Source organism: Scyliorhinus torazame, chromosome 10 (assembly GCF_047496885.1).
Source record: "Scyliorhinus torazame isolate Kashiwa2021f chromosome 10, sScyTor2.1, whole genome shotgun sequence".
NCBI lineage: Eukaryota > Metazoa > Chordata > Chondrichthyes > Carcharhiniformes > Scyliorhinidae > Scyliorhinus > Scyliorhinus torazame.
Window position 1 is genome coordinate 155,471,481 of NC_092716.1, and position 288,358 is coordinate 155,759,838.

At 49.7% G+C, this 288,358-nt stretch overlaps 1 protein-coding gene across 2 annotated transcripts; it reads right to left on the reverse strand.

The window, feature by feature from the left end:
- Window positions 1–27,558: 27,558 nt before the first annotated feature.
- LOC140430989 (proline-rich protein 5-like) lies at window positions 27,559–172,199 on the reverse strand. Of its 2 annotated transcripts, XM_072518856.1 has the most exons (9): window positions 171,980–172,199; window positions 129,448–129,737; window positions 111,276–111,356; window positions 89,053–89,101; window positions 67,746–67,803; window positions 62,461–62,552; window positions 58,262–58,402; window positions 50,847–50,985; window positions 27,559–28,910 (listed from the first exon to the last, which is right to left on the reverse strand). In XM_072518856.1, exons 2-9 carry the CDS (start codon window positions 129,564–129,566, stop codon window positions 28,546–28,548), a joined length of 1,044 nt encoding a protein of 347 aa, XP_072374957.1. In that variant the 5' UTR covers window positions 129,567–129,737; window positions 171,980–172,199; the 3' UTR covers window positions 27,559–28,545. The 2 variants fall into 2 exon arrangements, with proteins under 2 accessions (XP_072374957.1, XP_072374958.1); XM_072518857.1 differs by lacking the exon at window positions 111,276–111,356.
- Window positions 172,200–288,358: the final 116,159 nt, after the last annotated feature.

Below are 288,358 nucleotides of genomic sequence, written 5' to 3' on the forward strand. Positions count from 1 at the left end.
GACAAGGGGGTGGCCTGGCCCGTCCCAATTTTCAATGTTACTACTGGGCTGCTAATATTGTTATGGTCCGAAGATGGTTGATGGACCAGGGCTCGGGATGGTGCAGAGTGGAGGAGGCCTCGTGTCGGGGACTTCATTAAGGACATCGGTTCCAGCTCCCCTTCCTTTTCCGCCAGGTAGTTACTCCTCAAACCCAGTGGTAGTTTCCACTTTGAGGGTTTGGAACCAGTGCTGGCTACATTTTGGCTTGGTGGGCATGTACAGGAAAGCACTGATTAGCGGTAACCACAGATTCATCCCAGCGAGCTTGGATGCCAGGTTTAAGGAATGGGACCGCCTGGGGATCATATGCTTTGAGGACCTGTTTTTGGGTGGGAAGTTTGCGGACCTAACTGAGCTGACGGAGGCTTATCAAATGCCCGGCGGTAATGAGTTTAGGTACCTCCAGGTAAGGGCCTTTTTGAATAAAGAGGTGGGTTCGTTCCCAATGTTGCCGCCCTTGGTCTACAGGACAGACCCCTCTCGGATGATGAGATTGGGGAGGGTAAGATCTTCAATGTGTATGCTTTGTTCGCCAGGAGGAAGTCTCAATGGTGATGATGCAACAGAAATGGGAGGAGGATTTGGGAGGCGCGGTGTGGGACTGAACTTGGGAGGAAGCATTAGGTAGGGTTAATGCATCCTCGTTGTGTTCAGTCTTATTCAGCTTAAGGATGTGCACAGAGCGCATATGTCTCCAGCAAGGCTGATTCGTTTCTTTCTGACAAACTAGTGGGGTTTGGAAGGGTGTTACGGATGTATTGTCTCAGGTGGTGAGTGGTGGTCACGCCTTCTCCATGGGTAGCTATCTTTGGTGTGTCTGAGGATCCTGGTGTCATGGTGGGAAAGGTGGACGATGCCATGGCTTTTGCCTCCTTACTAGCTCAAAGGAAAATCTGTTTAATTGGTGGGCCGCAGAACCGGCAAGTACTGGGTCATGGGTATGGGACCTCGCAGAGTTTCTTCATTTGGAGAGAATCAAGTTCGCCATTAGAGGTTCGGATGAGGGGTTCTCTGTGAGGTGGAAGCTGTTCATTGACCTTTTGCTCTGGTATAGCCAGAGAGCTGGAGAAGATCTTTGACAGAGCCTAAGAACTTAACCCTTTGTTCCTAATTCTGGCTATTCCAGATGGGAGAGTTACTGATGCTAATGTACGATATCCTGCCTTTTGCAGCTCGTAAAGATATCCTATGCTCATGGATTAGTGACAAATGTTATTTTATTCAGAACTGGCATAAATTAGTTATGGAATGTATTCCTATGGCATTCCTGACATCTGTGATCCATTCTAAATCTGATGCGTTCTGTACAGCATGAGACCGCATCTTAAATTTATGGGCTCTATTTTGTCTGACTTGCTCTTGCTCATGGAAAGTGGGAGTCATATGGTAAGTCTTGATAAGACCATAAGAAATAGGAACAGGAGTAGGCCTTTTGGCCCCTCGAGCCTGCTCCGCCATTCAGTCGGATCATGGCTGATCCGACATTCCTCACGTCCACATTTCTGCCCTTTTCCCCATAACCCTTGATTCCCTTGCTGATCAAGAAACTAGCAATCCCAGGTTTAAATATACAGAAGGACTCTGCCCCCACATCTCTCTGTTGCAAGGAGTTCCAAAGACTCACAACCCTCTGAGGGAAGAAATTCCTCCTCGTCTCAGTCTTAAATTGGGCCCCTTGATTCTGAGACTATGCCCCCTGGTTCTAAACTCTCCCATGAGGGGAAACATCCTCTCAGCATTTACCCTGTCAAGTCCTTAAGAATCCTATATGTTTATTTGAGGTCACCTCTCTTTCTAAATTCCAATGAGTAGAGTCCCTATCTGTTTAACCTTTGCTCATAAGAAAATGCCTCCATACCAGGGATCATCTGAATGAACCTCCAATTAAATAATGGTCTGGATTCTCCGCCGTCCGCCACCGGTCGCGGAGTTCCCGATGTGGCTGAGAATCTAGTGTCAGTCAGATAACTGGATTGGCACCCTGGTGCTCCCATCCCCCCTGGCAGTGGCATTGAGGTTTACACCTCTCGCCAGTGAGAGGATGCATATGGGTCAATTATTAATGGTCTTACTCACCATATTCCCCAAGCCTGCATGATTCTCCAGTCCGGGATTCACGTGGGTGAAGATTGGTGCAGGTATTTACAAGCGCGGCCCTGACACGGTGGACCTTGCGGTGCGCCTCCCCCACAAAGCAAATCCAGCTCACTGACTCCCCATATAAGAGAGTCCCCCATCAGAAACCCTCAATTACAGGCACTAGAGACCCACTCAATTACAGTGACCCCACCAAAGGGCCCTGTGAATGACCACAGCAAAGACAGTTAAGTGCTCTCACTTCCTCTTTTTTCTCAGAAACCCTAAACTATCTTTGATGTAGTGCAGGAGCTGTCAATCAAAACTTGATGTTTAGAAACATTGCGGTGAAGGTTAGTTTCACAGCAGAATACTTGAGATCCATGCAAAATGAAAGTACATAAATTAAACAATCCAGAAAGCTGGGTGTTTGTGAAAGCTGTCAATTACAGCCTAGTAAAATCAATTTCAGATAGGAATGAAAGGCTGAGCAGTAATTTTTTCACTCTCTCTGTTTGTCTGCTGTCTAGATTCCAGGCAGAGGTCTCTCTTATGGGTGACTTCCAGGCAGGGGTCCCTCTTATGGGTGGGGTCTCTGTAATTGGGGGTCTTTGTAATTAGGGGGGTCTCTGGTGGAGATCTCTGTAATTAGGGGGTCTCTGGTGGGGATTTCTGTAATTGGGAGGCCTCTGGTGGTGCTCTCTGTAATTGGGGGGGGGGGGGGCGGGGTCTCTGGTGGGGGTCTCTGGTGGGGGTCTCTGGTGGGAGTCTCTGGTGAGAACAACAAAGAACAACAAAGAAAATTACAGCACAGGAACAGGCCCTTCGACCCTCCCAGCCTGTGCCGATCCAGATCCTTTATCTAAACCTGTCGCCTATCTTCCCTCTGTTCCCCGCCCGTTCATATATCTGTCTAGATGCATCTTCAATGATGATGCTATCGAGCCCGCCTCTACCACCTCTGCTGGCAAAGCGTTCCAGGTTCCCACCACCCTGTGTGTAAAAGACTTTCCACGCACATCTCCCTTAAACTTTCCCCCTCTCACCTTGAAATCGTGACCCCTTGTAACTGACACCCCCACTCTTGGAAAAAGCTTGTTGCTATCCACCCTGTCCATACCTCTCATAATTTTGTAGACCTCAATCAGGTCCCCCCCTCAACCTCCGTCTTTCCAACGAAAATAATCCTAATCGACTCAACCTTTCTTCATAGCTAGCACCCTCCATACCAGGCAACATCCTGGTGAACCTCCTCTGCACCCTCTCTAAAGCATCCACATCCTTCTGGTAATGTGGCGACCAGAACTGCACGCAGTACTCCAAATGTGGCCTAACCAAAGTCCTATACAACTGTAACATGACCTGCCGACTCTTGTACTCAATACCCGTCTGATGAAGGCAAGAATGCTGTATGCCTTCTTTTTTTAAAAAATATATTTTATTCAAGATTTTTTGGCCAAACATAACAGTACGTAGTGTTTCTTTTAAACAACAATAAAGCAATATAAATAACAGTGGCCAGTTTTAAACAAATAAATAAATAATATATGAACAGAAACAAAAACCAAACTAAATGGCAACTGCTTGGTCAAGAATAAATACTCTCCAAAGATACAATCCAACAGTCCAATATACATTACCTAAAACAAGTGCCTATACATATACAATAACATCCCTGAGAGTCCGTCCGATTCCTCCCCCCCCCTCCCCCTCCACCCCCCACCCTCCCCCCTGGGTTGCTGCTGTTGTCTTCTTCTTTTCCATTCCCTCTATCTTTCTGTGAGTTATTCGACGAATGGTTGCCACTGCCTGGTGAACCCTTGAGCCGAACCCCTTAATACGAACTTAATCCGTTCTAACTTTATAAACCCTGCCATGTCATTTATCCAGGTCTCCACACCCGGGGGTTTGGCTTCCTTCCACATTAACAATATCCTGCGCCGGGCTACTAGGGACGCAAAGGCCAAAGCATCAGCCTCTCTCGCCTCCTGCACTCCCGGCTGTTCTGCAACCCCAAACATAGCCAACCCCCAGCTTGGTTCGACCTGGACCCCCACCACCTTCGAAAGCACCTTTGCCACCCCCACCCAAAACCCCTGTAGTGCCGGGCATGACCAGAACATGTGGGTGTGATTCGCTGGGCCTCTCGAGCATCTCGCACACCTATCCTCTACTCCAAAAAATTTACTGAGCCGTGCTCCAGTCATATGCGCCCTGTGTAACACCTTAAATTGTATCAGGCTTAGCCTGGCACACGAGGACGATGAGTTAACCCTACGTAGGGCATCAGCCCACAGCCCCTCCTCAATCTCCTCCCCCAGCTCTTCTTCCCATTTCCCTTTCAGCTCATCTACCATGATCTCCCCCTCGTCCCTCATTTCCCTGTATATGTCCAACACCTTACCATCCCCCACCCATGTCTCTGAGATCACTCTATCCTGCACCTCCTGCGTCGGGAACTGCGGGAATTCCCTCACCTGTTGCCTCGCAAAAGCCCTCAGTTGCATATACCGAAATGCATTCCCTTGGGGCAACCCATATTTTTCCGTCAGCGCTTCCAGACTCGCAAACGTCCCATCTACGAACAGATCTCTCAATTGTGCTACCCCTGCTCTTTGCCATGCTCCAAATCCCCCATCCATTCTCCCCGGAACAAACCTATGGTTATTTCTTATCGGGGACCGCACCGAGGCTCCCGTCTTTCCCCTATGCCGTCTCCACTGCCCCCAAATTTTCAATGTACCCACCACCACCGGGCTTGTGGTGTATTTCTTCGGTGAGAACGGCAGCGGCGCCGTCACCATAGCTTGTAGGCTAGTCCCACTGCAGGACGTCCTCTCCAATCTCTTCCACGCCGCTCCCTCCTCTTCTCCCATCCACTTACACACCATTGAAATATTGGCGGCCCAGTAGTACTCACTTAGGCTCGGTAGTGCCATCACCCCCCTGTCCCTACTACGCTGCAAAAATCCCCTCCTCACTCTCGGGGTCTTCCCGGCCCATACAAAACTCATAATACTCTTCTCGATTCTTTTGAAAAAAGCCTTCGTGACCACCACCGGGAGGCACTGAAACACAAAAAGGAATCTCGGGAGGACCACCATTTTAACCGCCTGCACCCTACCTGCCAGTGACAGGGACACCATGTCCCATCTCTTAAAGTCCTCCTCCATCTGTTCCACCAACCGCGTTAAATTAAGCCTATGTAATGTACCCCAATTCTTGGCTATCTGGATCCCCAAATACCGAAAGTCCCTTGTTACCTTCCTCAACGGTAAATCCTCTATTTCTCTGCTCTGCTCCCCTGGATGCACCACAAACAACTCACTTTTCCCCATGTTCAATTTATACCCTGAAAAATCCCCAAACTCCCCAAGTATCCGCATTATCTCTGGCATCCCCTCCGCCGGGTCCGCCACATATAGCAACAAATCATCCGCATACAGAGATACCCTGTGTTCTTCTCCTCCCCTGAGTACTCCCCTCCACTTCCTGGAACCCCTCAATGCTATGGCCAGGGGCTCAATCGCCAGTGCAAACAATAACGGGGACAGAGGACATCCCTGCCTCGTCCCTCTATGGAGCCGAAAATAATCGTCCATTCGTGACCACGCTCGCCATCGGGGCCCTGTACAGCAACTGTACCCATCTGATATACCCATCTCCAAAGCCAAATCTCCTCAGCACCTCCCACAAATAATCCCACTCCACTCTATCAAATGCTTTCTCGGCATCCATCGCCACCACTATCTCCGCTTCCCCCTCTGGTGGGGGCATCATCATTACCTCTAGCAGCCTCCGTATATTTGTATTCAGCTGTCTCCCCTTCACAAACCCAGTTTGGTCCTCATGAACCACCCCCGGGACACAATTTTCTATCCTCGTTGCCATTACCTTGGCCAGAATCTTAGCGTCCACATTCAGGAGGGAAATAGGCCTATAGGACCCGCATTGCTGCGGGTCTTTTTCCTTCTTTAGGAGGAGCGATATCGTTGCCTCTGACATAGTCGGGGGCAGCTGCCCCCTTTCCCTCGCCTCATTAAAGGTTCTCATCAGTATCGGGGCCAGCAAGTCCATATATTTCCTATAGAATTCAACTGGGAATCCGTCTGGTCCCGGGGCCTTCCCCGCCTGCATGCTCCCAATCCCTTTCACTACTTCCTCCGTCTCAATCTGTGCTCCCAGTCCCGCCCTCTCCTGCACCTCCACCTTAGGAAATTCCAGCTGATCCAGAAAGCACATCATTCTCTCCTTCCCATCCGGGGGCTGAGCTTCATAAAATCTTTCATAAAATGCCTTGAACACTCCATTCACTCTCTCCGCTCCCCGCTCCATCTCTCCCTCCTCATCTCTCACCCCCCCTATCTCCCTCGCTGCTCCTCTTTTCCTCAATTGGTGGGCCAGCAACCTGCTCGCCTTCTCCCCATATTCGTACTGTACACCCTGTGCCTTCCTCCATTGTGCCTCTGCATTACCCGTAGTCAACAAGTCAAATTCTACATGTAGCCTTTGCCTTTCCCTGTACAGTCCCTCCTCCGGTGCCTCCGCATATTGTCTGTCCACCCTCAGAAGTTCTTTCAACAACCGCTCCCTTTCCCTACCCTCCTGCTTTCCTTTATGTGCCCTAATAGATATCAGCTCCCCTCTAACCACTGCCTTCAGCGCCTCCCAGACCACTCCCACCTGAACCTCCCCATTATCATTGAGTTCCAAGTACCTTTCAATACACCCCCTCACCCTTAAACACACCCCCTCATCTGCCAATAATCCCCTGTCCATTCTCCAGGGTGGACGCTGTTCTTTTTCCTCCCCTATCTCCAGGTCCACCCAATGTGGAGTGTGATCTGAAATAGCTATAGCCGTGTACTCCGTCCCTGTCACCTTCGGGATCAGTGCCCTTCCCAAAACAAAAAAGTCTATCCGTGAATAAAATTTGTGGACATAGGAGAAAAAAGAAAACTCCTTACTCCTAGGTCTACTAAATCTCCAGTGGTCTACTCCTCCCATCTGCTCCATAAAGACCTTAAGCACCCTAGCTGCAGCCGGCCTCCTTCCGGTCCTGGACCTCGATCTGTCCAGCCCTGGGTCCAGCACCGTGTTAAAATCTCCACCCATTACCAACTTCCCCACCTCTAGGTCCGGGATACGTCCTACCATACGCCTCATAAAGTTGGCGTCATCCCAGTTCGGTGCATATACGTTCACTAAGACCACCGCCTCCCCTTGCAATTTGCCACTCACCATCACGTATCTGCCCCCACTATCCGCCACTATGGTCTTTGCCTCAAACATTACCCGCTTCCCCACTAGTATAGCCACCCCCCTGTTTTTTGCGTCTAGCCCCGAATGAAACACCTGCCCCACCCATCCTTTGCGTAGTCTGACCTGGTCTATCAGTTTCAGATGCGTCTCCTGCAGCATAACCACATCTGCCTTAAGTTTCTTTAGGTGTGCGAGTACCCGTGCCCTCTTTATCGGCCCGTTCAGCCCTCTCACATTCCACGTGATCAGCCGGGTTGGGGGGCTCTTTACCCCCCACCCCCCTTGTCGACTAGCCATCTCCTTTTTCAATCCAGCTCCTCACCCGGTTCCCACGTAGCCGTATCTCCCCCCAACGGCGCCCTCCTGCCCCGACCACCCCACCCCATACCAGCTCCCCCTTCTCCCCAGCAGCAGCAACCCAGTTAACCCCCACCCCCCCACCCCCCCCCCCCGCTAGATCCCTCACTAGCATAATTGCACCCCCCATGTTGCTCCCAGAAGTCAGCAAACTCTGGCCGACCTCGGCTTCCCCCCGTGACCTCGGCTCCCACCGTGCGAGGCCCCCTCCTTCCTGCTTCCCTGTTCCCGCCATGATTACCATAGCGCGGGAACAAAGCCCGCGCTTCCCATTTGGCCCCGCCCCCAATGGCCGGCGCCCCCAGCTCCTCATCCTCCCTCCCCCCCTCCCCCACGACATGGGGAAGAGAGAAAAGTTACAGGGTCACAGGATTGACAACTTGGGAAATCATCTCTTCCCCCTTTTCCCCCTCTTCACCCCACATATTCGCCCCACCACTTTGTCCCAAACGTTCTTTTTCTAGCCCGCTTATTCCAGTTTCTCCTCGACAATAAATGTCCACGCCTCTTCTGCCGTTTCAAAGTAGTGGTGTTTCCCTTGATGTGTGACCCACAGTCTTGCCGGCTGCAGCATTCCAAATTTAACCTTCCTTTTGTGCAGCACCGCCTTGGCCCGATTAAAGCTTGCCCTCCTTCTCGCCACCTCCGCACTCCAATCTTGATATATGCGGATCACCGCGTTCTCCCACCTACTGATCCGAGTTTTCTTTGCCCATCTGAGGACCAACTCTCTGTCCTTATATCGGTGAAATCTCACCACTATGGCTCGAGGAATTTCTCCAGCCCTCGGTCTTCGCGCCATAACTCGATAGGCTCCCTCCACCTCCAACGGGCCTCCGATCCCATTAACGAGTGCAGCATCGTGCTCACATATGCCCCGACGTCCGCCCCTTCTGCACCTTCGGGAAGACCAAGAATCCTTAAATTCGTCCTCCTCGCATTATTCTCCAGCACCTCCAGCCTTTCCACACACCTTTTGTGTTGTGCCTCGTGCATCTCTGTCTTCACCACCAGGCCCTGTATGTCGTCCTCATTCTCAGCAGTCTTTGCCTTCACGACCTTGAAGCTCCTGCTCCTGGGTCTTTTGCTCCTCCTTTAGCCCTTCAATCGCCTGTAATATCGGGGCCAGCAGCTCCTTCTTCATCTCCTTTTTAGGTTCTTCCACGCAACGCCGCAGGAACTCTTGTTGGTCAGGGCCCCATATTAAACTGCCTCCTTCCGACGCCATCTTGCTTTGTGCCTGCCTTCCTGGCCGCTGCTCTAGAGGATCCACCGCAATCCGGCCACTTTCCTCTCCTTTTTCCATCCGTGTCCAGGGGGGATTCCCTTCTGGTTTACCGCACCGTGTTTTTAGCCGTTAAAATTGCCGTTGGGGCTCCGATTAAGAGCCCAAAAGTCCTTTCCACCGGGAGCTGCCGAAACGTGCGACTTAGCTGGTCATCGCCGCACCCGGAAGTCTCGCTGTATGCCTTCTTGACTACTCTATCGACCTGCGTTGCCACCTTCAGGGTACAATGGAGCTGAACTCCCAGGTCTCTCTGTACATCAATTTTCCCCAGGACTCTTCCATTGACCGTATCGTCCGCTCTTGAATTAGATCTTCCAAAATGCATCACCTCGCATTTGCCTGGATTGAACTCCATCTGCCATTTCTCTGCCCAACTCTCCAATCTATCTATATTTTGCTGTATTCTCTGACAGTCCTCCTCACTATCTGCAACTCCACCAATCTTAGTATCATCTGCAAACTTGCTAATCAGGCCACCTAAACCTTCGTCCAGATCATTTATGTATATCACAAACAACAGTGGTCCGAGCACGGATCCCTGTGGAAACCACTAGTCACCTTTCTCCATTTTGAGACACTCCCTTCCACCACTACTCTCTGTCTCCTGTTGCCCAGCCAGTTCTTTATCCATCTAGCTAGTACACCCTGAACCCCATGCGACTTCACTTTTTCCATCAACCTGCCATGGGAAACTTTATCAAACGCCTTATTATATCTATTAAGGCCCCAGCTATTTCGTCCCTCGCTTCCCTCAGTAACCTCGGATAGATCCCATCCGGACCTGGGGTCTTGTCCACCTTAATGCCTTTTAGAATACCGAAAACTTCTCCCTTCCTTATGCCGACTTGATCTAGAGTATTTAAACATCCATCCCTAGCCTCAAGATCTGTCATGTTCCTCTCTTTGGTGAATACCGATGCAAAGTACTCATTAAGAATCTCACCCATTTCCTCTGACTCCACGCATAAATTCCCTCTTTTGACTTTGAGTGGGCCAATCCTTTCTCTAGTTACACTCTTGCTCCTTATATACGAATAAAAGGCTTTGGGATTTTCCTTAACCCTGTGAGCCAAAGATATTTCATGACCCCTTTTAGCCCTCTTTATTGCGTGTTTGAGATTTGTCCTACTTTCCCGATATTCCTCCAAAGCTTCATCAGTTTTAAGTCACCTAGATCTTATGTATGCTTCCTTTTTCATCTTAGCTAGTCTCACAATTTCACCCGTCATCCATGGCTCCCTAATCTTGCCATTTCTATCCCTCATTTTCACAGGGACATGTCTGTCCCTGTGAAAATATAAGTGAGGGTCTCTCTTATAGGAGTCTCTGGTGGGGAGCAGTCAGGTCACCGTCATCAGGAGGGGTGACTCAGAAAATCCTATGGTGGGGTTGTGTGGAATTGTGCTGTGCGGGGCGGGGGAGTCCCAGCCACCAGAAATCGCTATCGTGCCATCCATAAGACCAAGGAGCAGAATTAGGCCACTCGGCCCATCGGTTCTGCTCTGCCATTCAATCATGGCTGATATTGTTCTCATCCCCATTCTCCTGCCTTCTCCCCATAACCCCTGATCCCCTTATTAATCAAGAACCTACCTATGTCTGTCTTAAAGATGCTCAGCGATTTGGCCTTCACAGCCTTCTGCGGCAAAGAGTTCCACAGATTCACCACCCTCTGGCTGAAGAAATTCCTCCTTTTCTCTGTTTTAAAGGATCATCCCTTTAGTCTGAGATTGTGTCCTCTGATTCTAGTTTTTCCTACAAGTGGAAACATCCTCTCTACATCCACTCTATCCAGGCCACGCAGTATCCTGCAAGTTTCAATAAGATCCCCCCTCATCCTTCTCAACTCAAACGAGTACCGACCCAGAGTCCTCAACCATTCCTCATACGACAAATTCTTCATTCCAGGAATCATTCTTGTGGACCTCCTCTGGACCCTTTCCAAGGCCAGCACATCCTTCCTTAGATACGGGGCCCAAAACTGTTCACAATACTCCAAATGGGGTCGGACCACGGCCTTTTACAGCCTCAGAAGTACATCCCTGGTCTTGTACTTTAGCCCTCTCGACATGAATGCTAACATTGCATTTGCCTTCCTAACTGCCGACTGAACCTGCACGTTAACCTTAAGAGAATCGTGAACAAGGCCTCCCAAGTCCCTTTGTGCTTCTGATTTCCGAAGTATTTCCCATTTAGAAAATAGTCTGTGCCTCCATTCCTCCTTCCAAAGTGCATAATCTCACACTTTTCCACATTATATTCCATCTGCCACTTCTTTACCCACTCTCCTAGCCTGTCCAAGTCCTTCTGCAGCCCCCTGCTTCCTCAATGCTACCTGTCCCTCTACATCCCTTTGTATCATCTGCAAACTTAGCAACAATGCCTTCAGTTCCTTCTTCCAGATCATTAATGTCTTTTGTGAAAGTTGTGGTCTCAACACTGACCCCTGAGGTACACCACTCGTCACCAGTTGCCATTCTGAAAAAAAACACCTTTAATCCCACTCTCTGCCTTCTGCCAGTCAGCCAATCCTCTATCCATGCCAGGATCTTACCCTGAACACCAAGGGCTCTTAACTTATTTAAAAGTCTCCGATACGCCACTTTGTCGAAGACTTTCTGGAAATCTAAATAAATCACGTCCACTGGTTCTGCTTTGTCTAACTTCCTTGTTACCTCCTCAAAGAACTCTAACAGATTTGTCAGACATGACCTCCCCTTGACGAAGCCGTGCTGATTCAGTCCTATTTTATCATGCACTTCCAAGTGCTCCGCGATCTCATCTTTAATAATGATTCTAATGTCTTACCAATGACCGAAGTCAGGCTAACCGGCCATTAATTTCCCATCTTCTGCCTCCCTCCCTTCTTAAACAGCGGTATTACATTAACCACTTTCCAGTCCTCTGGGACCCTTCCTGCCTCCAGTGGTTCCTGAACGATCACCACCAATGCCTCCACAATCTCCTCAGCTATCTCCTTTACAACCCTGGGGTGTAGTCCATCCGTGTGGTGGTATGTATTAGGGGTAATACGGTACACCATGAATGCCGAGGAGCTATGGGAGGACAGATGCTGGGTCCCGATTGGATCTGCCACCTACTGGGCTCCACCCAGATAGGCGGGGTATAAGAACCCGGTTTACTCCCCGCAGCTGCATTCTGTGACTGAGCTGCTGGGGAACAAGTCTGAACAAGTCTGCTCAATAAAGCCTCGATTGAAGTTCTCTACGTCTCGCCTCGTGTGTGATCGATGGTGCTACAATTTATTGAGCAGACTTAAAAAGGAATATGGAGCTCCGGATTGCCCCGGAGTGCCTGCGAATCGGCCCCCAAGCAGCTAATGCAACATCGGCGTTTAAACACTGGCTGGTGTGCTTTGAGGGATACCTCCGAACGGCCCCCAGCAGACCAACGGAAGACCAGAAGATGCAGGTCCTGCATTCCAGAGTGAGTCCCGAAATCTACGCTCTCATCGAGGACGTGGAAGAATTCCCAGCGGCGATCGACTTGCTGAAACAGACCTACATTAGGCCCGTCAACCAGGTCTACGTAAGCTACTAGCTGGCGACGAGACGACAAATCCCCGGGGAATCGCTGGACAAATTCTTCAATGCGCTGACGATCCTGGGAAAAAACTGTGACTGCCCAGCGGTAACGGCGAATGAACATACGGACCTCCTGATCAGAGACGCTTACGTAACAGGTTTGGCATCGTCGCAAATTCGCCAGAGACTTTTAGAGAAAGACTCTCTCGCACTCACAGGGGCACGGGCCCTTGCAGCCTCCCTCGACGTGGCCTCCCAAAATGCCTGCGCCTATGCCCCCGACCGCACTACAGCCCCTTGGGCTCCGTGGACCCCCGCCACGACCAACCCCCCGGCACCCCCCACCCCTCCGCAAGCGTGTGCGGCCAGAATCCCAGACCACCCGGGGGGGCCCCGCTGCTACTTTTGCGGGCAGCCGAAACACCCCCGCCAGCGCTGCCCGGCCCGCTCGGCCACCTGTAAAAGCTGCGGCAAAAAGGGGCACTACGCAGCGGTGTGCCAGTCCCGTGGGGTCGCCGCTATCTCCGGGGAACAAACGGGACCACAGGCTCAACCCCCCCCCCCCCCCCCCCAGCGACCCACGGGCGGCCAATGGGCGCCGCCATTTTGGACCCCGGACACCACGAGGGGGGGACGGGCGCCGCCATCTTCCTACCCACGGGCCGCGTGCGAGCCATGGGAGCGGCCATTTTGTCCACCCCCGGCCGCGTGCGACGCATGGGAGCGGCCATTTTGTCCACCCCCGGCAGCGTGCGATCCATGGACGCCGCCATCTTGGCTGACAGGCAAGGACCCCAGCATGGACGGCTCCACACTGCCTGAAGACAACGATCTGATGCACCAACCATGTTTGGCATCGGTGACCCTCGACCAGTCGCGGCACCGGACGCGCCAGACGACAACGACAAAGGTGCTGGTGAACGGGCACGAGACGCCGTGTTTGATCGACTCGGGGAGCACGGAGAGTTTTATTCATCCGGACACGGTAAGACGCTGTTCCCTTGTAATTCGGCCAAGCACCCAAAACATTTTCCTGGCGGCGGGGTCCAACTCCGTTGCAATCAAAGGGTTCTGCATCGCTAACCTAACGGTGCAGGGGAGAGAGTTCAAAAATTACCGGCTGTATGTCCTCCCCCATCTCTGCGCTCCCATTCTCCTGGGGTTGGACTTCCAATGCAACCAGAGCTTAACATTTAAATTTGGCGGCCCTATACCCCCACTGACTATCTGCGGCCTCGCGACACTCAAGGTCGAACCGCCCTCCTTGTTTGCGCACCTCACCCCGGATTGCAAACCCGTCGTCACTAGGAGCAGACGGTACAGCACCCAGGACCGGACGTTTATCAGGTCCGAAGTCCAGCGGCTGCTGAAGGAAGGCATAATCCAGGCCAGCAATAGTCCCTGGAGAGCTCAGGTGGTAGTAGTGAAGACAGGGGAGAAGCAGAGGATAGTTGTAGACTACAGTCAGACCATCAACAGGTACACGCAGCTAGATGCGTACCCTCTTCCCCGCATATCCAACATGGTCAATCGGATTGCACAGTACAAGGTCTTCTCCACCGTGGACCTTAAGTCCGCCTACGACCAGCTCCCCATTCGCTCCGGTGACCGCAAGTACACTGCCTTCGAAGCAGACGGGCGGCTATACCACTTCTTAAGGGTTCCATTCGGCGTCACGAACGGAGTCTCGGTCTTCCAACGGGAGATGGACCGAATGGTTGACCAGCACGGTTTACGGGCCACCTTCCCGTACCTCGACAACGTCACCATCTGCGGGCACAACCAGCAGGACCACGACGCCAACCTCCGCAAATTCCTCCAGACTGCTAACGCCCTCAACCTCACCTACAACGAGGAAAAATGCGTGTTTAGCACCGACCGTCTAGCCATCTTGGGCTACTTAGTGCGTAATGGAGTGATAGGCCCCGACCCTGAACGCATGCGCCCCCTCATGGAGTTCCCTCTCCCCCACTGTGCCAAAGCCCTGAAACGCTGCCTGGGCTTCTTTTCTTATTACGCCCAGTGGGTCCCCCAGTACGCAGACAAGGCCCGCCCACTAATCCAGTCCACTACTTTTCTCCTGTCGACAGAGGCCCGCCAGGCCTTCAGCCGCATCAAAGCGGATATCGCAAAGGCCACGATGCGCGCCATCGACGAGTCCCTCCCCTTCCAAGTCGAGAGCGACGCATCCGACGTAGCTCTGGTGGCCACTCTCAACCAAGCGGGCAGACCCGTGGCCTTTTTCTCCCGGACCCTCCATGCTTCAGAAATTCGCCACTCCTCAGTAGAAAAGGAGGCCAAGCCATAGTGGAAGCTGTGCGACATTGGAGGCATTACCTGGCCAGTAGGAGATTCACTCTCCTCACTGACCAACGGTCGGTAGCCTTCATGTTCGATAATGCACAGCGGGGCAAGATAAAGAACGACAAGATCCTGCGGTGAAGGACCGAACTCTCCACCTACAACTATGAGACCTTGTACCATCCTGGAAAGCTGAACGAGCCGTCCGATGCCCTATCTCGCGGCACATGTACCAACGCACAAGTGGGCCGCCTCCAAGCCCTCCACGAGGACCTCTGCCACCCGGGGGTCACTCGCTTCTACCACTTTATAAAGGCCCGCAACCTCCCGTACTCCGTCAAGGAGGTCCGAACAGTCACCAGGTAACTGTCAAATCTGCGCAGAATGCAAACCGCATTTTTTCAGGCCAGATAGAGCGCACCTCAGTCTGGATTTCAAAGGCCCCCTCCCCTCCACCGATCGCAACACATACTTTCTTAACGTCGTTGACGAATACTCCCGTTTCCCCTTCGCCATCCCCTGCCCCGACATGACCGCGGCCACGGTCATTAAAGCCCTCTGCACCATCTTTACCCTGTTCAGTTTCCCCGCCTACATCCATAGCGATAGGGGGTCCTCCTTCATGAGTGACGAGCTGCGTCAATTCCTGCTCAGCAAGGGCATAGCCTCGAGCAGGACGACCAGCTACAACCTCCGGGGGAACGGGCAGGTAGAGAGGGAGAACGGAACGGTCTGGAAGACCGTCCTACTGGCCCTACGGTCTCGGAGTCTCACAACTTCCCGCTGGCAGGAAGTCCTCCCGGATGCCCTTCATTCTATCCGGTCCCTGCTGTGTACCACCACGAACCAAACGCCTCACGAGCGCCTCCTTGTCTTCCCTAGGAAGTCCGCTTCTGGAATGTCACTTCCGACCTGGCTGGCAGCCCTGGGACCTATCCTGCTCCGGAAACATGTGCGGGCGCACAAATCAGACCCACTGGTGGAAAAGGTACATCTACTCCACGCCAACCCGCAGTACGCCTACGTGGCGTTCCCAGACGGCCGACAGGACACGGTCTCTCTGCGGGACCTGGCGCCCGCCGGAGCTCCCCATACCCCCCCAACATCAATCACCACCCCCACACTCCCGCCGGTGCACCCCACAGCCACCCCCATCCCGGGGGGATCGGTTCTCCTCCCAGGCCCGCCCAGGAGTAAGGAAACAGAGAGGGACAGCGCGATGCTCCCAAAGTCGACTGGACCCGAGCCAGCACCACCACCACCACCCAGGCTGCGACGATTGGAGAGGGCGACCAGAGCACCATCTCGACTCATCGAGTCGACTTAAGATGTATATAATTCAGTAGCCTAGTAAAGCGGCATTGTTGTAAATAGTTAAGGCTGCAAATCGGGTAAAATGTGAATAATTCGGGGGCCCAGTAAAAGCGGCATGATTGTATATAGTTCAATGGTTAAGGCACCGACCCTGTAAACCCCTACCACCATACCACCCACCACCCCGCCGGGTTCTTTTTTAACAAGGGGAGAATGTGGTGGTATGTATTGAGGGTAATACGGTACACCATGAATGCCGAGGAGCTATTGGAGGACAGATGTTGGGTCCCGATTGGATCTGCCGCCTACTGGGCTCCTCCCAGATGGGCGGGGTATAAGAACCCGGTCTACTCCCCGCAGCTGCATTCTGTGACTGAGCTGCTGGGGAACAAGTCTGAACAAGTCTGCTCAATAAAGCCTCGATTGAAGTTCTCTACGTCTCGCCTCGTGTGTGATCGATGGTACTACAATCCGTCCAGGTGATTTATCCACCTTCAGACCTTTCAGTTTTCCCAGAACCTTCCCTTAGTGATGGCCACTGCACTCCCCTCTGCCCCCGATTCTCCTGGAGCTCTGGCATCCCACTGGTGTCTTCCACGGTGAAGACTGATGTAAAGTAACTATTCAGTTCCTCTGCCATTTCTTTGTTTCTATTATTACTTCTCAAGCCACATTTTCCAGTGGTCCAATGTCTATATTTGCCTCTCCCTTACCTTTTATATATTGAAAAAAACTCTTCCTATCTTATTTTATATTACTAGCTAGCTTGCACTCATATTTCATCTTCTCCCACCTTATTGCTTTCTGAGTTGTCCTCTGATCGCTTTTAAAGTATTCCCAATCCTCTGGCTTCCCACCAATTCTCGCCACTTTGTATGCTTTCCCTTTTGCTTTTATGCTGTCCTTGACTTCCCTTGTCAGCCATGGATGCCTTGTCCTCCCCTTAACATGTTTCCTCCTCCTTGGGATGAATTCTGCCTCCTGAATAACCCCAAAAAACTCCTGCCATTGCTGTTCCACTGTCTTCCCTGCTGGGCTCCTTTTCCAATCAACTCTGGCCAGCGCCTCCCTCATGTCTTTGTAGTTACCCTTATTTAATTGTAATACCGTTACATCTGATTCCAGCTTCTCCCTCTTCAAACTGCAGCGTAAATTCTAACATATTGTGGTCAATGCTTCCGAAGTATTCCTTCACCTTAAGTTCCCTGCCTCATTACCATTCCAGAATTGGCAGCACGGTAGCATTGTGGATAGCACAATTGCTTCACAGCTCCAGGGTCCCAAGTTCGATTCCGGCTTGGGTCACTGTCTGTGTGGAGTCTGCATATCCTGCCCATGTGTGCGTGGGTTTCCTCCGGGTGCTCCGGTTTCCTCCCACAGTCCAAAGATGTGCAGGTTAGGTGGATTAGCCAGAATAAATTGCCATTAGTGTCCAAAATTGCCCTTAGTGTTGGGTGGGGTTACTGGGTTATGGGGATCGGGTGGACGTGTTGACCTTGGGTAGGGTGCTCTTTCCAAGAGCCGGTGCAGTCTCGATGGGCCGAATGGCCTCCTTCTGCACTGAAAATTCTATGTTAATCTATGTTAATTGCCTGTTCCCTAGTCGGCTGTCACAAGCTGCTCCAAAAAACCATCTCTCCGACATTCGATAAATTCCTTTTCTTGGGATCCACTACCAACCTGATTTTCCCAGTCCTACTGTGTATTGAAGTCCCCCATGATTATTGTAATATTGCCTTTTTTACATGCCTTTTCTATCTCCTGATTTATTTTATGCCCCACATCCTGACTACTACGACATCTGTACATAACGCCAATCAGGGTCTTTTTACCTTTGCGATTCCTCAATTCTACCCAAAGAGATTCTATGCCTTCTGATCCTATATCGCTCCTTGATGTCGATTTAGCTTCATTCCTTACTAACAGTGCAACCCCACCTCCTATGCCCATCTGCCTGTCCTTTCGATAGGACACATATCCTTGTATATTTAGATCCTAGCCCTGATCCCCTTGCAGCCACGTCTCTGTGATGCCCACAACATCGTACTGGCCAATTTCAATGTGCGCTAAAAGCTCATTTACCTTGTTCCGTATACGGCGCACATTTAGGTACAACACACTCAGTCCTGCATTGACCACCTCCCTTCTCACACTTGTCACCTTTTTTGCTCTGCCTGAGGGTGATGTTGTTCGCTTATTTTTGTTCTCTATTTCCACTTCAGTTATTACACCTTCTAAGCTAATGCTTTGGTTCCCACCCCCCCTGCTATACTAGTTTAAATCCTCCCAAGTGACTCTAGCAAACCTCCCAGCCAGAATATTGGTGCCCCTCCAGTTTCGATGCAACCCGTCCTTCTTGTACAGGTCCCACCTTCCCTGGAAGAGATTCCAATGGTCCACTCAAAATGGCGGCCTGATAGTGGGATTCGCAAGGGAGTCCCTTGCAATCCCCGCCATGCATAAATTTGCATGGCAAGGAATTGTGAATCGCTTCTGGATTTGCGATCCCAGCATGAGCGCAAATCAGTGACGATTCATCTCCGGCAGGAGAACATAGGGCTGGATTCTCCGTTGCCCGACGCCGATATCGTAATCGGCGATTGGGTGGAGGATTAACTCTGCCCAAATCGGGTCGGCGCCTGTTTGACGCCAATCAGCCATCCTCCGCCCCCAAGGAAATGGCATCATCGCTTCGCGCGCCGTTGCAACACCATTGTCGCGTCATCAGCTGGCCCTCTCGCGATGCTCCACCCATGATGGGCCGAGTTCCCGACAGCATGGGACACTCAGCCGGGATCCGTGCCGCTGGCCGGTGGGGCTTCCGTGTGTTCTGGGGAGACTGGTGGGGGATGGGCTGTGGGGTCGCCATGTTGTATGGCACAACCGCTCCAGGTCGTCGGCCGTGAGCATGCGTGGCCAGGGACCCGGCTATTCTCCGGTTGTTTGCGGCGCGGGAGCCGGCTGTTTCACACGGTGCCGCTGCTAGCCCCTCACCATTCTCGGAATCATTTCTGAAATTTTGGTCGTAAAAGACCACACATGCTCCATTGGCATCAACACCTAGTCGCTGAAACGGAGAATCCAGCCCATAGTCTCCCAAAAGGACAATTCTGCCCAATATCTTTCCTTAAATAAGGGGACCAAAACTGGTCACAGTGGTATAGTTGCAGCAAGACTTCCCTACTCGTATACCTCAACCCCCTTGAAATCAGGGCCAACATTCCATTAGCCTTCCTGATTACTGCTGCACCTGTGTACTAGCTTTCTCTGTTTTGTGCACAAGAACCCCAAGTCCCTTTGTGTTGCATCTTTCTGCTGTTTTTCTTCATTTAAATAATACTGTTCTTTTCTCCCTTCCAAAATAAACAACTTCACTTTTTCCCACATTTTATGCCATTTGCCAACCTTTTGCCCACTTACTTAACCTCTCATCATCTCTTTGCAAACTGTTTGTATCTCTCTCGCAACTTGCCTTTCCACCTATTTTTGTGTCGTCTGCAAAATTGGGAACAGTATATTTGCTTCCTTCCTCCAAGTCATTAATATATATTGTATACAGTTGCGGTCCTAGCACTGATCCCTGTGGAATGCTGGTTACAGATTACTGACCTGAAAAAAAACCCTTATGGCCAGTTGCTGTTTCCCTCCTATCAGCCAATTCCATATTCATGCAAATATACTACCTCCAACACCATGGGTTCTCTAATCTAACCTTTGTGAGGAATCATGTCAAATACCTTCTGGAAGTCCAAATACAACAAATCTACTGGCTCCCCTCTATCCACTCTGTTTGAGACTTCCTCGAAAAACAAATTAGTTAGTCAGACATGGGCTGGGATTCTCCGGAATGGTGGCTAAGTGTTGATGCCAACATAAATACTGGAGCATTTCACGCCGGCGTCAATGGGCCCCTTGGCCCAGTGATTCACTTACCTGAACGGGGCCAGCAGGGCGCTGGAGTGCTCCACGCAGCTCTGGCTGCCATCACATAAGTGATGTGTTACTATCACTTATTTGATAATTGATTCTAACATTTTTCGAACAATAAATGTTAAGCTGATTGACATATAGTTATCTGCTTTTTGCCTCCCTTCCTTTTTGATAGTGGTATCAGTTTTCCAATCCTCCGGAATTTATCCAGAATCCAAGCATTCTTGGAAAATTACAACCAATGCATCCACTACCTCTGTAACTACTTCTTTTAGGATCCTAAGATGCAAGCCATCAGAGCCAGTGGAGTTATCTGTCTCTAGCTCCTTTAGTTTGTCTAATAGTATTAATGGCATTTTCAAAGTATCCTCCACCGTAAAGACTGATGCAAAATATCTGTTTAACTCCTCTGCCATTTCCTTGTTCCCCATAACTATCTCCTCAGATTCATTTTCTGAGGGGCCTATGTTCACTTTGACCACTCTCTTCCTTTTCATATATTTAAAGAAGCTCTTAAGCACGGTTCAATTCCCGTACCAGCCTCCCCGAACAGGCGCCAGAATGTGGCGACTAGGGGCTTTTCACAGTAACTTCATTGAAGCCTACTTGTGACAATAAGCGATTTTCATTTCATTTATTGTCAGTTTTTATATTCCTCACTAGTTTTATCTCATAGTTTAATTTCTCTCTCTTAGTATCTTTTTGGTCCTTCTTTGCTGGATTCTGAATTTATCCCAGCCTTCGGGGCTATCAGTGACTTTTGTCTCCTTAAATGCTTTTTCTTTCAACTTAAAAAAAAAATAAATGTTTTATTAAAGTTTTTCCAAAGAGCATTTTTACATAACAAAAATAGAAATACAGATAATAAAAAATAACAATCAACATATCCCAAAGCTTACAGTGAAACTACTTACACAACAGAAAAGTTTTTTCTTTTTCTTAAACAGAACAAGGTGGGTTTTGTCTCCATGCCCAACTCACATTATATGAACAGTACCCCCACCTGTACCCCCCCCCCCCCCCCAGGATGCTGCTGCTGCTGACACTTACTGCTCCCCTAGAAAGTCAAGGAAAGATTGCCACCGCCGGGAGAACCCCATCAAGGACCCTCTCAAGGCGAACTTTATTCGCTCCAGGCTGAGGAACCCCGCCATATCGCTAACCCAGGTCTCCACACACGGGGGTTTTGAGTCCACCCACATTAGCAAGGTCCGTCTCCGGGCTACCAGGGAGGCAAAGGCCATGTACCTCGGCCTCTTTCGCTTCCTGCACTCCCGGATCCTCTGACACCTCAAATATTGCTACTGTTGGACTCGCCTTCACCCGAGTGTCCAAAACCCTAGACATCACCCTCGCAAACCCCTGCCAGAATTCCTTAAGCGCCGGGCATGCCCAAAACAGATGGGCAAGGTTTGCCGGACTCCCTGCACATCTCGGGCACCTGTCCTCCATCCCAAAAAACTTACTCATTCTTGCCGCCGTTATATGCGCCGATGCACCACCTTAAACTGACTTAAACTGAGCCTGGCACATGATGAGAAGGAGCTCACCCTGCCCAGGGCGCCGGCCCACAGGCCCTCATCCAGCTCCTCCTCCCACTTGCCCTTCAACTCCTCCACTGAGGCTTCCTCCACCTTCCCCTCCCCTACCCTGATGCCAGACACCACCCTGCCCTGGACCCTACGCGGGGGCAGCAGCAGAAATGTCCCCACCTGTTTTCTAAGAAAGTCCTGAACCTGGAGGCACCTGAACGCATTCCCCAGGGTTAGGCCGAACCTCTCCTCCAGCACCTGCATGCTAGGGAAAGTCCCGTCTATAAACAGGTCCCCCATCCTCCTAATACCTGCTTTATACCAGCCTTGGTATCCCCCATCCAACCTACCCGGAGCAAATCTGTGGTTAGCTTTTTCTTTCAACTTAATACTCCCCTTAACTTCCCTGGTTGTTTATCCCTCTCTTATAATCTTTCCTCCTTACTGGGATATATTTTTGCTGAGAGAAATGAATTACCTCCTTAACTGTCTGCCACTGCTTGTTTATTGTCTTTCCTGCTAATCTATCTGCTTAGTCAACTTTAACTAACTCTATCCTCATTTCATTGTAATTCCCTTTATTTAAGTTTTTTTGTGTGTCTTTTTTCTATATATAAACCACACCGAACCCCTCGATTAGATTCCAGTCTGTAACTCACTCCCGGGTATCTGTTATTCTATATATAAACCACCCCGAACCCCTCGATTAGATTCCAGTCTGTAACTCACTCCCGGGTATCTGTTATTCTATATATAAACCACCCCGAACCCCTCGATTAGATTCCAGTCTGTAACTCACTCCCGGGTATCTGTTATTCTATATATAAACCACTCCGAACCCCTCGATTAGATACCAGTCTGTAATTCACTCCCGGGTATAGTTATTCTATATATAAACCACCCGAACACCTCGATTAGATTCCAGTCTGTAACTCACTCCCGGGTACCCGTTATTCTATATATAAACCACCCTGAAACCCTCGATTAGATTCCAGTCTGTAACTCACTCCCGGGTATCTGTTATTCTATATATAAACCACCCCGAACCTTTATTTAAGTTAAACACAGTTCTTGCTCGAGGAAACAATCCCTAATGCTCTCTATGAATTTGTTATCGTAGCTATACTTTCCAAATCAAAGACCCCAATCAACATGAAGATCAAAAGTCACCTATAATTATTGCTCTATTCTTTTTATATGCTTCCCATTATTTGTTGATTTATACACATTCTTTTAGACCAGAGGCCATTGGAGCAGAATTAGACCATTCAGCCCATCATGTCTGCTCCGCCATTCAATTATGGCTGATATTTTTCTCATCCCCATTCTCCTGCCTTCTCCTCATAACCCCTGATCCCCTTATTAATGAGGGCAGCACGGTGGTTAGCACAGTTGCTTCACAGCTCCAGGGTCACAGGTTCAATTCCGGGCTTGGGTCACTGTCTGTGAAAAGTCTGCACGTTCTCCTCGTGTCTGCGTGGGTTACCTCCGGGTGCTCCGGTTTCCTCCCATAGTCCAAAGATGTGCCGGTTAGGTGATGATAAATTGCCCTTAGTGTCCAAAAAGGTTGGGTGGGGTTACTGGGTTGTGGGGATAGGGTGGAGGCATGGGCTTAAGTGGGGTGCTCTTTCCTAGGGCCGGTGCAGACTCGGTGGGCCGAATGGCCTCCTTCAGCACTGTAAATTCTATGAAATCAAGAACCTATCAATCTCAGTTTCAAAGACACTCAGTGATTTGGCCTCCACAGCCTTCTGCGGCAAAGAGTTCCACAGATTCACTACCCTCTGGCTGAAGAAATTCCCGCTGATTCTTCTAAACTCCAAGTACAGACCCAGTGTCCTCAGCCATTCCTCATACGACCAGCTCTTCATTCCAGCGATCATTCTTGTGAACCTCCTCTGGACCCTTTCCAAGGCCAGCACATCCTGCATTTATTCCGGGGCCCAAAACTGCTCACAATACTCCAAATGGGGTCTGACCAGAGCTTCATATAGCCTCAGAAGTACATCCTTGGTCTTGTATTCTATAGTGTGACTACTATTTGGGGTCTATACACGACTCCTACTAATGTCTTCTTTCCCTTGCTGTTTTCTACCTCCACCCAAATGGACTCTACATCATCTGAATCTAGATTGTCTCTCACAACTGTCTTCATTTAATCTCTTATTAACAGTGCTACTCCACCACCTTTTCCTTCCCTCCTGTTTTTGTGAGAAGGTCAAATGTCCCTGAGTATTAAGTTCCCAGTTTTGATATCCTTGTAACCCTATTTCTGTAATGGCTGTGTTATCTCAATTTGCACCGTCAGTTTGTCTACCTCATTCTGAATGTTTTGTGCAATACATAAAGGTGCGCAGCCTGAACAGTTATTCTTTAGTACTTACATGGCCTTATCCTCCTTTCCCCGTTACTCTTTTAGTAATCTGTTATTGGATTGATCGGGTATTAAAACTGGAGGCACCTTTTTCTTAAAGTATATTGTTCTCAATTTATCCTGACTTGTTTGTTCCTATATTTGTAATAATTCTTGTTCTGTACTGTACCTGTTTTGCATTGTTAATTACTTTCTTTTTATTCTTTGTTGTGATACTTGTAAAAAATTGAAAAATCTAATTTAAAATATATATTTAAAACGATAAGGGTTAGCAAATTTAAAACTGACAAGAGGTGAAATGACTTCTCTCAAACGGTCCTGAATCTGTGGAATTTACTACCCCAGAGTGCAGTGGATGCTGGGACATTGAATGAGTTTAAGGAGACAGATTTTTAATTAGTAATGGATTGGAGGGTTATGGAGAATGGGAATGAAAGTGGAGTTGAAGCCAAGATGAGATCAGCCAAGATCGTGTTGAATGGCAGAGCTGAATTTCCTACTCCTGCTGGGAATAATTCAGCTCTTGACTCCCCAAAGCCTGTTCACCATCTACATGGCACAAGTCAGGTGCTTGATGGAATAATCTCCACTGGCTTGGATGATTGCAGCTCCAACAACACTCAAACAGCTCAACACCATCTAGAACGAAGCAGCCAGCTTGATCAGCATCCAATCCACCAATTTAAACCTTCACTCCCTCCACCATCGGTATACAATGGCTTCAGTGTGTACCATTTACAAGATGTACTGAAGCAATTCACCGAGCCTCCTATGTCAGTATCTTCTAAACCTGAAACCTCCACCATCTAGCAGGACAAGGGCATCAGCTGAATGGGAACATCATCACCTGCAAGATTCCTTCCAAGCCACATACCATCCCAACGTGGAACTATATCGTTGTTTTTTTACTGTCAAAGGGTCAAAATCCTGGATCCCATTGCCTCACAGCACTGTGGGTGGACCGACGGTTTAAGACGACAGCTCACCATCACCTCCTCAAAAGCAATTAGGGATGGACAATAAATATTGGCCGAGACAGTGATGCCCACATCCCGTAAAATAATTTTTAAAAAGCCACTATTGTGTGCCACAGGGATCAGTGCTGGGACCACAACTTTTTACAATTTATATAAATGACTTGGATGAAGAGATGGTTGTCAAGTTTACTGATGACATAAAGATAGGAAGGAGAGTAAATTATGAAGGGGAGTTAAGGAGGCTACAAAGAGATAAAGATAGGTTAGGTGAGTGGGCAAAGTTTTGGTAAATGGAGTATAATGTGGGCAAACGTGAAATTGTACATTTTGGCAGGAAAAATAAAAAGTTTATTATCTGAATGGTGAGAGATTAGAGAGCTCAAGAGATGCAGAGGAATCTGGGTGTCCTAGGCCATGAATCACAAAAGACTAGTGTACAGGTACAGTAAGTAATTAGGAAAGTTTACAAAATGTTATCATTCATTGAGAGGGGAATTAATTACAAAAGTAGAGAGGTTATGCTTCAGTTATACAGGGCACTACTGAGACAACATCTGGGGTATTATGTCTCCTTTTTTAAGAAAGGATGTAAATGTGTTGAAAGCAGTTCATAAAAGGTTTATGAGACTAACACCTGGAATGGGTGGGTTGTCTCAGTTGGTCAGGCTAGGTCTGCATCTGATGGTGTTTAGAAGATTAAGAGACAACTTGATTAAAACATAAAATCCTGACAGGTCTTGGCAGGGTGGATTTGGGAGAATCTAGACGTGGGGTCACTGTTTAAAAATAAGGGGTCACCCACTTAAAACAGAGATGAGGTGGCATTCTTTTACTCAGAGGGTTTGTGAGTTTTTGGAACTCGCTTCCTGAAAAGGCAATAGAAGCAGAGTCTTCTGGCAGAGGCAATTAGATTTCTGATTAACAAGAGGGTGAAAGGTTACCAGGTAGCTGGGAATATGGTGGTACAGTGGTTAGCACTTCTTCCTATGGCGCTGAGGACCCAGGTGCGAACCCGGCCCCGGGTCTGTAGGAGTTTGCACATTCTTCCCATGTCTGCATTGGTTTCACGCCCACAACCCAAAGATGTGCAGGTTAGATGGATTGGCCATGCTAAATTGCCCCGTAATTGGGAAAAAAATAATTGGGTACTGTAAATTTATGAAAAGGGAAAAAAAGTGGAAATACGGAGTTGAGGTTACAATCCGATCAGTCTTGTCACTTAAGTACCAACAGTCTACCCAACACTTCCTCCTTATCAATTTTGAACCCTTCTAGTAACAGAATTTCCTTCTGTCACCATGGCCTGGATAGCATCTATCTCTTTAGTAAAGACAGATGCAAAGTATTATATTAATACTTCAGCCATTCTCCCTGCCTCCATGTGTAAATTCCCTTTTAGATCCCCAATTGGCCCTCCTCCTTTTACCACCTTTTATTATTTATATACTTTGGAATTCCCCTTTATGTTGGCTGCCAGTCTTTTCCCATAATCCCTCTTTGCTTCTCTAATGTGCTTCTTCACCTCCCCTCTGAACCTTCTCTATTCCTCTGGATTCTCAACTGTATTTTCTACCTGACACCTGCCATAAGCACACTTTTTCTTCTTGATCTTTAATTTCTATCTCCTTTTTCATCTAGGAAGCTCTGAATTTGCTAGCCCTACCTTTCTCTTTTGAGGGAACATACATTAACAGTGCTCGAAACATTTCTTTTTGAAGGTAGCCCATTGTTCAGCTAGTTTTCCCCACCAACCTTTGGACCAGTGTATCCGGCCCAATTCTGTTCTTGCTCCATTGAAGCTGGCTCGCGCCCAGTTAATTATTTTTACTCTGATTGCTACCTTTCCAATTGAGAGCTATCCCCTTTATTTACTGGCTTCAAATCATTGGGTTCTTAAGTCTGGCCTCTTGTGCATAGCCCTATTTTAATTGGCCCACCATTTCTGGCCCAGCCTTTGCGGTATTGCATTAAAAGTGCTGTATTAATACAAGTTGTTGTTGTTGTTGTTGTGACCACGCTTGATACCCTTTCCAATTGGACCGTGGTCCGAGCCCTGGTCGGGTAGAGCCTATCCCAATGGTGTGGTTGCTTCCCAACCCACTACTGGTGCCCATGTCCAATGAAATGGAACCTCATTTTCCCAAACCACTTCTTCCGACTCCTTTCCTAAGAACAGAAGAAAGAGGCCATTCGGCCTATTGAGTCTTCTCCGCCACTCAATAAAATCATGGCTGATCTACTTGTGACCTTAACTTCACCTTCTTGTCTGACTCTGTCACAACCCTTGACTCCCTTGTCAATCAAAAATCTATTTAGCCCTATGCCAATTTTCGTGTAGCATTGTGAATGGATTCCTCTCCCTGTTTGCAGGGTGAGCATGAACTGAATTCTCTTACTGTGTGGGACTGAGCCACTGCTCATTGTTGCTTGTTTTTCCAGTGCCTTTTATTTTAGAACACACTGCTACAGAGTCAGAGCCGTCATCCAGGCTCTAATCCTCACCCTGTCTCTTTTGAGAGATGAGGTTTTTCTACTGCTTCACGGAGGCAACAGATTAATGAATTTTCACAAAAATAATCCACAATTTATTTGTAAAAATGAAAATGAAAACCTGAGGCAGCAGGGTTAAGTTTGAAGAAAGCTTCTGCAGGGAGACAGGAGCAGGGCAGCCAAGTCCATGTGCACAAAGTTAAATGCGACTAATGTCAGAACTATAGTTGCGAGAAAGTGAGCTGACTTTAAAGGAGCCTGCAGTTTAGGATTGACTCCAGTGTTACCAGTATCCTTCAATTTCAGGAGTTAATGAGTTGACTCTCTCCCTGCAGCAGACACATATTGCCATGTGCTTGCACATTCTCAGGACAGACTGTGATGGTCAGACACGGCTTCTGATTTCCTCAGTGCACGACAATGTAAAAGAATAATCAAAAATGCGTTTGCAAAAAATGGGAAAGACAACACATTTCATCACACAGTGCGTACACGAAACCTTCATCCAAAGTTACAGAGCTCACATTGACATGGAACTCCCGTTCGAAAATTACTTCTGTCAAGTAAAGGCAGATTGGAATGGAAGTGATGATATTTCTGGCCAACAGTCTGTCTAAACCTATTGGTTTGTGGGGAGAGAGGAGGGACAAAATCGATATCCAGTATTTAAACAATGCTGCAGGTATAGTGCAATCTTGGGTTTCAAAGTTCAGGACTTGTCTCGATCGTTAGATATCTTTAGTGCAAAACCTACTGCTGCTGGCATTCTTCCCTCTTAAACTTTAATTCACCAGGGTCTCTGGAATCACAGTGTCCCAACATTTTAACATGATCATTCATGCATTCTGTTAGCATGTTTCGATTTCCGAGGTATGTTCAGTTGATAACAGAAAAGGGCCTTAGGTCAGAAGTGCAGTACGCCCAACACACATGACCAGCTTCAATGAGGTTTGTTTGTTCAGGGTCATTTCACAGTTTGGCCCTGAGACAGGATTCACAGGGATTACTCCCTTCTGCGAAACCTAATGTGCCTAAAACATAACAACGACTGAGGGGTCTAGCCAAGTGCTGTGCACTTCATGTCAGCAGACTCCTGCAGAGAGACTACCATCACCTCAGACTGCGGTTCAGGGATGTTTGGTTCACTGGAATAGTGTCTGTGGTTAAGGCTGGATGGCATCAGGAGACATTTCTCTTCAGTGTCCGGTTCTTCCACCATCCCAGGGTGCAACATGGAAGTCATAGCCAAAAGCTGAAGCTCGGAGGGTGCATTGGCCACTGTGTGACGTCGGATGCTCCCACATTTCTCTAAGTAGGCCTCGCCTTCTTGCTCGATTAGAGGCGTCAGCATAGACTCATTTACTTCGCACTCATTGTCCATAAAATCAACCATTCTTGATCTGGGTCCAGCAAACCTTCGATCTGGAGAGAAAAATACAGGCATTTGTACTTTGCAGGTACAGCAGTTATATTTCTGGACTAGTAATCCGAAAGCCTGGTTTAATAAATCAGAGACACGAGTTTAAACTCCTCCACAGACAGCAGCGTGAGATTAATTTGATTTCAATTTTTTTTTAAATCTGGAAATAAAAAGTTAATCAGTGAGAGGGACCATGAGATAATTACATTAAGCCAACTGACTCATTAATAGCCTGCAGGGATGGAGACCTGCTGTACTTAGCTGGTTTGGTTTATATGTGACTCCAATCTGTGCCAACATGGTTTACTTGTGACCTATAACAAACTGCACAGTTGTTCAAGATTAACTCAAGATGGGGCAATAAATATGTCCCATGCTTCTAGTGGGGAAGCTGTGCTCAAAGGGTATGCAGTGGTCAAACTGCACCATATTACGATTCTTACAAATGTCAGGGAATATTTTCAAAGCAATTTTTAAAACATGTCTTCATATTGCTGTCTGATTGAGCAAGTTCACTTCAGATTTTACCAATCCGCCATTATGGAAATGAACTTGAGTGAAAACATGAGGAAAATAAATTCCTTAAAACCGGTGCAATTTGCACAAAGTTTGCACCCAGAGAGGAAACTCTAGCACCACGTTCCAATTTTAGAAAAGATACAGAAATAGATCTAAGTAAACTGCTTAAATTGGTTAAAAAATATCACAGTCCTCCTTCAATAAGAGGAAGTCAGTTCTGATTACACGCTCCTAAATGTTTCCTTTTTTATAATTATCTTATATAAAATCAAAGGTGTTGGGGGTGGAACTGTCTGTTCAGAGCGGTGGGTTATGCTATCATTTCCTTGTCTCCGTCTGCAGCCATTCTATTTCTGAAGGCAGCTGATATTTAGAGCACTGTTTGCACTGTCCTTGATTAGAAATCTCAGAAATTAAGCTTGTGACATTCCATCTCGACTGCTCTGTATTTCAAGTCATCTTTACGCAGATTGATAAAACTGCGATGGTCGCCATTGCCAGACCCTTCATTCACTGTGGCTGATTCTGTGAGAACCTCCAAACTATGTGCAATCTGCTACACAATGTCGACACACAACATAATTATTTGGTTACGAACCAGAATGCTAATTGTTAAAATCAAACTTTACAAAACTAACATCTAACTTTAGTGGGATCTTGTCTTGGTTGTGCAATAAAATGGGATAACTTAGGGAAAGGGCACGGCATAGAAAAGCTGGAAAGTTCACTAAATCAAGTCTTACAAAAGAGCTAACTCACAGCAAAGGACAAGGACCTTGAAGCCATCTGTGGGAATTGCCCGTGCATGTGAAAATATCAAAATCTCTCAGGCTGTCTGGAAGATAACACATTGAGTCTTTCGATAAGAGACAGTTGAATGCAGATGGATGTGAGAAACAATTATGGGTGATTTTTCCACTCCAGGACTAGGTGCCGTGGTGAAGATGGGAACGGGGAGAGTTTCCTGCCATAATGGCTGGTGAGAAATTGTGTCATATCGCACGACGAAGGCCTAATTAATTTGCAATTGGGGGTGTCCGGTGTTGTGTGGCAGGATGGGCAAGATGATTTGTGCCAGCCATCATATCTGGGTGCCATATATCCAGGCGCCATATTTAAAAGATGTTCGTACACCAACTTATCCACCACTGAAGGAGAAGATCCATGTCCTGGAATATCCTACAGATAGAGGAGCCATCTTCTGGAATATCCTGCAGATAGAGGAGCTATCTCCTGGAATACCCTGCAGATAGAGGCTCCACCTGCTGGAATATCCGGCAGATAGAGGATCCACCTGCTGGAATATCCTGCAGATAGAGGATCCACCTCCTGGAATATCCTGCAGATAGAGGATCCACCTCCTGGAAGATCCTGCAGATAGAGGATCCACCTCCTGGAATATCCTGCAGATAGAGGGTCCACCTCCTGGAATATCCTGCAGATAGAGGATCCACTTCCTGGAAAATCCTGCAGATAGAGGATCCACCTCCTGGAATATCCTGCAGATAGAGGGTCCACCTCCTGGAATATCCTGCAGATAGAGGATCCACTTCCTGGAAAATCCTGCAGATAGAGGATCCACCTCCTGGAATATCCTGCAGATAGAGGATCCACTTCCTGGAAAATCCTGCAGATAGAGGATCCACTTCCTGGAAGATCCTGCAGATAGAGGATCCACCTCCTGGAAGATCCTGCAGATAGAGGATCCACCACCTGGAATATCCTGCAGATAGAGGATCCACCTCCTGGAAGATCCTGCAGATAGAGGATCCACCTCCTGGAATATCCTGCAGATAGAGGATCCACCTCCTGGAAGATCCTGCAGGATAGAGGATCCACCACCTGGAATATCCTGCAGATAGAGGATCCACCTCCTGGAAGTTCCTGCAGATAGAGGATCCACTTCCTGGAAGATCCTGCAGATAGAGGATTCCATTTAGACCTTCATATACATCCCATTAACGGGATGCAAAATGGTTCCACGCTGGCCTCCGGTGGGAATGGTGACCTACTACGACAGGTGTCAGCGAAATTTCCCATCGCCATTTGATGCCACTGGGAAACTGATTTTTCAGCTCCCACCACATTGTACTGCACCCCCCCACCGCCCACCATGGGGCATGGCTAGTTCTGGAGCACAAGTCTTCCGAGCCACTCTTGGTGATGGGCACTGAAGTTCCCCATCCCAAGTACAATCAGTGTTGAACAAATACTGATTCATCAGCTGAGGGAGGGTGGCAGGGGGAAATCAGCAGGAAGCTTTCTTGCCCATGTTTAACCTGATGCTATGTGAATTCGTTGTTGAGAACTTCCTCCCGACTTTACACCACTGTCCTGTTGGTGGGACAGGACATACCCAGGGATGGTGATGGTGGTGCCTGGGATATTGTCTGTAAGGTATGATCCTATGGGGGTGACTATGTTAGGTAGTCACTTGACTAAACTGTGGGATATCTCTTCCAATTTTGGCACAAGCCCCCAGGTGTTAGTAAGGAGGACTCTGTGGGATCGATGGGAACGGCTTGCCATTGTCATTTCTTGTGTCTTGTTGGATGTTGGCCAGTTGTATGGCTTGCTAGGCCATTTCCGAGGGCAGTTAAGAGTCAACCACATTGTTGTAGATCTGGAGTCACATGTAGGCCAGACCAGGTAAGGATGGCAGATTTCCTTCCCCGAGTGAAACGGATGGGTTTTTCCAACGATCGACAATGGTTTCATGGTCATACGTAGACTCGTTTTTAATTCCAGATTTTTAGTAACTTAATTTAAATTCCACCAGCTGCCACAGTGGTATTTGAACCTGTGTCCACACAACAATAGCCTGAGCCTCTGGATTGCAAGTCCAGTGACATTACCTCTATGGTCCATCCCCTTGCATTGGTATACCACTTTTCACATCCTCAGGGTATCCCAACGAACTTCACTTAGTGAACCGTAGTAATGTTGGAAACTTGGCAGTTGATTTGCACACAGCAAGATCCCACAAGCAGTAATGAGACAATGAATGGTTCATTTTTCATTTAGTAATGCTGATTGAGGGATAAATATTGGCCTGGCCATCAGGGAAAAATCACCTGATCTTCTTTGAGTAGTCGCATATAATCTGTTACATCCACCTGAGGGGGCAGATGTTGACTTCTGTTTAATATCTCATCCGGAAGTCGGCACCGCTGACACTGCAGCCCTCTCTCAGTGTTGTACTGAGGCCTAGATTATGGGCTCAGGTCTCTGAACCCACAACCTTTGGACTCAGAAGCAAGAGTGCTACCACTGAGACGAGGCTGACACTGATGAGTGAGAGTGTAGAAGTTCATTAGGAATTGACAAACATGGGGCGGGATTCTCCGTTTCTACACAAAGGGCTAGATTCCCGTTTTAGCGGCTAAGTGGCGGTTGAAATGGCGAATTCGCAGGTGTTTTGCGACGCCAAAATCGGCGGCGAATCCTCACTGATTCCAGGACCGGTGAAGGGCTAGCAGCGGTGCCGGGTGAAACTCATGGCTCCACGCCAAAAACAGGCAGAGAATGCCCGGGTCCCTGGCTACACATGCACATGGCGACGGCCAGCAGCGGTCACGCCGTACAACATGGCGCCGGCTGTGCGCAGACCAGTCCCGCCAAACACTGCCCCCCCCCTAGCTACTCCCCACCAGTCCCCGCGCCCTCGCGGTAGCCCCCCCTCCCCGGTCAGCGGCACAGATCCTGGCTGAGTGTTGTGGTGCTGGACACACGTTCTGCCCATCCTGGCCATCCACTGCATCCTCCTCGGCGGACGAGGCCTGCTGTTCTCCTTCTTCTCCAGCACGTCTCCCCTCTGCTGCGCGATGTTGTGGAGGATGCAGCAGGCCACCACAATGTGGGAGACTCTCCTGGGTTATACTGGAGGACCCCTCCAGAGCGGTCCAGGCACCTGAACCGGATGTTCAGGATGCCGATGCACCGCTCGATCATGTCCCTCGTCACAACATGGTGTTGTTATAATGGACCTCCGCGTCGGTCTGTTGCCTTCAGCTAGGCACCATCAGCGACGACCATAGCTGATAACCCTGTCGCCCAAGAGTAAATCCCTCATCCGTGGGTCCACCTGGTAGGTGTCAGGAACTGTCGAATGTGCCAAGATGAAGGCACATGTCCAGCTATTCTGATGAGCTCGGTCCACATTAAATTTTATTTATTGTGCCGATCAGGCATATAGGGCCTCCGTGACACGTGGATGCACCTGTGCTCCGAGGTGTGCGAGATCCTAGACAGGTCCCCATTTGGCGTCTGGAACGACCCCGTGTTGTAAAGATTCAGGGCAACTGACACCTTGACAGCCACTGGGAACGGGTATCCTCCCCCAGATCCCCCGCAGTGCGCCATGATCCGGCAGATATGATGCTCAGCCGGAGTCTTTGACGACATGCCTGGCCTGGCAGGTTCGCGAATGACACGTGCTATCGGTACACAAGGCCTCATGCGACGCCTCCTTCCCAACTCCTCCTCGGCCTGTTGGGCTGCTGATTCACATCCTCACCTGCTGGATCCTGTTCTTCTGGGACAGGCTCTGGCACTGCAGGGTCCCCTCGAGCAGCTCCTGCTCTTACAGCCTCAGTGCATTCCCAGGGTTGCGGCCGTTTGGATGAAGGCCACCATTCCCGGTTGGATTCTGCTAGCCATTGTGAAAGGCAGATATGTTAGCATGGTACGCACCCCTAAGCTGAACCAGGTCAAATAGGCTGCACGCTGGCCCTGACCTGCACTGCAGCCCCTTCCCCCATCACCTCTCCCCCACCCCCTCCTCCCGCATCCTCACCACTGGCTGTTCCCCCTGGCACTCTGCCCTCCGCACTGCATCCCTGGCCACATCGGTGCCTGGCACTGTGGGGGCCTCTGGCCGCGGCACCTGTCCCTACTGACAGCGGTACATTCCGTAGCCCCTGTCCAGCGGCCTCCTGTAGGGACTACTGTGGGCATTGCCCTTTGGTTGGCAGTGTGCTGCCCTGCCGATGTGCGGCGCCCAGTTGGGGGTGGGGGGATGTTGGTGGGAAGAAGGGGGAGTGGAAAGTGGGGGTTGAGTGCGGTGGTGGTGGGGTGGAGGGTGAGGGGTGGGGATCGGGCACCCATGCAGCCAGTGTCACACTGTGCAACCACAGCCACGGTGGGCGGTCAATCGGGTATGCAGTAAGATGGCTGCCTTGCCAGCCATCGCAATGGTGGTCTGTGCCTGGACACCCTGATCCCGGGAGGGGGTGTTACCTTGACCCCACAGCCCGTCCCTTGGTCACCCACCATCTCCCCCCGCTGCTCCCCCCGAGCCCTGGCAGATGCCACCTCCTCCCCCCATTCCCCCCAGCCAGCCCTTCCAGTGGCAGGAACGGCAGCCTACGGACGCACCTCTGGGAAAATGTCTCACCTTCTCTCTCCCTCAGCAGCCATGGCGCCTGTTCCCGATTTTTAAAGCCACAAGTGAAACATGCCATTGGTAATTCTTCCTGGCAGAGGTGGAGCATCACAGAGGCCCCGGAGAATACTGGGCCAGACCCGTTACACAGCCCTGAAATATTTCCCGCCTTCAAGTATATATCAAATTCCCTCTTGACAGTTATTACTGAATATGTTTACATCATCCTTTGAGGCAGTGTACTCAGGGCTGAGTAGACCCATAAGAAGCCAAGGGTTTGCCCAGGTTTTGGCAGTTTGTGAGTGAGAGTACACTGATTGGCCATTTTATGCTGCTTGTGTTTGTGCTGAATATATTCATTTTTTGGTGGATTGAAGTATACTGACCATGCCCAGCTTTTATTTCTGGAGAGTGTCATCCTGACTGCAAAGTACATGATGGCAAATCACATAGGATCACAACAATATAGATGACCATCTTTATAGAACGATTATTACAATGCAGAGCTAGATTGTACACAAATATATCATTTTATCAGCTATTTGTCTGACACAAAGTCCAGAATTACTGTTGGTAAAGCAGCAGACTAAACTCATCACATTTGCCGAACATTCTATTGCTTGCCAATATAAATGCTGGTGTTTACCTGTTAAAGTTAATGGTTTATCATCTGTATGATGAAAATAGAATGGAAATAGAGAAATATCACTCTATTGCCAACAGCCATTTCTGGACTAAGTACAACAGTATAGTAGCAAAATAATGGTTCAAAATGCAAATATATTATTTAGTTGCAGTCAAGTTTAGCAAGGTACATTCTCCCACATCTAGTATTGCCAATCTCAGAACATATTTACACCTATATAAAAAAGTTTCGATCAGAATCCTGGAAAGTTCACTGAGGAAAATTTTGCATGTTTACATTTTTGAAGGAGGTGGTGGGACAAGGCAAGACGCCAGAGTTCACTTCCTACGAAAAGAAAGGACTCTAAATATACTGTAAAATCACTACTGGGTACAGTAGGGAGTCTAATCACAGGCTCATATATCCTTAGGAGTGAGTTACAGGCTAGAACAGTGATGGGCAACCTCGACTAATGACTGGGCCGCAGGAGTGACCCTCTTTCATCTGAGTGGGCCGCAAATCAGATTGTTCACGAATAATGACTCCACAAATAGGATTGAATACATGCCGAATATTTCATAACAAATTATAGAAAATGTAAATAGAACTATCAACAACTTCAAATAGTAAAAACAAAATAAATATTTAGACTTTGGACGCAGAGGGTGTGCATGGCTCTCACAGTCAATGTTGCTACAAACTGCACATGCCTCACTTCACTTGCCGTTGCTTTTCATGCATATCACTTCAGTCAGACTGGTAGGAAAGAATCTACACAATGGAAATCAGTGGAATGTGGCAACCCTGTGAGTGGGCAACGGTGAACAAAATGTCTCGTGGGCCACACTCAGAACCCAGAGGGGCCACATGTAGCCCCCGAGCCATAGTTTGCCTACCACTGGGCTCGAATATAATTAAGAGGTTCAGGGTATTTTGTTACAATCTCTTAAAGAGACCGTTAAAGAGAAATTCACACTTCCAGTTAGCAGCTAAAAAAAATGACACGTCAAGATTTCATATTTTAAAACTTTTACTGAAACAAATGACGAAAAAACATGATTGACAACACTTTTGTTTCTTGGCAGCTTGTACTTCAAACGACAGAAAAGAGATTCCCCATTTTACGTTTTGCACAACTGTATTAATAGGACAATTTATCCTCCAGAAACCCATCTAAAATTATTCTCAGCTCTTGATAGTTTGCTTCTTGTTTACTTTCCCAGCAGGGTAAAAGCTAATCCCAGACCTGTCTTATACTATGAGGGTTGTGCTGTAGATCGTTGCCTCTCGCTCTAAACTAGGCGAATTTTCCAGCCTTCTTCAAATCCTCACAAACTCAGTCCTATGAGCATGAATTCCCACCATGAACAATAAAGTTAAGTATTCTCTCTGTTAACAGTGCAGGCTTGGTTGTGTCTATCTCTTTCTCTTCTCACCTCCCAGATTACTGCAGACTACACAAGGCAAAACTGCAAACCTATTGTCTGTCTGTGATATTCATGGGTTTTTAGGGAAGCCTGCAAACTATTCTCAAAAATGGCTCCTTCTACCATCTTCTGTAAAGCAATGAGAAATAAATGCTAAATGGTTATCTTTGATCATGACTCCCTTTCATTTTAGAAGTTAATGGATAGTTTTAGCACCACCTGTTTACAATTCAATACCTATAATGCCTTTCTGGGACTTTGGGAGACTCAAGAGTCTACTCACAGTAAACTCATAGACTGAATCTTCCTTTGATCTCTAACCAGCAGTCACCCAGGTTTATTGTCAGGGAGCCGCCAGCACAGGTCACATGACCCGCTTCATTTACCCTAAATTTAAGACTACAGTCCCAAAATATAATAATCATATAAACCAAAAGACATAGTCCTATACCATAATAATCTTGTAAACTTCACAACTGCAATATTATAAATAGAACAATGGAAATCTGGAAATGAGTAACAGCCTGCAATCTAATCAAGAGGTTAAGATGGTTTATACATGGAATAAATGGAATATCAAGGAGTAATTATATGACAGTCATTTAAATATATTATTTGCAAGATATCAGAACCTAAGAGAGCAAAGCTCCTGTTGTTTGTAATGATCATCTATACTCAGAGATCAGTCTTCAAGTCTTTCCCTGTTATATGTTTTTATTGACATTATCCCCGCACATTACAAAGGCATCTGATGCACACAAAGGTTTCATTAGTGCAATTTCCTTGCTTTCCATTCATTCCACATCTTGTCTCGGCAATGTTCCTACTGGAAAGATTCTTCTCCAAATATTTCCATGACTTGGCTGCACACAACTTTGTGTTTAAGGAAACTGCTCCAAGAGAGACAGGGGTAATATAGAACATGTGTGGGACTCAAGAGAGACCTTCTCTCACGGAACCTCCTGAAGCTGAGTGTACATTGCTCCAGCTGCCCTATCCTCTGCCTTTGATCAGGTTTTTGTTTTTGGTTTGGGGGGCTGTATTTTATTGTCCCACCATCAGCTAACAGTGAAGGCACTAACTGTCTTGTGGTGGTTTGAATCTTGCTCTCTGTAATTACCTCACTCTGGCAGGGAACGTGGATATAGTAAGGAAATTCCTGGGCTTGCTGAATCTCCTGAAGTTTCAGGTTGAACAGGCTGGGGCTCTTTTCTCCAGATAGAGGTAAGCAGAGAGAGGTAAGCGGAGAAATTAACAATGATATCAAAGCGCGGACGAGCAAGTGGGGAGGGAACCTGGAGGTCTTGGGGCCACGAGGTTTCTGCCAAATGTAATGACAGGATCTCATTATCATTGTTTTATTCTGGCATCAGACAGTTTGAAGGGTGTGGCAAAGATCCCTGGAAATCAGGAAAAATTGATTTTTGATGGCAGGGAAGTGGCGCAGTTGTCAATCAGAGAGGTACAAAAGACTGGAAACTGGTGGGGAATGTGTTGGAGCCCAAGGATCAGTGGAGGGTAGGGAAGGAGGGGGGTGGGGGTGGCGAATTGGGGGTGAATGAAGTGGGGGTGTCAGAATTGGGGGTCAGGAGGGAAGGATTGGGGGTAGGCGGAGGGTATGGTGAGTCCAGTGCTATTGTATAAACACACTCTCTCTGCAACTCTGGAACTGGCACTGTGAGTCCAATGCTACCGTATAAACACACTGTCTGCACCTTGGAGCCTGCACTGTGAAACCAGTGCTACTTTACAAACACACTGTCTGCACCTTGGAGCCTGCACTGTGAAACCAGTGCTACTTTACAAACACACTGTCTGCACCTTGGAGCCTGCACTGTGAAACCAGTGCTACTGTACAAACACACTGTCTGCAGCTTGGAGCCTGCACTGTGAAACCAGTGCTACTGTATAAACACACTGTCTGCAGCTTGGAGCCTGCACTGTGAAACCAGTGCTACTGCACAAACACACTGTCTGCAGCTTAGAGCCTGCACTGTGAAACCAGTGCTACTGTATAAACGCACTGTCTGCACCTTGGAGCCTGCACTGCGAAACCAGTGCTACCGTATAAACGCACTGTCTGCACCTTGGAGCCTGCACTTTGAAACCAGTGCTACTGTACAAACACACTGTCTGCAGCTTGGAGCCTGCACTGTGAAACCAGTGCTACTGTATAAACACACTGTCTGCAGCTTGGAGCCTGCACTGTGAAACCAGTGCTACTGCACAAACACACTGTCTGCAGCTTAGAGCCTGCACTGTGAAACCAGTGCTACTGTATAAACGCACTGTCTGCACCTTGGAGCCTGCACTGCAAAACCAGTGCTACCGTATAAACACACTGTCTGCACCTTGGAGCCTGCACTGTGAAACCAGTGCTACTGTACAAACACACTGTCTGCACCTTGGAGCCTGCACTGTGAAACCAGTGCTACTGTATAAACACACTGTCTGCAGCTTGGAGCCTGCACTGTGAAACCAGTGCTACTGTACAAACACACTGTCTGCAGCTTGGAGCCTGCACTGTGAAACCAGTGCTACTGTACAAACACACTGTCTGCAGCTTGGAGCCTGCACTGTGAAACCAGTGCTACTGTACAAACACACTGTCTGCACCTTGGAGCCTGCACTGTGAAACCAGTGCTACTGTACAAACACACTGTCTGCAGCTTGGAGCCTGCACTGCGAAACCAGTGCTACCGTATAAACACACTGTCTGCAGCTTGGAGCCTGCACTGTGAAACCAGTGCTACTGTACAAACACACTGTCTGCACCTTGGAGCCTGCACTGTGAAACCAGTGCTACTGTACAAACACACTGTCTGCACCTTGGAGCCTGCACTGCGAAACCAGTGCTACCGTATAAACACACTGTCTGCAGCTTGGAGCCTGCACTGTGAAACCAGTGCTACTGTACAAACACACTGTCTGCACCTTGGAGCCTGCACTGTGAAACCAGTGCTACTGTACAAACACACTGTCTGCACCTTGGAGCCTGCACTGCGAAACCAGTGCTACCGTATAAACACACTGTCTGCAGCTTGGAGCCTGCACTGTGAAACCAGTGCTACTGTACAAACACACTGTCTGCACCTTGGAGCCTGCACTGTGAAACCAGTGCTACTGTACAAACACACTGTCTGCACCTTGGAGCCTGCACTGTGAAACCAGTGCTACTGTACAAACACACTGTCTGCACCTTGGAGCCTGCACTGCGAAACCAGTGCTACCGTATAAACACACTGTCTGCAGCTTGGAGCCTGCACTGTGAAACCAGTGCTACTGTACAAACACACTGTCTGCACCTTGGAGCCTGCACTGCGAAACCAGTGCTACCGTATAAACACACTGTCTGCAGCTTGGAGCCTGCACTGCGAAACCAGTGCTACTGTACAAACACACTGTCTGCACCTTGGAGCCTGCACTGTGAAACCAGTGCTACTGTACAAACACACTCTCTCTGCACCTCTGGAACTGGCATTGGGAGGCATATGCTACTGTTTAAACACACTCTCTCTGCACCTCTGGAACTGGCAGTCCAGTGCTACTGTATAAACACTCTGCACCTCTGGAACTGGCAGTCCAGTGCTACTGTATAAACACTCCCTCTTTGCACCTCTTGAGGTGGCACAGTGAGTCCAGTGTTGCTATATAAACACACTCTGCACCTCTGGAATTAGCACTGAGAGTCTAGCGCTACTGTATAAACACTCTCTTTCTGCACCTCTGGAGGTGGTACTGTGAGTCCAGTGTTGCTACATAAACACACTCTGCACCTCTGGAGTCGGCACTGTGAGTCCAGTGCTACTGTATAAATACACTCTGCACCTTGGGAGCCTGCACTGTGAAGCCAGTGCTCCTGTATAAATACACTCTCTCTGCACCTCTGGAACTGGCATTGGGAGGCATACGCTACTGTATAAACACTCTACACGTCGGAGTCGGCACTGTGATTCCAGTGCTACTGTATAAACACTCTCTCTGCACCTCTGGAACTGGCACTGTGAGTCAAGTGCTACTGTATAAACACACTTTCTGTGCACCTCTGGAACCGGCACTGTGAGTCCAGTGCTACTGTTTAAACACACTGGGCGGGATTCTCTGGCCGTGCTCGGCCGGTGACCGGAAATTCCTGCCCGAGGTGATTGGACGTTTACATGGTCTGTGTCCCGCCCGTGGTCATCTTGCAGTGGTTAGGATGGAATAATCCAGCCCACTCTCTTTGAATCTCTGGAACTGACATTGTATGTCCAGTGTTGCTGTACGAACACATTTTCAGCATTTCTGAAGCTGGCACTGTGAGTTGAGTGTTACTGTATAAACACACACTCTGCACGTCTGCTGCCTTGAGCAGGGGAAATGACAATATGGGGAAGGGCTCAGGGGTGAAGAAATTATGTGGCTTGCAGGTTATTCCAGACTTGCAGTGAAATCTAAGGCAAATGTGGCTAAGGGGAAATTGAAAGATCTGTAAAGGAGGAATCAAAAGTCAGCATTGATTAAAGGGAGTGGTTGGCAATGAATGGTGAATTGGGCAATAAAGCATTGGAAGGCATGAAACAAGAGAGACAATTTTGCTGTGCTCCCATGTTCCTGGGGTAGGTACCGTGGGTGTGGGTGAGAGAATCAAGGCCATCATTGATCTGCACTCCCTGTGAACTCAGTGTTGCAGAATTGACTGAATTTCATCACTAAAAGAATGGTAGAAAAATCCTAGCCTCCTAACTAAAATAATACATTTACCTCAGATTCTTGTGACCCTGCTCGCAGTGACTTGGGCACTTTAACACCATTCTGTCCACAATGTAAAAGATACAGCATGCTTTTATCAATCCTTCATTACACTGTCTGGTTTAATCTTCATCTTGATCCCAGAAATGTTATAGCTGGAAATGTAAGTTTGCAATTCTAACATATAAAATATAATACAAGTCAATTTAGACATCCCAAGGCCATGGAGATTAAAGCGGTTTCATTGATTTGTGAACTGTTACAATGTAATGAGGAGATGGCACAAGGTATATCTTCCTATCAATGGTTTAAAGATTATATGAACTCTTACAGGGAGGTGACACTGTTTGTACAAAGCGGAGAATGGTTAAGAAAATGTGGCCTGAAATGCTGGAGCCGGATTCAATGTAGTTGGTTTGGGTGAGAAATAAAGAGACGGATTTGGTATTGGTAACTGATTGATTGGGTAGTGACGGAAAGGGGACGGAAAGATTGAATTTAAAGGTCTGAAAAAGAATTGGGTCAATAACTGTAGAGTCCTGGGGTTGGATTTTCCGATCCTGCGGCTATGTCCACAGGATCTGTCTGGGCTTCTGACCAGAAATTCGGCGCCGCCCCCCGCACGGCCGGGTCCGTGGCCGTGCATGCGCCAAAAACTGCCCCCCTGTAACCAGCTTCACCCTACGGGACCACCCCCCACCAGTTCTCCAGCCCCTGCGAAGCCCCGCCTGCCAGCGGAATGGCTCCCCGCCCCCCCCCCCCCCCCCGCCGACTGTGGCGGCGCTGGACACAGTCCGCAGCCGCCATGCGAGGTCCCCGAAAGGTGTGAGCACACGGGTCCCACGCCATCGGGGACTCAGCCCATCGGGGGCGCAGCATCAGGGGAGGGCCTCGGGTGACAACCTGAGACCACCCATACAGCATGCGGTGTACTCCCCGAGTACTTACTAAGCGAGGGGTCAATTACCACGGCTCATAGAATTAAGGTTATTGGTAGAAGGATTAAAGGGGACATGAGGAGAAATGTTTGCACCCAGAAGGTGATGGACGTCTGGAATTCACTCCCTGAATTGGTGCTTGAGGCTGAAATATTCAACAAATTTAAAAAAGGTACCTGCATCTGCATCTAAAGTGCTGTAAGCTGCAAGACTATGGACGGGGCGCTGGAAAGTTGGGTTAAAATGAACAGCTAATTTATTTTTTCCCTCTTTCTTAGATAGCAGGGGACACAGTGGGCTGAATGGCCTCTTTCTGCTCTGCACTGTAACTTTTCTATGGTTCTAATACCATTTGGGGCACCTACATGCAATCGTGCTAGTCTGTCCCCCACATCCATCCAAACCTACACGAGTGAACAACCACACAACTGAGGAATAACCGGAGAGACTGGAGTGCTGCACCAGAGAAATCTCCAACTCAGCCAGGTAGAATTGACTTTGGCCAAAGCACTGTGTCTTTCAGGGATCAGTGGAAACAAGCATTTCAATGAGATCACAACACATTTATTCAGCCATTGACTCTGTACCTGAAGGCAGATGCAGATTAAATTTAACAGAATGATCACGAAAAGGGAGAATAGGTTTGGATGATGCACGGAGAATGTATTTGATTATGAAAACGGCAGCCGACAAACTGGGGTCAGAATGTTAACTGTGAATGACTCAGGTGTGTGTGATACATTGGTGACAGATTGATAAGTCGGATTGATTCAATCGGCTTGTTCCTTGTAACTTGCCCACAAGGAGATCACGCTGCTTAATAGTTTCAGTGGAGAGAAGGGGCTGAAGGAAGGAGCATGTATCCGGAAATATCAAGGGGATCCATCCGAGACTATGAAATAGGGTCAACTTGCATGAGAAGCACATGAATAGTTAAAAATCTGACAAAGATTGCATACAATTCACATGAATACTCAGAGATAAGATCATTATATGACATGATGCATCAGCAGTTAGTTAGTGGATAACAACGTCTCTTCAAAATTCTTGATAAATCACTACACTCGACTGCTTAAATGCCTATCCCCCTCTTTAAATTTATTGGGGCTGGTTTCCAGAACTTGCTCTTTGGGAATGTACACTCATTTATTGGGCATCAAGTTCAGGAGAGTGGGACAAAGATATGTTCCATTGGCCATTTGTTCCCTTTATGTTGTCCGAAAGTTACCAGAGCTTGCTCGGGTGGAGGAGGCAGGGAGGGGCTGAGGGGGAGACAGTGTGTGCAACATAAATAAATGGGACAAACCCAGGCGGCCTCTATCATTGGCCCAAGACTCACCTGGCTGCAGCCGAATAATGCCTGAAGGCCGGTTCCTTTAATATGTGCCAGCCCCTCCCCCGCCCAGGTTAATTATTTATTACTCCCGAGCTTCTACTGCTCCTAACTGACTGCCTGAACGATTCCCTAAGCCGTATCTGGGACTGTGGGGCGGGTATGACTATTGGCTTTTTAAGCTTCTGGCCGGACCCGGCAGGCAGGACTGGGTCTGGAACCTGGCACTGGTTAGTCATGATGGGGCCCTGTGGCCAGGAAGGCCTTGGGTTTCCTCGTGATGCCCGGTTGATTACATCTGCTAATGCTGGCCCACAAGGAAACCCGGAGGTAAAAACATTTACTTCCCTGTTTGATCCTTTTCTGGAAATGCTGCTGGAGTCAGGGGTTGATCTCACGGAACACATTGTAAAATAAGGCCCGTGCCTGCCTGAATTGCACCAGTAAACAAACGGTGAGTGAGTGGCGTGAACCGAATGCGGACAGAGAGGGTACCATTCTCACCTCAATTTTAAAATGCCCCGGCCTCCTTACAACCCTTCCTCTTGGGTGCAAGTGTTTAAAACTGGGGCTCAAATAGGAAGGACAAGCTACAAATTTGAAATAAAAACGGAAGCTGCTGGAGACAGCAGGTGATGTTAACCTTGCTGAAGAAGAAGGAGAGGTCATGGACAACAAGGCCTGACTCTTGTCTCCTTACAGAGACTGACTGAAGAGTTCTGGACTTCCTGCTTCCCTCGAGCCTGGCTCCAGGCTGACTGGTGGCATTTTGAACTGCCCCTGCCTCTGAGAACTGCTGCAAAGAGAATCACTAGTTAACCAGCAGTGAAATCCAAACCCTGCTGTACCCAAGGTAAGGGGGGCAGTTTTCAGCCCCAGAGAGATCACATTTCCCGATTTTACCCACCCCTCGCTGACGGCATCATGTGGTTCTTGCGCAGTAAGGGCGGAAAACTCAATCAAATGGATTATCGTAAATCTTAATATTATTAACCCGCCCCCCCATGAACCCCCTCATTAAATATTCATATGTTTGTAACAACATTTTAATTACGGAGTTCAGTCGCAGGGATATCTCCAGGGGGCACAAAGTATAGCCCCTGGGAGGGAGGGAGAGAGGGACATTCCCCGGCAGAGTCCTGGTAATGCCCCAGTATTGGTTAGCAATGCCACTGTGCTAGGAGGCAATGTCAGGCACGGGTCCAGGTGTAAGCCCCATGGAGCCGGGGGGGGGGTGTGTTCCATTTATGTGTGGTGGTGGTGGGGAGGGGCGTGGAGAGAACAGGCAATGAGGGGGGAACTTGCAGGCACAGGACGGGGAGGGGAGGGATGCTGGCGATACTTCTGCAGTGGTGGGGCGAGCCTCCAAAGATTGTCTGGATGAGGGGGTGGGGGAAAAATAAAACTTCAGTTCTTGACTGGGGGTGGATGCGCTTTAAAGATGGCGCCACAATCTCTTTGGAGCCAGTGCTGGCTCGATCAGGTCCCAGCCTGCCAGAGTGACAGCGTAAACCGCACCCATTCATTTTTTTCCTTTAATGAGGCTGAAGATCTGGGGAGAACATCAGTTTTCAGCCAGAGGCTGACACCAAGATTGTTCCCAATGATTGCGACTTCATCCAGAAGCTCTTCAGTGGGATCAGTTTATTGAATGTGGAACTTACTGACTTAAGGAAGTCCAAGTAAGGCCCCGGAACTTAGAGAGGTGGACTTCCTGTGGTCTTTAAAGTGCAGTCTGAAATGTTAAAGTTGAAATAAAAATAATGTTTGGTAAATAGAAAGAATTCAGAATACATTGTGCCTTATTCCCAAGGAATCTGCATCTGCTGCAGTAGAACTTTGTATGTGTTTGTTTTACTTACTGATCGGGAGCTGTGGATTTATCCAGGCTTAAAATGCTGGAAATAAATCGCTGTTCCTTCATCAGTGATGGGTCAAAATTCTGGAATTCCCCAATTAAAAACACATTGGAAGCTGGAAGCACCATTATTACATGGACTGCAGTGACTCAAGAAGAAAGCCCAGATCGCCTTCTCAAAGGCAACCAGAGAAGGCAAATAAATACTGACCAGGTCAACGATAAAGATGGCGCCACAATCTCTTTGGAGCCAGTGCTGGCTCGATCGGGTCCCGGACTGCCAGAGTGACAGCGTAAACCACACCGCATTTTGATAATGAATATTTAAATGAGTAGAACATGGGACAGGATTCTGTGATCATGAGGCTAAGTGTTGACGGCGTCAACATGGCCTCAGGATCAGTAATTCTGGCTCCTACAGGGAGTCAGCACGGCACTGGAGCGGTTCATGCTGCTCCAGCTGCTGATCCTGGAGTCAACTGGGCGCTGCGGGATCCGCGCATGCACAGTGGCACCGGTGGCAACGCACGCATGCGCAGTGGCTCCCTTCAACGCGCCGGCCACGGCGCAACATGGTGCAGGGCTACAGGGGCCGGCACGGCAGAAAGGGGGCACCCAGCCAGAGAGGCTGGCCCGCCAATCGGTGGGCCCCGATCGCAGGCCAGGCCACATCGGAGGCACCCCCCCCTCCCCCCCCCCACAGGCCGCCCCCTGACCCTTCCACGTCGAGTTCCCACCGGCTGAGAGCAGATGTGGATGGCGCCGGCTGGACTCGGCCCATCCTGGGCCGAGAATCGGTGGGAATGGGGGCGCATAGAGCGGCCCCCAACCGGCGGCGTACCAACCACGCCGGCGCCAACTCTCCGCTCTGCGGAGAATCACGTGCCGGCGTCGGGGTGGCGTGGCGCGATTCACGCCGGTCGCGGGGATTCTCCGGCCCAGCCCCTGGCTGAGAGAATCCCGCCATGGCATCGTAAAAATATTATCCAAATTGTCAGAAATTGAAAGAACTTGGGTTGAATTTTCATCTCCCGATGACTAAACTCATTTGTGTCAGGACGGTAAGTGAGGCGTGAAGGGCTGAACTTTAACATTTTCCCTTAGATTCCTGTCACCTACTACTTTAATCAGGCTGGTTATTATGGTGGGTGATGACCCAGCACCATTTAAAGTGATGTTTGGTGTTCTATTTAAATGCCTGCCTTTTGTGTACATCATAGATTATCATAGAATTTACAGCGTAGAAGGAGGCCATTCGGCCCATCGAGTCTGCACCAGCTCTTGGAAAGAGCACCCTACCCAAGGTCAACACCTCCACCCTATCCCCATAACCCAGTAACCCCACCCAACACTAAGGGCAATTTTGGACACTAAGGGCAATTTATCATGGCCAATCCACCTAACCTGCACATCTTTGGGAGGAAACCGGAGCAGCAGGAGGAAACCCACACACACACGGGGAGAATGTGTAGACTCCGCACAGACAGTGACCCAAGCCGGAATCGAACCTGAGACCCTGGAGCTGTGAAGCATTTGTGCTATCCACAATGCTACTGTGCTGCCCTAAATGTACCATGTAGTTGGGTGAGTTCCCTGAAGGCTGTAGGAACCAGGCCAGGTAGGCCAGTTTCAAAGCTCTTGCCAATTTCAACTATCATAATGTGGTGGTTTAATCATAATTTGATGAGTTAAGTATGTTTTCAATCCAGTGGTTTGATCTTCAAATAGATTTAATGTCCAGACATCGGCTGAGCTTTTGAGGCACTGTTTCAGTATGCACTAGGTTCAGAACCAATGTACCATATCATAACACAGGCAAGTATTTGAAACACTCATGAATTAAAAAAAATTCCTGGGCGCGATTCTCCGACCCCCCACCGGGTCGGAGAATCGCCGGGGGCTGGCGTGAATCCCGCCCCTGCCGTGTCCCGAATGCACCACCACCAGAGATTTGGCGGGGGAGGGAATCGTGCCACGCCGGTTGGCGGGGGCGGGAATCACGCCACGCCGGTCGGCGGGCCCACCCCCGGCGGTTCTCCGGCCTGCGATGGGCCGGAGTCCCGCCGCTGTCAACCCTCTCCCACCGGCGTGGATTAAACCACCTTTTGAACGGCGGGACAAGGCGATGCGGGCAGGTTCCGGGGTCCTGGGGGGGTGCGGGGCGATCTGGCCCCGGGGGGTGCCCCCACGGTGGCCTGGCCCGCGATCGGGGCCCAGCGATCCGCGGGCAGGCCTGTGCCGTGGGGGCACTCTTTTTCTTCCGTCTTTGCCATGGTCTTCGCTATGGCGGAGGCGGAAGAGACCCCCTCCCCTTCGCATGCGCGGGGATGATGTCAGCAGCTGCTGCGCTCCCGCACATGCGTTGCCCGGCGAAGACCTTTCAGCACCGGCTGGCGTGGCGCCAGCCGGCGGAGCGGAAACTACTCCGGCGCGGGCCTAGCCCCTCAGGGTGAGGGCTTGGCCGCTAAAAGTGCGGAGACCTTCGCACCTTTGGGGCGGCCCGACGCCGTTGCGGTTCCCGCCACTCCATTACGCCGGAACCCCCCGCCCTGCCGGGTAGGGGAGAATCCCGCCCCATATGTCCAACATTACTCTTGAAGAAACCATTAATCTTGTCCAAATAAACACACAGGCATTGGAAAACCACTTCAAAGAATGATCAAATTATTACAAATAATAAAGCTGTCAATCACACAAAGCTAGCACTACTCTTTACAACTGGGTAAACAAACCTCTGCCGAGCTGAGTCCATTACTCAATCTTAGAACTCAGCCAAGCACTCATAATTTGGCCACCTGGCAATAGAGATGCCGAGACATTTATCCAACCTACTTCTGTTGATACAGATGTCAGGGCTCACCTTTACAACCACATCTGACTTGGTGTTACGTAACAACTGTATTGTTATTGTACAATCATTCATGGAATGTGTTGTCAAGATAGCACATGAAGGTCACTAGGAAATTATCAAAACCAAACTCCTCAGGGAAAATATATGGTTCCCAGGAATTGATTGGATGGTAGAACAGCGAAGCAATCAGTGGCTGCATGTCAGGCAACCACAATGTCAAATCGGCAGATTTTGCAACTGGTGAATACTTGCTTGTTGTCACTGATGACCATAGCAGATTCCCAGTTATGGAAAGCAGTCTTCCAAAAGCTTTACCATATTTCTGCCTTGTTTGGATTCCCTCAAATGCAGAGAAATGGCAATGGACCTCCATTCAGCAGCAATAAGTTCAGGAAATTTACAAACTATCCAAGTTTCACTAATTGAAAGATCACTCCCCATTGGTCAAGAGCTAATGGAGAAGTCAAGCGATTTATGTGTAGCTTGAAGAACGTGATACATATAGCTACAGCTGAGAGCTAGTCAGGGAACCAAGAGCTGTTCCTCACAATTACAGAGTGACTCCTCACTTGACTATGGGAAAGCCACTACAGCACACATTTTTGCACACCCCATGTGCACACGTCTTACTGAGCTGCCCAAGGAGTTAACCATCAACATGGCCGCAAACACGGTTGAGAATAGAAGGATTGAATGAAAGTAAATGCAGAGTGAAACATAATATTTAGAGGCAAACCGCTAAAGTCAGATGATAAAGTGCACTTGAAACAGGATTGTCATGTTAGAAAGCAAACAATCTCCTGCGACAGACACCTCGCCCCATTTTTTGTGACCAACTGCCAAGTGAGATTTACAAATCACCCCATTCTTCAAAACACTGAAAACATCACTTGCAAGTATTGAATCTAATTCTGACATCGCAATTTCAGATGAAGAGCATGAGGTAATTGAACCAACATCAGATGTAAGGTGGTATCCTACTTGAAAGAGAAAATATCCAACCTACTTACGTGACTACATTACAAAGCTAACTATTTTCAATTGGTGAACAGATATTTCAATGCATTGTTAAATTGTTTGTTAGTACATGTAATAAATGAACATTCAAATTAGGCTTAAGTTTATTGTTACAATTTTGGAAACAAACCATTGAAACACATTGGGTGTACCCCCGCGGCATGTTCTGTGGAGGTGGAGGTGGCCTGCCATTGGCCAGGGGCAGGATCTTCCAGTCCCACCGCTGTCAACGGGGTTTCCTGTTGTTCGCATCCTCCATCACTGGGGAACACAAGGCAGAGGGGGTCGCCATTGGCGGACCGGAAGATCCCGCTGGTGAGAACAGCTGGAAAATCCCACCCAACATCTCTCTCATATCCTAAGAAGGGGAAGGGTGTGGTGCATTGAAAATTGCAATGTGCTTTTTGTCCACTTGAGGCTACCATACACACTGTACCAGCAGAGGGAGTCCTCTAGTAAGGATCCATGTTTAACAGTTCATATCATTTTAATTCTAAATGTCTCTGACTGAATATATAACTGTTTCCGACTCAAGAAATTCAGAGATGATTTATTGTGGAGGGATGATTCGAAAACTGAAAGCGCCACATCTCATCCAGAGTGGGATCCTTCTAATGATGCCATAGCAAAAGTGATTCAGAATGAATTTGATGAACTCATTTGACCACTTTCATTGTGGTTAAGGGTATCTTTGTATAATAAATGTATTCAATCAACCCTACCACATTAATTTAATATCAATTACCAATATTATTTTACTCACATTTCAAAATGTGATCAGACATGGTTCACATTTTATACTTTAGACGACCCCCATTTTATAGTTCGACTTGCATGCCGTCAGCTACGGCAGTGGAGGTCAATTGGATTTTATGCCCTGGTGTAAAATGGGTGACGGCGAGTTGACAGCCCATTTTATCACTCTCCCAGATGAATTTAGTTGTGCAACAGACTGTCAACTCACTATCCTAGTTTCGCACAAAGTCAATATCACCACCAACCAATGTGTGCAATAAATGTTAAATCGGCCAACAGATCAGCTGATTGTATATGAAAAACATCTTTCGCAAGACTCTCCACCCACAGGTTTTTTAAAATATCCCTTTGAAACTATAAAATGTTTGATGGACCTGAAGATGAAGAGATTAACATTCAGAGTTGACAAAAGCCATGGCGAATGTGGCATCATTTTGCCTCTCTCCTCACTCTCCCTTAACCTCTTCCTCACCTACAAACAACAAATGGCATTGACCTACCAAACATGTGGCCATTATCTGCAAGGTTCTTGTTCCTGGAAAGAAGTTCATAGGTGCCCAGATAGGGGGAGACAACTAACTGCACCAGTCGCTCCAGCTGGTCGTATTCCTCACTTGGGCCTTTAGGCTCATGGGCTCCCTGGCAAAAGAAGCATCAACAAATGCACCATTTGAAGAAGGTTTGAATATTTAGTGGTAAGCGCACTATATGTTTTTAGGACAACGGTTCCTATTTATCCTTCCTCACATGCAGCTGCATTGAGTCTCGGTGCCATAGTGGGTAGACCTGGTTGGCTGTCTCTACCGTTGCTGTGGAGATGAGCAGCAGGAGCTTCTTGAATGGTACACGGTGGCTCTTCCATTCCTCCTGTCTGACCAAGCCCCATCCTTGATAATTCTCCACATCAGCAGGAGTGAGACAAGGGCCTCAGCGGGAATTGTGGAACAGTTGGTGAAAACTCACAGCCCAACACTCGCCCTGCCACATAGATAGATTCATAGACTCTAAAGGTGTCATTGGGTATGGGAAGAGTGCAGGATTATGATTCTGAGAGAGGATCAGTCGTGATTACATTGAATGATGAAGCAGGTTCGAAGGGCCAAATGGCCTACTCCCGCTTCTATTTTCTATATTTTCCTTTAAAGTGCTGTCTAGTTGAGCCCCCCTTGAAGGAATTGGAATTAAAGTGACACACAATTCCAGACCTGCTCCAAAGGATTGAGACTGATAGTGTTAGGAACCAATTATAATTTGATACAAGTACTTGCACGCAAAACTTTTCAAATCATAGCTCTTTGAACATGAAGACCATATCAAAGTTCCAGGAAACATGTAAAGCAACTGTAGTGTGAAGGACTTCACTATATGAGTAGGGTTCAGCGACCTAAGACCTAATTTTTGAGATGCACTGCCTGATGTGCCACTGAGCCATGGAGGAAGATCCCATACTCAATTTCTTAACTGCGTCAGGTGTAGCTTGGCATAGACAGAGGTATCATGCCACGTTGGCAGGATAGAAACTTCACATGCCACAACCTTTTAAAATAGTAATGGTGTCATTCCTTTCATAAAATTATACCTGGAGTCCACTCCAATAAATACCCCTTCCAGGGACCCTCTGCAATAAATACATCCCTCCAAGGTTCTCCAATAAATACCCTTTCTGGGACTCCCTTCAATAACTGTCCTACTCTTGCTCCTATATTCTATGCTTCTAGGTTTCTCTCTTTAAGTGACTCTCTCGAATAATTTCTTCCCTTCACTCAGGCTCATTTGTCAGACATTAGAGGAAGTCTTTAAGGAAGTGTTAACAATACACTTAGAAAAGCATTGTGTGATCAGAATAAGTCAATATGGTTTTACTAGAATTGACTAAAGTTTGACAAATGTATTAGAGTTTTTTGAGGATTTACATAGCAGAGTAGATAAAGGAAAATCAGTAGATGTAATATACACAGATTTCCGCAAGGCATATAATAAGATGTCACACAAAAGATTAATGGGCAAGATACTGGCTCATGGAGTTGGTGACAGTATTTTAGCATGAATAGAGGATTGGTTAACGGAGAGAAAACAGAGATTGGAGAAGTTACTGAGTGGGAAACAATATGGTAGATGGAGTATAATGTGGTGAAGTGTGAGGTTATTCACTTTGATTGGAAGGATAGAAAAGTAGAATATTTTTTAAAGGCGAGAAACTTGTTGCTCGTGGATCTGCAGCCAGGTCAGGACAGTGATGTACAGGATGTGGGTCTATGTACAGTGATGAAGGGAGTGCGGGTTTGTGTACAGTGATGTCGGGGGGGTGGGTATGTGTACAGTGATGTCGGGGGGATGGGTTTGTTTACAGCAATGTAGGGGATGTGGGTTTGTGAACAGTGATGTAGAGGGTGTGGGGTTGTGTATAATGATGTAGACGGTGTGGGTTTGTGTACAGTGATGTCGAGGGTGTGGGGTTGTGTATAATGATGTAGACGGTGTGGGTTTGTGTACAGTGATGTAGAGGGTGTGGGTTTGTGTACAGTGATGTAAAGGGTGTGTGTACAGTGATGTCGAGGGTGTGGGTTTGTGTACAGTGATGTTGAGGGTTTGTGTACAGTGATGTAGAGGGTGTGGGTTTGTGTGCAGCGATGTAGAGGGTGTGAGTTTGTGTACAGTGATATCGGGGGGGGTGGGTTTGTGTACAGTGATAGCGAGGATGTGGGTTTGTGTACAGTGATGTCGAGGGTGTGGGTTTGTGTAGTGATACAGGGGGTGTGGGTTTGTGTACAGTGATGTCGAGGGTGTGGGTCTGTGTACAGTGATGTCAAGGGTTTGTGTACAGTGATGTAGGGGTGTGGGCTTGTGTATAGTGATGTAGGGTGTGGGTTTGTGTACAGTGATGTCAAGGGTGTGGATTTGTGTACAGTGATGTTGAGGTGGGGATTTGTGTACAGTGATGTCGAGGGTGTGGGTTTGTGTATAGTGATGTAGGGGGTGTGGGTTTGTGTACAGTGATGTCAAGGGTGTGGATTTGTGTACAGTGATGTAGCGGGTGTGGGTTTGTGTACAGTGATGTTGAGGGTTTGTGTACAGTGATGTAGGGGGTGTGGGTTTGTGTACAGTGATGTAGGTGTGTGGGTTGGTGTGCAGCGATGTAGAGGGTGTGAGTTTGTGTACAGTGATATCGGGGGGGGTGGGTTTGTGTACAGTGATATCGAGGATGTGGGTTTGTGTACAGTGATACAGGGGGTGTGGGTTTGTGTACAGTGATGTCGAGGGTGTGGGTCTGTGTACAGTGATGTCAAGGGTTTGTGTACAGTGATGTAGGGGTGTGGGTTTGTGTATAGTGATGTAGGGTGTGGGTTTGTGTACAGTGATGTCAAGGGTGTGGATTTGTGTACAGTGATATCGAGGGTGTGGGTTTGTGTACAGTGATGCCGAGGGTGTGGGTTTGTGTACAGTGATGTAGGGGCGTGGGTTTGTGTACAGTGATGTCGAGGGTGTGGGTTTGTGTATAGTGATGTAGGGGGTGTGGGTTTGTGTACAGTGATGTAGAGGGTGTGGGTTTGTGTACAGTGATGTAGAGGGTGTGGGTTTGTGTACAGTGATGTAGAGGGTGTGGGTTTGTGTACAGTGATGTAGAGGGTGTGGGTTTGTGTACAGTGATGTAGAGGGTGTGGGTTTGTGTACAGTGATGTAGAGGGTGTGGGTTTGTGTACAGTGATGTAGAGGGTGTGGGTTTGTGTACAGTGATACAGGGGGTGTGGGTTTGTGTACAGTGATGTCGAGGGTGTGGGTTTGTGTAGTGATGTAGGGGTGTGAGTCTGTGTACAGTGATGTCGAGGGTGTGGGTTTGTGTACAGTGATGTCGAGGGTGTGGTTTTGTGTACAGTGATGTAGGTGTGTGGGTTTGTGTACAGTGATGTAGGGGTGTGGGTTTGTGTACAGTGATGTCGAGGGTGTGGGTTTGTGTACAGTGATACAGGGGGTGTGGGTTTGTGTACAGTGATGTCGAGGGTGTGGGTTTGTGTAGTGATGTAGGGGTGTGAGTCTGTGTACAGTGATGTCGAGGGTGTGGGTTTGTGTACAGTGATGTCGAGGGTGTGGTTTTGTGTACAGTGATGTAGGTGTGTGGGTTTGTGTACAGTGATGTAGGGGTGTGGGTTTGTGTACAGTGATGTCGAGGGTGTGGGTTTGTGTACAGTGATGTAGAGGGTGTGGGTTTGTGTACAGTGATGTAGAGGGTGTGGGTTTGTGTACAGTGATGTAGAGGGTGTGGGTTTGTGTACAGTGATACAGGGGGTGTGGGTTTGTGTACAGTGATGTCGAGGGTGTGGGTTTGTGTAGTGATGTAGGGGTGTGAGTCTGTGTACAGTGATGTCGAGGGTGTGGGTTTGTGTACAGTGATGTCGAGGGTGTGGTTTTGTGTACAGTGATGTAGGTGTGTGGGTTTGTGTACAGTGATGTAGGGGTGTGGGTTTGTGTACAGTGATGTTGAGGGTGTGGGTTTGTGTAGTGATGTAGGGGTGTGAGTTTGTGTACAGTGATGTCGAGGGTGTGGGTTTGTGTACAGTGATGTCGAGGGTGTGGGTTTGTGTAGTGATGTAGGGGTGTGAGTTTGTGTACAGTGATGTCGAGGGTGTGGGTTTGTGTACAGTGATGTCGAGGGTGTGGGTTTGTGTACAGTGATGTAGGTGTGTGGGTTTGTGTACAGTGATGTAGGTGTGTGGGTTTGTGTACAGTGATGTCGCGGGTGTGGGTTTGTGTAGTGATGTAGGGGTGTGAGTTTGTGTACAGTGATGTTGAGGGTGTGGGTTTGTGTACAGTGATGTAGGTGACCTAAGCTAGCAGCCCAATGAGTGAGATTTCAAATCCCACCATAGCAAGCAGTATATCTGGTGATTTATGGCCTGGCACCAGAAACTAAATAACCATCAAAGCTGTAGCTGTGTTCTAAAACAAACAACTAGTGCACTGTGAAAGGCTCACCTCTACCTGAGTTAGCGCATAACCCCTGTCCCACATTATCGGGTTGACTCTTACTACATTCTGTTGGCAGAACTAGGAATGGCCAACAAATACAATTTGCAAGTGCTGCCCATAACCTCAGAACAAATAAAAAATAATTCTGTGGCAACCTCAGTGTTATCCTTTCTCCCTCCCTGCACTTTCACCACCCTCCAAGAGTCAGTTCTCTGAGACGTTTCATGTTAGTCACTTCCTCCTGCATGGCTGACACAACCTTCACCGAGTTCTCTGGCACTTTTCCACTTCCTCCATCTGCACAAGAACATTTACAAATACCCACTTTCAAAATCAACACTGTTCAGACTGATGAGGTAACTTTTGATTCACTTCAAAGCAGAGTCTAGCGCAATGATTCTCAACTTAAGGAGTGCTTGCTTCCAAAAAAAGTTATAATTGAACAGCCTTTTCTTTCTTTGCTTCCTCTGTTTATACCTATTTTACCAACAAGTTCCTGTGAAGTCACCTAGAGGGTTATTGAGCCAGAGAGTCTGAGGGAGCTGTGTTCACAAGTACTGCTAAAATGTCAAGCTTGTTAAATTAGTGATATTCCTGATAGTAACTGCACCAGACAGCCAGGCCATTGACTGTCAACTGTGTTGCTTGTGCTCACTGTTTAAATTGATCCGAAGGCTTCACCGTATGGGGGAGAAGATGGTTGTGGGATGGTAACGTCACCGGCCTAGCGATCCAGAGGCCCAGGCTAATCCTCTGGGGGCACGGGTTCAAATCCCACCACGGCAGCTGGTGAAATTTCAATTGAATGAGTAACCTGGAAGCCCGTCTCAGTAATGATAACCATGAAATCATTGAAGATTATCGGAAAACCCGTGTGGTTCATTCATGTCCTTTCGGGAAGGAAATCTGCCATCCTTAGCTGGTTTGGCCTACATGTGACCCCGGACCCACAGCAATGTGGTTGGCTTTTAACTGCCCTCTGAAATGTTGCAGGACAATTAGGGATGAATAATAAATGCGAGGAATGGGCAGCAAATGCCAGCGATGTCCACATCCCCTGAAAGTACAAAGGAACCTTTAGGGTGCAGTGTACAATGCCACTTGAAAAAGGTGCTCCTGATAGGGAGACCTCTCTCTGATGTGGAGATGCTTAGGGGACCCTGATAATGAAATTCCTTTAAAAAATGAGAGACGTGAATTGAAAGGGGCTTGATCCTACTCTGAATTGGGTGTCAGCAGGGGTGGGGAGGGGGGAGGAGCAGGAGGAGGGGATGCAGATGATGAGATCCCACCACATTCTGGTTTGCCTTTTTATCTAGGTGTTGTATTTCTTGTGTGTCCTGCCTTTGTAATGCCTCTTCATTCACCTGAGGAAGGAGCAGCGCTCCGAAAGCTAGTGACATCGAAACAAACCTGTTGGACTTTAACCTGGTGTTGTAAGACTTCGTACTTTGTAATGCAAGGCTGCTGCTGGAGCCATTCTTTACACCGGCTCGCTCCACATTTCATTCAAGGCCAGCTCAGTTGTGGGATAACATGGAGTCAGGGATCAGAGTCTAGTAGATTCTACCTCACATTGCACAGTACACACTGGATGAAGGTTTTTTCTCAAAGTGGATGGAGCTGATTGAAAGGCTGAGAATTACAGTAGAGACTCGAGGGTAGAGATGGATACACAGGAAGTTACATCGACAGAGCATAGAATAGACTACAGACTGGCGGCTGCCTTTTTGAACATGCAAACAGAAACTCCCAAGGGTTTTGCTGTGCGCATGTGTTCAGAGTTGGGAGAGCCCTACTGAGGCACAACAGTTTCTGTTTACTAGCTTGAAAGCACAGCTCATGTTGTGCTCTATTCATTGGACCTGCGACAATACCAGAGCACCTACACTATCCAGCAGTTCACTTGTGAAGTAACTGAACTCACTCACTCCGCATTCTCATCTCATGTTTAGTGAGTTTATTTACTAAGGATCAGAGCTCGGCAAACTTGGATTAGGAAGGGAACCATGAGCACTATTGTGACCTCCCGAGATTTACACAGAATTCAATTCACACACCTCCTGATTTACAGAGAATTCAATGTACACACCTCTGGATTTACACAAGTCCTGATTCACACACCTCTCAATCTGCACAACATTCGATTTGCACATCTGCTTTACACACCTGCTAATTTCCACACCTGCTGATCTACAGATCTCCCAATTTACACAACTTTCAATTTACACAACTTTTGTGTATGTGCAAGTCAACATTACCTAAGCAGAGGATGGACGGGATGAGGTTTGACCTACTCTAGTAGAACATCTGCCCCAATCCACTGTTACGACTCAGAGCTGAAAAGAGCTATTTCTGTAAGGTAGCAGACTGTGTCTAGTGTTTGTCTGACTGTATCCCAGTGAGGAGTCAAAAGCTGCTGATAGGAGAAAAACTGACAGGAAAGTGTGGCAACTGGTGGGCAGAGAAGAAACTTATCCAAGGGAGTCAGAGCCAGACTTGCGGCTACACTATAGTTCATGTTTCCTGTGAGAGCCTGTGTAACATGTGCCCTTGAGAAGTTGGCTCGGCACCATGAAAACTGGGGAGGGGGAAGGATGAGGGTTTGAGATGCCGACCCCTGCAATAGAACTGGGTAGGTGGGTACGTGAGGAGTGCAGGGTGCGGACTCGCCACCGCCATCCTTATCCCACAGTGGCAAAAATTGGGGGAGCCGGACGGTGGACAGGAATCCCAGAACTGGGTGCACCCACCATTTGTAAAGGACTCTATGAAAATGCAGCCCTGTTTGAACTGTTCCAGATAGATGGGCTGCACCTGAATAACCCTGCAGCACCTCAGCTCGACAAGCTGGTAATCCTCTCAGCACCCAATCGGCTTGGTTATGTCCCTAATGGGATTTGCATGCTTTAGCCTACCTAACCTAGGTTCATCCATATTACTCTCGTACCTGAAGCACTAGTAGCATCTGTGTGATGGATGGAGGTACATCGGTGGGAGGTTGGTGAAGCGCCTGCTCCAGATTTACCTTCAACAATACCATATCACGGAATCCAAGCAAAGCCATCTGACGAATGGTTAGTTCCTGCCCCTAATGAAAGGACCAAACATCAAAATTACTTCATACCTCTTCACACAAAGTTCACTCTTTCTGGCTGGAACTCACTTTGCCAATGTCATTGGACAGATGCTTGGCACATCATACAGGGAGAGGAATGCACTACCGGCATGTTAAGCATCTGTACAATAATAACAATCCTCATACAGTGGGAGGAATTGGATTTTTCAAGGAGGTGGTTTGTTGTCACATTAATGTGCTGGACAGAGGCGGCACGGTGGCGCAGTGGTAAGCACTGCTGCCTCACATCGCTGAGGACACGGGTCCCCGGGTCACTGTCCATGTGGAGTTTGCACATTCTCCCCGTGTCTGTGTGGGTCTCACTCCCACAACCCAAAGGTGTACCTGGTAGGTGGATTGGCCACGCTAAATTGCCCCTTAATTGGAAAAAAAGAATTGGATACTCTAAATTTCTTTAAAAAAATTAATGTGCTGGATCAGAGTGGTAAGATCTTCAAATACTTTCACCCTTAGGTGAATTGGTTCGGTGGATTGGCCATGATAAATTGCCCTTAGTGACCAAAAGATTAGGAGGATTATTGGGTTACGGGGATAGGGTGAGGGCTTAAGTGGGTTGGTGCAGACCCGATGGGCTGAATGGCCTCCTTCTGCACTGTATGTTCGATGTTCTTACTGAACCACTTTCTCTTTAGCTCCACCTGCCACCCCCTTTCTCTTACACAACAGGTATGTATACAAGTGTTAAGCATTCACTCAGGCTATGAGCTGATCATAGAATTTACAGTGCAGAAAGAGGCCATTCGGCCCATCCAGTCTGCACAGGCCCTTGGAAAGAGCAGCCTACTTAAGCCCACGCCCCCACCCTATCCCCGTGACCCAGTAACCATACCTAACGTTTTATACACTAAGGGGCAATTTAGCATGGCCAATCCGCCTAACCTGCACATCTTTGGGCTGTGGGAGGAAACCCACGCAAACACGGGGAGAAAGTGCAAACTCCACACAGTCACCCAAGGCCAGAATTCAATCTGGGACTCTGGAGCTGTGAGGCAGCAGTGCTAACCACTGTGCCACCGTGCCGCTCTATGAGTTTATTTTCCATTATAAATGAGGGCAAAGGGATTTATAACAGAAAGTCGATAAGAGTATGAAAAGAACCTGACAGCAGGTGAGTGCGCGCGGACAGGATGTGCAGGCAGGCCTGGCTTTTAATGCCAGTCTATATGTGGGCTCACTGCACCATCTAGAACACCTTTAAATCTTGTAACAATAGAATGAAGGCGCAGACATTAGATTAGCAACATACTGTGCCCTCAAGTGCTTAGGACATCATTGGAGGATCTCTCACATAGCAGATCGGAGTGCAGCCTTTGGGAGGGGGTGAGGAGCTAAAATCCAGATGCTTTCTCCACAGGCTCCTGTCACCAAGAGGGGGATTTGCGTACATCTACAGATACTTTGCATGCATCAAACAAGGATTGAACGCAGAACTCAGTGCTGCCTCAAAGGTGTGACGCTAATTCCCTTCAAACACAGTCATTTCCTTTTCCGTACTACCATATTTACAATAATCCTGTGGCACCGTGGAATAAAGCCGGTTCTCATTTACGCCATCCATGCCAATATGGTGACCTGTATCTTTCTAGATTTTACACTATCAAAGGATGGCCTCAGCGAATGTTCTGGCTCAGCATATTTTAGTGATTTGTCTCTGTACCTCTCTGTCACTGTCAGGATCAGAATGTGTGTGAGATGGTTAGTGAGGGACGATTGCTTCTCCGTCAGCCTGTCATCCCTGCACCGAATAAACTCATTTATTTAATTTATGTTTCTGTCACCAATTTTCCTTCCTGTCCCCTCATTTCCAGAAGACAGGAGTTCCTTGGTGGGGGATGGGAGGCAATTTGCTATTGTTCTAGACCTCCTAACCTCTGCCGCCATGAATAATCTGGATCTGGATCTGTAAAGATTTAATCACCTGCTAATGGTCGCATTCCAAGCATTGTTTGGCATCTTTGAATTTGTCTATATATGTGTTTCTGGAACATACCTCTTCATTCACCTGAGGAAGGAGCAGCGCTCCGAAAGCTAGTGACATCGAAACAAACCTGTTGGACTTTAACCTGGTGTTGTAAGACTTCTTACTGTGCTCACCCCAGTCCAACGCCGGCATCTCCACATCATGGCCATGAATAATGGTGAGGAGTACTGTAACTGAGGTTCGTCCCCTCCTCACCCTGCACCCTCTAATGGGCAATTCCAGCAGGCACCTTCAAGTTGTGACTTGGAGCAGGAGGCTTGGCCGATTTTTCCCTCCAAGGCCAAGGGTGGGAGGCCAATTGTAGTCTTCCTTCACCCTCCCAACACCAAACTCAGCATAGGCCAAGGGCTGAACCTGGGCCTTCCTGTCCACTTGGGGCTCAGCAGCTTCATGGATAAACCAAAAGAGAATCAGGAGGATCCTTAAATTTGGATTACATGCGCCATATTGTGATATTTCGGACTACAGTTATACAGGCCATTGGTGAGACCACATCTGGAGCATTGTGTACAGTGTTGGTCTCCTTACCGAAGGAAGGACATGCTTACCCCAGAGGTAGTGCAATAAAGGTTCATTAGACTGGATCCGGGGATTAGTGGAGTATCCCAAGGAGGAGAGATTGAGTAGACTGGATCTATATTCCCTGGAGTTTAGAAGAATGAGAGGAGAGGAATGAGAGGTGAGCTCATTGAAATTTATAAAATTCTTAAAGGCCTTGACAGAGCAGATGCTGAGAAAATGTTTTCCCGAGTGGGGGAAGCGGGAACATGGGACATAATTTGGCATTTTCTAATGTTTTTTCAAGTGTCAGTCCCGGCGAGAAAGCCAGGGAGAATTTGGCAGGAAAACTTGCTGTATATTCCACATGCTTCACACTGCGCTCTTGGCGGCTGCCCTCTGATTCGCTCGCCCAAGGTAAACTTAGTGCCCACTCTACCAGAATGGGGACAGAGTCCGGTAGTGTGCAAGATTAGCCAGGTGTTTCCTGGCACTCAGGGTTTCTAACACCCATCCGGGTAGATCGGAGGCCTCAGTGGGGAACGCCCCGATGCGGCCGCACTTAGCCCCTTTTTCAGCTCTGAGGAGTTCCGTTCCCCAGAATTCCTCAATGCAGCGAGAGAGCGGGACACCGTCCTGATCTCTCGAGCCCCAAACATGACCCCCAAACTAGCCCCCCCACCAGCCCCAACTCATTATAAGTTCCAAGTCCAGTCGGAGGGATTGCTGCCAGGAAGACAGCCCCACGTTTCACAGAGGGCATCCTCACCAAACTTCTGGATGGTGTCGAGCAGAGGCATGACATTCTCTTCCTGCGATTGGACAGATATACAGCTAGCAAGGTCGGGGGAGGGGTCAAGGGATCGGGGCACCATTTAAAAATGGCATCCCACTCTCCTCTTGCACTGAGCAGGTCTAGTGAGTGAAGCTTTTCAGTGCAGGAAACTGTACTAAGTGCGGCCTTGGTGGGCCGTTCTCCACTGAGGCCTTCGATTGCAACAAAGTCCCGTTCGATAGCGTGGTCTGCGAGCTAAACACACTCGACAAGGGACTCTGTTGCAATTCGGTTAGATCGCGCCCTCGCTATCCCACCTCCCCTGGTTCTATGCGGCTCCATGCTTTGTCACTCACATTGCAATTCTTCCATGTTTGGGCCTAATCAGTCATTATTCACATGGGGAAATTACCGCCCAAGCCAATATCCTGACACATGCTCACACACCCTTACACACCCATGCACAGCCACCCATACAAATGTGAAAATCATGCACACACAACATTTTCCAACAGATGTGACTGCACTGTGGTCAGGAATGTTGGATATGCCCCCCTTCCGAGCTCAATATGGATGTTACACTGCTGTTACCACCATGGCTGAGATCATCTGACTCAGCACCAGCGAGATATCAAATCGGGGCCTGGATCTTCTTCAACTTGGGGCCCCAGACAATTTGATCCTCCTGTGTGTTCAGTGGAAGCAGATCACATCTCAGCAACCATAGTCTTTACCTGATGGATATTCAATATTTACCTGCACGGGGTAAAATATGGCCTGTAACATGGGTAGGATTTCAGTGAAGAAATTATCCCAACTTCTGGTTAAAGCTTCCAGAAGGTTTTCACCTGAGAAAAAATGAAGAGAGGTATGAGCAACTGTGAATGATAGTAAACTTCTTATGCGAACTATTTAATGGCAAGCAAGCTTCATCGAATTGATTCCGCTAAACAATTCTTTCTAAGTGAAGTATTGAGCGACAAAGGTGTTGACGGCGGGGCAGGATTCGTGGTCTTCCACGACAGCAAAGCTGGTGGCACACCTGGACCGATTCCTCATCAGTCATGGGCTAGCACGTGGAACACAATCACACAATCGATTCCAATGAGAAACGGTGCCGGAGCTGCCAAATTCATGATTGACACTTTGGAGGCTGACAAGCTGCAGCCGCACGTACATACGTACACACTTCACTCCCCACACACACCATCCCAGCCAACAAAGTGGCAGCATGGAGAGCAGCACCAATCTTCACGGACGCCTAGCTGGAGACCCTCCTGGATGCTGTGGAGGAGAGGTGGGCCACCCTGTACCCCGGCCCAGGGTGGAGGCTGCCAGCTGCCGCTGTTCACCATGCTGGCACAGGTGGCAGAGGTGGTCAGTGCCACCAGTAACACCATCTAGACCGGCCTGCAGTGCAGGAAAAAACTGCACAACCTCCTCAGTGTGGCCAGGGCGAGTAGGCAGCACTATGTCCCTGGAACAAACCCTCACCCCACATACCCGTGATCCTCCCCCCACCAGGAGGGTGACATGAACCCCTATCCTGCACCATCTACCGGCATCCATACTGACCGCCATGGCTGGGTGCCCTGGCCACTGAAACTACCAGCTACTGACCCCCTAGGCTGCATGTGTTGGACTGTCGGACCATTTGACACTGTCGTTTCCTGCCCCCCCCCCCCCCCCCCCAAACGACACACACACACACACACACACACACACAGGAGTAGGCCTCCCACAACCGTCGGGAGCGGGAGAAAACTGGAGGGGACCGCCGGACCTGTGGCCCCTTACCCTCGCAGAGCAGCAGGCCCTAGACGTGGTTAGCGGCTTTAAGGAAAGAGAGGTCGCCGGGGTAGAGTCGGCCGCGGGCGAGGAAGTGAGACCCCGCTGAGTTACGGTTCCCCCTGACATGTGTGTCAACCGCTACCCCAACACCAGCCTCACACTACCCTCACTCCCACACCACCCTCACCCTCATTCCCAAACCACCCTCACCCCCACATCACCCTCACCCTCACCCCCACCGCCCCCTCGGCCCACGATCTAATCATGTGTCTTTCTTGTGTCTTGCAGGACCTGCTAGTGAAACAGTGGGTCCATCTGGTAACCCCCACCCCCAGCCAGTGCCACAACCCGAGACCCCCCCCACCCCGTGTGCCAATCAGCGACGAGGACAGCGACACGGACGGGAGCCATCTTATGCCTGTGACCCAAGACACCCCGCAGCTCGAGTCTGGGGATGACACGGAATTCCCGTCACAGCTTCTCCAACAGCCTCCACCACCCCGGAGACTCTCACTGCTGTCGGGCACTTGCTTGCCATTTTTGGGACACTCCCGGATGTGCACCACGTAGCCGCTCTGGTACATCAGGGGTGGAGGTAAGAACTCCCGCCCGGGGGAGGGGGGTGCGATCGGAGACCCAGATAATAGCTGTCCCATCTAGAGTGGAGATGTAGACACAGAGCCTGGGACTACAGTGGGGGCATCTCGAAGGAGGCGGGAATCATCGAGTGTGCCAGGATGAAAGCGTTGTGCACACTGCCCAGATATCGGGTGCAGGCGTGCACGATGCGCAGCTGATGGTCACCAGTTGCATGTTCATCGAGTGGAACACCTTTCAGTTTGTGCAGAGAAGCCTGTCATCAGCAGGGGCTTGTAGGGGGACGTACATCCCGTGGATCACCTCCTGGACCCGGGGCAGGTCACCATTCGGTGCCTGGAAGTATCGTGTGGCGTTAAACTTCAGGATGACTGTCACCTTGACGGCCACTGGGAGCGCGCATCCTCCATTATTCCCCCGGGGTGCCAGGTGCACCATTATCTGGCAGATGTCGCACTGTCTCCCTGCTCAGCCGGAGTATTCAACGGCATGCCCTGTCCGGCAGGTCCTGGGATGACAGGCACTGCCGGCACACACAAAAAGCCTCATGCGGCGCCTCCTTTGCACCTCCTCGGCTTGCTGGGTTGCCGGCTCTCCATCCTGGGCGGTTGCTTCCTGTTCTGTTGCTGCACGCTGCGTTGCTGCAGCTTCCTCCTCCTCAAGCAGCTCCAGCTCGTACAACCACACGGTATCCCCCAGTGACTAGGAGGAAGGCATCCATTGCTGGTTGTATTCCAATATCCATTGTCTGCAAGAGGTGAGGGACCGACATGTTAGCATGGTACGTATCCCTGTGCCCAACCAGGTCCAATGGGCTACATGGTGCCCTAGTTAGTACTGCGGACGATGCCCCTGCATGTGGCACCCCCCCCCCCCCCCTCCTCACACCTCCTCTCCACACCTCAGGCACCATTTGTGCCCAGCACCGTGTGTGTCTCTGGCCCTGGTGTCCCTGATGCCAGGGGTACCATGGCTGGTGCTGTCTATGCCAGCAATATGCTCTGTGGCACCAATCTGGTACTCCCATCGGAGCTACAGTGGGCATTGTCCTTGGGTGGGCCGTGTGGTGCCCCGGGTTTGGGGGGGGAGGAGGGGGAGTATGGCGGAGAGTGGGGTTTGAGGATGGGGTTGGGGGTACCCATATGGCCAGTGTCACTCTGCAGAACCAAGGCCAAGGTGGGTCTTCAGTGGGGTGCGCAGCAAGGTGGCTGCCTTGCAGGCTGCGGCAATTGCGGTCCGTGCCTGGACACTGCCCCAGTCCTGCGGGGGAGTGGGGGGGGGGGGGGGGGGAGGTCACTCTGGCCACATGGTTTGTTCCCATTCCCCCTCCTCCCCAGCCCTGGCGCCCCCCCCCCCCCCCCCCCCCCCCAGCCAGCTGGCCAGTGTCTGGCCTGACAGCCCACGGTCATGCCTCTCCGTGTCCTTCCTCATCTCTCTCTCCCTCATCAGCCACGATGCCAGTTTCATAATTTTTAAAAGCACAAGCGAACCTCGCCGTTGGTAATTCGCCCCAGTGGAGACGGAGAATCGCAGAGGCCAGGAGATTACTGGGTCAGGCCTGCTAATGATATGCCAATGGCGTTTACTGTATGTGCATTCTGGCACGCATCAACGCTGCTGTCCAGGCGACGGAGAATTGCGATTTGCTGTGAAACCGACATCTGCCATGATTTTGTTGTCGGAACCGATTCGCCCAATCACGTTTCCCGATTCCCGTGTCAGCCAACGGAGAATCCTGCCCATAATTCTTTCCCTAATTCATTCCTCCTAATCTTTGATGAGATATAACACTAGCTGAAGGCAGGTTAATCTCTCTCTTTACCCCTTTGTGCATTGTAATCTAAATCTAGGCTGACACTTCAGTACAATACAGAGAGCACACTCCAGTCTTGGCGGTGCTGCAGGTGTATTGAACTGTGGCACCAACCTCCCTCTCAGGATCATAAAGGATCATTTATTTCCAAGAAGAGCAGGGGATCCGGTGGTTCTGCCAGGTGATCTGGTCAATTTTATCCCTCAGTCAAAATCACCAAAACAGGTTATCTGGTCGTTAGCACATTTCTTTATAGCAACGTTGTTATCGCACTGGAGTGTGTACAATGGAGATTTACATGGATGCTGAAGAATTTTAGTTAAGAATTAAGATTGGATGGGCAAGGGTTGTTATCTCTGGAACACAGGAGGCAGAGAGAAGATCTAATTAAAGTGTCTAAAATGATGAGGGCTCTAGATAGAGTGGATAGGACAGCTCTATTCCCCAGGGTTGAGGCATCTACGACCTAGGGTAAGAGTGGGAGGGTTAGAGGGGTCATATATTTCACCAGAGGTGAGGCTCTGGAATTCACTGTCTGAAAGAGTGATAAAAACAGCAACAATTCACAAATACTTGGAAATGCACTGGAAGTACTGTAACCAATAAGGCGATGGACCAAGAACTGGATAGGATTAGGTTGGATGGTTACTTGTCAGCTAGTATGAACACAAGGGGCCAAAGGGCCTCCATCCATGCAGTACATTTCCATGATTGTGCGGGACCTTGCTGTGTGTAAATTGGCTGCTGCATCTTCCACATTACAACAATGTTTACACTTCATGAGCATGCCATTGCTTTAAGGTGCCCTGTGGCATTCTCGGCCGTGGAAAGTGCTATATCAATGTACGTTTTCCTTTAAATACAAATTTTCCGTAACCCGAACCTCAGGTGAACATTTCCTACTGCAGCAGAGGCCCAGTTTTATTGACTTTATTACTATTCTCGTGACCTCTCTGAGAATGACAATTCTGTGTAATGCTGGACTGTGGGTTTGGATCCACAGGGAAGAAAGTTTGAGAATGCACTAAACGTCCAGCTGACATGGGGCAGACTTTCCCCACAGCCTCGCAGTGTGTTTCACATTGGCAGCCCCATTGGCTGGCGGCGCAGCAGGATCACCCGATCCGACCATTGTCAACGGAGCTTCCCGTTGTATGCATCCTCCGTCGCCAGGGAACCTGCGGTGGGGTTCGCCACCTGTGGGTCTGGAAGATCCCGCTTTTGGGAATGGCCTGAAAATTCCACCCATAATATGGGGCAGGATATTTTGGATGGTGTGGTTACCCTTTAGGGGTATCGAGGCAAGGGGAACAGTGGAGACATGGAGGAGTTGAGGTATCGGTGGAGATGCTCAGGGTGGGCCGATGGGAAGGGAGCCTGATGTTAAAAGGAGCCTGCTGATGGAAGCCTTTCTGCCCAAGGCCTAAACAGGGTTAACTTTGTCCCTTAACTCCTCCTGCCAGCTTGAAAATGGAGGCTGGGAGGGAAAGGGCTCGTTTACCAAACTAATTTTACACTCGAGCATGTGTAATTAACTGCTGCACTTCCACTTGATGTTGTTTATCAGAGAAATAATGTTAATGTTGCTTTATACTAAACTGAATGAAAAACATTCTAGCCCTCATTATTGAATGCAATTTGTTTTGCAAAAAAAAATAAAGTTATCTAATAATTAAGCAATGCAAAGAGCATAGTTCAATAAATTGAATTCTCGGTTGTTTTGAATGAAGTCGCTTTGAATTCAAAGGACCAGGCTGTATCAAACTCCAGTTCAATCCATATTGCCCTGGAACTAAGTAACGTATTTAATGTTCAGCTGTTTTGCAAACATCAAACTGACCTTCACAGACACGCACCTTTTCTTCCATCAAGATCAAGCCTTTTGAAAGAAGATGGTTCTACCAATGAGAAAAACAAAGAGAACATCTGAAAATTAATTGGACTGTCATGCCAGATAAAACAGTTAATTGCTTTACCAATGCTAATCCTGCATTCTACAACACTGTTTGATGAAGAATAGGAAGGTTTGGTGTCCTGGACAATATTTGCCCCTCAAACAACATCGCAAACACTTCAAAATACTTCAATGGCTGATTAGTGCTTTGAGGTCGTAAAGGTGCTATACAAAGGCAAGTTCTTTTTCTTTTTTCCATCCAACGCCACAGAAACAGATTAATTGGTCATTGTGGAAGGTTATCAAAATTGAATGGAAGAAAGCCAAGGGAATGTGTAACTATGATGGAAATTGTAGCCACCTGAGTTGGCCACTTCCCGACTTAAAATGGAGAACCGCAAAGGCTGAAGGGAAATTCAGCCAACACAGGCAAAAACTAGCAGGTGCAAGTTTACTGTGCATTAGACTCTGCAAAAACCCAGACAGCATCGAAAGAAGCAGCCATCTGCATAGTAATGTAGCAGCTATCTACATAGTATTAAGCGATCCCTGGGAACAACCGAAACATTTTGAGGTAAACAAAGCCAAGCCAGACTCCTCGGCGCCAGCAGGAGCCAACACGAAAGAGGTTAACGGACATTTAAAGACCGCCCAACGATCAGGGAACAGCTCCAGTATTGGAGAAATCGAACCAAGGGATTGGAACGAAGTCCAATCACTTGGAAACAGGTACGGGGTCCGCCCCGAAAGGCAGGAAGCCCCTGGGGACTATAAAGCAAAGCCCCCAAGTTCAAATCGTCCTTCTTGACAGGGTCACTCAGCAGCGCGAAGCAACCCGAGAGTGAACTGTCCAGCGGCCTCCAAGAAAGTAAGTCTCAAGCCAACGCTCACTACGAGATAGGCGCTCCTAGCTTCCAGTCCATACCAGCTTTTGAATCCTGCAGACTCAGAACCCGAACGAAAGGCCATTTGTTCCCCTGACCTGGTGGGCCAGTCCGAAGCTAAGTATTGGCCTGTTAGTGATAGAAATAGCCTAGAAAGTAGAGTTTATGCATGAGTAGCGATTTACTGTGTATAATAAATGTGTATTGATTTGAATCTTACTAATTGGTGTGTTGAGTTATTGATCATTACTTGAACTTGAACCTCGTGGCAGTATCATAAAGATACCTGGCGACTCTAGAGCAAAGGTTATAAAACAGAGCCAATTGAACCAACCAAAAGTTAGCAACAAAATGTAAAGTCAAGACAATTCGAAATGTTCTGTAATGTTTATGATAGATTTTATGAATAAAGTATATTTTGTGGAAAAAAAAAATTATCTCACTGCTGTTTGTGGAAGTTTGCTTTGAGCTAATTGGCTGCCATGCTTCCTACATTACAATAGTGACACCACATCAGAAAAGTACTCGCTGGCTGGAAAATGCTTTGAAATGCCTAGTGGTTGGGGAAAAGACCTGGGGGGTGAGATTCTACGTGTCGCTGAACCCGTTTTCTGCCGCAGCGCGCCCCCGCCGGCAACGGGATCCTCCGTCCCGGCAGCCGGCCAATGGGATTTCCCTTTGTGGGCACCCCTACGCTGTTGGGAAATCCGTGCCGGCAAAGTGGAGAATCCCTCTGCTTATACGTGCAAGTATTTCTTTATCAAGCAGATTACCTGATTGTTTACTTAATTGCTGTTAGTGGGAGTTGATTGTGTGCAAATTGACTGTAAGGTTTCCTAATTAACACCAGTGATTCCACTTAACAAATCTTTCTGTGGCAGTAAAATGTTTTGGAACATCCTGGATTGGAACAGACTACTGTTGATCCACTATGTAAGATTCCTAATGAGGAAGAAACAGGTGAGGGGACGCATCCAGAGAATGGTGATCACAATTTAATTTAAAATAATGGTTATGGGAATATGTAGCAAGACGAAAGCATAGATTTGATAAAGCCAACTGAGAAAATGAGGACAGAGCAATGAGAGACAATTGGGGAAAAATGTTGACAAAGAAATAGAAAAATCGCAATATTTAAAGGAGGGATCAACAGCGTTCAAGAGTGTGGTAGAATCTGTGGGCAAAACTTATATTTATATAAAACAGACCCTAATTGAGAAGGGAAACTAAGAAAGGAAACAGATTCTCCAAAATACTGCTGAAAACTAGTACTGAAACTGAGATTGGAATCCAAAACGTCTGGTTGAAACTATATAATAGGGGATAGAGCTATTAGAGTTCAGTAGAAGTTGATGTGTTCACTGGTGCACTTCCTGAGGGTTCAAGAAGACATAGGCTATACCCAGAAGCTGAGACGTGCAAAGGCCTAGAATTTTGCTCCCAGTTGGAGCATTTCCCAGTCTGCAAACCACACCTGGGAAAAAGTGTTCCGGAAGTTGGAATTTTCATTCTAGGGGATGAGGTGAAATGTGAGTTGGGCCTGCAAGAAGTGCAGAGGCTACCATGTGTGTAGACTGGCTGGCTGAAAGGCTGCCTCGGTGCACTTGCAATGTGTCAAAATTAAAAAAAAGAAACACAGCACTCCAGCCTTCACCACTCCTCACTTCCCATCCCACACACATCCCATGCCTCATCCAGGCCAACCCAAGGCAATCTATTCCCGTGTACCCACCATCCTATTTTCCCCATGCCAACCTATGCCCATGTAACCATTCCAAGCAATTTGTTTTAAAATTTCCAATTTTGTTTCAACAAATTTAAAGAACATGGCCAGGATTCTCAGAAATGCTCCCCTTCCTCGGGGGCTAGCACGGCGCCGTAGTGCTGTGCGCTGCTCCGGTGTCGAAAGCTGGCCATACACGGCTGGCACAGGTCCGCGCATGCGTGCCACGGGTCCGCGCATGCGCGCCACGACGGGTCCGCGCTGGCTTTCGGGCAACATGGCGGAGCCCTATAGGGGCTCGGTGCGGAGGAACATAGGCCCCCCCCCCGGAATGAGCGCACCCGCCGATCGGTTACCACCGATCGTGGGCCTACCCACCGTGGAGGAGCCCCCCGGAGTTGGCTCCCCCCACCTCCCCACCAGGACAGCCCCCGCAGCCAAGGTCTCGCTGGGTAGGACCATACGCGAACGGCGCCGGCACAAAACGCAGAATAAGGACGTGATTCTCCTATGCTGCGCCATATGGGAGAATCGGCGTTTGCGCCATTTTTTCCAGTGGCGCCGGTCCGACTCCAATGCGCGATTCTCCGGGGAGCGGAGAATCGGCGGCATTTGCGACGGCGCGTTTGGCGCGGCACGGGTTGCGGGCCGCTGTCTCCACGGCCGGGCCGCCAATTCTCCGGCCTTGATTGGCCGCGCAGAAATGCAGAGTCCCGCCGGCGCCGTTCACACCTGGTCGCTGCCAGCGGGAACTCTGCGCGAAGGGTCGGGGAAAAGCGGACCTGCACCGGGGGGGGGGGCTCCGATGGGGTCTGGCCCGCGATCGGGGCCCACCAATCGGCGGGCCGGCCTCTCCAGCCCCGGCCCTATTTCATAGTACGTGGCCGACTCCTGAACCCCCCACCATGTTGCGTTGGGGCCAGCGCGCTGAGGAAGTCCCCCGCGCATTCGCGGGTTGCCGCTGCCCAACTGCGCAGGCGCGGGCTGGCGCGGCCCAACTGCGCATGCGCGGGCTGGTGTGGCGCCCATTTGGTGCCGGGAAGGGAGGCTGGAGCGGCGTGAACATCTCCAGCGCCGTGCTGGCCCCCTATGAGGGCCAGAATCGGTAGTCCCTGCGCCCATTTCACGCCGTCGTGAAATGCGACGGCGCGAACACTCTGTCTCCATTTTGAAGAATCACGCCCATAGTATTCTATCGACATGTAAATATTAAAAGGAGAACTAAGATAGCGACAGAGCCTCTGAGGAAATGTGCAACATAAATTTACAGGAGATGTTGCTGGAATGGCTGAGGTATGCAATAGATATTTGGGTAGAATTACACCACCTTAATGCCCAGAGGAACAGTTGGAACTTTTCTGAATAGACCTCTTGACATGTGATAATGCGCTTCTTCATTACCAAAGCAAACCAATTAGCAACCTACTTCCACATTCCCCAACTAACTAGGATGGAAGAGATGATGCATCCATTGTACTAAAGGAAGCCTTTTTAATTAAAAGGACTATGCCATATTTCAGAGAAGCGCACCAACACTTGGATGGTTCAAGCTGTCACACCTAGGCCACAATAAGATTACAGAGTCGTACAGTCATTTACGGCACAGAAGGAAACCATTTGGCCCGTCAAGTCTATGCTGGCTCTCTGTACGAACACTATTCAAGACACCCTGTGCTGCTCTTCCTCATGTATTTGCTTTGTTTGGCCCTTGTTAGACACTAACCAATCACTGTTTGTTGATGTACCATTTGTCAATGTACTCTGTCGATTATTCTTTTGTCTGCTATGTACGTACTGTGTACGTTTCCTTGGCCGCAGAAAAATACTTTTCACTGTACTTCGGTACATGTGACAATAAATATCCATCAATCAATAGAGTAATCCAGTCAGTCTCACTCCCTGCTGGAATCTTAGACCCGATGGGCTGACTGGCCTGCTTCTGCATGGTCGGGATTCTATGACTTTATAGAATACAACTTTGACCTGCACTCATTCCTCACTCTCCAAGCAACTCACATCTCCATCTGAGCAGCCAACACTCACCCTCATTCTATCTTGTATCCATGCCTCACAGTCACCCTCTACAAATGGTCCCTCTCCTCTCCATACATGCCACTACCATCACTCACACCTCTCTGCCATCTCTCCTTGCAAGAGAACACAATGCTGGCAAGAGGCAGAGAAGGAAACTGCGTGTGTGGATGGTGGCAGGGGAAAGTGTGGTGACGGGGAGTTGGCCCTTCAGTGGTTAGCACCTTATGGGCTATTGTTAACACATGCCCATCTGCTCTGCTGGGAAGGAGGTCATGCTCCAGGAGATTGCAGATGTCAGTAGCAATCTGCCACGAGAGACAGAGCCTCCTGCTGCTCAGACATGTCAAGAGGGCTGATTCTCTGTCTGCAGACCTATGTGGGGGTCTCGCTTCATTTCAGCTGGATCTCCGTGTCCATCCCCTTTGTCCTTTGGAGGGACATATGACTGAGGGGAAGGCAACTGCTCCTGGTGTTGTTCCTGGTGGACCTGTTGGCGGTTGTGTGGTCTCTGCTTGTTTCTCAGCAGAGGCGGAGCTGCATAATCTGCTCCCATACCGTGGTAAAGGCGGAAAGCAGGGAGGTCCAGCTAAAGGTTAGTGAGGAACAAATGGGAACATAAGAACATAAAAACTAGGAGCAGGAGTAGGCCATCTGGCCCCTCGAGCCTGCTCCACCATTCAATGAGATCATGGCTGATCTTTTGTGGACTCAGCTCCACTTTCCGGCCCGAACACCATAACCCTTAATCCCTTTATTCTTCAAAAAACTATCTTTATCTTAAAAACATTTAATGAAGGAGCCTCTACTGCTTCACTGGGCAAGGAATTCCATAGATTCACAACTCTTTGGGTGAAGAAGTTCCTCCTAAACTCAGTCCTAAATCTACTTCCCCTTATTTTGAGGCTATGCCCCCTAGTTCTGCTTTCACCCGCCAGTGGAAACAACCTGCCCGCATCTATCCTATCTATTCCCTTCATAATCTTATCTGTTTCTATAAGATCCCCCCTCATCCTTCTAAATTCCAACGAGTACAGTCCCAGTCTACTCAACCTCTCCTCGTAATCCAACCCCTTCAGCTTTGGGATTAACCTAGTGAATCTCCTCTGCACACCATCCAGTGCCAGTACGTCCTTTCTCAAGTAAGGAGACCAAAACTGAACACAATACTCCAGGTGTGGCCTCACTAACACCTTATACAATTGCAGCAGAACCTCCCTAGTCTTAAACTCCATCCCTCTAGCAATGAAGGACAAAATTCCATTTGCCTTCTTAATCACCTGTTGCACCTGTAAACCAACTTTTTGCGACTCATGCACCAGCACACCCAGGTCTCTCTGCACAGCAGCATGTTTTAATATGTTATCATTTAAATAATAATCCCTTTTGCTGTTATTCCTACCAAAATGGATAACCTCACATTTGTCAACATTGTATTCCATCTGCCAGACCCTAGCCCATTCACTTAGCCTATCCAAATCCCTCTGCAGACTTCCAGTATCCTCTGTACTTTTTGCTTGACCACTTATCTTAGTGTCGTCTGCAAACTTGGACACATTGCCCTTGGTCCCCAACTCCAAATCATCTATGTAAATTGTGAACAGTTGTGGGCCCAACACTGATCCCTGAGGGACACCACTAGCTACTGATTGCCAACCAGAGAAACACCCATTAATCCCCACTCTTTGCTTTCTATTAATTAACCAATCCTCTATCCATGCTACTACTTTCCCCTTAATGCCATGCATCTTTATCTTATGCAACAACCTTTTGTGTGGCACCTTGTCAAAGGCTTTCTGGAAATCCAGATATACCACATCCATTGGCTCCCCGTTATCTACCGCACTGTTAATGTCCTCAGAAAATTCCACTGAATTAGTTAGGCACGACCTGCCCTTTATGAACCCATGCTGCGTCTGTCCAATGGGACAATTTCCATCCAGATGCCTCGCTATTTCTTCCTTGATGATAGATTCCAGCACCTTCCCTACTACCGAAGTTAAGCTCACTGGCCTATAATTACCCGCTTTCTGCCTACCTCCTTTTTTAAACAGTGGTGTCATGTTTGCTAATTTCCAATCCGCCGGGACCACCCCAGAGTCTAGTGAATTTTGGTAAATTATCACTAGTGCATTTGCAATTTCCCTAGCCATCTCTTTTAGCACTCTGGGATGCATTCCATCAGGTCCAGGAGACTTGTCTACCTTTAGCCCCATTAGCTTGCCCATCACTACCTTCTTGGTGATAACAATCCTCTCAAGGTCCTCACCTGTCATAGCCTCATTTCCATCAGTCACTGGCATGTTATTTGTGTCTTCCACTGTGAAGACCAACCCAAAAAACCTGTTCAGTTCCTCAGCCATTTCCTCATCTCCCATTATTAAATCTCCCTTCTCATCCTCTAAAGGACCAATATTTACCTTAGCCACTCTTTTTTGTTTTATGTATTTGGAGAAACTTTTACTATCTGTTTTTACATTCTGAGCAAGTTTACTCTCATAATCTATCTTACTCTTCTTTATAGCTTTTTTAGTAGCTTTCTGTTGCCCCCTAAAGATTTCCCAATCCTCCAGTCTCCCACTGATCTTTGCTACTTTGTATGTCTTTTCCTTCAATTTGATACTGTTGCTCTTTTTAGCCTTAGTTTATTAGCTCTGATTATGTCACCTTTTCTCATGAGTCGCCAGGTATCTTTCTGATACCGCCACGTGGTTCAAGCTCGAGTTATGATTAATAAGTCAGCACACCGCTTAGTAAGATTGAAATCAACGGTCATTTATTATATACAACAATTAATGCTTACACAATAATCCTACCATCTATATTGAAACCTACCACTACTGGCCAATACTTAACTTTAGGAAGGGCCCACCAGGTCAGGGAAACAAATGGCTTATCGAATCGGATCTGGCCCGCGGGATTCAAAAGGCTGATACGGGTCGATGGCTAGGAGTCTTTATAGGGTAGCGATCGCTGGAGTCAAACTTACGGTTCTTTGCTGAAGGTTCTTGCGAAGGCTGCGAGCAGGTGAAGAAGCGAGAGAGAGCGATCTGAACTTGGCCCCTCACTTTATAGGGCCCAGGGGCTTCCCGCCTCTCGGGGCGGCCCTTGGCCCTGAGTCCCAAGTGATTGGACTTGTTCCCAATCACTGGGTTCGATATGCTCCAATAATGGGGCGATTCCTCGATCGGGGGGTGGTCGTTCACCTGTCTTTGTTTCAGCCACTGCAGGCACCGACAGGTCTGGCCCGGCATTCAATTGCTAATATGTTGCAATTGTTCCCAGGGATAGCCGATTAAACTGCAGATGTCTGGGTTGATGTGCTGCTAATAGTCTTGAGTATCGATCTGGGCCGACTTCCCCAGAGCCGAATACGCTATTCTGTCTGCAGCTGTCCGTTTGTGTCCTGTTGGCTGCTTTTCCCATCAGCCTTTTCGGTTAGCCATTTTAAATCGGGTTTTGGCCAAATTAATAGGGAATCAGCCATTTTAGGTGGCTACAATACTCTCCCTTATTTCCTTAGATATCCACGGTCGATTTTCCCTCTTTTTACCATCCTTCCTTTTTGTTGGTATAAACCTTTGCTGAGCACTGTGAAAAATCACTTGGAAGGTTCTACACTGTTCCTCAACTGTTTCACTATAAAGTCTTTGCTCCCAGTCTACCTTAGCTAGTTCTTCTCTCATCCCATTGTAATCTCCTTTGTTTAAGCACAAAACACGAGTGCTTGATTTTACCTTCTCACCCTCCATCTGTATTTTAAATTCCACCATATTGTGATCGCTCCTTCCGAGAGGATCCCTAACTATGAGATCCTGAATCAATCCTGTCTCATTACACAGGACCAGATCTAGGACCGCTTGTTCCCTCGTAGGTTCCATTACATACTGTTCTAGGAAACTATCGCGGATACATTCTATAAACTCCTCCTTAAGGCTGCCTTGACCGACCTGGTTAAACCAATCAACATGTAGATTAAAATCCCCCATGATAACTGCTGTACCATTTCTACATGCATCTGTTATTTCTTTGTTTATTGCCTGCCCTACCATAATGTTACTATTTGGTGGCCTATAGATTACTCCTATCAGTGACTTTTTCGCCTTACTATTCCTGATTTCCACCCAAATGGATTCAACCTTATCCTCCATAGCACCGATGTCATCCCTTACTGTTGCCCGGATGTCATCCTTAAATAACAGAGCTACACCACCTCCCTTACCATCCACTCTGTCCTTCCGAAAAGTTTGATACCCTCGGATATTTAACTCCCGGTCGTGACCATCCTTTAACCATGAACAAAAAAAATAGACAGGAAGGACTCCTACAAGTTTCACTGAAGAAACTCTGTGTGTACTCACCTCGGAAACCATGGTGATTTGCTGAGAGATTGGAAAACAGGCTTTATGGCTGCGAGGTTTGGAACTGAGTATTAAAACAGAGGTTGGGATCCTGTTGGGATCTTTCCCATCCCAGAAACCACCAACCAACAGCCTGGAAAAATTCCACCCTTTACACTCAGTTTAGACTGGAGACTAAGGAAGGGAGATTAAAGCAGTAGAAGTCATGAGGGATATTATAAACAATTGAGATGGACACAAGATTTTAAGACAAACTTAAGAATATTAAGAATTTAATATTAGTTAACAATAGGGTCGTATGCGGAGTTGGTGTGTAATTTGATTTTGATGATGACTTGCTGCTTTTAACCGTTTCCATTTCCAAATAGTCATATCCAGTGCTGCAACCATTGAACTCAAACTATTTCAGTCTAATTATTTGTTTCACTGTGGTGAGTGAGTGCTGCCAAGCGTAAAGACTACAATCAGGGCACATTACGAGGAGCCTGAAATGTCTAATTGGTTCAAAACGAGTCTACAGACTGAACCAAAGAAACAATGACCATACTGTGTTTGATCAAAATAACAGAACAAAGAAATTGTGTATGTTAAACAGAAGCAAACAAATGCAAAGTGTACGTGTGGTTTGGTTAAAAGATCACGTCCTTTTTGAGGATCTCTGTTCTGTGGTCAAACCTAAAGCTTCAACAATTATTCTTCAAAATATACGGTTTCCTTCCATTGCTTTACTTTTCTTCCTTTTGGAAGATGCCTGAATGCCAAATTTATTTCTGCCGGCCCAGTTGCAATGGCCCATGGTACAGACCTGCACCTAACTGCTGCGTGCCCACAGGATTCGCTTTGAACCAGTGCTTGTGAGAAAGCAAGAGCTAAACCCACTGGCAATCAGAGGGGTCATTCTTTAAATATGTAAATTGGTCATTGGAGCCTGAACTTCATTTTTAGTAGAAGGCCCAAGTGGCAAATCTGGATGATTCAGTGGAAGACTGCGATATGTCTGATCTTTGGGGAATCATTGGGAGACACCAATGTGTCTAATTCCTAAGTTAGAATCCTCCACATAACTTCCAGCACAAAGGCTCATGGATTTGAAACCAATATTCTTTTAAAAAATATATTTTATTAAGGTATTTGAAAATGTTTATAAGAGTAACATAAACAATGACATCAACAAGGTAAAATAAACATTTCCACCCGCCAGCCCAATCTTCACGCACCTCAACCGTACAACAAAAATCCCCCCCCCCCCTTGAATACTGCATCTGCTGACATTTTAATTTTCCCCGAGAAAGTCGACGAACGGCTGCCACCTCCGGGAGAACCCTAACATTGACCCTGTTAAGTCAAACTTTATTTTCTCAAGACTGAGAAACCCAGCCATGTCCCAGGTCTCTACACTCGGGGGCTTCGAGTCCCTCCACAATAATAAAATCCGTCTCCGGGCGACCAGGGAGGCAAAGGCCAGGACGTCGGCCTCTTTCGCCCCCTGAACTCCCGGATCTTCCGACACTCCAAAGATCGCTACCTCCGGACTCGGCACCACCCGTGTTTTTAGTACCATGGACATTGCCTGAGCAAAACCCTGCAAAAACCCTCCAAGCTTCGGGCATGCCCAAAACATGTGGACATGATTTGCTGGGCTTCCCGCACACCTCGCACATCTATCCTCAACCCCGAAAAACTTGCTCATCCTAGCCACTGTTATGTGTGCCCGGTGGACTACCTTAAATTGTATCAGGCTAAGCCTGGCGCATGATGAGGAGGTATTAACCCTGCTTAGGGCATCCGCCCATAGACCTCCTAGCTCGTCCTCCCACTTGCCCTTTAGCTCCTCCACCGGAGTTTACACCGCCTCCGAAAGCTCCTGGTAAATATCCGATACCTTCCCCTCTCCCACCCAGGTACTGGAAACTACTCTATCCTGTATCCCCCGTGGTGGCAGCAGCGGAAAGGCCAGCATGTGTTTTCTCAGGAAGTCTCGCACCTGCAAATACCTAAAACCATTCCCTGCTGGCAATTTAAATTTATCCTCCAAAACTTTCACGCTGGGAAAGCTCCCGTCTATAAATAGATCCCCCATCCTTCCAATTCCTGCCCTCTGCCAACTCCAGAACCCGCCATCTAGCCTACCCGGTACAAACCTATGGTTATTATAAATCGGGGTCCAAATCGATGCTCCCTCCACTCTCTTATATCTCCTCCATTGCCCCCAGATGCTCAGAGCCGCCACTACCACCGGACTTGTGGAGTATCGGGCCGGCGAGAATGGCAGAGGTGCCGTTTGAAACCAATATTCTTTAGGGATACCTCTGTCCAGCAAGCTTGTCCCATTCAAAACATTTTACCTGCCCCAGTCATCCAATCTCTGGGGCAAGGTAAGAGGAGAGGAGTGGCACGGTAGTTAGCACTGTTGCCTCACAGCGCCAGGGACCCGGGTTCGATTCTGACCTCGGGTGGAGTTTGCACATTCTCCCCATGTCTGTGTGGGTTTCCCCCAAATGCTCCGGTTTCCCCTCGCAGTCCCAAAATGTACAAGTTAGGTGGATTGGTCATGCTAAATTGCCCCTCAGTGTCCAGGTTAGGTGGGGTGTTTTTTTGGAGGTTTGGTGCAGACTCCATGGACCGAATGGCTCCTTCTGCATTGTAGGGATTCTATGATTCTATGAGAGGAAAAATTTTGAAGCCGAATTAAACAGGTCGCTGAATCTGAACATTTTGTGTCTGACACAAAATGATAATCTATGACACCATTATGATCAATATTGATCATTCAGTGCGGACAATTTTAACTTGCTGAAATCTGAATTTTTCAATGAGGTAATGACCTCAAAGAGCAGTTAGACCGACCGCCTTACTAATATTGATGCTCTGGCCAGCACCATTTTGACAGGAGCCTACCACTGAATGACCAAAGCACCTGTCCCTTTCAATCATGCTGCCTCTTTCTGTATGTAGATCAGGGTCAGGGTCTGATGATACACTCTGTGATCAGGTTCACTATTAATGCAGCCAAAGAGGCCCAAGCATGTTAAGCTTTAAACTGTCTTTCTGGGAGCAAGATAGGTGCCCCCCACCTAAGTCCCACAAAAATAATCTGGGTGGCTCCCTTGCCAGGACTCCTTCCTCACTCTGGGCTGCGTGATATTGCACTGACTCCAAGCTGTTGAGCACCATTGGGGTGACCAGTTCAGGGGGAGGGGGGGGGGGGGGGGGGTGCGGAATAACTCACCGATTCTATTACAACAATGGAACAGTTCTCAGGTGGGCAGCCCCAGCTCGGATAAAATGATCCCTGTTTTTCTCACCCCCATTAAAGCGGCACCTGGAACAGAATCACTGAATAGTTACCGTGTAGAAGGAGGCCATTTGGTCCATCATGTATGTACCGGCTCTCTGAAGGAGCAATTTACTGAGTGTCATTTTCCTGCTTTCTCCCCATGACACTGCACATCGTTCCCCTTCAGATAACAGCCTAATTCCCTTCTCGAATACCACGATTGAAGCTGCCTCCAACATACTCTCAGGCAGTGCATTCCAGACTTTAACCACCAGATTTGTGAAAGCGTTTTTTCTCATATCGCTTTTGTTTCTTTTTCAAATTACCTTAAAACTTTTGCCCTCTCGTTCTCGATCCTTTCATGAATGGGAACAGTTTCTCCCTATCTACTCTGTCCAGACCCCTCATGTTTTTGAACAGTATCCATACAAACATAAACGTCTTATTTGTTCATCTGTTACTACTGCCATCAGCAACATCTAGCCTATAAAGTCGATGTAAGTGAAAAGGTTTCAATGCAATGGATTCAAAGACGGTCTGTGGTAAAATAACACTCTCCTGTCCTCCCTCCCCCATACTGCTTATGTACGTTCAGAAAGGCTTTGTAGTGTACAGGACTGGTCCTGGTGCTAATAAGCTACGGTTCAGTTTTATCACCTTGTTATCGGCACACTTTGGTCTCACTACTGATAACAGGCATTCAACCCATATTAAAATGGAACCATCGCTTTCCTTAACTAGGGTAAAGATAAAGATTAAATGACTCTCTTGAATTGAATTGTGAAACTTGCTGAGCCAGAACATATTGTGCCTGGCAGATTTGTGTCTTGCTGCAATGTTACTTTATTCTGTTTCCCTCTCCTATTCAAAAGTAGGTTGCTTCCATAATTCACAAGACCAGTTCACTTCCAAAATGGTGGCTCTTTTCATTTGAATGTTGAAAGTCAAGGGGATGATTCGATGAAGAATGATGGGCTGGGACTAAACAACTGGAAACAGGCAATTTTCAGTGGTTGAAATGGTCTAGAATGTGGGGACATGATACAAAACTAAGTATAAAAGGTTCAGGATAGACAGCGGGCGAAACGTTTTGCACAGTAGAGTGTCAAGCTCTGGAATTCACCTCCCGAAGTCGTGATGGGAGCAGAGACATTGGTCCGAATTTATTTGTTCATCTGTTACAGTGAACTGTCAGAGGTCACTGTCATTACCCCTTGTCGTGCTTGGTCCTTTGCACTTACGAATGAATCCACCAAACACTTCGACTCGTCCAAACTAGAATCTTTTATTGAGTCTCGTGTGGTAAGATAGCAATCTGTTACAGAGCACGTTATCATGGAGTCTGCTTATTATTCCTCTGGAATCCTCATCTAATACTGACCAGTCACTTGTATGCCTTATTACCCTCTCAATCTTCTTCTGAAGGTGGCCGGCTGTGTCTCCCCTTATATGGGAGTCACTGATCACATGACCTTGGCCTTGAGACCGCATGGTGTGTCTGCACCTTCACCTGCTGGTGGGAGGTCACACACCATCCACCTATGATATAGCCCATAGGCATATCACCACACCCCTCTGGCTGCAGAATTCAGAATTTAGCACATGCCCAGATTAACATAGAAATTCAGAATTTGGGGTCAGTCGCTCATTGTTCTGTCACAAGCTGCCCTGCAGGTCCCCACCCGGAGCCGACAATCAGTGAAATCGGTTAATGTGGTGAGTATTTCCCCTTTCGGTTGTTAACTGGGTTGTAATTTGTGATCTGAATAATAATTAGCTGAACAGCCGATTTGGCCCCTGAAATTGTTTTTATTTTGGTAATGTGTCACTAAATGATACTGTTAAGGTTTTTTAACTCAAATATTTTTAAATTAAAAAAATATTCCCCACGATATTTCGGCTCCTGCCTTCACCCCACACGTATGCATCAATCTTAATTTTGCTCTGGTGTTATGCTGCCAAAAGGTGATTTGATTTCAGCGGGCTGGATTTTCCATTCCCGAGACGAAGTGCTGACACCAGTGGAGTATGTGTGGTCTTTCACGACCAAACAATCGGCGTGAAACCCTCGCCGATTCCAGTACCGGTCAGGGGCTAGCACTGGTGCCGACTGAAACCCCCGCCTCCCGCGGCAAAACTGGCCGGAGAATGGCCGGGTCCTGCAGTGGTTGCGCTGTACATGGCGCCGTCCGTGCGTGAACCCAACGCGCCATCCACAACCCCACAGCCCACCCCCCCATCAGTCCCCCCAGCCCTAGCAGAAGCCCTCCCCCAGCCAGTGAGACGGATCCCAGGCGAGTGTGGCAGCGCTGAACACAGTCTGCAGGCAGCACGCCGGGTTCCCGACTGCTGGGACCACACGTTTCCCGCGCTGTCGGAAACTCGGCCCATCGGGGGCGGAGCATCGTGGGTGGGCCGGCCAATGACGCGCCATCGCCATTGAAACGACGCGCGGCGTCACAATGACACCAGTTTGGAGGGGGTGAAGCATGGCGGACCGGCGTCAAACCGGCGGCGGCCCCGATTTTGTTGCGAAAATCCATTCTCCGCCCGGTCGCCGAACACGATTTCAGCATCGGGCTATGGAGAATCCCGCCCATTATGTTTTAGTTTCTGTTTGGCTGTCTGTGGAAATTATTTGATGTGACTGGCTGCTTGACAGCTTGATAACATTACTGCAGCTCCGTGCTAGGAATCTCCATTAAGGAACAGTATAATACATTACATGGCGGGAGGAATAAATTTCAAGCAACAGAGATCACTAATTCTCTTGGCAAGGCTTTCAATGGGCAGTACTTTTGCTTGCTGCTGATTGTAAAATCCAGGCCGGTTGTCAACATTTTGAACTAGTTTAGATAGGTGGTTGAAGGAAAAGGACATGAAGAATACAAACCGAGTGCACGGCGATTTGGATTGCAGCTCAAGTTCTGTATAAACACCAACATGGACCAAATGGGCTGAATGGCCTGTTCCTAGGTACGCGCTAGATAATTCTGTGTAGCGAAATTCTTACAAACACAACTGTAAAAATACCCATCTACTCACTGCTGAAACTTTGGAAGAGTAACAGATAGTAAGTAAGTGAAGGATAATGTATCAATATCACAGGACTAAACCTTGTGTCCAAGGAGCCTGAAATATGTCCAAGGCAATATTGACCTCATTTGTTAAGAAGATGTTCCAGGCAGCTATCCTTCACATTTTGACAAAGAGCCATCCAGACTCAAGACGTTAGCTCCGTTCTCTCTCTCCTCGGATGCTGTCAGACCTGCTGAGATTGTCCAGCATTTTCTGTTTTTGATCCTTAACCAGTTGTTAGGCCTCTCACTAACATATTCAAGGAGCTCAATACCTGTTTAAGGAACTGGAATTAAATAGATATGGTGCTGAGCATGCTCTGCATCATTTTTGGTTCTTAACCAGCAAAGGGTCCATTAAGGGAATATCGGAAACCACCACCAAAATTGTGAGTACGTGGAGCTGTAGGAGGAGGGGGCAATCCAAACAGGAGTGCTCCTCCTTGCTCCACAGCTCTCATGCTTGCTGTTGCCAGCAAGAATTTGACCCCCTCTCATTCTCCTCCCCCCTCCTAATCCGCCTGGATCCCATTCTCCTGCTTTCTCACATTCTCCCTGCTTATATTCCATTCTCCCACTGCCTCCCATTCTCCCTGCCTGTATCCAATTCTTTTGTCCCTCCCATTCCACTGCCCCTTCCTCCAATCTCCTCCCCCTCCTCCATTCTTATCCACCAGCCTGCTCATTCTCCTGCCCCCCAAACCCTGAAGAAATTTGAGCCACGTGGCTATCCCAACTCAATCTTTGCCAAACTGGTGATTTGACAGCAATACCATATGGAATGGGCCCAGCACCCGTTGAACACATTCCTAGAAAAAAGGGTGCATCCTTGAGGATTGGGGGGGTGGAAAATTATGAAAGTAACTTGTAAGAAAAAAATATTAATACTAACAAAGCCTCCATCGACATGGAATGGTAAGATAGAAATATTCTCCATTTAGTAATGAATTGGGGCAATAGCTATCATTATTTGTATTCTGCACAGTGCTGTCTATGCTGTGAATTGAACTAGCACAGTCCGCAGTCTTTGCCCAAGTATCAGAACAAAACAAAATTGTATTGAGGCAAAGCTCACTCACCACAGACCTGGAAGACTCCCACTCCAAAGCCTCCCCACCTAACCAAGAGTCATTGGTAGTATCAGCAGGGGTTCAGTTGGCGGAATGCTTGCCAGTATGTTCCAGTCCAAGCTCAGATACTTTGAGTACATAATGTAAGCTGACAATTCAGCACAGTGCTAAGGGACTGAAGTGCTACTGGAGGCAGTAGCTTTTGCTTAAAGCATTAAAGCAAGGCCCCATCTGCCAGCTCAGGTGGGCACTACTCGAAGAACAGCAGGGGAGTCTTGTTCGGTGTCCTGGACAATGTTGACTCCTCAACTCGCCTCTGGTTAATATCAAGTTGCCGGAGCAGCACAGTGGCCCAGTGGTTAGCATTGCCGCCTCACGGCACCGAGGACCAGGTTCAATCCCAGCCCTGGGTCACTGTCAGTGTGGAGTTTGCACATTCTCCCCGTGTTTGCGTGGGTTTCGCCCCAAAAGATGTGCAGGGTAGGTGGATGGGCCACGCTAAATTGCCCCTTAATTGGAAAAAATTAATTGGGTAGTCTAAATTAAAAAAAAAAATCACATTGCTGTTTGTGGGATCTTGCTGTGCCAAATTAGCCAATGTGTTTCCTATGTTCCCAAGAGTGATTGCATTTGAAAAGTACTTAATTGGCTGTAAAGCACTTTGGTACCTCCTGAGGCTGTGGTAGGCATTATAAAAAGGAGCATATTCTTTTATTTATTATTGTCTCAGTGTCCTTGACTAATCAGCAGCTTACAGTCTTCTCAAAGTCATTCAAGGATCTCATCTTGTTTCAAGATTATTTAGAAAGCAGTCTCACATATTTGGAAACACAAAAGTATTTCTGATTTCAGTTCTTGAGAATGCAGTTTGTAATTAGAGGCCAGTTGTTAACACAGCTGGATGACATCAGTTATTAACTCCAGAAGTGTCACCATTCAATCTGACCTTTCAGCAATGCATACGTCTACAAACCAACACTTCAAAAGAATACTTGGGAAGATCACTTGCCTGGATGAGTGCAGGCCCAACAACACTCAAGAAGTTTGGCATCATCGGTCACAAAACAGCTCGCTTGATTGGCGCCCCATCTACCACCTTTAAACATTCACTCCCTCCACCACCGATGCACAGTGTTAAGCAATGTGTACCATCTACAGGATGCACTGCAGCGACTTGCAAAGGCTCCTGCAACCAGCACCTTAAGACCCACAACTTCTAACACCTGGAAAAATATGGGCAGCAGGCATATGAAAACACCACCACCTTCAAATTCCCACCTAAGTCACACTCCTGAAGCAGAGTTGAGACTGGCTCGAAACATTAACTCTGTTTTCTCTCCCTATAGATGCTGCAAGACTTGCTGATTATTTCCAGCACCCTCTGTTCTTGTTTCAGATTCCAGCATCCACAGTATTTTGCTTTTATTTAAAGTCACACACCGTCCTTGGAACTTGGAACTATACCGCCATTCACTGTCATTGGGCATAAATCTCTCCCTAACAAAACTGTGGGTATACCGTTCAAGAAGACAGCTCACGAGACTTCCGGTTGTGGCTATGCAGAGCTAAGTCGCACGTTCGGCAGCTCCCGCTAGAAACAGACTTTTGGGCTCTTTTTAGAGCCCGTAACGGCGCTTGCTCGACGTTTCCCGGTGTGGGAAGGAGATAGCAACATTCCCCCAATAGTGTATGGCTTGGACCAGGAGTGGAGCGATCAAAAAAGTGGCAGTGAAGCAAAAGAAGGTGCGAGGGAGGAAGACCAAGATGGCGGGGGGTGGAGACCAGGCAGCGTGGATGCAGTGGGCGCAGGAGCAGCAGGAGTTTCTTCAGCGCTGCTTTAGGAAGTTGAAAGCGGATCTGCTGGAGCTGATGAAGGCGTCAATCGATAAGGTGCTGGAAACCCAGTCGGCCCAAGGGGCGGCGATCCGGGGGGTCCTGCAAATGGTCTCTGAGAACGAAGATGAGATCTTAGGCCTAGCGGTGAAGGTGGAGGTGCACGAGGCGCTCCATAAAAAATGGCAGGAGAGGTTCGAGGAGATGGAGAACCGGTCGAGGCGGAAGAATCTGCGGATCCTGGGCCTCCCAGAGGGACTGGAGTGGTCGGATGTGGGGGCCTACGTGGTCACCATGCTGAATTCGCTGATGGGAGTGGGGTCCTTCCAGGGGCCCCTGGAGCTGGAGGGGGCCAACCCAGTTCTGGCGAGGAGGACCAAGCCCAACGAGACGCTTGGGCGGTGCTGGTGCGGTCCCACCGATTTGCTGATCGGCAATGCGTGCTAAGGTGGGCCAAGAAGGAGTGGAGCAGCAGGTGGGAGAACGCGGAGGTCCGGATCTACCAAGATTGGAGCGCGGAGGTGGCGAAGAAGAGGGTCAGGTATAATCGAGCAAAGGCGGTGCTGCACAGGAGGGGGGTGAAGTTCGGCATGCTGCAGCCGGCGCATCTGTGGGTTACCTACAAGGACCGACATCATTATTTTGAGTCCCCGGAGGAGGCGTGGGCCTCTGTCCAGACTGAAAAATTGGACTCGGACTGAGGGTCAGGGGCGGGGGGCCGCGGTGAAGGGATGGTTGGGGATTGCTGTGTTGTATTTTGAGGGGGTGTTCTTTGTTCATTGTTGGTTCTTTGTTTTTTGGGGGTTGGTTGGGCAGTGTTTCGGTTGGGTCCGCCGGGTAGGCTCTTGGAGGGGGGCAGGTAAACGGTTTGGGGGGCAGGGGGGATGGGGCCCTGCGGGGGGGGGGGGGGGGGGGGTGAGGCCTGAGTTGGGGGCAAGGTGACCGGGCCTGAAAAGGGAGTTGCGCCAGAGGAGGCGGGGCCGGGCGAGTGGAAAGCGTGGGCTTTTTCCCGCGCTAAGGGCTGAAGGGGGCAGGGCCATAACTGGGAACCACGGGCTTTTTCCCGCGCTGGGAGTGGAAGGGGAGGGGGGGTGAGGGGAAGTTCTACACTGGGAGGGGTCGAGGGAGTGGCGGGAGTGGCCGGGGTCAGCAGGAGTCGGCTGACTTATGGGAGTGCAATGGGGGGAGCAATGCGGTTAGGGGGCATAGAGAGGTACCTGGAGGCAATGACAATGGGGAGGTCCAAGTGGGGGTGGTCAGGGATGCGCTGAAGGCGGTGGTCAGGGCGGATGTGCAGTGGAGGAAGGCGCAGGGGGCGGTATATGAATATGGAGAAAAGGCGAGCCGGATGCTGGCGCACCAGCTTCGGAAGCGAGAGGCTGCTAGGGAGATCGGGGGAGTTAAGGATGGAGGAGGGAGCACAGTGCGAAGTGGGGTGGGTATCAATGGGGTCTTCAGGGACTTCTACGAGGAACTGTATCGGTCCGAGCCCTCACTGGAGGGAGGGATGGGTCGCTTTCTGGACGGTTGCGATTCCCGAGGTGGAGAAGGGGCAGGTGACGGGGCTGCCGGTTGGGTTGGAGGAGTTGGTCAAAGGGATAGGAAGCATGCAGGCGGGGAAGGCACCGGGGCCAGATGGGTTCCCGGTCGAATTTTATACGAAGTATGTGGACCTGCTGGGCCCTCTGTTGGTAAGGACCTTTAACGAGGCAAGGGAAGGAGGGGCTTTGCCCCCAACGATGTCTCGGGCGCTGATCTCCTTGATCCTGACGCGGGACAAGGATCCCCTACAATGTGGGTCATACAGGCTGATCTCACTCCTAAATGTAGATGCAAAGTTGTTGGCGAAGATTTTAGCCACGAGGATAGAGGACTGTGTGCCTCAGGTCATTCTCGAGGATCAGACGGGGTTCGTGAAAGGGAGACAGCTGAATACGAATGTACGGAGGCTCTTGAATGTTATAATGATGCCGGCGGTGGATGGGGAGGCGGAGATAGTGGCGGCGATGGATGCGGAGAAGGCCTTTGATAGGGTAGAGGAGTTTCAGGTACCCGGGGGTCCAGGTGGCCAGGAGCTGGGGGGCCCTACATAAGCTTAACTTCACGAGATTGGTGCAGCAAATGGAGGAGGAGTTTAAGAGGTGGGTCGTGCTGCCACTCTCCTTGGCGTGTAGGGTGCAGTCAGTTAGAATGACAGTGCTCCCGAGACTTTTGTTCCTGTTCCAGTGCCTCCCCATCCTGATCCCTAAGGCCGTCTTCAGGTGGGTTAATAGGAGCATTATGGGGTTTGTGTGGGCACAGAAGACCCCGAGGGTGAGAAGGGTGTTCCTGGAGCGGTGCAGGGATAGGAGGGGGGGGGTTGGCGCTGCCTAATCTTTGTGGGTATTATTGGGCCACCAACGTGGCGATGGTGCGTAAGTGGGTGATGGAGGGGGATGAGGCGGCATGGAAGAGGCTGGAGATGGCGTCCTGTGACGAGCCTGGAGGCGCTGGTGACGGCGCCGCTGCCGCTTCCTCCAACGAGATATACCACGAGCCCGATGGTGGCGGCTACCCTCATGACCGGGGCAAGGATAAGCCGGTTCTTTGGGTGCGAGGACAGGTGTGTTAGGTACTCAGGGGGCCCAGCAAACCACACCCACATGTTCTGGGCGTGCACAGCGCTGGAGGACTTTTGGAAGGGTGTAGCGAGGATGGTATCGAGGGTGGTAGGTTCCAGGGTCAAACCGGGCTGGGGGCTCGCAATATTTGGGGTGGCAGAGGAGCCGGGAGTGCAGGAGGTGAAAGAGTCATTCTGGCCTTTGCGTCCCTGGTAGCCCGGCGAAGGATTCTTCTTCAGTGGAAGGATGCGAGGCCCCCAAGCATGGAATCCTGGATCAACGATATGGCAGGGTTTATTAAATTGGAGAGGGTGAAATTTGCCTTAAGGGGATTGGTGCAAGGGTTCTTCAGGTGGTGTATGGAGATTCTACAACACAACATGTTTAAGGTATTCACCTGGAAATAGTCGGTGATGAACGGACCCAACTCACTCTTCAGCAGCTGCCTGTGGAGAAAGAGTCCAGTTAACACTGGCATCACCATGCAGAGAGAAGCATAGAACATGTATAATATGACTAATACTGTTTACTACCTGCTGCTATATCTAATGTGAGTCATCAAACCTACCGAACTCACCCAGACACAAACCTCCTGTAAATGCTGACTTATAGTTAAACGGAGTGGTGGCAAGAAATGGTGGTCATTGGTAGTTGGAGATCACAGAGATGAGCTAGAATAACAGGAACTCTATTCTAAATCTGGCAAACACTAAATCTGACCAGATTCCTTCTCCTCAATGAAAGTAAATTCCAAGTGCAATGTAACATTTTTATAATTTAGGTTCCTCACCACACTGACCTGAACATATGAGTGATGCTAAAGAAGAAGGTGAAATATATCAAGTACACAAGAAAAACAAAATTGGGGGGTTCAGATATTATATAAAATAGTGAGTTATAGGCTGGAATCTAATATCATGTGGCAATGCACATTCATTGTTGGGTTAGATCTCATTGTCTTGTCTTCTATCGTGCATCTTCTGTCTCTCCATCTCCCTCCTTTCTTCTCATCTGCTTCTCTCTCCTGAATAGAGTTTCTGTTATTCTATCCCAACCCATCTCTGTGATCTCCAACTACCGATGACCACCATTTCTTGCCACCATTCATCCTTTTTAAAAAATATATATTTTTATTCTCCTCCTTTTTCACATTTTATCCCAAATTTACATCCACCAACAATAAACAATAATCAGTAACAAATATATCAATCCCCATATCAATAACAACAATCCCATCCTCCCACCAAACCCCAAACATTAGCCCACATGTTCACACAAACAAATGACAAAAAGGAATTAGGGATCACCCATAGTCGCCATTAACACACACCGCCCCCCTCCCTCCAACCCTCCCACCCACACGCCCCAACTAATGTTCGATGTTATCCAGTTCTTGGAAGTGCATAATGAATAACGCCCACGAATTGTACAACCCCTTCGAGCTTCCCCTCAGTTCAAACTTAACCTTCTCAAGAGTCAAGAATTCCAACAGGTCCCCCCGCCACGCCAGGGCACAGGGTGGAGAGGTTGCTCTCCAACCCATCAGGATCCGCCTTCGGGCGATCAACGAGGTGAAGGCTACAACATCTGCCTCCGCACCCGTTTCCAAACCTGGCTGGTCCCACACCCCGAATATGACCTCCCAACACATATATGACCAGTTTCACGTGCACCACTTTAGAAATTACCCTAAAAACCTCCTTCCAGTAATCCTCTAGCTTTGGACAGGACCAAAACATATGAACGTGATTAGCACCCCCCCCCCCCCCCCCCCCCCCCCCCGCACAACATTCACACACATCTTCCACTCCTTCAAAGAATCGGCTCATCCCCGCCCTCGTGAGATGTGCTCTGTATACCACCTTCAGCTGTATCAGCCCCAACCTCGCGCACGTGGTGGAGGCATTCACTCTCCGGTGCACCTCACACCAGAACCCCTCCTCCATATCCTCTTCCAACTCTTCCTTTCACTTTGCTTTTTCCCTTCCAGTGGTGCCTTCTCCTCTTCCAAAATAGCTCCGTAAACCGCTGACACGACCCCCTTCTCCAGTCCCCCTGTCTTCAGCATCTCTTCCAGCAATGTGGAGGCCGGCTCCACCGGGAAGCTCTGTATCTCCTTTCTGGCAAAATCTCGAACCTGCATGTATCTAAACATTTCCCCCTGCTCCAACCCATACTTCGCTTCCAGCTCCTTCAATCCTGCAAACCGACCCCTAAGAAACAAATCTTTTAGTGTCTTAATCCCCTTCTCCTCCCATTTCTGAAAATTTCCATCCCACCTCCCTGGCTCAAATCTGTGGTTCCCCGAATCGGCATTTCCCTTGACCCTGCCCCCAACCCGACGTGTTGGCGAAACTGCCTCCAAATTCTCAATGAAGCTATTATTACCGGACTCCCTGAGTATTTCCCCGGGGCTATCGGGAGTGGCGCTGTTGCTAGTGCTTTCAATCCCCACCCTCTGCACAAACGCTCTTCCATTCTGACCCACTGGGAATCAACCCCTCTGACCCAACTCCGCACCTTCTCCACATTCGCCACCCAGTAATAATACATCAGGTTCGGGAGACCCAAACCCCCTGCCTGCCTTCCCCTCTGTAGCAGCACCTTTCTAACTCTGACCACCTTCCCTCCCCATATGAACAAAGTAATCCTCCCCTCAATCTAACAAAGTAATCCTCCCCTCAATCTAACAAAGTAATCCTCCCCTCAATCTAACAAAGTAATCCTCCCCTCAATCTAACAAAGTAATCCTCCCCTCAATCTGCCACCACTCATTCTTAACTTAGTTTTACATTGTTCAATTTGCTCTATGATTCACAATTGCAGAGTTATGACTTTTTGCTGCTTTAAGAAATGTGATCTTAAACAATTAAGTGAAAGTGTTACATAGAAATTTGCATATATTGTGTGATGAGCCTGAAGTGTGACGGACAGTCTGTCACTGTATGTACTATTGTTAAGATATTATAAGTAGATAACCGGTGGATAGATGCAAAATAATTTAAATTTCACATTTCATTGCTGTTGTTGGTTACCAGGCACCACTCTATAAATATTGGATGTCACATTGGGTTAGCACACTGTTCTGACAAGAGGGCAAGCCATACTAGACTTAGTAAGGAGCAATGAGCCAGACTTAGTTAATAATCTAACAGTAAGGCAACATTAAGTGGTCATAATATGATTGAATCTAATGTTAGGTTTGAAAAGGAGAAACTTAATGCAGTTCTAGATTTTGAAAAGATTAAATTGAATGGGACGAGACAGAGACTGAGTAAATTGGTCAAACTGTTATTAGGTAAAAATATGAATAAACATGGGAGGTGTATAATGAACAATTATATTTCAAACAAGCCCCAAGACCTAGCTTGGCTGGTGGTGAGAAAGTCCCTCCCTGTCAGATCCTTCCAACACACCTGGAATCTTGCCCCATCCACATGTTGCCCTCAAAGTGATTGTGGTGTGGAAGAGACCGTTTCATAGATTTCATAGAATTTACAGTGTAGAAGGAGGCCATTCGGCCCATCGAGTCTGCACCAGCTCTTGGAAAGAGCACCCTACCCAAGGTCCACACCTCCACCATATCCCCATAACCCAGTAACCCCACCCAACACTAAGGGCAATTTTGGACACTAAGGGCAATTTATCATGGCCAATCCACCTAACCTGCACATCTTTGGACTGTGGTAGGAAACCGGAGCACCCGGAGGAAACCCACGCACACACAGGGGGGATGTGCAGACTCCACACAGACAGTGACCCAAGCTGGAATCGAACCTGGGACCCTGGAGCTGTGAAGCAATTGTGCTATCCACAATGAGACCGTGCTGCCCCTACAATGCTACCGTGCTGCCCCACAATACTACTGTGCTACCGTTGTCCACCTCCCTTGTGGAATGTGCATTTGCAAAGAAGGTCTGGAGAGGGATGAGGTGATTTTTGTCAAGGTTCACCCTGAGCAGATCTGAGGCACAGAATTCTGTTTCCAGGTATGCACACCAAGAGAAACATCAGCAAATGCTGGAGAACCATCAACTCGGTGAAAGATGCTCTTTGGTCTTCCCAAAACTCAGGGAAAGAGAGTACAAAAGTGCAAGGAATGGTATAAAGAACAAAGAACAAAGAAAAGTACAGCATAGGAACAGGCCCTTCGGCCCTCCAAGCCTGTGCCGACAAACTGGAAGAGATATAAAGAACAGCAAAGAAAGACAACAAAAAGAGTTGCAAAAAGGAATTTGCAAGGGATATCAAGATCAACATTAAAAAATTTACAATTATATTAGAAGGGAAATGGTAATGTGGACCCTTTAAAAACAGCTATGGGGAATATCAAAAATAAATAAAGGAAATGGCAGATTTGTTGAATAATTATTTAAATAAAAGTACTACAGATGCTGAAGATTTGAAAACACTTAGGGTCGGAAATACTCAGCAAGTTTTCCAACGTCTGTAGAGGGAGAAAGAGTCCAATGTAACTTTTTGGAACCTGAAGAAGAGTCATATTCAACTTGAAACATGGACTCTGTTTTTCTCCAACAAAACTAGCTGAAATTTGGGAGGAAATAATTAAAACAGTAGACAGCAGAAAGTCTAAATCAGGGCTTGCAGAAGGCATTTGACAAGATTTCACGTGAGTCAGCATCAGCTAAAATGAATGCTCATTGAATTAAAGGAAAATTATTGAATGAGTAAATAGATTGATTTAGTGGTAGAAGTCAGAAGGTAAAGATAATTTACATGGACTTGAATTGGAAGGAAGAAACTAGTGGTATCCTCCAAAGATATGTGTTGGGATGTCAACTATTCACTGTACTTGTTAATGACTTGGGTAAGGGTGTGGAATGCCCTGCCTGCAACAGTAGTGGACTCGCCAACACTAAGGACATTCAAATGGTCATTGGATAGACATATGGACGATAAGGGAATAGTGTAGATGGGCTTTAGAGTGGTTTCACAGGTCGGCACAACATCGAGGGCCGAAGGGCCTGTACTGCGCTGTAATGTTCTATGTTCTAACAGACAGCCATGTGCCAGGTTTGCTGATGACACAAATATTGGTGCAAGTAGTGATTATGTCGGTGGCAACATAAAACTACAGAGAGACATTGATAGATTACGTGGGTGAGCAACACAGGTAAGTGGGAGGTCATCCATCCTGAGGGAAAAAGGATCAATCAGTGTATTTTTTTAATGGTGAAAAGCTAGGAAGCTGGAGAGGTTTAGAGATTCCTATCCACAGATCACTACTTGTCGTAGTTAGGTAGAAAAGTATTCAAAATGTCAAGTAGAATATTAACCTTTATAACCAGCATACTTGAAAATTAAGAGGAGGAGGTTTTGTTCCTACAATACAAAGTCCTGGGCAGACCACATCTGGGGCATTGTGCAAGTTCTGTGCACTGCATCTGAGAAAGGATATACTGGTTGTGGAAGGAATGTGTTACAGAATCAGCAGAATATTCCAGGGCTCCAAAGGCTAGATTGCATAAACTAAGTTTATATTCCCTAAAATGTACAAGCTTAAGGGGTAAATGGATAGCAGCTGGTGAAAGAAACTGATAGGGCACACAGAGATAATTCTTTTCTCTGCTCACGGCGAGTCTGGGATATAACCTTAAAATCAGAACCAGGTCCTTCAGACGAGAAGTTAGTAACTGCTTCTTCATGCAAAGTGTGGTAAAAGTGTGAAACTCTTTCACACTAAAGCACTAGATTCTAAGTCAATTCATATTTTACATCTGAGACGAACAGATTTTTCCCAGCGAAGGATAATGAAAGATATGGATTCATGTTGGGTGGATGGAGTGAAGGTTAAGTACAGACTTAAGCAGTTGAATGGCCTCCTTCGGTTCCTCTGTTGTTTCTCTCCTGGAGATAGATTAGAATCTATGGATTAATGGTCTACCCCCTTCCCCCTGTGTGTCCTAAGTGAGAGGAGATTACCAGTCCTCTTTCTGTGGATATGAGTTTGCCACTCAGAATTGGCATAGTTGATTACGAGTCAGTGATTTGATGTAGTAAGCTGAGAAAGGTGGCTACTGGGGATAGGGATAATGTCAGTAGATCCAGTAGCATGTGGCTTCTGAAGTTGGAGCTGAATTGGGTTGTTGATACAGAGTACAGTGTGTCATTTTGTTATACCAGAGATATGGAAGTTGATTTTCTTGGCAAGCTCTGGGGAACACTATGGTTGGCCATGACGGAAGCTGGCCGGTGTCCCAGGATTTCCAGGGTTGGCACTGAAGGAGGGTGAAGAACTCAATTCAATGTGCATGATTTAACAGTTAAGAATTCCAATTTGGGCGTGTATAGTGAGGTGTTTCTCTGCATTGAGGACGACTACACTATCAAATGGGATTTTTTTTTGGCCTCTGCAGGGAATGCTCCTCCGATGCCACACTTACCTAATTTCCTGCACTGACAAGTTGAGCTTGTCCGTGCAGGAAGAGTTCAGGGCACCATTTTTAAATACTGCCCCGATCTCTCGACCCTCCTCAGCATCCCCAACGTGGCCTCCGGAGCACCCCCCCCCACATTGCCCCAACTTACTTCTTAGAGGGTCCTCGAATCCACCCCCTCACCCCACCTCTTGAGGGCAGGACACCCCTGGGCCCGATCCCTGGCACGGACAACCTGGCACCTGGGCACCAGTGCCACCTGGGCGCCCTGGCAGTTGGTTCCTGGGCCTCGGGAGAATCCAGCATTGACATATTTAATTATGTTAATCTGGATCTCGTCCAGCGAGGGTGATCCCTTTAGATCTAGCGAGGCGTTCTGAGCATCGCAAATCTTGTGAGAGGGCTCTTGCGAGATTAAACTGCCTTGTCGCATCACTAAGTTGGAGGTGACAAGGCCATTAAATTAAGCCCAATATCTTTACTTCCTTGAGTTATTTCTTTGGGCACATCAAGAGGAAAGGGGCTCGTGTTTGCTACCTCTGGGCACGTATTTTTGGATGGGTGATTACACAACATTCTGTAACGTAACACCTCCCATTTGTAAATGTTACCACATTTAGCTCAGTTGTAGCTCTCAATGCTTTGGTATTCAAAGACAAATGCAAGATAATTATACCCTGAAACACACTTTACAATTTACAAAATGGATTTGGAGTTATACTGGATCCCTAGTGAAAATCATTGTTTTCTGGACTGAAGGGTTAAGCGAGAAATGCAGGTACGGGTGAGGGCCAGTGTACAAAGCTGTGTAAATATATCATTTTGCCATGTATATATCTTGCTCTGCGCGATTTCTCGTTTTTTTTTGTTACGAGGGGGGGGGGGGGGTTATTGTTTGTAAGGGAGAAAAATTGTGTTAAAAAACTTTAATAAATATATATTTTTTTAAAAAGTGAGAAATGCAGGCGGCAGAGATGGTGCTTCATGATGCTACAGTTTATTGATATGCTAATGTTCGGTGTCACATGATGATCAGAAGCTGACAACTATGCTTTGTCTCACAATGAGTCCTCACTTCCAAATACTTGGCAATGACAGTGGGTAAGAGAAGGGTTGGGAATGATGTGAGTGAGTGGGGGGCTGGGAATGATAGTGAGTGAGTGAGGGACTGGGAATGACAGTGAATGGGGGACTGGGAATGATGTGAGTGAGTGGGGGGCTGGGATTGACAGTGAATGAGCGGGGGGCTGGGAATGACAGTGAGTGAGTGGGGGAATGGGAATGATAGTGAGTGAGTGAGGGACTGGGAATGACAGTGAGTGAGTGGGGGACTGGGAATGACAGTGAGTGAGTGGGGGACTGGGAATGAGAGTGAGTGAGTGGGGGACTGGGAATGACAGTGAGTGAGTGGGGGACTGGGAATGACAGTGAGTGGGGGGGGGTCTGGGATTGACAGTGAGTGAGTGGGGGGCTGGGAATGACAGTGAGTGAGTGGGGGACTGGGACTGACAGTGAATGGGGGACTGGGAATGACAGTGAGGGAGTGGAGAACTGGGAATGGCAGTGAGTGAGTGGGGGACTGGGAATGACAGTGAGTGCGTGAATGGGGGATTGGGAATGGGAATGACAATGAGTGATTGGGTGACTACGAATGACAGTGAGTGAGTGGGGGACTGGGAATGATAGTGAGTGAGTGAGGGACTGGGAATGACAGTGAGTGAGTGGGGGACTGGGAATGACAGTGAGTGAGTGGGGGACTGGGAATGACAGTGAGTGAGTGGGGGACTGGGAATGACAGTGAGTGAGTGGGGGACTGGGAATGACAGTGAGTGGGGGGGGGGTTCTGGGATTGACAGTGAGTGAGTGGGGGACTGGGAATGACAGTGAGTGGGGGGGGGTCTGGGATTGACAGTGAGTGAGTGGGGGGCTGGGAATGACAGTGAGTGAGTGGGGGACTGGGACTGACAGTGAATGGGGGACTGGGAATGACAGTGAGGGAGTGGAGAACTGGGAATGGCAGTGAGTGAGTGGGGGACTGGGAATGACAGTGAGTGCGTGAATGGGGGATTGGGAATGGGAATGACAATGAGTGATTGGGCGACTACGAATGACAGTGAGTGAGTGGGGGACTGGGAATGATAGTGAGTGAGTGAGGGACTGGGAATGACAGTGAGTGAGTGGGGGACTGGGAATGACAGTGAGTGAGTGGGGGACTGGGAATGACAGTGAGTGAGTGGGGGACTGGGAATGACAGTGAGTGAGTGGGGGACTGGGAATGACAGTGAGTGGGGGGGGGGTTCTGGGATTGACAGTGAGTGAGCGGGGGGCTGGGAATGACAGTGAGTGAGTGGGGGACTGGGAATGACAGTGAGTGGGGGGGGGGTCTGGGATTGACAGTGAGTGAGTGGGGGGCTGGGAATGACAGTGAGTGAGTGGGGGACTGGGAATGACAGTGAGTGAGTGGGGGACTGGAAATGACAGTGAGTGAGTGGGGGACTGGGAATGACAGTGAGTGAGTGGGGGGCAGGGAATGACAGTGAGTGAGTGGGGGGGGGGGTTCTGGGATTGACAGTGAGTGAGCGGGGGGCTGGGAATGACAGTGAGTGAGTGGGGGACTGGGAATGACAGTGAGTGGGGGGGGGTCTGGGATTGACAGTGAGTGAGTGGGGGGCTGGGAATGACAGTGAGTGAGTGGGGGACTGGGAATGACAGTGAATGGGGGACTGGGAATGACAGTGAGGGAGTGGAGAACTGGGAATGGCAGTGAGTGAGTGGGGGACTGGAAATGACAGTGAGTGCGTGAGTTGGGGATTGGGAATGGGAATGACAATGAGTGATTGGGCGACTAGGAATGACAGTGAGTGAGTGGGGGATTGGGAATGATAGTGAGTGAGTGAGGGACTGGGAATGACAGTGAGTGAGTGGGGGACTGGGAATGACAGTGAGTGGGGGGGGGTCTGGGATTGACAGTGAGTGAGTGGGGGGCAGGGAATGACAGTGAGTGAGTGGGGGACTGGGAATGACAGTGAGTGAGTGGGGGACTGGGAATGACAGTGAGTGAGTGGGGGACTGGGAATGACAGTGAGTGGGGGGGGTGGTCTGAGATTGACAGTGAGTGAGTGGGGGACTGGGAATGACACTGAGTGCGTGAGTGGGGGATTGGGAATGGGAATGACAATGAGTGATTGGGCGACTCGGAATGACAGTGAGTGAGTGGGGGATTGGGAATGATAGTGAGTGAGTGAGGGACTGGGAATGACAGTGAGTGAGTGGGGGACTGGGAATGACAGTGAGTGGGGGGGGGTCTGGGATTGACAGTGAGTGAGTGGGGGGCAGGGAATGACAGTGAGTGAGTGGGGGACTGGGAATGACAGTGAGTGAGTGGGGGACTGGGAATGACAGTGAGTGAGTGGGGGACTGGGAATGACAGTGAGTGGGGGGGGGGTCTGGGATTGACAGTGAGTGAGTGGGGGGCTGGGAATGACAGTGAGTGAGTGGGGGACTGGGAATGACAGTGAATGGGGGACTGGGAATGACAGTGAGGGAGTGGAGAACTGGGAATGGCAGTGAGTGAGTGGGGGACTGGGAATGACAGTGAGTGCGTGAGTGGGGGATTGGGAATGGGAATGACAATGAGTGATTGGGCGACTAGGAATGACAGTGAGTGAGTGGGGGACTGGGAATGATAGTGAGTGAGTGAGGGACTGGGAATGACAGTGAGTGAGTGGGGGACTGGGAATGACAGTGAGTGAGTGGGGGACTGGGAATGACAGTGAGTGAGTGGGGGACTGGGAATGACAGTGAGTGCGTGAGTGGGGGATTGGGAATGGGAATGACAATGAGTGATTGGGCGACTAGGAATGACAGTGAGTGAGTGGGGGACTGGGAATGATAGTGAGTGAGTGAGGGACTGGGAATGACAGTGAGTGAGTGGGGGACTGGGAATGACAGTGAATGAGTGAGGGACTGGGAATGACAGTGAGTGAGTGGGGGACTGGGAATGATAGTGAGTGAGTGAGGGACTGGGAATGACAGTGAGTGAGTGGGGGACTGGGAATGACAGTGAGTGAGTGAGTGAGGGACTGGGAATGACAGTGAGTGAGTGTGGGGCTGGGAATGTCATTGAGTGAGTTGGAGACTGGGAATGACAGTGAGTGAGTGGGGGACTAGGAATGACAGTGAGTGAGTGGAGAACTGGGAATGACAGTGAGTGAGCGAGGGACTGGGAATGACAGTGAGTGAGTGGGGGACTGGGACTGACAGTGAGTGAGAGGGGACTGGGAATGACAGTAAGTGAATGAGTGGGGGATTGGGAATGGGAATGACAATGAGTGATTGGGGGACTAGGAATGACAGTGAGTGAGTGGGGGACTGGGAATGATAGTGAGTGAGTGAGGGACTGGGAATGACAGTGAGTGAGTGAGGGACTGGGAATGACAGTGAGTGAGGGACTGGGAATGACAGTGAGTGAGGGACTGGGATTGACAGTGAGTGAGTGAGGCACTGGGAATGACTGTGAGTGAGTGGTGGGCTGGGAATGACAGTGAGTGAGTGGGGGACTGGGAATCACAGTGAGTGAGGGACTGGGAATGACAGTGAGTGAGTGAGTGAGGGACTGGGAATGGCAGTGAGTGAGTGGGCAGCTGGGAATGTCATTGAGTGAGTAGGAGACTGGGAATGACAGTGAGTGAGTGGGGGACGAGGAATGACAGTGAGTGAGTGGAGAACTGGGAATGACAGTGAGTGAGCGAGGGACTGGGAATGACAGTGAGTGAGTGGGGGACTGGGAATGACAGTGAGTGAGTGGGGGGCAGGAATTGACAGTGAGTGAGTGGGGGGCTGTGATTGACAGTGAGGAATTGTAGACTGTGAATGACGGTGAGTGGGTGACTGGGAATGACAGTGAGTGGGGAATGGGAATGACAGTGAGTGAGTGAGGTAGTGGAATTGACAGTGAGTGGGGGACTGGTATTGACAGTGAGTGATTGGGAGAATGGAATTGACAGTGAGTGAGTGGGGGGCTGGGAATGACAGTGAGTGAGTGGGAAACTGGGAATGACAGTGAGTGACTGGGGGGCTGGGAATGACAGTGAGTGGGGGGCTGGGAATGACAGTGAGTGAGTGGGGGACTGGGAATGACAGTGAGTGAGTGGGGGGATGGGAATGACAGTGAGTGATTGGAGGACTGGGATTGACAGTGGGTGAGTGGGGGACTGTGATTGACAGTGAGGAATGGGAGACTGGGAATGACAGTGAGTGAGCGAGGGACTGGGAATGACAGTGAGTGAGTGGGGGACTGGGACTGACAGTGAGTGAGAGGGGGACTGGGAATGACAGTGAGTGAATGAGTGGGGGATTGGGAATGGGAATGACAATGAGTGATTGGGGGACTAGGAATGACAGTGAGTGAGTGGGGGACTGGGAATGATAGTGATTGAGTGAGGGACTGGGAATGATAGTGAGAGAGTGAGGGACTGGGAATGACAGTGAGTGAGGGACTGGGAATGACAGTGAGTAAGGGACTGGGAATGACAGGGAGTGAGTGGGGGGCTGGGAATGACAGTGAGTGAGTGGGGGACTGGGAATCACAGTGAGTGAGGGACTGGGAATGACAGTGAGTGAGTGAGAGACAGGGAATGACAGTGGGTGAGTGGGGGACTGGGAATGACAGTGAGTGAGTGGGCAGCTGGGAATGTCATTGAGTGAGTAGGAGACTGGGAATGACAGTGAGTGAGTGGGGGACGAGGAATGACAGTGAGTGAGTGGAGAACTGGGAATGACAGTGAGTGAGCGAGGGACTGGGAATGACAGTGAGTGAGTGGGGGACTGGGAATGACAGTGAGTGAGTGGGTGGGCTGTGATTGACAGTGAGGAATTGTAGACTGTGAATGACAGTGAGTGGGTGACTGGGAATGACAGTGAGTGGGGAATGGGAATGACAGTGAGTGAGTGAGGTACTGGAATTGACAGTGAGTGAGTGGGGGGCTGTGATTGACAGTGAGGAATTGTAGACTGTGAATGACAGTGAGTGGGTGACTGGGAATGACAGTGAGTGGGGAATGGGAATGACAGTGAGTGAGTGAGGTACTGGAATTGACAGTGAGTGAGTGGGGGGCTGTGATTGACAGTGAGGAATTGTAGACTGTGAATGACGGTGAGTGGGTGACTGGGAATGACAGTGAGTGGGGAATGGGAATGACAGTGAGTGAGTGAGGTACTGGAATTGACAGTGAGTGGGGGACTGGGATTGACAGTGAGTGATTGGGAGAATGGAATTGACAGTGAGTGAGTGGGGGGCTGGGAATGACAGTGAGTGAGTGGGAAACTGGGAATGACAGTGAGTGACTGGGGGGCTGGGAATGACAGTGAGTGGGGGGCTGGGAATGACAGTGAGTGAGTGGGGGACTGGGAATGACAGTGAGTGAGTGGGGGACTGGGAATGACAGTGAGTCAGTGAGAGACTGGGATTAACAGTCAGTGAGTGGGGGACTGGGAATGACAGTGAGTGAGAGACTGGGATTAACAGTCAGTGAGTGGGGGACTGGGAATGACAGTGAGTGGGGACTGGGAATGACAGTGAGTGAGTGAGTTACTGGGATTGTCAGTGAGTGAGTGGGGGGCTGGGATTGACAGTGAGTGAGTGGGAGACTGGGAATGACAGTGAGTGAGTGGGGTCTAGGAATGACAGTGAGTGAGTGGAGAACTGGGAATGACAGTGAGTGAGCGAGGGACTGGGAATGACAGTGAGTGAGTGGGGGACTGGGAATGACAGTGAGTGCGTGAGTGGGGGATTGGGAATGGAATGACAATGAGTGATTGGGCGACGATGAATGACAGTGAGTGAGTGGGAGACTGGGAATGATAGTGAGTGAGTGAGGGACTGGGAATGACAGTGAGTGAGTGGTGGACTGGGAATTACAGTGAATGAGTGAGGGACAGGGAATTACAGTGAGTGAGTGAGTGAGGGACTGGGAATGACAGTGAGTGAGTGGGCAGCTGGGAATGTCATTGAGTGAGTAGGAGACTGGGAATGACAGTGAGTGAGTGGGGGGCAGGGAATGACAGTGAGTGAGTGGGGGACTGGGATTGACAGTGAGTGAGCGAGGGACTGGGAATGACAGTGAGTGAGTGTGGGACTGGGAATGTCAGTGAGTGAGGGACTGGGAATTACAGTGAGTGAGTGAGGGACTGGGAATGACAGTGAGTGAGTGGGGGACTGGGAATGACAGTGAGTGAGTGGGGGACTGGGATTGACAGTGAGTGAGTGGGGGAGTGGGAATGACAGTGAGTGAGTGGGGGACTGGGAATGACAGTGCGTGAGTGAGTGGGGGACTGGGAATGGAAATGACAATGAGTGATTGGGGGACTAAAAATGACAGTGAGTGAGTGAGGGACTGGGAATGACAGTGAGTGAGTGAGGGACTGGGAATGAGAGTGAGTGAGTGAGGGACTGGGAATGACAGTGAGGGAGTGAGGGACTGGGAATGACAGTGAGGTATTGGGAATGACAGTGAGGTATTGGGAATGACAGTGAGGGAGTGAGGGACTGGGAATGACAGTGAGTGAGTGGGGGTTGGGATTGACAGTGAGGGAGTGGGAGATTGGGAATGACAGTGAGTGGGAGACTGGGAATGACAGTGAGTGAGTGGGGGACTGGGAATGACAGTGAGTGGGAGACTGGGATTGTCAGTGAGTCTGTAATGGACTGGGAATGACAGTGATTGAGTGGGGGGCTGGGAGTGACAGTGATTGAGTGGGGGGCTGGGATTGACAGTGAGTGAGCGGTGGCTGGGATTGACAGTGAGTGAGTGGGGGACTGGGATTGACAGTGAGTGAGTGGGGGGCTGGGAGTGGCAGCGAGTTAGTGAGGGACTGGGAATGACAGTGAGTGAGAGGGGGGCTGGGAGTGACAGTGATTGAGTGGGGGGCTGGGAGTGACAGCGAGTGAGTGAGGGACTGGGAATGACAGTGAGTGAGTGAGGGACTGGGAATCAGAGTGAGTGAGTGGGGGACTGGGATTGACAGTGAGTGAGTGACTGGGAATGACTGAGTGAGTGAGGGACTCGGAATGACTGTGAGTGAATGGGGTGCTGGGATTGACAGTGAGTGAGTGGTGGCTGGGATTGACAGTGAGTGAGTGGGGGGCTGGGATTGACAGTGAGTGAGTCGGGGGCTGGGAATGACAGTGAGTGAGTCGGGGGCTGGGAATGACAGTCAGTGGGGGGCTGGGAATGACAGTGAGTGGGGAATGGGAATGACAGTGAGTGAGTGAGGTACTGGAATTGACAGTGAGTGGGGGACTGGGATTGACAGTGAGTGATTGGGAGAATGGAATTGACAGTGAGTGAGTGGGGGGCTGGGAATGACAGTGAGTGAATGGGAAACTGGGAATGACAGTGAGTGAGTGGGGGACTGGGAATGACAGTGAGTGAGAGACTGGGATTAACAGTCAGTGAGTGGGGGACTGGGAATGACAGTGAGTGGGGACTGGGAATGACAGTGAGTGAGTGAGTTACTGGGATTGTCAGTGAGTGAGTGGGGGGCTGGGATTGACAGTGAGTGAGTGGGAGACTGGGAATGACAGTGAGTGAGTGGGGTCTAGGAATGACAGTGAGTGAGTGGAGAACTGGGAATGACAGTGAGTGAGCGAGGGACTGGGAATGACAGTGAGTGAGTGGGGGACTGGGAATGACAGTGAGTGCGTGAGTGGGGGATTGGGAATGGAATGACAATGAGTGATTGGGCGACGATGAATGACAGTGAGTGAGTGGGAGACTGGGAATGATAGTGAGTGAGTGAGGGACTGGGAATGACAGTGAGTGAGTGGTGGACTGGGAATTACAGTGAATGAGTGAGGGACAGGGAATTACAGTGAGTGAGTGAGTGAGGGACTGGGAATGACAGTGAGTGAGTGGGCAGCTGGGAATGTCATTGAGTGAGTAGGAGACTGGGAATGACAGTGAGTGAGTGGGGGACAACGAATGACAGTGAGTGAGTGGGGGACTGGGATTGACAGTGAGTGAGCGAGGGAATGGGAATGACAGTGAGTGAGTGTGGGACTGGGAATGACAGTGAGTGAGGGACTGGGAATTACAGTGAGTGAGTGAGGGACTGGGAATGACAGTGAGTGAGTGGGGGACTGGGAATGACAGTGAGTGAGTGGGGGACTGGGATTGACAGTGAGTGAGTGGGAGACTGGGAATGACAGTGAGTGAATGGGGGACTAGGAATGACAGTGAGTGAGTGGAGAACTGGGAATGACAGTGAGTGTGCGAGGGGCTGGGAATGACAGTGAGTAAGTGGGGGACTGGGAATGACAGTGAGTGAGTGAGTGACTGGGAATGACAGTGAGTGAGTGAGGGACTGGGTATGACAGTGAGTGAGTGGGGGAGTGGGAATGACAGTGAGTGAGTGGGGGACTGGGAATGACAGTGCGTGAGTGAGTGGGGGACTGGGAATGACAGTGAGTGAGTGGGGGACTGGGAATGACAGTGAGTGGGAGACTGGGATTGTCAGTGAGTCTGTAATGGACTGGGAATGACAGTGATTGAGTGGGGGGCTGGGAGTGACAGTGATTGAGTGGGGGGCTGGGATTGACAGTGAGTGAGCGGTGGCTGGGATTGACAGTGAGTGAGTGGGGGACTGGGATTGACAGTGAGTGAGTGGGGGGCTGGGAGTGGCAGCGAGTTAGTGAGGGACTGGGAATGACAGTGAGTGAGTGGGGGGCTGGGAGTGACAGTGATTGAGTGGGGGGCTGGGAGTGACAGCGAGTGAGTGAGGGACTGGGAATGACAGTGAGTGAGTGAGGGACTGGGAATCAGAGTGAGTGAGTGGGGGACTGGGATTGACAGTGAGTGGGTGCTGGGTTTGACAGTGAGGGAGTAGGAGACTAGGAATGACAGTGAGTGGGGTCTGGGAATGACAGTAAATGAGTGAGGGGCTGGGAATGACAGTGAGTGAGTGACTGGGAATGACTGAGTGAGTGAGGGACTCGGAATGACTGTGAGTGAATGGGGTGCTGTGATTGACAGTGAGTGAGTGGTGGCTGGGATTGACAGTGAGTGAGTGGGGGGCTGGGATTGACAGTGAGTGAGTCGGGGGCTGGGAATGACAGTGAGTGAGTCGGGGGCTGGGAATGACAGTCAGTGGGGGGCTGGGAATGACAGTGAGTGAGTGAGCGGCTGGGAATGACAGTGAGTGAGTCGGGGGCTGGGAATGACAGTCAGTGGGGGGCTGGGAATGACAGTGAGTGAGTGGGGTCTGGGAATGACAGTGAGTGAGTGGGGGACTGGGATTGACAGTGAGTGAGTGAGGGGCGGAATGACAGTGAGTGAGTGGGGGACTGGGATTGATAGTGAGTGAGGGGCTGGGATTGACAGTGAGTGAGTGGGGAGCTGGGAATGACAGTGAGTGAGTGGGGGGCTGGGAATGACAGTGAGTGAGTGGGGGGCTGGGATTGACAGTGAGTGAGTGGGGGGCTGGGAATGACAGTGAGTGAGTGGGGGGCTGTGAATGACAGTGAGTGAGTGTGGGGGCTGGGAATGACAGTGAGTGACTGAGGGACTGGGAATGACAGTGAGTGACAGAGGGACTGGGAATGACAGTGAGTGAGTGGGGGGCTGGGAATGACAGTGAGTGAGTGGGGGGCTGTGAATGACCGTGAGTGAGTGTGGGGGCTGGGAATGACAGTGAGTGACTGAGGGACTGGGAATGACAGTGAGTGACTGAGGGACTGGGAATGACAGTGAGTGAGTGGGGGGCTGGGAATGACAGTGAGTGAGTGGGGGGGCTGTGAATGGCAGTGAGTGAGTGTGGGGGCTGGGAATGACAGTGAGTGACTGAGGGACTGGGAATGACAGTGAGTGACAGAGGGACTGGGAATGACAGTGAGTGAGTGGGGGGCTGGGAATGACAGTGAGTGAGTGGGGGGCTGTGAATGACAGTGAGTGAGTGTGGGGGCTGGGAATGACAGTGAGTGACTGAGGGACTGGGAATGACAGTGAGTGACTGAGGGACTGGGAATGACAGTGAGTGAGTGGGGGGCTGGGAATGACAGTGAGTGAGTGGGGGGCTGTGAATGACAGTGAGTGAGTGTGGGGGCTGGGAATGACAGTGAGTGACTGAGGGACTGGGAATGACAGTGAGTGACTGAGGGCCTGGGAATGACAGTGAGTGAGTGGGGGACTGGGAATGACAGTGAGTGACTGAGGGACTGGGAATGACAGTGAGTGACTGAGGGACTGGGAATGACAGTGAGTGAGTGGGGGGCTGTGATTGACAGTGAGTGAGGGAAGAGACTGGAATTGACAGTGAGGGAGTGGGAATGACAGTGAGTGAGTGGGGGGCTGGGAATGACAGTGAGTGAGTGGGGGGCTGGGAATGACAGTGAGTGACTGCGGGACTGGGATTGACAGTGAGTGAGTGGAGAGACTGGGATTGACAGTGAGGGAGTGAGAGACTGGGAATGACAGTGAGTGAGTGGGGGGCTGGGAATGACAGTGAGTGAGTGGGGCATCGGAATGACAGTGATTGGGAGGCTGGGAATGACAGTGAGTGAGTGCGGGACTGGGATTGACAGTGAGTGAGTGGAGAGACTGGGATTGACAGTGAGGGAGTGGGAGGCTGGGAATGACAGTGAGTGAGTGGGGCATCGGAATGACAGTGATTGGGAGGCTGGGAATGACAGTGAGTGAGTGCGGGACTGGGATTGACAGTGAGTGAGTGGAGGGACTGGGATTGACAGTGAGGGAGTGGGAGGCTGGGAATGACAGTGAGGGAGTGTATGGGGGGATGACAGTGTGTGGGAGACTGGGAATGACAGTGAGTGGGGCCTGGGAATGACAGTAAGTGAGTGAGGGGCTGGGAATGACAGTGAGTGAGTGAGTGACTGAGAATGACTGAGTGAGTGAAGGACTGGGAATGACTGAGTGAGTGAGGGACTGGGAATGCCAGTGAGTGAGTGAGGGACTGGGAATGACAATGAATGAGTGGGGAGCTGGGATTGACAGTGAGTGAGTGGGGGGCTGGGATTGACAGTGAGAGGGGGGATGGGTATGAAAGTGAGTGAGTTGGGGGTGGGATTGACAGTGAATGAGTGGGGGGCTGGGAATGACAATGAATGAGTGGGCGGCTGGGATTGACAGTGAGTGAGTGGGAGACTGGGAATGACAGTGAGTGAGAGGGAGACTGGGAATGACAGTGAGTGAGTGGGGGACTGGGATTGACAGTGAGTGAGTAGGGGCTGGGATTGACAGTGAATGAGTGGGGGGCTGGGAATGACAATGAATGAGTGGGCGGCTGGGATTGACAGTGAGTGAGTGGGAGACTGGGAATGACAGTGAGTGAGAGGGAGACTGGGAATGACAGTGAGTGAGTGGGGGCTGGGATTGACAGTGAATGAGTGGGGGGCTGGGAATGACAGTGAGTGGGGGGCTGGGAATGACAGTGAGTGGGGGACTGGGAATGACAGTGAGTGAGTGAGGGGCTGGGAATGACAGTGAGTGAGTGGGGGACTGGGATTGATAGTGAGTGAGTGGGGGACTGGGATTGATAGTGAGTGAGGGGCTGGGATTGACAGTGAGTGGGGGGCTGGGAATGACAGTGAGTGAGTGAGGGGCTGGGAATGACAGTGAGTGAGTGGGGGACTCGGATTGATAGTGAGTGAGGGGCTGGGATTGACAGTGAGTGAGGGGCTGGGATTGACAGTGAGTGAGTGAGGGACTGGGAATGACAGTGAGTGGGGGGCTGGGAATGACAGTGAGTGGGGGACTGGGAATGACAGTGAGTGGGGAGCTGGGAATGACAGTGAGTGAGTGGGGTCTGGGAATGACAGTGAGTGAGTGGGGGGCTCGGAATGACAGTGAGCGAGTGAGGGGCTGGGAATGACAGTGAGTGAGTGGGGGACTGGGATTGATAGTGAGTGAGAGGGGGACTGGGAATGACAGTGAGTGAGTGGGGGACTGGGATTGACAGTGAGTGGGGGGCTGGGAATGACAGTGAGTGAGTGAGGGGCTGGGAATGACAATGAGTGAGTGAGTGACTGAGAATGACTGAGTGAGTGAAGGACTGGGAATGACAGTGAGGGGCCACCTTGGACTTTTTGAACCCCACACACCGTTTTACCAGTTCAGCTCCAATGTCATGGTATATTCGGACTTTGTTCCCCGTGCATTCGCAGTTCCGCTTCTCCCTGGCCCACTACAAGATCTTCTCTTTCTCCACGAACGTATGGAGCCTCACGATCACCGCCCGTGGCGACTTCTAGCTCTTGGCTTCTGCCTCAGAGACTTGTGACTCTGTCCACCTCAGGGGCCATGTCCAGCACCCACTCCACCACCAGTCCTGCCAGCATCCTCGAACTGTACCTCATGGCACTCGTACCTTCCACTCCTTCAGGCAGGCCAACTATTCGCAGATTCTGCCTTCTCAACCTGTTTTTCTGCTCCTCCACCTTTCCTCTCAACGTCTTGCAAAGGTCTCCTAAGAGCCCCACCTCTGCCTCCAGTGTCTCTCCACTCTCTCTCCGTGTTCAGAGTTCACCCTCTCGGTCTCTTGGATCTGCGACCCCTGAGCTTCCAGACATTTTTCCACCCTTTCCATTGAGCCGTTCAGGGGTGCCGCAGCCCCTTCGATGGCCTTCGATCGATCCTCTTGCATCTCCTTCCTCTGCTGGTGGAACTCTTCCTTGATGAAGGCCATCAACCATTCCACCTGGGGCTTTGCTACTTGCACTGACTCTTCCCCCTCTGCCATGTTTCCAATAGCTGCTGTGCCAGAGGTCTCTTCCAACTCCTTGGTCAGGTCTTTCACCTTCTTCTGCCGGGTAGGTAACCAGCAGACATGCCGCTTCCGGGGGGAATTTCTCCTCCACACCTTCAACTACACTTTCCCGCCAAAGTTACACTCGAATTTGGGTAAAAGAGCTCTTTTCTATGACTTCAAGCAGGAGCTGCCTGTGTGTGACCGCTCACACCGTGGCCGCCACCGGAAGTCCCCCTCAAACTTATTCAATCAAAAATCTTCATAATCATGAACGCCTGTCTTAAATCTCTCCTCAGCTATCTTTGCTCAAAGGAAGACAATCCCAGTTTCTCCACATAATTGAAGTACCATCTCTGGTTTAACTGCAGCAAATGTCCTCTGCACCATCTCCTTACTCACTGGGGTCTTTGGTGTCCACAATAGGCCCGGACCTGGAGGCTACCAGTCAGGACAACAGCTGCAATCTTTCTCCTCCCCCTTGGCCAGGACAAGACCCTGCCAGAGAGTAGGCTTCCTCCAGAGGTGTGCTGCAAACACATTAATTAACCTGAAATATCAAAATCAGCTTGAATGGGTATGGTTTAATTATAATGTGCTGCACCTGCCTACAGCTGGGGCAGACAGTGGCTGGGAAAGTTTAATTCACTCTTTTCTAGAAGAGATTTGCAACTGAGGCCCAGTTGCCTGTTTTAGTTGATAGATGTACTGATGGATGTTAAAGATTCCATGGCACTCTTCTTCTAGTCCATGGCCAATATTTCCAGCCTGTCATCCTGGCAACCGTCCACTACCATGGGAGATTGGGCCTACCTCAGGAGGCAGTTGGTCTGACTCTATCCCACCCCCACCTGCCAGGAATGGAAATATGGCGGATGGAGGCCTTTTTAAAAGGCTGCGTCTGCCTGTTCAGGAAGTTTCCCAAATCTGGCCTTCCTACTCGCCCCCTTCACAAAGATCTGACTGCTTAAATCTAACCCGTTGCTTGTGGATCTATTAGCTCACAAACTGGTAGCTGGATGCGGGGCACTGCAACAATGACTGCATTTTAAAAACTAACCTACTGATTGTGAAATCCTTTTGGGATAATCTGAGGGCTCAACAAGGTGGCACACTTATGAAAATTATTTCCTTGTCCCAAATAGAGATCAGGAAAATAAAGATGAAATTCCAGAATGAGAAAGGCCACTTGGCCCATGAGCCTTACTCCATTGAGAGTCCTTGATTGATTATTAACTTAAAGTGTTCACTCCACCCAGAGCCTCAGCTCCCTCATTTAAGAGACACTAAAACTAGTATGAGGAGGCATAGGGAATATGAGGGGGCATGGTGGGGATGACAGTTTGAGGACCCGATATTCATCATTAAAACTGAGCAGAAGCTCCAGTAAACGGAGATGGGCGCTCCAGCCTGCCGGCCTCATCCACCGACCTCCGTTGTCACCTCGGGACTAGAGTCATATCGGGTTATCTGGGGTTCTCGTGCAGCCAACATAAACTCTGAAGTTGCTGCATTCACAGTGTCTTAATGCAACCCACAAAATGCAGGCATCAGCAAATGGAGCACTAGTGCAGGTCCTGTGACATATAAAATTAGCTACCTCCTCAAAAAACTAAATACATTTGATTTATTAATATCAATTTAGTCCTGAATCCCCCCCCCCCAATTTATTAACTATTATTTGTCCAGTTCATTTTAAAGCAACATTCCTAATAAGCCTGGAGGTATAGGATTGCCCATGTGGCTTTTGACATCTGTAACACATTGAGGATTGAGGTTCTTATTTACATACATGGTTGTTTCTTAACTGCCCTTTGACATAGCCTAGCAAGTACCTCAGTTATATCGAACTGCTCCAACGAATGACAAGACCATTCGGACTATAGCAGTGCAAGAAAGTCAACCAAACAACACCGTTAAAATGGAACTTGTACAAAAAGATGGACAAACTGCCAGTATTAGGGGTGCTTCCTTTATTGTATTAGGCATTCCCGAGATGTGGATGTTGTTGGCTGGCCAGTATTTATTGCCCATCCCTAGAAGCCCTGAGGAAGTGGCGGTGGGTCATTGTCTTGTACCACTGTGGTTTTTTTATGCTTTGCAATTGTTTTGATGCTGCTGAATTGCTTACAAGGCCACTTCAGAGGGCAGTTAAGAGTTAACCATGTTGATGTGCGATTGGAGTCACATATAGGATGGAGTGGGTATGGTCAATTGGCTTCCATCCCTGAATGATATTCGTGAACCAGTTGGGTTTCTACAACAAATGAAGAGTCGATCAACTTGGTGTGTACCCTCTCCCAAATCCGTTGCTTTCTCTGGATGTTTCAATCACACGAGAGAGAAAAACATGTTTTTTCTGATTTCCCACTTGCTTGCAAGGTTTGGCTATTAACCACCCAGTTCTGCAGTCATTGTAAAAATTAAACCACTTGCTTATTTTAACCTTCTCTTGTATATTTACCGTATGTTTTCATTCAGACAGTACAGTTCGTTATCTTGTAAACTTCCTCCCTGGAACACTTTGATCACTGCCTTATGCACGCTGAGAGGGAAACAAAAAAAAAGATATGATTTATGAGAAAGAAACCCAAAACAATAAGCTGACATAAGATTAGAATGCTGCAGCAGTGTTTCCTGAACCTCTTCAGGAGCCCGTGTCGTGGGCCAGTTTTAGCTCCTGCTGTGCTGTTCCATACTTGGACTTTTAGAAGCTGGTCGTCAAAACATTTTATTCAATTGCAATACTTTTTCCAGGACCACCGTTCTGCAATAAACACTTTCAGGGCTTTGGACAGGCCATTTTGTAGAATATGCCCACTATTCATTTATACATGTCTGTCTCCCCTGGAGAGTTTGGGTGACAATTGCCATTCACTGCTCGGATTCCCAACTCTCTTGCTTTCAACATTCCTGCCTCCAGTCTGAGGCATGCAGTCCCTGAATGTAAGGACCTTGGGTGGGATTCTCCGCAAACAGGCGCGATGTCCGCTACCCGGCGCCAAAAACGGCACAGATCACCCCGGCGTCGGGCCTCCCCATTCCGCACCTTTAGGGGCCAAGTCCTCACCTTGAGGGGCGAGGCCTGCGCCGGAATGGTTTCCGCTCCGCCGGCTGGCGGGAAAGGCCTTTGGCGCCACGCCAGCCGGCGCCGAAAGATCTTCGCCGGCGCCGAAAGATCTTCGCCGGCCGATGCATGTGCGGGAGCGTCAGCGGCCGCTCACGGCACCCCCGCGCATGCACAGGGGAGGGGGTCTCTTCCGCCTCCGCCATAGTGAAGACCATGGCGAAGGCGGAAGAAAAAGAGTGCCCCCACGGCACAGGCCCTCCTGCAGATCGGTGGGCCCCAATCGCGGGCCAGGCCACCGTGGGGGCATCCCCCGGGGCCAGATCGTCCTATGCCCCCCCCAGGACCCCAGAGCCTGCCCGCGCCGCCTTGTCCCGCCATTCAAAAGGAGGTTTAATCCACGCCGGAGGGCGAGAGTTGACAGCGGCGGGACTTTGGCCCATTGCGGGCCGTAGAATCGCCCGCCAACTGGGGCGGCGCGATTCCCGCCCCCGCCGAATCTCTGGTGGCGGAGAATTCGGGACATGGAGGGGGCGGGATTCACGCCAGCCCCCGGCGATTCTCCGCCCCAGTGGGGGGTCGGAGAATCGTGCCCCTTATCTGTAACTCTCTAGTGTGCTTCAGAGAGGCAGGTGGAGATGAAAGTGGGAAAGAAGTGTAAGAAAAGGGTAGAGAGAAAGAGAAGGCAAGTGAAAATGGATAAATGCTTGCAATTAGATGAGGCAGAAGTACATTAATGCACTTAGCTATACCAAGCAACCTTAGTGACAGACACATCTTATCACTTATGACTGAGTCGATGTTTATTGAAACAAATTATGCCCAGGGTGTAGGTATTGCTGACAAGGTTTGCACTTATTATCCATCTCTGGTTACCCTTCTACTGCTTGATGTCATTGAATGGCTTGTTAGGCCACATCACAGGACAGTTAAGAATCAAAAGCATTGCTCTGGGACTGGACAACTCAGTTGGGCGGCAGCTTTCCTTCCCTAAAGGATATTCATGACACAGCCTAGTACTTACGGTGCTAATAGTTCAGGTTTTCGGTCCGAAAATATCACCCCAAGGTTTATAGCAGAAATAACAGCACAGAAGGCCATTCAGCCTGTGAGTGTCCAACGCTTACAGCTCTCCTCACTGCATCGGTGCTGCTCATCAATGTTGGCACGGAGTTCTTTCTGTTCTTGGCCGCCACCAAGGGGCAGACCAACAATCAACACTAAGACTTGAAAAAGAGGAACTGACATCTCCCCTTTTGAACAAACCTTCATGTTGTAAATTTTCCACAGGCCAAAACAAGGCGATAAGTCAACAAATGTGATGCAGAGAACCTGGAGAATAATTCTCCTTGTGAAGTAAGTTTAAAATTCTGCCATCTAACGCACTTACTGTGCTGACCTCACTGTGCCAGTAAGTGGTAGGATGTGGGTTCTCAGTGGAGGTTGGTCACACAGGATCCCCTGATTATCACTGATAATGTGGCAGAGGAAGGGGAAATCGAAAGATGCGTCAATCTGACTGGCCTTGTGTGCCCCCTACTGGCTTGTTACACAGCACCTTCTGGAGAGACCTGGAGAAGACTGCCTAAACCAGGAGCATACAAAATAAATAATGGGGGAGGAGAAACTCAAAGTAAGCAGCACTGACATTAAAATCGAGATTTTGCTGTCTTTTTGGGAAGCACAGAAGGTAGTTTAGACTGCACTGAAGGCAGATCACACCTGACGTGGGAGTGTTTGATGGGGTTATGGAATTAAATTTCACCTCGTATGAAATCTGTGTTATATCCCAGCTGAAAATCTTAGATGGGGCAATGTTGCTGATGGCAAAGAGCCAACATGAATGTCAATGAACTCTTCACAGTAGGGAAAGCTTGCCTTAGGTGGTAGAACTCTCATCTCTTGAGTCAGAAGGCTGTGGGTTCAAGCCACATCTTGTTTCTTGACCACATAATCTCAGTTGACACTTCAGTACAGTATTGAGGAAGCACTGAATTGTCAGAGGTTAGGTTGGTTCAGGTTAACATTGAAGATTCCATGGTCTGATTCGAAGAACTGCAAGGAATCCTCCTCATGTCTTGACCAATATTCCTCTTTCAACCATGGTATTTATGGTGCTAATTATACATATTGTTTAAAAAAATGCAGATGTTGCCACAGTCCCAGAGGACCATATGCTGCTCTCCTCTTTTGAGAGAGGATGTGAATGGTGGGCATTAACTGGGGATTCACTTAATAATAATAACCTTTTTTATTATTGTCACAAGTAGGCTGATAATGAAGTTACTGTGAAAATCCCCGAGTCACCCCACTCTGGCGCCTGTTCGGGTACACTGAGGGAGAATTCAGAAAGTCCAATTCACCTAACAGCACGTCTTTCAGGACTTGTGGGAGGCAACCGGAGCACCCGGAGGAAACCCATGCAGACACGGGGAAAATATGCAGACTCTGCACAGACAGTGACCAAGCCAGGATGCGAACCTGGGACCCTGGCGCTGTGAAGCAACAGCGCTAACCACTGTGCTGCCGTGCCGCCCCAGAGCCCCTACAAAACGACACAGCCTTAACTAAGGTTGTTGGTTTAGGAGCCGTATGTTTAAAATGTGTTAGCAGTAAATAAATGTATATGTGCGTAAAGGTTGGCTTCAGTTGTAGCCTTCACCAACTGGCTTTCTGGAATAGAACATGGAGCAGTGTATGGTTGAGTAAAGGTGAAAGTTGGCAGATAAGAAAAAAATTAATGGACAAAGAACTGCAATCCCTGTCGCCGTTGTGGAAAAGGTATTAGGTATTATTAACCTCTTGTATTTGAACCAGATGACCAGCAGAAAATGAAATAGATATGAGGATATGGGTTACGTTTCTACGTAAACAAAGTATGGCGTTAGTGTTTCTTACCACAAGTATAATCAAAAGTTAAGCATTTTGTGAACTGGACGTTTGTCAGTTGGATACTGATGAAGGTTTGGATCATTTATGAGAGTTCTTGGATAAGATTTACAAACTACATGCTCTGTTAAATGCTTATTTATATGCGACATGGCTGGACCTTGATTGTTATTGAAAACCAGCTGGCTATTCCTTAGAAGAATATATCATGGACTTTAACAGATAAAGGATTGACAAAATCTAAATGGCGCTCCTGAATCAGTACTTGCATTTAAGTTGTGAGATTGTGCTAGGGTCCTCTTTTGGTTCTTCTGGTTCAAGCTGTTGTTCAGTTCTCAGACAGGGACACCAGCTGTCTTGACAAAATTCCTGGGGAAACAGTCATTTCCTTCAGCCTTTGTGGAGCAAATTTAACATTCCGTGAGGATGAAAGCACCTTTAGTAGATATGATTGTTACAGCAGAAGACAGAATTATAGGTGAATGAATCCCAGGAATGCCCAAGGAACATAACTGCTTCAGGTCTGATTTGAAGTATCATTACACAGTGAATTGCCCAATGCGGAGATGCAAAATAGTCCATGAAGAGGGGAATTCTGAGGAAAAGGATGAAGATAATGATGAATCCAAATAAATTATACTGGTCTCAAGGAATTTTAGTCCTGTGATAAATGTGTTAGCTGTTGCTTGTAAATTGCGCGGTTGTAGATAATGCTTACACTTCAACTGGTCAACTAGTCTCACTTTAATGTGCAGATTCCTGAGTTACCCGAGGCACTGGATTCAATCTCCCTCGCCTCGGAGACCTCAGGCGAGCACTGTTCAGTACTGGTCTCAAGCTTGGGGCAGCTGCCGCCAAGGCGCAATGGGGAAAGACCACTGTGTAAGGTCTCACCAGCAAATGTACACTGAGGGGCGGGTAACAGTGTAAACCCCCCTTGGTCTGGGTCATTAACACTCCAATGTATAAAAGACACATGACAATATAAATGTTTAAGAAGGAATTGTAACGTAAAGAGTGACATGTGTGTAAGGTTATCAAAATTGAATGGAAGAAAGTCAAGGGAATGTGTAACTCTGATAGAAATGTACAGTCAAGACAATGCGAAATGTTCTGTAATGTTTATGATAGATTTTATGAATAAAGTATATTTTTTTGAGAAAAAAAAAACTGGTCTCCGGCACTCCTGGGGTCTCCCAGGAGATCAGAGGCCCTCCAGGTTCATGTCCTTTGGAAAGGGTGGCACCTGGCACTGCTGGTGCCACCTGCGCACCCTGGCAGTGCCACATGGGTGGCAACTGAGCACCCTGGCAGTGCCACATGGGTGCCACTGCCAGGGTTCCAGGAGAGCACTGCTAAGGTGCCTAATTGGCATTTTTTGCACGGGTGCGATTGGGCTGGGTTGCCCGGTGTGGGTGTTGGGGGGTGCAGGGGGGGGGGCACCAGGGATCCTCCCATAGTGCATTGGGGCTTGGGGGGGTGGTCAGGGGTCGCCTCTGGGCCCTCAGAGATCGGGACTCCAGTTAAAGATGCGTCCCGATATCTTGATACACTGAGGTGTTACAGCGAGCGGAGCTCCTCAGTGTACAAAACAGGGCTATCCGCGGCCTTGGCCGTGCGTTCCCCGATGAGATCCCTTGTCAAACACGAGTCACGTTTTATAGCATTATGGGCAGGTTTCTCTGGTCTTGAGGCTAAGTGTTGATGCCGTCGTAAACGCCGTCGCGTTTCTCGACAACATCAACATGACCTCAGGAGCAGCAATTCTGACCCCTCTCGAGGGCCAGCACGGCACTGGAGCGACCCACGCCACTCCAGCTGCCGATCCCCGGCGTTAGATGGGCGCTGCGGGTCTGCGTCTGCACAGTGGGGCCGGCACCAACGCACGCAAGTGCAGTGGCTCCCTTCTCCGCGCCGGCCCCGACGCAACATGGCGTAGGGCTACAGGGGCTGGCGCGGAACAGAAGAGGCCCCCAGCCTGAGAGTCCGGCCCGCCGATCGGTAGGCCCCGATCACGGGCCAGGCTGCAGCGGAGCCCCTCCCCCCCCCCCCCCCCCCCCGGGTCGGACCTCCCTCCCCCACCCACCAGGCCGCCCCCAGTTACATCCACGCCGAGGTCCCGCCGGGTAAGTGCAGATGTGGACGGTGCTGGCGGGACCCAGCTTTTTTAGCATGGCTGCGCAGCCCATCTCGGGCCGAGAATCACCGGGAGGGCACCGTAGTGCGGCCCCGAACGGCGGCGCGCCGACCGCACTGGCGCCGATTCTCTATTCTCCGGAGAATCGGCAGACCGACGTCGGGGCGGCGTGGCACGATTTGCGCCGGTCCCGGCGATTCTCCGGCCCGGCCCCGGGGTGAGAGAATCCCGCCCTGTGTTTCTCGGCGCTGTGAGTGCCTAGAAACATGCAGCTAAACGCGCTGACTTTGGAACTTTGTTCCCATTTAGTTAAATCACGCCCACATGGTGCAATTCAGTGGACAAAAGTTAACGTCTGCTTTTGGGCGCATTTGGCGGGGTGTTTCTCGGCGGCTGCAACTCTAAAATTCACTCCACTATTCAACGGCACTTTGCCAGTTTTTTGGGCCTCGAGGAATTTCTCTCCACTGAGGCCACACTTAGACAGCCACCCTTTTCTGGCGTGCTGATCGCACCAGCAGGAACAGTTCCTCGTAGATCAGGTCGCCATTTTGGAAGGCTGCCCCAATCTATGGACCCCCCCATGGTTTTCAGGACCACCCCCTTCCCCAACATTTTCTGGGCCCTCAAAACCCCCATACCCCAGCTCTTATGGGCAAGGTCCCCCTGGGCCGGACCCCTGGTACTCTGGAAGTGCCCCTAGCACCCTGCCAGTGCCACCTGACACCCAAGCAGTGCCACCTGGGCACCATGTCAATGCCAGTCTGGCACTGCCAGGGTGCCAGGCTAGCAGTGCCAAAGTGCCCAGGTGCCAGGGTACCACCCTGCAGTATCCCTGACTACCCAGGCGTCTCTACTGGCCTGTGAGACCCCCCAAGGTGCTGTCACGCCTGGTTCACGTTTGTGGAAACCAGTGCTAAACGGCTCCCTGGCGAGGTCTCGCAGGTGCGGCCGTTGACTCCTGGGCGCCAGGTGCATACGGGTCTAGGTGTTTAAATGATCTGGAACTCGCCCAGTGAGGGCGAGATCCAGATAGTACTGGGTGGAGCGAGTTGGGTGACTTGCGATAGGCCTGGCGCTCGGCATGGAGCCCGATTTGGGGCTCTCGTCTGATTCACCCGTTGCTCCCGGATCCACGTTGGGCGCAATGCAGATGCTGAATCGCGTCCAGAAATATTTTCTTTGTACGTTTTGTAGACCTGGTGATCAGATTTAGTCTTTCTACAAGAAAACTTAATACAGACGAATGTGTTATTATAGTCAAAATCATGAAGAAATTGATACGGATTTGACTTTGGACATCAATGGAGGGGAATTTGAGTGGGTCTCCACATTCAATTTTTCTCACACTCGGAGGCTGATGAGCAAATTTCAGAAAGATACGGCTTGACTCAACATCAAGCATGAGTTTAAAAAAAAGCTGCTGTATGAAAATCAATAACGTACAGAATACAAAAGGTCACAATAAATTGATAATTTAAAAAATAAGTAATAAATAAAAAAGACCATTAGAGTGGGAAGGATGAGAGTGTGTGTGTCCAGCTCAGCCCCAGTCTCAGGGTGCTGACTCACTCACCCTCACCCTCTGAGCAGAAGGAGGCTCTTCATCCCATCAAGTCTACCCTAGCTCTCTGACAGAGCATTCTACCCAGTCCCACTCCCTGCATTATCCCCGTAATCTTGCACATTATTTTCAGATAGCAATCTGAACATCTCGATCAAACCTACCTCCACCACCTTCTCAGGAATTTTGTCCATATTACAACCATCCCCATTTTTCCTCACATCATTCCTATTCCTTTTGCCAATTATATTGAATGAGAACCCTGAGACTGGGAATGGTCAAGACACACACTCTCCCCTCCCCCTCACCCACCTCTCTCTCTTTCATAAACACTCATCCCTCTCGCAAAAACACACTCACCCACTCTCCCTTCTTTCTCAGCCCCTCACTCTTTCACACATACTCACACACCCACCCCTCAAACATACATATCTCTCACACACATACAAACACAGCCCTCACACACAAATGCAGACACACCTCTCAGACACACAAATGCACATACAAACACACACCCCTCACACACCAATACACACACAAACAAGCACACACCCCTCACACACACAAATATGCACACACACCCTCGCAAATACATAAACACGCACCCAGACCCACCCACAAATACGCACGCCTGACACAAATACACATAAAAATATGCAAACACACACATAAATACACACATAAACACACATGCCTCACAAACAAATACACACACAAACACACATGCTTCACATACAAATACACAGACAACACACTCACCCTCACACACCCACCCTGCACACGCACTCACCCCGCACACCCACCCCACACACGCACATATCCACCCTGCACACTCACTCTTCACACACACCTCTCACACACAAATACATTCCCCTCACACACAAATACACACAAACACACATACGATCACCACTCACACACACATACAATCACCACGCACGCACACACTCATCACATACACACACTTCACACACACAAATACACACTCACCCCGCACACAGACTGTGATTAGAGGATTAGTCCACTGTAGAAATGGCTTCCTGGCATCTTCAACAATCACTCCGGGACCACATAGAGAGGCTTTGCCAGCTGCGGACCATGGGAATAATCATTCGTTGTGGGATAATATAATTTCTAAAACTAGTCAGTGAGAAACAGTTGTGGATTAAAACAAAAGTGGGAGAAAAAGGAAATATCTAAAATTAAGTGGGTGGTGGAAGCCATCAACTGCCTGAGTGAAAACCTCTGAAGGTCCTCAGATGCCATTCTTCAACTAATTCGATTCACTCCACGTAATAATCAAGAAACAGCTGAAGGCATTGGATCCTGCAAAGGCTATGGGCCTTGACAATATTCCAGCAATAACATTGAAGACTTGTGCCCCAGAATTTGCCGCACCCTTCGCCAAGCTGTTCCAGTACAGCTACAATACTGGCATCTACCCAGCTATGTCAAAAATTGCCCAGATATGTGATGTCCACAAAAAGCAGGACAAATCCAATCTGGCCAATTATTGCCCCTTCAGTCTACTCTTGCTCATCAGTAAAGTGATGGAAAGGGTCATCAACAGTGCTTTCAAGGGGCACTTACTTAGCAACAACCTGCTTAGTGATACTCAGTGTGGGTTACTCAGCTCTTGACCTCATTACAGCTCCCAACCAAACAGACAAAATAATTGAACACAAGCAGTGAAGTGCGAGTGGCTGCCCTTGACATCAAGACAGCACGTGACTAAAGTGTGCCATCAAGGAGCCTAAGCAAAACTGGAGTCAATGGGAATCAGGGGAAAACTCTCCACTAGTTGGTGTCATACCTGACACAAAAGATCTTGTTGGAGGTCAGTCATCTTAGTCCCGGGACATCACTGCAGGAGACCCTCAGTGTAGTGTCCCAGGCCCAATCTTCTTCAGCTGCTTCTTCAATGACCTTCCTTCCATCACAAGGCCAGAAGTAGGGATGTTTGCTGATAATTGCATAATCTTCAACACAATTCACGACTCCTCAGATGCTGAAGCAGTTCATGTCTAAATGTAGCAAGACTTGGACAACATCCAGGCTTGGGCTGACAAGTGGCAAGTTACATTCACGCCACACAAGTGCTAGGCAATGACCATCTCCAACAAGGGAGAATCTAATCATCATCCCTTGACATTCAATGGCATTGCCATCACGGAATCCCGCACTATCAACACCCTAGGAGGTTACCATTTACCAGAAACTGAACTGGACCAACCATATAAATACTGTGGTTACAAGAGCAGGTCAGAAGCTAGGAATCTTGTGGTGAGTAACTCACCAGCTGGTTCCCTAAAGCCTGTCCACCATCTATAAGTCTCAAGTCGAGCGCAATTAGGGATGGACAATAAATGCTGGCGTAGCCAGCTAGGCCCACATTCCATGAATGAATAAAAAAAATGCATGCATGAAGAAATTGTACGGCGACCTAGAGGGACATTTCACAATATTTTGCACAGAATTTGGAGCTTTCGAATTTAATTTGTTTTGAAATGTTGGTTTATACATATTAACTCTATTTTTTAATTGACAAAGAGAGGAGATATGTATTGTATATTAATTGTGTTTAATTAAATGCAGGTGGTTGAATTTATTGGGCATTTACTTGTGCCCTAGAAATAAATACAGAGTAAAACTGTGATTGTTGTGTTAGGAAGTGTATGCTTGTAATGTGCAACTCTGTAAATAAATATATAAGTATGTAAAGATTGGCTCAAGTTGTATCCTTCACTGGCTGATTGATTGTGAACTGCTATGAAACATTTCTGAGAATAGGCACGATAGGAATGAAAGGTCTTTCTTATCACTGCAAGTCCTGATCCTCTTCCCGTTCACCATCTATACACAGGCTTCCAACAATAATCCGGTGTTGGAACATGACTTGTTTTCACCTTGCTATCTGCGTTTCTTCAGCATATATCAACATTCACCAGTGTTTGGTGTCATAAAGAAGAGGCGCATTCCTGGCTAACCTGCAAACAGACTGAATTTCATTGACTTCAGCACTGGGCACGAGATGCATTTTGCCAGGGACTCTGGCCAGTGTCCCCAATGTTTTGTGTCCCCTTGATTGCTCAAACATCACAACACAACTTTTGTTTTACAGAAATATGCACACTGCCTTTAGAAATATCTTCAGTTATAAATGACTACAAATCTGCCAAGACAATTGTTTGTAAGGAAGCAAAAATGTTGCATCATATGACAGGACGAGGTGCCTACACTGAGTCATTGACAGGAAGAATGACTGAAACAGTAACCAATCTCATGTGTTCTGCCCTGTGCCATAACCTCCTCTACATAGTTAAAACTTTCTCCTTCCTTTTGAAGGGAGGGAGGTTGAGTTTTCTGCTCTTGAAGAGCATCAATATGAGCACTGGAGAATGGAAGATGTGTCCAAAGTCAGCATCAAAATGGAACACACCAAGGTTCCTTCGACAGCACCTTACAAACCTCTACCAACTAGAAGGTCAAGGCCATGAGACACATAGGAACACCACCATCTGCAAGTTCCCCTTCAACTCACATACTATCCTGACCAGGAAATATATCGCCGTACCTTTACCGTTGCTGGGTCAAAATCCTGGAACTCCTTTCTCAGCAGCACTGTGGGTATACCTACACCACATGGATGCACAAAGTAGGAGTTCATGGTGTAGGAAGTAACATATTAGCATGGATAGGAGATTGACTGGCTGACAGAAAACAGGGAGAATGCATAAATGGGTCTTTTTCTGATGAGTAGAGTCCCGCAGAGATCTGTGCTGGGGCCTCAACCTTTTACAATTGATATCAATGACTTAGATGAGAGGAGGAAAGGAATGGTAGCTAAATTTGCAGATGACACAAAGACAGGTAGGAGAGTATGTTGTGACGAGGACATAGGGAGGCTGCAGATGAATATAGATAGGTTGAGTGAGAAAAAATTTGGCAGATGGAGGATAATGTGGAAAAATATAAAGTTTGCTTTGGTAGGAAGAATAAAAAAGCAGAGAATTACCTAAACTAAGAACGATTACAGAATTCTGAGATGCAGAAGGAACAAAGTGTTCTACCGTGAGCTACAAAAAGTTAGTTTGCAGGTACAACGAGTAATTAAAAAGACGAATGGGATGCAATCCTTTATTATGAGAGAAATAGAACATAAATGTAAAAATCTTACGCTTTAGTTATGCACGGCATTGATTTAAAAAAAATTTTTTTACTCAAGGTTTTTCAACAAAAATATAAATATACAGAATATCAAAAGAACAACAAAGAACATCACATCAACCCAACAAACAACCATAACACTCCAGCCCCCCTGACACCAACCCCCAGCCCTGCCCCACCTTCCCCATTTTAATCCCACCCCTCCACTTTGCTGACCCCTCAATCCTCCTCTTCCAGGCGAACCCATCTACCGGCCCCTGCAGAGTGAACTTGACTTTCTCCAACCTCAGGAATTCTGCCAGGTCCCTCACCCACACCGCTGCTTTAGGCGGATCCGAGTCCCGCCAACACAACAATACATCGGCTGCTCTCCCCCCACTGCACTCCCGGGTCTTCCAACACATCAAATATCACCACTTCCAGACTCGGGGCCACCCCCACACCCGGAACCTCAGACACGAATCCCTGCCAGAAGTCCCTCAATCTTGGACACGCCCAGAACATGTGGATGTGATTCGCGGGCACCCTCCCGCCCACACTTATCTTCCACCCCCTCAACATACTTACTCATCCTCGCCACCGCCACGTGGGCCCTATGCACCACTTTAAACTGGATGAGGCTTAACCTCACACACAACGAGAATGCATTTACCTTCCGCAAGGCCTAGCCCCCAGCTCCTCTCCCAGCTCCTCCTCCCATTTGCGCTTAACATCCTCCACCAGGGCACCCTCCCTCTCCATCAATTCCTTGTAAATATCCAACACTTTCCCCTCCCCTATTTTGTCCTCCGACAGAAGCTTATCTTGTAGCAGCAGAGGCGGCAAACCCAGGAAAGTCGTCACCTTTCTCCTCACAAAACCCCAAACCAGCAGGTACCTAAAACCATTCTCCTTGGACAACTCACACAATTCCTCCAACTCCTCCAGCCCCGCAAATTTTCCCCCGATAAACAAGTCTCTGAAGTACTCAATCCCCACCTGCCACCACCCCCGGAACCTCGCATCCAGTCTCGCCGGCACACACATATAGGTGCCCACAATGACATGCCCTCCAACCCCAAGTGCTGCCTACACTGCCCCCACACCCTTAAAGCCGACACCACTACTGGACTAACGGAATACCTGGCCAGGGAGAACGGCAAAGGTGCCAACAACAAAGCCCTCAACCATGTCCCCCTCCACAATGCCACCTCAACCCATCTCCAATCCGACCTCTCCTCCACGGCCCATTTCCTCACCATCGCAATGTTTGCAGCCCAATAATAATTTATCAAATTCGGCAACACCAGCACCTTGCCCCGGCTCCAGAAAAGCCCGCCGCACCTGCGCGGCCTTCCCCACCCACACAAACCCCGAGGTCAACCCATTGACTTTCCTGAAAAACGATTTAGGGACAAAGACAGGAAGGTTCTGAAACATGAAAAACGTAGGCAGCACCGTCATTTTCACTGTCTGCACCCACCCCGCCAGTGACAACGGCAAAACAGCCCCCTCCTAAAATCTGCCTTCATCCGCTCCACCAATCAGGTCAAGTTCAATCTACGCAGTTGGGCCCAGCTCCGTGCCACCTGGATAGCAAGGTATCTAAATCTTGTCCCCACCACCCTGAATGGCAGCTCTCCGAACCTCCTTTCCTGCCCCCTAGCATTAATCGGGAACACCTCACTCTTTCCCTTGTTCAATTTATGTCCCGAAAACCGGCCGAATTCCCCTAAAATCCCCATAAACCCCCCGATGCCACCCAAAGTATATAATGACAGGTCATTCGTGTACAATGCAACCCTATGCTCGACACCCCCACCGTCCAATCCCGCTCCAATCCCTCGAAGCCCTAATCGCTACTGCCAATGGCTCTATTGCCAAGGTGAAACGCAACAGGGAGAGCGGACACCCTTGTCTCATACCATGTAGTCCAAGGTACCCCAAACTCACTCAGTTTGTCCACACACTCGCCACCAGTGCATTATACACCAACCAGACCCAATCCACAAACCCCTGTCCGAACCCGAACCGCCCCAACACCTCACAAAATACACCCACTCGACCCGATCAAAAGCCTTCTCCACATCCATTGCCACCACTATCTCCACCTCCTGCCCCCCCCCCCCCCCCCCCGCGAAGGGCATCATAATCACATTAAGTAACCTCCGCACATTTGCCGACAACTGTCTTCCTTTCTCAAAACCTGCCTGATCCTCCCCGAGTAACTCCGGCACACGGTCCTCAATCCATGATGCAAGCACCTTTGCCAAAAGCTTGGCATCAACATTCAATAATGATATTGGGCGATATGACCCACACTGCTCTGGTTCCTTATTCTTTTTTCGAATCAGGGAGATAGAAGCCTGCAATAACATAAGGGGTGGTTCCCCTTCTCTCTTGCCTCATTATATGCCCACACCAGCAGTGGCCCAGTTCTGCCCCAAACCTTTTCTGAAACTCGACAGGGGACCCGTCTGGGGCCTGGGCCTTCCGTACCTGCATCACCCCCATGCCATCCATCACCTCCCGCAGCCCAACTGGGGCCTCCAGCCCCTGGACCCGCCTCTCCTCCACCTTGGGAAACTCCAACCCATCCAGGAACCGCCTCATCCCCTCTTCCCCATTTTGTGGCTCCAACTCATTGAGCCTCCTATAAAAGGCCTCAAATACCCCATTCACCCTCTCTGGGTCCATCACCAACTTACACTCTCGACCTTCACTTTACCAATCTCCCTTGCCACTGCCTGCTTCCTCAACTGATGGGCCAGCATCCTACTCACCTTCTCCCCGTACTTGTAAATTGACCCCGACACTCCGTAACTGCCCCACCATCTTCCCCGCAGACACTAACCCAAACTCTTATCTGCAGCCTCTGCCTCTCCTCCAGCTCCCCCGAGTACCTCCTATCCACCCTCAAGATCTCATCGACTAGCCTTGCCCTCTCCACCCTCTCCCTATGCACCCAAATCGAAATAAAGTCTCCTCGAACTGCAGCCTTGAGTGTCGCCCACAATGTGGTGGCTATGACCTCCCTTGTTTCATTCACCTGCACATAGCCCCGAATGGCAGCCCTCACCTGCTCGCCCACCTCCTCATCCGCCAATAGCCCCACATTTAATCTTCACTGTGGCCGTTAGGTCTCCCCATGAGCCATCCGTAAATCCACTCAGTGTGGCGCACGGTCAGAGACCACGATCGCCGAATATCCTGAGTCGACCACCCCGTCAACAGTATCTTGTCCATTACAAAAAAGTCGATCCAGGAATATACCTGTCACACATGGGAGAAGTATGAAAACCCCTTCGCCCTTGGCCTCCCAAACCTCCATGGGTCTGCAACCCCCCCCCATGTGCTCCATGAACTCTCTCAGCTCCCTAGCCACTGCCGACCCCCTCAGTGACTTTGGTCTTGACTGGTCCATGCTCAGGTCCAGGACCATATTAAAATCATCCCAGGATCAACTGGTGCATATCTAAATATGGAATCCTCCCCAAGACCCGCCTCATAAAATCCATATCATCCCAATTCGGGGCTTCCACATTAACCAGGACCACCGGCATCCCTTCCAGCTTCCCACTAACCACCGCAAATCTACCCACCCAGACTCCTCGGAATACACAAGACTGTTTAACTAACCCATTCAGCATGTTCCAGGTGACCAGCTTGATCGGGGGCTCTGTGCCGCCCTCACCCCACCTCTCACCATATCCCTTCTTGGGCCAGCCTCCGACCTGTGTCACACGTCCCTCCAGGCCCACCCTTGGATGTTCACTGCCATCTATCCCTTCCTAATTGTGGCACACCAACCACACCCTTGTCAGCAACCCTCCACCTCCAAACAAAGAACCAACGCCATTCCTCCTCCCACGCCTTGTTCCTGTCGACCCCCACTTCACTTCCGTTAACACACCCGCCCAGTTCGCATGGTGGCCCCCGCCCTAGGCCTCTAACCACCCCATCCCCCTCCAGTCCACCCCACCCCCGTCTCCTCCAACCCACCAACCAACAAAGAAGAACAAAAGGCACATTCACTGTCGCTGTTTCCCACCCGAAACGTTTTACCACACACACAAAGCTCCTCTTCATAGTTCAGTGTCCTCGCACTCCTCTCAGTCCATGGTCCCTCAAACTGCATCACCTCCTCTGGCGAGTCAAAATAAAACTCCTGCCTCTGATGAGTCACCCACAAGCGGGCAGGGTACAGAACCACAAACTTCACTTCCTTCTCAAAGAGGGCAGCCTTTATCCTTTTGAACCCGGCCCTCCTCCGCACCAGCTCCGCACCTAGGTATTGTAGACCTGCAGCTCATTCCCTTCCCAGGTGCATTTCCTGCTCTGCCTCGCCCATTTCCAAATCTTTTCCTTGTTCAAGGAGCAATGCAGCCGTACCACCATTGCCCTCAGCGGCTCCCCTAGCTGCGTCCTCCTCCTCAGCACCCTGTGCACCTGGTCCTTCTCGTGTGGCCGGTCAAATGCCCCCTCCCCCATCAACTGCTCCAACATCCTCGCCACACACTTGGCAGTTTCCGCTCCCTCGATGCCCTCAAGCATCCTGCTGATCCTCAGGTTCTGTTACCTGGAGCTGTTCTCCAGGTCCTCTAACTTCTCTCTCAGCCTATTCTGACTGTCCAAGACCATCCCCAACTCCGTCTGCAATGAGGCCATCCGCTCCCCATGCTCCCCCATCGCTTCCTCCCTTTCTGAATCGCCAGGTCCTGAGCCTCCAACCTTTGCCCCACTTTCTCAATCGCTGCTCTGAGCTGCTCCACCACCTTAGCCATGTCTTCCGAGGCCTCCTTCCTCTGTTGCTGGAACTTATTACTTAAAAAATCACCCTTGACCTCTGCCATCTTCACCTGTGGCGCACCACTGAAACTGGCCTAGTCCAGCTGCTCTCTCTTTCTTGTGGCACCTCTCATCCTCTGATCCATGCACCAGATTCACCAGAGGAGTATTACCTTCCCTGGGCACTCACACACCTTTTGTACTCAAAGAAAAACCCGTACAGGTGGGGAAGGACCAACAAAATCCACCTTGAGCGGGAGCCACCAAATGTGTGACAACTCACTCCATGGCCGGCACCAGAATTTCCTGTACAGGGCATTGATGAGACCACATCTCGAATAAGGCTTGCAGTTGTTTCCTTATTTAAGGAAATATTGTAAATGCATTGGAGGCGGTTCAGAGGTTTACTAGATTGATATCTGGGGCGAAATTCTCCCGAAACGGCGCGATGTCCGCCGACTGGCGCCCAAAACAGCGCCAATCAGACGGGCATCGCGCCGCCCCAAAGGTGCGGAATGCTCCGCATCTTTGGGGGCCGAGCCCCAACATTGAGGGGCTAGGCCGACGCCGGAGGAATTTCCACCCCGCCAGCTGGCGGAAACGGCCTTTGTTGCCCCGCCAGCTGGCGCGGAAATGACATCTTGGGGCGGCGCATGCGCGGGAGCGTCAGCGGCCGCTGACAGTTTCCCACGCATGCGCAGTGGAGGGAGTCTCTTCCGCCTCCGCCATGGTGGAGACCACGGCGGAGGCGGAAGGGAAAGAGTGCCCCCACGGCACAGGCCCGCCCGCGGATTGGTGGGCCCCGATCGCGGGCCAGGCCACCGTGGGGCCACCCCCCGGGGCCAGATCGTCCCGCACCCCCCCCAGGACCCCGGAGCCCGCCCACGCTGCCTTGTCCCGTCGTTCAAAAGGTGGTTTAATCCATGCCGGCGGGACAGGCAATTTATCGGCGGGACTTCGGCCCATCCGGGCCAGAGAATCCAGCGGGGGGGCCCGCCAACCGGCGCGGCCCGATTCCCGCCCCCGCCGAATATCCGGTGCCGGAGACTTCGGCAACCGGCGGGGGCGGGATTCACGCCAGCCCCCGGCGATTCTCCGACCCGGCGGGGGGGGGGGGTCGGAGAATGACGCCCCTGGAATGAATGGGCTGTCTTATGAGGAGACATTGGAAAGGCTGGGCTTGTTTCCACTAGAGTTTAGAAGAGTGGGGGGTGACTTGATTGAAGTCGGAACGGCCTTGACAAGGTGGATATGGAAATTATGTTTCCTCTTGTGGTTGAGTCCTGAACAAGGGGGCACTGTTTTAACATTAGGAGTCATTCTTTTAGGCGAGAGATTAGGAGAAATTATTTTTCTCTCAGAATGTTGTGCGACTTTGGAACTCCCTGCCTCAGAAAGCAGTGGAGGCGGGGTCACTGAATATTCTTTAGGTGGATTCTTGTCAGGCATGGGAGTCAAAGGTCATCAGGAATAGATGGGAATATGGAATTCAAAACTCAACAGGTCAGCCATGATCTTATTAATTGGCAGAGCAGGCTTGAGTGGTCGACTACTTCTGCTTCTACATCGTACGTATGTTCATATGGACTGCACCTGGTCAAAAAGACAGCACAACACTACCTTCTCAAGGGCAATTCTAAATGGATGATCAATGCTGCCCTAACCTGCAACGCCCACATCCTGTAATAGAATTGAAAAAACCTCTCATTTCAGGTTTAAAGTTCCTCTGCTGTAACCTCTACCAAATGGTATGGCCGCACCAACTATCCCTATTCAATCTCTGTGAGTGGTTGCCCATGTTGCGTGTGAAATTATGGGTGGTTTAGTGTTGCATACTCGTATTTCTGATCAGGTGGGCTGATACTGATTCACTTCAGACATTTACATCTGCCGTGAGCTTAATTTAGAAATTGAAACTCAGGTCTGTGAGGTTAAAGGACAAGGAGTGCCAACTCAGAATTTCACCCACTCGATTCTCAAGCACTTGATTAGAAATTGAATATTATTGCCACTTTTTCAGTTTAACCAGGCTAGTCTGCTCCTACCTGTTCCAGGCCCTGTTGGAGCCCAGCAGAGCAGCATGCCTGGCAGCTTGGAAGCAGGGTAGGTCACTGAGTACTGGCGAACTCAGGAAGCGAGGTCGGGGTCGGCGGAAAGAGCCCATCCTCCCGTGGGCGCAACCATGGGAGAGGAGCCCTGGATCTCTGCTGCTCCTTGAGGCCTCAGGGAGTTGTTGAGGTGGAGTGTCGCCTCCAGAGCTTTGGTTAATTTTAAGGAGTTCACATGGACTCAACTTCTGGTTCCTTCCGCCAATGGAGACAAATGCAAAAGTGATCTGCAGGAAATCAATGAAAATAAATCATCGTTAGTTTGACGTCTTGTTGCTCTAATCGTGACAGAACTTAGAATATTTCAACAAGAACTTTTTCTGCCTTCACCCCTGCCAGCCAGGAAACAGGCAGCACCCAACTGCGGAGTGGGCACTCGTTAGTTTGTGAGCAACACCCCTCTTGGTCGTATGCCGCTTTCTGAATCAGAAGGTAATGGAGGTTCAAGTCTTACTGCAGAGACTTCAGCACATGGCCAAGGCTGACATTCTAGTGCAGTACTGACAGGGTGCTGGACTGTCAGAGCTGCTACCTTTCCAATCAGGAGTTAAACTGAGGCCTTTTAATACAATTTAGAGTACCCAATTCTTCTTTTTTTTCCAGCTAATGAGCATTTTAGCGTGGCCAATCCACCTAGCCTGCACATCTTTGGCTTGTGGGGGTGAGACCCACGTAAACGCAGGGAGAATGTACAAACTCCACTAGTGACCCAGTGACGGGATTGAACCCGGGGCCTCAGCGCTGTGAGGCACCTGCACTAACCACTATGCCACCATGCCGCCCCTAAACTGAAGCCTGTTCTGCCCTATCAGGTGGACATAAAAGATCCCATGCCAGTATTTTGATGAAGTACGGGAGGGTTCTCTCTCCGGTGGCCTTGGTCAATACTTAGCCCTCAAACAAAAATGAAATAAAACAGATAATCTGCTCATTTATTTCAATGCTATGGGATAAATAATACCCAGGGAGGGGGTGGCGATGAAAAAAAAAATCGCTCCCCCGCCCCGGAAGCAAACGCGGCAAGCAGCCACCCTGCTCCACGTGACCCGTCCTGCAGTCATAACATGCTGCGTGCATGTTCAATACAACCAGTGTAGGACTTTAGCTCCCTCATTGGCGAGGAAGTCCCACCTTCTGGCAGTGTAGAGAGTGTTTTAGTTGCCCCTGCCGGGACTGCGAGACGAGGAGGCGGAAAGTTCTTGGATCCCTGAAGCTAGCACTTTCGGGATTTTTGGCAGAGAGTGTTTAGGAATGGCAGGGTCATGGGGTTGGAGATAGGAAGAAAGAGGGGGTGTTCCAACTCAAGGAGGCCATCCCTGATCTGCAAAGCTCAGGCCCACGAGGATCAAAACCCTGCCCTTCCTTCCCACCCTTTGAAGAACATAGTTAAATAATCAGGCTGTCTGCTCCAGCCCGATTGCCCGTATCAGGAGTGGATTGCCACAGGTATCAGTGCTGGGGCCACAATTATTTACAATATATGTTAATGACTTGGACGTAGGAAGTGAATATACCATTGCCAAGTTTGCAGATGGCATACAAATATGTGGGAGGGCAAGTGGTGAGGATGACATAAAGGGTGGTATCTTACCAGAACATAGAACATAGAACATGCAGTGCAGAAGGAGGCCATTCGGCTCATCGAGTCTGCACTGATCCATTTAAGCCCTCATTCCACCCTATCCCCGTAACCCAATAACCCCTCCTCACCTTTTTTGGTCACTTAGGGCAATTTATCATGGCCAATCCACCTAATCTATACGTCTTTGGACTGTTGGAGGAAACCGGAGCACCCGGAGGAAACCCACGCAGACACAGGATGAACGTGCAAACTCCGCACAGACAGTGACCCAGCGGGGAATCGAACTTGGGATCCTGGCACTGTGAAGCCACAGTGCGAGCCACTTGTGCTTCAAAGTGTCAATTCCGGTGAGAAAAAGGGTACATATCTCGCCGATGCCATCAGCAGGACTTCTAACGGAATTTTGAGCCTCTTTGCCAAAATAAGTGAGTGGATGTGGTTTATGGTCTCTGGCAGAGCAGGGCCTCCTAGAGCATGGAATTGGCTCTAAACAGATCAGAGTATCTTCTTTAAAGTCTACTGGCTCCAGCTCACATCACAGAGATCCCGGGGGCTCCCCCTCTTGCCCCGACATTCATCGCTGGCTTCCCCCCTTTCAATATCAACACCACCCCCTCCCCGCCCACCACACGTATATGTACCCCACCCCTGTGACATTATACAAATGTACAGCATGTAAAGAGTTAATGTTATTTTAACATTTCCTGCACATGCTGTTAGGTGGATTGGCCATGATAAATTGCCCTTTGTGACCAAAAAGGTTAAGAGGGGTTATTGGGTTATGGGGATAGGGTTGAAGTGAGGGCTTAAGTGGGTCGGTGCAGACTCGATGGGCCGAATGGCCACCTTCTGCACTGCATGTTCTATGTTAAGCCCTGCCACTAGAGGGAGGTAAGGGACAGTACTAAAAATTGCACTGGCTCTTGGCCTTTGTGGGGGGTTTAGATTGGAGCTGAAGAAGACAAAATTCATAGTGTATTGCAGAGCTAGTTCAGATATAATAGTTATAGTTAGTACATAGAGATAGTGTTAGTGAATTTAGTTTAATTTGTATATGTATGTTTGCTATTTAGAATATTTGTCAAATTCAAATGTCGTAGTGTTAATAAAATTAGTTTAGTTCTTCAAAAGAGCTTTGTGTGTCTTTGTGATCACTACGCCTTTCATCCTGGAAACCCCTCACAAAGATCACCATATGGTGCCAGGTCGTGTATTCCAGAAAAGCAAGCAGTAAAAAAGAAGAAAGAAAATAAATCAGTGCATCGGTACACATCTCAAAATCTGCAAAGACAAAAGAAAAACCGAAACCAACATGGATGCTGTGAAAAAAGCCAGATGACTTCAAGATATCTGGTAAACCAGGTTTGAATTGGAAAAACTTCAAGCAGCAGTTTGAAGTCTTTCTCTCTGTCTCTGCGCTTGAATCAGCTCCTGATAGTAGAAAAATAGCTCTCCTACTAAATCTAGCAGGTCCTTAGGCATTTGAACTGTTTAACTTGTTTAATTTCTCAGGAAATGAAGTTAAAAATAAGTATGAAAAAGTAATGGAAAAATTTGACTCCCATTGCAAAAAGTAGGTCAATGAGGTGTATGAGAGATGCATGTTTTAAAAAAGGGTGCAGCTAAAAGGGGAATCATTTGACTCTTTTCTCATTGATTTGAAGCTCCAAGTGCAATCCTGCAATTTTTCGTCAATTACAGAATCAGTCCTGCATGACCAAATTGTGTTTGGCATATTTGAAGAGCAAATGCGGGAACGTTTATTAAGAAAACCAGACTTAACTTTCGAAGAAGCCATGTAATGCAAGTGAGCAACCCACCAATGAATATGGTGAATTCAGATCCCGTGAAAAAGGCGCGAACTTCAGCAAAGTGGTCGTCGCCATTGTCTCTGTGGCAGTTTAAAATAAATTGCGCTGCAGGAGGTAGCCATTTTGCATAGGCGCAGGTAAGAAAACACTGCAAAATGGATATTCGACATTCTGCGCATGTGCAGGATCAGTTCGCACATGCGCACTTTGGAAAAGGACATGAACCGGAGGTTGACCGATTGGTGCACATGCTCACGAGAGGTTTACGCATGACGTCACCAACGTAATGACATGTACACTCTGTGGACACTCCCACTTAATGCAACAATGGCCTGTATTTCTACAACATGTAACAAACTCAATCATTTTGCTACACAATGCCAATTTAACACATCAACACAGCAGAATAATTTTAAAAGGCACTTCAACAGCATAAAACGGTCAACAGTATACAAAACATGGAAGAAGAAGAAAAAAATTTAAAATCAAAGATTGATCTCACTATGTCTCCTTCACTGGACAACTTCATAATAGAAGAATCACGAGAACAAATGGAAACGATACTGCTGATAAACTAATCAGACAACTATCCGATAGAAATAAAGATTGGATAGAAACATTGATAGTAAATGGATCAGAGGTACAGTTTAAATTGGACACTGGTGCACATGCTAATCTGATAACAGAATCAGATTTGGACAAAGTAGAAACCCGTCTAAAATATGAAAAGATACATTGTAGGTTAACAGACCACAATGGAAATGAAATAGCAACAAATAGCTACCTCAAAGTTAAGAATGGTGGCATTAAAATTCCACTTGATTTTGAAATTGTGGATGACACAAAATCCTCACTTATTGGAGATGCATGTATCCAGCTAAACCTGATTCAGAGAATTCAAACTGCCAAATCTTTCACTGATTCGCTAAAAAACATTGAATCCATAATATATACACAAGGGAAAGAATTAGTACTTGCGGAATTGTTATCCAGAGCCACAATGCACGAGGATAACAAAGGTGTTGACGTTGCACTCAGTATTGAAGCACAAGTCGACTTCATCACAGCAATGCTACCTGTCACAGATGCTAAACTACAAATAATCAAGGCAGAAACTCTGCGAGATACGACACTTCAGCAAGTGATACAATATCTACGTACTGACTGGCCTAAAGGGAAATGTGCAAACTTTTGCAACATCAGAGAAGACCTGACAACAATAGACGACTTTCTATTAAGAGGGGACCGCACTGTAATTCCATCATGTCTTAGACATGACATTCTCGCACAAATCCACACAGGACATCAAGGCATTGAGAAATGTAGAAGAAGAGCATGGCAATCAGTGTATTAGCCGGGAATCAACAAAGATATAGACAACTACATTCAACAGTGATATGCCAAATGCACCAATCGGTACAATGCAAGCAGACCTTGGTTGAAAGCGAACTAGTTACTCAACCATGGTCAAAAGTCGCCATGGATATATTTTATTTTCAAGGCTGTGATTATTTGATAATCATTCACGATTACTCAAATCTTCTGGAGGTTATCAAGCTAACTGACTCAACAACTGACTCAGTTGTCAGTGCAACGAAAAACGTATTTGCCAGACATGGCATACCAGTTACTGTTGTCACAAGACAATGGACCGTGTTTTAGCAGCCTGGAGTGGTTACAATTTGCTAGTAAATATAACTTCACACATGTAACTTCTAGCCCACTATACCCGCAGGCAAACGGAAAAGCTGAAAAAGGGGTGGGAATTGTGAAGCAGCTTTTCAAGAGAGCAATGGATGACAAGAAGGACTTTGATTTAGCACTGTTAGCATACAGGGCTACACCATTGTCATCGGGATTTTCTCCAGCCCAACTATTGATGGGACGAAAAATATGTACGACGTTACCAACTTTAATTGTTCCAAACAAAGATGAGCAAGTCGTGCATCAAAAAATGCAGCAACTTAAGAACAAGCAAAAGGAATATTATGACAAAAACTTTTGTAATCCTGAAGATGGATGGATGGACATTGCAAAAGTACTCAATGAACTCACACCAAGATTATATGTGATCAGAAAGGAATCTGGAAATATTTTCCGTAGAAACAGAAGAGATCTCTTGAAACTTAAACAACCTGCTACATTCACAGAATCAGCTTCAATGAGTCAACAACTCATATTTCCTACAAATGACTTTTCAAAAGCTATATTGTCAAATGTACCAGACAATTCAAATAACAATGTTGTAATATTAAGAAGGTCTACAAGATGTAGGAAACCTCCAAATAGGTTAAACCTGTAAATCTAACAATAGTTCTATCATTGTTGACATGCTGTATGACACTTTAAATAAGAAAATGTACAGCCATTCATCCTTGTATGAATTTTTTTCTCAAAGAAAGGGGGATGTGACATTATACAAATGTATAGCATGTGAAGCGATAATGTTATGTTAAGCTTAGCCATTAGAGGAAGCTAAGGGACAGTACTATAAATTTCTCTTGCTCTTGGGCTTGGGGGGAGATTAGATTGGAGCTGAAGAAGACAAGATTCATTGTGTATTGCAGAGCTAGTTAAGATATTATAGTTATAGTTAGTAGATAGAGATCGTGTTCCTGAGTGTAGTTTAATTCTTACATGTATGTTTGCTATTTAGAATAAGTGTCGAATTCAAATTTAGTAGTGTTAATAAAATTAGTTAAGTTCTTCAAAAGAGCTTTGTGTGTCTTTGTGATCACTACGCCTTCCATCCTGGAAACCCCTCACAAAGATCACCACCCCCCCCCTCCCCCTCCCCACCCCCAAGGGACTCCCACTACGGTCCTGCCCCGGCACTGCCATGGCACGTGTTGGCACTGCCAGGTTTGGCAACTTGGCAGTACTGTGCGAGGCGTTTCTCTCTAGCCCCACCCTCTGAGGGAGGGGGGGGGGGGGGCTATACCTATCTCTGCTCCCCAGAGGGATCTCCCTGACTGCCTTTGCTTGGCTAAAAGAGACCAGCGTGAAGTCACGTTGGCGATCAGTGAATATTGCGTGAGGGGTGAAGGTCTAGAGTGAGTGCTTGCTAATGACATGCTAACGTATTAAAATAAGGTTCCTGGGCTCCCCCGGCACGAGGGGGGTGGTGTAAATTCCAACACCCAACATTTCATATGGGTGAAAAACGCGGGCCCAAAATCACCCCCAAAGAGTCTGCAGAGGTATAGTGTAGCCATCTGGGATGGCCACTTCCCGATTACAAAATGGGCGCTTTGCAACGATTTAAAAAAAATTAAAACATTTAGAGTACCCAATTAATTTTTTCCAATTAAGGGGCAATTTAGCATGTTCAATCCACCTACTTTGCACATCTTTGGGTTGTGGGGGCGAAACCCACGCAAACACGGGGAGAATGTGCAAACTCCACACGGACAGTGACCCAGAGCCGGGATCGAACCTGGGACCTCGGCGCCGTGAGACTGCAGTGCTACCACTGTGCCACCGTGCTGCCCTTACTTTGCAAAGATTGCAGGGAAAATGGACAATGCTGAGAAAACAAGCAGGTTCAGGGTTTGTCTGCATATTGGAGCCGCAGCTCCCAGACAAGACCAAAACTGTAGGCCCATTAGCATACTAATGGCCCATCTCCAGGAACAAAAGGGTAACATTTGAGTAACCGATACTAAGGCAAACACCTCGGCGCCAGAGGAGACCGAAACAAAGCAGGCCAACGGCCACCTAGGACACGCCCAGCCATCAGGGCACCCACCCCTTTATTGGATGAAATCAATAGGAATGATCAAGAAATGGCCTAATTGATTGGGGCCAAGTTCAAGACCCGCCCAAAAGAGCGCGGAGCCCCTTTGAGTATAAGAAGGAGCCCCCAAGAGAGAATCGTTCTCTTGGACCCGGCTCTCACCGAGGAGAGACCTGTCCACCAGCTGCACCAGAAGCAAGTAAGTCCAAGGTCAACGCTCGCTACCAGACAGACGACCTTAGCTGTTCCCCTTCACCACTTCGACCCCAGCTGCCTCAGAACCGAACAACGGCCATTGTTCCTCTGACTGAGTGGGCGCCCAAAGCTAAGTATAGGATTTAGCAGTAGTGATAGTTTTGTCTGTAGAGTTTCGTGCATGAGTATATTTAACTATGTGTGTAAATAAATAAGCATGACTTTGAACTAACTAACTGGTGTATCGAGTCTTTGATCAGTATTCGGTTTGAACCTTGTGGCGGTATCAAAAGATACCTGGCGACTCTAGAGCAAACGTAATTAGAATTAAGGAAGGCAACCATATTGACCGCCATATTCAGAGCCAAACAAAGAGAGCAACAATAGGCAGGTTAGGTGAGTGGGCAAACACTTGGCAGATGGACTATAATGTAGGAAAGTGTGAAGTTATGCGCTTTGGTAGGAAGAATACAGGAGCTGAATATTATTTAAATGTAGAAAGACTGCAGAAAGCTGCAGCACAGAGGGATTTGGGGTCTTCATGCATAGATCACAAAACACTAGTATGCAAGTTCAGCAGGTTATAGGGAAGGCAAATGGAATGTTGGCCTTTATTTCAAGGAAATGAAGTATAAAAATAGGAAAGTCTTACTAGAACTAGACAAGGAACTAGTTAGACCACATGGGAATACTGTGAACTGTTTTAGTCTCCGTATCTCAGGAGAGATATACTGGCATTGGAGGCTTTCCAGAGAAGGTTCATTAGGCTGATCCTGGGTATAGAGGGATTTTCTTCTGAGGAAAGGTTGAGTAGATTGGGCCTGTGCTCATTGGAGTTTAGAAGAATGAGAGGCGACTTTATTGAGAGATATAGGATTCTCAAGTGGCTTGAGAGGTTGTTTTCCTCTTGTGAGAGTCTAGGACCAGAGGCATGATCTCAGAGTAAGGGGTCATCCATTTAAGTCAGAGATGAGAAGCAATTTCTTCTCTCAGAGGGTAGTGAATCTGTGGAATTCTTTATCGCAGAGAGCTGTGGAGACTGGGTCGTTAAGTATGTTCAAGGTTGAGACAGGCAGATTTTTAATCCGTAAGGGAATCAAAGGTGGAGTTGAGGATTATTACATCAAATCAGTCATGATCTCATTGAATAACGGTGCATACTCGATGGGCCAGATGGTCTACTTCTGCTCCTACACCTTATACTCTTATGGTGAAATGTTTTATACAGCGGACAGCATCAATTGGCTTGGTAATAAGCCTAACTGACCACTGATTATCAATTTAAATAAGGCGGTCGGGCTGCCGGATTTTGTGAACCCCCATATTATGGGGCTGATTCTCGGGGGTGGGTGGGAAGGTAGTGGGGTGCACATCTGTCTTATTTTATGTTCCTACCCCCACAGAAACACGTTCAGTGGGGGCACATAAAATGCAACCCTCTTAGTGGGGGCTCGCGTGCACATATTGGCTGCCACATTTCCTATGTTACAACAGCCACTACAGTTCAAAAGTTTCTCACTGACTGTGAAGCCCTTTAGAAAGTTCTGAGGTTGCAGAAGGTGTGATATATATATAAAAAAAAGGCGTGCATTTAATATTACACTTTTCACAGCCTCGGCCCCCAGGACACCTCAAGCTGCTTTACAGTAAATGTATGTCTTTCATAGAATTGTTTTATTATTTACAAGACAGCAGAATGATGTTTTCACCTCCTTGGTGCAGATTTAAAAGAGACAAATCCGCAATGCAGAAATCTCCACCGACAAATCCTGCGCGCATTGTCTCATCAGACAACTTTCCCAGCTCCTGTCACATAACCTCCTCTGGCTCCTAGTAGCCATGTGGGTGAAGGTACAGCCAGTTACACCAAACTACACTGGTCAACAGATTCCAGCTTCAATGCTCAGTCTTTAAGTTACCCGATCTCACCAAGGGCTGAACCTCGGGTGGTACAATTGGCCCTCGGGTAAAACCAATCGGCCAACGGCTCCAACTGACTCCTACGGAAAAAGATTAATGTGTGTATTTTGTTTAAATTTATTCATTCATGGGATGTGGGCACAGCTGACTGGGCCTGCATTTATTGCCCATCCGTAATTGCCATGAACTGAGGGAAGTTAAGAGTCAACTACAGTGAAAGCAGCCTGTACTTCGGGAAAAGTGGTCCAAATAGCGATACTCCAGTCCCTGTAATGGCGACTGTAATTGGTTGTCGTAAAAACCCATCTGGTTCACTAGTGTCCTTTCGGGAAGGAAATCTGCCATCCTTACTTGGTCTGGCCTACATGTGACTCCAGACCCACAGCAATATGGTTAGCTCCTAACCATCTGTTGAAATGGCCCAGCAATCCTTTCAGTCCAAGAGCAAATTGGCTTGGGCAAAAAATGCTTGCCTTGCCAGTGGCACCGATTTCCCAGGAAAGAATAAAGGGCAGAATTTTCCAGCCCCAATACTGCCTCGCATTGACGCGGGCAGGGCGGGAAAATCTTGAGAGCCGTTAAAAGTCAACAGCTCTCCAGAGTTTCCTGCCATACCCACGATGACAGCCGTCAGTGGTGGGATCAGAAATTCCCAGTGAAAGTGTCTGGGATTCTAAAGGCCACTGGCACTGCACCCGACAAGGAGTCAATACCTTCAAAAAGTAGTTGCTTTTGAGGTGTCCTGAAGCCCCTACCTTTTTCAGAAGAGGGAGGAGAGAAAATTGGAAAACAGTCAACAAACAAAACAGCCAGTTTGTTTCAACACGCAATATGCACTCTTCATAACTCTATCTGAAGACGTTGGGTCACTTAATCTTGTCACTTTTCTTGCATCATGCAGTGTTTGGTGTTGCTGGTCTGTGCTTACTGAAGGGCACAGTCAGCATTGCCGACGTTATGGGGAACACTGATCTTCCTTTTGAGGTTAACCTGCAACAGCCTGCAAAATAACATCCTTGTCCTCCTACCTGTATGCAACAAAGCCACGCTGGCTGGGAGGCTGTTTATTCTGCTGCTGCTGTTTTCTTTTCACGGTACAGCACTGAGCAGCCTGGCCAGAGGCAACCTAATTTGCCTGAGCACCGACACAACACACAAAGGAATTTATTTTGCCTATCAGACACTAGTGAACGGTGAGTTCACCCAAATAGCGAAACATGAGTGGAAGTGGAAGTGGGGGACGGGTCATGACAGTTGTAAACTGATAAAATTCAGGAACTCTTTAACTATTTAACCTGATTGAAAAACAGGCAGGGTCTGTGATCATGTAATTGTTTTTGTTTAAGGGCAAGTTGAATAAAATTGCTGACATCGACCATTTGTTCTGCTCACGAATTGATCCTTCCACTGTAACTGATCCTAAAGTGATACACATGGGGAGAAAAAATTTGCTTTCAAATCCCATGTCCCTTAAAGTCCAGAGAGATATTCCAACCAGTGCGACAGGCTAAAGTGACCCCTTTGTCTCAATCTGACCAGCAATTCATTCCCAATAATACGACAGCAGCACATTGATTCTTTAGAAGTGCTGCGTCTGTTTAGCAAACATTGCTATTTGTGTTTGGAGGGAAGGTAAAAAAAACCAGAAGAGCCTTTGCATAATTCCTGTCACGATAGAGCTCAAGAGTCACAATGGTTTGAAATCAACATGTACTGCATTTGCAAATAAATGAAAGAAGCCTTCATCAGAAAAAAACACTGGGCTTGATTCTCCGTTCCTGAGACTAAGTGTTGACACCAATGGAGCATGTGTGGACTTTCACAACAGAACAATCGGCTCCACACCTGCACCGATTCTGATACTAATGGGCTACCACCGGCGCCACGTGGAACACAATCAATTCTACTAAACACGATGCCGGATCTGTGATTGACACTCAGGAGGCTGACAAGCCGCAGCCGCACATAAACGATTCTCCGCCCACCGTCCCAGCCAACAAGATGGCTGGAAGGAGAGCAGCGCGACAGTTCACCAACGCCGAGCTGGAGACCCACCTGGAGGCGGTGGAGAAGAGGCGGATGACCCTATACCCCAGCCCGGGAGGAAGGGCGGCAGGTGCTGCCGTCCACCGTGCCTGGCCGCTGGTGGCAGACCCGGTCAGCGCCGTTGGTAACATCGTCCGGACTGGCATCCAGTGCAGGAAAAAACTATACAACCTCCTCAGGGCGGCCAGGGTGAGTTGGCAGCACTGTGCCCTAATTCCCCACTAATTCCCCACCCACCACCCCTCCCACACACACCCATAACCTGCCCCCTCCTACCCCCGGGGGACGATCGGATCCCCACCCTGCCCCATATCCCAGCACCCACACCAGCCGCCATGGCTAGGGGCCCTGGCCACTGAGGCCAGCAGGCACCCACTGGGCTGCATGCGTTGGACCGTCTAAAACTGTTGTTGTATGTGTGTCCCCCACCCTTGGAGAACACCGTGCACAACCACCGGTTGAGGAGGGAAGAGCGGAAGGGGACCACCAGACCTGAAGTCCCTCATCATGGCTGAGCAGAGGGCCCTGAATGTGGCCGGTGGACCAGAGGAAAGGGAAGTCGCCGGGGTGGAGTGCGGCTATGGGCGAGGAAGTGAGACCCTGCTGAGTAGAGGTTCCCCATGACACTTGTGTCGAGACACTTCCCTCACCCCAACCCCCCACCCTAGACCACCCTCACCCCCACACCACCCTCCCCCCCACAGCACCCTCACCCTCACCCTGCACCACCCTCACCCCCACACCACCTCACCCCCACACCACCCTCACCCCCACACCACCCTCCCCCCCACAGCACCCTCACCCTCACCCTGCACCACCCTCACCCCCACACCACCCTCACCCCCACACCACCCTCCCCTACTCCATCCTCACCCTACACCACCCTCACCCCCACACCACCTACACCCTACACCACCCTCACCCCACACCACCATCCACCTACACTATCCTCACCACCACAGCACCCTCACCCTCACCCTGCACCACCCTCACCCCCACACCACCCTCACCCCCACACCACCCTCACCCCCACACCACCTTCACCCCCACACCATCCACCCCCTTACACCATCCTCACCCCCACACCACTCTCACGCTACACCATCCTCACCCCCACACCACCCTCACCCCCACACCACCTTCACCCCCACACCATCCTCACCCCCACACCACCCACACCCTACACCACCCTCACCCCCACACCACCATCCCCCTACACCATCCTCACCCCCACAGCACCCTCACTCTCACCCTGCACCACCCTCAACCCCACACCACCTTCACCCCCACATCATCCACCCCCTTACACCATCCTCACCCCCACACCACTCTCACCCTACACCATCCTCACCCCCACACCACTCTCACCCTACACCATCCTCACCCCCACACCACCTTCACCCCCACACCATCCACCCCCCTACACCACCCTCACCCCCACACCACCTTCACCCCCACACCATCCACCCCCTACACCATCCTCACCCCCACACCATCCTCACGCTCCCCTTACACCATCCTCACCCCCACACCACCTTCACCCCCACACCACCATCCCCCTACACCATCCTCACCCCCACAGCACCCTCACCCCCACAGCACCCTCACCCCCACACCACCCTCACCCCACACCACCCTCACCCCCACACCACCTTCACCCTCACACCATCCACCCCCTTACACCATCCTCACCCCCACACCACCCTCACCCTACACCATCCTCACCCCCACACCTTCCTCACCCCCACACCACCCTCACCCTACACCATCCTCACCCCCACACCTTCCTCACCCCCACACCACCCTCACCCTATACCACCAACACCCCCTGCTCCCCGCCCACGCCCACCCGCACTCCCCCTGACCCACAGTCTAATCATGCATGTCGCCTTGTGTCTTGCAGGACCTGCCGGAGTTGATGCGGGTCCATCCAGCGACCCCCGCCGCCAGCCAGTGCCAGAGCCGGTGCCCCCCAAACGGTCGAGCACTGACGGGGAGAACAGCCTGAACACCAGCCCTCTGCCCGGGACTCAGGACACCCTGGAGCTCGGGTCGGAGGATGACACTGATTTCCTGTCACAGCTGTCTCCTACACCCTCCATCATCCCAGAGACTATCACCTCGGTTGGGCCCTATATTGAAGAGGCTTCTGGGACACTATCTGTTGCGCACCATACAGCTGATCCAGTACAGCAGGTGGAGGTAGGCATACTGAAGGGGCCGGAGGGTCGGAGGGCAGGCCAACCCGAGGAACTAGCTGCTGTCCAGGTGGGTCCCGGGCTTCTGGAACATTCAGTCCCAACCACTGTGCAGATTGTGCCAGAGAGCCAGGGACCACATGAGGGGATGTCAGTGAGCATCCTGGACATGCATGCACAGGTGGAGGCGTCCAACCGCCTGTAGGAGCAGGAGGTGGTGCCGACCATGCATGCCACCCAGGACAACACTGCATGGGTGGCGTCCACAGTGGAGGCATTGGGGACGAGGGTATTGTTTATCTTCTGGGCAGGCTGCATGGGCATCGATGTGGCGGGTCTCGGCGTTGGTCTGTGAACTCCGGATAGGCGTCATCAACCATGACCGCAATGGATAACTCCTGTCGCCAGAAGCCACCCGCCAGCCAGGGTCACGAACATGTCAGGAATCGTTGAGTGTGCCAGGATGAATGCGCTGTGCATTGCCCGGGTATCGGGTGCAGATCTGTATGCTGTGTATCAGATGGTCACAAATCACCTGCACGTTTATCGAGTGGAACCCCTTTTGGTTTGTGTAGACCGGCCAGCAGGTGCTCAAATAGGACATGCATCCCGCTGATCACCCGCTGGACCAGGTGCATCCCGGCGATGGTGGTGAACCCCGCCGCCCGGGCATCCTGGTGGTCTTGGTTCACATTGAAATGCATGTAATGTGCCGACCGGATATATGGGACCTCCATGACGGCACGGGTGCACCTTTGCACCGAGCTCCGTGAGATTCCGTACAGGTCCCCACTCGTAGCCTGGAAGGAGCCCGTGGCATAACGGTTCAGGGCGACCGTCACCTTGACGGCCACTGGGAGCAGGTGTCCTCCCCCATTCCCGCGCGGTGCCAGGTGCACCATGATCTGGCAGATGTGTCGGACTGGTCAGCCGGAGTCTTCGACAGCGTGCCCGGTCCGGCAGGTCCTCGAATGACAGGCACTGCCATTACACACAAGGCCTCCTTTGCACCTCCTCGGCCTGTTGAGTGGCCGGCTCTCCATCCTGGGCGGCTGCCTCCTGTTCTTCTGGGCAGAATCCACTGCTGCACGCTCCACTGCTGCAGCTTCCCCTCCCCGAGCTTTAGTGCAGGGGGTGGGGGCACCCATGTGGCCGGTGTCAAATCCAGGGCCCAAGGTGGGTGGTCAGTGGGGTGTGCAGCAATAGTGGCCCGTGCCTGGACTCCGACCCGGTCCCGTGGGGAATCACCCCAGCCAGATGGCCTGCTCCCCAGTCACCCCCCCCCACCCAGGCCAGTGGCCGGCCCGGCAGCCCAAGGTCGTGCCTCTCTGTCCTACCTCCTCTCTCTCTCCCTCACCAGCCACGATGTCGGTGTCATGATTTTCAAAAGCACAACTGAACCTCACCATCAGGAATTCGGCCCATTGGAGGTGGAGAATGGCGGAGGACGCGGAGAATACCGGTTCGGGCCCGCTAATGGTATGCAAACGGTGTTTATTGTATGTGCGTTCCGGACCGCAGTGACGCCGCTGTCGGGGCGATGGAGAATTGCAATTTGGTGTGAAATCGGCTCCCGCCGTGATTTTGGCATCAGCCGATGGAGAATCCCGCCCCTGATCTTCTTACCCCCCAGTGAATTTTACAATGGGTTTTCGGGAGTGATTCCTAAACAGGGTTCAAAATCTACAGTATATCTATTGCCTCAGACAGAAAGGGACAAATGTCCTGCAGACAGATTAAAATCCAGGAGACCTGGCTATGAAAATATCATCATACCATCAGACAGCAAAATACCCACAGGCACTGTCACATTATTAACTGCTGAGTTAGAAAAAGGCAATCTGGAATGCCAGCTATTCCATTTGTCCCACCAAATGTGCAAATGGTTTTCATATGGATGCTGAGGTTGCGGAAACAGATGCAAATCCTGACAAATGTAGGATTAGTTCATGTTTCACTACTGCGAGATATGGGAAAAATAAACTTAATCAGACCATAGGTCATCTAATTAAAATCACCAACGTTTCATATAAATGCTCCATGTAGTCACATGAAGATATCTGTAAAAAGAAACCTTCCCCCCTTTTTTGGGGGGTGTCTGCACTGGTGTGTGTGTGTGTGTCTATGTACTGATGTATGTGTATATTCATTGGTGTGTGTATATGTGCTGACGGTATTTGCATGTATAGATGTGTTTGTGTGTATATTTAGATGTGTTTCTGCGTGTATAGATTTGTGTATCAGTGTGTGTGTGAATGTTTTGTGCATGCATGGATGTGTTTGTGTGTATGCATATATAGATATATAATGTGTTTATGCTTTTATAGATTGTGTGTGTTATTTGCGTTACGATCAACATTGAGACCAATTTTGAAAATGAGATTTGAGCTCTAGTGACATGGCAAAAATCAACATTTTAAAACTTCTACTGTAACAAATGACTAAACACTACTTTATTTTTGTAGGCAACTTATTCTTTAAACTGCAGAGAGTTATATCCCCCTTTTATATTGATCACACATCATACTCTCCATGGAACTCCAGTCCTTGTAGTAAACAGTTTATACTTGCTTCCAACTCTCAATGGATTTCCATATCGCCATTTCTCCAAGTAGTGGCTTTGAATGACTGTATCGAGGCCCTTTTGATAAATTTTGGAGTGTTTCTTATATCTATCACTAGCAGTAAAGCCTATTCTGATGATTCTTCTTTCCCCTAACCATACCAGGACAAATTTCCTGGAATCCTTCCACTTGTAGAGAAGCCTGTAACCTGATCTCAAAAATGGCTTCCTCTGCCCCTCCACCCATGGCAACGTGAAACAGATTAATCTCACATCCAGGTAGAAATGCTAAATAGCTGTTCTTGACTCCAACTTTAAATAAATGGACAGGTTGCAGCAGAGCTGTTTACAATCCAATACCTTTCTGGGACTTCAGGAAACTACCCATTGTGAATTCAGAGACTGATACCATTGTGTCCAAGCATAAAAACCCTGCACATTCTTCCCAGTAAAACAATTTAAGCCTTCCTTTACAAAAAAAATATATTTTTATTGGCATTTTTCAAAGTTATGTACATTTGCCGTTCATTTTCATTTATTATACAACGTAAAAAAGTATTTGTCCTACTTTTCTTTATTTACATACTGTTGCCGCCTGGCTCGGCATGTCCTCCCACCCCCCACCCCCCTTTCCCTAACACCTCCCCCTCTCCCACCCCTCTGATATCCTCCCTGGTCGATCCACGAGTGTGCTCCCCTCTCTCCTTGTTCCCCCTTTTCTTTCCTCCCTCTGTCGGCTTCTGCTGTGTTCTTTTTGTGGATGGGGGGTGGGGGGTTGTCCCCCCTCCTCTAGTGTTGTCTCACTTTGTCTGTCTCAGGCTCTCTGCCTCCTCCCCCACCCCCCCCCCGCCCCTCCCCCCTGGGTTGTGCGTCCCTGACGTTCTTCCTTGTCCGTCTTTCTTTTCCCTTTTTAATACTTCCCGTTTCTCTTTTTACTGGCTGTTGCTGGTTTCAAACAGGTTTTGGAACAGGCAGACAAATTTCCCCCATACAGTAAGGAAGCCTTCCTCCGACCCTTGGATGGCGTATTTTATCTTCTCCAGATGGAGAAATTCCAAAAGGTCAGCTAGCCAGTCTGCAGCTGTGGATGGTGCTGCTGATCGCCAGCTGAGCAGGATTCTCTGGCGTGCGATTAGGAATGCAAAAGCTAGGGCATCGGCCCTCTTACCCATGTGTAGCTCTGGCTGCTCTGCTGCCCTGAAGATTGCCACCATTGGGCATGGCTTCACCCTCACAACCTTGGACATTGCCTCGGAGAAAGCTGTCCAGAACCCAGCAAGTTTAGGACAAGCCCAGAACTTGTGGGTGTGGTTGACCGGGCTCCTCTGGCACCGCTTACATTTGTCCTCCACCTCCGGGAAGAACCTACTCATTTGAGTTCTGGTCAGGTGCGCTCTGTGCACCACTTTGAGCTGCATGAGGCTGAACCTTGCACAGGAGGAGGTGGAGTTGGCCCTGCTCAGTGCTTCGCTCCAGAATCCCCACCCCACTTCTGTCCCCAGTTCATCCTCCCATTTCCATCTGGTCTCATCCAGTGGTGTTCAGGCTCTGTCCAGTAGCTATCCGTATATTTTCCCACAGAGTCCCCACGCCTTACTGTCCATGGTCATCAAGTCCTCTAATAGTATAGTCAGTTGGGTCCCTTTCCTCAATCCCCTCTGGCAGTCCCATGATATGGACATTCTACGGCCGGGACCTGTTTTTCTGGTCCTCGACCTTCCTCTTCAAGTTCCCTTGGGCCACCACCAACCCCTTCACTTCATTCTCCAGGGCTACTATCCTGTCGCTCTGGTTGGTTGATGCCTTTTCCAAGTCCAGGATCGTCTTTTCCTAAGCTTCTACCTTCCTTCCCAGGCCGTTGATCGTGCGCTGGAGGGCGGCCATCGCTTACGTCACCACCTCTTTCACCACCACCTGGAACTCCATTTTAATTGCCTTCCTCATGGCAGTCAGCTCATTTTTTTGAAATGTTTTCCATTCATCCCCCGGTGGGGTGTGTGTGTGTGTGTGTGTGTGTGTGGGGGGGGGGGGGGGGGGGGGGGGGGGGGAGGTGTGTGTGTGGGGGGGGAAATCCACCTGATGTGCATCCGCTCAGCACATCACCTCCACCGGAAGTCCCTTCTAAGCCTTCCTTTGATCTCTAACAATCAAACCACCAGGCTGCAGAACAGGTCACATGTCCCCATCAGGTACGCTAAATTTAAAGATACAGTCCCAAATTTTAATAATGGTGCAAACCTCATAATTGTATCGGTGTGTATTTGTGTGTGTTTGTGTATATTTGTTTGTGTGTACTGGTGAGTGTGCTTGTTTGTGTGTATGTGTGTATTTATCTGAACTGGTGTATGTGTATGTACTGGTGCATGTGTTTCGGTTGTTTTATGTGTGACTATATGCATGTGGGGGATATGAAACCATCCAAAATTTTAAAATATCCAAACTTTCACCCTTTTTACTACAGAAGAGGGTTTATTGAACACTTTCAGTATTCAGATGATGAAACAACTTTCGATGGTTTCACAATAAGGGAACTGATTTCCTGTAAACATTTCAGTGCTGATAGTTCCTCAGTGCTGTTCGAGAAACTTGCAGAACGTCAGAATCTACTCACATGCTGTCATCACTGACCCTAATACCTACTCTATACTGGGAACAGCAGCATAGTGGTTATATTACTGGAGGAGTAAACCAGGAGGTCTGGACTAACGATCCTCCCCGTGTGTGCGTGGGTTTCCTCCGGGTGCCCCGGTTTCCTCCCACAGTCCAAAGATGTGCGGGTTAGGTGGATTGGCCATGATAAATTGCCCTTAGTGTCCAAATTGCCCTTAGTGTTGGGTGGGGTTACTGGGTTATGGGGATAGGGTGGAGGTGTTGACCTTGGGTAGGGTGCTCTTTCCAAGAGCCGGTGCAGACTCGATGGGCCGAATGGCCTCCTTCTGCACTGTAAATTCTATGATAATCTATGATGTCAAAGGTGCTATATAAATACCAAGTTGCTGCTTGGTGCTACCAAGAAATCTTCCTGTTGTCTTTATTTTTGATCAGCCACTGAGCCAAAATTATTCCAACATTTTCTGTTTATTTTTTCTGCGTCAAATTTCACTGTTATTATTTGTTGATGAAAAATGCTTCTTCAACAAAAACATTTACATATTTTCTCATGCGCTGAAATTTCTCAAATCAGAAGTAATGTCTGAGATAAGTTTTAAAAAATTATTTATTTTACGATATGATTAGTTACCCATTTTTTTGTGTGTTTTAATCCATTGTTACCTCAAAATCCCTGTTTTTTAAAAAAGCTTGGGCTTTCACCTCACACCCGTTCAGGAGAGTTTTCGATACACCTGTGCAATCTGAGCACATGCAGAATTTCCCAGCATGCAATGTGCATGCTAAATGGAGTGGGCAAGAAAAGGAGCTGATGAGTATTCTCCATCTGAAAGGAGCCGAGGGGCATGATTTAAACAATTCTAAAAAGACTTCACAAAGAATCTCTAGATTGATTTTAACAAGAGACAGGTGACCTGGAGGCAATCACGAACACCCGTGATCATGTTTACTTAATTACAATTAGAAAATCAAACAAAGACTATTTGTGAGAGAATGGATCATTGTTTTTTTCCTCAAAAGTTAAAATCCTGCGAAAAGTCCTTCTTTGCCATTTGAACACAAAACTTTTGAGGACATTGTTTGCTTAGGAAAATTCACTTTGGCACACTCCCTAATTGCTCACCAAATTCTTCAGATCCCAGGACTTTCTTCAGTACTCATGAACTCTGCAATTGTATTCCCAGTGCTCTCTAATCCAGAACAGGCCCTGAGCTTCCAGATCCTGAGATTTCCTATATTAGTATATCCAGATCTAACTATCATGCTCTCGGTGATCCCAGTACCTTCTCTCGTACTCTTTAAACCTCCCTCACCTGTTCCCAGAACAATGGGATCCTAGACAGCCTTAAGAATCCTTTTCAAAAACAAGTAGTCTCTAATAATCTATTCCATTTCCAGCTCAGGAACACAAGGAGGCCATTCATCCCTTTGAGCCTGTTTAACCATTCAATTAGATCATGACTGCTCTGTACCTTTACTCCATTAATCTGTAGCCCATTTTCCTTAAGCCTTCATTCTAGATCCTATTGCATGCCCCTAAAGCTGTTCGGTCACTTTCCTGGTTGTCTTCAGAAAGCCTCTGATTCAATGTCAGTCACAGGAGATCCTGGTGCAAGTGAAATGTGTTTTGAGCATGGCAAATGTCTGCAAGACAAGTTTAATGTAGAAAAGTGGAGGAGAAACAGAATGAACACTGTGTCTTTGTTGAAGAATTAGGAGAGCGAACTAAAAACCCGGGTGAAGCGATATATTTTAAAAAGGCACTTAAAGATTGGGAGGAAAGGTAAAGGTGTGGAAGAGTTTAGAAAGAGAGTTCAAAAACGGTGGAAGCAGAGTCTTTGAATATTTTTAAGGCTGAGCCAGATAGATTCTTAAGTAACAAGGGGGTGAAAGGTTATTGGGGCTAGACAGGAATGTGGGATTGAGGTTACCGTGAGGTCAGCCATGATCTTACTGAATGGTGGAGCAGGCTCGTGGGGCCGAGTGGCCTACTCCTGCTCCTAATTTGCATGTTCTTATGTATGAGTGATTTGAAGGCCGTGTGGGTAATATATGGGTGTAGGTGATCAGTGTGACAGAGATGATTTGGTGGTACACAGGACAGTGACCAAAAGGCATGATTGCAGCAATTGTGGCTCATCCAGAACCGATATTGCCAATGCAGTCTGATAGCACTGGAAGGGTCAGCAGAATTAAAAAGCTTTATGAGGCCAGAAAATATACTCCTGGAGGTTTCTTCACCTGACTGGTCCCCACTTCTAGCTATTATCCATCCTTGTGATGCACTGCCTTCCTACTCCAACTGAAAAGCAAAAAGACTCATTGCCCAATTGGATGATGCTTGATTGCCAGCCAAACAAACGTTCCTCCCCCGACCCCCATTTCCAATATTTTTGTATCTGGTAAAGAGATGTCTGGTTCAAAGAAAATGGCACAAAAAACCCCCCATTTTTTTAACTTCCTGATTATGTGTTTTCTCCAGGGTTGCACACAGCAGTGACCGAGAGACAGATCTTCAATTCCTGGACACTTCAGGCCAATCCTGGAGGGTTGGCAACCACACTGGAAGCAACTGAAGAGTGTGATTGTGGTTGGGATAGTGAAATTGGGAGATGTTTGTTAGTGGGGTGAGAAGGGCGAAGAGGAGATAGACCTTATTAGAGAAGCCCCTAACAGGGAAGGTCTGACAATAAAAGTGTGTGTGTTGGGGGGGGGGGAAGAGTGGTACATTTAACATCTGATGTGGTTCACTCAAAGGTGAGGGAGGACAAGAAGACCAGACATGCATCATTGGGAAGAACGCCCACTTGACCATTTACATCACATCCAACTTTCGGTTCCCACACAAATTATTTTTTTCGACAGTATTTCTTGTGAGTATGTGAAATGTATGCCAGTATGTGAATGAACAGGGGCAATCAACGAAGTAGAGCAATTACATTTTAGATTTTGCATTTCCAAACTTTGGCCCTGTCTGAGATATTTGGCACTAGTATTGGTGGCTGTCGGTAGTGCAATATGAGGGAATAAATTTGTCTGTTCATACAAGAAGACCGCGGCACCTGGAAGAAAATGATTTCAGCATGATAGCACATTAGTATCCCTGGTGTACATTTATCTGCAATGGACTGCATCAGCCATCTATGCACCCAGTTGAGGATAGAGGAATAAGAATAGGCCTTTCTGTCCCTCGGGTCTTTCCTGCCATTTATCTAAATCATGGAAGATCAATTAGATAGAAGATGTAAATCTTACTGCCTTGTTCTTCATTATTTTCTCTGCTTTCTAACATAACTGAGACCGAATCCAGGTCACACATTGCATCAGATGTTGTGTTCCCTCATCTGCGCATTAGAAGAATTTGCAAATAGTTAGTAAATTTGTTTAAAGTTATGAATGATGTGAGTGGAGGTCTGTATAATGAACCGGAAGGGCTGCAGAGTGCCCTGTCTCGTCATTTGTATAAGCTCAATGTATGCCTATCCCATACCAATTCTAAATGTGGATGCAGTCATGTGACCTATTCCCTCAAACAGGTCATGTTTAATCGAATGAGTGTCACATGCAATTAATTCAATATAATTTGTAATTCGGCCCCATTACGCAAACCCAATTACTCCCCATTCCTTTTCGATTTTTACTGGCGTACATTTGGATTTAATATTGGCAGATGGCCACATGGCTGCTCCGCATCTGTTTGCCGAGACAAAAGGCTGTTCAAGAGTAGCGTCCTATCTTCTTCCCACTCAATGTCCACACAGGACCTCTTTCCCTGAGAGGTAGAGGTCAGCAAATGGGAAAAGAAACCCCTGCTGATTTCCTCTTTTCCCCCCCTTCCCTAGCCCAAGATACTTGAGCAACTCAGCAGAGCAGGAATTGAACCAGCTATCTTCTGTTCTGCAATACTGCCCCTCACGCCGTTATCCCTGAAGCCATCAGGCAAACTAATTTCATGCTGCTGTTCTGTAAATTAAAGGTACACGCAGTCAATGCATAATTAATCTGGCCATCTCTGCAGAAATCACTCGATTTGGCCAATGCCGTCCCTTCCATCACCTACAAAACTTTGAGATTACCGGAAGAAGCTGCAAAAGTTGAAAATGTCAGAGAAAAAAATATTCTGGTAATTAGCAGCTTCTGAAACAGGGAAACACCGCGAGAGATATGAAAGGGCATTACACAAAACGGATGCTGATTTAATCAGCATCACAAGCCCAGCTCTAGAAATGAATCAGCTATATAATCTTGGTTCATAAACAGTGCTGTAAACTGATTGAGGCAGTTAACAGGAGGGCTGTGTGCAGCATGACTGCGAAGGCTGTAAATAGCAACGTTGCTGCTACGGTGTGAAATTGGAAATGCCCACATTCTGATGAAAGATCATTAACCTACACGTTATCTGTTTCTCTCGCCCCCAACTTGCTGCGTGGTTTCTGTGTTCATCTCAAACTTCCAGCATCTGTAGTATTGTGCTTTTGGTGCATTCCTGAGTATGATCCAATACAAGGGTTTACAGCACTGAAGGGCTGGGTGTAGCTGCTACTGCATAGCCTTAAAAAAAAATAAGCAACAATAGGTTTTTAATACAATTAGTACTTGGTGATAAGTGATCTAGGAGGTCTTGTGGCACAGAGGGGCATACCCCTGCCTCTAAGGCAGAAGCTCCAGTTTAAGTCCCACCCCAGAACTTGATGGTCAAGGAAGGTTCATTCACAATGTGAACCTACAATGTTGAATGTCAACCTACAAATCCTTCCAAACACGCTGATGTTCCGAATAGCCTCCTTCTGCGTTATAGGGATTCTATGTAAGAGCGGGAGAGACTCCTGGTCAGCTCTGCTTGATATGGAGTGGCACCCCTCAAGCTATAAGCCTCTGGTAACAGACTAGCGACCTGTCTCAGGAATCACTAGCTATGGAAACAGACAAGGTTCTGTCTTCGTGCTAGGTGTGGGGAGAGAATTGGAATTGGAAATTAAGTGATCTTAACATCAATCCTTAAAAGTCTGCTGCAGACAGCTAAGAAAATGTTTAATTAAATAGGTTTGCCAATGATTTTTGTGGGATCACATGGAAACATTAACTTTCCTTCTGGTCCCATATAAACCACCAGCCCCAATACCTGATCCCTCTGTATACACCTCCCTAGGATTAACTCTCCCCCTTCCTTTCACCTACCTGTTTCAGATGGGGTGCACATCGCAGCTGCACTTGTCCCCGCCAACTGGCAATTATGCTCCAAATGTAAGAGCAGCTCACTGCTGGCATGCTAACAAGGCCCAAACTGGAAAATTGATGTGACATCGGACTGTTTTCCCTCAGGCCAGTGTAAGCACTCTGAGATCAAAAGCCTCCAAATCGGTAAAGTGGTTGAGTGTTGTAACAAGTGGATTCCCACAGGGATCAATGCTAGGGCCTTAAACATTTAGAAACTATATCAATAACTTGGATGAAGGCACCGAATGTACGGCAGTTGAATTTGCTGATGACACAAAGATAGGTAGGAGAGTAAAGGGATTTAGCTGGGTTAAGTGAGTGAGCAAAAATGTACCTGCTGGATAATGTGGGGAAACGTGAACTTGCCCACTTGAGAGGGAGAATAGAAAAGCAGAATATTATTTAAATGGTGAGAGATCACAGAGTTCTGTGGTACTGAGGGATCTGCTGCTTGGATCATTAAAAAAAATTAGAATGTAGGTACAGAAAGTGATTAGTTCGAGAAATTAAATGTTGGTATTTATTGCCTCGGAGAATCAAGTATAAAAGTAGGGAAGTGCTGCTACAGCTGTACGGGGCCTTAGTGAGACCGTGTCTGGAATACGTAGCACAATTTTGGACTCATAGAATCTCTACAGTGCAGAAGGACGTTATTCAGCCCATCAAGTCTACACTGACCCTCTGAAGGAGCACCCTACCTAGGCCCATGCCCCGCCCTATCCCTGTAACCCAACCTAATCATTGGACACTTAAGGGGCAATTTAGCATGGCCAGTCTACCTAACCTGCACATCTTTGGACTGTGGGAGGAAATCGGAGCACCCGGAGGAAACCCACGCAGATACGGGGAGAACGTGCAAATTCCACACAGACAGTCATCCAAGGGCGGAATTGAACCCGGATCCCTGGAGTTATGAAGCAACTGTGCTAACCACTGTGTCACCGTGCCACCCAAAAAGGAGATAACCGCATTCAAAGCAGTTTAGAGAAGGTTCACTTGACTGATTCCTGGGATGAAGGGGTTTGTTTATGAGGAAAGGTTGCGCAAGTGGTCTTATATCCTTTAACATTTAGAAGAATGAGAGATGATCTCATTGAAAAGATCCTGAGGGGGTTTGACAGGGTGGATGCTTCCCCTTGGGGCAGAGACACAATTTTAAAATTAATGCCTCCCATTTAAGACTGAGATGAGAAGAATGTTTTTTTCTCTCAGAGGGTCATTATTCTTTGAAATTCTCTTCTCCAGAAAACAGTGGAGACTGGGTCATTGAATATATTCAAGGCTGAGTTAGTTCGATAATTGACTGACAATTGGAAGGAACCTCTTTTAAATCCTTGCCTGATCCTTATTGCCTTTTTAATTCCTTTTCTTTTGGCTGTTGTAATTTCGGTACCTGGGTATTCCTGGTGCATACATCTTTAATTTAAAAAAACTACAATCCAGCAGGATGTGCTCTGACATCAGCAATGACACAATTTGACAGACTTGGCTAGCAGGAAATTGGCTCTTTTGAAATCCGACTCTGTGACAGGATCTCAATTCAGATTGGTGTGGGCTGTTCCAGAAAGTCCTGCAAGGAAAGGCAGGCTGACTCAGGTTTTTAGTTTTGTTTTTGGGACATAACTTAAGAAGGCTTTAAGTTCTCTCTCCCTGAAGGGAGTAGATCGCTCTCAAGACCCTCGGTTGGTGGCTCTTGTTTTTTTCCTCAGCTGGTAGACATTCTGGGGGCGATTCTCTGAGCCCCGCGCCGGGCCGGAGAATCGCCGCAAACGAACCACGATGCCCCGATGCTGGCGCACGATTCTCCGAGGTGCGGAGAATCGGCGCCATTTGCGGCCGCAGGCCGCTGGAATCGGCGGGGCCGCCGATTCTCCAGCCCGGATGGTCCGAGTGGCCGCGCCAATATGACAGAGTCCCGCCGCCGCCGCTCATCCCTGTTCGCTGCCGGCGGGAACTCTGCGCGAACAGTCGGGGGTGGCTTGTGGGGGGGTGGGCCCCTTCACCGGGGGGGGGCCTCCGATGGGGTCTGGCCCGCGGTCGGGCCCCACCGATCGGCGGGCAGGCCTGTCCACCCCCCCTCCCCCCGGGCCTACCTTCTGGTGCAGCTGGCCCCTGAACACCGACACCATGTTGAGTCGGGGCCGGCGCGCTAAAGAAGTCCCCTACACATGCGCAGGTTGGTGCGGCCCAACTGCGCATGCGCGGGTTGGCGAGCCGCCAAATGGAGGCTGAACCACTCCAGCGTCGTGCGATGGCGTTCACGACGGCGCGACCACTTGGGCTCCATATTGGAGAATCGCCCCCTCTCTGATTTCAGTTGGATCAAAGAGCTGGAGAGTACAAGGCCTGATCTCTTTGATCTGATGGGTCTCTGTTTGAAGGGGCAGGTTTAATACACTCTCTCTATCCAGCCTGATTAAAAGGCTACAAACAGTCTGCAGCCAGGTCTGTGAAAACCTAGGAAGCAGCAGGTTCAATCAGCTGAGGCTGGCGGGTAAAGCACTTTTCAGCCTGGCCTGTGAAAGTTTCACTTCTGATTAAAAGGCTGGGGAGCTGAATCTGATTTTTCTCAACTAGCATCCTGTGTTTGAAGACCTTTCTCTCTGCAGTGAGTTCAAAACAGCAGGAGGATCCAGTCTGGCACCATATGCAGGAAGAGGGGGATGATTGAAAATATTTAAAATCTTCAGGTGAAGAATTCTAATATTATCTTAGTGAGGCTAAGAACCAGTCTGGTGGAGGTTGTTAAAATGAAAGTGACTCCCCAGAGAGAATTCTACAGCCTGCATGTTCTAGTTGGAGACTAACATTGAAAGAACCAAAGCAACGGATGATTTTCAACACCTCGCATTCTGAGAAGATCACCGCCTACAAAGGCCGCTACCTCGGCAGCGAAGATTCTCATCTCTCATCCCGTTTAACCCCCATTATTTTTATCCTTCCCCTTTCCTGCTGTGTGTCTGTCTTGTGTGTATGTGGGTGGAGGGTGGAATGCTGTTAGGGGAGAAATTACATTAGCAGATTGTTATTTTCTTTTTTTGCCTTTACCTGTTTATCTCTTCTCTCTATGTAAATAAACAGTTCTTTTGTGATTTGCTTACAAATCTGGTGCCTGTAAGTCATTGGAGCAGTCGAGGATCAAGGATCTCTGAGAAATATATAAATTATTGGTTAATTCACTTATGGCTCCGGGGCCTGTGGTCCTGGAATTGACTGCACACTGGCCTAGGGTGTCGTAACAAAAGGGAGTGAAGGGTTATGGTGGGCAAACAGAAAAGTGAATAGAAGCCCAAATCAGATCAGCTATCAACTTATTGTGTAATGGAACAGACTCGAGGGGTTGAATGGCCAACTCCTGCAATTAATTCTTGCATTCTTGTGGGAGAGGCACCTAGAAAGTTTGCAATATTATAATTGTTTGAAGCTGCATTGTTAAATATCAGAAGGAAACACTGGAAGTACTCAACGGATCTGTGCATATATCTATCTGAGGGACGGGGAAAGAAAACAACAGGCCGGTGTTTGGAGTGACTCAGACTTGCCTCTTCCCTATCTTGGGCACTGACTGACCAGTTATATACCTCCTGCAGCTTCTGGTCTTATTTCAGATTTCCAGCATTTGCATTTCCTTCTCTTTTCCGTTGTTTCTTCAATCACATGCTCATCTTCCTCATGAAAGGGCAATTAATAACAAACAATGGTAGCCTATTGATGAAGGTCTTGTGATTTTACATCAGCTCTTTCTCTTTTGCTTTTCACAGAGAGTAAGACTTGTTTTTTTTCAATATATTTTTCCCTGGCTATTTGCCCAGTGCTGTGCACCAGCTCAGTGAGCTTCCAATTTTCTCCAAATGCTCCGAAAGCTCTCGTATTGTTCATCAGCTCTGATGGGAACACTGGCCAGAAACCTCTCTCATCGTGCATCTCTCAGCACCGACGGATGCTATTTGACCCGACCACCTGTGCTATCTCACTGAAAAAAACATCTAATTATTCCCATTCTCCAGCTCTTTCCCGATAGCCCTGCAAATTGCTTCTTTCAATATTCCCAGCTCAGTCTGCTGCCCCGGAGAATCACTACTGGGATGGCTTTTGGTGTGGAGAAGGCCATGACCACCCCCCACCCCCCACAATCATTTTGAGGATAGACAACGTGACTTTGAAGGACTTGCCTTTAATTTGCTCTGAGGAAGTTCTGTCACCTGGCCTCAGTTCCCAGGGTGAGCCTGAACAAGTGTGCAGAGTCCCCAGCTCATTATGTGGGCAAGATACATCAACATTCCCTCAGTTCCAAGCCTAGCATTTGGAATAGGTACGTGGCCCTTCCCTCAGTTCCCAGCCTGGTATTTGGAACAGATATATGGTCACTCCCTCAGTGCCCATCTATTTGGAGTCGTTTCATCGCCAAGATCAGCATCCAGCTCAATCCCCTTCCTGCCAAATTGGCTGAATCTCAGGTTCCATCCAACCCATCTCCAGCAATTCAACCAAACCGAAAACCCCCCACCTCTGTGATCCCACCTTCCATCTCACTAGACTACCTTACATTATAGCAGTCCCATCCCATGTGTATGTGATTCATTTCACACCTATTAACAGCTGTTTCAAACCAGACTCCGGGGAATTGATTTTCTCACCAATTTCCCCTGACTTCAAAAAGTCAAACACAGATTTCATTAAGTGCTGATGAGTGTGGGAGGAGAGAGCGAAGGGATAGTCCCATTTTGATTTTCTATAAATGAACTCGGAGGATAAGGAAGAAGGGCGAGGGCCTACTTTGCATGCAGTGACTCTGAAATGTTTGCTGAGGTTACTCTCAGAGAGCCAGAGTGTGTGTTTTTTAATATATTTATTTTCCTCCTCTTCTCCTGAAGGTAGTGAGTGGTGACGTGTGTCTGATGTTCTAAAGGTTGGAGCTCAAACTCAGATTTCCCTGTGGTCCCTGGCCTGTCAGCCCAGATAGTCAGCAGCCCAGTCCTCTTCTCACCTGACCACCAGTCAAATACACTGTTCAACAGCATCCAGCAAACAACATTCAGGAGACAAGATACTCTCCCCCACCATTCATTTTGGAGATGGGTGTGTGTGTGTATATTGGGGGGGGGGGGGGGGGGGGGAGCGGGGGAGGAGGAGGAGGTGTTGAAATGTTTCTAAATTTGGTCTTTGCAGAGAATTGCAAATGACCAAAATTCAAATGTAACAAGAAGGAGGGAGGGCTGTCGGGACAGAGGCAACAGGTGGAAGGAGGGGCAGGACCAGGCAAGACAGGGGACAGGAACATGGGAGCAGGAGGAGACCATTCAGCCCCTTGCGCTGATTGCAGCATGATTGATCGGTACCTCCACTCAATCTACTGCCTTGGTTCCAGAATGTTCTTGTCCAACAAAAATCCATCAATCTCAGTTTTGAAATTTTCAATTGGCCTTAAAATCTTTTTGAGAGAGCTCCAGATTTCCGCAATCCTTTGTGTTGTGCGAAGAACTGCTTCCTGACATAATCCCTCCTCAACAGCCTAGCTCTAATATTGAGATTATATCTCCTCATTTTACATTCTCCCGTCAGAATAAAAAGTTTATTTTTATTTACTCTGTAGGTCTTTAATAATCTAAAGCACTTCAAATAGATCATCAATTAATTTTCTCTAAGAGAAGGGCAACTGCAGGCATTCTTAAAGGCAGGAATGGGAGGAGGGGAGAGATACAGGCAGTGGGGAGAGGCAAGAGAAACAGGTGGGGGAGAGAAAGAAATAGGCAGGGGGACAGAGGGTCGGACCAGGAGAGAGAAGGACAGGCAGCAGGCGAGAGAGGAACACACATTGACAGCAAGAGTTACAAAGAACAAAGAACAAAGAAAAGTACAGCACAGGAACAGGCCCTTCGGCCCTCCAAGCCCGTGCCGACCATGCTGCCCGACTAAACTACAATCCTCTACACTTCCTGGGTCCGTATCCCTCTATTCCCATCCTATTCATGTATTTGTCAAGATGCCCCTTAAATGTCACTATCGTCCCTGCTTCCACCACCTCCTCCGGCAGCGAGTTCCAGGCACCCACTACCCTCTGTGTAAAAAACTTGCCTCGTACATCTACTCTAAACCTTGCCCCTCACACCTTAAACCTATGCCCCCTAGTAATTGACCCCTCTACCCTGGGGAAAAGCCTCTGACTATCCACTCTGTCTATGCCTCCCATAATTTTGTAGACCTCTATCAGGTCGCCCCTCAACCTCCGTCGTTCCAATGAGAACAAACCGAGTTTATTCAACCGCTCCTCATTGCTAATGCCCTCCATACCAGGCAACATTCTGGCAAATCTCTTCTGCACCCTCTCTAAAGCCTCCACATCCTTCTGGTAGTGTGGCGACCAGAATTGAACACTATACTCCAAGTGTGGCCTAACTAAGGTTCTATACAGCTGCAACATGACTTGCCAATTCTTATACTCAATGCCCCGGCCAATGAAGGCAAGCATGCCGTATGCCTTCTTGACCACCTTCTCCACCTGTGTTGCCCCTTTCAGTGACCTGTGGACCTGTACACCTAGATCTCTTGGACTTTCAATACTCTTGAGGGTCCTACCATTCACTGTATACAAGCGAGGAAGAGAGAAGAACAGGTGGCGGTGGGGGGGAAAGAGCAGAGAGGAAAGAAGAATAACTGTGCAGAGGGAGACAGGAATGGGTTGGAGGAGAGAAGAGAGGGGAACAGGCAGAGGGGAGAGAAGAGAGGAACAGAAGGGTGGGAGGAACAGAGGAAGGAGCGGAACAGACGGGAGAAAAGAACATACTGGGGGTGAGGAGCAGGCGGTGCAGGGAAAGGAACAGGTGGGGGCGAGGAACAGGCAGACGTGTAGGGAGAGGAACAGGCGGAGGGGAAAGAAGCAAGTGGGGGAGTGAGGAATAGGTGGGGGGGAGGGGAACAGTCAGGGAAGAGAGGAGCAGGCAGAGAAGAGAGGAACAAGCAGAGGGGAGAGGAGAGAGGAACAGGCTGAGGGGCGGGGAGAGAGCAACAAGAGGGGATAGGAGAAAAGGCAAAGGGGAGAGGAGGTATGAAGAGTCAGAGGGGAGAAGGGAAGAACAGGCAGAGAGGAACAGGCAGGGGAGAAAGGGACAGGTTGGGGTGAGAGGAACAGGCAGTGGAGAGAGGCACTGGCAGAGGAAAGAGGAACAGGCCGAAGGGCGGGGAGAGGGCAACAGGCAGAAGAGAGGAGAACAGGAGGGGGTGAGAGGAACAGGCAGTGGAGAGAGGAAGAGGCAGGGGGAGGGCAGGAGAGAATAGGTGGAGTGGAGGGCAGGAGAGGATCAGGTAGGCTACCTTGTAATTTACTGGTCTCAGCACCCAGAAAGTGCCTTGAACCACTGCGAAAACCTGAATATCAGCAAACGGGCAGCAAAAAGGAAACCACCTGTCTCACATTTTCCCTTGGCTCTTATTAGAGGTGTGTGAATCAAACAAATCGCAACTGTGGGCACCACTGAGGCTGTAGAGAGAGGAGTGAGTCATACTGAACTCAGCACCCTCGCTGCCCCACTTCTTAAGGCGCATGCATGGTGGAGTATTTGTTCCAGGCTTGTCCAAAACTGGTCATCATGAGGACCAGATTACATTTTATAACAATATTATCTGATACTATAACTAAGTATAAGCCCCCACCTCCTACAATATCAAGATGCTCTTTAAAGACAACAGGGTGGAGGAAAAGGGCATTGAACTTAAAGAATAATAATCCAGTGCCTCTTAAATGGGGACTGCCCCCTCTGGCTCAGTGAGTTTGTATAGTGGGCTGTTGAGTCATACAAGCCAAAAATGTCTTCGGTTTGATTTACAGTGTGGGCTGAGAAAGCTGCTCTCAGCCTGGCTGGTAGTCGACATGCTACATTTGACCTCAGAGCCCTTGGTTAAGAAGGCAAGATAAAATCAGACCCGATTTATGCTCCCAGACACTACCCAATAGCTAAGGTTGAAAATGCACGTCTGCTTGAACAAGATCAACTTGGCCTGCAGTCGAGTGGTCTGCCAACACCCTAGAGCGTCATTTTAATCTAACCCGCCCTCTGGGAAACTGGTGAGGTTGGGTGCACTACTTGCTTTATACTCTATCCTAATCCATTCTCCACTAATTTCCAAATATTGGGCGGGATATAAATCCAGCATTCCACCCCATCCAATGAGTTTGATACCCAACAAGTTAATCCTCTCAGTGCTTAGGCTTAACGTGAGTAATATTCACTGGGGTGAGGTATCAGGGATGATTGACAACAGGCAGTTTTGATGTGTAGGCTGTCTGAGTATACTATTTCATTAAAGGGTTGCTAATTGCTCAGGAAAGCAGCCAACCCCCCCCCCCCCCCCCCCCCCGCCCCACCCCTCTTCCCCCCACCTCCCTCCCATTTTAAATTCAAAGAGGAAGTTTCAGCTCCAGGATCTGCACCTTTTTTTGCCAGTTTTGGACAATCACAGCAAATCTGCAACTCAATTGCTTCGATCACTCTTGCTGTGTTTCATAGGTCAATTACTGCAGGCCGCAGAACAGCAACGGCACAAAAAAAACCCCAACACAAACAGAAAGTTTAACAGAAAGTCAGCCAGCAGCCAATCCCAAATTTCTGTCTGTTGATTATTCCTGTTTTGGGAAAATAAATAAATCTACCTCAAGTAAATATCATTTAAAAACAAAAGAAAATATTCCAGGCCAGACTGGAGGATTCTCCGAAGGAGCGAAGTGAAGGCGCCATTTTGTGCTGAAAGTTTCTAACACCTTAGCCCCAGGCCTCATTGATCCTGAAAGGGCCAGTTTTTACAGGATGCGCTGCTGGTGTAGGAACTTTGGGCGCACACAGGCTGGAAAAGTTAGCCCTGATATGCTTTCTTCTTTTACGTTTTCTCTCCCCCTCGCATGACGGATCGAGTCCTTAGCAGGGGTGCAGATTCACATGCACCGGTGGCTGTCCATCACCTTGCCTAAATTGTCATGGGTATCAGTCAACTACCTGGCTGTCCTGTCGGCAGAATAGCAATTGAAATGAACCTGTTGCCACCCCAACATCTGCATGGGTGATTTCCAATGCAAATTGAGATGTTTAAAGTAATTACAGGGTAGATAGTGTAAGAGTCCTTCTTGTTGATTCCCTTATTTCCCGTTTCTTTATTTTTGCTGTCATCATTTTGATCCATGGATGCTTAATGGACATGTATATTTAAGTCAAGCAGCAGAGAGAATGAGGAATTCATGAAGTTGCAACATCGTATATGGTGCTGCATTTATGAACAGGAGAACTACGAATTTCCGGCACCCGAGAGATGGGGTGGGACTTGGTTCGATCGATTGGGTGATGACCAATGAATTGGCCAAAAGGCCTTATTCTGCCCGGTAACAGGTGGTGATTGAGTCCTACTCAAGTGGAATGATTTTCAGAGACCCAAGGAGCTCAGTTTGAATCGTGTATACAAGGGAAAATAACCTGTTCTCCCTCTTCTATTTTCTCTCTCCAGAAAGGCTGTGAGTTGATGTATTCCTGAATCTTCAGAGACCTGAATGAATCTACAGTGAAAACCCCAAACGGAAAGCAAAGTTTGAAGAGGAGAAAGGTGCTAGAACAACCATCTGAAACAACGACTCTTATTTTTTGATGTTCATCCTTATTATTTTCAGCCCTCTGCGTTTGTCTGTTTTGTGCATGTTTGTAGAGGGTGGGGGAAAGTTAAAATTGGGGAATAGGAATTAGATAATAGTTTACAAGTTGTACTTGCTGCATATTTCATTATTGTTCTTGTTATAAATAAAAAGTAATTGTGTTTAAATTTACAAACCTGGCGACTGTAACTATTGGGCAGTCAAGGGCCAAAGACTTTGGGTATTTTTCTAAGCATTATTGGTGAATTCAATTGTAGCAAAACTCTGGGTCAAGTGGGACTGGAATTGACTATGCACTAGCCCAGAGTGTTGTAACATTATTTGGGGACTTAACTGAAGTGATTGCTCAATGGTTAAACTTGAACGAGATGAGAGATACACAGGAGAGCCCATGAAATAGGGTCGCATCAAGGGCATTTTCTGGTAGGGAAATTGAGCTGGAGAAAATGCGTTTGCAGTTTGAGCATAAGAGGGAATTAAAAAGAATAGATAAAGAAATGGAGATGCAGCAAAAAGAAAAAGAAATGGAGATTGAAACAAAAAGTTGGAGTTAGAGAGAGAAAAGAAAAAGCAAAAGAGAGAGTTCCAGCTTAAGGCACCAGAGATTAGAGGGGAGTTGCCAGGAACTAGAGGGAAGCTTAATTTTAGAACAGAACCCAGTGGCGATAGGTTTAAATTTATACAGGCCCTCCCAAATTTCAAGGAGAAGGAGGTAGAAACTTGTTTTTAGGGTTTTTGAGAAAATAGTAACCCAAATGGAGTGGCCAAAAGAAAAGTGGACATTACCCATGAAGAGTAAATTGACGGGGCGGGCACAGGAAGTTTATCCTTCCCTGTAGGAGCAAATGTCTAAGAATTATGACAAGGTAAAAAAGGCTAACCTGGGTGCATATGAATTGGTTCCCGAAGCACATAGGCAAACATTTTTGAATTTAAGGAGGCAGCCGGGACAGGAGTCTGCCGAATTTGAAAGGGTTAAGCAGAACAATTTTCATAGATGGGTATGAGCATTTGGAGTTGCAACTAGCTATGAGGCTCATGGTCCCTCAGCCACCACAAAAATGTCACAGGTGCGTAGCTGAACATTGCCGTGGGAACAGTGTCAGGGATTCTCAAATCTATTCTGAGTGGCTTCCACATTATCCTGCCAGCCATTCAGCATGATGCTGCTATATTCCTCCAAACGGAAAAGGTCATGAGAAATGCAGACATACCCAATGAGAAAGACTTAAGAACCCCATCAGTAAAGTTGTGATTCTGATAAGCATGCAGATGATATGAACCCACTGTCCAGATGGACAGAATTATGGCAAGCATGCAGAATAAAAGAACCAACAGCTCAATGATCCAACAGCAGAGGTCCCAAGTGTTGACCCTCTGCATACCAAGACAGAATATAGGGTTGTTAAGAAGGCGTACGGTGTGTTAGCTTTTATTGGTAGAGGGATTGAGTTTCGGAGCCATGAGGTCATGTTGCAGCTGTACAAAACTCTGGTGCGGCCACATTTGGAGTATTGCGTGCAATTCTGGTTGCCGCATTATAGGAAGGATGTGGAAGCATTGGAAAGGGTGCAGAGCAGATTTACCAGAATGTTGCCTGGTATGGAGGGAAGATCTTATGAGGAAAGGCTGAGGGACTTGAGGCTGTTTTCGTTAGAGAGAAGAAGGCTAAGAGGTGACTTAATTGAGGCATACAAGATGATCAGAGGATTGGATAGGGTGGACAGTGAGAGCCTTTTTCCTTGGATGGTGATGTCTAGCACGAGGGGACATAGCTTTAAATTGAGGGGAGATAGATATAAGACAGATGTCAGAGGTAGGTTCTTTACTCAGAGAGTAGTAAGGGCGTGGAATGCCCTGCCTGCAACAGTAGTGGACTCGCCAACACTAAGAGCATTCAAATGGTCATTGGATAGACATATGGACGATAAGGGAATAGTGTAGATGGGTTTCAGAGTGATTTCACAGGTCGGTGCAACATCGAGGGCCAAAGTGCCTGTACTGCGCTGTAATGTTCTATGTTCTAGAGGACAGCAATCAACCAAATCTACACAGGGCATGGACAATGCAGCCACCAATTCCATAAATGGAAGATGTGGGATGATCCAAAGTGTGGTTGTGACCATGAGTCCCAGACTATGGAGCACATAACATGAACCTACCCAATAAAGTGTGTGTCTTCCTCTTGGCATCTAAGGAGGCTATTAAAAGATACTTAAACTAGACATTCCATCATAAAGCTTTTCCTGTCATTGTTATGGTATAATATTCCACTGCTCGCTGTATAATATTCATTGCTTGACATACAGCTCATCATTCATCGAACAATCCATTGCTCATTTAATATGCCTATTGCTCATCACGTTGGTTCTTATTTAAAATCCCATTTCTTACTGTAGATTATCTCACTACTCATGATATGGTACAGTTTATTGTCGTAAAATATCTCCGTATTTACTGAATATTGCACTGCTTGTATTGTGTCATCTCATGAATAGCTGCATAATACCCCACTACGTACTGCATAATGTCCAACTGCTCCATGCATAACAGACAATGTTTAACCGTACGATAGATCATTGTTGTGCACTGTGCCATTATTATTCCACTGCTCACTGTATATTCAACTGTTCCTTGTATAGTATGCTACTTCTAGCTGTATAATATCCTATAGTTTGTGGAAGTGGGTTTCACTGGTATTGCCATGCCTTGTTACGATTGAGATGGCAGTGATGAGCCTTCTTCCTGAACAGGTACTCCCATGATGCTTTCAGGTAGGAAGTTCCAGCATTTTAACATGGTGACAATGGACCAAGGACAGTATATGCACCGGTCAGAATGGTGTGTGCTTTGAGGTGATGGTGTTCCCAAGCATCTGCTGCCCTTGTTCTTCTACTGAATGAAGGTTAACAGGTTTGGGATTGCTGAAGAAGTCTTGATGACTTGTTGCAGTGCATCATACAAGTAGTACACACTCCAACCACAGTGTGCCAGTGGTGAAAGGAATAGATGTTTAAATGAATGGAGTGGCGATCACGTGAACTACTTTGTGCTGGATGTTCATGAGCATCTTAAATGTTTCTGGAGCTGTATCCAAATAGAGAAGTTTCTATGGAGTAGAGGATGACGGTTTGATTGGTTGACATGCCCACTTTATTGGGTATAATGGGCATGACTGAAGATTCATTGGGCACAATGGGGATGTACAAAAGGGTTAGTCAATTAAAACCAGTCTTTAGCATTTGGGGCATCATTGGGAATGTTGAAGCTTGGAATCAGTAGCCTCACTCTGCCAGTGTTTTTTCTGAAACTGAAGCATCAACCCAACTTGAGAGTGAGAAGGAAGCTCTACAGACAGATGAAGGCTGAGGACCAGCAAAAAACCTGCCACCTAAAGAACAGATGGTGGGTGGAGAAGGTGCAGGAGGTCCAGCAGTTAGCTGACATCCATGACACACAATGTTTCTTTACTGCAGTCAAGCACCCAAGGCCCCATTCCAACTGCTGGCCAAGAACAGAGAGGCAGACAACGCCCACTGGAAGAAGCACTTCGAAATCCTTCTTAACAGAGACTCTGGCCGGAATTCTCTGGTCGTTGCAATTCAATTTTCCCGCCAGTTGCGCAGCCCCGCCGGCGGATTCGTGGCGCCGTGGGGTGGTTACAATGGGAATTCCCATTGACAATCGGGAAGATAGAATCCCGCTGCCAGTGAATGGTGCACAGCCAAGAAACACGTGGCTGGCGGACCAGAGAATCCAGCCTTCTGCCTTACAAGGTAGGAAAGGATAGCTAAAGAACAAAAGGCATCTAGAACAGATGGAATCCCTGCCAAAGCACTAAAACATGGCAGAGAAACTCTATTGCCGTGAATACAGACCTAAGTTTCCTTATCTGGAAGGAGGGGAACAAGTCAGCTGATCTGAGAGACACCACCATAATTGTGACCATCTTCAAGAAAGGTTACAAGTCCACCTGCAGTAACTGCAGATGAATTTTCCTGCTGTCAGCCACAGGGATGGTCATCCCAATAGTCCCCCTTAAAACCGTCTCCCTGTGGCTGAAGATTTCTTTCCAGAATTGCAATTCAGATTCCCTCCACTAAGAGGCACAACAGATATGACCTTCACCCTGCGGCAACTACAAAAGAAATGCAGGGAACAGCACCGACCCTTGTACATGGCCTTCTTCGACCTCACAAAGGCCTTTGACACTGTCAATTGTGAGGGATTATAGAGCATCCTCCTCCGTTTTGGCTGCCCCCAAAGGTTTGTCACCCTCCTCTGCCTGCTCCGCAATGATATACAAACCGTGATCCTGATCGACAGATCCACCACAGACCCAATTCACATTCGGACTGGGGTCAAGTAAGGCTGTATCATCGCATCGATTCTCTTCTAGAACTTCCTTGCTGCAATGCTCCATCTCACCCTCAGCAAATTCCGTACTGGAGTGGAGCTAAATTACAGAACAAACAGGAATCGATATAGCCTCCACCGCCTGCAGGCCAGATTCAAGATCATCCAATCTTCTGTCACTCAACTACAGTATGTAGGCGATGCATGTGTCTGCTCACACCTTCAATGAGGCTCACGAGACCATGGGTCTTACACTAAACATCCGTAAGACAAAGGTCCTCTACCAACCTCCCCCGCCACACCGCACTGGCAGACTTGGCTCCAGGCTCATGGCCCACAGAGCAGCAGTAATACCCACCCTCCTATATGGCTCAGAGATGTGGACTGTTTACAGCAGGCACTTCAAAACCCTGAAGAAGTACCACTAGCGCTGCCTCTGCAAGATCCTGCTAATCTGTTGGTTGGATAGGCGCACCAACATCTGTGTTTTTACTCAGGCCAACATACCCAGCATCGAAGCATTGAGCACGCTTGCTCAGCTCTGCTGAGCAGGCCACATTGTCCACATGCCAGACATGAGATTCCCGAAACAAGCGCACTACTCTGAGCTTCGACACGGCAAGTGAGCCCCAGGTAAGCAAAGTGCTTCACTGACACCCTCAAAAATTCTCCTTCAAAAAGTACCACATCCTCACCCACACCTGGGAATCCCTGGTCTAAGGCCGCCCAAAGTGGAGGAAAAGCATCTGGGAAGGAGCTGAACAACTCGAGTTTCATCACTGCGAGCTAGCTGAAGCCAGGTGTCGACAGTGAAAGGAGCGCGTGGCAACCTGGGCACCCCAACAACCCGCTCTGCCAACCACTGTCTGCCCCACCTGTGACAGAGACTGTTGGTCATGCATTGGACTCCTCAGTCAGCTGAGATCTGATTTTTAGTGTGGAAGCAAATCACCCTCGACTCTGAGGAACTGCCGAAGAGGAGTTAGCTCATGAGTCTCCTTGTTGAGATGTGTAATTTGCAACGGGTTAAAATATGAAAATTAGGAATGTAATCCTTACAACTAGGGCAGCCTGCTGCCTGTTTTATCGTCAGTGCACTTATTAGTTGTATCATTTGGCATATGTTCACTTCTGTTGCTGAAGGGACTGTGTATCATAAAAGTTTAAAAACTACTGCCAATTCTATTCTGCTCTGGAACTTGTCTGAAGGATTGTCTCAACTAACCAATATTATTTCCATGACTACTTCCCTAATGAAGGATATTCAATGATGATATTTATTTTACTTTTGCAAAAATATACTTTATTCATAAAATATCTGAAAGAACATTACAAGCATTTCAAAATGGCCATCACACAAAGTGCAATGATATTCAGGCCTTCTACATACATCATGTTGCATTCTTAGGTGTTTCAATACAGTCAAAGAAAACATTATAGACATTTCAAAATGGTCATTACAAATGGTGTAAAGGTATTTAAGTTGTCTACAGAGATCAAGTTGCATTCTGAGGTGCTTCAATACAATTGTGATACATGTAATATTCACCATTTACATTCAATGTGAGTCACACAGCCCAAGAGGGTTCTATACAATTCCCAGTCCCTCAGTTCACTGTGACTGAAAGATCTTAGACAGCCACCTTACCCCACTGCACCTCTGTGGCAACTGCCCCAAACTTTAGTGCATCCCTCAGCTGTAGTCCTGGGCTTTGGAATGTGCCAGTCTACAACACTCGGTCTATATCCAGTCACACTTTGCTTATCGGCCAGGAGACATGAGAAGGTGCAGCAAGATCAGGTGAGGTGAAAATACACCTTCCTCTTCATCATCCTCAGATCCAAATCCTGCTTCAATTAAAACAGCAGAGAGGCAAATGCAGCAGATGCCGCTGCTCGGAACTGTGCTTATATTGCATCTTAAATTGTAATTACCAATAAGCTGCAGACTGGAACACAGAACAGCTGAAAGATTCCCTCTCAAAACGCAAAAAGCTGTATGGACAATGAGCACTGCAGTAAACAAAGTTTGAAAGCAATCGTGACACTCCCCCGCTAACTGTGAATACTTATCATCTCTCCATCTCCCCCTGTGGTATCTCCTTACTCATGTTTTTCATGAGGCCCACCTCCTGCTTTCTAGATCCCCTCTTCACTTAACTTATGATCATTTAACGGCCATCCCTGAGCTGCCAGGCATTGTACCTCAACCTTTGAAAACTGTTGTTACCGCTCGTCTCTGCAAAGGCCTTCTTGTTAATCCGCCCTCTCGTACTACCACCCCAATACCAAAACCACTTCATTCTCCAAGGTTCTGGAAATTTCCACCACCTGTCAGCTCCATGCCATTTCTCTCAGAACTTCCTGTTAGAATTCCTCTTTCTATCCTTCTGACAACACTAGGGCAGGCTGGCAAAAGTCATGGACCCTCCGTGGCTGTGGCCCTTGATACAGTGGACCATTCCAACCTCCTCCATTATCCTTTGGGACTGCCATTGGTTTGTTTCACTCCAACGTATTCTCAAGCAGCCAGCACACCTCCAGCAACATTTTATCTTTCTAACCCCATACTATTTTGATTTTGTTGGCCTTCGCCTCTCTATTATTTTAATGCTGTTCCTCAGCACATCATCCACACACCCCAGCTTCTTCGTAACCCTGATGACATCCCCTTATATATTTTCATCGGTTCCCTGAAACCCAGCCATCTCTGTGCTGTGAGCTTGCTTGTTTAACATCAACTCATCATGAGCTGCAATTTCCTCCAACTTAACATCAGGAAACCAAAGCTAACATTTTTTGCCCTCCGTCATAACCTTTACTGCTGATTCCATCACTCCGCAGACCAATCTCTCAGGTTTAGCAGACACTCCTAAGCTAGCACCCTGCGAAATCCGGAGCTGAGCTTCAAACCTCAGAACATCAACATTTTCACTTGAGCAATATTACTCACTCCTGCCATTATCTCAGCCGCTGAAATTCTTACTGTGCTTTCATAATTACTAGACTCAACTTTTCCAAATACTTCCTCTCTGGCCTCCCAGCCCGTTTGTGCATTCCCCCCTCCCCTTTGCTCCAGCACATTAGGCACAGTCTTCAGCTGCCTTGACCGCACTCTTAAGAAATGATCTCGCTCAACCTCTTGTGTTCTCCACTTCCCTCCCGCTCCTCCTTAAAAAGTTTGCTAAAAGCCCAGTGTTCCAACACAATTTTCAGACTCCTCTCCTGGTCTGTTATGACTCAGCCTCCATTTTTGTCTTCGTCTTGATTTGTGAAAACTTTTGGTTAATGTTAAAGGCACCGTACCAATGGGAATTGTTGTTACGAATAATGGCACTGGCCTTTTCAATGTAATAATTCAAATGAATGAAAGGATCTTCAATGTACCTCTCATTTTAAATCAGCACTCAGCAATTTGCGAGCATGTCCAATGCACTGAATTACAGTGTGATTGGTATTATTTTAAATCAACATAATGAACCAATCACAAGGAAACATATAATCAACCGCTGCTCTTAAAATGGGGCAATTATCTCCTGTTTGATGATATGCACCCTCTACTCACACAATCAATACTGGAATAAACAGCCCCAGGACCTCACTTCCTATGCCACACTATATCTTGCAGTCATGGATACAGCAAAATGTTTGGATTGCCATTACCACCCAAATCTCTCCATTAATAATAATAATCACTTATTGTCACAAGTAGGCTTCAATGAAGTTACCGTGAAAAGCCCCTAGTCGCCATATTCCAGCACCTGTTCGGGGAGGCCAGTACAGAAATAAAACCCACGTTGCTGGCCTTGTTCTGCATTACAAGCCAGCTGTTTAGCCCACTGTGCTAAACCAGATCCTGTAGTTATTACAGCCCCTGTTAGTAATTCATGAGCTGCACTGCCAAATAAAACAGATGAACTTTAATGAATGTGTGAGGAGGCTCATAAGATTAATAGTTAGGAGCAGGAGTAGGCGAAGGAGGGTGAGCGAGAGTGTGTTAAGTGTGCCTGAGTGTCGGGGCAATGTGTTTGAATGTGTGTGAGAAAGATTGTGTATGTGGGTATGTGTGAGAAACTTGGGAGAGTGCGAGAGGTGGTGACAGAGGATATCATTGTCACAGAGAGAATGTGTATGCATGTTTGGGAGAGTGAGAAGTGTATGTGCTGGAGGGGTGGTGAGTGTGTGTGTGGGGCAAGTGTGGGCTGCGGATGTGGGAGAATGCAAGATTTGGTGTATGTGCGTGTTTGTGAGGGAGAGAATGTAGGTGTGTGTGTGTGTGTGTGTGTGGAAAGAGTGTATACATGGGAATGATGGGGAGAAATATGAAGCAATAATCTTACGGTGATTTCTTTCTCAGACCGGGGCACTTGCCCCAGTGTCGACACTTAACAGTATCGTGTGTGCACAATGCGCTGACTAACTCTCCGTACACCAGATGTGGGTGTCCTGGGAAACTCTTCAGCAGAGCCGCTGCAGGAAACTCAGCAACAAAAGGTTCTTATTAAAAAGCAGCGAGCGGGAGCCCCTGCAGCCCAGCCTTACACACACACTGAGAGCTCTGCTTTTCATGAACAGGAACCCAACGATCGGCGAGAATCACTTACCCTGAAATGCTGGCAGCTCTCCACACAGCAGGAGGTCAGTCAGCCAGTGTGGGGAGTGCAGGGTCGGAGAGGTTTAAGCGGCCGCTGGGGTGTGAGGTGCTGAGGGGGGAGGCAGACAGCATTGTGGCAACTCGGGTTGAAGAGTGACGCCTCTCGCTCACTGCAGCCTCACTTTATACATTGTTTCGGGGTTTTTTTTTGTCTTGTGGGAGGTGTAAATTTATATTCTGACGGCTGTCATTAGGTTACGGATGTTTCTGACAGACCTTTTTGGCGTTTTTTTGGACTGAATCCAACACTTTGGTCATTGAAATTTGTTGTTGCAGTAATTTCTAATCGGGACGAAAAATGCGTGTGAAACTCCTGTAGGGAGTGAGCGGAACCATTCTACCAAAGTCCTGTTTTGCACAGACTGGTAATACTTAGATAAGTCATCTGGCGGGCGTATATAATAAATGCACAAAATAAATAGTTGCGTTTAGGTAGCGCCTTTCGCCACGCCGGGCTGGTCTCGATGAGCTTTACAGTCAAGTACTTTTTGAAGAGCTGCTACTGTTCTAATATATAAAGGGCAACAGCCAATGTGTACACAGCAAGCTCCCACGAATGTGGTCAAAAGTCGATGACCTATTTTAGTGGTGATGTGTGAGGAATAAATATTGGCCATAATACCAGGGCGAGGGCCAGCCTTCGAGTTCAAAATTGGGATTTTATTTTACATCCACCCAAAAAGATTTAGAGGGCCTTGATTTAGGATAGGATAGCCCTTCGAACACTGCGAGTTTAGACACACATTCCCTTGAGTGGGACTTAAAGCCACAATCTTGTTGATCCAGAGACACGAGTGCTATCAGTAGGCCTCAGCTGAAATAAAAGACAAGAGGGTGTACAAACATGGTACTTAAACTCCTCACTTCAAAAACAAAGACGGGAGGATAAGATGAACCCAAATCCTTTTCTTAAAATAAATTTAGAGTATCAATTCTTTTGTTCCCAATTAAGGGGCAATTTAGCCTGGCCAATCCACCTACACATCTTTGTGTTGGGGCGAGACATACGCAAACATGGGGAGAATGTGCAAACTTCACACGGACAGTGACCCAGGGCTGGGATCGAACCAGCGATTTCCTCAGCAAAGATGAGTCCAAAGAAATATAATATATGAGGACAGACATTTTATAAAGTGCCTTATTAAAGTTGGAGAGTACATCACATACAATGAATGACTTTGAAACACAAATAAGAGTTATGCAGACAAACACAGCAGCAGAAAGCACCCCCCCCCCAAAAAAAAAACTAACTGCATAGAAATGAATGACCAGTTAATCTATTTCTTGTGGTTTTCGTGGAGAGTGGAATGTTGGCTGGGACACTGGGAGAAACTCCTTAATCTTCCAGTCGTGTCGGGTGAGATCTTTAACACAGATCTGAACCACTTGAAGAAGCAGAGTGGGCCTTGTTGTAACATATCCTCTGAAAGGCTATCACTCAAGCACTGCCAGGGTACTGTCCTGGAATGTTATCCCAGATTGTGCACTAAATTGTGAAAACAACAATGTTTTGACTCGGTAAATATAGTTGTAGATGTGGAGAATGACGGAGACCTGAGAGTGATTACAAGGCAATAAGGTTTCACAAGATTGCAAGAGCAAAGGTTTGGCCATTTATAATCATTACCCAAGGCATGAAATGTAATTGCAGCTTGTGACCAGTTGTACATAGTCACGCCATGAGAACTGATAAAAAACCTTCATAATTATGGAAGATTTTAATGAGGTGGATGTAGAGGAACTGATTCTTCTCATGGGTGAATCCAGACAAGTGGACATTAATGCACAAAGTAATAATAGTTCAGGAGGAATTTCATTACAGAGTGAAACTGAGTGTAGCTTGGAGTGGTCAAAGCAAATATACCTTTAAGGGAGGCTTGATGTATGCAAAAGGGAGAGGAAAATAGAGTGATATGGCGATAGTGTGGGAAGAGGAAATTAGAATGGATGGGATATTAAAACAACATCAAAGTAATTGAAAGGAACTCTTACAAGATGGTGAAGATGAAAGTTGAAAATTATTGTGCGTGATGAGTCCCACTCATGCTTCCTTGACCCAATTCTCATTAAACTGCTAACCACCATATTTCCTGTACTCCATGTTAGCTGGCATTATAAATGGCTTTCCCCTCATGCTTTGTACCATAGTCCCCTCCTTTTTAAAACTGACAACATCAACATGCCGAAAAGAACACCTTTGACCCCTGTTGTCTTTGCAAACTATCACTTCAGAACCAACCTCTTTCTCCTCTCCAAAATTATTGAAAGTGCCGCAACCACCCTGTTGTACCATCAATTCACTGCAAGACGATGAGTGAACAGAGGCTTTATTGACCGAGAACTTGCCTGCCTGTGAGTTCAGTATCCATTTGTGCCGCCCACAGGTGGCCAGGTCTATATACAGCCCGGGGGGGGGGGGGAGGGCGGAGGGCGGAGCCAGAGGTGGAGCCCACCGGGGCTCCTGTACAATACATGGTGGTAGATTGTATTACTATTTGCTGGTCATAGGCCACAGTACTATACAGACAGGGTAGATCGTATTACCATTTCCTGGCCATAGGCCACAGTACTAAACAGGCAGTTTATACTATGGTGAATACATTCACCACATCCACCCCTTGTTAAAAAAAATGAAGTCCGGCGGGGGTGAAGTTGGGGTCATCATATATTCAGTCTGTCTGGAGGCCGGATTGTTCTGTTGGACCTCCTCAGCTCTGGCGCAGAGGCGGGTGCGGGTGTTGCAGTTGATGACTCCGAGGGCGTGTTGTCTGGAGCTTCAGTCCGGTGTGTCGGCATCGGTTGAGGGGAGGGGGTAGGCAGGGGGGTGGTGGATGGCGGCAGTGTAGGCGCGGGGCAGTACAGGAGCCCCAGGGGGGCGCAAGGAGCGTGGGGGTTGGCGTAGGCGGCGGGGGTGGGGGCGCATTGGCCAGGGAACCAGCGGGCGTCAGGTCCCGCAGGGAGACCATATCTTGCCGTCTGTCTTGGTGCGTGACGTAGGCGTATCGGGGGTTGGCGTGCAGCAGCTGGACCTCTCGATCAGGGGGTCGACCTTATGGCTCCTCGTATTCTTCTGGAGAAGGACGAGCCCCCGAGTTGTCAGCCAGGATGGAAGCGAGACCCCGGAGATGGACTTCCTAGGGAAGACAAACACACGGTCGTGAGGGGTCTCATTCGTGGCTGTGCAAAGGAGCGACCTAATGGAGTGAAGTGCGTCGGGGAGGACCTCCTGCCAGCGGGGAATCTGGAAGACCGAGACCCCATTAGTGACGCTGAAAGGGACCCTGAGGAAGTGGAAGAGTCAGCCGGCTGCTTCAAAGGCCGTGTAATGGCGATCTTCCGGGCGAATCGGGAGCTGGTGGTAGGCTGACTTCAGATCTACCGTGGAGAAAACCCGGTATTGCGCGATTTGGTTGACCATCTCCGCAATGTGGGGGAGGGGGTACACATCCAGTTGCGTGAACCGGTTTATGGTTTGGCTGTAGTCCACAACCATCCAATTCTTTTCCCCGGTCCTGACAACTACCACTTGTGCCCTCCAGGGGCTGTTGCTGGCCTCGATGACCCTTTCCCTCAAGAGTCGCTGGACCTCTGACTTAATAAAAGTCATGTCTTGTGCACTGTACCATCTGCTCCTGGTGGCGACGGGTTTACAGTCGGGGGTGATGTTCGGGAAGAGTGGGGGTGGGGGTGGAGCGGGGGGGGGGGGGGGGGGGGGAGAACCTTAAGGGTCACGAGGCTACATACCGCGAGGGGGGGTAAGGGTCCGCCGAACTTTAAGGTCAGACTTCGGTGACTGCATTGGAAGTCTAGTCCAAGCAGTAGGGGAGGCGCAGAGGTGAGGGAGGACATACAGTTTAAAATGGGTGTACTCTGAGCCCTGCATCGCGAGGTTCGTGACACAGTACTCCCGGATTTGCACCAAATGGGATCCGGAGACAAGCGAGATTGTCTGGGACGAGGGGTAGATGTGGAGGGAGCAGCGCCTTACCGTGTCGGGGTGGACGAAGCTCTCTGTGCTCCCGGAGTCGAAAAGACAGGGGGTCTCGTGCCCGTTGACCCGGATGACCATCATTGAATTTTTCAGGTGCTTTGGCTGCGACTGGTCGAGGGTGACTGCGCCAAGCTGCGGGTAGTCTGCGTGGTCGGAGGTATCGGAGTCACAAGATGGCGGCCCCCACGAGTCGCACGTGTCGGGCTGAGTTGAATATGGCGACCAAGATGGCTGCCCCCATCGGTCACACGTGTCGGTTGGTTTTGAAGATGGCCGCCTCCATGAGTCGCACGTGTCAGGCTGCGTGAAAGATGGCGCCCCCCCCCCCCCACAAGTTGCACGAGGCGGATGACGCGTCTGAAGGGGGCGTTACTGGTCGACACACTGCCACATTGAGGGATCTGTGGGCCTGTGAGTCCGTGGATCGAGCCTGGTACGCTTTAGACTTCGGGGCTTTATGTCGGGCGAGGCAGATTCTGGCAAAGTGTCCCTTTTTGCCGCAGTCGCTGCATGTTGCGGTGCGGGCTGGGCAACGCTGCCGGGGGTTTTGGCTCTGACCGCAGAAGTAGCACGGTGGACCCCTGGTCTGGACGGGCAGCCGTGCAGCACAAGCCTGTGACGTAGTCGGACCTGGTGAGGGCCGCGACGGTGGTGCCCACGAGGGGTTCGCTGGGTCTGCGGGGAACGCGCTGAGGCTCTGGTAGACCATCTCTAATGATGTGGCTAGTTTTACCGTGTCCTGCAGGTCCGAGGCCCCGTTTTCCAGCAGTCGCTGCCTGACGTAGTTAGACTGGACCCCAGCCACGTAAGTGTCCCGGATCTGCAGCTTCATGTGCTCATCGACCTTCACATCCTGGTAGTTGCAGTTTCTGGCTAGTAGGGTCAGGTTCTCCAGGTACTCATCCAGCGATTCCCCGGCACGTTGATGGCGGGTAGTGAGAAGGTGCCGCGTGAACACCTCGTTTACGGGCTTCACGAAACGCTCCTTCAGCATCGCGACAGCCGCATCGTACGTGTCGGCTTTCTCAATCAACACGGAGATTCGATGACTCACCCGGGCGTGGAGGAGGCGCAGCTTGAGGGCGTCGAGGTAGGCCTCGAAACAGCGGAGCCAGTGGGAGAAGATCACCTTAGCTTCTGTTGCTCGTGCATCGAGATCGAGTTTATCAGGCTTTAAAGTGGCTTCCATAGTGATGTCTTCGGTTAATAAATTGGCAATGAGAACGAGTGAACAGAGGCTTTATTAACCAAGAACTTGCCAGCCTGTGAGTTCAGTAACAATGAGTGCCGCCCACAGGTGGTCAGGTCTATATACAGCCCCGGGGGGGGGGGGGGGGGGGGGGGTGCGGAGCGCAACGGGGCTCCTGTACAATACATGGTGGTAGATATGGGCGGGATTCTCCGACCCCCTGCCGGGTCGGAGAATTGCCGGGGGGCGGCGAGAATCCCGCCCCCGCCAGCCTCTGAATTCTCCCATCCCCCAAAAACCGGCGTGGCATGAGTCAATGGGCCCCGGGGCCGCCCGAATTCTCCGGCACGCGATGGGCCAAAGTTCCGCTCATCTGTAGCCAGTCCCGCCGGCGTAAATTGGAGTTGATCCCTTACCGGCGGGACCTGGCGGCGTGGGCAGCCTCTGGGGTTATTGGGGGGTCGCGGGGGGATCTGGGCCCGGGATGTGCCCCCACGGTGGCCTGGCCCGCGGTCGGGGCCCACCAATCCGCGGGCGGGCCTGTGCCGAGGGGGCACTCTATTCCTTCAGCACCGGAGGCCATGGTCATCCTCCATTCCCGGTGCGGAAGTGACTCCATGTGCGCATGCGCGGGGATGACGTCAGCAGACGCTGACGCTCCTGCGCATGCGCAGACCCGCGCCGGCCGGCGGAGTCCCTTCAGCTCCCGCCAAGCCCCTTTCCCGCCAGTCGGCGGGGCGCAAACCACTCCAGGGCGGGCCTAGCCCCTGAAGGTGCGGAGGATTCCACACCTTTGAGGCGGCCCGATGCCGGAGTGGTTCACGCCACTCCGTCCCGCCGGGACCCCCTGCCCCGCCGGGTAGGGAAGAATCCCACCCCGTATTACTATTTCCTGGTCATTGGCCACAGTACTATATAGACAGGGTAGATCGTATTACCATTTCCTGGCCATAGGCCACAGTACTAAACAGGCAGTTTATACTACGGTGAATACATTCACCACACACCCAAAACAACCAACTTGCCTGCACCCCATGTTTGAATCTCAACTCAAGTTTCCATTTCTGGCACAGCATTGAAACAGCACTTATCATAGTCACAAATTACATTATCTCTAACCGTACGGCATTGAACTTCTTGATTTTCTGGAGCCTTTGACACAATCAACTGTATTACGTTTCTCCTACATTCCTCCTTTGTTGTCCAGTTCAATTCTTACCTATCTAATCATAGGTATTCCAATTACAATGCTTTCTCTTCCTTCCCTCGCATCATTACCTCTAGAGTTCCCCAAGAACCCATGCTTGATGACCCCAACAAAGTAACAAGGATAGGTTCCACATGCCCACTGGATACACCCAGCTCTGCCTCATCGTTAGCTCTGTCGATCCTTCTGTTCCCTCTGTGCTGTGTGACTGCTTATCTGATATCCAGTCCTGGGTGACCACAGTTTATTTCCACTAAAGACAGAAACCACCGTATTTGTTTCCCGACACAAATTCCAAATTCATATAGATTCTACAGTGTAGAAAGAGGCCATTCGGCCCATCGAGTATGTTATGGCCCTCGAAAAGAGCACCCTATTTAAGCCTACGCCTCCACCCTATCCCTGTAACCCAGTAACCACACCTAACCTTTTGGACACTAAGGGGCAATGTAGCTTGGCCAATCCACCTAACTTGCACAACTTTGGACTGTGAGAGGAAACCGGTGCACCCGGAGTAAATCCCGCAGACACGGAGAGAAAATGCAAACTCCACACAGGCAGTTACCTGAGTCCGGAATTGAACCCAAGTCCCTGGAGCTGTGAGGCAGCAGTGCTAACCACTGAGCCACTGTGTCACCCCTATCTTTGAACACCTGCCTGGTCACCAACTTAAGTTGAACAAGACTATTTACAAACTCAATATGGTATTTTGTTAGAAATATGAAATTTGTACGATTAATATGTTTTGGGGCTCTTTAATTTAGCTTAAAAAATGGAAGAATGTAGGTCATGTGACCTGATCTTCCTTTTGCCCAACAACAAGCCTGGTTGATGTTGTTTAGGGTTAACTTGGAGCCTAGATTGTTTTGCTGGGAAGAAAGTTCAAGATACTCACACCTGTAAACAATGACTAGCACAGCTGTTCTGACAGTGGATAGACTGTCAGTCGCCAAGTACCAGGGAGGTATTAGGTATTTTAGATTTTGTAAACGGTCCTACTTTAAACTATACATTTCATTTCAAGATAGAATGAAGCTGAGGGAGTCTAAAAGATAGTTAATTAGCATTTCTATCTGGACACGCGGTCCATATAATTCACACAGCCAAGGAGATGGGTTTTGAGAGGAGAAAAGTCCATAGCAAGTCTTTCTTATGATCGGTTTACAGATTTTCCTTAAAAAAATCCAACTGAACTCCGCAGACAGGACAGCCTGCAAGATTTAGAGAGATGGAGGCAGAAAGTTTCTATTGTTCACCACACAGGATGTGATGGGAGCTTGCACTTGGATTGAAGAGACCAAGTTTATGGGGGTTTAAACAAAGTCAGAAGATTTGCCTATCTTTAGCTAGAGGGTGGGATCTCTAATTCATTCTTCACCATGAAAGTCAGTTCTGGGTGTGGAAATAATCTGGCAGAAAAAGGGAATGGAACTGAGAATAGCATTGGAGAATGGAGTATTTACTTGAGGTATAATTGTGGAGATCAATTTTCAGTCATCTCAAATGGAGGATCTTTTCTGCTGTTTAGAGTATAAGTTGCCTACTGAGATTGTGTTTAATCTATGTTGCTTTCGACTTGTCTATTAAAGTAAAAGTCTGAAAATTTTGTCATGTGATCCTCTCAGTCATTCACTGGAAGTTTAAATTTATTTTTTGGAGTTATTGTTGTCTATGGGGATTGTAACAATTTAACACTCAGTTGAGCTTCTGATCCATATTCCCCAATGTCACACAGATCACAGGACTTCTGAAAAACAGTCACATTGAACTCAAGACATTAACTATGGGTGAGATTCTCTGGCCTCAGTGGCATGTTTTTCAGCCCACTTTAAAAATAAGCTCTTAAGGCAACGGGGGACAGCCAGTTATCCATGATGTGCACCCAACAGACACTGAAATGCCCTGTGAAGGATGAAATAATCCTAGAAATCAGAGGAATTTGGAAAAACCTTAAAAGGAAGCAATGTTTCATGATTGTTGAGTGCTTCTGTACATACGAGCTGAGATCTGTCAGTCTCGCTGTGATCTTGCACATCTTCTATGGGAATCGTGATTTCTTCGTCACTTGTCTCACCTCCAGTGGGTAGATATTCAGTGTCTTCTTGTTGGTTAAATGAGCTGGGTAAACTATCATAGTCTTCTTCTGGTGGCTCAAATAAGCTGGGTAGACCGTCATAGTCTTTTTGTTGTTCGCGTGAGCTTGGTAGACTTTCATAGTCTGCTGCTGTTTGCTCAGGTAAGGTTGATAGACTTTCATGGTCTTGTTCATGCATGGACTTTGCTATGGAGTCTTGAGTTGCTTCCATTGTGGAATCTGTCAACGGGCTCTCTATGGAGGCTTGTATCGCTCTCTCTGTGGAGTCTTTCATCGCTCTCTGTGTGGAGTCGTGCAGTGGTCTCTCTGTGGAGTCGATCTGTGCTCTTCCACCAGCAGAAACCTAGAAGCAAGACATGTGTGGTTAACAGCACTGTCACACCATAGCATGTGGTCTAGAGCAAGTTCATATAGTTAGTAGAGTATACTGTGTTACTAGAGTCAGATTAGTAGAGTGTAGAACTATTTTGAATTAATCGCTCAATAAATACGTTCAACCTACCTCAAGGTCTGGAGTATCCTTCAGCAACGCCGATACCAAGTAGTGGCTTAGGTTACAGCAGTCTTCTTCGTTGTTTGTTTCTGTGAGATGGCTTATAGAACTAAGATTTCTCCCTTCAGAGGCAGCTTCATGGCATAATCTCATGACTACGGCAAGTCAGTGAGTCAGGTTGTACAGGACTGCAAATTCAAAACCTAAACAGGCTTTAAGGGTTAAGCAAAGCATTATCTCTTCACAGTCAAAAAATAATTCACAGAGAAAGTGTATTTCTATTGGAAAGAACCCAGGAGAAATTCTTCAATTTCTAGAAAAGATGGTTTATGGATTAAAAAGGGAAATTGTCTCCAATTATAAGGACTTCAATTCAACTCTGGGATTTTAAAGGAACCAACTAAGTTGAATGGCTGTAACATTTAACAATCCACCTCAAACACAAGCAAAGGACTGCTAGTCGTACATTCTTTTAACTTTTATTTGAATTCTATCTTTCCTTTTTTCTGATATGTGTGTGTGCAACTGGATGGCATGGTAGCATGGTGGGGCAGTTGAGGAAGGTGAGAGGGGCAATATATGAGTATGGTGAGAAGGCCAGTAGGTTTGTTAAGGGTAGGCAGTTAACGACCAATGTTAGAAGGCTCCTGATTGTGATCATGATGCCCTCCGAGGGGAGGGAGGCGGTGGTGGTGGTCACTTTGGACGCGGAGAAGGCCTTCGACCGGGTGGGATGGAATTATTTGTGGGAGGTCCTGGGACGGTTTGGGTTTGGGCAGGGCTTCATTGACTGGGTTCAGTTTCTGTACCAGGCACCGATGGCGAGCGTGCGGATGAACCGGGTGAGCTCGGACTATTTTAAATTGCACTGGGGGACGAGGCAAGGATGTCCCCTCTCCTCACTGTTCTTTGCCTTCGCTATAGAGCCATTGGCGATGGCGCTGAGCGCATCAAAGGACTGGAAGGGGCTAGTCCGGGGCATGTGTGGAACACAAGGTCTCGCGATATGCAGATCACCTACTTCTATATATTTCCGACCCGTTAGGGGGAATGGGGGAGATTATGCGGATCTTAGGGGAATTTGGCCGGTTCTCGGGGTATAAACTGAATATGAGTAAAAGTGAGGTTTGTGTGATCCAAGCGAGGGGGCAGAAGAGGAGACTGGAGGAGTTGCCGTTTAAGGTGGTGGGAGGTAGTTTTTGTTACCTGGGTATTCAGGTGGCAAGGACATGGGAGCAGCTACACTAATTAAATCTGGGCCGATTTGTGGAACAAATGAAGGAGGTCTTCCGGAGGTGGGACATGCTCCCGTTGAAACTGGAGGGAAGGGTACAGATCGTAAAGACGACGGTTCTCCCAAGATTTTTGTTTGTCTTTCAGTGTCTCCCTATTTGTATTCCAAACGCCTTAAGCGGGTGAACAGGGTGATATCTGGGTTTGTGTGGGAGGGTAAAACCCCACGAGTAAGGAAAGTGTTGCTGGAGCGGAGCCGAGGGGAGGGACTGTCAAACGTTTGGAACTACTACTGGGCGGCAAATATAGCCATGATTAGGAAGTTGGTAATTGGGATGGGGGTCGGTGTGGGAGCGGGTGGAGGCAGTCATCATGTAAGGGCACAAGTTTGGGGGCATTGGTAACGGCACTTCTGCCGTTCTCGCCGGCCCGGTACTCCACAAGCCCAGTGATAGTGGCGGCGCTGAGAGTCTGGGGGCAATGGCGGAAGCATATGGGAGTAGAGCGAGCGTCGGTGTGGGCTCCAATCTGTGGTAATCACCGGTTTGTGCCGGGGAAGATGGATGGGGGGTTTCAGAGGTGGCAAAGAGCAGGTATTGAGAGGTTGGGGGATCTGTTCATTGATGGGAGCTTTCCGATCTGGAGGATCTGGAAGTGAAGTTTGAATTGCTGGGAGGGAATGGGGTTCGATATCTCCAGGTAAGGGATTTTGAGTGAAGGCAGGTTTTTACCTTTCCGCTCCTTCTGCCACAGGGGATATAGGGCAAGGTAGTTTCTAGAATGGGGGTGGGGGAGGGGAAGGTATCTGAAATTTACAAAGAACTCATGGAGTGGGAGGTAACCCAGATGGGGAGACAAAATGTGAATGGGAAGATGAGTTGGGAAAGGATTTAGAGGCGGGTCTGTCGGAGGATGCCCCGAGCAGAGTCAATATGTCCTCATCATGTGCCAGGCTCAGCCTGATACAATTCAAGGTGGTCCACCGGACATGTATGATGGTGGCCCGGATGAGCAGGTTTTTTTGGGTAGAGGACAGGCGTGGGCGATGTGCAGGAGGGCCCGCAAATCATGTCCACATGTTTTGGGCATGCCCAAAGCTCAGGGGATTCTGGCAGGGGTTTGGAGATGTCATGTGCTGGGTGCTAAAGGTGAGGGTGGCACCGAGTCCAGAGGTGGCGATTTTTGCACTGTCGGAAGACCCGGGAGTCCAGGGGCGAGAGAGGCTGATGTTTTGGCCTTTGCCTCCTTGATAGCCCGGAGACGGATCTTACTGGCGTGGAGGGACTCAAAACCCCCGACAACAGGGGTATGGGTTAGTGACATGGCTGGGTTTCTCAGGCTTGAGGAAATCAAGTTCGCCCTGAGAGGTTCATCATTAGGGTCCGTTCGGAGGTGGCAGCTGTTTATTGACTTCTTCAGAGAAAATTGAACCGTCAGCAGGTTAAATGTACCCGGGGAGTGGGGGGTGGTTAGGGAGCAAGGGGGGAGGAGTTAGAATATGTTGGCCTAGCTTAGAGCATAGAACATAGAACATACAGTGCAGAAAGAGGCCATTCAGCCCATCGAGTCTGCACCAACCCACCCAAGCCCTCACTTCCACCCTATCCCTGTGACCCAATCACCCCTCCTAACCTTTTTCTTTGGTCACTAAGGGCAATTTATCATGGCCAATCCACATAACCTGCACGTCTTTGGACTGTGCGAGGAAACCGGAGCACCCGGAGTAAACCCACGCACACACGGGGAGAACGTGCAGATTCTACACAGACAGTGAACCAGCGGGGAATTGAACCTGGGACTTGGCGCTGTGAAGCCACAGTGCTATCCACTTGTGCTACCGTGCTGCCCTAAAGGCGAGACTTTGGGCGAGAACTTTGGGAGATGGAAGGTGTGTTACGCGTTGAACTGTGTTTATATCTGTACTTGTGTCTTTTGTTATTATAAAACCATAAATGCCTTCACAAATGATTTTTTAAAAAAGTATTGTTGCTTCACAGCACTAGGGACCTGGATTCGATTCCCGTGCTTGGGTCACTGTCTGTAGGGAGTCTGCACGTTCTCCCCGTGTCTGCGTGGGTTTCCTCCGGGTGCTCCGGTTTCCTCCCACAAGCCCCAAAAGACATGCTTGTTAGGTGAGTTGGGCATTCTGAATTTGCCCTCAGTGCACGCGAATAGGTGCCATATTGTGGAGACTAGGGGGTTCACAGTAACTACATTGCAGTGTAATGTAAGCCTACTTGTGACACTAATAAAGATTGCGTCTTTTGTGATTTTTTTTCCCCTCATTGACTGGTTCCTTGTTATTCACTGCATAGATAGTAAAAAATACATTTGGAATTGAAAATTGCATTCATGGGGGAAATAAAAGAATTGTTGTGATCAACCGAAGAGGCTAGATGGAGGGGAGACAGTTCACGCTTCTTCATCTAGTCATAAATCAATGCTCCCCTAGATGTGCTCCCATAGGGGCTGGTTTAGCACAGTGGGCTAAACAGCTGGCTTGTAATGCAGAACAAGGCAGCAGCGCAGGTTCAATTTGGGCTCCCCAAACAGGCGCCGGCATGTGGCGACTAGGGGCTTTTCACAGTAACTTTGTTGAAGCCTACTTGTGACAATAAGCGATTATTATTATTATCTCTCTTTGCTTAAACCTAACCAAAACTCTGATGCTCGATCCCATTCACCCGTCATTTCAATTTTTGCTGAACAATATTGGTTGTTAGTCTTCCAGCATTACACTTTAAAATTCTCATTCTCATATTTAAACCTCTTCATGGAACGGCTCATAATATTGTGAAAGTTGAGTATTATATTACCAACTGTTTGCTATATTCTTGGGTTGCTATGTAATTATAATTCCGTATAAATGTTTTAGCCTGAACTGTATGGTCTCACAGTATGATGTTTCCTGCAATGAAAGTGAACACAAGTGTATGATAGATAATCCTCACAAGCTCCCACTTGAAATGTGCAATGAAAAAATAATTGTGAATCAAATTATGTGCATTAATAGCATGCTCAAAAGTGGCAGTATCGGACCGTAGGGGATGCATTTGACATTTTGCTGTGAAGGTGAGAACAAGGAGGTGGGGTGGGGGGGTGAGGTTGTGTTCGGGAACAGGCCTACATTTACTATTTCTGATCAGGTTAAGCTGTGAATTCGTCAGATCCTATAAAAGGCACGTCTCACAAAATAGAACCGAGTTTTAGCTGTGAAAACCTGAAATTGAACAGCAGAGTGCACAGGGTGAAAATGACACTTGAGGGGATTCCTGCTGTTACCCTCTGCATCTTTTCTTCTATTTTCTGACATAATTTAATTTTGTCAATTATTTCACCTTAATAACTGAACAGCTCTGCAGAGGAAAAAGCAAAAGTGTCATTTTTTATCTTTGGTGTTAATCATAGAATTTAGAGTGCAGAAAGAGGCAATTCAGCCCATCGAATCTGCACCGGCCCTTGACAAGAGCACCCTACCTAAGCCAATACCTCCACCCTATCCCCACACCTCCACCCTATCCCTGTAACTCCATCTAACCTTTTTTGGACACTAAGGACAATTTATCATGGCCAATCCACCTAACCTGCACATCTTTGGACTGTGGGAGGTAACTGGAGCACCCGGAGGAAACCCACACAGACACGGGGAGAACGTGCGGACTCCACTCAGACAGTGACCCAAGTCGGGAATCGAACCTGGGAACCTGGAGCTGTGAAGCAACTGTGCTAACCACTATGCTACCGTGCTGCCTTAGTAGCACAGAACTTGTTAACATTTGGTGGTGGCACCCCATGCTTAAATAGTAGCCTACCGCTTTTGCTTGGTTGGGCAGCTGGTTTGTGATGTAGAGGGAGGCCAGCAGTGTGGGTTTCATTCCTGTTCCGGATGGAATTATTCATGAAGGCGCTGCCTTCTCAATCTTGCCTGAGGTGTGGTGATCCTCAGGTTAAATCGCCACCAATGAGCTCTCCCCCTCAAAGGGGAAAGCAGCCTATGGTCATCTGGGACTGTGGTGGCTTTACCTTTACTGTGGCAATGAGTAGTTGGACACAGGCTTACAACTGTGATTACCCACACAAATTACGTAGCGCAGGCTACGGGTCGATTTAATGGAGATTTAAAAATCATCATGGGTTTCATCGAGTAAATAAAGAGTGATATGCTGAGAATGTAGTTTAATGCAATAGCGAGATTCAGATCAATTTAGTGAAAAATAAGCCGAGGAAATGCTACAATTTCACCACTTCACATTTGCACTACCTTTTTGCTCAAAGCCCTGAGGAGAGGATTGTCAATCTTTTTGTTTCTAGTTTCTATTTTAGACCCTTCGGCAGCTCACTCAAGCACTAGCCTGTCAGGGTCAGCAGTGAGCATGTGTTGACACTTGGTACTTCCTGCATCGAGCGTCAGCTTAGAAATGTTCTGATAGACCTATTAGTATGAAAGCATTTCTACATGGGGTGGGGATGGGCAGAGAGAGAAGCAATGATTGAAATAATAAACTCTTCAAATGCAATCAGACTGCATGAAATCAAAGATCAACATTTGTTGAGTATAGCTGCTTGTTATAACCTGCCTGCTTACAATCCCACAATCCTGTGGGAGTATGAGCTTCCCCAATGAGGGGGACGGAGAAATCATTAGCAGACTCCCTGTATAAATAAAGCTGGCCAGTTTGGAACCAGCCAGGAAGGAGTAAGCAGCAAGCAAAGTTGCTGCTGCTGTTGTATATATATGTTATTGTAAATAAATGTTATTTCTTTGTATCCTTATAACTCGTGCTGGATTCTTCGTGGCCCTCACAAAACTGGCGACGAAGGTTAAAGTGAATAGCTGTCTACACTGCTGAAGCCATCTCCCTGGATTTTTGTTGGATACAGGTTGGAAGTTGTTTTCTATTATACCATGCCTCTGTACGGACGTTTGGATGTTTTTGATGCTGCGTTGGAAAGCTGGAACCAGTACACACAACGGATGCTTTACTATTTCCGGGCAAACAACATCACCGAAAACGAGCGCCAGGTGGTCATATTGCTCACCGCCTGCGGCCCGCATACGTTTGATGATTAGGAGCCTTACGTACCCAGCTGCGCCGGACACCAAAACGTTTGATGAACTTAGTGGGGCAATATTTTAACCCAACTCCATCCACGATAGTCCAATGTTACTGGTTTAATACCGCTGAGAGGACCCCCGGAGAATCCCTTGCCGACTTTCTATCCAGGCTCCGCAGGATTGTGGAGTACTGTGACTATGGTGAGACCTTGTCAGAAATGTTACGCGACCGTTTGGTTTGCGGTATTGACAATGCGGCCACCCAGAGAAAGTTGTTGCTGAGCCAACATTGACTTTTCAACAGGCCATTCAAATAGTATTGTCCCGAGAGAGCGCAGAACAAGGAGTGCAGGAGGTACAGGGAATGGAGGTGCATGCCTTGGGGCGCACCCCCTTTCGTCCGAAAACATCCCCCCGCACTCCTGCGGTACCTTGGGCGAGGCGACATCCGGATCGATGCCAGTGGCCGTCGGGCAGTCCTCCCCAAAGAGAGCCTTCTCCAGAACCAATGGATGAGGAGCCATATCCGTGTCAGACTTGTAGGCGCCGACCCCCTCGCGGACGCCCGTCCTGGGGGCGCCAGAGGTGCCGCCGTTCCGACCGAAACTGGGACCAGCCCAGGGGCCGTACCTTCCATGTGGATGAACCTGCGGCGACTACTCCTGAGGACGTGGAGACAGAGGACGACTGCCTGAAGCCGCATTGTGTGGCAGCTCCCCGTGTGGCCCCCATTAAGGTGACAGTACGGGTCAATGGTCACCTGCTTGAGATGGACACTGGACACTGGTGCAGCGGTCTCCGTGATTGCCCAGAGGACATTCGACCGCATCAAGCAGGGTATACAGACCCTCACATTAACCGACACACAGACCAGGTTGGCCACCTACACGGGGGAACCATTGGACATTGCAGGAACTACGATGACCCCTGTTGTTTATGGACGCCAGGAAGGCCGTTCCCCACTTATCGTGGTGCGTGGCCATGGGCCCAGCCTGTTGGGTCGGGACCGGTTGCGCCATTTGCGGTTGCAGTGGCAGCACATCCTCCAAACAGTTTCTGGAGGGTTGACTGAGGTGCTAGGACGATACCCAGATGTATTCCAGCCCGGTTTGGGGAAAATAAAAGGGGCCGTAGCCCGTATCCAAGTCAAACGAGGAGCCACGCCGCGTTATTTCCGGGCGCGCCCAGTGCCTTACGCCTTGCTCGAGAAGGTAGAAGGGGGGCTCACTTGTTTGGAGACTATGGGTATTATCAGGCCCGTCCGTTTCGTTGACTGGGCAGCACCAATTGTACCTGTAATGAAGCCAGATGACACAGTTCGCTTGTGCGGCGACTATAAACTTACAGTGAATACGGCTTCCTGACTCGACCGATATCCAATGCCTCGCATAGAGGATCTCGACGTGAAGCTTGCAGGTGGACTCTCGTTCACAAAATTAGATATGAATCATGCCTACCTGCAGTTGGAGCTGGACCCTGCCTCCCGACCATATGTCACGATTAATACACACTGGGGCCTGTATGAATATACATGTTTGCCCTTTGGAGTATCCTCTCCCTGCGCTATTTTTCAACGCGTTATGGAGGGCATTTTGAGAGATTTACCTCTTGTCGCTGTCTATTTAGATTACGTTTTGATCACAGGGACGTCGGAGCAGGAACATTTGGAAAATCTGGAGGCTGTCCTTTGACGCTTTTCGGAGGCTGGAGTCCGTTTACGTCGCACAAAGTGCGTCTTTCAGGCGAAGGAAGTAGTTTACCTGGGTTATCGGGTGGACCGCGAAGGCTTGCACCCCGTCGCAGAGAAGGTACGCGCGATTCAACAGGCCCCCGCCCCGATGGCATCTTCGTTCTTTTCTCGGCCTCGTAAACTATTACGGGAAGTTCCTCCCCAATCTGGCAACTACGCTGGCCCTGTTGCACCTTCTGCTAAAGAAGAATCACATCTGGGTTTGGGGTCAGCCGCAAGAAACTGCTTTCCGGCGGGTAAAACAACAATTGTCGTCGTCTGGGTTACTAACCCACTATGATCCTGGAAAGCCTTTGCTCGTCACATGTAATGCATCCCCGTATGGTATTGGGGCCGCCCTGTCCCACAAGATGGAGAACGGGGCCGAGCGACCGATAGCTTTCGCCTCCCGCACATTGACTGCAGCGGAGAAAAAGTACGCGCAGATTGAGAAGGAGGGCCTGGCAGTGGTCTTTGCGGTGAATCGCTTCCACCAGTACGTGTATGGCCGCCATTTCACTATCGTGACTGATCATAAGCCTCTGCTGGGACTTTTCAGAGAGGATAAGCCAATACCGCCCATTGCTTCTGCACGGATCCGGCGCTGGGCTTTGTTGCTTGCTGCATACGAGTATTCTCTGGAGCACAAACCAGGAACGCAGATAGCGAATGCCGACGCACTGAGCCGATTGCCTTTATCGACCGGCCCCATGTCGATCCTCACGACTGGTGAGGTGGTTGCAACCCTAAATTTTATGGACACCTTGCCTGTCACGGCATCACAGATCCGTGAGTGGACCCAGGCGGAGCCAGTCCTGTCAAAGGTTCGGCACATAGTCCAGTATGGTGGGCAGCATAGACAGCTCCCAGGCGAGTTGCGGGCATTTTCCTCCAAGCTGTCAGAATTCAGCGTGGAAGATGGCATCCTCTTGTGGGGGACGGTGTGATTGTCCTGGAAAAAGGCCAGGAGCTGATACTAACAGACTTGCACAATGGGCATCCAGGCGTGACCAAAATGAAAATATTGGCCCGGAGTTATGTCTGGTGGCCAGGCCTCGACACCGACATTGAGAAGGTGGCCCAATACTGCTCCATTTGCCAGGAGCATCAGAAGCTTCCACCGGCCGCACCTCTACATCACTGGGAATGGCCAGGGCGGCCTTGGGCGCGCTTGCATGCGGATTTCGCCGGCCCTTTTCAAGGATCCATGTTCCTTCTATTAATCAATGCCCAGTCTAAATGGCTAGAGGTGCATAAGATGGTAGGCACAATTTCCTGCGCAACAATTGAGAAGATGCGTTTGTCTTTCAGTACGCACGGCCTCCCCGAGGTGCTGGTCACGGATAACGGCACTCCATTCACAAGTAAGGAGTTTGCAAGGTTCATGAAGATGAACGGCATACGCCATATCCGCACTGCCCCTTACCACCCGGCTTCAAATGGGTTGGCGGAGCACGCAGTGCTGACATTCAAACGAGGCCTAAAGAAGCAGTCTTCCGGGTCAATGGACACGAGACTGGCTTGCTTTTTGTTTTCGTAAAGGACCACCCCCCATGCGGTGACTGGGATATCTCCCACAGAACTCCTAATGGGCCGGAGACTTCGCACCCGCCTTAGTATGATTTTCCCAGACATTGGCGCAAAGGTACGCCGCACACAAGAACGGCAGGGACAGGGTTTTTCTAGGCATCGGCCGATTCAGCAGTTTGCGCCCAGTGACCCAGTGTTCGTTCGGAATTTTGCTGGTGGTGCCCAGTGGGTCTCTGGCATAATTTTTTGCCAAACAGGCCCTATATCTTACCAGGTGCAAGCCCAGGGTCGTCTCCAGCGCAAACATGTAGACCACGTTCGGTCCAGAAGACTATCCCTTCCAAAGTTTCCCCTCCCCCGGAGCTAATTTCTACAGCCACAGAGACCAGACACAATGGAAAGTAGTCCTCACAATCTTCCTCTGGTGCCTCACTCAAAGCCTGCGTAGGTCATTACAGAACTGCGTGGAGATAGAGACGCCGAGATGACGGAGGTAGCAGATTCTGACTCCGAGATGGAGACACAGGCTGCATCAGAGGGGGAAATCCTCTGGCCCACTGGCCGTGGATGTACAACTGTTACACCGTTCATCACGGTCTCCGTCTCGTTACATGCTGCCCGATCCAGCGCCTCGTGCAAATGGTGTCCGGCCTGCGGCAAAACGAGTCTGACGCCCTCCTTTGCCAGGGTCTTTGGTGAATTCCTTGGACTTTGGGGGGGGAGGGATGTTATAACCTGCCTGCTTACCATTGGTTGGGGACTAATGACAATCCCACAATCCTGTGGGAGTATGAGCTTCCCCAATGAGGGGGCGGAGAAACCATTAGCAGACTCCCTGTATAAATAAAGCTGGCCAGTTTGGAACCAGCCAGGAAGGAGTGAGCTGCAAGTGAAGTTGCTGCTGCTGCTGCTGTTGTATATATATGTTATTGTAAATAAATGTATTTCTTTGTATCCTTAAAACTCGTGCTGGATTCTTTGTGGCCCTCACAAAACTGCTGTAATTGGAGAGTACACAATTCTGCCTTTTACTAATGCTGATATATAGAACCTTTATTTTTGTTTATATGGATCTCTTCTGTATTCTTTTGCCTCCTGTTATCCACATAGTATTTCGATTATTTTATGTGTCTGTGTGATCTTTTGTGGCCTAGCAGTTTTAACTTAATTCCTTTGGAGGTCATTTAATGCACACTTGCTCTGCGACTGATTTAAATGCTGCTTCTCTGCCCCTTTTAATCACTTGTATTCTCCCTTGGAGTACTATGCAAAGTGCACATTTCTAATTTACAAAACGCACATGAAAGCACTGAAGGAAGTGCATAAACAGGTTTACAAGGCAGATATCAGAACTGAGGGGAAAGAGTCAACAGGTTGGGACTCTTTTTCTCTAGAGAAGAGAAGGCTGAGAGCAATGTTTCCTCTAGCATTCTGTTTCCTAGGAACATAGGAACAAGAGTAGGCCATTTAGCCTGTCTACCCTACTCCGCCATTCAATATGATCGTGGCTTATCTGACACTTCAATGCCTTTTACACTCATGTCCCCATAACCCTTTACATTATTGTTCATCAGAAATCTATCAATATCTACTTTAAACATACACAATGACTGAGCTTCCACAGCCCTTTGGGGTAGAGAATTCCAAAGATTCACAACCTTCTGTGTAAAGACATTCCCCCACTGGCAGCGGCACCAAAGTTCACGCCCCACGGGAGGGTGCAAAACAGTCAGATTGACCCATTTGCATCCTATTAACGGGCTGAGCACCAGATTCTCTGAATCCGTGTGAATCTCCGGTCCTCTGGGCCAGAATTCACGTGAGCGAGAATTGGTGCAAGCACTTCCCAGGATGGCCCTGATGCATTGGACCTTGCAGTGGGCCAAGGGGATAACTCTTTAAGGGAGGGCCCCCAAAGTCCAATGAATGGCCACCCTCACCCCCCACAATGCAAATCCTGCACATCCTACCTTCACCAGGCACTCATACCGCCCCCCCCCCCCAAACCAGAACTCCCCTTATCAGACAGTTGCCTGTCTGAAAGCTAGAAAGTAGTCCAGACAGAGACAGGGAAAAAGTCACTGCTATAAAACTCATGTGTGCAATATACCTGCTGGCTCAGGCAGAGGAAGCAGCACCTGTAAATTCCTATAGAGAAAACCACATCAGCTAGGTTTAAACACCCTCATATCTTTGATCTGCAATGCTTTTGTTCATATCTATATGAAATTGATTTCACTGGGCTGTGATTGACAGCTTCCACACATACGAGCTGTCTGGTTTGTTTAATCTCAACTCCCTTCAAGCTTGAGTGGAGTTCAAGTAGTCAACTGTGAAACTAACTGCAATGTTTAAAAACACCTAGCTATCACTGACAGCACCTGGACCGCATCGAATACAGTTAAGTGCTCTCACTTCTTTTTCTCTGCAGAAAGCATTCTGCAGAATCCTTTACAATCCCCGCCTTGCATGGCAAGGGATAGTGAATTGTCTCTGGATTCCCACTCCCAGCACAAGCACAAATCAGAGGTGATTCATCTCCAGCGGGAGAACATTGTCTCCCAAACGGCCAATTCCAGCGATAATATAATTCAGTATGTCTTTCTTTAGTCTTCAGTTCTAAAAAATGGATGGGCATAAAATGTCACAGTTTTTCTTCCACGTTGGCCTATGCTGCCTAACCTGCCGCTTACAGGATTACCTGGATTTTATTTCAGATTTCCAGTATTAGCAGCTTTCTTTTCCTATAAACTACAACCTTTACTCATGAATGAGGTGAGCTGGAAGCATACTCCAAACTCATTGATAGACTAAAGTGGCTCAGTGTCAGGTTCCCTCACACCAAAGATGCACAGTGGAGGAGACCTCATCGTGTCCAGTTTTAGAGAGTGGGATTTGGGTGAAAATGGGTGGGTTTTCACTCATGATGCTGTCTGTATGGAGACCAGAGTGGACTCATTTGCCAATATCTATACCTTGAACATCACCAAAAGAGATCTCTCATTGCTACTTGTGGGATCTTGCTGTTGTTATGACACTCTGGGCTAGGGTGCAGTCAATTCCGGCCCTCCTTGACCCGGAGTCACAACATAAGTGAATTAACCAATAATTCTTATAAAGTTTGAGATCTTTGGCCCTAGACTGCTCCAATAACTTACAGGCACCAGATTTGTAAGTAAAACACAAAACTGTTCATTTATAACAGAAAAAAGTTAAAACATGAAATAATTAATCTAGAACAATGGCCTGCTTATCTATTACTTTCCCATGTGACCGTCCCATCCTCTACCCAAACATGCACAAGACAGATGCGCACAGAGGAAGGCAAAGGGGTAAAATGATAGGGGATTAACATATGGATATAAGAGAGATGGGCTCTGGTCAGACCCCATTTGGAGTATTGTGAGCAGTTTTGGGCCCCAAATCTAAGGAAGGATGTGCTGGGCTTGGAAAGGGTCCAGAGGAGGTTCACAAGAATAATCCCGGGAATGAAGAGCTTGTCGTATGAGGAGCGGTTGAGGATTCTGGGTCTGTACTCGTTGGAGTTCAGAAGGATGAGGGGGGATCTTATTGAAGCTTACAGGATACGGAGAGGCCTGGATAGAGTGGACATGGAGAGGATGTTTTCACTAGTAGGAAAAACTAGAATCAGAGGGAACAGCCTCAGGCTGAAGGGCCGATCGTTAAAAACAGAGTTGAGGAGGAATTTCTTCAGCCAGAGGGTGGTGAATCTGTGGAACTCTTTGCCGCAGAAGGCTGTGGAGGCCAAATCACTGAGTGTCTTTAAGACAGAGATACATAAGTGTTTGATTAATAAGGGGGATCAGGGGTTATGGGGAGAAGGCAGGAGAATGGGGATGAGAAAAATATCAGCCGTGATTGAATGGCGGAGCAGACTCGATGGGCCGACTGGCCTAATCCTGCTCCAATGTCTCATGGTCTTATGGTGTTCTAATTGCTGATGTTGAAGTCTTTGTAGTCGGCTATCTTCTCCGAATGCAGCGTGTTGAAAACCACCAGTTGGATTGGATCTTCTGATATGTGTATTCAATCAGAACTCACAATTATCAGCCTCACTGAGAAAGATGAGAGTTCTCCAATTATCAGATTTTAAAAGGAGGTTTTCTTTTTTTAAAAATAATTTTTATTAAAGGTTTTCATAAAATATCAATAACAAAATGAGAAAGAAAAAAGAACCCAACAGGGTTAAGTACAAAACACAATCTAAAAAAAGCAACCCCCCAAACCCCTCCCCCTGTACCTAAATAATAAATGAACATTAACACCCCGACTTAAGACAACAGGTGTATACACCCCCTCAGACCCTCCCAGTGTAAATAACATAAACAAAAATAAAGTAAACCCCCCGAGCCGCTGCTGCCATTGACCAATGTCTATCGTTCTGCCAAAAAGTCTAAGAACAGTTGCCACCGCCTAAAGAACCCTTGTACCGACCCTCTCAAGGCGAATTTCACCCTCTCCAATTTAATGAACCCTGCCATGTCGCTGATCCAAGATTTCACGCTTGGGGGCCTCGCATCTTTCCACTGAAGGAGAATCCTTCGCCGGGCTACCAGGGACGCAAAGGCCAGAATTCCGGCCTCTTTCGCCTCCTGCACTCTCGGCTCCTCTGCCACGCCAAATATTGCGAGCCCCCAGCCCGGTTTGACCCTGGATCCTACCACCCTCGACACCGTCCTCGCTACGCCCTTCCAAAATTCCTCCAGCGCTGGGCATGCCCAGAACATATTGGTGTGATTTTCTGGGCTCCCTGAGCACCTAACACACCTGTTCTCACCCCCAAAGAACCTGCTCATCCTTGTCCCGGTCATGTGTGCCCTGTGCAGCACCTTTAACTGTATGAGGCTGAGCCTCGCGCATGAAGAGGAAGAGTTCACCCTCCCTAGGGCATCTGCCCATGTCCCCTCTTCGATCTCCTCTCCCAACTCCTCCTCCCACTTACCTTTCAACTCCACCACCGAGGCCTCCTCCTCCTCCTGCATCACCTGGTAAGTTTCCGAGATCTTCCCCACTCCCACCCACCCCCCCGAGAGCACCCTGTCCTGTACTGTGTGGCAGTAGCCGTGGGAATTCCACCACCTGCCGTCTGGCAAACGCCCTTACCTGTAAGTACCTGAAGGTGTCCCCCGGGGGGGAGCCCGTACTTCTCCTCCTCCAGCTCACCCAAGCTCGCGAACTTCCCGTCCACAAACAGGTCCCCCAACTTTCGTATCCCTGCCCTGTGCCACCCCGAAAACCCTCCACCTGTTCTTCCTGGGGTGAACCGGTGGTTCCCCCGTAATGGGGTCCACGCCGAGGCCCTAACTTCCCCCCTATGCTGCCTCCACTGCCCCCAAATTTTGAGGGCCGCCACCACCACTGGGCTCGTGGTATACCTCCTTGGAGGGTGTGGCCCATGCAGCCCCCTCCCCCTCCATCACCCACTTGCGCACCATTGTCGCATTGGCGGCCCAGTAGTACCCACAGAGGTTGGGCAGCGCCAGCCCCCCCCCCTCCCTCCCCCTATCTCTACACCGCTCCAGGAACACCCTTCTCACCCTCGGAGTACCTCGCGCCCACACAAACCCCATTATACTCCTGTTAACCCGCCTGAAAAAAGCCTTCGGGATAAACACGGGGAGGCACTGGAACAGGAACAAAAACCTTGGGAGCACCGTCATTTTGATTGGCTGCACCCTACCCGCCAGGGACAGCGGCAACGCGTCCCACCTCTTGAACTCCTCCTCCATTTTCTCCACCAGCCTTGTAAAGTTAAGCCTATGCAGGGCCCCCCAGCTCCTGGCCATCTGGACCCCCAAATATCTGAAACTCCTCTCCGCCCTTTTTAGTGGGAGCTCGCCAATCCCCCTCTCCTGGTCCCCTAGCTGAACTACGAACAGCTCGCTCTTCCCCATATTGAGCTTGTACCCCGAAAAGTCCCCGAATTCCCTAAGAATCCTCATTACCTCTGGCATTCCTCCCACCGGGTCCGCCACATACAGCAGCAGGTCGTCCGCATAAAGCGACACCTATGCTCCTCCCCACCCCGCACCAACCCCCTCCAGTTCCTCAACTCCCTCAGTGCCATAGACAGGGGTTCAATCGCCAGTGCCTCGTCCCTCGGTGCAACCGAAAGTACTCGGACCTCCTCCTATTTGTGGCCACACTCGCCATCGGGACCTCAGAAAACAGCCTAACCTACCTGACAAACCTCTCCCCAAACCCGAACCTCTTCAGCACCTCCCACAGGTACCCCCACTCTACCCTATCGAAGGCTTTCTCAGCGTCCATCGCCACCACTATCTCCGCCTCCCCCTCCCTCGCCGGCATCATGATAACGTTCAAAAGCCTCCGCACATTCGCGTTCAACTGTCTCCCCTTCACAAACCCCGTCTGGTCTTCATGGATGATCTGCGGCACACAATCCTCAATCCTCGTGGCTAAGACCTTCGCCAGCACATTGGCATCTACATTTAGCAAGGAAATCGGTCTGTAAGACCCACATTGCAGGGGATCCTTGTCCCTCTTCAGGATCAAGGAGATCAGTGCCCGGGACATCGTCGGGGGTAAAGCCCCCCCCCTCCCTTGCCTCATTGAAGGTCCTAACTAACAGCGGGCCCAACAGGTCCATATATTTTTTATAGAACTCGACCGGGAAACCGTCCGGCCCCGATGCCTTCCCCGCCTGCATGCTTCCTATCCCTTTGATCAGCTCCTCCAGCCCAATCGGGGCCCCCAGTCCCGCCACCAGTCCCTCTTCCACCTTTGGAAACCTCAATTGGTCCAGGAAACGGCCCATCCCTCCCTCCTCCAGTGGGGGCTCGGATCCGTACAATTCCTCGTAGAAGTCCCTGAAGACCCCATTGATGCCAACCCCACTCCGCACCACGCTCCCTCCCCTGTCCTTAACTCCCCCAATCTCCCTAGCTGGGTCCCGCTTCCGAAGCTGATGCACCAGCATCCGGCTTGCCTTTCCCCATACTCGTAGACCGCCCCCTGGGCCTTCCTCCACTGCACCTCTGCCTTCCTGGTGGTCACCAGGTCGAATTCGGCCTGGAGACTGCGCCTCTTCCTCAACAATCCTTCCTCAGGTTCTTCCGCATACCTCCTGTCTACCCTCACCATCTCCCCCACCAGCCTCTCCCTCTCCCCCCACTCCCTCCGCTCCTTGTGGGCCCTGATGGAGATCAGCTCTCCCCTCACCACCGCCTTCAGTGCCTCCCATACCATCCCCACTCGGACCTCCCCGTTGTCGTTGGTCTCCAAGAACCTCTCTATACTTCCTCGGACCCGCTCGCTCACCTTCTCGTCCGCCAAAATCCCCACCTCCAAGCGCCACAGCGGGCGCTGGTCCCTCTCCTTCCCCATCTCCAAGTCCACCCAATGCGGGGCGTGGTCCGAAATGGCTATTGCCGAATACTCGGTATCCTCTACTCTCGCTATCAGCGCCCTATAAAAATGAAAAAGTCGATTCGAGAATAAGCCTTATGGACATGTGAGAAGAATAAAAATTCCCTAGCTCCCGGCCTTGCAAATCTCCAAGGGTCCACCCCTCCCATTTGGTCCATAAATCCCCTCAACACTCTAGCCGCCGCCGGCTTCCTACCCGTCCTAGACCTGGAGCGATCCAGTGCAGGATCCAACACCGTGTTAAAGTCTCCCCCCATTATCAGGCCCCCCATGTCCAAGTCTGGGATCCGACCCAACATACGCCGCATAAAACCCGCATCGTCCCAGTTCGGAGCATACACATTGAACAGTACCACCCTCTCTCCCAGAAACGTACCACTTACCATTATGTACCTACCGCCATTATCTGCTACAGTGCTCGACGCCTCGAATAACACCTTCTTTCCCACCAAGATCGCCACCCCTCGATTTTTGGCATCTAGCCCCGAGTGAAACACCTGACCTACCCACCCTTTCCTCAGTCTTACCTGGTCTGCCACCTTCAGGTGTGTCTCCTGGAGCATAACCACATCCGCCTTGAGTCCCTTCAGGTGCGTGAACACGCGGGCCAGCTTAACCGGCCATTCAGTCCCCTTACATTCCAGGTTATCAGCCGGATCAGGGGGCTACCCGCCCCCCTCCCCCGCCGACTAGCCATGACCCCTCCTCGGCCAGCCACGCGCCCGCACCCCACACCCGGCCCGTCCCCCATAGCGGCATACCCCCGTCTCGACCGACCCCACTCGCTCCAGCTCCTCCTTGATCTTAGCAGCAGCAACTCGATCCCCCCCCCCCCCCCCCCCGGTCTAGGACCCATTCTAGCTGGTCTACTCCCCCCATTGCACTTCCGCAAGTCAGCTGACTCCTGCTGACCCCGGCCACTCCCGCCTCCCCTTCGACTCCTCCCATTGTGTGGCACACCCTCCTCTCTCGCTCCCCATTCACAGGCTCTCCCCCTCCGTTCTAAGCGCGGGAAACAATCCTCGCTTCCCCGCCCCGGTCCCGCCGCCCCCAGTTTTCGGCGCGGGAAAAAAGCCCGCGCTCTCCACCTACCAGGCCCCGCCACCAACCAAGACAGTGCCCAACCTGCCCCATCCACCCTCCCCAACCCGGAAGAGAAAAACACAGAGAAAAAGAAACCCAAAACAATGCAAAGCCCCCCCGCAAACCAAAAATAGGCATAGCAAATCCACCGCAGTCCTCAATCGCCCATCCTGACCCTCAGTCTCTGACCAGCTTCTCGGCCTGAACAAAGGCCCACGCCTCCTCCGGAGACTCAAAATAATGGTGCCGGTCCTTGTAGGTAACCCACAGTCGCGCCGGCTGCAACTTGCCAAACTTCACCCCCTTCCTGTGCAGCACCGCCTTCGCTTGATTGTAGCCGGCCCTACTCTTCGCCACCTCCGCACTCCAGTCCTGATAAATCCGAACCTCCGCGTTCTCCCACCTGCTGCTTCTCTCCTTCTTGGCCCACCTGCGCACGCACTCCCGATCGACGAACCGATGGAACCGCACCAGCACCGCCCGCGGAGGTTCGTTAGCCTTGGGCCTCCTCGCCAACACTCTATGGGCCCCTTCCAGCTCCAGGGGCCCCTGGAAGGACCCCGCTCCCATCAACGAGTTTAACATGGTGACCACATAGGCCCCCACGCCCGGCCTCGCCAGCCCCTCCGGGAGGCCCAAAATCGGCAGATTCTTCCACCTCGACCGATTCTCCAGCTTCTCGAACTGCTCCTGCCATTTCTTGTGGAGCGCCCCGTGCGCCTCCACCTTTACCGCCAGGACTAAGATCTCGTCCTCATTGTCAGAGATCTTTTGTCGAGTCTCTCGGATCGCCACCCCCTGGGCCGTCTGTGTTTCCAGCAGCTTATCAATAGAAGCCTTCATCGGCTCTAGCAGGTCCATTTTAATCTCTCTGAGGCAGCGCTGGATACCCTCCTGTTGCTCCTCCGCCCACTGCCTCCACGCTGCCTGGTCTCCGCCCGCCGCCATTTTGTCCTTCCCTCCCTTCTTCTGGTCCACCACCACCTTTTTTGTTGCCCCGCTCCTAGTTAAAGCCACATACTGATGGGGAGCTATTATTAACTCCTTCCCACACCGGGAAATGTAGAAAAAGTGCCCTTGGGGGCCCTGAAAAGAGCCCAAAAGTCCGTTTTTGCGGGAGCCGCCGAATGTGCGACTTAGCTCCGCATAGCCGCAACCGGAAGTCTCGAGAGGGAATCCTTTTGGCAGTGTTCGCTTTACCAATCTGCCCCAAAATGTCTGTGGAAACTCCTGAAAAAGGTCTAAGAGTCCGTTCCAGACGGGAGCTGCCGAATGTGCGACCTACTCCTCCATGGCCGCCACCGGAAGCCTCGTCCCCGCTTCTTCAGTGGCCTTGGTGAGATCTTTTCACAGTTGTTCCCTCTGCTGTTAGAATTCACTTTTGATAAAGGCCCCCAGGTCAGCTTGCAGCTTTAAGCTTGCCCTTCCCCCACCTGCATGCTGGAAGAGGCCCTGTTTATCCTGTTGCAGCCAAATCTTTTACTGTTTCTGCCGGGTCTTGTAACCAAAAGACGTAACATTCCTGGGGGACACTGTCAGGGGAATGTTGCAGTCTTCTTGCCACACGGGAAATGTCAAACAAATGCCGTGGGGGCCCTGTAAAAGAGCCCAAAAGTCCGTTCCAAGCGGGAGCTACCGAATATGCGACCTAGCTCTGCATAGCCGCACCTGGAAGTCTAAAAGGAGGTTTTCAAGTAACCCAGCCTGCCTGGTGTTGGTCTGGATCTTCCTGCAGGTTTAACTGGCTGTAGAGAGAGAGAGAAAGGCCTTTTCTTCGTGACCTTAGAGAGGTCTCCAGGAGAGAGAGAGAGAGAAATTCAGCTCTCCAAGCTTCTTAATCAAAAGGGTGAACTTCACTCATCAAAATGGAGCCTGTCTGAGTTTGGCAGAACATTCCGGAACACCAGCCCCAATCATCATCAAGAGCCAGTCAAGGCCCGTAAATTCAATGTAGCCGCTTGGCTGCCAACCAAGTCCATCAAAATATGTCCTCACTGGGCCAGACCAAATAGCAGTGATACTGCGAGTGTCCTGAGCTCAGATCAATTAGCACCTCAGCTAGGGGGAGGGGTTTGTGGGGGTGGGGGGTGGGGCGTTCAGTAATCATCCAGATACTAAAGTTACAACAGCCAAGATAACAAAAAAATACAGGGAACACACAAGGAAAATCAGGTTTAACTAGGAGGATCCTTACATTGTGTACAAGCTGAGTGTCACATTTAAGTTCAAAATTACTTAATGTTATGAAATGTCCAGGGGTAAACGCAAGGTGTGAATGCAAGTTCTGTTTTCTCAATTTTGAAGCCATGAACAGGAAGAGACCTTGCTCTCCAGATCGTCAGTTCCAGACCCGGATGACAGATTTGAGTGTCTTTAAGTATGTTGTTTGAAAGTAACCTGGGGAACTTATTTGATATGAAATCCCTCATTCACCCCTCCAGAGTGATAAAATGTGAATCAACATCCTAAATTTAAGGTCCAATTTTTACCTAATTCGAAAAGTGGGAACTGAATGGTTTGGATCAGATGCCCTACGTTACACGTTATGGACTCAGCTGAGCCTCCACAGATGAGGATAAAATTGGACCTTTAATATCTGTGCTTCAGGTCACTTTTTGATTTCTTACTCATTAATGTTGCTGCTTCATGTTCCCTACAATGTCTATCTGGTGGATCCCTGCAATAGTTCCCTGATATCAGCTCCTCCTACAAAGATTGTACAAACGGGGGTTACTAAACGGGGGGGTGCTTGGGCAGCACAGCAGCATAGTGGTTAGCACAGTTGCTTCACAGCTCCAGAGTCCCAGGTTCAATTCCCGGCTGGGTCACTGTCTGTGCGGAGTCTGCACGTTCTCCCCGTGTCTGCGTGGGTTTCCTCCGGGTGCTCCGGTTTCCTCCCACAGTCCAAAGATGTGCGGGTTAGGTGGATTGACCATGCTAAATTGTCCTTAGTGTCCAAAAACTGTTAAGTGGGGGTTACTGGGTTACGGGAATAGGGTAGATACGTGAGCTTCAGTAGGGTGCTCTTTGTAAGGGCTGGTGCAGACTCGATGGCCGAATGGCTTCCTTTTGCACTGTAAATTCTATGATTCTATGATTCTATCCCACTGCTGCACCTCACCTGAGTGAATTTGCCATTTATGATTGATTTTTCTCTGCAGCCCCTGGATCCAGGAAATGTGATCTCTGTCTTAACGCCTCCACCAGAGAGAGAAGGAAAGCAGCAAGATCCTTAGACTCCGGCCCAGGTGCTTCCTGCTTCTCCTGGGCCACATCGACCTGCTTCTGCTCATATTTGTTCAGAACATCACCAGTCATTCGCTAGATAAAAGGTTCTTATGTTATTTTGGCACCTTTCACCACCACTGGATGTCGTAAAGTGCTTGACAGCCAATGAAGTACTTTTTGAAGTATTGCCATGGTTGTAATGTAGGAAACACAGCAGGCAGTTTACACATAACAAGATCCCACAACCAACAATGTGATAATGACCCACTAAACTGTTCTTTGGGATGTTGGTTGAGGGATAAATAGTAAGTAAAAGTTGCCATAGTCCCAGATGACCATAGGCTACTTTACCCTTTAAGGGGAAGAGCTGACTGGTGGCGAGGGCCACCACACCTCAGGCGAGGGGCAATGTTGAGAAGGCGTGGCCTTCATGAATAACCTCAGCCGGTACATCAATTGAACCCGTGCTGTTAGCCTTGCTCAGAATCACAAACCAGCTGCCCAGCCAACTGAGCTGAACCGGCCCCCAGGTAAATATTGACCAGGACACTGTGGATAGATCCCCTTTTTCTTTCAAATAGCATTTGGGCATCAAACCAATGTTGACACACTAGTGCACTTCTGAGGCAGTGTTGGAGATGCACTATCGGTCGGACCAGAAGATCCTGCGCGTGAACAGCTGGAAGATCTCGACCATTATTTTTTCTTTCATGAGATGTGGGTGTCGCTGCAACTCACTATTTGTTGCCCTTGAACTGAGTGGCTTGCTAGGCATTTAAGAGGTATCCACTTTCTCTGTCCCACTTTCCCACTTTTGCTGTCTTATAGCTTTGACAAAGGGTCATCTGGACTCAAAACGTTAGCTCTTTTCTCTCCCTACAGATGCTGGCAGACATGCTGAGATTTGCCAGCATTTACTCTTTGTTTTCAGATTCCAGCGTCTGCAGTAATTTGCTTTTATTAAGAGCTATCCACATTGCTGTCGGTCTGGAGTCACATGTAGCCAAGACCAGGTGAGGACAGCAGATTTCCATTGTGAAGCTTTCCTTCCCACAGGACATTAGTGAATCAGACGGGGTTTTACAATAATTGCTATCATCGTCACTGAGACTTAATCATTTATTAATTGAATTCCAATTCCACCAGCTGCCATTCCCCAGCATTAGCCTGGGCCAATAGATTACTAGTCCAGTGACATTACCATTATGCTACAATCTCCCTCTGAGATTTTCACAGTAACTTCATTACAATGTTAATGTAAGCCTACTTGTGACAATAATAAAGATTATTATTAAAAAAAACTCCCTCTCACTCTCAAAAGGATGTTAAGGCTCTGGGTCAATTGAAAATTTCAAAACTGAGATTGATGGATTTTTGTTGGACAAGAACATTCTGGAACCAAGGCAGTAGATTGAGTGGAGGTACCGATCAATCATGCTGCAATCAGCGCAAGGGGCTGAATGGTCTCCTCCTGCTCCCATGTTCCTGTCCCCTGTCTTGCCTGGTCCTGCCCCTCCTTCCACCTGTTGCCTCTGTCCCAACAGCCCTCCCTCCTTCTTGTTACATTTGAATTTTGGTAATTTGCAATTCTCTGCAAAGACCAAATTTAGAAACATTTCAACACCTCCTCCCCCTCCCCCTCCTCCCCCGCTCCCCCTGAATGGTGGGGGAGAGTATCTTGTCTCCTGAATGTTGTTTGCTGGACGCTGTTGAACAGTGTATTTGACTGGTGGTCAGGTGAGAAGAGGACTGGGCCTCCGCCATGAAGCCGAGTGTTGCTGACTATCTGGGCTGACAGACCAGGGACCACAGGGAAATCTGAATTTGAGCTACAGCCTGTAGAACATCAGACACACGTCACCACTCACTACCTTCAGGAGAAGAGGCGGAAAATAAATATATTAAAAAACACACACTCTGGCTCTCCGAGAGTAACCTCAGCAAACATTTCAGAGTCACTGCATGCAAAGTAGGCCCTCGCCCTTCTTCCTTATCCTCCTAGTTCATTTATAGAAAATCAAAATGGGACTATCCCTTCGCTCTCTCCTCCCACACACATCAGCACTTAATGAAATCTGTGTTTGACTTTTTGAAGTCAGGGGAAATTGGTGAGAAAATCAATTCCCCGGAGTCTGGTTTGAAACAGCTGTTAATAGGTGTGAAATGAATCACATACACATGGGATGGGACTGCTATAATGTAAGGTAGTCTAGTGAGATGGAAGATGGGATCACAGAGGTGGGCACTGAGGGAGTGACCATATATCTGTTCCAAATACCAGGCTGGGAACTGAGTGAAGGGCTATTTTCTTTGGCCATCCCTCAGGATCAAGGATGACTTAATTTCACTCGAGTTCGATGGATTCTGGGAATGTCCAACTACCAATTCCAGATTAGGAATTGGGAGAATGATGTTGGTGAATCTAGAAGAAGGAGTCACAGTTTTAGGGGGAAGAGGACAATCATTTGGGACTCGGATAAGGCAAAATGACTTCACTCAAAAGACTTGTGGGTCTTTGGAATTCTCTACCCCAGAGGGTTGTGGATAGTCCATTCTTAAATGTATTTAAATATGAACTCAACAGTTTCTCAGTCTCAGGGAATCAAATGATAGAGGGAACATGTGCAAGGAGCCTCTTCAGATGTCAATTGGCCGAATGGAATTCAGAAGTTCAAAGGCTGTATGTGCTTTGGAGGGAGCAGAGAAAAGGGAGTTGTCTTTTTACGTGGTCAGATCACTGGACTGATGGAACTTGAGTGAACCTCGCAGCTGTGAGGGCACTCTGGTAGCATTGAGTGCTCATATACGGCCATTTCGTATGAGGCCTCACAGGCCCAAGGAGAATCAAATGGCCACTTTTTGGCACGCTTGCTGCTGCATGTGTGTTCGGGGCTGCACTATCCGAATCCTTGCGGAACCGTTTCGTCTGTAGACTCCAAGACGCCAATACCCAAAGAGGACTCCTTATGTAGGCCAACTTAACCCACCCACCACATCGCCATGTCCTGAGAGAGAATGGAGAGCAGGGTCCAAGAGTTGCATGGCTTGGGAGTCCTGAACCTCAGCCGCTGGAGCGACCGCCAACCGGCAGCTCCTGGACCCGGACGACACGCTCTGCTGCAGGATCCAGTGCCGCCGCAATGGCATGGCTAGGTGCGACTGGGAGGATTCCCCCGAAACAGAACACCAATATGGCGGCCACGGTCCGTGGGCTGGGCGACGTGAACTGGGCCGGGATGCTGGACAAACCCGGTGTTATAACCTGCCTACTTACCATTGGCTGGGGACTAATGACAATCCCACAATCCTGTGGGAGTATGAGCTTCCCCAATGAGGGGGGCAGAGAAACCATTAGTAAACTCCTAGTATAAATAAAGCTGGCCAGTTCAGGAACCAGGAGGAAGGAGTTTGCAGCAAGGGAAGTTACTGCTACTGTTATGTATATATGTTATTGTAAATAAATGTTGTTACTTTGTATCCTTAAAACTCGTGCTGGATTCTTCGTGGCTCTCACTAAACTGGCGACGAAGGTAAAAGTGAATAGCTGTCTACACTGCTGAAGCCACCTCCCTGGATTTTTGTTGGATACAGGTTGGAAGTTGTTTTCTATTATACCATGCCTCTGTACGGACGTTTGGATGTTTTTGATGCTGCGCTGGAAAGCTGGAACCAGTACACATAACGGATGCGTTACTATTTCCGGGCAAACAATATCACCGAAAACGAGCGCCAGGTGGTCATATTGCTCACCGCCTGCGGCCCGCATACGTTTGGGGTGATTAGGAGCCTTATGTACCCAGCTGCGCCGGACAGCAAAACGTTTGGTGAACTTGTGAATATAGTGGGGCAACATTTTAACCCAACCCTGTCCACGATAGTCCAGCGTTACCGGTTTAATACCGCTGAGAGGACCCCTGGAGAATCCCTTGCCGATTTTCTATCCAGGCTACGCAGGATTGCGGAGTACTGTGACTATGGTGAGACCTTGTCAGAAATGTTACGCGACCGTGAGGTTTGCGGTATTAACAATGCGGCCACCCAGAGAAAGTTTTAGCTGAGCCAACATTGACTTTTCAACAGGCCATTCAAATAGTATTGTCCCGAGAGAGCGCAGAACGAGGTGCAGGAGCTACAGGGAATGGAAGTGCATGCCTTGGGGCGCAACACCTTCCGTCCGAAAACGTCCCCCCGCACTCCTGCGGTACCTTGGGCGAGGCAACGTCCGGACCGACGCCAGTGGCCGTCGGACATTCCTCCCCGAAGGGAGCCTTCTCCAGAACCAATGGATGAGGAGCCATGTCCGTGTCAGACTTGCAGGCGCCGACCCTGTCGCGGACGGCGGTCCTGGGGGCGCCAGAGGCGCCGTCGTTCCGACCGAAACTGGGACCAGCCCAGGGGCCGTAACTGGGACCAGCCCAGGAGCCGTACCTTCCATGTGGATGAACCTACGGAGACTACTCCTGAGGACGTGGAGACGGAGGACGACTGCCTGCAGCTGCATTGTGTGGCAGCTCCCCGTGTGGCCCCCATTAAGGTGACAGTACGGGTCAATGGCCACCCGCTTGAGATGGAGTTGGATACTGGCGCAGCAGTCTCCGTGATCGCCCAGAGGACATTCGACCGCATCAAGCAGGGTATACAGACCCTTACATTAACCGACTCACAGGCCAGGTTGGCCACCTACACGGGGGAATCACTGGACATTGCAGGAACTACAATGACCCCTGTTGTTTATGGACGCCAGGAGGGGCGTTTCCCACTTATCGTGGTGCGCGGCCATGGGCCCAGCCTGTTGGGTCGGGACTGGTTGCGCCATTTGCGGTTGCAATGGCAGCACATCCTCCAAACAGTTTCTGAAGGGTTGACTGAGGTGCTAGGACGATACCCAGATGTATTCCAGCCTGGTTTGGGGAAAATAAAAGGGGCCGTAGCCCGTATCCAAGTCAAACCAGGAGCCACGCCGCGCTATTCCCGGGTGCGCCCAGTGCCTTACGCCTTGCTCGAGAAGTTAGAAGGGGAGCTCACTCATTTGGAGAGTTTGGATATTATCAGGCCCGTCCGTTTTGCTGACTGGGCAGCACCAATTGTACCTGTAATGAAGCCAGATGCCACAGTTCGCTTGTGTGGTGACTATAAACTTACAGTGAATACGGTTTCCCGACTTGACCGATATCCAATGCCTCGCATAGAGGATCTCTACGCGAAACTTGCAGTTGGACTCTCGTTTACAAAATTAGATATGAGTCACGCCTACCTGCAGTTGGAGCTGGACCTTACCTCCCGACCATATGTAACGATTAATACACACCAGGGCCTGTATGAATATACACGGTTGCCCTTTGGAGTATCCTCTGCCTGCGCAATTTTTCAACGTGTTATGGAGGGCATTTTGAGAGGTTTACCACGTGTGGCTATCTACTTAGATGACGTTTTGATTACAGGGACGTCGGAGCAGGAACATTTGGAAAATCTGGAGGCTGTCCTTAGATGCCTTTCGGAGGCTGGAGTCCGTTTACGTCGCACAAAGTGTGTATTTCAGGCAAAGGAAGTAGTCTACCTAGGTTATCGGGTGGACCGCGAAGGTTTGCACCCCGTCGCAGAGAAGGTGCGTGCAATTCAACATGCCCCCGCCCCGACTGACACTTCGCATCTTCGTCCTTTTCTCGGTGTCGTAAACTATTACGAGAAGTTCCTCCCCAATCTGGCAACTTAGCTGGCCCCTTTGCACCTTCTGCTAAAGAAAAATCACACCTGGGTTTGGGGTCAGCCGCAAGAAACCGCTTTCCGGCGGGTAAAGCAACAATTGTCGTCGTCTTGGTTACTAACCCACTATGATCCTGGAAAGCCTTTGCTCGTCACATGTGATGCATCCCCGTATGGTATTGGGGCCGTCCTGTCCCACAAGATGGAGAACGGGGCCGAGCGACCGATAGCTTTCGCCTCCCGCACATTGACTGCAGCGGAGAAAAAGTACGCGCAGATCGAGAAGGAGGGCCTGGCAGTGGTCTTTGCGGTGAAACGCTTCCACCAGTACGTGTATGGCCGCCATTTCACTATCATGACTGATCATAAGCCTCTGCTGGGACTTTTCAGAGGATAAGCCAATACCGCCCATTGCTTCTGCACGGATCCAGCGCTGGGCTTTGTTGCTTGCTGCATATGAGTATTCTCTGGAGCACAAACCAGGTACGCAGATAGCAAATGCCGACGCACTGAGCCGATTGCCTTTATTGACCGGCCCCATGTCGACCCCCACGACCGGTGAGGTGGTTGCAACCCTAAATGTTATGGTCACCTTGCCTGTCACGGCATCACAGATCTGTGAGTGGACCCAGACGGAGCCAGTCCTGTCAAAGGTTCGGCACATAGTCCTGTATGGTGTGCAGCATAGACAGCCCCCAGGCGAGTTGCAGGCATTTTCCTCCAAGCTGTCAGATTTCAGCGTGGACGACGGCATCCTCTTGTGGGGGACGCGTGTGATTGTCCCGGAAAAAGGCCAGGAGCTGATACTAACAGACTTGCACAATGGGCATCCAGGTGTGACCAAAATGAAAATGTTGGCCCGGAGTTATGTCTGGTGGCCAGGCCTCGACACCGACATTGAGAAGGTGGCCCAAAACTGCTCCATTTGCCAGGAGCATCAGAAACCTCTGCCGGCCATGCCCCTACATCACTGGGAATGGCCAGGGCGGCCTTGGGCACGCTTGCATGCAGATTTCGCAGGCCCTTTTCAAGGATCCATGTTCCTTCTACTAATTGATGCCAGTCTAAATGGCTGGAGGTGCATAAGATGCAGGGGACAACGTCCTGCGCAACAATTGAAAAGATGCGTTTATCGTTTAGTACGCATGGCCTCCCCGACGTGCTAGTCACGGATAACGGCACTCCATCCACGAGTGAGGAGTTTGCGAGGTTCACGAAGATGAACGGCATCCGCCATATCCGCACTGCCCCTTACCACCCGGCTTCAAATGGGTTGGCAGAGCGCGCAGTGCAGACATTCAAAAGAGGCCTAAAGAAGCAGTCTTCCGGATCAATGGACACGAGACTGGCTTGTTTTTTCTTTACGTATAGGACCACCCCCCATGCAGTGACTGGGGTAGCTCCCGCAGAACTCCTAATGGGCCGGAGACTTCGCACCCGCCTTAGTATGGTTTTCCCGGACATTGGCGCAAAAGTACGCCACACACAAGAACGGCAGGGACAGGGATTTTCTCGGCATCGGCCGATTCGGCAGTTTGCGCCCGGTGACCCAATGTTTGTTCGGAATTTTGCTGGTGGTGCCCAATGCGTTCCTGGTGTAATCTTTCACCAAACGGGCCCTATATCTTACCAGGTGCAAGCCCAGATGCATCAGAGGGGGAATCCTCGGGTCCACGGGCCGTGGATGTACAACCGTTGCGCCGTTCATCACGGAAGTGCCGGTCTCCGTCTCGTTACACGCCACCTGATCCAGCGCCGCGTGCAAATGGTGTCCGGCCTGCGGCCAAACGAGTCCGGCGCCCTCCTTCGCCAGGGTCTTCGGTGGATTCCTTGGACTTTGGGGGGGAGGGATGTTATAACCTGCCTACTTACCATTGGTTGGGGACTAATGACAATGCCACAATCCTGTGGGAGTATGAGCTTCCCCAATGAGGGGGGGCGGAGAAACCATTAGTAAACTCCTAGTATAAATAAAGCTGGCCAGTTCAGGAACCAGGAGGAAGGAGTATGTAGCAAGGGAAGTTACTGCTACTGTTATATATATATGTTATTGTAAATAAATGTTATTACTTTGTATCCTTAAAACTCGTGCTGGATTCTTCGTGGCCCTCACTAAACCCGGGAGGGCCTTATTCCCTGCCGGAACCCAAGGCGTTACCACCTCCCTTGAGGCCGTGCGTTCTATGTGGAGCACCAGGAGGAAGAGTACCAGCAATTACACTGCATTACTGCCCAAAGGGTCGCGTCCATCCAAATTGCATTAAAAGTGAACGGACACCCTATTGAAATGGAGCTCCATACCGGAGCGGGGGTCTCAGTGATCAGCCGCCAGACGTTCAACTTGTCAAGTCCGGTCTCCTGACCTTGGACCTGCTCCTGGCTTGTTAAGTGAGCTAGAAAGCAATGAGATGTGCTTCATCTATGAGCTAAGAAGGACATGTGAACGCAGCCGGAATCTGATGTGCACATGATTTCATATTGACCCTGAGAATTGAGAGATTAATTTGTATTATCCTTGTTGTTGCCAGTCACACTCAGATTAACAACTAAATTTACTACTTACTCTATATCTTTTCTTTTTGCTGCTCATTTTCATTCTGAATGACCCACAGGGATGTTTGTTAATGTTGGACACTTCAGTAAGGTTTTCACTAGTCATGAACAAAATGACAACAGGCTTACTTTATATAGAAGCATTCTTATTCCCCTTAATTACACCCATATTAGGCTCTGAGCAAATACCAGAGGAGGATTCTAATGACAGGAGAAAGCTCTGTCACTGCATTTACTATTTTAGTCATCTTGGGTTTTTTAAAAATTCCTTTACCGCCCAGCCACAAATTTTCTGCAAAGCTAATGAGGCAAAAGATGTCAACGTTTGCTGTCTCAGTGATGTGGGAGTCAGTTCCTCTGTGAAACAATAACACTGATGGGAACTGAGTCTTATTCTGCCGTGCATTTCCCCTTAAAGGAAGTTGGAATCATTAGTTGAAACAATGCATGCAGTCTCACAGGCTTGGTCCCTGTCCACTAAGTTTGAGGGCACAAAGTGCTTTTGGCCGAGTTACAATGGTGCTCCCTGCACCTCCCACTGGCACTCGGTAGTCTGGTAAAAGCCTAGGAAAGGGTGGCTTTCGTTAGTCTGGAGGCAGCCCAGTTTGAAATCATTCCCTCGATCTTGCCTCGCACGAACCACCGCCCGTGACGAAGAACCCAGCAACCACAAAAGATTTATGGAGGGTGTGGTGCCGTTTGAAGACAGCCAGCCCACTGATCAGCCAGGAGCTTGACTTGCAATCTGCTGGGTTCCTACCTCACACCTGCCCTTGCTCCAATGCCCGAATGCACAAAAACAAATTGTTTTGTCAGTTTAGATCAATAGCAGGGTCTATGCTTTCAGCACGGCTGGTGTGTGGCAAGGACAGCGCCCATGTGGTTGTTACTTGTGGCGAAAATTCAAAGAGGAGCGTGAGATCCATCTTGTTTGCATGTTGAATGGTGGTAATAAAAGGAACCAGGTCGAGTTCTTTTGCTGATCTCAGTAGAATTGTGGAAACTAGATCAAGGGCAACATCAACCTCGAGGCTTGTCAGCATTGAGGAAATGTTAGGAATGGTACTGATGGTGAGAAAGAGAATGCAAACACATTTCAATGAATGCAGTTGTTTTTAGCAGTGACAGGGATCTACATTTTAAACCACAGAAAGAGAGTTTGACTTTAAAATTGGATTTAGGGCGAGTGCAAAACACAGGCCTAGGGTTGAGGCTGTAATAAGTCCACAGAGGCAGAAGTCCCTTCACCAGAATTCCTTTTATTTACAAAACCAACAGCAGACCAACCATGTGCATTCAGCTTGCTGTCTACACTGGGAGTACAGAGGATCTGACCACTCGAGGACCACTAATCAGGGAGCTCGTACTCTAATTGGCCAATCTCAAAGGCCGGTCTAAGTCATTCCAGAGGCCCAAGGTATTTGAACTCCCAGACTTCACACCGCCGGTCAGCTGCCAGCCCATGAGGAATCGAATGTGATAGGTGGACTGTGAGGAGGCATCGGGCTTAGGGAGATAGGCACAGCTGGCCTGAAGACTCACCAGGAAGCAGATAAAACACAGGGAAACGATTTTGGGAAAATCTAATGGGAACAAAACTGTCTGAGGCAGGACACGCTATGGATTTTCTTCTGTGTATAGAGGGATATTCTAAAGGGACTTTGTCCACTCACCTTGCAGGGCCTCTTTGTTCTCCTCACAGCTGCCCACCTGCCAACTCCTTGTAGGAAAATCAGGGAAATGTTCCCACTCAGGAGTGAGCTAATATTCAATTTGATTAACATATTTCATAAAACAGTGAGTGCCCCAATTCGCAACTCCAGTGAATGGTTAAAATGGGGGATTCCAGCGAGAACAGGCAGCAACACCAAGTTCTCCATTTTATAGTTTTTTCCACTTTGATTGCAACATGTCATTTGCCATGTGAGAGTACCTTTAAGAAATGGGTGTTTATAAATGGGTATGGAAACATGTATCTGTAGTGAGAATACCTTTAAGAAATGGGTGTTTATTACTACAGTGATGTCAGAGAGTGGGTGGAGCTGGGCTGTCTGTCAGCTTTTTACTTTTGTTTTAGAGCAGGCTGCAGGGTGTGTTTTAGTTTAATTTTCAGTGTTGGAACTGAAGCCAGACCAAGCAGGTGTACTGTTGTTCTCTCTGCCATCAAAAGACTATCTCTTGATCATTTGGTGAATTCAGAATTATAAATGATCTCAGTAGTGAATGTGAACATAATGTGCTTCTGTTAAAAGGTGTTTCTTCTGTCTTCTGGATATTATTTGGGAAGTTATTAAGGTTTACTTAGTGTTGTATTCTTTGGGGGTTGTATTTGAATTGCTGGTTGCTAAGATGTTCACTATGTTTTAAAAAGGTTAACTTGAGTTCATAGAATAAACATTGCTTTGCTCTTAAAAAATACTTTTCCATTTCTGCTGTACCACACCTGTAGAGTGGGCCGTGTGCTCCCCATACCACAATCTATTCAAAGTTGTGGGTCAGGGAAACTCCATGGTACACTTTGGGGTTCTCTAAACCGTGGCCCATAACACATTTCTGTAGTTTATATTTAAACATGATCTGCATTAATTTAGACACAGAGCACGTTTAACCTCATCAAGACACTAGCAGCTAGATCTGGGCTGTGTATTGATCCAAACACTGGATCTGGGCTGTGTATTGATCCAAACACTGGATCTAGGCTGTGTATTGATCAAGTGTATTGATACCGACACTGGTTCTGAACTGCGTATTTTCTTTGAATGTAGAGTTACCAATTCTTTTTTTCCAATTCAGGGGCAATTTGGCGTGGCCAATTCACCTAGCCTGCACATCTTTGAGTTGTGGGGGTGAGACCCACGCAAACATGGGGAGAATGTGAAAACTCCACATGGACAGTGACCTGGGGCCGGGATTTAACTCCGGTCCTCAACGCCGTGAGGCAGCAGTGCTAGCTACTGCGCCACCTTGCTGCCTCAGGCTCTGAGCTGTGTATTGATGCAAACACTGACTCTGAAACATGTACTGTTTCAGACACTGGCTCTGTGCTGTGTATTGATCCACACACTGGCTCAAATTTGTGTATTGTTTTAGTCACTGACTCTGAACTGTATATTGTTTTAGTCACTGGCTCTGAGCTGTGTATTATTGTATTCTCTGGCACTAAGCTGTGTATTGTGTTAGTGAATGGCTCTGAGCTGTGTATTGTTTTAGTCACTGGCTCTAAGCTGTGTTTTGTTTCAGTCACTGGTGTCATGAGAATGTTGCTTTAAGAAATGTTTGGCTGCTCATGTTACTGCAGTGATGTCAGAGTGTGGGTGGAGCTGAGCTATGGTTCTGCTTTTTAGTTTCACTTTGAGAAAGCCTTGGGTGTGTCTGGGTCTTTTTGGTTTCGTTTTCAGAGCTGGATAACTGCAGCCACAGCCAGAAGGTGTATGAATCTCTCTCTGTAATCTAAAGAATGTAAATCAATCCTTTGGTGATTTAAAACTAATAACTGCTCGCAGTAGTGACTTTAACCTGGCGTGCTTCTGTTTAAAGGTTTGTTAAGTCTTCTGGGTGTTAAAAGGACAGCTTACAGATTGCTTAGTGTTGTATTCTTTGGGGGGTGTATTTGATTTACTGGTTGCTAAGATGTTCACTGTTTGTTTTAGAAAGGTTAACTTGAGTTCATAGAATAAACATTGTTTTGCTGCTTTAAAAATAACTTTTCCATTTCTGAAGTACCAGTCTTGTAGAGTGTGCTGTGTGCTCCCCATATCACAATCTATTCAACGTTGTGGGTTTAAAACTATTGTGGGCTCGTCCGGGATAAAAGTCTATCTATTGGATTGGCTTAGTGAACTAAAGTACAGTGAGGGGTGAGCATATTGTGGTTGCTTTTCAGGTGTGATATTCCAGTCAGTGTGGAGTGTGTTGTGGACAATGGCTCTTTCAGAGGCTCAGAAGTTTTTGGGGGTGGAGATGGTCACACGCAGTACCTTACGGACAGAGACTAAAAGCAGACTGTTAGATTTGGAAAAAACATTGCAGTTAACATTACCTGACAAAATGCGAAAAGATGAGGTAATTATGGCAGTGGCTAAGCATTTAAGGTTGCCTGAGATACAGTTTGACTCATTGGAAATGGCTAAAATTCAGTTACAACTTAAACAAATGGAACATGAGAAAGAATTAAAGCAGCTTGAATACGAAAGGGAGGGAAAAGAGAGAAAAGAAAGGAGAAAAGAAAGAATAGCCCTGGCAGAACAAAATGAAGGAGAAAGGGAGTTACAGATCAGGGAAAAAGATAAAGAGAGAGAGTTTGAAATTCAGAAAATGGCCATGAAACATGACAGTCAGTTAAAATTGGCAGACGTAAAGGGAAATGTACAGTTGGATGATAGTGATGAGGATAGTGAGAAAGAGCGTCAAAGTCGAAGGCGTGGTGGGATCTATTTAAATATATCCAAGCAGTGCCAAGGTTTGACGAGAAGGAGGTAGAAGCCTTTTTCATTTCATTTGAGAAGGTAGCTAAACAAATGAAATGGCCACAGGATATGTGGGTATTATTGATTCAAACGAAGCTGATAGGTAGGGCTAGTGAAGTGTTTGCATCACTACCAGAGGAGGTATCTGGGACGTATGAGGTCAAAAAATCCATCTTAGGTTCATATGAACTAGTGCCTGAAGCCTACAGACAAAGGTTTAGAAATTTAAGGAAAGAATTTGGTCAAACATACATGGAGTTTGAAAGGCTCAAACAGAGTAATTTTGATAGGTGGATAAGGGCTTTAAAAATAGACCAAACGTATGAAGCTCTCAGAGAAATTATACTTTTGGAGGAGTTTAAAAATTCAATTCCTGATGTAGTGAGAACTCATTTAGAAGAGCAGAGGGTTGAAACTGCGAGATTAGCAGCGGAAATGGCAGATGATTATGAATTAGTTCATAAATCAAAGCTTAGTTTCCGACATCAGTTTCAGCCTGCGAGGGATAGAAACTGGGGGCATGAGAAATACTCAAGTGGTAAAGGTAAAGGTGATCTGATGCGAGATAATAAGGAGAGTGTACCTCAGATTTTAAAAAAATTCCAGGAGGGTGGAAAAGAAATGAAAAGTTTCAAATGTTTTCACTGTAATAAACTAGGACATGTAAAGTCACAGTGTTGGTGATTGAAGAAAAGCACTGGGAAGGCTGATGTGGTAAAATAGGATAAGACAGTGGGGTTGTTAAAATGGTAAAGGAAAGCCCAAGTGAAGCGAAGGAGGTGCAAAAGATTGTACAGCCTGATCAAGAAGTGATTGATAAGAAGGTGCCAGATCTCTTTAAAGAATTTACTTGTGTGGATAAAGTTTACTCATGTGTATCAGGAGGAGCAGGTAAAGAAGTCACAATTTTAAGAGATACGGGAGCTAGTCAATCTCTAATGGTAAGAGATGAGGAGTTATGTGTTTGGGAAGAATGTTGCCAGAAAAGGTGGTAATATGTGGAATTCAGGGTGAGAGGAGTAGCGTTCCATTATATAAGGTAAGGTTGGAAAGTCCAATGAAGAGTGGTGAAGTGGTGGTAGGAGTAATAGAGAAACTATCTTGTCCAGGAATACAGTTTATCTTGGGTAATGATATAGCTGGAACGCAGGTGGGAGTGATGCCTACTGTGGTTGATAAGCCAGTGGAAAATCAGACGACTGAAGTGTTGAAGGACGAATATCCTGGGATCTTTCCGGATTGTGTAGTAACAAGGTCGCAAAGCCACAGGTTAAGACAAGAGGAGAAATCAACGAGTGAAGATGAAGTTTAAGTGCAATTATCAGAAACAGTTTTTGCTCAGATGGTTGAAAAAGAACAAGAACAGGTGGAGGATGAGGCGGATATTTTTTGTTCAGGAAAATTGGTGGAGTTACAACAGAAAGATATAGAAATAAAACGGTTGTATCAGAAAGCATACACGGAAGAGGAACCTGAGTGAAAACCAGAGTGGTGAAAGTGGTGCCTTGATGAGAAAATGAAGACCTTTACATATGCAGGCGGATGAAAAGTGGGCAGAGTTTCATCAAGTGTTAATGCCAGGAGGGTATAGAAAGGAGGTGTTGCGAGTTGCACATGAGATACCAGTGGGAGGTCATTTGGGAATAAGGAAAACTCAAGCTAAAATCCAGAAACATTTTTATTGGCCTGGACTACATAAAGATGTAGTTAAATTTTGTCGATCATGTCGCACATATCAAGTGATAAGGAAACCTCAAGCAGTGATAAAACCAGCACCCTTAATACCTATTCCAGCATTTGAGGAACCTTTTACAAGGGTCCTAATTGATTGCGTAGGACCGCTTCCTAAAACGAAAAGTGGGAATCAATATCTTTTGACGATAATGGATGTGTCTACTAGATTTCCAGAGGCCATTCCAGTACGTAATATTACAGCTAAAAAGATTGTGGAGGAGTTACTTAAATTCTTTACTGGATATGGACTACCCACAGAAATACAATCGGATCAAGGATCAAATTTTACCTCAAGGTTATTCAAAGAAGTTATGGATAGTTTAGGAATAAACCAATTTAAATCAACTGCGTACCATCCAGAATCGCAGGGAGCGTTAGAAAGGTGACATCAGACATGAAAGACAATGTTGAGGGCTTATTGTCAAGATTATCCAGAGGATTGGGATAAAGTAATTCCATTCATACTGTTTGCAATTAGGGATGCACCTAGTGAGTCAACCAAATGTAGTCCTTTTGAACTAATTTTTGGTTATGAGGTAAGAGGACCACTTAAATTGATTAAGGAAAAATTGGTGAGTGAGAAATCGGAAATTACACTATTGGACTATGTGTCAAATTTTAGGGAACGATTAAATGGAGCAGGTGAATTGGCTAGACAGCATTTAAAAGGTGCACAACATGTGATGAAACGGGTAGCGGACAAGAAATCCAAAATCGTAGTTTTGCATGTGGAGATAGGGTTTTAGTATTGTTACCAGTGGTAGGTGAACCTTTAAAAGCAAGGTTTTGTGGACCTTATCAAATTGACAGGAAAGTAAGTGAGGTGAATTATGTGGTAAAAACTCCAGACAGAAGGAAGACTCACCGAGTGTGTCATGTGAATATGCTTAAAAGGCACTTTGAAAGGGAAGGAGAGAAAAAGGAAGAGGTTTTAATGATTCTAACTCAAAGTGATGAGCCAAATCCAGATGACTGTGAATTTGACATACATCAAATTAAATTGGAAAATGATGATGTTCATAAAAATTTGGATAAATTGTTGAGTTATCTTCCAGAGGAAAAACGAACTGACCTGAAAAAGTTATTGATATCACATTGGTAAGTTTGTAGAGATAAATTGGGAAGTACGAAAATGGCTATACATAATGTAAATGTGGGAAATGTTGTTCCAATCAAACAACATCAATACAGACTGAACCCTTTAAAATTGGCGCAGGTTAACAAAGAGATTGAGAGTATGCTTAAAAATGGCATAATTGAAGTGGGTTGCAGCCAATGGAGCTCACCCATAGTGATGGTGCCTAAACCAGACAGTACCCCATGGTTCTGTGTGGGCTATAGAAAGGTTAATGCAGTTACAAGAATGGACTCTTATCCTATCCCATGTTTGGAGGATTGCATTGAGAAAGTGGGACAATAGCTTTTATTTCCAAACTGGAGTTATCTGAAAGGGCGAAGGAGGGGCGGGATTCTCCAACCCCCCGCAGGGTCGGAGAATCGCCGGGGGCTGGCGTGAATCCCGCCCCCGCTGGTTGCCGAATTCTCCAGCAAAGGAGATCTGGCGGGGGCGGGAATCATGCCGCGCCGGTTGGCAGGCCCCCCCCCCCCCCCCCCCCCGGCGATTCTCCGGCCCGAATAGGCCGAAGTCCCGCTGCTGGAATGCCTGTCCTGCCGGCGTGGATTAAACCACCTCTCTTACCGGCGGGACAAGGCAGCGCGGCGGGCTCCGGGGTCCTGGGGGGGTGGCGGGACGATCTGGCCCCGGGGGGTGCCCCCACAGTGGCCTGGCCCGCGATCGGGGCCCACCGATCCGCGGGCGGGCCTGTGCCGTGGGGGCACTCTTTTCCTTCCGCCTTCGCCATGGTCTCCACCATGACGGAGGCGGAAGTGACCCCCTCCACTGCGCATGCGTGGGGATGCCATGAGCGGCCGCTGACACTCCCGCGCATGCGCCGCCCGGCAATGTCATTTCCACGCCAGCTGGCGGGGCACCAGAGGCCTTTCCCGCCAGCCGGACTGATTTGCGCCGTTTTTGGCGCCGGTCGGCAGACATCGCGCCGATTACGGAGAATTTCACCCGAGATTTCAGCTTTTGTGACTCCAGATGGTATATACCAATTCAAAGTTATGCCATTTGGCATGAAAAACGCACCAGAGACTTCCGGTTGCGGCTATGCCTAGGTAGGTCGCACGTTCAGAACTCCCGCCGGGAACGGACTTTTGGGCTCTTCAGAGGGGCCCCAACGGCAATTGTTTGACGGCTCCCAGTGTGGGAAGGTGACAGCAAGGTTCCCCCGACACGATATGGATTGGACCAGGAGTGGAGCGGCTAAAAAAGTGATCCTGGTGCTGCGGAAAGTGCGAGGGAGGAAAAGCAAGATGGCGGCGGGTGGAGACCAAGCAGCGTGGGCGCAGTGGTCGCAGGAGCAGCAGGAGTTCCTTAAACGCTGCTTTGCGGAGCTAAAGACAGAAATGCTGGCGTCAATGAAGGCGGCGATTGAGAAGCTTGTGGAGACCCAGAAGGCCCAAGGGGCGGCGATCCGGGAGGTGCGGCAAAAAGCCTCGGAGAATGAGGACGAGATCTTGGGCCTGGCGGTGAAGGTGGAGGCGCATGAGGTGCTGCACAAGAGGTGGCAGGAAGAATTTGAAGACATGGAGAATAGGTCGAGGAGGAAGAATCTTCGGATTCTGGGTCTCCCTGAAGAAGTGGAGGGGCCCGATGCCGGGGCATATATGAGCACGATGCTCAATTCGCTGATGGACGCGGGAGCTTTCCCGAGGCCCCTGCAGCTGGATGGGGCTCACCGGGTCCTGGCAAGGAGACCCAAGGCCAACGAGCCGCCAAGGGCTGCAGTGGTGAGGTTCCACCGCTTTATGGACAGAGAGTGTGTCCTGAGATGGGCCAAAAAGAGCGGAGCAGCAGGTGGGAGAACACGGAGATCCGAATTTACCAGGACTGGAGTACGGAGGTGGCTCAGAAGAGGGCTGGTTGTAACAGGGCTAAGGCGGTTCTCCATCGGAAGGGGGTGAAGTTCGGGATGCTGCGGCCAGCGTGATTGTGGGTCACGTTCCAAGATCGGCACCACTATCTTGAAACGCCTGATGAAACATGGAGCTTTATCCAGACTGAAAAGTTGGACTCAAACTGAGGGTTTGTCGTGGGGGGATGTTTACTGTGTTTACTGCGTTTGGGGAATGTTCTTTTTGTTTTGGTGCTGGGTGGGGATGGGTGAATGGGTTGCTGCTGCATTGGCCAAAGGGGAGCTGGAAGTAGGAGAGGTAGTCGGGGCGGGGGTCCGCCGCCTGGGGGACTGGAGGGTGCGGGAGGCGCGTGCACATGGCTGGCCTAGAAAAGGAGATGGCTAGTCAGCGGGGGGTGGGGGGGGGGGGGGGGGGGAGTAGCCCCCTGATCCGGTCAAGAGGGCCCGGGTGTTCGCGCCCTTAGAGGGACTGAAGGCAGACGTGGTTATGCTCCAGGAAACACACCTGAAGGTGGCAGATCAGGTTAGGCTGAGAAAGGGATGGGTAGGGCAGGTCTTTCATTCAGGGCTGGATGCGAAGAACAGAGGGTTGCAATACTGGTGGGGAAGCGGGTGTCGTTCGAGGCACTGAATATTGTAGCGGATAATGGAGGTCGCTATGTGATGGTGAGTGGTAGGTTGCAGGGGGTGCGGGTGGTACTGGTGAACGTATATGCCCCGAATTGGGATGATGCCGGATTTATGAAACACATGCTGGGTCGGATCCCGGATCTGGAGGTAGGAAGCTTGATAATGGGGGGGGGGGACTTCAACACGGTGCTGGACCCAGCACTGGACCGTTCTAGGTCCAGGACGGGTAAGGGGCCGGCTGCGGCCAATGTGCTCCAGGGGTTTACGGACCAGATGGGGGGAGTGGATCCATGGAGGTTTGCCCAGCCGCTGGCCAGGGAATTTTCCTTCTTTTCCCACGTCCATAGAGCCTACTCCCAGATAGATTTTTTCATTTTTAGTAGGGCGTTAATCCCGAAAGTGGAGGGAACGGAATATTCGGCCAGAGCCATCTCGGACCACGTCCTGCATTGGGTGGAGCTGGAGTTGGGGGAGGAGGGGGACTAGCTCCCACTGTGGCGTCTCGATGTGGGACTGTTGGCGGATGAGGGGGGGTGCGGGGGTGTATTGAAAGATACTTAGAGGCCAATGACAACGGGGAGGTGCAGGTGGGGGTAGTCTGGGAGGCGCTGAAGGCGGTGGTCAGGGGAGAGCTAATCTCCATTAGGGCCCACAGGAGAAGAGAGAGAGAGGAGGGAGAAGGAGAGGTTGGTGGGGGAGATTTTAAAGGTGGACAGGATTTATGTAGAGGCCCCCGAGGAGGGGCTACTTAAGGAGCGACGGAACCTCCAGACGGAATTTGACCTGATGACCACGGGGAAAGCAGAGGCACAGTGGAGGAAAGCGCAAGGGGCGGCGTATGAATATGGGGAGAAGGCGAGTAGGATGCTGGCACATCAGCTTCATAAGAGGGAGGCAGCGAGGGAGATTGGTGGAGTTAGGGATAGAGGGGGGAATACGGTGCGGAGTGCGGTGAGAATAAACAAGGCATTTAGGGACTTCGATGGGGATCTGTACAGGTCTGAGCCCCCAGCGGGGGAGGAGGGGATGCGACGATTCCTAGATCAGCTGAGGTTCCCGAGGGTGGAGGAGGAGCAGGTGGCTGGTTTGGGGGCACCGATTGGGCTGGAGGAGCTAGTTAAAGGATTGGGGAGCATGCAGGCGGGGAAGGCCCCGGGGCCGGATGGGTTTCCGGTTGAATTTTACGGGCAATACGTGGGCTGCTGAGCCTGTTGTTCGTGGGGACTTTTAATAAGGCGAGGGAGGAGGGGACCTTGCCCCCGACAATGTCCAGAGCGCTGATTTCTTTTACCTTGAAGCGGGACAAGGATCCTTTGCAATGTGGGTCGTATAGACCGATCTCGCTCCTCAATGTTGACGCTAAGTTGCTGGCGAAGGTGCTGGCTATGGGGATTGAGGACTGTGGCCCGGGGGTGATTCATGAGGACCAGACGGGATTTGTGAAGGGTAGGCAGCTAAATCCAAATGTACGGAGGCTCCTCAATGTGATTATGATGCCCTCGGTGGAGGGGGAAGCGGAGGTAGTGACGGCTATGGACGCGGAGAAGGCCTTTGATCGGGTGGAGTGGGACGCGGAGAAGGCCTTTGATCGGGTGGAGTGGGAGTGGGAAGTGTTGCGGAGGTTTGGGTTTAGGGAGGGGTTCATCAGTTGGGTCAGGCTGCTATATAGAGCCCCGATGGCGAGTGTGGCTACGATCCGACGGAGGTCGGAATACTTTCGGCTGTACTGGGGGACGAGGCAGGGGTGTCCCTTATCCCCCTTGTTGGTTGCACTGGCAATTGAGCCGTTGGCCATGGCACTGAGGGAGTCCAGGGAATGGAGGGGATTGGTTTGGGGCGGGAGAGGAACACCGGGTGTCGTTGTATGCCGATGCCCTGTTGTTGTATGTTGCGGATCCAGTGGAGGGGATTATGGAGGTCATGCAGATCCTTAGGGAGTTTGGGGACTTTTCAGGGTATAAGCTCAACGTAGGGAAGAGTGAGCTCTTTGTGGTGCATTCAGGGGACCAGGGAAGGGGGATAGACGAGCTGCCGCTGAAGAGGGCGGAAAGGAGCTTTCGGTACCTGGGGATCCAAGTAGCTAGGAGTTGGGGGGCCCTGCACAAGCTCAATTTGACATGGTTGGTGGAGCAGATGGAGGAGGATTTTAAAAGATGGGATATGCTGCCACTCTCACTAGCGGGTAGGGTGCAGTCGGTCAAAATGACAGTCCTTCCGAGGGTTCTCTTTGTGTTCCAGTGCCTTCCCATTTTGATCCCCAAGGCCTTTTTCAAATGTGTAAGCAGGAGCATCATGGGATTTGTGTGGGCGAATAAGACCCCAAGGGTGAAGAGGGTGTTTCTGGAACGTAGCAGGGACGGGGGGGGGGGCTGGCGCTGCCGAATTTGTGTGACTATTAATGGGCAGCCAACGTGGCGATGATCTGTAAGTGGGTAATGGAGGGAGAGGGGGCGGCGTGGAAGAGGCTAGAGATGGCGTCCTGTGTGGGCACGAGCCTGAGGGCGCTGGTGACGGCACCGCTGCCACTCTCGCCAACAAGGTACACCACGAGTCTGGTGGTGGCGGCGACGTTGAAGATCTGGGGGCAGTGGAGGCGACACAGGGGCGAGGTGGGAGCCTCGGTTTGGTCCCCGATTCGGGAGAACCATCGGTTCGTCCCGGGAAGGATGGATGGGGGGTTTCGGAGCTGGCATCGGGCAGGGTTCATCGATGGGACGTTTGCGAGGCTAGGGGCGCTGGAGGAGATGTTTGGGCTACCCCCGGGAAACGCTTTCAGGTACATGCAAGTGAGGGCGTTAGTGAGGCGGCAGGTTAGGGAATTCCCGCTGCTTCCGGCACGTGGGATTCAGGACAGGGTGATTTTGGGTGTATGGGTTGGAGAAGGCAAAGTTTCGGCGATTTACCAGGAGCTGCAGTAAGAGGAGGAGGCCTCAGTGGAGGAGTTAAAGGGCAAGTGGGAGGAGGAGCTTGGGGAGCAGATAGATGAGGGTCTGTGGGCTGATGCCCTGAGTAGGGTTAATTCTTCCTCCTGTTGTGCCAGGCTCAGCCTAATACAGTTTAAAGTTAGTCACAGAGCGCATATGACAGGGCGAGGTTGAGTAGGTTCTTTGGGGTGGAGGACAGATGTGGGAGGTGCTCGGGGAGCCCAGCAAATCACGTCCATATGTTCTGGTCGTGCCCGGCGCTGGATGGGTTTTGGAGGGGTTTTGCGAGGACCATGTCCAAGGTGGTGAACGCCCGGGCCAGGCCGAGCTGGGGATTAGCATTATTTGGGGTATCGGACGAGCCGTGCGTGCAGGAGGCGAAAGAGGCCGGTATTCTGGCCTTTGCGTCCCTGGTAGCCCGGCGGAGGATTTTGCTACTATGGAAAGATGCGAAGCCCCCTAGTGTGGAAGCTTGGATCAGTGACATGGCAGGGTTCGTCAAGCTGGAGAGGTAAAGTTTGCCTTGCGAGGGTCTGTGCAGGGATTCCTCAGGCGGTGGCAACCGTTCCTAGACTATCTCGCGGAGCGTTAGGAGGAGGTCAGCGGCAGCCCAGTGATGGGGGGTGGGAGGGAGGGGGGGGTTTCTTTTGGGGTAGCATTTGGGTTAAGGTGGCTTTTTTTCCCTATTTGTGTTTTTTACTGTTATATGGGGGGTTATTGTATATGGGGGAAATCCAATGTATAATTTCTACTTGTGTTCTTGTTTCTTTCTTCTTGTTGGGGAGGGGGGGGGGGGGCGGGGTGTGTTGAAAATTTGTTGTAAAATTTGAATAAATATATATATTTTTTAAAAGAAAAACGCCCCAGCCACATTTCAACAGTTAACTAACAAAGTTGTTTCAGGATTACCCAATTGTGCGGTACACGTCGACGATCTGATAATTTTCAGTCCGACATGGAAAGAACAGTTAAAACATCTGATTGAGTTATTCGATCGACTTCAGGAGGCGGGTTTGGTGATAAACCTAGCCAAAAGTGAATTTGGAAAAGCCCAAGTTACTTTCCTTGAGGAGTTTCTGATACCCTCAAGAGGAGGGGAAATAATGCTTGCCATGAATAGACTTGATCGAACATTTGTGCAAACGTTTTGAAGCGTGATTGCTCCACTGATGGACTTGCTGAAGAAACGTCAAAAATTTCAATGGACAGCGGAGTTTCACTGCCTGAACACTGTGATAACCAATGCTCCTGTGTTGGAGAATTACAAGGGACTCTGTGATCAGATTGAACTAAAGTACCTGACTTTAAAGAGAAATGCCAAGGCGTAGAGAAATGGACGGATCGTGCAGAGACCTTCTTGTTCAAAGAGACTGTCAATCGCGAGGGATTTCAGTTGGAGGAAGAAGAACGAAAAAAAAAAATGGACTATATTATTGTACCTGTTTCCGTGTTTTTTTTGAAACGATAAAGTATATTTACTGTGTGCATTTCTTAAAGGATGGTGAAAAAGTGAAGAATGAAACCATCTTGAAGTTGATGGTTTATTTATTTTTTCTTGGGGGAGGTGTCATGAGAATGTTGCTTTAAGAAATGTTTGGCTGCTCATGTTACTACAGTGATGTCAGAGTGTGGGTGGAGCTGAGCTCTGGTTCTGCTTTTTAGTTTCACTTTGAGAAAAGCTTGGGTGTGTCTGGGTCTTTTTGGTTTCGTTTTCAGAGCTGGATAGCTGCAGTCACAGCCAGGAGGTGTATGAATCTCTTTCTGTAATCTAAAGACTGTAAATCGATCCTTTGGTGATTTAAAACTAATAACTGCTCACAGTAGTGACTTTAACCTGATGTGCTCCTGTTTAAAGGTTGTTAAGTCTTCTGGGTGTTAAAAGGACAGCTTACAGATTACTTAGTGTTGTATTCTTTGGGGGGGGGGGGGTATTTGATTTACTGGTTGCTAAGATGTTCACTGTTTGTTTTAGAAAGGTTAACTTGAGTCATAGAATAAACATTGTTTTGCTGCTTTAAAAAGAACTTTTCCATTTCTGAAGTACCAGTCTTGTAGAGTGGGCCGTGTGCTCCCCATACCACAGTCTATTAAACGTTGTGGGTCAGGTGAACTTCATGATACACTTTGGGATTCTCTAAACCCTGGCCCATAACACTGGTTCTGAGCTGTGTATTGTTTTAGTCACGGGCACTGAGCTGTGTACTGTTTTATTCACTGGCTCTGAGCTGTGTATTGTTTTAGTCACTGGCTTGAAGCTATGCATTGTTGTAGCCACTGGCTCTGAACTGTGTATTGTATTCACTGGCTCTGAGCTGTGTATTGTTTTGGACACTGGCTTTGAGCTTGAATGGTCCCTGAGGGACATCACTCGAATGACCTTTGAGGGACACAACCCAAATGTTGCTGAGGGGACTGTTCCTTAGGGGCCTTACTTCAATTGGTCCCTGAAGGAAATCACCGTCTGTTACCGAGAGACATCACTTGAATAGGCCCTGAGAGACATCACTCGACTTTTCATAAGGGACATTATTCGATTGCTATTGAGAGACATCACTGGAATAGTCCCTGAGGGACATCACTGGACTGTTACCGAGAGACATCACTCGACTGTTACCGAGAGACACACGCGACTGTTACCGAGAGACACACTCGACTGTTACCGAGAGACACACTCGATTGTTACTGAGAGACATCACTCGATTGTTACCGAGAGACACACTCCATTGTTACCGAGAGACATCACTCGACTGTTACTGAGGGACATCACTCGACTATTACTGAGGGACATCACTCGACGGATTGACGATTGGCTGTCAGGCAGAAGGCAGAGAGTTGGGATAAAAGGTTCTTTTTCGGAATGGCAACCAGTGACGAGTGGTGTCCCGCAGGGTTCAGTGTTGGGGCCACAGCTATTCTCTTTATATATTAACGATCTAGATGAAGGGACTGAGGGCATTCTGGCTAAGTTTGCCGATGATACAAAGATAGGTGGAGGGGCAGGTAGTATGGAGGAGGTGGGGAGGCTGCAGAAAGATTTAGACAGTTTAGGAGAGTGGTCCAAGAAATGGCTGATGAAATTTAACATGGGCAAGTGCGAGGTCTTGCACTTTGGAAAAAGAATAGAGGCGTGGACTATTTTCTAAACGGTGACAAAATTCATAATGCTGAAGTGCAAAGGGACTTGGGAGTCCTAGTCCAGGATTCTCTAAAGGTAAACTTGCAGGTTGAGTCCGTAATTAAGAAAGCAAATGCAATGTTGTCATTCACCTCAAGAGGCTTGGAATATAAAAGCAGGGATGTACTTCTGAAGCTTTATAAAGCATTAGTTAGGCCCCATTTAGAATACTGTGAGCAATTTTGGGCCCCACACCTCAGGAAGGACACAATGGCACTGGAGCGGGTCCAGCGGAGATTCACACGGATGATCCCAGGAATGGTAGGCCTAACATACGATGAACGTCTGAGGATCCTGGGATTATATTCATTGGAGTTTAGGAGGTTGAGGGGAGATCTAATAGAAACTTACAAGATAATGAATGGCTTAGATAGGGTGGATGTAAGGAAGTTGTTTCCATTAGCAGGGGAGACTAGGACCCGAGGGCACAGCCTTAGAATAAAAGGGAGTCACTTTAGAACAGAGATGAGGAGAAATTTCTTCAGCCAGAGAGTGGTGGGTCTGTGGAATTCATTGCCACAGAGGGCGGTGGAGGCCGGGACGTTGAGTGTCTTTAAGACAGAAGTTGATAAATTCTTGATTTCTCGAGGAATTAAGGGCTATGGAGAGAGAGCGGGTAAATGGAGTTGAAATCAGCCATGATTGAATGGTGGAGTGGACTCGATGGGCCGAATGGCCTTACTTACGCTCCTATGTCTTATGGTCTTATGGTTACCGAGAGACACGCTCGACTGTTACCGAGAGACACACTCGACTGTTCCTGAGGGACATCATGCGACTGTTACCGAGAGACACACTCGACTTTTACTGAGGGACATCACTCGACACTTACCGAGAGATACACTCGACTGTTACTGAGGGACATCACTCGACATTTACCGAGAGACACACTCAACTGTTACCGAGAGACACACTCGACTGTTACTGAGGGACATCACTCGACTGTTACCGAGAGACACACTCGACTGTTACCGAGAGACACACTCGACCGTTACCGAGAGACACACTCGACTGTTACTGAGGGACACACTCGACTGTTACCGAGAGACACACTCGACTGTTACTGAAGGATATCACTCGACTGTTACCGAGAGACACACTCGACTGTTACTGAGGGACATCACTCGACATTTACCGAGAGACACACTCAACTGTTACCGAGAGACACACTCGACTGTTACTGAGGGACATCACTCGACACTTACCGAGAGACACACTCGACTGTTACTGAGGGACATCACCCGACATTTACCGAGAGACACACTCAACTGTTACCGAGAGACACACTCGACATTTACCGAGAGACACACTCAACTGTTACCGAGAGACACACTCGACTGTTACTGAGGGACATCACTCGACTGTTACCGAGAGACACACTCGACTGTTACCGAGAGACACACTCGACCGTCACCGAGAGACACACTCGACTGTTACTGAGGGACACACTCGACTGTTACCGAGGAACATCACTCGATTGTTACCGAGAGACACACTCCATTGTTACCGAGAGACACACTCGACTGTTACCGAGGAACATCACTCGACTGTTACTGAGGGACATCACTCGACTGTTACCGAGAGACACACTCGACTGTTACTGAGAGACACACTCGACTGTTACTGAGGGACATCACTCGACTGTTACCGAGAGACACACTCGACTGTTACCGAGAGACACACTCGACTGTTCCTGAGGCACATCATGCGACTGTTACCGAGAGACACACTCAACTGTTACTGAGGGACATCATGCGACTGTTACCGAGAGACACACTCGACTGTTACCGAGAGACACACTCGACTGTTCCTGAGGGACATCATGCGACTGTTACCGAGAGACACACTCGACTGTTACCGAGAGACACACTCGACTGTTCCTGAGGGACATCATGCGACTGTTACCGAGAGACACACTCAACTGTTACTGAGGGACATCATGCGACTGTTACCGAGAGACACACTCGACTGTTACTGAGAGACACACTCGACTGTTACTGAGGGACATCACTCGACTGTTACCGAGAGACACACTCGACTGTTACCGAGAGACACACTCGACTGTTCCTGAGGGACATCATGCGACTGTTACCGAGAGACACACTCAACTGTTACTGAGGGACATCATGCGACTGTTACCGAGAGACACACTCAACTGTTACCGAGAGACACACTCGACTGTTCCTGAGGGACATCATGCGACTGTTACCGAGAGACACACTCGACTTTTACTGAGGGACATCACTCGACACTTACCGAGAGACACACTCGACTGTTACTGAGGGACATCACTCGACATTTACCGAGAGACACACTCAACTGTTACCGAGAGACACACTCGACTGTTACTGAGGGACATCACTCGACTGTTACCGAGAGACACACTCGACTGTTACCGAGAGACACACTCGACTGTTCCTGAGGGACATCATGCGACTGTTACCGAGAGACACACTCGACTGTTACTGAGGGACATCACTCGACATTTACCGAGAGACACACTCAACTGTTACCGAGAGACACACTCGACTGTTACTGAGGGACATCACTCGACACTTACCGAGAGACACACTCAACTGTTACCGAGAGACACACTCAACTGTTACTGAGGGACATCACTCGACATTTACCGAGAGACACACTCAACTGTTACCGAGAGACACACTCGACTGTTACCGAGGGACATCACTCGACATTTACCGAGAGACACACTCGACTGTTCCTGAGGGACATCATGCGACTGTTACCGAGAGACACACTCGACTTTTACTGAGGGACATCACTCGACACTTACCGAGAGACACACTCGACTGTTACTGAGGGACATCACTCGACATTTACCGAGAGACACACTCAACTGTTACCGAGAGACACACTCGACTGTTACTGAGGGACATCACTCGACTGTTACCGAGAGACATACTCGACTGTTACTGAGAGACACACTCGACTGTTACCGAGGGACATCACTCGACATTTACCGAGAGACACACTCGACTGTTCCTGAGGGACATCATGCGACTGTTACCGAGAGACACACTCGACTTTTACTGAGGGACATCACTCGACACTTACCGAGAGACACTCTCGACTGTTACTGAGGGACATCACTCGACATTTACCGAGAGACACACTCGACTGTTACTGAGGGACATCACTCGACTGTTACCGAGAGACACACTCGACTGTTACCGAGAGACACACTCGACTGTTCCTGAGGGACATCATGCGACTGTTACCGAGAGACACACTCAACTGTTACTGAGGGACATCATGCGACTGTTACCGAGAGACGCACTCAACTGTTACCGAGAGACACACTCGACTGTTCCTGAGGGACATCATGCGACTGTTACCGAGAGACACACTCGACTTTTACTGAGGGACATCACTCGACACTTACCGAGAGACACACTCGACTGTTACTGAGGGACATCACTCGACATTTACCGAGAGACACACTCAACTGTTACCGAGAGACACACTCGACTGTTACTGAGGGACATCACTCGACTGTTACCGAGAGACACACTCGACTGTTACCGAGAGACACACTCGACCGTTACCGAGAGACACACTCGACTGTTACTGAGGGACACACTCGACTGTTACCGAGGAACATCACTCGATTGTTACCGAGAGACACACTCCATTGTTACCGAGAGACACACTCGACTGTTACCGAGGAACATCACTCGATTGTTACTGAGGGACATCACTCGACTGTTACCGAGAGACACACTCAACTGTTACTCAGGGACATCATGCGACTGTTACCGAGAGACACACTCAACTGTTACTCAGGGACATCATGCGACTGTTACCGAGAGACACACTCGACTGTTACCGAGAGACACACTCGACTGTTCCTGAGGGACATCATGCGACTGTTACCGAGAGACACACTCGACTGTTACTGAGGGACATCACTCGACATTTACCGAGAGACACACTCAACTGTTACCGAGAGACACACTCGACTGTTACTGAGGGATGTCACTCCGTTTCTACTGAGGATATCACTCAGCTGTTTCTGAGGGACATCACACGACTGTTACTGTGGAACATCGGCATTCAGATCCTAAAAGAGCCCCTGCTCCTAGTGATATGTTTGTAAGGGAAAGAATAACGTTGCTGTAAATTGCAGCACTTTTACACTGATACCATCCCCTCTCAGTTCCAAATCATTCTCTAGACCCTGTTCATTATAATCCCCTATAATTTGCCCTTCCACTAATCCTTTGAATTGTGTGTGTGAAAATATGCTCTGTGAATATTTTTACCGAAGTGGTGCCATGACTCCGTTTTTGCCGGCACTTACTTGTTTGGGAACGTTTCTGCCATAGCCCCACGAGGACCATAGGGAAACCATTGTGGACCTCCCTGTCGGACCCATAGAGTACGAGCTTCCTAGGTAGAGGGTGTGGTAATCATCGCTGTTAAACCACCATGTATGGGACTCCAAAAGTTTTTTTGCCTCTGTATATTAACACTTGTTCTGTATATAGTTCACCGCCACCCCCGCCGGACTCAATTTTAACAGGGGGTGAATGTGGTAATCACCACTGTTGTATATATTAGGAGATGTGTGGTAAGGCCCTGTACTACAGGTACGGGGGTAGTCCCTGCCTGCTGGCTCCACCCAGTAGGCGGAGTATAAATATATGTGCTCCCCATACAGCAGCCATTTCGCCAGCTACTGTAGGAGGCCACACATCTTAGTGTAATAAAGCCTCAGTTGTATTCAACTCTCGTCTTTGTGCAATTGATCGTGCATCAGAGGGCGGAGACCACCCAGCTGGAGCTTGTTGCAAATGAACAGAAAAACCGGCCCAAAACAGGGCCAGGTGTGGTTAGCTCTCCCAGCAAGGGCTGTACTTGGAGCGAGTTGCTGCCTTGAACAGAATATTGTATATAGTTAAATAAACCTCTGTTCTCTTACCACTGGCTCCCTCAGGTTACTAAACGGCAATGAAGGATAAAGGAAACTCCGGACTCAATCATGGAACCGCGTAGGTAATTTGCGTAGGGTCATAACAGTTCAAGATGCTGCTATTCACAAAGTTGGAAGCCTTTGATGCAGGCCTGGAACACTGGATCCAGTATGCGGAACGCATGAATCCAGTATGCGGAGCGCATGAGGTATGTCTTCCAGGTGAACGGGATTTGGGGGGAAGAACTTCAGAAAGTCATCTTCCTGATGTTGGGGCTGACACAGCTGAAGGTCGTGTTTCAGACGCACCTCACAAGGGCGAGGATGAGCCGATTCTTTGAGGAAGTGGAGGAAGTATACGAACGCTATGGGACGAGCCCCGCAAAGCATGTCCATATGTTTTGGTCCTGTCCGTAGCTGGAGAAGTATTGGAGGGAGGTTTTCAGTGTCGTTTCAGGGGTAGTGCACATGAACTTGGAACCAGGTCCCCTAAAAGCCATTTTCGGGGTGTCGGACCAGCCCGAGCTGCAGGCGGGTGCAGGGGCAGATGTTTTAGCCTTCGCCTCGCTGATTGCCCAGAGTTGGGTCCTGTTGGGGTGGAGGTCAGCTTCTCCACCCTGTGCCTCAGTGTGGCGGGGAGTCCTACGCCAATTTCTGACTCTCGAGAAGGTGAAGTTTGAGTTGAGGGGGATGAAGGAGGGGTGCTACAATTCATGGGGACTGTTTATTGTGCACTTTTGAGAATTGGTTACCATTGAACATTAGTGGGTAGGTTGCTGGCGTTATTATTGTTCTTGAGTACACTGTTTACGGGATGATTGTTAATTCTCTTTCTTTTTTTCATTTGGAATGTATGGAGGAATGTTCGGGTTTGTATATTGAAGGGGATGCTGTTTGGGGGATTTGCACTGTATTTGTTTTTGTTTGTTTTTTTGTGTTGTTTATTTGATGAAAATGTCGAAAATGAGGTGAAAAAAAGATTTAAAAAAAAGAAAGTCATCCTGAGCCCCGACATTTGGGATCATTGGAAGTCTGACTTATCCGGTTGCACCAGACTCCAAACCCTTTGATGAGCTGGTCGCTTTGGTTCCTGAACACTATGACCCCATGCCTTCCTTCATTATGCAGCGGTATCATTTTAATACGGCGGTGCAGTCTCTCGATGAATCGGTCACTGACTTCTTGACCCACTTAAGACGTCTAGCTGAGCATTGCATGTTCCGGCCATCCCTCTCTGAGGTGTTGAGGGATAGGCTAGTGTGTGGCATAAACAACACGGCTACTCAGAGGAAGCTGCTGGCAGAGCCCAACTTGGATTTGAAACGTGCCATTGAGCTTTCGCTGTCCTGAGAGCACACGGAGAAAGGAATGCAGGAGCTGCAGAGGGTCATGGACGACGGCATCCATAGTTTGGCCCACACTTCATTTCAAACTCCCTCTGCATCACGGGACAGTGCCAGTCTGATTATACCTCCTCCGAAAGGGAAACCCCAGGGCCAATTCCGCAGCCGGGTCAGGATCTCGGAGCTACCACTGACCGGTGGGATACCTGCCCCGAGGATGAAGGAGGGAGCTGGCCATGTTGCCAAAACCGTGGTCGGAGAATTCATGATGGTCAGAGCCGACAATTTTGACACGGCAAACGAGCCATAAACCAAGGCCTTGGATGTGGGCATCCCGGATGAGGAGGACTCCTTAATATAGTTGAACTGTGTCATGGCCCTGAAGGTAACACCTATTTGGTTCACGTTACAGGTCAATGGTCACCCTGTGATAGTGGAACTGGACAGTGGAGCTGCCATCTCCATCGTGGACCAAAGCACATTTCGGCGACTCCGCACAGGGATCACGTTGCTGACATTGCGTGACACCGAGGCGAGGTTAGCAACCTGTACTGGTGAGCATTTGAATATTGTGGGGACCACCGTGACTAGTATTGCACGGGCAGTATTGCTCTGTCTTCCCTTGGTTGTGGTGCAGGGACCGGGGCCCAATTTGTTGAGATGAAACTGGTTGCGAGTTCTCTGTTTCAACTGGCTACTGTTTTTTTCAGATGGGCACCAGGAATCTGTACGACATGCTGGGCAAATACCCCAAAGTGTTCCAGGAGGGTCTGCACAGGATAAAGGGGACCAAGCCCCATATCTACATGGATCCTGATGCTCAGCCCCGGTATTTTAGTGCGAGGCACTGCTTGCCAAGGTTGGCGCGGAGCTTCGGTGCCTGCAGGACCTGGGGGTCATACGGCCAGTGCAGTTGGCGGAATGGGCCACACTCGTAGTACCGGTAATGAAGTCTGACAAATCTGTCCGTCTGTGGAGATTCTAAGCTCACTGTGAACAGAGCTTCTTGTCTGGTCTGGTAACCAATGCCGAGGGTGGAGGATTTGTATGCAAAACTGGCTGGAGGATGTTCCTCCATGAAGCTTGACATGAGCCATGCTTATTTGCAGGTGGAGCTAGACCCGGAGTCCAGGAAATGTACAGTCATAAACGCCCATTGGGGGTTATTTGATTACATCTGCCTCCCGCTTGGGGTTTCATCAGCCCTGGCGATTTTCCTGCAGGGAATGGAGAATATTTTGCGGGCCTGCTGAAGGTGTCCATCTGTCTGGACGATGTGCACATCACAGACACCACAGAGAAGGAACACATGGACACCCGCAGGAAGACCTCCGGCGGTTTTCCCAAGTAAGTGCCCGGTTAAAGAGGAGGAAGTGTGTGCTCTGGAGCAGAAGGTGAACTATTTAGGTTACAGGGTGGACATGGATGGTCTACACCTCGTGAATGTATGTGCTATAAAAAGGGCCCCGACCCCAAAGAACGCTACTGAGCTCCAGTCGTTCCTCGGCCTGGTTAACTACTATGGAAAGTTCATTGCAAACCTGGCCATTTTATTAGCTCCACTCCACGTATCGTTGAGGAAGGATTAGGAATTGTTATGGGGCGCTTCACAGGACTAAGCATTTGCTGGGAAAAAAAAGCGACTGTCATCCACGCAGTTTCTTACGCACTATGATCCAGCTCAGCCTCTAATCTTAACACGCGATGCCTCCCACTATGGCATTGGGTGGTGCCAGTCCATGGATGGGACCACGCCCCGGAACTCCCCATTGCGTTTGCTTCATGGACCCTGGCGGACGTTACGCTCAAATCGAGGAGGGGGGTTTGGCGGTAATTTCTGGTGTCAAAAGTTCCAACAGTGCATTTATGGGTAGCATTTCTCCATTGCAACAGACCACAAGCCACTGCTCGGCCATTTTAGGGAGGATAAGGGAATCCCACCCATCGCATTGGCTAGAATTCAATGTTGGGCGCTTTTGCTTGCTACATATGAATATTCGTTTTGATACCGCCGGGTATGCAGATTTCCCATGCTAATGCCCTCCGCCATCTACCGTTGCCCGTGAGTGCCTCGTCCCATCAGTGGCAGAGGAGGTGGTTGCAACTCTCAACTTTATGGCTACACTGCCAGAGATGGCTACTCAGGTGTGCGCATGGACGCAGTGGGATCTGGAACTGGCAAAACTTTGCCTCTGTTGTTGAGCGGTGGAGAAAAGGGGGTCCTTCCTGCAGCTCTCCGGCCTTTTTCCCAGAAGTTCTCAGAACTCAATGCTGTAGATGGTGTCATATTGTGGGGAGCTCACATGATCATTCCAGCGTAGAGTCAGCTGTCCCTGCTGCAGGATCTTCACAGTGGTCACATAGAAACCTCTAAGATGAAAATGTTAGCTCGTAGTTATACCTGGTGGTCTGGCATTGATGGAAACATCAAGTGGGTCATGCACAGCTACCCGGGATGCCAGGAGCATCAGAAGGTCCCGCTGGCAGCCTCCCTTTGTTCCGGGAATAGCCGGGACATCCCTGGGTGCATCTACATGTGGATTTTGCAGGATTATGGATGGGATCCATGCTCCTCATTATCGTGGATATCCACTCGAAGTGGCTAGATTGTACAAGATGGCCTCAACAACGTCCATGGCAATGATAGAAAAGCTCCGGGGCTTGCTTAGCACCGATGGAATCCCTGAGGCCCTGCCAACAGATAATGGGAGTCCGTTCACGAGCAAAGAATTTGGATTGTTTATGAAGCAAAATGGCATTCGGTATATTCAAAGCGCACCACGGGATCGATAGACACACGGCTGGCAAGGGTCCTTTTTAATTACCGCACAAGGCTGCATGTGATGACAGGAACTGTTGATGAGCCGACGACTTAGAACCCGATTGAGCTAAAGCTCACTCCAGATGCTCCTCTGTCCCATGAAGGCACACAGGGCCCTACGAGCACCCTCAGGGAGTAGAAAATGCTAGAGCCTAACCTGGCGCCTGCCACCAAGGCAGGCCTCCAGTTCTTCTGAATCTCCTCCCTCCTGACACCGACGTATCTCAAGGCAGTTTGACGGTGACATCTGAGACACCGGTAAGTCGTCAGGGCCCTCTGGCTCCAGACCTTCCAGAGGACACCTGCCAAGGGCATCAAAGGCCACAGGGCACAGAAAGCAGCAGGCTGCCTCCACCTCTGATCCTGGGGATACCTCTAGATGTAGCACGGGACCATGGAAGATGAAGAAGAGTGAGGAGCACTGAGTGGGCATTGGTGAGGTCACCACCTGTAGCTCGGGGGAAAGGAAATCTGTCACATTAAAATGTTCACCATTAAAACCTTTCACACCTGATACATTTGAAGCCTCTGTCACGTTAATCTTCACAGCGGGCCTGTACCCCACTGCCCACCCTTCCCCCTTGTGGTCCGAGATCAAAAGCCCCCGATGCAGACTCCATCATGAGGTTGGGTGCGAGTGTGCTGTCGTGAGAAAGACAGGAGTCAGACTTCATTAGATCCTGAGGACACCGGAGATTTCCTCACAGCGACCTGGTGGTCCTTGAAGACACTGGGGATCTCTGAGTGCCCCAGGATGTAGCTGTTATGCACGCTCCCAGAGTAGCAGGCACACAAATGTATGATTCTGAGGCAGTGGTCACACATGACCTGAACATTCAGGAAGTGGAACCCTTCCTATTAATATAGGGCACTCCCTGATGCCCAAGTGCTCACAGGATGACATGCATGCCATCAAGCGCCCCCTGGACCTGAGGCATAACAACGATGGCGCCGAATCCTGCAGCCTGGGCATCTTGGTGGGCCTGGTCCAGGTCAAAGATGATATTGTCTGATGCCCAGGCATTCGTCACCTCCTGGATGCACCTATGGGCTGAAGATTGGGAAATGTCACACAGGTCCTGCTCGAGCCCTGGAATGACCCAGTACCATAGAGGTTTAGGGCTGTAGTGATCTTCACGGCCACCGGGAGCTGGTGCCCTCCTCCTCCATGGGGTGCTATGTCCGCGAGGACGTGGCACAGGTGCCGCACTGTCTCTCTGCTGTGGAGTCTTTTGCAGCATATGCTGTCCGTCAGCTCATGGAATGACCAACGACACCTGTGCACGCTGGTGCGTCGCTGGCCTCCCATTCCGGCCCCCTCCTCAGCCTGAAGGGTGGGCGGGTCATCAGGGTGTGTGGCGGACCCCCAGCTCTCCAGCTCTATTGGTGCCTTCTGCAACATCTGCCTGACTCAGCGGCTGTAAGCACAGCGGGGGCCGCCTCCGCGGGATCCACACCAGCAAATATTTTTGTTCCGGGAAGGACTTGGTGAAGGAGAGACACCGACAATCAGGTAGGGCTTCCATCCCTGGGCCCTCAAATGCCCCCAGGACTCCCCAACCCTTCCCACGACTGTTCCGCATTCTTTCAGAGTGTCATTCAGCGTGCCAGTTGTGCTGGATAACCTCACTCTTCACACCCACCCCCAGCCATATCAGGAGCCCCTACACCCCAGACCTCTGCCAACAACGTTAGGGAGGCTGTGCTCAGCTGCCCTCTGCTCATCCGCACACATACCCTTTGGCCGCGGGAGGATGCTCAGTGATGAAGCCCTGCTCTTTAGTGTTTGATTGTTGACAGCTGCCTCAATGATGCCGACCCTCCTAGAGTTCAGGCACAGTGTTCAGGCAGCAAAGTTTGCTGGATATGCAGTGCACAAATCATCCTCTGAGAAATGATGGTTGGAGGAAGGGAAATACTGAACCTCGGCCTTTAACAAGCGGTGCAAAACAGGGCAGCAGTGAATCCGCTGTCCATTATACAACTATCAGATACATCTTTTCACTGAAGTCAATGGGAATCCAGATTGCAGCCGGGCAGTGGGATCGAGGCATGGGGAGGGATGTTAGTTTTAAGACCCTAGCCAATTCAAGATTTGACCCTCTGCCAGCTCATCCACTGTATTTCCTGAATATTACTGCTTCCCTGCTTTTGCAATCTTGTTGTTCATTCTCTTCCCCCCTCTGTTGTGAGAGGAGGTGCAAATACCTCTCAGGACGGGGAAGAGACTGAGCTGCTGTCAGTCATTATTTTCTCAAGACAGGCTGTGATGTACCAGTTGCACGACTTGCAGTCAGTCAGCAGCAGTGGTTGAGGTCAGACATGTGCCTCACAGTCTCCCAGTGAACATTATCTGTACATTGTATTTTCTTCAAATAAAGATTCCACATTATTGGTTTCACCAATCCTGTGTATTATTGGTATGCGTACAACAGAAGAAGAATGTAACATGGTGTAGGATGGTACCAGGGTTTCTGAATATTTGATTGCAAAATATACAAATTTCACCCCCTCACACACAATAGGAGTAAAAAGCTGGTGTGAAAGTAAAACAACTATCAAGACTCACCCTGTGGGCAACTTCCGTTAGCGGCCGTAGAGTGAGTGGCCACACATTTGGTGGCTTGCGCTCGAGGTAGAAGTTTCTGGCCCTTCTCCATCCAATTTGAGGGGTGTTTGCTGGTGAATGGTGTATAAGCACTGAAGGATTGCAATATTCCTCTGGTGCGGCCAGTTTATGGCTTACCGGACAAGGGGTGGGACAAATAAAAGGCAGCAGCTTGACCAAGAGATTAGTCGAGGTGCAACACAGAATAAGACGGCGGCAGGCGCTGGGACATCATTGCCCGCCCATGGTCGACAGAGCAGCTCTTGAACTTTTTTGTGAAGAAGTGCACCTGGGAGGGGAGCGAGCTGAGAATATACCAGGACCTGGGTGAGGAGTTGGCTAAGTGGCGGGTTGGCTACAACCAGATCAAGGTTACCCTCTTCAAGGAGGGGGTGAAGTTTAGGGTGCTGTACCCTTCTCGTCTGTTGGTCATGCACCTCCGGGAGGAGGCAACTGAGTTTATGAGAGACCATGGACCGGGAGGTGTGTGACCTGGGATTACCCCTCCCTCTGGATCTGTAAAGACTCAATTACCTGCAAATACTCGCAATCAAAGCATCGTCTTGCATCTTTGACTTTGTCTGTATATATGTTTCTGGAACCGACCTCTTCATTCACCTGAGGAAGGAGCAGTGCTCTGAAAGCTAGTGATTCAAAACAAACCTGGTGGACTTTAACCTGGTGTTGTAAGACTTCGTACTGTGCTCACCCCAGTCCAAAGCCGGCATCTCCACATCATGGGTTTTTTGAGGTGGGTTTTAGGGAAGATTGCGGACCTGGACCCACATCAGCTGATTATGGAGTGAGATTTCAATACGGTTCTGGATCTTAGGTTAGACCAGTCATGCCCTAGGTCTCTGAAGGTTTCAGCTGTGGTCAAACAGTTGATGGGGTTTATGGAAGGTATGCGACGGGTGGACCCATAGAGGTTTGGGAGATCGAGGGGGAGGAGTTTTCATACTTTTCACACATGCACCTGGTGTACTCCTGGATAGATTTCTTTATACGGGATAAGGCGCTGTTGGCGGGGGTGGTTGGTTCTGAGTACTCGGCGATTGTGGTTCTGGACCAGGTGACACACTGGGTAGATTTGCGAGTGGTGCAGGGGGATGCCCAGCGGCCGCAGTGGAGGCTGGGTGTGGGACTGCTGGTGGACAAGGGAGTCTGTGAGAGGGTGAGGGCGGCCATTCAAAATTACCTGGAGCTGAATAATACAGGAGAAGTCACGGCCTCCACACTGTGAGAGGCATTGAAGGAGGAGTAAGGGGGGAATTTATTTTGATTCGGGCACATAGAGTGTGGAGCAGGAGGAGAGGCTGAGGTTAGTTGAGGACTGGAGATATCCGGAGGAGGCGTTGCTAAAGGAGAGATAGGGAACGGGATTCTCTGTCGGCGGGATGCTCCATTTTGCCGGCAGCCCGGGGGTTTCCCAACGGCACGGGGCTGCCCTACAATGGGAAACCCCATTGACCGATCGGCGTAATGGAGCATCTCGCAGAGGGACTCCAGATGGGGTTTGAGCTGGTGTCCACGGGAAAGGCGGTGAGGCAGCTGTGTGGGCCAGAGGCGTGGTCTATGAGTATGGGGAAAAATCAACCAGGATGTTGGTGCATCAGTTGCCCCCCCGACCACCCACCACCACCATGTTGTTGCAGGCATCCAGATCACTGGATTTAAAGAAGGACAAAGAGAGCATATCTTCCAATTTCACTGTTAACTGCAGGTGCAAAGTGGTTGGCAAAGGTTTCGCATCGTGGATCGAGGGTGTGTTGGGTGTGATAGGAGAGGACCAGATGGGGTTCGTTTAGGGGCGACAGCTGTCTGCGAATGTGCGCAGTCTGCTCCACGTTATTATGGTGCCCGCGGAGGGGCAGGAAGTGAAAGTGTGGTGGCAATGCACGTGGAGAAGATGTTTGACCGGGTTGAATGGCTGTATCTGTTGGAGGTGTTGGGTCAGTTCAGATTCGGGCAGAGATTTGTAGATTGGGTTTGGCTGGTGTATAAGGCACCGAAGGATAGTGTCTGGAATAGGATTAGTTTGGTGTACATTCGGCTACACCGGGGGGACGAGGCTGGGGGACCCGCTGCTTCTTGCTCTGGCGATAGAGCCGTTGGCAACGGCACTCAGGGCATCGAGAGGGTAGAGGGGGATTGTCGAACACAGGGGGCAGGATTCTCCGTCGGCCTATACCAAAATCGGGATAGGCGATTGGGTGGAGAATCGGTCCTGACCGATTATGACCGGGCTGAGCCCAAATTGTAATTCTTCATTGCCTCGACAGCGGCGTCAATGCATTCCACTCTGCACGTACAGTAAGCGCCATTCACATATAATTAGTGGGCCTGAGCCAGTATTCTCTGAGACCTTCATGATCCTCCACCTCTGCCAGGGAGAATTTCTGACGGTGAGGCTCACTTATGCTTTTAAAAATCGGATAACAGATGAACCGTGGAGCCGGGTGAACCCCCACGGGACTGGAACATTGTCCAGGCATCGGCTGCCATTGCCGCTCCCTGCAAGGCAGCTAGCTTGCTGTGCACCCAATTGACCACCCACCGTGGTCCGTGCCGAGTGGCACTGGCTATATGGGTGCCACCACCCCACCACCCCTCACACCACAGCCCCCACCCTCTGCTATAGCACCACCCCAAACTGGCTGCTACCCACCGACAGCACATCACGTGGCCCACCCAAGGTCAACGCCCACAGTAGCCCCTACAGGGGGCCGTGGAGCACACTGCTGACATAGGTAGCATCAGCCAACGGTACCCCTGCCAGCAGGGATGTGTGCCAGGGCCAGAGATCTCCATGGTGCTGGGCAATGATGGGGCCAGGGGTGTGGAGATGGGAGAGGAGAGGGGGAGGGGGACATGCGGGGCAGGGCAGAGCAAACCAATGCCACCATGTAGCCCGTTGGACCTAATTGGGCATGGGGTTAAGCACCATGCTAACATGTCGGCCATTCATCTCCTGCAGGCAATGGATATTGGAATTCAACCAGCAATGGTGGCCTCCTCCTAGTCGCTGCAGCCCCCGGGGATGCACTGCGACTATACAAGCTGGAGCTGCTCGAGGAGGAGGAAGCTGCAGCAGCGGAGCCTGACCCAGAGGGACAGGAGGCAGCCGCTGAGGATGGAGAACTGGCTGCCAAACAGGCCGAGCAGGCGGTGGGAAGGAGGCACCGCATTGGGCCTCATGTGTACCGGCAGCGCATGTCATTTGAGGATCTACCGGACCGGGCATGCCATCGAAGACTCTGACTGAACAGGGGAACAGTGCTACATATATGCCAGATCTGCACTGTGGTGGGAATGGGGGAGGACACCCCCTCCCAGTGGCCGTCAAGGTGACAGTAGCCCAGAACCTTTATGTCACAGTGTCCTTTAAGAGCGGTTCTGCGCCGAGTGGGGACCTATCTGGAATCTCACAGAGCTCGGTGCATCACGGAGGCCTTATATGCCCAGTCGGCACAATACATCAATTTCAATGTGGACCGAGCCCATCAGGATACCCTGGCAGCGGAGCATGCCGCCATCGCTGAGATACCCTGGGTCTAGGTTATGATCAACAGGATGCACCTCGCTAAACTGGATGGGATCGGCTACTGCCAGGTGGTGTTGCACGTGCTGTTCTGCGCGCTGCCGACCAGATGCACCAGGTACCAGGGGTGGGGAGGGGGTGGTGGGGGGGGTAGTCCAAGGTGCTGCGGTGTTCTGACACTTTCCCTGCGGGAGTCACAGGTATGGGTCCCACCACCTCCTCCTCCCTCAAGGTGCCCGATGTCCTCTGGGCTGTGTGGAGCTATCCCCTGTGACCCCCCACCACCTGGCGCTGCCAGTCCTGAAAGCCCGCTCTGGTCTTGACCAGGGTCTGCATGCTCGTGGCCATGGAGCACAGAGAGTGGACTATCTCCATCTGGGATTGTGCCACATCACCCATTGACTACCAACACCTTCTGGGTTTGTGTCACATCAGCCAGTGACTGTGCCATCTCCCTCTGGGACTTGGCCACCTCTCTCTGTGTCTGCGTCACATTGGCCTGCTGTGACTGGGCCACGCTCAGAAACGCCGCTGTGATTTCCAGGTGGCTCTGGGACATACTTGCCTGTGAGGCGGCAGCCCTGTCCTGGGCCTCGGTCAGCGCCTGCACAGAATCCCCCAGGCCTTGGACATGCTGATCCATAGCCAAAATCTTCGCCCCCAATGCCTCCACTGCGGACGCAACCCATGCGGTGTTGGCCTGTGTGGCACGCATTGTCGACACCACCTCCTGCTGCTGCACGCGGTTGGACTCCAACAGCGCCTCATGTAGTCCCTGGCTCTGCGACTGCATCTCCACAATCGATGGGGCTGTCTGCTACAGAAGCCCAAAACCCGTCTGGGTGGCAGCTAGTCCCTGGGGTTGGCCTGCCCACCGACCGTCCGCTTCCTCGGGTGTTCCTACTTCCACCTGCTGTACCGGATCAGCTGAGTGGTGCGCACCAGAGAGTGTCCCAGGAACCTCTGCACTAAAGTGCTCAACCGAGGTGAGTGTCTCTGGATGGTGGAGGGTGTTGGAGACAGCTGTGATGGGAAATCCTCGGACTCGAGCTCCAGGGTCTTGGGTTGAGGGCTGTTGTCCGAGCTGCTCTCATCGCTGCTCGGCTCACAGGGGGGGCTCCAGCTGTGGCACTGTCGGGGGCGGGGGACATCAGATGGACCCACCCCATCTCCAGCAGGGCCTGTAAGACATAAGACAAGACGCATGAATAGACCGCAGGCTGTGGGGAGAGCAGGTGGTGGGGTTAACGGTGAGGCTGGGGTGTGGGTGGGGTGGGGTTGAGGGTGGGGTTGAGGGTGAGGGTAGTGTGGGGTGAGGGGAGTGTGGGGGTAGTGTTGGGGGGGGGGGGTTGACAGGGAGAACCGCAACTCAGCAGGGTCTCACTTCCGCGCCTGCAGACGAACTCCACCCCGGCGCCCTCCCTTTCCTCCGGTCCGCTGACCACGTCCAGGGCCCTCTGCTCTGTCGTGGTTAGGGGCTGCAGGTCAGGTGGTCCCCCTCCAGTCTTCTCCCACTCCCGACAGTTGCAGCAGCCTTCCCCTGGGGTTGGAGCGCGGGTGGAATAGAAAGCAACAGTGTTGGACAGTCCAACGTATGCAGCCCAGGGGGTGGGTAAGTGGTGGCCTCTGGCCATGGCGGCCGGTATGGGTGCCGACATGTAGTGTGGGTTTGCCCGCCCTCCAGGTGGGGGAGGGGGGGGTAGGGTTAAGGGTGTGGGGAATGGAGGTTAGTGCCAGGGGCACAGTGCTGCCTACTCAGCCTGGCCGCCATGATGAGGTTGTGCAGTTTTTTCCGGCACTGCTGTCTGGTCTGGACATGCTGCCCATGGCACTGACCGCCTCTGCCACCAGCGCCCAGGCATGGCAAATGGCAGCAGCTGGCAGCCTCCTTCCCAGGCTGGGGTACAGGGTCAACTGCTTCTCCTCCACCGCGTCCAGGAGGGTCTCCAGCTTGGTATTCGTGAATCGTGGGGCCACGTGTCCTGCTGCCATCTTCCTGGCTGGGATGGTGTGTGTGGGGAGTGCAGTCTGTATGTGCGGCTGCAACTTGTCAGCCTCCTGAGTGTCAATCGCAAAACTGGTGAATCAGGCACCGTTTCACATTGGAATCAATTGTTCCATGTGGCGCCAGTGCTAGCCTCTATACGTAGCAGAAACGGTCCTGGTGCAACGCCAGTTTTACTGTTGTGGAACTCCATGAATTCAGCGCCGCTGTCAACACTTAGTCTCAGAAACTGAGAATCCCGCCCGTGATGCCCGAAATTCTGGGCGTAGGGGTGGTAGTACGTCTGGAGGTGGGGGATATTTAGAGGCCAGGATTCTCCAAAAATGGGACCATGTCCCCATGCCCACCGGAAAACGGGTGCAAATCACTCCAGACTTTTTTCAAAAAGTCCGGTGTGATTCTCTGGTTTTAAGAAGGATAGCAGCGGCCTGGCGTGCGCCGCGCAGCTCCAGCTGCCGATACAGGGCCCTGTACCTCAGGCTGCGGGTCCGCACATAAGCACGATGGCCGTTTTCGCACTGGCCCGGCGCAACATGGCGAAGCCACACAGCGGGCCAGCGCGGAAGAAGATAGGCCACCCCTGGATCGCGCCCGCCGATTGGTAGCCCCCGATCGCGGGCTTGTCTGTCATGGAGGCCCCCCCCCCCCCCGCCGGAGTCTGATACCCCCGCCCCCCCCACCAGGAAGGTCAGCGTGGCCGCGAGTCCGATATCCTGCCGGGTGGAACCAGGTTGGAACTCGGCCGGTCGATCGCGGAGAATCGCCGTGGGGGCCTCTTTTAACGGCCCTCGACCGGCGCCTCATCATTTGTGGAATGGAAGAGGAGTTCACCCTGAGGTGGAAGCCATTTATTCTTTAGGTGAATTGAGGCATCAGCAGGGAGATGAGGAGTTCTGGGTGCTTTGTTTTGTTTGGGGGGAAAAGGAAAAAGAAGGGGTGACAATGGGGGTGAGGGTTGGAGGGTTGCGGGGGTGGGGGGGTGGGGGGGGTGGGTTGTTAGTTTTGTTACCTATTGTTGAAGTTTGGCTTTTGTATTTTTGTAGATATCAAAAATGTCTTCAATAAAAATATTTCTAAAACAAAGACTCACCGTGTGTAAGGATCCTTCAGCCTTGTATCTCTACACTGTATCTCCATTCTGGGAGCAGACCTTGCTCTAGCCATCAGGTATTGTATCCCAGTATGATTGGTCAAATTCTTAAATAATGAAAGTCTACCTGCTGTGAAGTTTATGCAGGAACAGAAATTAAGCAGTCCACTGCAGGCGGTCTTGCTTTACGTTGAACTCCACAGGCAGGAAAATTCATTACTCTAAGAAGCTAAATACTGCAGACTGGATTGGAAAGAATTTATCTGGTAACAGCTCCTAACAGCTAACAGAAACCTGGGAATTTTTTCATTGTTTGCTTTCACTTTTGAAGCCTGCAGCTATTTTCCTGCCTAAATCACTGCTTTGTGGGCAGAGCTTAGAGATAAGCCACCATTTCTGTCAGGCAATATCCTATGACCAGCTAAGGCTGTGGCCACCAGAGGTACTGAGTCAAATTAACTCTAAAAGAGTTGGATAAACCCTGAATATCCACCAAAAAGTAATAAAAAAGTACTGCAAAAAGCTAAAAGTAAATCATCTCCTATCAGAATTTACTTTCTCCTTGACAAGGTGTTGAGCTCTGTTTTCTGGACCTCAATATTTCTGAACCAGTGTCAGATATACAAACAATTAAAATTAAAATTGCTATAGGCAATGACGGTTTTCCACAGACTGAACATGCTAAATCTGTCAGACCACCATCTTAAAAATCCAGATAAAATATAATCAACTTTTCGAAGATCAATTCCAGCAGAACTTCAGAATACACTGTCTGGATATCTTTTCGACAACAACCGATGGAGGAAAGTGAACAAGACGTAAGTGGATGCAGAGTCAAGGGGATTAATTTCGACAACATGGTGGCAGATCTAGCTGACCAAATAATTGAGCTTGTGATGACATCCACCTCAATGGAAGTGTTCCAAAAGGACACCTTGGACCAAACCAAAGGTTACACCTTGGAAGCATTCTGCAATGTGGACGCAAGTATGAAGCTATACTAGTGGGTGGACAAAGTCTATGGGCTCTGTGTAATTCATCCACCAGAGGCACAGTAGCCAATTCAGGCAAGTCTAGTAATCAATGCGGATGGTACGTCCTCATCCACTCAGTGAGATAATGCCCAAGTTTTAATGCTGTATGTAAGGCACCAGAAATCATTGGAAATGCCAATGCAGCAAGCAAAGACTTGACATCACGAGAAGTTATAACCAGAGGCCAGACAGGAGCAGGATTCTAACCAACCAAGAGCATGCACTAAGTAGCATCAAGACAAGATCCACCAAATGTCTAGCCAAGCAATATGGCCCGATGATGAGAATAAACAGACCATTGACACATACAGTCAGCCCACATTCATCAAAGAATATATTGGCATGACGGCACCAACAGAAGCCTTTTCCATCATCCAGAGTACATGCCCACAGATACAGGATCCTCAAAACCTGGATGTAACTCTGGGTGCTGCTGCAGGTGCAAACATCCTTCCATTTTGTACACTGAAATATATATACCCACAAAAGCGGCAAGTGGTGATTCAACCGATCAACGCTGAACTCACTGCTGATGAATGGCTCAGAGATTCTGGGCTGGATTCTCCACCGGCGGGATGCTCCATTTTGCCGGAAGCCGGGGGTTTCCCGACGGTGTGGGGCTGCCCCTTTGATCAGACGGCGTGACGGAGCATCCCGCCGGCGGGGTGAAACAGAAATGTGATGCGGCGTGTCAGAGAATCCAGCCCTCTGTCTCTGGAATTCATTACCTTCAAGTGTTTCTCAAAAGCTCACCCTGGTGTCTTTGTTTAAGAAGGGTAGCAAGGATAATCCAGGGAATTACAGGCCAGTGAGCCTTACGTCAGTGGTAGGGAAATTATTGGAAAGGATTCTTCGAGACAGGATTTATTCCCATTTGGAATTAAGTGGACATATTAGCGAAAGGCAGTATGGTTTTGTGAAGGGGAGGATGTGTCTCACTAACTTGATTGAATTTTTCGAAGATGATTGATGACGGTAGGGCAGTGGACGTTGTCTATATGGGCTTCAGTAAGGCCTTTGATAAGGTCCCTCATGGCAGACTGGTACAGAAGGTGAGATCACATGAGATCAGAGGTGAGCTGGCAAGATGGATACATAACTGGCTAGGTCATAGAAGTCAGATGAGCAGTTGAAGGGTGCATTTGTGAATGGAGGGCTGTCTCTAGTGGTGTTCCACAGGGATCAGTGCTCGGACCTTTACTGTTTGTATTTTATATAAATGATTTGAAGGAAAATGTAACTGGTCTGATCAGTAAATTTGTGGACGACACAAAGGTTGGTGGAGTTGCGGATAGCGATGAGGACTGTCAGAGGATACAGCAAGATATAGATTGGTTAGAGACTTGGGTGAAAAGATGGCAGATGGAGTTTATTTTGGATAAATGTGAGATAATGCATGTTGGAAGGTCTCATACAGGTGGTAAATATACAGTAAATTGCAGAATCCTTAAGAGTATTGGCAGGCAGAGGAATCTGTGTGAAGAGGTCCGCAGGTAACTGAAAGGGGCAACACAGGTGGAGAAGGTAGTCACAAAGCATACGGCATACTAGCCTTCATTGGCTGGGGCATTGAATATAAAAAGTGGCAAGTCATGTTGCAGCTGTATAGAACCTTAGTTAGGCCACACTTGGAGTATAGTGTTCAATTCTGGTCACCACATTACCAGAAGGATGTGGTGGCTTTAGAGAGAGTGCAGAAGAGATTTACCAGGATGTTGCCTGGTATGGAGGGCATTAGCTATGAGGAGCGGTTGGATAAACTTGTTTTGTTCTCACTGAAACGACGGAGGTTGAGGGGCGACCTGATAAAGTCTACAACAGTATGAGGGCCAGGGACAGAGTGGATAGTCAGATACTTTTTTCCAGGATGGAATAGTCAATTACTGGGAGACATAAGTTTAAGGTGCGAGGGGCAATATTTAGAGGAGATGTGCGAGGGAAGTTTTTTTACACAGAGGGCAGTGGGTGCCTGGAACTCGCTGCCGGAGGAGGTGGTGGAAGCAGGTACGAGAGTGGCATTTAAGGGGCATCTTGACAAATACATGAATAGGATGGGAATAGAGGGATGCGGGCCCCAGAAGTGTAAAAGGTTTTAGATTAGACGGGCAGCATGGACGGCGCAGGCTTGGAGGGCTGAAGGGCCTGTTCCTGTGCTGTACTTTTCTTTGTTCTTTGTATCACGGATCCAGTGATCACAGGCCTACCGACGTGCAAGGACCTTTCCTTGATCCCCCACCCATGGTAATGTCAAAACCATGACAAGCTTCCTCTGGGTGTTCTGGTTTCCTCCCACGGTCCAAAGTTCTGCAGGTTAGGTGGGGTTACTGGGATAGGGCAGGGGAATGGGCCTAGGTAGAAGATCTTTCAGACGGTCAGTGCAGACCCGATGGGCCGAATTACATCCTTCTGCACTGGAGGGATTCTATGGATTCTAAGGACCAGAGACTACAAGGACACTATAAGAAACATTGTGCATACACCTGGAGGGGATCACCTAACACTGCAATGCCTCAGTCAAAAGGCTATATGCCAGGGGTGGCACGGTGATGCAGTGGATAGCACGGTTGCTTCACGGCACCGAAGACTTGGGTTCAATCCTGACCCCAGGTCACTGTCCGTGTGGAGTTTGCACATTCTCCCCGTGTCTGAGTGGGTCTCATTTCCTCAACTCAAGGACGTACAAGGTAGGAGGATTGGACACGCTAAATTGCCCCTTAATTGGAAAAAAATAATTGGTACTCTACATGTATTTTAAAAAACGGCTATATGCCAATGATTGAACCGAATACATTTCTGCATTCCAAACTTGCTAATTTTATATTTTGCAGCCAATGGGTTATTACCAGTGGTTTGCAAACTGGGCTTCACGGACCCCGGCACTCTGTGAGACATCTCCATGGGGTTCGCGAAGCTGGCGGCCGACACGTGACCTGCAAACGCTAGTTCAAACGTTTAAAAATAATTAGAGAAATCAAATGGGCCAATCAGAGCAAGGCATCTTGGAGCATTGGAGGTTGACAGTTTGACTAATCTCAGGGTCTCAGGAAAGGGGCAGGGGAGTTCAGGCCTTGGGAAACAAGCTGTGCAGTTCGGGCCACGGGGAAGGAGCAGGGTGGGAGTTTGGGCTTTGGAGAGAGTGTGTGCATGTGTTTGTTTGTGTGTGAGGATCAGTTTTTTTGTGTGTGTTTGTTTGAGAGTAGGAGTCTGTGTGATGGTGAATGTGTGTGAGTGTGTATGTGAGAGAGAGGCGTGAGTGGGAGAGGGGGGGTGAGTGAATGTGTGTGTGTGAGGGAGAGAGAGAGAGGTGAGTGTATGTGTGAGCGAGGGAGAGAGGTAAGTGTGTGTGTGAGAGAGAGTGGTTACTGTGTGTGAGAGTGGTGAGTGTGTGTGTGAGAGAGAGAGAGAGCTGAGTGTGTGTGTGTGAGAGAGAGTGGTTACTGTGTGTGAGAGTGGTGAATGTGTGTGTGAGAGAGGGAGAGAGAGGTGAGTGTGTGTGTGAGAGAGAGTGGTTACTGTGTGTGAGTGGTGAGTGTGTGTGTGAGAGAGAGAGGTGAGTGTGTGTGTGAGAGAGAGTGGTTACTGTGTGTGAGAGTGTTGAATGTGTGTGTGAGGGAGGGAGAGAGAGGTGAGTGTATGTGTGAGACAGTGGTTACTGTGTGTGAGAGTGGTGAGTGTGTGTGTGAGGGAGGGAGAGGTGAGTGTGTGTGAGAGAGTGGTTACTGTGTGTGAGAGTGGTGAGTGTGTGTGAGGGAGAGAGAGAGAGAGAGAGGTGAACAAAGAACAAAGAAATGTACAGCACAGGAACAGGCCCTTCGGCCCTCCAAGCCCGCGCCGACCATACTGCCCGACTAAACTACAATCTTCTACACTTCCTGGGTCCGTATCCTTCTATTCCCATCCTATTCATATATTTGTCAAGATGCCCCTTAAATGTCCCTATCGTCCCTGCCTCCACTACCTCCTCCGGTAGTGAGTTCCAGGCACCCACTACCCTCTGCGTAAAAAACTTGCCTCGTACATCTACTCTAAACTTTGCCCCTCTCACCTTAAACCTATGCCCCCTAGTAATTGACCCCTCTACCCTGGGGAAAAGCCTCTGACTATCCACTCTGTCTATGCCCCTCATAATTTTGTATACCTCTATCAGGTCGCCCCTCAACCTCCTTCGTTCCAGTGAGAACAAACCGAGTTTATTCAATCGCTCCTCATAGCTTATGCCCTCCATACCAGGCAACATTCTGGTAAATCTCTTCTGCACCCTCTCTAAAGCCTCCACATCCTTCTGGTAGTGTGGCGACCAGAATTGAACACTATACTCCAAGTGTGGCCTAACTAAGGTTCTATACAGCTGCAACATGACTTGCCAATTCTTATACTCAATGCCCCGGCCAATGAAGGCAAGCATGCCGTATGCCTTCTTGACTACCTTCTCCACCTGTGTAGCCCCTTTCAGTGATCTGTGGACCTGTACTCCTAGATCTCTTTGACTTTCAATACTCTTGAGGGTTCTACCATTCACCGTATATTCCCTACCTGCATTAGCCCTTCCAAAATGCATTACCTCACATTTGTCCAGGTTAAACTCCATCTGCCATCTCTCCGCCCAAGTCTCCAGACAATCTAAATCCTGCTGTATCCTCAGACAGTCCTCATCGCTATCCGCAATTCCACCAACCTTTGTGTCGTCTGCAAACTTACTAATCAGACCAGTTACATTTTCCTCCAAATCATTTATATATACTACAAAGAGCAAAGGTCCCAGCACTGATCCCTGTGGAACACCACTGGTCACAGCCCTCCAATTAGAAAAGCATCCCTCCATTGCTACCCTCTGCCTTCTATGGCCTAGCCAGTTCTGTATCCACCTTGCCAGTTCACCCCTGATCCCGTGTGACTCCACCTTTTGTACTAGTCTACCATGAGGGACCTTGTCAAAGGCCTTACTGAAGTCCATATAGACAACATCTACTGCCCTACCTGCATCAATCATCTTAGTGACCTCCTCGAAAAACTCTATCAAGTTAGTGAGACACGACCTCCCCTTCACAAAACCGTGCTGCCTCTCACTAATACGTCCATTTGCTTCCAAATGGGAGTAGATCCTGTCTCGAAGAATTCTCTCCAGTAATTTCCCTACCACTGAAGTAAGGCTCACCGGCCTGTAGTTCCCGGGATTATCCCTGCCACCCTTCTTAAACAGAGGAACAACATTGGCTATTCTCCAGTCCTCCGGGACATCCCCTGAAGACAGCGAGGATCCAAAGATTTCTGTCAAGGCCTCAGCAATTTCCTCTCCAGCCTCCTTCAGTATTCTGGGGTAGATCCCATCCGGCCCTGGGGACTTATCTACCTTAATATTTTTTAAGACACCCAACACCTCGTCTTTTTGGATCACAATGTGACCCAGGCTATCTACACCCCCTTCTCCAGACTCAACATCTACCAATTCCTTCTCTTTGGTGAATACTGATGCAAAGTATTCATTTAGTACCTCGCCCATTTCCTCTGGCTCCACACATAGATTCCCTTGCCTATCCTTCAGTGGGCCAACCCTTTCCCTGGCTACCCTCTTGCTTTTTATGTAAGTGTAAAAAGCCTTGGGATTTTCCTTAACCCTATTTGCCAATGACTTTTCATGACCCCTTCTAGCCCTCCTGACTCCCTGCTTAAGTTCCTTCCTACTTTCCTTATATGCCACACAGGCTTCGTCTGTTCCCAGCCTTTTAGCCCTGACAAATGCCTCCTTTTTCTTTTTAACGAGGCCTACAATATCATTCGTCATCCAAGGTTCCCGAAAATTGCCGTATTTGTCTTTCTTCCTCACAGGAACATGCCTGTCCTGTATTCCTATCAACTGACACTTGAAAGCCTCCCACATGTCAGATGTTGATTTGCCCTCAAACATCCGCCCCCAATCTATGTTCTTCAGTTCCCGCCTAATATTGTTATAATTAGCCTTCCCCCAATTTAGCACATTCATCCTCGGACCACTCTTATCCTTGTCCACTAGTACTTTAAAACTTACTGAATTGTGGTCACTGTTACCGAAATGCTCCCCTACTGAAACATCTACCACCTGGCCGGGCTCATTCCCCAATACCAGGTCCAGTACCGCCTCTTCCCTAGTTGGACTGTTTACATATTGTTTTAAGAAGCCCTCCTGGATGCTCCTTACAAACTCTGCCCCGTCTAAGCCCCTGGCACTAAGTGAGTCCCAGTCAATATTGGGGAAGTTGAAGTCTCCCATCACCACAACCCTGTTGTTTTTACTCTTTTCCAAAATCTGTCTACCTATCTGCTCCTCTATCTCCCGGTGAGTCAGGTGAGTGTATGTGTGAGAGAGAGTGTTACTGTGTGTGAGGGAGAGAGAGGTGAGTGTATGTGTGAGAGAGAGTGTTACTGTGTGTGAGAGAGAGAGGTGAGTATGTGTGAGAGAGAGTGTTATTGTGTCTGAGAGTGGTGAGTGTGTGTGAGGGAGAGAGAGAGAGGTGAGTGTATGTGTGAGAGAGAGTGGCTACTGTGTGTGAGAGTGGTGAGTGTGTGTGTGAGGGAGGGAGAGAGAGGTGAGTGTATGTGTGAGAGAGAGTGGCTACTGTGTGTGAGAGTGGTGAGTGTGTGTGTGAGAGAGAGTGGTTACTGTGTGTGAGAGTGGTGAGTGTGTGTGTGAGAGAGGGAGAGAGAGGTGAGTGTGTGTGTATGTGTGAGAGTGGTTACTGTGTGAGAGTGGTGAATGTGTGTGTGAGGGAGGGAGAGGCGAGTGTGTGTGTGAGAGTGGTGAGTGTGTGTGTGTGAGAGAGAGGTGAGTGTATGTGTGAGAGAGAGTGTTTACTGTGTGTGAGTGGTGAGTGTGTCTGTAAGAGAGAGATGAGTGTGTCTGATATGAGAAGTCTTACAACACCAGGTTAAAGTCCAACAGGTTTGTTTCGATGTCACTAGCTTTCGGAGCACTGCTCCTTCCTCAGGTGAATGAAGAGGTATGTTCCAGAAACATATGTATAGACAGATTCAAAGATGCCAAACAATGCTTGGAATGCGACCATTAGCAGGTGATTAAATCTTTACAGATCCAGAGATGGGGTAACCTCAGGTTAAAGAGGTGTGAATTGTGTCAAGCCAAGACAGTTGGTAGGATTTCGCAGGCCAGGTGGTGGGGGATGAATGTGATGCGACATGAATCCCAGGTCCCGGTTGAGGCCGCACTCATGTGTGCGGAACTTGGCTATAAGTTTCTGCTCGCGATTCTGCGTTGTCGCGCGTCGTGACGGCCGCCTTGGAGAACGCTTACCCGGAGATCAGAGGCTGAATGCCCTTGACTGCTGAAGTGTTCCCCGACTGGAAGGGAACATTCCTGCCTGGTGATTGTCGCACGATGTCCGTTCATTTGTTGTCGCAGCGTCTGCATGGTCTCGCCAATGTACCACGCTTCGGGACATCCTTTCCTGCAGCGTATGAGGTAGACAACGTTGGCCGAGTCGCACGAGTATGTACCGCGTACCTGGTGGGTGGTGTTCTCGCGTGTAACCATTCTCCCCATGTCTGCGTGGGCCTCACCCCCACAACCCAAAAGGGTGTGTGGGATAGATGAATTGGCCACGCTAAATTGCCCCTTAATTGAGTACTCAAAAAAAATTTTTTCTAAAAGGTCAACAGCATCCAGGACTAAATAGCCCACTTGATTAGCATCCCTTCCACAAACATTCACTCCCTCCACTACCAGTGCACAGTGGCAGTCATGTGTACCATCTTACAAGATGCACTGCAGTAACTCACTAAGGATCCTCAAGCAGCACCTTCCAAACCCATGACCGCCACCTTTCAGAAAAGTAAGAGCAGCAGATACCTGGGAACACCACCACCTTCAGGTTCCCCTTCAAGTTACTCACCACATCCTGACTTGGAAATATATCACTGTTCCTTCACTGTCACTGGGTCAAAATCCTGGAATTCTCTCCGACACAGCACAGTGGGTGTACCTACACCAAATGGACCGCAGTGATCTCAAGGAAGTTGCTCACTACCTCCTTCTCAAGGACAACTAGGGATGGGCAGTCAATACTGGCCCAGCCAGCAACACCCACATCCTGTGAATGATTTTTAATAAACTGATGCTGGATCAATTGTTAGTTTTAAAACTTAGATTGATAGATTTTTGGTAGTTGGTGCTCTTAAGGGATATGGGACAAAGGTGGGTATATGGAGTTAGGTCGTAACTTCAGCATGATCTCACTCAATGGCAGAACACACTCGGCAGGTTAAATGGTTGAACCCTGTTTCTATGTCCCTGCATTAGTTCAGTGTTGTCTCAGCCCGATGTGACTGGGTTGTTCCCATCAAGACTGCAGCCTCAAATTCTATCAGACCACGATGTGTAATCAGGGACGAAATTCTCCGGTATTGGCGCGATGTCCGCTGACTGGCGCCCAAAATGGCGCAAATCAGTCGGGCATCGCGCCGCCCCAAGGGTGCGGAATGCTCCGCATCGTTGGGGGCCGAGCCCCAACCTTAAGGGGCTAGGCCCGCACCGGACGAATTTCCGCCCTACCAGCTGGCGGAAAAGGCCTTTGGTGCCCCGCTAGCTGGCGCGGAAATGACATCTCCGGGCGGCGCATGCGCGGGAGCGTTAGCGGCCGCTGACGACATTCCCGCGCATGCGCAGTGGTGGGAGTCTCTTCCGCCTCCGCCATGGTGGAGACCGTGGCGAAGGCGGAAGGGAAAGAGTGCCCCCACGGCACAGGCCCGCCTGCGGATCAGTGGGCCCCGATCACGGGCCAGGCCACCGTGGGGGCACCCCCCGGTGCCAGATCGCCCCGCGCCCCCCCCAGGACCCCGGAGCCTGCTCGCGCCGCCTTGTCCCGCCGGTAAGGTAGGTGGTTTAATCTATGCCGGCGGGACAGGCATTTTAGCGGCGGGACTTCGGCCCATCCGGGGGCCCGCCAACCGGCGCGGCGCTATTCCCGCCCCCGCCGAATATCCGGTGCTGGAGAATTCGGCAACCGGCGGGGGCGGGATTCACGCCAGCCCCTGGAGTCAGCACACTGTAATCTGTCCCATCTCACTGGGACAAGGGATACAAGGAACGTTTGCAGTGTCCTGACCAGGCTGACATCAATGGACTAAACACAGATGAGGAATGGTTCTGTTTGATTATTTTCTGGATGAATCTTGGCTAAATGGTGAACAATGTTTTAATAAGTGATGCCTTCAATGTGATTCGGCGCTGTGTGTCACATTTTTAATTTTCATGAGTCAGTGCATTTTTGTTTGGGTGCATCCTGCATATGTGTCATAGAATCGTGGAATCCCCTCAGTTCAGAAAGTGACCATTCAGCCCATCGAGTCTGCACTAATTCTCTGAAAGTGCACTCTACCTAGGCCCACTCCACCGCAAACCCGCAACCCCACCTAATAATTGGATATTAAGAGGTGACCAGGTGTGAAGATAAGGCAAATGCGTTTAACATAGTCTACTTGGACTTCAGCAAGACTTTTGATGAGGTCCCACATGGGAGATTGATAGCGAAGTTAAGAGCCCGTGGCATTCAAGGAAATTTGGCAAATTGGATCCAGAATTAGGGGCGAAATTCTCCGTTATCGGCGCGATGTCCGCTGACCGGCGCCAAAAACGGCGCAAATCCCACCGGCATCACGCCGCCCCAAACGTCGCTAAGTCTCCGGCCCGGAATGGGCTAGCAGCGACGTGATGCTATCCGCGCTGGCTCACGTGGTTCACGCCGTGCGGCGTGACGGCTCATAAGATGCGCTGCTCGCCCCACCCGACCAGAAGACCCGACTGGATGGCCGCCCGCCGCTCAGCCCCGCGGTTCCAGTCCCGCGATATTGAGGCGCTCCTGGACGCAGTGGAGCAGAGGAGGGAGGCCCTGTATCGCGGACATGGCCGCAGAGTCGCCCCACGCACAGCTGGCATCTGTGGAGGGAGGTGGCAGAGGCCGTCACCGCTGTGGCCCTGACACCACGGACAGGCAGCCAGTGCCACAAGAAGGTGAACGACCTCGTCAGAGCAGCCAGGGTGAGCCCCCCCCCCCCCCGCCCGATATCCATATCCCCCATATCCCCCTCCCCATATTCCCCATATCCCCCTCCCCATATCCCCCCCCATATCCCCCCTCCCCATATCCCCCCTCCCCCATATCCCCCCTCCCCCATATCCCCCCTCCCCATATCCCCCCTCCCCATATCCCCCTCCCCCATATCCTCCCTCCCCATATCCCCTCTCCCCCATATCCCCCCTCCCCATAACCCCCCTCCCCCATATCCCCGCCCCATATCCCCCCTCCCCATATGCCCCTCCCCATATCCTCCCTCCCCCATATTCCCCATATCCCCCTCCCCATATCCCCCCTCCCCCATATACCCCTCCCCATATCGCCCCTCCCCATATCCCCCTCCCCATATCCCCCCTCCCCATGTCCTCCCTCCCCCATATCCCCCTCCTCCATATCCCCCCTCCCCATATCCCCCATATCCCCCCCTCCCCCATATCCGCCTTCCCCCATTTCCCCAAGTGAATCCAGCCCTATCCTTAACCTCTGCAATACACGCGCAACCGATGGCGTGCATTCATATACCTGCCTAACACTGTTGCCTTTTACCCCTGCCACCACCCTCCACAGGAGAAGCGCGCACACAACACCAGGGAGCATGTGAGGACTGGAGGAGGCCCAGCTGATGAGAGGCCACTGACCGAACATGAGGGAAGGGCCCTGGAACTGGCTGGCGGACCTGAGGACCGTGAGGTTGCTGATGCAGATGTCGGGGGCCCACCAGCAAGTGAGCCACCGACAGCCCGTCCCCATATCCCCCCTCCCCCATTTCCCCCTCCCCCATATCACCTGATCACTGCCTGCGTGTCTAACCATGCATACTTCATTGTGTATCGCAGGAGCAAACGTCGTGGCACCCATCCCCGCAGATGCAGACCGCCCGCACGATGCCCCTCGGAGACCACTGGAGACGGAGAGACCCGGACCATCTGGCATGCGACGCCCGCACGATGCCCCTCGGAGACCACGGGAGACGGAGAGGCCTGGAGCACAGGGAGACGGCGCCCCCGTCTCGTACGGGTGCGACGACGCAGGCGTGTGCCACCCAGCGACGAGAGGGGCAGCCACAGGCCCCCGTCACAGCCGAGCCACGAAACCACAAACCAGGACACCCCTACCCAGGACACCCCTACCCAGGAAACTGAAATACAGGACAGTGACACAGATTGGATGGGCGGAGACGAACCGCCACCCCAAAGTGCCATGGACTCAGAGTCGGACGATGCGCACGACACAACGCCACTGCTGTCACCAACACCCTCCACCATCGCAGAGACGCTCACCTCGGTTGGGCACTTTAGTGATGAGGCGTCTGGTACACTCACTGGTGCGCACAACACAGCCGTCCCGGTACAGCAGGTGGAGGTAGGAGCAGCAGAGGGGCCGGGCGGTCGGAGGGCAGCCCGGCGCAAGAGAACATCTGCCGCCCAGATGGATCCCGGGTTCCTGGAGTTACCACACCCACCCATTGGTCCGATGCAACCACCGAACCTGAGACGAGCGAAGAGGGTGACGGCCAGCTTGCGGCGGCTGCAGTCGCAGGTGGAGGAGTCCACCCGCGTCCAGGAGCTGGCGGTGGAGGCAATGGGTGCGACGGTGTCAGACATGGGGAGCGGTTTGCGAGGCCTGGGGCTTTCCGTGCAGGCGGCGTCTGTGGTCCAGGACATGGCTGCACTCTCACAGGAGGCCATGAGCCAGCGCCAGCGGCAGATGGCAGAGGCACTCAACGCCATGGCACAGTCTCAGCAGGCCATGGCCCAGTCTCAGCAGGCCATCGCTGAGGGCATCAGCGCCATTGCCCATGTGCAAGCCTGCGTCGCACAGTCACAGACAGGGATTGCCAACTCCCTGAGCTCCATGGCTGCAAACCTGCAGACCCTTGTCGATACCAGCACGGGCCTCCAGGACTGGCAGCGCCAGATGTCGGGGGTGGGGTGTCGGATGGCCAGTCCGTTTGCATCCCCCACCCATGTAGAGGCCTGGGGGCCATCGGGCACCCCGAGGGAGAAGGAGGTGCTGGGGCCTGTTCCGGGTCCCATTGTAGGGGAGGTCCCAGGACACCTCAACACCTCGGGCTCCCCCCCTTCCGTCCCAGGTGCATCGGGTGGGCAACGCGCAGGACAGGCTGGCAGCTCGCCATCCCAGTCGCCCGGGCCGCATCCTGGTCCATCTAGGCCAGGACGCCCCAGGAAACGGCCGCCAAAGGGATCCCGTGTCAGAGGGCAGGAATCACAGGAGTCCACCTCCAGTTCTGCTGTACCGCCTGGGGAACCACCTAGGCGTAGACAAAGGGCCCGTAAGGCCAAACAATTAGACACTGAGTAAGTTGGCACGGGTGCAGGGCACAGATGAGTTTTAGGGGCTAGGGCACGTGCATGAACTCCTTTCGTTATTAAAGTCAATGTTACACCTACAGAAGCTGCCTTTGTGCTCTGTCCAAAGCGTGCGGGGGTGTCATGTACGTTGAGCGCAAGTGTGTGTGTGAGGGGTGGTCTTACCTCAGCCCCAGGTGAGTCTGCCCACTTCCCCCTGGGCCGCCATCAACATCCCCCCGGGCAGAGGACGGGACCGTGTGCTGCAGTGTCACAGCCGCATGCAGGGATGGTCCGGGTGGATGGTGGTACTGTGGCCATGGGTCAGACATAGTCCAACAATGTGGAGCCAGGAGCTCATCGCAGAGCGGGTTGTCATCACCCACAATGGCCTGCGATAGACATGCGTCCACCGGCAACTGTGTGAGCCCGGCCGTTGTGCCGCAGGTGGATCGGCAATGGGGGTGTGGTGTGCATGCGGGTGGGGTGGGTGGGGTTGGGGAGGGGGTGAGGGTGCTGGGTGGGTGGATGGGTGGGGGGTGTGGGTGGTCGGGTGTTGCCATGGTGTGCGGTCTGTGGCCATACTACCCGATTCCCACGCCCATCTAGTCAGTCGAGCGGGTGTCTTTCAGCCTGTCCCGTGCCCGCTGGCCCAGCCGGTAACGGTGGACAGCCACCCGCCCGTGTCTAGCCCGTCTGCCCTGACCATTGCCCCCATCCCCCTCATCTGGGGTGGACTGCGCCTCTTCCTGCTGCTCCTCCACTCCGCCGTCCTCTGCCTGCGGCACATCGCCCCTCTGCTGGGCTATATTGTGCAGGACGCAGCACACCACAATGATGCGGACGACCCTATCTGACCGATACTGGAGGGCGCCCCCAGAGAGGTCCAGGCACCTGAAACGCATCTTCAGCACGCCAAAGCACCTCTCTGTCACTCCCCTTGTCGCTACATGGGCATCATTGTAGCGGTTCTCCCCCTCATTGCGTGGCCTCTGTATAGGCGTCATCAGCCACGATCGCAATGGGTAGCCCCTGTTGCACAGCAACCAGCCCCTCTGCCGGGGATGGCGTCCCTCGTACATGCCGGGGATGTATGACCGCGACAACACGTATGAGTCGTGTACACTTCCCGGGTAATGGGCGCAGACGTGCAGGATCATCATGCGGTGGTCGCAGACCACCTGTATGTTCATCGAATAGGTCCCCTTCCTATTGGTGAACACGGCCCTGTTATCTGCAGGTGGCCGCACGGCGACGTGCATCCCATCAATCGCGCCCTGGATCATGGGGAACCCGGCCACGGCAGAGAAGCCCACGGCCCGGGCATCTTGGCTGGCCCGTTCCACAGGGAAGCGGGTGTAGCGGTGCGCCATGGCATATAGGGCGTCTGTCACTGCCCGGATGCACCGGTGCACCGATGTCTGCGATATGCCGGACAGGTCCCCACTCGGTGCCTGGAATGACCCCGTTGCATAAAAGTTCAGGGCCACCGTAACCTTGACAGACATGGGGAGAGGGTGTCCCCCGCCAGTGCCACGCGGTGACAGGTGCGTTGCAGGTGGCAGATGTGTGCCACAGTTTCCCGGCTTATCCGGAGTCTCCTCCTGCATTCCCGGTCCGTGAGGTCCTGGTATGACTGCCGGGGCCGGTACACACGGGGCGTCCTCGTGTGCCTCCGTTGTCGTGGGGCCCCGACATCCTCCTCCCCCTCCTCGTCCTGTCGGTCAGGTGTCCCTCCAGCCTGGTCGGCTGCCGCCTGCCCCTCTGCGGCAGCCTGCGCTGCCTCTCTGGCACGCTCCTCATCCTCCTCCTCACCCAGGGCAACATGGACATTAGCGGCTGCCGCCATGGCGGCCAACATTGCTGGCTGACCGGAAATCATGACGGCCTGTGCTGGGGGGGGGGGGGGGGGGGGAACGACGACATGTCATCATTGCCCATACCCCCTCCTCCCCCCCAGCCAGGTGGCATGGACCGCATGGGTCCGAATGTTGGAGGCTGGCACCTGGCCAGCTAGACCAACTCACTTGCCCTCGCACCCCCCCTCCCCGGCACGGACCCCCCCCCTCCCCGGCACGGAACCCCCCCCCCCTCCCTGGCACGGACCCCCCCCCCTCCCCGGCATGGACCCCCCCGTCCCCCTTCCCGGCACGGACCCCCCGTCCCCCGTCCCGCTCCCCGGCACGGACACCCCCCGTCCCCGTCCCCCTCCCCGGCATGGACCCCCCCCGTCCCCCTCCCCGGCACGGCCCCCCCCCTCCCCGGCACGGACCCCCACCCCCGTCTCCCTCCCCGGCATGGACCCCCCCGTCCCCCTCCCCGGCACGGACCCCCCCCCCTCCCCGGCACGGACCCCCCCATCCCTCTCCCCGGCACGGACCCCCCCGTCCCCCTCCCTGGCAGTCATCCTCCCGTCCCCGGCACTCACCCCCCCTCCCGGCACTCCCCCGGAGCCCAGCCCACTCTAACCAACCCCCCCGCCGCACACACACACACACAACCCTGCACACACACACACACAACCCGACACACACCTCTCCCCCACACATACAGACTGCGGCCACCCCATCACCTCTCCAGCGGCCAACCCCCCAGGCCGTCACCCACCTCCACGCTGGTCGGCGTCAACCTTGAGCACTGGTTGACGCCGATTGAAAGGTGTTTTGATTTCGGCCCATCCGGACGGGAGAATATCGGCAGCCCCGAAATCCATTGCCTCGCGTCCACCCGTGCTATTCTCCGAGGCGCGCGGCGAGATTGACGCCCCGCCGACTTTTCTCCCTTCGGAGAATTCGGCGGGCGGCAGGGGCAGAATTCACGACGGCCCACGGCGATTCTCCGACCCGGTGGGGGGTCGGAGAATCTCGCCCAAGTTGTGTGGCAGAAAGCAGAGGATATAGGCAGGCTGGTCAGATGGGCTGACCAGTGTCAGATGAAATTCAATCCCGCTAAGTGTGAGGCGATGTACTTGGGTAGAACAAACAAGGCAAGGGAATACATGATAAACAGTAGGACCCTGGGAAGCACCATGGATGAGGGGGATCTTGGTGTGTATGTATACTGGTTTCTTAAGATAGCAGAGCAGATGGATGTGGTGGTTAAAAAGGCACATGGTATACTTGCCTTTATTCGCCGAGGCATAGAGTTTAACTACAGGGAGGTTATCCTGGAACTGTATAAAACGTTGATTAGGCTGCAGGTAGAGTATTGTACCCAGTTCTGGAATCCACGTTATAGAAGGGATGTGATAGTGGGAAAGAGTGCACACGTGCTTTACCAGGATATTGCCTGGGCTGGAGAGTTATGGCAATGAAGAGAGACTGGATAGACTTGGATTGTTTTCCTTGGAGCAGAGGAGACTGAAGGTGGGACATGATTGAGATGCATAAAATGATGAAGGGTATTGTTACGACAGACTGGGCTATTGTGTGGTCAATTCCAACTCCACATGCTCTGCAGTCACAACACAAGTGAATTAACCAATAATTCTTCTAAAAATACGCGCACAATGTGGCCCTTGGCTGTCTGATAATTACAGTCACCAGGTTTGTGAGTTTAAACACAATCAACTGTTTATTTATACCAGGAACTATCATGAAATATGCAGTAAATACAACTGGATAACAACAAGTTAATATCTACTACCCTCTTTAACTGTCCCCTCTCACCCCCCCCCCCCACACACACACAAGGCAGACAGACACACAATTCAGAGGGGGGAGAAAGGGAGTGAAAAAATAATAAGGATGAAGATCGAAAGGTAAGAGACTTCGCTCCAGATGGTGGTTCTTTGGCACCCGTTCTTCGCAGCAGGCTTGCTGATTAAAGTGCTTGGTTTTCAGCCTGTAATAATCTTCTATGAAGCTTACAAATGTATTACTCACAGCTTTTCCTGGAGAGGCCCCTTTGCAACATCCCAAACCTTGCTTTCAGCTTGCTGTTTCGTTCCAGGCCTCTGCCTTTTCTGGAGCGAGAGTTGGTCGGTTCACATCAGTCTTTACTGCTGAGAGAGTCGGTCGGTTCTCCCCTGCTTTCACAGCCTATAATTGTTCTCCTGTACATAGATTCACCCAGGCTCCCTGTCAGTTCAAAAACACAGCCTTTTTGGAGAGAAACAGCGAGGGGAGAGGGCCGCAGAACTTAATCGGGCCTGCCAGGAGTCAAACTGAAACTAAACTCAGCCCTTGAAGCTCTGAAAAACATTTCAATGGGATCAGATCCAATTACGACCTGTTACCGGGCAGAACACAGCCCCTTGGGCCAATTCATTGACCACTAGCCAATCAATCAAACTGAGTCACAGCCAATTTCAGTCATTGGTGCCTGTCAATCTACAGCTCCAATTTGAACCAGCAAAGTGATCTCTCCTGCTGCTGAAATCCTCTGCTTGTATTAAAGACACAGGCTACATGCCTTAAAAACATATGTCCTTTAATCACCCGTGAATCAAAAATGTAACGGCATAAATAAAAGAAAGGGGAAATAAAGAAATAGACAGGGAACAACCAAAAAGCACCCTTACAGGGCAGGGAGAAACCTTTTCCCCGGAGGGATCAATGACCAGGGGGCATAGATTTAAGGTAATGGGTTTCGAGGGGATGTGAGGAAAAACCTTTTTGCCCATAGGGTGGTGGGAGTCTGGAATTCCCTATCTGAAAGGGTGGTGGAGGCAGAGACCCTCATAACATTTAATAAGTATTTAGATGTGCACTTGCGATGCCAAGACCTACTGGACTACGGGCCAAGTGCTGGAAAATGGGATTAGTATAGTTCAGTGGCTTTTTTAGACGGGTGCAGAGGCGATGGGCTAAAGGGCCCTTTCTGTGATGTCGATGTCCATGACTCGAAAAGGAAGATGGGCCGGGATTCTCCATAAACGCGGCTAAGTGTTGACGCCGGCATAAACATCGGAGTGTCTCACGCTGGCGTCAGCGGGCCTCTTGGCCCAGCGATTCTGTAGCCCACAGGGGGCACAGCGCCAAGTGCTGCGCTGTCTGTCAATATTAAAGTTCTGCGGCTTTGCCCTCCAGCTCTCTCCCACCCATCCCACTGGCCCCTGACTCTCTCTTGCTGCTCACTCACTCTCCACTGGCCTTCGGTATTTTCCTGCTCTCCCCCACTCTCCCCCTGACGTCTGGCTCTTTCCCGCTCTCCCCCACTCTCCCCCTGACATAAGAACATAAGAACTAGGAGCAGGAGTAGGCCATCTGGCCCCACGAGCCTGCTCCACCATTCAATGAGATCATGGCTGATCTTTTGTGGACTCAGCTCCACTTTCTGGCCCGAACACCAGAACTCTTAATCCCTTTATTCTTCAAAAAACTATCTATCTTTATCTTAAAAACATTTAATGAAGGAGCCTCTACTGCTTCACTGGGCAAGGAATTCCATAGTTTCACAACCCTTTGGGTGAAGAAGTTCCTCCTAAACTCAGTCCTAAATCTACTTCCCCTTATTTTGAGGCTATGCCCCCTAGTTCTGCTTTCACCCGCCAGTGGAAATAACCTGCCCGCATCTATCCTATCTATTCCCTTCATAATCTTATATGTTTCTATAAGATCCCCCCTCATCCTTCTAAATTCCAATGAGTCCAGTCCCAGTCTACTCAACCTCTCCTCGTAATCCAACCCCTTCAGCTCAGGGATTAACCTAGTGAATCTCCTCTGCACACCCTCCAGTGCCAGTACGTCCTTTCTCAAGTAAGGAGACCAAAACTGAACACAATACTCCAGGTGTGGCCTCACTAATACCTTATACAATTGCAGCAAAACCTCCCTAGTCTTAAACTCCATCCCTCTAGCAATGAAGGACAAATTTCCATTTTCCTTCTTAATCACCTGTTGCACCTGAAAACCAACCTTTTGCGACTCATGCACTAGCACACCCAGGTCACTCTGCACAGCAGCATGTTTTAATATTTTATCATTTAAATAATAATCCCTTTTGCTGTTATTCCTACCAAAATGGATAACCTCACATTTGTCAACATTGTATTCCATCTGCCAGACCCTAGCCCATTCATTTAGCCTATCCAAATCCCTCTGCAGACTTCCAGTATCCTCTGCACTTTTTGCTTTACCACTTATCTTAGTGCCGTCTGCAAACTTGGACACATTGCCCTTGGTCCCCAACTCCAAATCATCTATGTAAATTGTGAACAGTTGTGAGCCCAACACTGATCCCTGAGGGACACCACTAGCTACTGATTGCCAACCAGAGAAACACCCATTAATCCCCACTCTTTGCTTTCCATTAATTAACCAATCCTCTATCCATGCTACTACTTTCCCCTTAATGCCATGCATCTTTATCTTATGCAGCAACCTTTTGTGTGGCACCTTGTCAAAGGCTTTCTGTAAATCCAGATATACCACATCCATTGGCTCCCCGTTATCTACCGCACTGTTAATGTCCTTAAAAAATTTCACTAAATTAGTTAGGCACGACCTGCCCTTTATGAACCCATGCTGCGTCTGTCCAATGGGACAATTTCCATCCAGATGCCTCGCTATTTCTTCCTTGATGATAGATTCCAGCATCTTCCCTACTACCGAAGTTAAGCTCACTGGCCTATAATTACCCGCTTTCTGCCTACCTCTTTTTTTAAACAGTGGTGTCACGTTTGCAAATTTCCAAACCGCCGGGACCACCCCAGAGTCTAGTGAATTTTGGTAAATTATCACTAGTGTATTTGCAATTTCCCTAGCCATCTCTTTTAGCACTCTGGGATGCATTCCATCAGGGCCAGGAGACTTGTCTACCTTTAGCCCCATTAGCTTGCCCATCATTACCTCCTTGGTGATAACAATCTTCTCAAGGTCCTCACCTGTCATAGCCTCATTTCCATCAGTCACTGGCATGTTATTTGTGTCTTCCACTGTGAAGACCGACCCAAAAAACCTGTTCAGTTCCTCAGCCATTTCCTCATCTCCCATTATTAAATCTCCCTTCTCATCCTCTAAAGGACCAATATTTACCTTAGCTACCCTTTTTTGTTTTATGTATTTGTAGAAACTTTTACTATCTGTTTGTATATTCTGAGCAAGTTTACTCTCATAATCTATCTTACTCTTCTTTATAGCTTTTTTAGTAGCTTTCTGTTGCCCCCTAAAGATTTCCCAGTCCTCGAGTCTCATACTGATCTTTGCTACTTTGTATGTTTTTTTTTCCAATTTGATATTCTCCCTTATTTCCTTAGATATCCACGGTCGATTTTCCCTCTTTTTACCGTCCTTCCTTTTTGTTGGTATAAACCTTTGCTGAGCACTGTGAAAAATCACTTGGAAGGTTCTCCACTGTTCCTCAACTGTTTCACTATAAAGTCTTTGCTCCCAGTCTACCTTAGCTAGTTCTTCTCTCATCCCATTGTAATCTCCTTTGTTTAAGCACAAAACACGAGTGTTTGATTTTACCTTCTCACCCTCCATCTGTATTTTAAATTCCACCATATTGTGATCGCTCCTTCCGAGAGGATCCCTAACTATGAGATCCTGAATCAATCCTGTCTCATTACACAGGACCAGATCTAGGGCCGCTTGTTCCCTCGTAGGTTCCATTACATACTGTTCTAGGAAACTATCGCGGATACATTCTATAAACTCCTCCTCAAGGCTGCCTTGACCGACCTGGTTAAACCAATCACATCTGGCTCTTTCCTTCTCTCCCCCTGACGTCTAGCTCTTTCCTGCTCTCCCCCACTTTCCCCCTGATGTCTGGATCTTTCCTGCTCTCCCCCACTCTTCCCTTGACATCTGGCTCTTTCCCACTCCTCCACTCTCCCCCTGACGTCTGGCTCTTCCCTGCTCTCCCCCATTCTCCCCCTGACATCTGGCTCTTTCCTGCTCTCCCCCCTCTTCCCCTGACATCTGGCTCTTTCCCACTCTCCCCCTGATGTCTGGTTCTTTCCCACTCTCCCCCTGACGTCTGGCTCTTTCCCGCTCTCTCCCTGATGCCTGGCTCTTACCGCTCTCCCCCACTCTCCACCTGATGTCTGGCTCTTTCCCGCTGTCCCCCACACTCCTCCTGACGTCTGGCTCTTTCCCACTCTCCCCCTGAGGTCTGGCTCTTCCCTCTCTCCCCCACTCTCCTCCTGACATCTGGCTCTTTCCTGGTCTCCACACTGGCCTCCTCCCTGGAATCGCTGAGTGGTCAGTCAAAGCATTTGATGGAATGGCCAATCAGGGCACTGAAAGGTGAACGAACCAGGGCAACAAAATGGTTTCCCATTGATAACCATCCACTCTCCCCCAGAGGCAGCTCTGGACGCCGGTGGGAAGGAGATCTGTGCAAGTGGAAGTGTCCCAAGGCAGACATTTAGAGATCAGTGATGCACGATCAATGACCACTAAAGCGAGGTTGTAGTCCAACTGAAGGCTTTAATAAGCTAGATATTTCCTCCAGCAGCTCAGGTACAGAATGAAGGCTGCTGGGGCGGCACGGGTTCTTATACCCCGCCTAGCTGGGCGGAGCTACCATACATCTTAACCAATAGAAAGCATACAGTTTCCACCAATGGTGCTCCAGCATACCAGGTACCATAATACCTGTACTACCACATTCACCCCCTGTTAAAAAAGAGTCCGGCGGGGGTGGTGGCCCGAAAACTACAAAACATGGTTACGTGGTAGAATTAGTTATGGAGGTGCCGTAATACCTCCATACAGCGTTTTGTAAATATTTACAATTCTAATAACTATTTACAATTGATGATTTAAATTTACAGTTTACAATTTAAAATGAAGCAATCAGTCGATCGGGGGCCCTGGTCGTCCTCTGTGATCGACGGAGCTTCGGTGGTGACTCCGGTGGAGGCTCGGGCGTCTGTGACTCCGGGAGCGTGGCTTTGATCTCCATGGCAGCTTCGACACCCCTAGACGGCGCTGGTGGGAAAAACGGTTGACCTGGGAAGGGAGCGCCTGTGGGGTACGTCGGTGGGTGGGGGGGCCTAGACGGGGCCGGCGGAAGGACCGATCCTCCTGTAAGGTGCCCTGGTGGAGGGGAGGGTGGGACTGGTGGCTGGGGTGTGCATGGGGCTCCGGCGGGCGGCAAGTCTCGTAGGGAGACCGTATCTTGTCGGCCGTCGAGGTACGCCAGGTAGGCGTACTGGGGGTTAGCGTGGAGAAGATGGACCCTCTCGACCAACGGGTCCGACTTGTGCGCCCGCACGTGTTTTCGGAGCAGGATGGGTCCGGGTGCTGCCAGCCAGGTCGGGAGCGAGGTCCCAGAGGAGGACTTCCTGGGGAAGACAAGGAGACGTTCGTGAGGTGTCTGGTTGGTGGTGCTACAAAGCAGTGACCGGATGGAGTGGAGGGCATCTGGGAGGACTTCCTGCCAGCGGGAGACTGGGAGATTCCTGGACCGTAGGGCCAGTAGGACGGTCTTCCAGACCGTTCCGTTCTCCCTCTCTACCTGTCCGTTATCCCGGGGGTTGTAACTGGTCATCCTGCTTGAGGCGATGCCCTTGCTGAGCAGGAATTGACGCAGTTCGTCACTCAAAAAGGAGGACCCCCTATCACTATGTATGTAAGCAGGGAAGCCGAACAGTGTAAAGATGCTATGGAAGGCCTTGATGACAGTGGTTGCAGTCATGTCGGGGCAGGGGATGGCGAATGGGAACCGGGAGTACTCGTCAATCACGTTCAGGAAATACATGTTGCGGTCGGTGGAGGAGAGGGGGCGTTTGAAGTCCATGCTGAGGCGTTCAAAGCAACAGGAAGCCTTTATCAGATGCGCTTTCTCTGGCCGGTAGAAGTGCGGTTTGCACTCCGCGCAGATTTGGCAGTCCCTGGTGGCTGTCCTGACCTCCTCGATGGAGTAGGGCAGGTTGCGGGTCTTGGTAAAATGGAAAAAGCGAGTGACCCCCAGGTGGCAGAGGTCCTCGTGGAGGGCTCGGAGGCGGTCCACTTGTGCGGTGGCACATGTGCCGCGGGACAGGGCGTCAGGAGGCTCGTTTAGCTTCCCGGGACGAAACAAGGTCTCGTAGTTGTAGGTGGAGAGTTCAATCCTCCACCGCAAGATCTTATCGTTTTTTATCTTGCCCCGCTGCGTATTATCAAACATGAAAGCAACCGACCGTTGGTCAGTGAGGGGAGTGAATCTCCTGCCGGCCAGGTAATGCCTCCAATGTCGCACAGCTTCTTCTATGGCCTGGGCCTCCTTTTTGACTGAGGAGTGGCGGATTTCGGAAGCATGGAGGGTACGTGTGAAGAAGGCCACGGGCCTGCCCGCTTGGTTGAGTGTGGCCGCTAGAGCTACGTCAGACGCGTCGCTCTCGACCTGGAAGGGGAGGGACTCATCGATGGCGTGCATCGTGGCCTTTGCAATGTCTGCTTTGATGCGGCTGAAGGCCTGGAGGGCCTCTATCGACAGGGGAAAAACTGTGGATTGGATCAGGGGACGGGCCTTGTCCGCATAGTTGCGGACCCACTGGGCGTAGTAACTGAAAAACCCTAGGCAGCGCTTCAGGGCCTTGGAGCAGTGAGGGAGGGGGAACTCCATAAGGGGGCGCATGCGCTCAGGGTCGGGGCCTATAACTCCATTTCGCACTATGTAGCCGAGGGTGGCAAGGCGGTCGGTGCTAAACACGCATTTATCCTTGTTAAGGATTTTTGAGGTCTGGACGAATTTTCGGAGGTTGGTGTCGTGGTCCTGCTGGTCATGGTTGCAGATGGTGACATTATCGAGATACGGGAATGTTGCCCATAAACCTTACCAGTCAACCATTCGGTCCATCTCGCGCTGGAAGACCGAGACCCCGTTGATGACACTGAAGGGAACCCTTAAGAAGTGGTAGAGCCGCCCATCTGCCTCGAAGGCAGTGTATTTGCGGTCACTAGTGCGGATGGGGAGCTGGTGGTAGGTGGACTTAAGATCCACCGTGGAGAAGACCTTGTAATGCGCGATCCTGTTTACCAGGTCGGATATGCGGGGGAGAGGGTACGCATCCAGCTGCGTAAACCTGTTGATGGTCTGACTGTAGTCGATGACCATCCTATGCTTCTCCCCGGTCTTTACCACCACTACTTGAGCTCTCCAGGGACTGTTGCTGTCTTCAATGACTCCTTCCCTCAGTAACCTTTGGACCTCTGACCTAATAAAGATCCGGTCCTGGGCACTGTAGCGTCTGCTCTTGGTGGCGACGGGTTTGCAATCCGGGGTGAGGTTCGCAAACAGGGAAGGCGGGTCAACCTTAAGGGTCACAAGGCCGCAGACAGTGAGGGGGGTATAGGGTCGCCGAATTGGAAGGTTAGACTTTGGAGGTCACACTGGAAGTCTAAACCTAGGAGTGTGGCCGCGCAGAGGTGGGGAAGGACGTAGAGCCGGTAATTTTTGAACTCCCTTTCCTGGACTGTGAGGTTTGCTACACAAAACCCCTTTATCTCTACTGAGTGGGAACCGGAGGCCAGGGAGATTTTTTGATTAACGTGGTGGACGACGAATGAACAGCGCCTTACCGTGTCGGGGTGTATGTAGCTCTCCGTGCTCCCAGAGTTGATTTGGCAGGACGTCTCGTGCCCGTTGATAAATACAGTCGTTGTAGCAGTTGAGAGTGTTCGAGGCCGGGACTGATCCAGAGACACCGCGGTTAATCGCAGCAGTTGAGTGTTCTCTTCGGGCGGTGTGTGGTCAGCCGAGCTGGGGTCCTGGGTGGCGGCTCCCATTGGTCGCACATGGCTGAGGGTGCACAAAATGGCGGCGCCCATCCCTCTAACGTGGTATCCGCGGGACAAGATGGCGGCGCCCGGGGGCCGCACGTGGCCCTGGAGTAGGAAGATGGCGGCAACCGCTGGCCGCACGGGGACCGTGGAGAGGTTTGTGGTGGCGGTCCGCATTCGCCGCCGGAGACCGCGGCAACCGTACGTTCCTGGCATACCCCCACGAAATGGCCCTTTTTACCGCATCCCTTGCAGGTGGATGCGCGGGCCGGGCAGCGCTGGCGGGGGTGCTTGGCCTGCCCACAAAAGTAGCAGCGGGGCCCCCCGGGGTTGCCAGGCCGCCTTGCAGCACAGGCTTGTGGGGGGATGGGTGATGTCTCGGGGTCGGCTGCGGAGGGGTTCCACGCTGCCAAGGGGGCTGCCGCGCGGTCGGGAATGTAAGCGCGGGCGTTTCTGGAGGCCACATCCAGGGAGCCTGCAAGGGCCCGTGCCTCCTTGAGACCTGGATTGTCTTTTTCTAGCAGTCGCTGGCGGATTTGTGAGGATAGCATACCTGCCACGAACACGTCCCGGACCAAGAGTTCAGTGTGTTCGTTCGCCGAAACTTGCGGGCAGCTGCAGTTTCTCCCCAACACCAGGAGTGCATGGTAGAATTCTTCCAACGATTCCCCAGGGATTTGTCGCCTCGTTGCTAGCAGGTGCCGGGCGTAGGCCTGGTTTACCGGGCGAATATAATGTCCTTTTAGCTGCTCTATTGCTGCATCAAAGTCTTCCGCGTCCTCGATGAGGGTGTAAATCTCTGGGCTCACCCTTGAGTGCAGGACTTGCATTTTCTGTTCTCCTGTGGGTGTGTTTTCGGCCGTCCCGAGATACCCTTTAAAGCACGCCAGCCAGTGCTTGAAGATTGCCGCTGAGTTCGTCGCGTGGGGGCTGAGTTGCAGACTCTCCGGCTTGATTCGGAGCTCCATCCTTTTTTAAAAACTAGCTTATTAAATTGATGCACGATCAATGACCACTAAAGCGAGGTTGTAGTCCAACTGAAGGCTTTAATAAGCTAGATGTTTCCCCCAGCAGCTCAGGTACAGAATGAAGGCTGCTGGGGCGGCACGGGCTCTTATACCCCGCCTAGCAGGGCGGAGCTACCATACATCTTAACCAATAGAAAGCATACAGTTTTCACCAATGGTGCTCCAGCATACCAGGTACCGTAATACCTCCACTACCACAATCGGTGAATGAGAAAAATTTCCACTCCCGGTGTTTAACCAAGCAGGCTTTTTATGGGTTTGTCCACAGTAAATAGAGTATGAGGTAAAGGGGAGCCCAAAGGGAAAAACCAGTATGACGGGTACCAGGTTTGACCAGCACATCATGGGATTTTCTCACCGGTACACTGGTCTTAGATTGTTGAGGCCCAGTAACACTGGCTGAAGTCGATGAGTATGGCACCAGTATTACTAGTCATGATGTTGGTACAGCTGGCAAGATCGGCAGAGCTGCTGCCGCACTTACCCGTTACGAACTGGTTGAGCGGGTTATTTCCCCAGTGTATTACTGAATGCATTGAATGGTGCCCATATTATTTATTACTTTATCATTCCATTCATAAATTTATATTTATGTTTACTTATATTAAAATATTGTGAATATATCATGATTAAGATGTTCATAGTTAATTAAAGGCAGTTCCCCCTCCAGTGTTTGAGAGTGTAGGTGCTGGGGGCTGTGACTCCCGTGTTGAAACAAGGCAGTCATTACATTTTTAAACACCCTTTCTCCATTTTGGCGAACCAATGCAAATAATTTACAATATTTACATACAAGCATCTGAAAATTGATTCGGGGGAAAAAATGGTTTTAGAAATACAAATCCCGGCTCGGCAGAGATGTCCTATGTCCCCCCTGCTGTTTGCACTCGCGATTGAGCCGTTGGCCATCGCATTGAGAAGTTCGGGGGAATAGAAAAGGATAGAGCATAGGGTGTCCTTATATGCCGATGGCTTGTTGTTATACGTGTCGGAACCGAGTGGGCCCATAGGGGGAATATTGGACCTGCTTCGAGTATTTGGGTCTTTCGCAGGGTACAAATTAAATCTAGACAAGAGTGAAGATTTTGTGGTGTCTCGGCCGGGGGTGGGGGCAGGGATGGGGGGCTGCCATTCCGTAGGCAGGGACTCTCTTTGGATACCTGGGGGTGCAGGTTACTCGGGAGTGGGGTGGGAGGGGGAAGGGGGGGGGTGCTCCGTAGGTGCAACATTTCTAGTTTGGTGGGGAGGGTGAAAGCTGATCTGGCAAGGTGGGATGGTCTCCCTCTGTCACTGGTGGGTCGGGTACAGGTGGTTAAAATGAACGTGTTTCCTCGATTTCTGTTTATTTATCAATGTCTGCCGATTTTCCTGCCAAAGACATTTTTTAGAGAGATTGAAGGGATGATTACCTCGTTCATATGGGGAGGGAAGGTGGCCAGAGTGAGAAAGGTGCTGCTACAGAGGGGAAGGCAGGCAGGGGGTTTGGGTCTCCCGGACCTGATGTATTATTACTGGGTGGCAAATATGGAGAAGGTGCGGAGCTGGGTCAGAGGGGTTGATTCCCAGTGGGACAGAATGGAGGAGAGTATGTGTAGGGGTTGGGATTGAAGGTGCGATGGCCCCAGGGAAATACTCAGGGAGTCCGGTAATAATAGCTTCATTGAGAATTTGGAGGCAGTTTCGCCAACATTTTGGGTTGGGGACAGAGTCAAGCGAAATGCCGATTCGGGAGAACCACAGATTTGAGCCAGGGAGGTGGGACGGAAATTTTCGGAAATGGGAAGAGAAGGGTATTAAGACATTAAAAGATTTGTTTCTTCGGGGTCGGTTTGCGGGATTGAAGGAGCTGGGAGCGAAGTATGGGCTGGAGCAGGGGAAATATTTAGATATATGCAGGTTCAAGATTTTGCCAGGAAGGAGATACAGAGATTCCCGGTGGAGCCGCCTCCACATTGCTGGAGGAGGTGCTGACAACAGGGAAACTGGAGAAGGGGGTAGTGTCGGCGGTTTACTGGGATATTTTGGAAGAGGAGAAGGCACCACTGGAAGGGATCAAAGCAGTGGGAGGAAGAGTTGGGAGAGGATATGGAGGAGGGGTTCTGGTGTGAGGCGCTCCGGAGAGTGAACGCCTCCACCTTGTGCGCGATGTTGGGGCTAATACAGCTGAAGGTGGTATATAGAGCACACCTCACAAGGGCGAGGATGAGCCGGCTCTTTGAGAGGGTAGAAGATGTGTGTGAACGTTGTGGGGGGGGGGGGGCCCGCAAATCATGTTCATATGTTTTGGTCCTGTCCAAAGCTGGGGGATTACTGGAAGTAGGCTTTTAGGGTAATCTCTAAAGTGGTGCACGTGAAACTGGACCTGGGCCCCCGGGAGGCCATATTCGGGGTGTCGGACCAGCCGGGGTTGGAAACGAGTGCGAAGGCAGATGTTGTAGCCTTCGCCTCGTTGATCGCCCGAAGGCGGATCCTGTTGGGATGGAGGACAGACTCTCCACCCTGTGCCCTGGCGTGGTGGGGGGACCTTTTGGAATTCTTGACTCTTGAGAAGGTTAAGTTTGAACTGAGGGGAAGGATGGAGGGATTGTACAATTCATGTGCGTTATTCATTACGCACTCGCAAGAATTGGATAACATCCAAAATTAGTGGGGTAGGGGGGGTTGGGAGGGTTGGGGGGTGGTACAGTATGTGTTAATGGTGACTATGGGTGATTCCTGATCCCTTATTGTTTTTGTTTATGTTAACATGCGGGCAGTTGTTTGGGGATTGGTGGGAGGATGGGATTGTTGTCATTGATATGGGGATTAACATTATATTAATTACTGATTATTGTTTATTGTTGGTGGGTGCAATTTTGGGAGAAAATGTGAAAAAGGACGGGAATAAAAATATTTTCTAAAAAAGGAATCCACATCCCAAAATGCGGCATCCCTCCATCCCCGCGTGACTCTGAACCATTGGTTTGTGTGGGATTGCTTGGGTTGTCCTCACCTTTGGGTTCAGGTCCATGACCTTGTCTGTTATGTAGTCTTGCTCCTTGGCCATCTCCAATCTGGTCTCTCCTTTTATTTCAAGGTGGTGGGTGCAGCAGGCTGCAGGTGGGAGAAAAGAAGGAGAATAATTGAGTTCCAGCCAAAGACTGTGAGCGGAAGACGGAGCATTCAGCTAGATTAGGAATGACATTTTGGGCAGGCGGCAGAATGATGGAAGATGGGAGAAAGCCATCAGTGTTTGCATCATCCTTACCTATAATGGCGCTCAGCTTTATGGGGTGTAAACGGAGGTTTTGCTTGGGTAGAGGCTAAGTGAAGGGAAGAGACACTGATTCTGCACAAAATGGTGGAGTGCTGATTGAAGCACCCTGATATTGTTCATGTAAGGAAAGACAAGCTGAAAACTGGGATGTCCAAGCTATTTTGAGCAAATTGTTTGGACACCGTGAAGTTTAACGAGGAACTGGGTCTCTCCTGGTGAAACCAGAACACCAGGTCATCATAATTGTATTATGTCTCAGAATTTACACAAGTGACCGGTGTTCAGTCAATGGCACCCTAAACCATAGGGAGGACCTCAACGCTGGTTATAGCTTCATGCTCGCTCTGCCTCCTTATCACTACAACAAAACATTGTGATACAAATAAGTTTTGCGCTCTACTTACGTGCTCTAGTTACCAAAGGTCGAACCTGAGTGGCTGCTGCCATCTACTGGTTTTGCCTTAAATTACATCTGGTGAGCTAGGATTATTCAAGATGAGGGCTGGGATTCTCCGTTGGCTGACGCTGAAATCACAACCCAAGATTGGGCGGAGAATCGGTTCCGATGCCAAAATCACGGGGCGCATCGATTTGACGCCAAATCACAATTCTCCGTCACCTCGATAGTGGCACCAATGCATTCTGGAATGCACATATAGTAAACACCGTTTGCATATCATAAGCGGGCCTGACCCGTTATTCTCTGGGGCCTCCGCGATGCTCCGCCTCCGAAGGGCTGAGTTCCCGACGGTGCAATTCACTTGTGTTTTTAAAAATCGTGACACTGGCGTCGTGGCTGATGAGGGAGAGAGAGAGGAGGTTGGACACAGAGAGGCGCTACTGTGGGCTTCCGGGCCGGACCCTGGCCAGGCTGGTTGGGGTGGGGGAGGCCCTGCCAGGGCCGGGAGAGGGGGGGGTGATGGGGGAATGGGCCGAGTGCCCAGGGTGACCCTCCATGGGACTGGGGCAGTGTCCAGCCATGAACCGCTATTACTGCAGCCTGAAAGAAATCTTACAACACCAGGTTAAAGTCCAATTTTAACCTTGGACTTTAACCTGATGTTGTAAGACTTCTTACTGTGCTCACCCCAGTCCAACGCCGGCATTTCCACATCATGCAGCCGGAAAAGCAGCCACCTTTCTGCAGAGCCCACTGACCACCCCCCTTGGCCCCAGGTTGCGTAGAGTGACACCGGCCGTATGGATGCCCCACCCCTGGCACCTGTCCCTCCTCCTTACCCCCCCCCCCACCCAGCTGCCACCTGCCGTCGGGGCATCAGGTGGCCCACCCAGGGCAAGGCCCACAGTAGCCCCTATGAGGGCACCGAGCGGGGGCCGTGGAGTGTACCGCTGGCAAGGGCAGCGCCAGCTGACAGTACCCCTAGCATCAGGGATGGGTACCAGGGCCAGAGGTCCCCACAGTGCGGCCACCCACGTGGCCAGTGGTGCAGAGATGGGAGGGCAGAGTCCGCAGTGCCAACCGGGGCCACCGTGTAGCCTGTTGGACCTGGTTGGGCACGAGGGGTATGCACCATGCTAACATTTGATCCCTGCAGACAATTGAAATTCAACCAGCAATGGCGCCTTCCTCCTAGTCGCCGCAACCCTGGGAATTCCCTGCGGCTGTACGAGGTGGCGCTGCTCAAGGAGGAGGAAGCTGTAGCAGTGCAGCATGCTGCAGAGGGACAGGAGGCGGCCACACGGGATGGAGAGCCAGTCGCCCAATAGGCCGAGGAGGAGGTTGCAAGGAGGCGCTGCATGAGGCCTCGTTGTGTACTGGCACCGCCTGTCATTCATGGACCTCGGCTGAGCAGGGAGACAGTGCGAAATATCTGCCAGATCATGGCACACCTGGCACCGCGGGAGTATGGGGGAGGACACCTACCCTTGGTGGCCGTTAAGATGATGGTCACCCTGAACGTTTACGTCTCGAGGTCCTTCCAGGCGCCGAGTGGGGACCTGTCCGGGATCTCACAGACCGTGGTGCACAGGTACATCTGCCCCGTCACGGAGGCCCTATATGTCCAGACAGCTCAATACATCCACTTCAATGTGGACCGAGCCCACCAGGAAGACCGGACAGAGGGGTTCGCCGCCATGCCATGTCCAGGGGGATTTCGACAGGATGTATGTCCCTCTACAAGCACCTGCAGATGACAGGCCGCTCTACACCAACTGAAAGGGGTTCCACGCGATGAACGTGCACCTGACATATAACGATCAGCTGCGCATCATTCCCCTGTCGTGGCTGATGACAGCTATCCGGAGACCACAGACTGATGCAGAGACCTTCTACAATGACACCCATATAGCACCCAGGGGCAGTGTCGAGCGGCGCTTCGGCCTCCTGAAGATGCAGTTCAGGTGCCTGGATTGCTCTGGAGGGCCCCTCCAGTACGATGCTGAGAGGGTCGTCCGCTTCGTGGTGGCCTGCTGCGTCCTTTTTTTTTCATAATCTCTATTGTCACAAGTAGGCTTACATTAACACTGCAATGAAGTTACTGTGAAAATCTCCTAGTCGCCACATTCCAGCGCCTGTTCAGGTACACAGAGGGAGAATTCAGAATGCCCAAATTACTAACAGCATGTCTTTCGGGACTTGTGGGAGGAAACCGGAGCACGCGGAGGAAACCCACGCAGACACAGGGATAACGTGCAGACTCCGCACAGACAGTGACCCAAGCCGGGAGTCGAACCTGGGACCCTGGCACTGTGAAGCAACAGTGCTAACCACTGTGCTACAGTGCCACCACAACATCTTCACCGTCTTTTCATTTTCATTTTCCAGCACCAAATCTTCTTCCCGTAATAATATCGCCCAAAGCTTATTATAAATTAAACCAAAGACAACTTGGTCGCGGATTAGCGAAGAATTCAGGTCACTGAAGTTGCATGACCTGGCCTTCAGCCTCAAGTCTGTGACAAAACTGTCAAATGATTCGGCAGGTATCTGGGTACGTATACAGAACATATAGCGCTCAAACGTTTCATTCTTCTTGGGGGAACAATGCTTATCGAAGTGCTTCATCACTTCATCGAATTTCTCGTGATACTCCTCATTATCAAACACAAACGAGTTATACAGTTTGAGCGATTGTTAGCAGCAAAGCGATTCACCTTTCATCAGGCTGGGCCGGCAGGCCACGGCCGCAACATAAAGTTCAAACTGCTGTTTGAACAGCCGCCAGTTCTCACCCATGTTACCGGACATCTGAAGCTGGTGGGGGGCCCTCAGTCCATTCATCTCGAGCTTCAGCATTTTCTTACATGTTGGGTCGCCTCAGACTGCAGTTCACCAGACCGGTCTTCAAGCTGAATGCCTAACATTGTCACTGCCGTCGCTGTCTTTAAATCTTCAGCAGTCGTGGTACCATGTTGTGCTTGGTCCTTTATACCTTACGAAGGAAGCCACCAAACACTTTGACATGTCCAAACCAGAATTTTTTATTGAGTCTCGTGTGGTAAGATAGCAATCTGATACAGAGCACGTTATCATGGAGTCTACTAATTACTCCTCTGGAAGTTGCACCTCGCACTGACCATTCACATGTATGTATTATTACCCTCTCAATCTTCTTCTGAAGATGGCAGGATGTGTCTCCCATTATATGGGTCTAGAGACCACATGTTGTGTCTGTACTGCCACCTGCTGGTTGGAGGCCATGCACCATCCATCTATGATATAGTCCACAGGCATATCACCACACTCATAACACAGAGTGTATTTTCTAGATCTTGGCCATGAAGTGAATCTCTGATGCATTAATAGTAGAAATAGCTTTTCATTTTGGTAGCTCTCACCGAACCTGTGATTTACATCTCAAGTCAACTGTCTTCATTTCTGTTATGTTTCACCTTTATACTTTTGTTGTTGGGAGTTACAAGTGAGTGCACACCCCTGGATACTGTCTACTGTATTCCAACTTGTGACATTCTGTAAACCAGACTGATGCACGATCAATTGCACAAAGACTAAAGTTGGGTACAACTGTGGCTTTATTACAGTCAGATGCGAGGCCTCCTGCTGCAGCTGGCAAAATGGCAGGGCACTGGCGGTCATGCATATTTATACAGTTCTCCCTGGGCGGAGCCAGCCGGCAGGAGCTACCGGCAAACCTGTAGTGCAGGTCCTACCTTACATCTCCTATTACAGTGGATCACCACATTCACCCGCTGTTAAAAATGAATCTGGCGGGGGTGACGTGAAACTATATATAATTAGTGGAATTATGTACAGTGGTAGGGAAAGAAAAGTCCATGTTGACGGTCCGGAGTCCGTCAAAGGTTCAGCCGGTCCGGTGCTTTGGTGCTTCGTTGGGAGCGGCGTAACGGTGGCGGCGAAGTTGGTGCTGGCGGTGGTGGAGGTGGCAGCGATGGCGGTGCTGATGCTGGCCAGTCATTGGGGAACTCCGGGAGTGTGCAGAAGTCCTCTTCGTCCTCTTGTGCGGAAAAGGGGAGGGGGGGGGGTGGTCTGGTGGGGTCAATATTAGCGGCGCGGTGGGAGGTGGGGGGGGCCCATTGGTGGGGGGTTGCGTTGGGGTGGAACCTGACGGTGCCAGGTCCCTGAGTGAGACAGTATCTTGGCGGCTGTCGGGGAACTCAAAGTAGGCATATTGAGGGTTGGCGTGGAGCAGGTGAACCCTGTCCACCAAGAGGTCCGTCTTGTGGAGTCGGACGTGCCTACGGAGAAGGACCGGTCGTGGAGCAGCGAGCCAAGTCGGGAGCGACACCCCAGATGTGGACTTCCTGGGGAAGGTGAAAACACGTTCATGGGTGTATTATTAGTGGCGGTGCACAATAGTGACCGGATGGAGTGTAGAGCGTGTGGGAAGCCTTCACCAGGCGCGCACGGTCCGGCCGGTAGAAGTGCGGCGTGCACTCTGCACAGACCTCGTAGTCCCTGGTGACGGTCCTTACTCCCTCGACGGAGTAGGGCAGATTACGAGCTTTAACCAGATGGTACAATCGAGTGACCCCTGGGTGACAAAGGCTGTCGTGTAGGGACCGGAGTTGGTCCACTTGTGTGCTGGCACATGTACCTCGGGAGAGGGCGTCTGGGGACTTGTTGAGTTTACCGGGGCGGACTTCCGGTTGCGGCTATGCCTAGGTAGGTCGCACGTTCGGCAGCTCCCGCCGGGAACGGACTTTTGGGCTCTTTAGAGGGGCGCCAACGGCAATTGTTCGACGGCTCCAAGTGTGGGAAGATGACAGCAAGGTTCCCCCGACATTATATGGATTGGACCAGTCAAAAAAGTGATCCTGGTGCAGCGGAAAGTGCGAGGGAGGAAAAGCAAGATGGCGGCGGGCGGAGACAAAGCAGCATGGGCGCAGTGGTCGCAGGAGCAGCAGGAATTCCTTAAACGCTGCTTTTCGGAGCTGAAGACAGAAATGCTGGCGCCAATGAAGGCACCAATTGAGAAGCTTGTGGAGACCCAGTGTGGGTGGTGTGGGGGTGAGGGTGGTGTGGAGGGGTGGGGGTGGGGGTAAGGGTGGTGTGGGGGTGAGGGTGGTGTGGAGGTGAGGTGAGTGTAGTGTGGGTGTGAAGGTGGCGTGGAGGTGAGGGTGGTGGGGGGTGTGTGGGTGGTGTGAGGGTATGGGTGGTGTGGGGGTGTGGGTGGTGTGGGGGTGAGGGTGGTGGGTGTGTGTGGGTGGTGTGCGTGTCTGGGGGTGTGGGGGTGTGGGTGGTGTGGTGGTGTGGGTGGTGTGGGGGTGTGGTTGGTGTGGGGGTGTGCGGGTGTTGGTGGTGTGGGGTGGCGTGGGGGTGTGGGTGGTGTGGGGGTAAGGGTTGTGGGTGTGTGTGTGGTGTGGGTGGTGTGGGGGTGAGGGTGGTGGGGGGGTGTGGGTGGTGGGGGTGTGGGGGTGTGGGGTGGTGTGGGGGTGAGGGTGGTGTGGGGTGAGGGTGATGTGGGGGTGTGAGTGGTGTGGGGGTGTGTGTGGTGTGGGTGGTGTAGGGGTGTGTGGGTATGGGTGGTGTGTGTGGTTTGGGGTTGTGGGTGGCGTGGGGTGGCGTGGGTGTGCGGTTGGTGTGGGGGTGAGGGTTGTGAGTGTGTGTGTGGTGTGGGTGGTGTGGGGGTGTGGGGTGGTGTGGGGGTGAGGGTGGTGTGGGGTGAGGGTGCTGTGGGTGTGTGAGTGGTGTGAGGGTGTGGGGGTGTGGGGTGGTGTGGGGGGGTGGGTGGTGTGGGTGTGTGGGGCGGTGTGAGTGGCGTAGGGGTGTGGGGGTGGTGTGGTGTGTGTGGGGTGGTGTGGGGGTGTGGGTGGTGAGGGTTGTGGTGGTGTGGGTGGTGTGGGTGGTGTGGGTGTGTGAGTGGTGTGGGGGTGTGGGGTGGTGTGGGGGGGTGGGTGGTGTGGGTGTGTGGGGCGGTGTGAGTGGTGTGGGGGTGTGGGGGTGTGGTGGTGTGTGTGGGGTGGTGTGGGGGTGTGGGTGGTGAGGGTTGTGGCGGTGTGGGTGGTGTGGGTGTGTGGGTGGTGTGGGGGTGTGGGGGTGTGCGTGTGTGGGTGGTGTAGGTGTGTGGGGTGGTGTGGGGGTGTGGGGGTGTGGGTGGTGTGGGTGTGTGGGGTGGTGTGGGGGTGTGGGTGGTGAGGGTTGTGGGGGTGTGTGTGATGTGGGTGGTGTAGGGGTGTGCGGGTGTGGGTGGTGTGGGTGGTGTGGGGGTGTGGGGGTGTGCGGGTGTGGGTGGTGTGGGGGGCCGACATACGTGTAACGGAGAATCACATCTAAGCAGGGTCTCACTTCCTCGCCCACAGCCAAACACCATCCCGGTGACCTCTCTTTCCTCCAGCCTGCCAACCATGTCCAGGGCCCACTGCTCTGCCATGGTTATGGGTCGCAGTTCCGGCGGTCCACCTATTATCTTCTTCCTTTCCTGGTGGTTGGGGGCGGCCTTCTCCTGGGGATGGGGGGGAGGGGGCGAGTTAGAAAACACACAGCGTTAGACAGTCTGTCGCATGCAGCACAGTGGGTGGTGGCTGGTGGCCTCAGTGGCCAGGGCACCCAGCCATGGTGGCTGGTATGGGTGCTGGCATGTGGTGCAGGGTGAGGATTCGGCCACCCTCTGGGTTGGGGGAGGGCGGTGTCCGGCTATGGGTGTGTGGGACGGGGGTTAGCGCAAGGGGCACAGTGCTGCCCTAAGGGGATTGTGCAGTTTTTTTCGGCACTGCCGGCCGGTCCTGACGGTGTTGCCCACGGCACGCACGGCCTCTGTCACCTGCGCCCAGTCTCGGCTAATGGTAGCAAATGGCAGCCTCCTTCCCGGGCAAGGGTACAGGGTGGCCTGCCTGTCCTCCACCGCATCCCGGAGGGTTTCCCGATCGGTGTCGGTGAAGTGTGGTCCCGCGCGTCTTGCTGCCCTCTTCTTGGCCGGGATGGTGTGTGTGTGGAGTGAAGTGTGTATGTGCAGCTGCAGCTTGTCAGCCTCCTGAGTGTCAATCCCAAAACTGGCGAATCCAGCACCATTTCTCATTGGAGTTGATTGTGTTCCACGTGGCGCCGGTGTTAGCCCCTTAACAGTAGCTGAATCGGCTCAGGTGCGGCTCCGGTTTTGCTGTCATGGAAGTCCACGAATTCTGCGTTGGCGTCAACACTTAGTCTCAGAAACTGAGAATCCCACCCATTGTGTTAAACTTTATTAAGAATGATGTAGTTAATGGGAGGAACCAGGGGCTGAAGCAGTCAGTTGTTGAGTCGCAGTTTCTGGAAAAAAGCAGTTGAGATTGGGGATGGCTTTTTGCCAAATTCTGGGAAGTTAAACAGCATTTTGACACAGGCAAGAATCTGCAAGCTGGCTCCTGAAGGATCTCCCTTTCTCAAAGCACTTTATCCAAGACATCTCAATAAAGCAAACAATCCTGGGTCTGCTAATTGTATTTAAAAGTGGACCTTGACCTGAGATGAGTTTTGCTTGAGTGTAGATAAAAGATAACAGTTAGGATTTCGTGTCTCATTTTATTGCCAAGTAATTGTAAACTTTTTTCTTGAATAATGTTAAAGTTATTTTAATCCTGTGTTCATAATAAAGTTTTAACAAACCAAATCCCTATTTGTGCTTGAAATCACTGCTGATGCGAAGAATCCTTTCCTCATAGTCTCACAAATTAAATTAAATATTGGAGTTTCTGTCCGGTATCCTAGCAACTGTCGAGGTCTGGCCTGGGTTCATCAAACTATCTAATTGACTCCCATTAAAAAGCATGTTCATCGTTCATGATTTTGCCATTTGGGGGATTTGGGGGAACACACGGGCAGCACGGTCGCACAGTGGTTAGCACTGTGGCTTCCCAGCACCAGGGTCCCAGGTTTGATTTCCCATTGGGTCACTGTCTGTGCGGAGTCTGCACGTTCTCCCCGTGTGTGCGTGGGTTTACTCCGGGTGCTCCGGTTTCCTCTCACAGTCCAAAGATGTGCAGGTTAGGTGGATTGGCCATGATAAATTGCCCTTAGTGACCAAAAAGGTTAGGAGGGGTTATTGGGTTATTGGTGGAAGTGAGGGCTTAAGAGGGTCGGTGCAAACGTGTTGGGCCGAATGGCCTCCATCTGCACTGTATGTTCTATAACTGCTGCGAACATTGGGAACAGTTGTATCTGATCTAGGAGTGCTTGGAGGATAATGCAGAGTGAGCTTTTCTCTGCATCGGCAATGTGCTGCATCTGCCCTGGAAGTAATTGATCGGACATTGCCAAAGAAAAAAGATTTAATCTGCATCTCACTCTTACTTTATCTAACCCGGCAGTACCATTGGGAGCTTCACTCTGCATCTGAACTGTGATATTTGAACAGAGAGGGAATGTTGGCTGTGCGGTGAATGGAACATTATTAGCTCTTTCCCCAAAGAACTGTATCTGAAGCTGCGTAAGTTTAACAAAGCGTTTCTTTCTATAATTTTGGTTTTGCTATTAGATTGAAATGACTTGTCAGATACACACACATCATTGTCTTGTCTCCAAAGCAGGTAAAAAGAAAGGAAGACATACATTTTAGGATTTTTCAAAGTGCTTTACAGCACTTCCCTGTTGTAATATAGGAAATACGGCAACTTAACTTGGTCACAGCAATATCCCACAAAAGGAGTGAGTTTTAGTGATGGTGCTTAATGGATAAACATTAACCAGAACACCAAGATTAGCACCACATTTCTTCTTTGAAACAAGCTGTGGGAGCTTTCACAACCCTCGGTGAGGGTAGATGGGGCCTCAGTTTAACAGTTCATCGGAAAGGCAGCATCTCAGACTGTGCAATCCTCACAGTAATGCACTGGAGTGGGACGTCAATCCACAACCATCGAGTCGAAAGAAGTATCGCTGAGCCAAGTCTGACACAGTCAAGTTTGGTTGAGGAGGATCTCGTAAAATGCCTCTTTTAATGCTCTTAAAATGGAAGAATCTCCCTTCCTGGAGTTATCATCAGCGAAGATTGGTGCCAAGTCATTGATATGTTTAAACCTGGTACTGACAGGCGAAGCACAACAAAGGCTGTGGCTCCATTCACTCAATCAAATGAAGATTTACTGACTTCTTCCTGACCCGAATTTCTGTTTCTGATGCAATCGTTCAAGGAGATTTCTCCCAGTCACATCTTGCCAAAAGTATGCAGAGGAGATTTTTGTTTTCATTGCAAGACTTTTTTTCTCTCTCTGGTACAGTAAATTTTAAGCAGATGTTTCTTTGGCAGATGCACATGCTACAATGTGAATTTTGTTATATAATAATCTCTTGGCTGCATGGGGTAACTCCCATTATACCAATATACTCAAACTATTACACACGATTCTAAAACTTCTGACTCTGAACTTATTAAACTCCTAAGGATTACAGTCACACATTTTGCAAAGATTTAGATCTCTGAGGATTCTCTACTATAAACTCTGCCTGTATATACCCATGTCTGCTTTTGGGACTGATGAGCAGTTGAGATACCTTAGCAACATGGATTTAAGTAGCCAGATGGAAATCACTGTAGAAAAGCATGTTGTTTGATGTCTTAGACCTGTCTAAACAATCTGTGATTGAAACTGCAGTAGTTCTTTCAATAAACCTGTTGACCTACTCTCTTTCTCTCTTTCGCTCTCTCTCTCTACGTCTCTTCAATAGTACTTCGTAGCACAATCAATCACTCACGAGGCGAGATGAGAAGGGGTCGAACGATGGCTTTATTACGCAGACTTGTTCCCCAGCAGCACAGTTACAGAATGCGGCTGCTGGGAGAACCCGGGCTCTTATATTCCGCCTTACTGGGTGGAGCCAGCAGGAGGCTGATCCTATCGGGATCCAGTGTCTATCTACCAATAGCCTCTCGGCATCCCAGGGTACCTTAATACCCCCAATATATACCACCACATTCACCCCTTGTTAAAAAAGAACCCGACAGGGTAGTGGGCCGCATGGTGGTAGGGGTTTCCAGAGTCGGTACCTAGGATGCCGCTAACACGGCGGCTATGCTCCGATATTAACTACTTACAATGCCACTTTTACTGGGCAACCAAACCAAAAAAATGATTTACAGAGGCATTTCGTGCTTCATTATACAGATTCGATGAGTCAGATGGGTGCCCTGGTCGTCCTCGCCAATCGTCTTAGCCCCGGTGGTGATGCAAGCGCAGGTTCCGGCCTCGTCGTCTCTGGGAGCGTCGTGATGCCTCGTCCCGCTCCAATATCCCTATTCGGGGGAAGGACCGATCCACCCTGGAAGGGGGCGGCGGCGGGGTGCGCCGGCGGGAGGGAGGGCGTGATCGGTGTTGGGGAGGTGTGCGTGGCTCCAGAGGGGGTCACTGGTGTTGGGGGTGTGTGTGGGGCTCCGGCGGGTGTCAGGTCCCGCAGGGAGACCGTGTCCTGTCGGCCGTCGAGGTATGTCGAGGTAGGCGTATTGAGGGTTCGCGTGGAGGAGATGAACCCTTTCGACCAACGGATCCGATTTGTGCGTCCGCACATGCTTTCGGAGCAGGATGGGTCCCGGGGCTGCCAGCCAGGTCGGAAGTGACGTTCCGGAGGAGGACTTCCTAGGGAAGACAAGGAGGCGTTTGTGAGGTGTTTGATTCGTTGTTGTACACAGCAGCGACCGGATGGAGTGGAGGGCATCCGGGAGGACTTCCTGCCAGCGGGAAACTGGGAGACTTCTGCACCGCAGGGCCAGTAGGACGGTCTTCCAGACCGTTCCATTCTCCCTCACTACCTGTCCGTTCCCCCAGCGGTTGTAACTGGTCGTCCTGTTCGAGGTGATGCCCCTGCTGAGCAGGAATTGACGCTGTTCGTCGCTCATCAAGGAGGACCCCCTATCGCTATGGATGTAGGCGGGGAAACCGAACAGTGTAAAGATGGTGCAGAGGGTTCTAATGGCCGCGGTCATGTCGGGACAGGGGATGGCGAATGGGAACCGGGAGTATTCGTCAATCACATTGAGGAAGTACGTGTTGCGATCGGTGGCGGGGAGGGGGCCTTTGAAGTCCAGGCTGAGGCGCTCAAAAGGACGGGAAGCCTTTATCAGGTGCGCTTTATCTGGCCGGTAGAAATGCGGCTTTCACTCTGTGCAAATCTGGCTGTTCCTGGTGGCGGTCCTGACCTCCTCGATGGAGTAGGACAGGTTGCGGGTCTTTACGAAGTGATAGAACTGAGTGACCCCCGGGTGGCAGAGGTCCTCGTGGAGGGTTCGGAGACTGTCCACTTGTGCGTTGGCACACGTGCCGCGGGATAGGGCATAGGAAGTCTCGTTCAGCTTTCCGGGACGATACAAGATCTCATAATTATAGGTGGAGAGTTTGATCCTCCACCGCATGATCTTAGAACATAGAACATAGAACAATACAGCGCAGTACAGGCCCTTCGGCCCACGATGTTGCACCGAAACAAAAGCCATCTAACCTACACTATACCATTATCATCCATATGTTTATCCAATAAACTTTTAAATGCCCTCAATGTTGGCGAGTTCACTACTGTAGCAGGTAGGGCATTCCACGGCCTCACTACTCTTTGCGTAAAGAACCTACCTCTGACCTCTGTCCTATATCTATTACCCCTCAGTTTAAAGTTATGTCCCCTCGTGCCAGCCATTTCCATCCGCGGGAGAAGGCTCTCACTGTCCACCCTATCCAACCCCCTAATCATTTTGTATGCCTCTATTAAGTCTCCTCTTAACCTTCTTCTCTCCAACGAAAACAACCTCAAGTCCATCAGCCTTTCCTCATAAGATTTTCCCTCCATACCAGGCAACATCCTGGTAAATCTCCTCTGCACCCGCTCCAAAGCCTCCACGTCCTTCCTATAATGCGGTGACCAGAACTGTACGCAATACTCCAAATGCGGCCGTACCAGAGTTCTGTACAGCTGCAACATGACCTCCTGACTCCGGAACTCAATCCCTCTACCAATAAAGGCCAACACTCCATAGGCCTTCTTCACCACCCTATCAACCTGGGTGGCAACTTTCAGGGATCTATGTACATGGACACCTAGATCCCTCTGCTCATCCACACTTTCAAGAACTTTTCCATTAGCCAAATATTCCACATTCCTGTTATTCCTTCCAAAGTGAATCACCTCACACTTCTCTACATTAAACTCCATTTGCCACCTCTCAGCCCAGCTCTGCAGCTTATCTATATCCATATACACCACATCAACTGCTCTACCCTCGTCTACCTGTTCAGTCACCTTCTCAAAGAACTCGATAAGGTTTGTGAGGCATGACCTACCCTTCACAAAGCCATGCTGACTATCCCTGATCATATTATTCCTATCTAGATGATTATAAATCTTGTCCCTTATAATCCCCTCCAAGACTTTACCCACTACAGACGTGAGGCTCACTGGTCTATAGTTGCCGGGGTTGTCTCTGCTCCCCTTTTTGAACAAAGGGACCACATTTGCTATCCTCCAGTCCTCTGGCACTATTCCTGTAGCCAATGATGACATAAAAATCAAAGCCAAAGGCCCAGCAATCTCTTCCCTGGCCTCCCAGAGAATCCTAGGATAAATCCCATCAGGTCCCGGGGACTTATCTATTTTCAGCCTGTCCAGAATTGCCAACACCTCTTCCCTACGTACCTCAATGCCATCTAATCTATTTACCTGGAGCTCAGCATTCTCCTCCACAACATTATCTTTTTCCTGAGTGAATACTGACGAAAAATATTCATTTAGTATCTCGCCTATCTCTTCAGACTCTACACACAACTTCCCATCCCTGTCCTTGACTGGTCCTACTCTTTCCCTAGTCATTCGCTAGTCATTCAACAAGTCATCCCTTGTCGTTCTTGATTTTGCCCCGCTGTGCATTATCGAACATGAAGGCAACCGACCGTTGGTCAGTGAGGAGAGTGAATCTCTTACCGGCCAGGAAATGCCTCCAATGCTGCACAGCTTCCACTATAGCTTGGGCCTCCTTTTCCACTGAGGAGTGGCGGATTTCTGAAGCGTTGAGGGTGCGTGAAAAAAAGGCCACGGGTCTGCCCGCTTAGTTGAGGGTGGCCGCCAGAGCTACGTCAGACGCGTCGCTCTCGACTTGGAAGGGGAGGGACTCATCAATTGCGTGCATTGTGGCCTTTGCGATATCCGCTTTGATGCGGCTGAAGGCCTGGCGGGCCTCTGTCGACAGGGGGAAAACCGTGGACTCGATTAGCGGACGGGCCTTGTCCGCGAGGTTGGGGATCCACTGGGCGTAATAAGAGAAGAAGCCCAGGCAGCGTTTCAGGGCCTTGGAGCAGTGGGGGAGGGGGAACTCCATGAGGGTGCGCATGCGTTCGGGGTCGGGGCCTATCACTCCATTTCGCACTACGTAGCCAAGGATGGCTAGACTGTTGGTGCTAAACACGCATTTTTCCTTGTTGCATGTGAGATTGAGGGCGTTTGCGGTCTGGAGGAATTTGCGGAGGTTGGTGTCGTGGTCCTGCTGGTCGTGGCCGCAGATGGTGACATTGTCGAGATACGGGAACGTGGCCCGCAAACCATACCGATCAACCATTTGGTCCATCTCCCGTTGGAAGACCGAGACCCCGTTGGTGACGCCAAATGGAACCCTTAAAAAATGATAGAGCCGCTTCGAAAGCAGTGTATTTTCGGTCGCTTGGGCGGATGGGGAGCTGGTGGTAGGCGGACTTAAGGTCCACCGTGGAAAAGACCTTGTACTGTGCAATCCGATTGATCATGCCGGATATGCGGGGGAGAGGGTACGCATCCAACTGCGTGTACCTATTGATGGTTTGACTATAGTCTATGACCATCCTCTGCTTCTCCCCGTTCTTTACA

What these genes read in the sequence shown, in the direction of transcription:
- LOC140430989 (XM_072518856.1), bottom strand. Translation starts at nt 129,566, where the DNA reads ATGGGCTCTTTCCGCCGACCCCGACCTCGCTTCCTGAGTTCGCCAGTA. An exon ending in TCATCACCGACTATTTCCAG is followed by an intron (nt 67,804 to 89,052) that starts GTGAATACCTTA and finishes TCTCATTGGTAG; the next exon opens with AACCATCTTCTTTCAAAAGG. An exon ending in AGATGCTACTAGTGCTTCAG is followed by an intron (nt 50,986 to 58,261) that starts GTACGAGAGTAA and finishes TTCTTTTGCCAG; the next exon opens with GGAGCCCATGAGCCTAAAGG.